The sequence below is a fragment of the Sarcophilus harrisii genome, chromosome X, assembly GCF_902635505.1.
Source record: "Sarcophilus harrisii chromosome X, mSarHar1.11, whole genome shotgun sequence".
Taxonomy (NCBI): Eukaryota; Metazoa; Chordata; class Mammalia; order Dasyuromorphia; family Dasyuridae; genus Sarcophilus; species Sarcophilus harrisii.
This window is the reverse complement of record NC_045432.1, coordinates 39,435,682-39,724,039: the sequence shown is the minus strand read 5'-3', so window position 1 is coordinate 39,724,039 and position 288,358 is coordinate 39,435,682. Positions and strand designations below refer to the sequence as shown.

Sequence of the window (288,358 nt, the reverse complement as noted above, 5' to 3'; positions counted from 1 at the left end):
CTTCTCTTCAAGTCTCATATTGAGAAACTTTTCTCTCCTTTCCCCACACCCTTATCTCTTTCTGTCTCTCTCTTTCTGTCTCTATCTCTCCCTTTTTCTCTCCTCTTTCTCATAATTTCATGCTTTTTAAAATACCTGCTATGTACATGTGTAGAGCACTGGGCAAGGCAAAAGGGTAGGAGGTGGAGGGGAAATACAAAGTCTAGCTTAGCTATAGACCTAATCCTCATGGAAGAGATAAACTGATAGTCTTCTAGCTGTTCTGTCACACAGGCTCTATTCACACACTCCACAAACACACAAAGGCAAACAAAGCTGTGACCAGAGTGGAGCTCTGGGGCTTCGCCCCAGAGCATAGAATTTACCAAAGCATTGTTTCCAGCTAACAATAATAAGTTGTTACTTATTATAAGTAGATGGTAAGATGGTCTGAGCACCTCTCACATGGAACATTGGTGAGATTTGTGGGATTTACCTTGGACACAAAAATTCCTAGTTATGGGTCTCTCCACAATCTCACAGATTTAGTGTTGGAAGGGACCTTGGAGGTCATGTAGCAGAAAGAACATTGACTGTGGAGTCAGAGGGCCCATTTCTGATATTTACTGCCTGTGACCTTGGTGGTCGTTTCATCTATCTGGGTCTCAATTTCCCCCTCTAAAAAAAGGAGGGAGTTAGATTAAACAGTGACTTCCTACTCTTATATCTGTGATTCTATAATCTAGTCCAATCTGCCTGGATCATAGAGTCAGGAAGGCTCCAAGGAGCCAGTCTAATGGAATGGAAAGGGAGCTGGATTTGAAGTCCAAAGACCTGTATTTGAATCCCAATTCTTCAGCTTGTTACCTGTGGGACCTTCCTTCTGTGGGTCCCAGCTTCCCTAAGATAAGGGTTAGATGACCTCTAAAATAATTTCTACCTCGAAATCTATTATCTTATGATTAGATTTCAGTCTTTTAATCTTTTAACCCAGGTCATACATTCACTAGCTATGTGATCCTGGATCAATCATTTAACCTTGGTGGGTAGGAAAAAACTTGAACAGAACCAATCTGCTTCCTCCCAGCAAGCCCCATGAATGGCTTCTTTTTTAAATTTTTAATAGCTTTTTATGCATGAATGGCTTCTTTTGGAGCAGAAGGGCATGGGAGGCACATGTGCTTGGCCATTGAATTGAGAGATACTTCACCATCAAGCTTTGCTATTGCCATCAAGCTGGGACTGTCCATTCTCTTGCCTTGGGTCTCTGACTCCTATTCAGAAAGGAGAAAAAAGGCAAAAGGTCATCAAGAATGCTCCTCATTTGGTGGGGCTAGAGAAGACTGACCCTCTAGAAAATGTCAGGGCTGGACCTGGAGTCCACATGGTGTCGGGATTCAAACCCTTCTGATTCAGAGCTCTTTTCCCTGAAAAACATTTGAAAGTAGGATGACATTTGCAGTGTCATGATTGTACCTTTAAAATGACAAAATGATTTGGACAAGCAGACCATGTTAAGGTCTGAGTGACACATGTTCTCTATCTGTGGCTAAAAAAAGGCACAGAATAAACAAGAACATTTAGAAAATACGAACAGGAAACAATTGAACAGAAACTGAAAGTCTTGTAAAAAGAAAGAGGAAATGAGTGAATGGCTAAAGAAAGCTTTGTGTTTACAGCAATTCAGAGACAAAAAAAGTCTGAAAAATGAAATTGTCCTCGGAAGCTAGGGACTCAGATGGCAAAGCTCATTTCAGAAGATTCTCTGAATTGGTGAATAGTTTGAACAACATGTCTGTCTGAAAGGAGCAAGAGTTAAGGCACCGAATGTGGCAGCAGAAGCCCAGGTTTTGAGACTTCTCTCAGTGATTGTAGGCTAATTTCTTCCCTTCTTTCAAGTTTGCTGAAAAACTGAAGATATCGAGCTGGCTAGATACCCAAGTCCCTCCCGGTTCTCTGTCCTCTGGTCCTGACTTGCCATTTGCTGATCAGAAGCCTGTTTTCTTAGGACCCCTCACAGATAGAGGTTCAAATCTAAAAAAGAGGTCTTAAGTTGTGAAACAATCATTGTTCTGAGCTTATATAATAAAGGATTTCAAATCTGGTCGAGTCAAGGTATATGATTTACCTCCTTGTCTCTGTCCCTCAGCTAAGCCTGGTAGGGGATACAAAAGAATTTATTAATTTGCTCCCTGAGCCTTTGAGGGCTTGCAGTCTGGTTGAAGAGACAAGAATCCCAGAGGTATATGTAAGGAAGTGACTCATCAGAGGTGCTCTGCAATCAATTAGATAAGCTGAAAGGATAAGCCTTTGTTCAGAAGCTTCCATTTCATCCATTTCCCATTTTTCAGCATAAACGGTTTTCTTTGAATAGATTTTCATCCACTAAGTGAGTATAACTGCACTACCTCCCTTTGAGCTGCTCGGAGGTGCTGCAGTGGATAGAGTGCCAGACCTGGAGTGGGAAGTCTCATCTCCCTGAATTCAAATCTAGTCTCAGACACTTAATAAACTATGTGACCTTAGGCAAGTCACTTGAACCTGTTCGCCTCAGTTTCCTCATCTATAAAATGAGCTGAAGAAGGAAATAGCAAACCACTCCAGTGTCTCTGCCCAAAAAATCCTAAAACTGGGGTCATGAAGAGTTGGAGACCATTAAAAAGGACTGAATATAACATCTACTTTTGGCAAATAGTTGTGAGGAAAGAAATCATGCCTCATTCCTTGCCACCCCACCCTACCCTAAGAGAGTTAATCCACTCAGTTTTAGAACATCATCCTGGTCCTGAATGGTCCTGATAGATTGGTAAGTGGGAAGGAAGGAATATAAAGTCACATCACTCACTGTATCCAATTGACCCTAGACCAAACTTCACATCCCACCTTGCACCCTGCCTTTCCTCCAAAGACATTGCCCAGGCCTCCCTTCCACCTCTGCTCTGGTAACCAACTACCATCATTGCCCCCTAGCTCTATTCACCAGCCTTGGGGCTGCCCAAACCAAAACTCCCTTGCCTTGCCATCACTCCCTTTTGGATTACCAATTCTTGTAAGGCAAATTTGTTTTCTTAATCCCTGGTATATGGTAGGTACTTAATAAAGGTTTTTATTTTCATTCATTCATTTGTAAACCTTAAAACTTAGAAACTTGAAGTATGACTTTTAGTTCTGTTTAATGATCTTTGGGGGGGGGGAGGGAAGAAGATGATCTTTGTTTAATAATTACTAGGCAGTATGATGTAGGAAAAAGATAACTGGATATGAAGACAGAGAACCTGAGGAGGAAGCAGTACTTGCTTAAAAAAAAAAACAACTCACCAGGTTTCACTTGGATTTATAGCCCGGAAGACCTTAGCATATTCTAAGCATGTGGCTCTTGGCTAGTCTCTCAGCCTCAGTGGCCTTATATGTAAAATGGGGACAAGAATAGCAACCACCTCACAGACTTATTGTGAGAATCAAATGAGATAGAATGTGTCATGTGTTTTTTTCAGGGATCCAAGTGATATGTAAATTATTCCCTTGGTTTTTTTCTCTGTAAAATGAGGAGTTTGAACTAATGGTGTCTAAGTTTTCTTCCATCTCAAAATCCTATAAAATATTCTCCCATCCTGAAAGATTTTGTGTGTCCTGGGTGTTCCTCCCTGAAGGATTTAGATAGAGGGATTAGGGGAAGAGAATTGTTCAATCAGATAATCAGTAAGGAACTGGTCAACTTTGCCCAATCTCTGGTAGCAGAGAGAAAGAAAAGCCAAATAAAATAAAATAAAACACAGCAGAAAATGGGGGGCGGGGGGAGAACCACCCTTACCATATTGCCATATACTCTGGATTTTTCCTGGTCCATCAAGTTTTGAGGAAAAAAAATAATCCTCTGCTTCCCTACCAAAAAAAGTCTTATCCCTTCATTTTCTTGCTTTAAAGCAAACATCCTCCTGCCTTAAGATGGCTCTCAAAATGGAAAAAACTGCATTTTGTCCTTGCAGAGGGAGACAATGAGTTAACTTAAAGGAAGAGTTTTGAGCAAGGGAGTAATCAGAGCTGAGCATTAGGAAAATTGATCTCACAGCCGGGGGTCGGATGGATTGGAGTGGGCTGGAAGGCCAGGGTGTTCCTAGCTCTAATGCAGCAGCCTTCTCTTAAGTGCTACTGAAAGAACATTTCTGAATGTTGGGGGCCTGGGGGGAAGAGAAAACGGCATCCAACCAGCATTTTCACATCCCTGGCATAAATTCAGGAACTGTCTATCTCCTTCTCTGGGAAGCTTTCCTAGGCAGCCAACTTCAATAGACCCAAGGGATGTACGTGACCAGTCAAAACCCCCTCTCTGGAGATAAGACAAGGGACATTAGATCTTCCTCGGTTCTCCTGGAATAGAGAGCCATGACACTGGCAGATCTTTTTAAAATATTATCTTTTTAGGTCCACCATGGAGTCTGGAGAGGGATGAGTTACCTTTTTCCAGGAGCCAAATATCATCCTGTTCTCAGTGGAGGGAACGTCCAGTTTTGATGAGTTGGGATCAAAGTTTCCCCATCTGTAAAATTTAGGGGTGAGGCGGAATGGACTAGACCCCCAAAGTCCCTCTTTGCTCTAACTTTCCCACATTCTATATTCCAGTCGTGTGATTATAATGACTAATCTTGGAACTGAAAAAGAGATGAAAAAAATGCATCTCCTTTTTTTTTCTGGGACATTGGAGAGAACTATGGTGTGGAATGCAGCATACATTATCTGTTGTAATTGCTGGATCATTTGTCGGTTTGGGGATTTGGGGTCACAAGAGGGGGAAGATGAGAAAGAATATAAACAGGAAGCATCTGACTTAGGAAAAAAACAATCCATATGAGAATAACCAAAATTGAAACACATTTTATATTCCAAGGTCCCTTTCCAGATTTAATTTTCTATGACTCTGGTTCAACCGGAAGAGACCTATGGGAATGGGATATACAATCTGGCCAGTGAGGGGGAGAAGGAGAACTGAAGATATTGAGTGCATTGTCTGCTGTTGCTTTGTCTTTGATCTTAATTGTTATTCTTTGTCATGAGGGAAGGCTCACTTGGGAAGAAGCCCAGAAGGAAGGGGACATGTCAGTCAGTAAATGTTTATTAAGTACCTACTGTATGAAGGGAACAGGTCAGTCAGGAAATATTTATCAAATACCTACTGTATGAAGGGGATAGGTCAGTCAGGAAATATTTATTAAATACCTACTGTATGAAAGGGACAGGTCACTCAGCAAATATTTATCAAGTACCTACTGTATGCCAGGCACTTTGCTAAGTGGTTGGGACACAAAGAAAGACAAAATATATAGTCCAGGCATTCTGAGAGCTCACGATCCAATGGGAGGGGTAGCATATAAACAACTATGTCCAAACAAGCCATATGCAGGATAAATTGGAAATAAGCAACAGAGGGGAAGCACTAGAAAAGGGGGTTGGGGAAAGGATTGGCATAGTGAAAAGAAAATGCATAAATCAAATTTTGAAAAAAAAAAAAAGTAACATATGCCTGATCTAACATTCAATGATTCTGGTTGAAAGAGACAGGACCTAGAGGAATGGGATGATGTCTGGCCAGAGAGGAGGCAAAAGGGCCAGGAAGGGGAAGGGAAAATCTAAAGGGATCCAAGAGCAAACCTTCCCTACTCTCAATCTTTTTCTTCTATCTTGGTGCTAGCTTTGTCTAGCAAAAAAAAAGGCCCCAAAACAAGTTTTGCAGAGTGCTTACCATTTGGGGGAAAAGACGTACATTCTCCTTGACCTGCTGGCTAAATGTGCTAGGCTGGTTATTTAGAAGAAAAAGGAGATGCCTTGAATTTTTCCCTTTCCCCATTCTCAACTGTGAATACTGCAGAGGAAAATAAACATCCTGCCAGCCTAGAATCTGCAGAATGAAAGGGAATGCTACCTCCTTTTCTCAGTAGATGGCATCAAAACTCAGCATTTGAGAGCAGGAAAGTGACTCCTCCCTGCTGTATTCCAGAAAGATCTCAAGCAGCTTTATCATTTTCAGGCGATTTCTCTATACTTAAAACTATTTTCCATTTCTGATCAATTCAGTAAATATTCCAGTCACTACAATCTGGGGCTGGTCATCAGCCACCCATATCACCAGTTATTAAACATCCACAGGGCTCAGAGTCCTGTGCTTGCGTCAGAGCTGGGTTTCTTAACCTTTTAATTTGCTCTTTTTTTATCCTGGTCCCTTTGGGCTGGCTGGTGAAACCCATAGACCTTCTTCTCTCAGCAGCATTTCTAAAGCATAAAAATAAATGAATGAATGAATGAATAGGATTACAAAAGAAACCAATTCAATTGAAATTGGGTTATCAAAATGTCTTTCTTTAGAGTTCAGTTACTTGGTGCAAAGGGAGATACCAAATTTAAGGCCAGGTTCCTTAAACTCCACGACAAATGGGACTTGGTGGGGAAGGGGTGGGGAGAAGGGGAGAGAGAGGGAGGAAGGAAGGGAAAAGCAAAGAGAGACAGAAATGGAGAGACAGAGAACATCTGATTATCTTAGATGATAAATGCAAAATATTTGAATAAAATGTTATGTGAGATCAGAAAGGGAGAGCAAGAAGGCTTTTTATTTTTATTTTATTTTTAATGATTTTTTTTTAAATTAAAGCTTTGTATTTTCAAAATATATACATGGGTAATTTTCAACATTCACCCCTACTTAAAACCCTGTATTCTAATTTGTTTCCCTCCCTTCCTCCATCCCTTCCCCCAGGCAGCAAGTGATCCAATATATGTTGAACATGTACAATTCCTCTATACATATTTCCACACATATCAGCTGCAGAGAAGGCTTTTTAGCCAAGGTAGCATGTAAGCTGGACCTTAAAGGATGAACAGGAATTAAATATAGCAGAGGAAAAGGTTATGGAAAAGAAGCTAGGAGCAAAACATTTTTCAACATTACATTTCATTTTTTTCCAATTAGCAAATATCTGCCTTCTCTCCCTTCCACCCCCATGAGAATGAAAGAAAAAAACAAAATCCCTGTTACAAACATATCTAGTCAAGCAAAACAAATGTTCATACTGACTACGTCTGGAAAAGATTTGTCTCACTCGCCACGTTTTTCATAACCAGTCTTCTGGAATAGTGATGGGTCTTTACATTAATAAGAATTCCTAATTCTTTCAAAGTTGTTTGCTTTACTATATTGTCATCATCTTAGAAATGTTCTCCTGGTTCTATTCGTTCAGCATCACCTCAAAGAAACCTTCCTAGATTTCCCTGAAATTATCCCCTTCATTATTTCTTACAGCCTAACAACATTTCCTCTCATTTCTATACCATAATTTGTTTAGCCATTCCTCAATTTATGGGCACTCAGATTCCCATTCTTTGTCAGTCAACTTTTGAAGAGCTATAAATATTTATGTATGTCCTTTAAATCCCTCCCTTATTTGCCCTTTCACTAAATCTCCTTTCTCCCTTTTCTCCTTTCCCTCCTATTTCCCTATTGAGTGAGATATATATTTTTTGTTATTATAACTTTTTATTTACAAGATATATGCATGGGTAATTTTTCAACATGGACCCTTGCAAAACCTTGTGTTCCAACTTTTCCTCTCCTTCCCCCTACCCCCTCCCCCAGATGGCAGGTAGTCCAATACATGTTAAATATGTTAAAATATATGTCAAATCCAATATCTGTATACATATTTATACAGTTCTCTTGCTGCACAAGAAAAATCGGATCTAGAAGAAAGAAAAAACCTGAGAAGGAAAACAAAAATGCAAGCCAACAACAACAGAAAGAGTGGAAATGCTATGTTGTGGTCTACGCTCATTTCCCATAGTTCTCTCTCTGTTGTAGCTGGTTCTCTTCATTACTGAACAATTGCAACTGGTTTTGGATCGAGTGAGATATATTTTTGTACCCAACTCTGTGAGTATGTATGTTTGTGTGTGTGTTTTTCCCTCCTTGAACCAGTTCAGATGAGAATGAGGTTCAGGTGTCAGCCTTTTCCCTCCTTATTTAAATAAACTTCCATTTTTGTACCCTGTTTCTACAATATAATTTTGCCTATCCTTTTAAAAAACTTTTTTCTATTCAGTTAATATTTTTCTTTTCCCCAGTTACATGTAAAACAGTTTTTTACATTTATTTTTAAAACTTTGAGTTCCAGATTCTCTCTTCTTCCCCACCCTCTCCCCATTGAGAAGACATATGTGAAGTTATACAAAACATTTACACAAAAGTCATACAATTTTGCCTACCCTTCATTTCCCTTTTCCTCCCCATCCCTCCTTCAGTGCTCTCTCTTATTAAGATCATCAGGCCAGGCCTTCTGTCTCAGTAGACTCTCTCCATAAGCCCTGATGAGGGTAGGGTTCATTGAGCAGGCATTTTGTCAAGCCACAGGGAACAGAATGAGCAAAACTTTACAGAGCTCAGACTACATACCTGGAACTAGAAGGCAGGGAAAAAAAAAGCCATGATATGGAGCTAGAAGGAACTTCTGAGGCCCACCTGGTCCAAGTCCCTCATATTACAGAGGAGGAAATTAGACCCAGAAAGAAGAAGTGATTTAAAATTTTGGGATCATCAATTTGAAAATGAAAGAGATTTAGGGAACTTGTTCAGTTATTTTTTCAGGAGGCAAACGAGTGATTGTTATTATTTTGAATTTTAAAAATGTTAGAGGTAGAAGAGGTCCTATCCCTTACTTTACCTATAAAGATAGACATTTAGGTCCTTTGCCATACCTTTAAGCAAATATGGAGCCCTTTTTCCCAGGATGCTTAGCTCTCTGAGGAAGTGATTGCTCTGGATCCTTTAGAGCAGTAATATTCACAGTATAAGAGTCCTCAGACCATTTCAGGACATCTGCAAGGTCAAATTTATTTTCATATCTGATTTTTCTTTCACAGCGTGACAAATATGGAGATATGTTTAGAAGAATTGAACATATTTAACCTATATCGGATTGCTTGCTGTCTTAGGAAGGGGAAGGGGGCAGGAGAGGGAGAAAAACTTGGGAGCACAAGATTTTGCGAAGGTGGATGTTAACTATCTTTGCGTGTATTTGGAAAAATGAAATACTATTAAAATTTTTATTTTCATAATAAGGAAGGCAGGAAGCATTTTGTTAAGTGCCTGATAAGGGCCAGGTACTTTGCTAAGTTATTTATAAATATTATCTGACTTGATGCTTACAACAACCCTGGAAGAGAGGTACAGTTATGATCCCCATTTTACAGTTGAGGAAACTGAGGCTCAGAGAGGTTAAATGACTTGCCCAGAGTCACATAGTTAGTGTCTGAGATTGGATTTGAATTCAATTCTTCCTGACTCACTATGCCACAAGTGGCCCCTCTTAATTACACTCACATATCTTTATTTCTAATGCAGTATCACTATGCCCTTCGTTAACAAAAGTGTTTGGGGGGGGGGGCAGGTCAGTTCTTAATACTTTTTTTAAAGTATAAAGGTATCTTGAGATAAAAAAAAGTTTTGAGAATTGCAGTCTTAAGTGTCCAGAGACCCTTAGTCACTGAGATTCAGAGAGGTTGGGTTTTTCCTAAGATCACACAGCTAGGGGCAGAGCTGGGACTAGAAGTTAGGTCTCCAGATCCCTAGTCAGTGCTTTTATTGTAATGTCTCAGAGAGAAAACATAGCGCCTTTGTGATTTACAATTTGTATTTCAAAATGGTGACAGCCATTACAATAGCTATATGCATCTTAGGAAACAAAAGTGCTTTTGTATTTTCTTATAATTCTTTAGGCTCTTTGGGGTTCTACAAGAAGGAAATGAGATAAAGCTATTCTACATCCACAGTGAGCTTTGAGCAAATATGATAGAGTTGTTCACAGGTTGCAATTTGCCTTGGTGGAAGGAATTCCCACACCTTGACACATTGGCAAAACCTTCAACCGATCCCAGTGTCTGGTACACTTAGCCAGAAATCAGAGGTCCCTGACACACTGGCATAGCCTACAACAATCCCAATTGCTGGTACTGTTAACCAAGGCTATTCTTGAATTTTACAGCATCAGAGAACTTCAGAATTGGAAGGGCCATCCCTGAAAAAGAATCCTTGCTACAACTTTCCCAAAAGATGGTTATTCAGCCTCAGCTCTGTGATGTTCTCTTCTTTTCTAAAATATATGATGGTTCTCTGGGAACAGGTTGCTTGGAGAGGTTTCTGGAGGCAGCCTTAGTTTCAGTTCAGATCAATAATCACTTCAAAATACAGCCAGCTGATAAAATCCAAACGTTTATTTTCTCCTTCCAAGTCTTGTCTTTTTCCTTAGGCCCAGTTAATTTTCTTAGAAGCCTATCTCCCTCCTTGGTTCCAAGAGCTCTTGCAGCTTGTCTGCCATCTTTTGCCTCCAGCTCTCTCTCTGAATCTTCTCAACTGACGCCTCCACTCACTCCTGGGTCTCAGTCTCCCAGAGTGCTCCTTGGCCCTGAGAGCTTCTTGCTTATATGCTGTGCACTGAGTACACACCAATTATTATATCACTGGGAAACCATTATTTGTTGAAGAATTAAATCAATTCTAAACTAGATTTAAACATTGTCTCCTCAATTCCACTTAATACCTTGTTTCAAGTTCTGGCCCATAACATCTCCTTGTAGGATCAGATCAATCATACTGAACCAGGCTAAATTAGGTAATTATTATCTCTATCAATTCTAATGACTTAACACTTTGTAAGGATTTCAACACAGCTCAAAGACTTCCAATAAGAGAGAATCCACCAACTCCCAAAGCAACCCAGTCCAGTTCAGGATAGCTTTGGTCATCAGAAAGGTTTTCCTGATTATTTCCAACTCTTGCCCATTGTTCTCGGTTCTATCCCATTCTATCCCATTCCCACCCCGAGCAAGGGCCAGATAGACAGCCCCTTTTTCAGCAAACAGATCTTTTCAGATATTTGAAGACAGCTATTGTCTCCTCTACTGGAATCCCCACCAAATCCCAGTCTGCTCTTCTCCAGACTCAACATCTCTAATTCCTTCAGTTGATGTCTTTTTCTTGCTTCTTCAGTTGTTTTTGAATTGGATCCAACCCTTGGGACTTTTCTTAGCCAAAATACTGAAATGGTTTGTCATTCAATTTCCTTCTCCAGCTCCTTTGACAGATGAGGATACTGAGGCAAACAGAATTAAGTGACTTGCACAAGGTCACAGCTAGTATCTGTTGTTGGATTTGAACTTAGGTTTTCCCAACTCCAGGACACTGTGCCACTTAGCAGCCACTAATGTCCTTATATCAAGCTTATTTTAATTCGAGCTTTCTTTGATTCTTTGCACTACAAGCAGTCAAAAAGTTTATGGGAATCCAACAATGAATGTATTTTAAATAATTTAAAAAGAATTAGTCAGCCAGTTAATAAACATTAAGTGGTGTCTACTATGTGTCAGGCACCCAGCTAAGTGTTAAAAAGTTTGCCAAGAAAGGCAAAAAATATCCTTGCTCTCAAGGAGTTCACAGTCTAAAAAGAGAGACAACACATGAAAAAGAAACTAAAAATGTAGGTTCTTTGGGCGGGAGGGTACCAGGACATGATGAAGTCTTGTAGCTGGGTAAGAAATGGGGAGATGGCTGCCCTGGGTCCCTTCCTTAAATGGAGGGTCTGAGAGGAGCTCCAATGTCTGCTCTCTCCAGTAAGAGGGAAGGAAGGGGCCCAGGAGCAGGGAGTACTGAGGAGGTATGAGTTTTAGGGTTGATGGGATCTTGCAAGAAGATGAGTTTCTAGAGAACTTTAAAATTAAATTTCATATATTTTATAATATATATATTATATATGTGTATATATATATATATATATATATATATATAATTCATAAATTCTTATAATTCTCACCCAGTAGCAAAGGCAGACCTGACTGCAACTTCTCGTGCATCTGGGACTCTATGTAAACATGTGAAAATGTCTATACAATTAACTATCCTTTCCACTTTCTACCCAAGTATTGGGCACTGTATAAATGCAATCCTCGTACAGTAGGGAGGTAAGGAATGAATGATACATTGGCAAAAGGGTGATGCTTTAAAGTGAAGTACCATTCATGTCAGTAATTAAACCCCTATTCAGGTCGGCGCAATAAGCATTTACTAAGCACCTGGTGTGTACAATGTACTCAAAAAAAAATGTACAAGTGGATAAGCCTTCACAAATGGATGGCCTTTTCATAGGTTCATGGATCCAGAGTTGGTAGAGCCTTCAGGCACTATCTAGTCCACTCCTCTCATTTTGTAGAGAGAAATAATTTGCCCAGGTTTCAAACAGAGCCAGATATGATTATAAATCCAGGGCCTCCATCTTGAAATCTAATAATCCTCACTCTCCCCTATGTTGCATAAGAGAAATGGGTACAAAGCAAGTATTAGACCTGATTTCATGAAAGACATACTGACAGCTTGATAATGGTTCTGGGGCATCTTGAAACAGTGGGCCAAATAAGAAAAGTCAGTCACGAAGAGCTGGAAAGATTTTCTTGTTTTGTCTGGCTTCTCCCCACTTCCTGATTGACCATAAGCCCCTTGGGAAGTATGAAGACATAGTGCATGAACTGGCCATCCAGGAATCCCAGGATGAAAGAAACTAGGTCAGGCCAAACCGTAGAAGGTCAGGCTTAAAGTCCTAGACCCAAACTTGGAAGAACATCAAAAGAGGGCATTTCTCCCCTCCCCTCTTTAAGACCTCCCCTTCTCCCATTTCATCTGGCCTTGAAGAAGATACCCAAGAGCTCTGTGAAGCTTTTTTGTACAGCTATCTACCTTGGCTTGGTAGCAAAGAACTGAATGTTTACAAAGCCAGAGTGAATGAAACAGAAGGAGACAGACCAAGCCAAAGAAGACTCATGGCCATCCCCACCATGGCTAAGTAAAGAGTGACAAAGATGGCCTTGTATCCTGACCAACGGCAACAAAAAATACAACATATCCAATGAGGAGTAGAGGCGGGGTTTCCTTCTCTATTTCTCTCTTGTTGCTTCTTGTTTTGAGAAGAGTGATTATTATTGTTTTCCTCTCTCTAATTTAGAGAGGAGTTCCAATTTCATGTTATTATTACCCTTCCCCCCATCTTCTTCCCATCCTCTCCCTCTCTTTCCTTCTTTTCATCCTTCATCCATCTCTCTGCCTCTCTCTCAGTCTCTTTCCTCTTCTCGGATTTTCTCTGTATCTTTTTTCTCTCCCTCTGCCTTCTCTCTCTTTTTCTGTTTCTTTCTCTCCCTCTCTCTCTTCCTCTTTCCCCCCTTTCATTTTTTTCCTTCCCTCTCTTCCTCCTCTTCCTACTAAGGCGCTAACTCTGCCTTTCCTCCTAGTAGGAATTCCAATACACCAGGCAAGAAAGGCCTGTTGATGGCTCTGTCTGACCTTTTGGACTCCCCATTCGTCCCCATGTACAGTCTCTATGGGTGCATACTTCCTTCCTCTCCTAAACTTAAACCACACTTAAACTTAAACCCTCAAATCACACACCCTTTTCTGCCTGTCTTTTGTGTGTGAGACTTTCCAGCAGCAGCTATTAAAGCTAAGTTCTTAATTCTAACCAGTCCCCTGATTGACCAGTTCATCAGATAAGACCAATGACGTACATGTTTCTCTCTGAGCTAAAAATTTCCCATGATGACTAATTCAGAATGCTTTCATTCTATAGGCTTGATAAATTTCCAGTTTTGTTTGCAAGGGAGATGATTTGGGATATACAAGCTGTTGAGATTCAGAGGTACATAGGTTTCTCTATGGCTTCAGATCCTGGCTTTGCCACTTACTGTGTGATGTTGGGTCAGTCACCTCCAGTCTTCTGGGCCCATCTGTAAGACAAAGAGATTGGCTCGGATCCCTTTCAACTCCAACTCTATGATCCTCAGACAATTATCGGTGAGAGAAGTCTTACTAAATGTTATGGGAGGTCTCACGGAGCAAAGTCCTCACCAGCTGGCAAGATCCAGAGATCCAAGAAGACTCTATGAAGGAGGTAGCATTTAAGCTGGACTTGAAAACGTGAATAAAAACTCAATGGAGAGAAATGGGACAGAGGGCCTCAGTTTACTCATCTGTAAAATAAAGCTGCTAATACTTGACAAGAGCTACTACCTCCCTAGGAATTCTTATGTAGATGATAAGGCTTGGTCTAGGTTAATGGCCTGGGAGATATCTGGATTCAAATTTACTCTCCGCTTAGGGGGATGGGATAATCTGTCTTCCCCCAGGTTGTCTGGGAAAGTGGGGCTGGGGGCATCGATTTCTCTTCTGTTTAGTAAATCTTTTGCACATTCATTTCCTTGATGAATTAGTCATGCGATTCAACTCAGAGTTCTGGAGCCCCCTAGGTGGAAGGAGTATCTCCTTTGAGAGAGTAAATGGCTCTGTAGGTAATTTATTCCCAGCCCTCACACAACTGCAAATTAAGTTGATGGCAGTTTAAAGGGGGCCACTGGCAGTCAGGAAAATTGATTTGAGCCTCATAGGCTAGGCAGAGGCCAGCTGTAATTTGGAAAACTTTTGATATGCACATGTCAATATGTTTTCCCTCCAGCTCCATTTAATAGGTTGTGGCAGATACAGAGTGAGAATATCCCTTGGCTTGTTAGTTGCAGGAACCTGGAGGAGGCTGGTTTCAGAGCTAGAGGGCTGGAAGGGGGAGGGGAGGGTCAAATCCTGGCTCTGCCACTTCCTCTCTATGACCCAGCAGGTCACTTGGCATCATTTTTCAAGGAAGAAAATGAAGGAGATCGGATTAGGTCCCTTTTGACTCTAGTTCTGATGCTCTATGTGATCTTGAGCCAATCACTTAATTTCTCATCCCAGTATCCCTAGAGCTCTATATGTACTTTCTTTAAACATCCCTAATCCAAATTCTCGTTAAAGGAGGAGGAAAAAAAACAGAGAAAATTAGTATGACTGAGGAGAGGAGAGAGATATATAAGATTAGGCTGGAAGGGATGTCTCTGGGATGTTTTTTAAGGGTGGGTGAGACTTGGGTGGGGCAGCTAAGACTGGAGTCCGGAAGACCTGAGTTCAGGTAGCTGTGGGAAAACATAGTATTTTCCCTTTTTTTGTGGTTCTGGTTTGCTTGCTAGTTTTTTTCTTTCTCATTTTCCCCCATTTGATCTGATTTTTCTTGCACAGCGTGATAAATGTGGTAATATGTTTAGAAGAATAGCACATGTTTAACCTATATTGAATTACTTACTGTCTAGGGAAAATTTTGGAACATAAGGTTTTGCAAGTGTGAATATTGAAAACTATCTTTGCATGGAATTTGAAAAATAAAAAGCTATTATTTTTTTAACTAGCTATAGACCTTGGACAAGTCACTTTACCCTGTTTGCCTCAACTTCCTCATCTGTAAAATGAGAAGGAAATGGCAAAGCGCTCCAGTTTCTCTGCCAAAAAAACCCAAATGGGGACACAAAGGATCACACAACTAAAATGAGCAAACAGCAACAATGAACATGACTGTAAGACTTCCCGAAGTTGTTTTTAACAGCTAGAGAGTAGGAGTAGAAGAGACAATAGAGAAAAGCAATCCAGAGCTGAAGTGCGGTGATAGGGCACAGGGGCAAGTAAGTAAGCTCAAAGTGAAGGACTTTGTAAGGCTGAGAGGGCTATTGACAGCCTGGAGGTTGAGAGGGAGCAGTGCCGCAGAGCAAGTGGTTTGGGATAAAGGGATTGGAGGTCTCAGTGAAGCTGAAGGACAGGTTTAGGAGGAGGGAGGTACAGGGAGTGATGAAAAGATAAGATGTCACAGAGAAATATGATCATAGAGTCTTCGGATTTAGAGCTAGAGAGCACCTGAAAGGTCTTCCGTCATATTATGGAGGAAGACATAGAAGTTTAGATGGATGAAGTGCTACCTATGTTGTAGGGGCAAGCAAGGAAACACAGCACCAGACTAATCAGGAAGACCCGAGTTCAAATGTGACCTCAACCCTATGTGACTCTGGTCAAGTCACTTCACTTCTACTTGCCTTAGTCTCCTTATCTGTAAATCGGGATTATAATATCACTCACATCCCGGGTTGTTGAGAAGATGAAAAGAGATCATTGCAAATCACTTAGCACAATACTCGGCACCTATTAAACTCTATATAAATGGTAATTATTTATGATTCTTAGCTTGGGCTGAATTTGTGTCTACACTCCACTCTCCTAAATAGGGCGTTCCACTCTTACTGGTACCTTTCAGAGGGTGGAGTCTTTAGAATCTCATTTGAATAAATTGTAATCTTAATGATATGCAGATAAATGTTTAACCACTGGAAGAAGGAGATGTAAACTGCACACAAATCTAATCTGCATTTAGTAACACTTTCTCCCTCACTTTCTTAAGGCTAGAAAATCAACAGAACAATAAATCAAGCCTTTGTTTGTAGCCTGCTGATTTCCAAAGCAAAAATGCTCACAGTGAAAATTTAATAATCAGTTCTCCAGAGCTGGTTTGGGCTAGCTCCAGCACATCCCTGAAAGTGTGTGTGTCTGTGTGTGTGTCTGTGTGTGTGTGTGTGTAACAGACTTTTATAGGTTTTGCTCTAAATGTGAATGAAGTGGTAACATTTCTCAGACACATAAGGACCTGCCCTTTCCTTGTAAAAAGAGCTATACTTTTACATTATAGGAAGACTAGACTTGGATGAGAGGGAAGGGAAAGAGCAGAGGGGAAGGGAACCAGAATTATAATTGGGCATTTTCTAGAAGTACTTTAAAAGTCTGCAAGGCATTTCATCTATTTTACAAATCAGGAAACTGTGCAGAGAGTTTAAATGTTTGCCCAGGGTCACATTGCTAGATGTGGGATTAAATAAAAAAATTTCAAATTCAATTTTTGGGTTTTCCTTTTTACTCCAAGTCCAGTCATCCATAAGTATTTATTAAGTGCCTACTATTTACCATGTTCTAAATACTGAGGATATAAAATGAGGCAAATGATAGTTCCTTCCCTCAAGAAGCTTACAATCTAAGGGAGAAGTAATTGGTCAACAGATATATACCAAGTGAGTTATTTAGGCAATAAATAGTGAATAATCGAGAGAGGGAGGCACTTGAATTAAAGAAGAATTGGGAAAGGTTGATGGAATTTTAATTGTTATTAGAAGGAAGCCAGGAGATAGAGAGAGATAGGAGAAAAAAAAAAACATATCAGGGCTGGGGAACAGCCTGAGAGAATGTCCAGCACCAAGAGACCAGTGGCACTGTATCAAAGATCTCCTGGGGTAGAGGGAAGGGGACAGAGCCTGGAAGGTCCAGAGCTCCATCTACTAGCCCAGTGGAATCAAACTCAAATAGTAGAAACAGGACCATCTACATTTTATTACATATTTATTTGTCTTGTTCAATGCTGGCTAATGTTTTTCATTATTTCTTTGTTATTTATTTTGTTAAACATTTTAATCTGGTTGGACCCAGTTGGGAGTCTTATGGGCCACAAGCCATCTGTGTGTGTTTGATCCCTCTGTGCGACATCACACATTTAAGACCCTCTGGGTCACCACAGAACCCAAGTCTTCTCCCGAATATAAGTTCCAGCTTCATTTTAGCTTTGAGGATTTTCAGGGTCTTGGCTAACAGCTGTACTGCTTGAATAAGCCAATCTAGGAAACAGGCAGATAGGTAAATTGCAATTTATTGATCCACTCAAGAGCAGGACTCACACCATCCATAGGGGATGGACACATCTCTCTCTCTCTCCTCTTCTTTTTCTTTTCTTCCCCCTAGTTCTGTTTCTATTTTTCCCTCTTGATCTCTTTGTCTCTCTCTGTCTCTGCCTGTCCATGTCTCTGTCTGTCTGTCTGTCTCTCCTTTCTTCCTTAGCTATGACCCAAAGAAGTTTATATTTTTATCAAAAGAAAAAGGATGCTTAAACAATTACAAAAAAGGTATGTTTCTCTAGCATAGCCATTACACTCCACCAACAGGATTGAATATTTTCTTTTTCAGATGATTACTTAACCAACATTTGTTAAATGTTTACTGAATATTTATTAGATGGGATGAAGAGGAAGGGGATGAGTTTTCTTCTGTGGGAAGAGAGTTCCTGAAGTAGATATTGGATAAATTTATGTAATAATAGCAAACGTAGCACAAAATAGAGTCGCTTCTGCTCTCTCTCAAAAAAAAATCCACTTTCCACAAGGGCCTTGTTTTGTTGGATGGTTGCTCGTATGAAGTAAAAAGACCAGCATCCGTTGTTTACTTCTGGTGGGATTTATACAGGATGCTTGCCAATAACTGTCTTTTACTTAAAAAGCAAAACAAAATACTTTATTATAAGCCTTGTCATTAATAAAGAAATCTAATAAAAATACCTTCCAGAATGAGAGATAAATACATAAAATATTCTCAGTGGAGAATTTAAAAGGAGTTGGGACAACCCGAGTTCAAATGTATCCTCAGACACTGATTAGCTGTGTGACTCCCAGTAAGTCACTTCACCCTGTTTGCCTCAGTTTCCTCATCTGTAAAATGAGCTGGAGAAGGGAATGGCCAGTATCTCTGCCTCGATACCCTCCAATTGGGTCACAAAGGGTAGGATACAACTGAAGTACAATAATAACAACAAAAGAGAATTTAACTAAGTAGAAGCTTGGTGACCCAGTGGATCCAGTGCTCAGCCTGGAGTCAGAAAACCTGGAGTTCAAATCCAAGTCTCAGATACTTCCTAATTGTATGACCTGAGCAAATGACTTCAACTCTTTCTGCCTCAGTTTGCTAGTCTGTAAAATGGGGGAAATCATACCATATCTAATCTCCCACAGTTGCTATGAGAACCAAATGTGGTCATGATTGTAAAGTGCTTAGCACCATTCCTCGTACATAGTAAGTATTATATAAATATTACATTAAGTATTATTATTATTATTATTTGCTTTTATACTCAAACAATCTCTCTGACCTTGTTGGATAAGTTCCTTTTCTTTTCTGGGACCCAGTAAAATGAACAAGTTGATCTAAAATCAAGGCTTCTTTGCTTCTTTGGGATCCCACACCCAAAGGCTGCTGGGAAGCTGCTGAAGCCTAGGGACTCCTTTTCCAGAATCATATTTTTAAAAACATAAAGCAAAATATGGGCTTAGAAAGGAAAGCAAAACTTAAGTGAAAATAAAGATGGAATATTTTTTCCCATCCAAGTTCATGGACTCCCTAAAATTTATCAATGGACCTCTTGAAGGGCCACAGACTCCAATTTAAGAAGTTCTGAAGAAGGCTTCTTTCTTTTTTTAAATAGCTTTTTATTTTTCCAAATCCATGCAAAGATAGTTTTCAATATTCACCCTTGCAAAACCTTGCGTTCCAATTTTTCTCCCTCCCTCCCCTACATAGCAAGTAATCCAATATAGTTAAACATGAACAATTCTTCTAAGCATATTTCCACATTTATCACACTGAGCAAGAAAAATCAGATCAAATGGGGAAAAATAAGAAGGAAAAACACAAGCCAGCAAACAACAAAAAAGGTAAGAATACTATGTTGTGGTCCACACTCAGTCCTCTCTCTAGGTGCAGAAGGCTCTCTCCATCCCAAGTCTGTTGGAATTGCCTTGAATCACCCTCATTGTTGAAAAGAGCCAAATCCATCACAGCTGATCATCACATAATCTTATTGCCGTGTACAATGATCTCCTGGTCCTGCTCCTTTCCCTCAGCATCAGGTCCTGTAAGTCTCTCCGGGCCTCTCTGAAATCATGCTGCTGATTGTTACTTAGAACAATAATATTCCATAACATTCATATGCCATCACTTATCAGCCATTCTCCAACTGATGGGGAGCCACTCAGTTTCCAGTTTCTTGCCACTACAGAGAGGGCTGATACAAACAGTTTTGCACATGTGGTTTCTTAGACTCCAAAGAGCTCCATCACAAGAGCACACAATTCCTGCCCAGGAAATGAGGGGAAACCAAATGCTTACATTTTCTCTGTCTTCCTACACAGAATATATGTCATCACTTCACCTGCAGCTCAATACTTGAATGAGCTCATTAGTATTTAGGATCTGAGATTAAAAAGGCCTTTTACAGATCACCAGTTCTAATTCACTTAGTGGACGAATAGTGGAAACTAGAACAATTTTATAGCCCTTATTATGTGCCAAGCACTGTGCTAAGCAATTTATGATTATTATCTCATTGGTTCCTTACAACATCCCCTGGAGATAGAAGCTGCTATAATCCCCATTTTACAGATGAGAAACTGAAACAGACAGGGTTGGGGTGACTTATCCAGGGTCACATAGCTTAGTAAGTGTCCGAAGTCAAACTTGAATTCAGTTTTTCCTGACCTCAAGCTCTGAGCTCCATCTACTGTACCACCCAACTAGTTACTAGAATTGGGGCCCAAGTACCCCACCTCCAAAGACTTGTCCTCTTTTGAGCTGACATTAATTAAGCTCCTTCTGTGTGCTAAGCACTGTGTTATGCTTTTCAGGATACTGAGTTTTCCGAAGTATCTTCTTTTTATTGGATCTATGTAATCCCAATAAAGAATATGTTGGAGGAAAAAAGGGAAAGGATCCACATGTACAAAAAATGTATATAGCAGCTCATTTTGTAGTGGCAAAGAATTGGAAAGTGAGGGGATGCTCATCCATTTGGGGAATGGCTGAATGTAATAGAATACTATTGTGCTATAAGAAGTGATGAGCAGGTAGGAAAAACCTGGAGAGACTTAGGCGAACTGATGCTGAGTGAAATGAGCAGAACCAGGAGAACATTGTACTCAGCAACAAGAAGATTATATGATGATCAACTATGATAGATGCAGCCCTTCTCAACAATGCAATGATCTAAGACATTTCTAAAAGACTCGTGATGGAAAATGCCTCCACATCTAGAGAAAGAATTGTGGAGTCTAAATGCAAATCAAAACAGACTATTTTCACTTTTTAGAAAAAAATGTCTTGTTTTTTTTTCCTTTCCTGTGCTTTTCTCATTTCGTTCTGGTTTTTCTTTTACAACAAAACTAATATGGAAATATGTTTAGCATGATTGTAACCTATATTGGATTGCTTGCTATCTTGGGGAGAGGGGGGAAATAAGTGAGGGAGGGAGAAAATTTTGAAATTCAAAATCATACAAAAGTGTAATTGTTAACTATCTTTACATGCAATTAGAAAAAATAAAATATTTGTACATTTTTTTAAAAGCGTATGTTGGAAGACCCTGAACAAGTCCATCTCTTTTGGGCTCAGGTTCTCCAAGTGGAAAATGGGGGCTTGATGAGTTCTGAGAGCTAAGCCTTTGATCCAGGAGTTCTTACAATGGGACAATTTTCTCCAGAATCTTGTTTGCTTGTCCAGGCTTCTACTGCCTGAGGTTACCAAGTGTAAAATGAGCCAGATCTACTGACCTTAGTTCCAGCCAGTCAGACTCTTGTATATAAACTGGGCAAGGGACTGAGTACCTTCCAGAGTATACACAGAAGCCACTGAATAGTGAAAGGAGTGATTGACTGGAAGGCCTCTGGTGGAACAGTGGGTCCCAGACCTCAGAGGACACTGAAGCTAGGCTGTGCCTTGTTCCATTTCAGAGCCAGAAACCTCCTCTTCGGCTCCTTCCCCCAGCCTCAGCTTGGACAGAATGTTACCAGGACCGGTAACACCTAAAGGGCCCCTCCTCCCCCAGTGCCTGACATGGGACAAAGTCCCCACTGGCCCACATCGAGGGAAGTTTAGGGAAAACTCAGCCTTGGGGGGGGGGGGGTCAAATGGGCCTTTTCTACTTTTTGTGGTCCTGGAGTGGAAGAAATGAGTTGGCCTGAAAGTCAGAGGCCCGGATTCACAAAATCCTAGGAATTAGGGCTGGAAAGAGACTTTGAAGATTCTGTAGCTCAGGGGTTGTGCCTTGGACCCCTAGAGCAGCCTGATGGAGCCTAGGAATCACTGCTCAGAATTAGTTTGTAAATGCCTTCAAAAAGCACCTAGTTACCGTTAGAAAGGAAGTCAATCACCTTGAAATACAGTTTATTGAAATTTTAAAAATAAACTCAGCCAAGTCTACAAGAACCCCTGATCTAGCCCTATCCTGTCCTTAGGTCCTCCAAGGTGAGCTCACTTGCCCAAGATGACTCAATTAGTGAGCGCTGCTGCTGCTGGGACTCAAAGCCAGGTTCAACCAGAAACAGCTCTACTATTGACTGACTGGGGGACATTACTCAAGGCACATATCCGGATCTCAGTTCCCTCCCCCCCAGCAAAAGGAGGGGATTTAGACTAAATGATCTCCAAGTTCTCTCCTAAGGTCCCACTATACTGATAATACAATTTGTCTGGCTCAGTGTTCAAAGTCTGAGTGCTACTTACTAGCCACCTGACTGTGAAGCAACCTGACGTAGTGGAGAGTTCTCAACTTGGAACAATAAGACCTATGTTCAAATTCCTGCATTTGATATTTGCTAGATGGGTGACCCTGGGCATGTCACTTCACTTAGAAAGTCTGGATAATGAGGATAACAAAATCTGTAGGATCCATCTCCCTATAAGATTCTTTCAAGAGTAAGCACTTTGAAGGGTTGAAAACTGTTTTATCTAGAATCTAGTCTCTCATTTGGTCCTCCAGCAACCCTATGAAGGAGATGCCCATTTTACAGATGAAGAAAATTAGGCTGAGAAAGGTTAAGTCTCTTTTTTGGGGTCATGGAATTTGTTCAAATGTTCAAAAGTCCACCAAGGATTTCCAATTTCAGCATTCTATACACTATACCACATAGCTGCCTCTGTTGAGGGGTGAGAAATACCCTAACAGCAATGGGGGTCCCCAGGTCAGTGTCCTTTTTTGGGCAAAAAATGGGTTTGTTTTCACTAAGGAACTATTTCCTCAGCGAGCTGCTTCCTGATTAGGAAGATAGCAAAAGTTTGGGTACAGAATCTTGGTTTTTATTAGCCTTCCATGGTTTGGGGCCAGGGAGCCATTAGGGGCTAATTTCCAAATCAATAAAGGGCAATGATGGTTTCCCAGACCAAAGTGATTTCCAGATCGATTGGGAAATGGAAGATTCCCATGGGAACCAGGTAGGAGGGATGTGGATCATTTTAGGAATTTTAGGAATTAGGGGTCCCCAGGCTAGGTGGCCCACCCTCCACAAAGATCAGGGGACACAGTTCTATTACACCTAGAACTGATAATATAAGTAAAAGCAATATGCACATTAAAAAATGTTCTCTCTCTCTCTCTCTCTCTCTCTCTCTCTCTCTCTCTTTCTCATACACACACACATACACACCTCCCTTCTCTGGGGCTCAGTTTCCTAATCTGTAAAATGAGAGAACTAGACTAAATGAGCTTTACTCTAATTCAGGGAGGGGGACATCTGGCCCACAGCTCATATAAGGCCTACAAGTGATGATGTGCTGAGAGCTAGGTAGAACAAACTGCCACTATTTGAGTTCTAGAAGATGATGATTTTGGATGGCCACATGAATGATGTTATAAATATCCAAATGGCCCATGGCAGAAAGGGTTCTCTACCCCTGCTCTAGTTCTTAGGTGCTGGATGTGGAGGAAGGAGGGAAGGCAGCTAGACTTAGGAGATCTAGGGTCCAAACATGGGCCTTGACACCATAGTCAGGATAATCAGCTTCTCTCAGGTGGGTGTGAAGAAGAAAGACCTTTATAACCCTGTAAGAGGCAAAGAAGCAGGAATAATTATGTACCTATGTACCCAGACACAAATGGCTTCCCCAAATGGGCAGTTTCTCTCTCATTTATCTCTCCCACCTTTGGCCTTAAATGACTGAATGAGATCTAGAGGAAATCTGTAGAAATCACAGGTGTCAGTTAGAAAGAGCCCTAGAGATCGCCTGGTCAAATCCCTCTTGAGTCAGAGACCCAGAGTACGATATGAATTTCTTTTTCAGGTATGTTCAAAGGTTACCAAGCTTGCTGATAATGCCTATGGGATCGCTCTTCTTTTGCTTTTTCCTTTTTAAATGTTCAGAGGGGAAATCTCACTCTTGTAAGGAGCATTGTGTAAGCATGCCCAGTGGCCTATTTCTCAGAATGTCTCTGTGCTTGGGGTTTATGTTGCCTGGCTAACCAGAAGCACTAGGCTGAATCAGGCCTTTGAGACGGCCACGTGAGTGGCAGACTCCAATACTTCCAGATTTCCACAGATGTTGCTTTGCAAGAACATTTAGATTCAAGTGATGACCAATTCTCCCAGCATGCCCTTCCTTCCTGAATAGGCCATGCTGTCTCTGGCTGAATGCTGAAACCCTTCACCTCCTGGGTTGTGGAGAAAGCTCAAGGGTGGATCCTTGACATTTTACTGGGTCAACAATTCTGATGTTCTGATTCCCATGTGTTATTTTATCAGATGTTCCCCAGTGTTGAAAACATGCTCTGCATTCTCCAAATCATTGGGATTCATGTATTCCCTCCTGGGCTCTGCCTCTGAGATTCTCTTGCTTCCTTCAAAAGTCAGCTCAGAGGTCAGCTACATCAGGCTTTCGCTGACACTGACATAGTCACTAGTTATTAGGACTCTCAAAATCATTCCACAAGTGCATTCCATAATGCACTTGGAACATTATTTGCCTACACGTATTCCTCCAGTGAAATACAAAAGGTCTGGGAATAGTGGATTTTTTTTTTTTGGTCTCTGGACTCCCAGCACTTAGCACAATTTCTGGCACATAGCTGTTGCTCGGTTTTTCAGTGGTGTCTAACTCTTTGTGATTTCCTTTGGGATTTGGGGATTGGGAGGGATTTGCCATTTCCTTCTCAATCTCATTTTACAGATGGGGAAATTGAGGCAAACTGGGTGAAGGGACTTGCCCAGGGTCACACAGCTAGGAAGTATCAGAGGCCAAATTTGAACTCAGGAAGAGGAGTCTTTCTGACTTCAGTTTTGGCATTCTATCTACTGTACTATCTCACTATATGGGGGGGGGGGGCGGAGCGGAGAAAGGAAGGGAAGGAAGGAATGAGCTTTTATTAAGTGCCTAGTATGGGCCAAACCCTGTGCTAAGTGTAAATATGATCTCATTTGATCCTCACAACAACCCTGTGAGATAGGTGCTATTATTACCCTCATTTTACAGTTGAAGAAACGGAAGCAAATAGGAGTTAGATGACTTTCTAGGAAGTATTAGAGGCCAGATTTAGGGTCAGGTTTTTCTGACTGCGGGCTCTGGACCACCAGGAAGCCTCAAATGTAATAGAATGGAATATTTGTTTTCAGTCCAGATTCATGGCTTTTACTTCAGGGTAGAGGGCTAAGAAGAAGGAGGAAGTAAAGCCAGAGGCTGGCAAACCCAGAACTGGAGGGTGGAATGAAGAGGAAGAGAGCGAGTGCTTGGAAATCTAAAGTTCCTCTCCTTCAGTGGGAAGATGTCTTTGTCCTTCAAAATTTATCTAATCCCAACAAAACAAAGCAAAAACAAAACAAAAACAAAAACAAAAACAAAACAAACAAACAACAACAACAACAAAAAAAAAAAAAAACAATGGGCTGACCCTTATCAATTGAAATTGGATAAATATAAATGTAAAGTCTTAAATTTGAAATGGTAAGATAGATTAGGTATGGTCAGACAGCCAGAAGACCTATAGGTCTCAGTGGATAGCAAGCTCAATATGAGTCAGTAGTTTGAAATGGCAGTCTACAAAATGGAGGCCATCCCTTAGACTACATGTAGAGTATAACGTTCTGTCTTGAGCACCACATTTTGGAAAGCCAATAGCAATCCAGTGAGTCTCCAGAGGAGGGTAGCCAAAGTGAACTTCGGTCATACAGAATCAGTCAAAGGAATTGAGTATGTTTAACTCTGACAAGAGGAGGTTGGAAGGACAGGAGAGCTGTATTCAAGAATCTGAAAGACTGAAACTTGGGAGATGGAACCGTGTTGCAAAGAGGCAATGGAGATATTGGTCCGATAGTAAGAAAAACTTCCTAAAAATTAGAACTATTCCAAAGTGCAACAATAGGCTGTGTCAGGAAATACTGGCTTCTCCTTCTCTGTAGGGCTTCAAGAAAAGTCTGAGTGACCACTTCCTGAGTATGATATATTGTTGCTGTTTAGTTGTGTCCAATTCCTCATGACTCCATTTGTGGTTTTCTTGGAAAATATACTGGAGTGCTTTGCCATTTCCTTTTCTAGCTCATTTTACAGATGTGGAAACTGAGGCAGACAGAGTAAAATGAATTACCCAGGGTCACACAGCTCCTAAGTGTCTGAAGCTGAATTTGAACTCAGGAAGATGAACCTTCCTGATTTCAGGCCCAGTGCTATTCCACTACCTAGCTGACCTGTAACACTGCATCCCCTTTTCCACTTAGCTGTCTCCATATTCTCCTGAGGAACTTCATGTCTTTTCCAGATTTCATTAACATCCCATCTTTGACTTCATCTAGGTTATGGTTAAAAATGTGAACAACCTAAATATAGAACCCTGGGACAGTTTAATGTCTCTCCAAGTTAACTTGCACTCAATAATGACCCATTATTGACTGACTGACTAATCTTCAAATCTGGTCATTCATTCCATTTTGAATAGCCTAAATCGTACTATCACGTATCCCACCCCTCTCCATCTTATCCATAAGGATATCATTGCATTATATCCTCCCTACCTCACCAGTCCAACTCCTAGAGAAACCCAGTTCATGCCCAGCCTCTTCCAGGAGGTCTGCCCATCTTGTTCTACCTTCAAATATTGATTCTCATCTTTGAAGTGCAGCTGGATTTATATAAGGGGGAAGACCAACATGGAGTCCACGGTCTGGGAAAGTTTGACACCCTCCTCCCTTCATCATTCTCTAGCATATAATTATAGATTCTATTATGTTTCTCCCCAGAGATATAGTATATGTATATATACACATCCATATATATATATATATACACATATATGTATATACACATAGCTATAGCTATATCTCTCTGTGTGCATATGTATATATACATATATATGTATGTTTGTCCGTGTATGTATATGTATGCATTTTCTTCCAGCTACAGCTTAAGGCTTTCCAAGATGCTGACCGTGTCTTCAATTAATCAACATTTATGAAGCAAGCACTGTGCAATGTTGGTGATAGAAATCAAGGCAAAAGATAGTCCCTTTCCCCAAGAATTTGGGGAACTCCCCAGAGTTTACAATCTGATGGGAGGGACGACCTACAAATAAATATGCCCCAAACAAGCTATATGAATGAGAAACAGAAAAGAATTAAAAGAGGGACAGCATTGAAATTAAGAGGCATTAGGGAAGGCTTCCGGCAGAAGGTGTAATTTTATTTGGGATCTAAAGGGAGCCCAGGGAGGTCAGTAATCAGAGCAGAGGAGGGAGAGTGTTTCAGGCATGTGGGTGACAGCTAGAGAAAATGCTCAAAGCTGAGAGATGCCATGGCTTGTTCATGGAGCAGCCAGGAGGCCAGGGTCATTGGATCAAAGAGTATGTGTTTGGGACTAAGATGTGAGAAGACTGGAAAACATATTGGGGTTGGTGGTAGTGGAGGTAAGGCTGGGTTATAATAACTTGGAATGCCAAATGGCGTTTTGTGTTTGCTCCTGGAGGAGATAGGGAATCGATGGAGTTTATTGAGTGGGAAAGCGATATGATTAGACCTGTAGTTTAGGAAAATTACTTTAGTGGCTGAATGGAGGATGGATTGAAGTGGAGAGAAAGGCAAGCAGCCCACCAGAAGCTACTGTAATAGTTTATTAATCCAGTGAGGAGGGTCTGCACAATGTAGCTGAGCATACAATGGCAGCCTAACAAAGCAGAAATATCTTTTAGGTTCATATTTTCAGAGCTGTTCACAATGAAACACCAAACATTTCCTCCAAGTACAAGCCTTACTGAAGTAATGATTGTCTATGCATTTGTGGTTACCATCAATTATTATTTTTTTTATCATTAATTATCAATAGAAACAATTTAAATTTGCAAAGCATCTTAGAGTTGCCGATGCGTTTTCCTTAGGACGATCTCATGAAGTGGGCAGCCCAAATGCTATCTGTTTCCCAGACGATTGAGGTTCAGAGAAATTAAATCACTTGCCCATGATTACATACTCCATCAGGTGTCAAACCAAACGTACAATTTGCCACTTGGCCAGCTCCTTTCTGAATAACTATCTTAAAGTATGATGGTAAAATAGTGGCCCAAATTCCCTCTTGCAGAATCGGGCATTGGATGCTGTTTTCATTACTGGATTCCTTTCCAGAATGATTTACTATTCATAAAAAGTTTACCTTTATATAATACAATTTGATTTCCTAGAAGTAAAGGAATTATCCAAGCTAAACAACTGAGTTTCTGCCATCCTTCTGCCTTAAATGAATGCTTACTGCTTTCTCTTACCCAGAAAGCCAAGAAAATGTCTGGGTTCAAGTCCTAACTCTGCCTTATAATAGCAGTATGATCTTGGGAAAGTCATTTGATCCCCTCCCCTCCAAAAAAAGACATTCCATCTCTCTGGATTTTAGTAAAATCAATTGGACTAGATGCCCCAAAGGTCCCTTCCTTATTTGCCTTTGACCTATGACCTTGTCCCTTCGGAAATGGACCTTCTCTTCTCTAACCCTGGAGAGGAGGTACTTGGGGTAGGGGGTAGGAGTTGCAGATGAATTCAAACCAGATCACAAAGGAGAGGCTCTGTTTTCTCTTCACTATTCTGAAATTCTGGGAAACAGCAGTATTTTCTTTTCAATAGATGGCAAAGACATGAATGGGCCCAGTGTTTACTTCTCCCCCTCTCCCTCCAAACAAGCTTCTTTGTTAGATCTGTCCACAGAGTTATTATTCTTTGTATTTCAAAAATTAATCTTATAGCCAACTGCGACCTCCTATTTTATAGCATTTAGGTTGCAAAGTATCCACTCTCTTTTTTCTCAATAGTATTTTATTTTTCCGATTTCATGTAAAGATAGTTTTCAACATTCCTTTTTGTAAGATTTTGAGTTCCAGATTTTTTCTCCCTCCTTCTCTTAACTCCCTTCTCCCCAAGACAGCAAATAACTTGATATAGGTTATACTTGTACATCCATTTTAAACATATTTCCATATTCATCATGTTGTGAAAGAAAAATCAGAACAAGAGGGGGGAAAACCACGTGAAAGAAAAAGCAAATGAACAAAAAAGGTGAAAATAGTGTGCTTTGATCCACATTCAGCCTCCATAGTTCTTTCTCTGGATATGGATGGTATTTTCCATTCCAAGTCTATTAGAATTATCTTGGATCACTGCGTTGCTGAAAAAAGCTAAGTTTATCATAGTTGATCCTCATGTAATCTTGCTGTTGCTGTGTATAATGATCTTCCGGTTCTGCTCACTTCAGTCAGCATCAGTTCATGTAAGTCTCCCCAGGCCTCTCTGAAATCATCCTGCTGATTGCTTCTTATAGAACAATAATATTCCATAACCTTCATATACCATAATTTACTCAGCCATTCCCCAGTTGATGGGCATCCCCTCACTTTCTAGTTCCTTGTTACTACATAAGAGGCTGCCACAAACATTTTTGCAAATATGGATCCCTTTCCCTTCTTTATGTATCCCTGGGATACAGGCCCAGGATGCTGGATCAAAGGAGTACTGAGAGGAATTAACTGAGTGAAGATGCTCTCATGGAAATATAGCCTTAAACTACACTTTAACTGTGATTTGAGACTTTATAATAACAAATAGAGCTATAGCTAAAAGTTGCAGATATTATCCCTTCCTATTTTCCCACCACTTCTTCATTAGCATTTAAGTACTTCTTTTTGTCTTTGAATTATATCTGCTTGTATATCAGTTCCCTAGAGAAACTTAAATGAAGAGTTTATTATAATTGACCTGTATTCTTTTGTTTCTGGGTTAGATTTCGGTGATTAGAATGTAAGCCTGGACTCTCCCAAATAATGGGAGAAAAGGCCAGCCTGGGAGGGGGCACTTCAGGGCTTCTGCATTTAGGCTATTTAGTCTAGTTTTTCCATAATTACTCTGCACTCCTTTACTGACAAACACTTTGTCGGATGGGAGATGCCCTTTCTCACAAGATCATAATAAACCCCTTTTTGTTTTTTCTTTCTTTGAGTCTCTGATTGTTTTTGTGGATGCTGTTGTCCCACACAGTACCCACTGTTATGCCCTCTTATTTAGGATTTGATTTTATTGCTTTGGAACTGAGAGCTCCTTTGAACTGCTGGTGAAAAGCCTAAGTCAAGACAAGAGCTGCTGGGCAAGCAAGATAGAGAAAAACCTTCCTGATACTATAGTTTTTGAATCAGGATAGGTATCCCAAATATAATAAGAGCAAAACAACAATAAATAATATCACATAGCCAATCAAAAGCCAGCATCAGAGTCAGATAAGCAAAAGTTCAAGCCTTGTCTATGTCTATGATATATACTAACTGTGTGACCCTGATACTGGGCAACTGCCTAAAGTTATGAATCACTGAGGAGTTGCTATCTGCATTGACGGAGGGAACTTCTTCACTGGGTGTAGTGTGCTTTCTAGAGCCCCCACACTGGGGTGCCAAAATATACCGTCTGGTCTAGCTCTCTGGAGAACCCAAGTCCTTGATCTTAGTGGAGGAGTGATGAAGGCAGGAGACCCACAGGGATGGTCAAAGATAGAGTCCTTTAATTTCAAGTCCTCTTAGCCCTTAAGTACCTTAGTATGATTACATCACTACAACACACTGAGCATGTGCCAACTATAGAACCATTACATCACCACAGCACACTATGCATGTGTTAATATAAGCACCCTGCTATAGATTTGTAAATGCCTCTCCTTACTGTAAGTATCCCTTGCTTCAAGTAGAACACAGGTGGTCACACCCTCCCTGACTTCTCAGGAAGGCCAAGAGCCCTTAGGGGAGATGGGGAGACAAATCAGACCTTGTCAGCAGGTTCCCTCTGGACTGAGGGGTCTTATATCTTACCCAGAGTTCTCCTACTATCTGTGACCCTCTATAACTGGGAATTCCCTACATGAATGAAAACATAGGACTGGCCCCAAATTAAAATGTCTATATTTCAAGCAGCTGTGATTTTGTACCTATCGGTCTTTCTCCACAATGATAAATCCCCATCTCTTTTTACCTTAGTAGAATAATTTGGCTGAAAAATTCATCATGTAGAAAGATACAAAATACACAGTGTGGTCTGGGGAGGACCTTGAATAGAGGATCATAGATTTAGAGCTAGAAGTCACCTCCCCAATTTTAAATATAAGCTGAGACACAAAGAAATAAAGCGATGGAGCTGGTGTCTGCAGTGGCATTTGAACCTTGGTCTTCTGAATCTAGTATTCAGACATAAGGTCACTGAGTCATGATTATGTGTATGTATAGATGTAAAGAGACAGAGAGGAGAGAGAAGATGGGAGAGGAAGAGAGAAACAAACAGACAGAGATAGAGAAAGGGAAGAAAAGATGGAGGGATGAGGGAGAGAGACAGAGACACACAGAGAGACAGAGAGGTTAGTGTAGGGAACAAGTATTGCCCTTGGAGTCAAAACTCTACCTGAATTGAAATTCCACCTCAGATAAATTAACCATATGACCCTGAAAAATCTTGGCCTGGTTCCCTGGCACATATTATTAGAATGTCATCTCTCAGAGGGAAAAGATTTCTGACTTTTGTATTTTTATCCTCATCCTTTAACACAGTATAACACACTGGATTTGATAAATACTCTTCATTCATTCATTCATTCATTCCTCAATCTGTTCTTTTATTCTTACATACATACATTCATTCTCTTCTATGACTTCCTCAGGAAATCATAACTTTTGTGGAAGAATCATAGAATTCCAGACTTCACAGGCCATTGAACCTACTCTCCCCTCCTCCTTCCCCCATCTCCGTAATTCCTAGGTACCCTAGAAACCCTGGAGCCTCCCCACCCAGGAGCCACAGTTTAAAAAAAAGCAGCCATAGAACAGAACCCTGCCTAGATAAACAAACTGATTCACTTTAGGCTACAGTCAAATCCAAATCAAAGAACTCCATTAATCCACATCTCCATCTACAAAAATAGGAATAAGGTTCCCTGCCACACCTACCTCATGGGATAAAATTATTTCATAGCTATGCATTTGCTTTAAAGAGGAAAGAGACTTTTTTTTTAACCATCCACAGGCTAAGCAGATGAATGAATAAAGAGCATTGGTTTCTCAAACTCAGAGACTAGAACCCTTGTGCATTTTTGCAATGCTGTGGAATACTAGCCCTAATATCTTTTTTTAAATAAAACTTGATTTTCAAAACATATGCATGGATAATTTGACAGCATTGATTCTTGCATAGTCTTGTGTTTCAGATTTTCTCTTCCTTCTCCCCACCCCCCTCCCCTCGATGGCCAGCAATCCAATATATGTTAAACATGTTAAAATATATGTTAAATCCAATATGTAAAAACATATTTATACAATTCTCTTGCTGCACAAGAGAAACCAGATCAAAAAAAAGAAAGCAAATGAATAAGAAAACAAAATGCAAGCGAACAATAACAAAAAGAGTGAGAATGTTATGTTGTGATCCACATTCAGTTCCCACAGTCCTCTCTCTGGGTGTAGATGCTCTCTTCTTCACAAGATCATTGGAAATGGTCTGAATCGTCTCATTGTTGTAAAGTCATGTTCATCAGAATTGATCATCATATAATATTGATGTTATTGTGTATAATGATCTGGTCCTGCTCATTTCACTTAGCATTAGTTCATGTACGTCTCTCCAGGCCTCTCTAAAATCATCCTCCTGATCATTTCTTATAAAACAATAACATTCCATAACGTTCGTATACCATAACTTATTCAGCCATTTTCCAACTGATGGGCATCCACTCAGTTTCCAGTTTCTTGCCACTACGAAAGGGGCTGCCACAAACATTTTTGCACATGTGGGTCCTTTTCCTTCCTTTAAGATCTCTTTGGTGTATAAGCCCAGTAGAAACACTGCTGGGAGACAAGATTAGAAGGGAAGCAATAAACTGGGAAAATATTTTTACAGTCAAAGGTTCTGATAAAGGCCTCATTTCCAAAATATATAGAGAATTAACTCTAATTTATAAAAAATCAAGCCATTCTCCAATTGAAAAATGGTCAAAGGATATGAACAGACAATTTTCAGATGAAGAAATTGAAACTATTTCTAGTCATATGAAAAGATGCTCCAAGTCATTATTAATCAGAGAAATGCAAATTAAGACAACTCTAAGATACCACTACACACCTGTCAGATTGGCTAAGATGACAGGAAAAAATAATGATGATTGTTGGAGGGGATGCGGGAAAACTGGGACATTGATGCATTGTTGGTGGAGTTGTGAACGAATCCAACCATTTTGGAGAGTAGTTTGGAACTATGCTCAAAAAGTTATCAAACTGTGCATACCCTTTGATCCAGCAGTGTTACTACTGGGATTATATCCCAAAGAGATTATAAAGAAGGGAAAGGGACCTGTATGTGCACGAATGTTTGTGGCAGCCCTTTTTGTAGTGGCTAGAAACTGGAAACTGAATGGATGTCCATCAGTTGGAGAATGGCTGAATAAATTGTGGTATATGAATATTATGGAATATTACTGTTCGTTAAGAAATGACCAACAGGATGATTTCAGAAAGGCCTGGAGAGACTTACACGAACTGATGCTGAGTGAAATGAGCAGGACCAGGAGATCATTATATACTTCAACAACAATACTATATGATGATGATGACCAGTTCTGATGGACCAGGCCATCCTCAGCAACGAGATCAACCAAATCATTTCCAATGGAGCAGTAATGAACTGAACCAGCTACTCCCAGAGAAAGAACTCTGGGTGATGACTAAAAACCATTACATTGAATTCCCAATCCCTATATTTATGCCCACCGGCATTTGTGATTTCCTTCACAAGCTAATTGTACAATATTTCAGAGTCTGATTCTTTTTGTACAGCAAAATAACGGTTTGGTCATGTATACTTATTGTGTGTCTAATTTATATTTTAATATATTTAACATCTACTGGTCATCCTGCCATCTGGGGGCGGGAGTGGGGGGTAAGAGGTGAAAAATTGGAACAAGAGGTTTGGCAATTGTTAATGCTGTAAAGTTACCCATGCATATATCCTGTAAATAAAAGGCTATTAAAAAAAAAAAGAAAAAAAAAAGAAACACTGCTGGGTCAAAGGGTGTAGCCCTAATATCTTTAGAAGTAGTCCTACTACACTGAGAAATGATGGCTTGTCCACTTTACTGATTTTCCTCCCTTTTCCCCAGGGGTTTCCTAGAGACAGACATCAACCATCCTATCCCCCATTGGAAATCTCTCCTATAATGATAAATTTAGTTTAAAAAGAAGTCCATATAATGCATAAGTAGCAATTATCCATGATTCTCAGTTGCCAATCAAATGGGTTTTTCTTAATCTTTAGCCTTCTTGATCTCTCTGCAGCTTTTGACATTGTGGGCCACTCTCTCCTTTTGGATATTTATGTTCCTCTCTGGGTTTTTGGAATCTTGCTTCCTTTTGGTTCTGTTCCTATCAATCTTGAGTTCCTTATTCACTGGAGTTTGACTCTTCATTGACCTCATTTAGAGTTTTCTTGGCAAAGTTACTGGAGTGGTTCGCCATTTCGTTTTCCATCTCATTTTACAGATGAGAAAATGAGGCAAACAGGGTCAAGTGACTTGCCCAGAATCACATAACAAGTAAGTATCTGAGGCCAGATGAACTCAGGTCCTCCTGTCTCCAGGGTGGGTGCTCTATCCACTGAGACATCTAGCTGCTTCAGAGATAGGCACAATTTGGGAATTGCCTATTTAAAACTGTCAGCGCTCAGCAAAGATTTCTGGGTAACAGACAGTAAAGCAGATTGGTATCACTAATTTGTAAAGCTTAGACTTAGACTGTCATAATTCAGTATCCCTGAAAAGGAACAGCTCAGCCCTAAACGAAGAGAAGCTTCCCTGCTTCTACTTTCCCACCCCATCCCATCTCATGTCTCTCATGTTCTCCCTTTCTATAAACAGGCCAAACCCATCCCTGGCTGCCAATTGAACAAAGTCATTTGAAGTTTTGACTTTTCCATTGTCTGGCCTTGTGACAATCCTGTGGGCAAACTTCCAAATTCCAGCTCTCCATGGCTAAAGTGAGAATTCCAGAGACTAAGTGGACAGCAGGAACCCAAATGGCCCCAGAGTTCTCCCTTCACTAGCTTGTGTACTCCATGCTGTAGATTAAGAGAGAAAAGCAACATAAGGATTTTGGAAAAACCATATGTCAGCCACATTGGCCCCCATATGCCTGTCAATGGTGCACATCAGGTCATTGTTAATCACGGAGGCACAGTCTAATGGGTTCCCAAATATTTTTGACAGCAGTCGTGATGGATGCTGATTCTGTCTTTTGTCTCTTGTGGCTTTCTTAGTTAAGCCTTCTGGGCAATGTTCCCAGTATAGACATAGGTCCAGAAGCAGTATGGCCTTATGAAGGAGGCAGTGTTGTGGTGTAGCCAAGAGAGGGCTGAACCTGAAGCCATGAAGAGCTGAATTCAAATCTCTCTGAACTTCAGTTTCTTCTTCTGTAAATAGGGTCTAATAAGGGCACCAATTTCCCCCTGCTTCTTTGAGGAACTGATGTGAGAGATTATGTAAAATACTTTGCAGACCTTCAAGTGTTTTAGAGATGTGAATTATTATTAAGACTTTTTCCTCCCCCTGTCAATTCCAGTGCTTTCAATCTCTTAATTATTTCCTTTTTATCCTGTATATGATTGCTTTGTATGTGTTGTTGGCCTGCCGTCTCCCCCGTAGATTGTGAGCTCCTAGAGGATGGGGACTGTTTTTTTTTTTTTTTTTTTTTTTTTGTATCTCCAGCATGTGACATAGCGCCTGGCACATAACATTGATCCTTAATTAATGTTTATGGATTGATTGCTTTAAAAAAGACTTGGATGAGTTAACGACAGAAAACAAAACTGTTCTTGGGTGTGTTTCCTTTCAGTTTATGAAGCCACGCTTGTTCCTAGCGATGCAATAATAAATATCATCTTTGTCCATGTCCATTGAATGTCTACTGTGTGGCAGTAAGGGCCACAGGAGAGGTAGTACAGTGCTTTGCATACAATAGACAATTAATTAATGTTTCTTGAGTTGAATTGAAAAAACACTTGCCCAAGACTTGGAAAACTTGGGCTGCGGCTTAGAGATTTTCAAATTTTCAATCCAGTGGCAATTCAACAAGCATATTTATTAAGCCCATATCGGATACCAGGAAAGCAGAGAATTCTTATTGTCTGAATCTCTATGATCCCGTTTGGGGTTTTCTTGGCAAAGATACTAGAGTGGTTTGCCATTTCCTTCTCCAGCTCATTTTACAGATGAGGAAACTGAATCCAACAGGGTGAAGGGTCACACAGCTACTACGTGTCTGATATCAGGTTTGAACACAGGAAGGAGTCTTCCTGACTTCAGGCCCAGAATTCTATCCATTGCAGTGCCTCCTAGTTGCCCATTGTGCCTCAGGCTACAAGCACGTGCACAAGAAAGTTCAAAAGCTGTGGGATCTTGGGAAAGTGACTCAACCTCTCTGAACAATATTTCCCCTTCTCAGACAAAATGAGGATAATTGAGAACTCTATCAAAAGCAAATGCTTACCAGATAATATAAACTCTACTCTAAACAAAATGTGTTAAACCTTTCCCTCTTTGGGCCTTCAAAAACTCAGCAGTCTCCTCCTTTGTTTTGAAGTCTCTTTTCAAGTTTCATTTTAAGAGGGGATAGGTCAAATTCCAGCTGGATAACATTTAGCAAGATCCATAGCAGGATACCAGCAATTCGCAGAAATCTTGTCCTTTCCCCAAGGTTCGAAAAAGTCAGGATTATGTGAGCACCACAGGAACCAAGGGAAAGGGTTCACTTCATGGTTGGCCTATGGGATAATGATAGCTCATTGTAGCTTTCTTGGGGTGGGGATTAAGACTTGGGAAAGGTGAGGGAGCCTTGGGGACCTCCTGGCCAGGCAACTTTTCCTGCAAACTACTGGCCTCCATCCCTAAGTCCTCAGTACCCTGCCCACTGAGCTAAACCTAATGCCCCCAGAAAACAGGACACCCCCTTTGGTTCTTCGGCTGCAATTAGAAATGGCACACAGTTCCCTTTGTAATCAGTATCCCTTTCCCTGGAGCAGTACACATTCTCTGAATATATATCTATAAACCAGACATGAATCAACAATACGATGTTTCAGCTGCCTTACTGTATAAGCCCCTACACATAACAGTATTTTTTTAAAGGGAAAGCATGGTAGAAGTCTATGATAGTAGCCCCTGGATCATTCTGACCCTCAGACTTGGCCCTTCAAATCTCAAAGGAGCAAACGTATGGAAAGCTCTTTGCAGACTTTAGCTTACTGTATAAATATCGGTTATTTTTAGTTAATACTATTAAAGAAGAGAGGAAATGTGATCCTTGAATAGAGAGCCCGCCTAGGAGTTATAAAGCATGGTAGGAACTCCCTCCAGCTTTCTCTCCCCAGGAAATGTGATAAGTACCCTGGTGATGTTTTTAGCAGTCATTGATAAAAACAATAAAAACAGCAGCAACAACAAAGTGTTAAACAGCTCACATCCCTGGAGTGATCCACTTGGGACCTCCTCCCACGTTCATAAGACAACAGATTTTAGAGTTGACAGAAACCCTAGCGATCATTTGATCGTATTCCCTCATTTACCAATCAGCAGAGACATCTAGGAAGAGGTGAATTGGGATTTGAACTGGGGTCCTCTTACCAGCAAGCTGGGACTCTTTTCATGGTACTCCCTCCTTGGATCCAAGCATTGGACCACTTTCAAATTCACCTAACTCTACTACCACCTAGCCCAAATCTCTCTCTGTTTTTCATCAGAATTGCAGGAGAGAGATTTCAGCAAAGGCTTTGCTGAAACCCAAGGAAACAAAAAGAGTAAAGTAAGATCTAGATAAATTCAATCTTTAGCATTCTCCTGATCTTCCAGTCCAACAATCTTGTCAAAGAAAATTAGGAGATTTGGCTACCTAGACCTTATTTGTTTTGATTTTACTGATGCCTCTAGTTTTTCCATCATAACCATTTATTAATATATTCTTCCCTTCTCTCTCCAGTCAGCTTTTCTTCGTGACAAATAATAATAACTAATATTTATATGGCACCAACTATGCACCAGGAACTGTGTTAACTACTTTGCAAATATTACCTTATTTTGATCCTCATGACCCTGTTGTATAGCTTTTATTATTATTGCCCCCATTTTATTTTTCATAATAATAATAGCTTTGTATTTTTCAAAATAAATACAAAGATAGTTTTCAACATTCACCCCTGCAAAATCTCATGCTCCAATTTTTTCTCCCTCCCCTCTTCCTCTTCCCTGAGACAAGAAGCAATCTGTTATAGGTTAAATATGTGTAATTCCTCTAAATGTATTTCCACATTTGATATACTGTGTGAGAAAAATCAGATCTAAAGGGGAAAAAACATGAGAAAGAAAAAAAAACCAAGCAAACAGTAACAACTACAAAAAAAGGTGAAAATATTTTGTTTTTCTGTACATTCAGTCTCTATGGTTCTTTCTCTAGATGCATTTCTCCATTTTACTGACAAGGAAACAGAGGTAGCAAGTTACTAAGTGACTTGCCCAAGGTCATCCAGTATCTGGAACTGGATTTGAATTCAGAACTAGAGAAGGAAATAGGAAACCATTCCAGTAGATCTGCCAAGAAAAACCCAAATGGGGTCAGAAAGAGTTGAACACGACTGAAAAGCACTGAACAGCTTCTTGATTCCAACTCCAGCCACCAAGATGCCAGGTCAAGCAAAACCAATCGACAAGCATGTCAAAGTCACCTCTCTGCATCTAATGGCAGCATTTCACCCACATAGTCCCAACATCTGTAGGAAAGGAGGGAGGTGCACTCCTTCATCTCTTTTCTGGAGTACAGATTGGTATAATATATTCTTGCTGTCACTGTTTCGTTTTTTTAGATCAACCCTTCGATAATGTCTTCTAGAATTTTGCCAGAGATCAAAGGGAAACTCATTGACCTCTGGCTTCAAGATTCTCTTTGCTTCCCTTTTGTGATATGAAAATGGGAACAACATTCCTTTTTCTCTGATCTAGAGGTACCTCTCCAGTTTTCAACGATCACTGACAGCAGCTCAGAAATTACATTCTATAGTCCTTGCGGTATTTAAGGAAGAGCTGGGTGACATAGTCGATAAAGTGCCAGGCACTTGAGAAGGCTAGAGTTGAAATCCGACTTCCAACACTTACTAGTTGGGTGATTCTGAGCAAGTCACTTACCCATTTGCCTCAGTTTCCTCATTTGTAAAATGAGATGGAGAAGGAAATGGCAAACTACTCTAGTATCTCTGCCAAGAAAACTCCAAATGGAATCTCACAAAGAGTTGGGCATGAGTAAAACAACCAAGCAACAACAACAACCTATTCTAACCACTAAGTCCTGGTGATCCAAAAAGAAAGCAAAGAGGTGTGGGGGTGGGAGGAGAGGAAATTGTGGCAAAGTCTGCAGAATGAAAGATGGCTGTTCTGGGTCCAGTTGGATACATCCTTGAGTACTGTTTATTTGCTGTTGTTGTTCAGTCCGGTCCCTCCCAAATGGGGTTACAAAGAATGACACAACTCAACAACAGCATTGTGTTTTATTTATTTTGTTCAACAATCCTCAAATATATTTTAATCTGGTCGGACCTCACCCAGATGCTTTGTGGGTCAAGAGTTTGACACCTCCACACTGGACCCCTTCACCCTTAGTGGTTTGATTTCCTTTTTCTCTGGGTGACATTCTTCCACCCTCCAATCTTCCGGCACAGAGCCAGAATTCCCTTTTCTCTGCCTCCTTCGGTCCTTTTCCTGCTTTCTGTTCACATTAAAGTCCTTCTTCTGTTTTTATTTCTTTGTTTGAAGGAACACTTTGGTCTCTCCTACAATCTGGGGAGAGAAGAGGTTTTACTTGAGCCCCTTTGCTTCCTTCCTATCTCTCCCAGGAGTGAGACCAGTCATGTTCTGGGCTCTCTCACTTGACCCAGGCAGAAATACAAGCAACACCCTCTTAATGAAATTCATTACCCAATTCTCCTTATCCTTCATCCTTGCAGGAAGTAAATAATACATTTTAATTTAGGACATAAATAATAATAATAATAACTAATAAATAGAAAGCTTTAATATTTCTAAAGTGCTTTATATAAATTTTCCCATTTGATTCTCACAATTCTGTAAGGTAGGTATTATTACTGTTCCCATTTTAGAGGAGAGATTAAATGCCTTGGGGGTGGAGGAGTGGGCCACACAGTTAGTAGGTCTTGGAGGCTTACCTCCCAAGCCTCCAAACATTTACACCAACAAATATGATCATTCAAAGGCTCTCCCCAAAGGGACCAAGTGTATACATTTCAATAAATGGGAGGCTACTGGGGGATGATGGGAGAGGAGTCAGTGGAAAAGAGCTGCAGAAAATCTGTTTGATGAGCAATAAGCAAGCCTCTTAGAAGCACATCACCCAGTTCATGCTGAGATTGACTGTTCCTTCATTTCCTTTGCATGGTTCCTGGTACTGGTACTTGGAGGATGACCTTGAGCTGATCTTTTCTTCTTGCTAATCTAACAAGCTTATCTTGCTCTCTCTTTCTTCGGATAAGGAATCCTTAGCTTAGGGATGACACAGAGTTGTTGGTGTTTTTGTTCTTTAAAATATAATAATAAGATGGTTCTCTTTGGGAGAAAGCAGGTTTCTCGGAGAGGTTTTCTGGAGGCAGCCTTAGTTTCAATTACAAGTAAATAATTACTCCAAAATTGCAGTCAGGCGATAAAAGTTCAGATCTTTTATTGTGTCCTTCAATATAGCCCAGTTAGCTCAGAGGCCTATCTCTCCACTTGGTTCTAAGAGCTCCACCCGAATGTCTCCAAATCCAAAGGTTTGTCCTTCCGACTCCAGCCAGCACCAAGGTAGAAGATGCAATGAATCTCTCTTGCCTCGAAGACAGGGCTTGTTAATTATTGTCTCTATCAACTCTAATGGCTTAACACTTTGTAAAGATTCCAACACAGAGTCACACAGGATGGAAGTAAAAGAGGGAAGGACTTGAACCCAAGGCCAAGTGCTTTTCCCATTGTATCAGGCTTCTCTCCCTTTAGGGGTTCAATCCCATAAATACTTTTTAATCCACCTGACTCTACTATTACTTGACTGATATTTATTTTATTTGTTTTTGTGAGGCAATTGTGGTTAAGTGACTTGCCCAGGGTCACAGAGCTGTACTTTTGCTGTACAAAAAGAATCGGACTTTGAAGTAGTGTACAATTAGCCTGTGAAGGAAATCAAAAATGCAGGCAGACAAAAATAGAGGGATTGGGAATTCTATGTAATGGTTCATAGTCATCTCCCAGAGTTCTTTTGCTGGGTGTATGTAGCTGGTTCAGTTCATTACTGCTCCATTGGAAATGATTTGGTTGATCTCGTTGCTGAGGATGGCCTGGTCCATCAGAACTGGTCATCATATAGTATTGTTGTTGAAGTATATAATGATCTCCTGGTCCTGCTCATTTCACTCAGCATCAATTCATGTAAGTCTCTCCAGGCCTTTCTGAAATCATCCTGTTGGTCATTTCTTAACGAACAATAATATTCTATAATATTCATATACCACAATTTATTCAGCCATTCTCCAATTGATGGGCATCCACTCAGTTTCCAGTTTCTGGCCACTACAAAGAGGGCTGCCACAAACATTCTTGCTCATACAGGTAGGTCCCTTTCCCTTCTTTGGGATATAAGCCCAGTAGTAACACTGCTGAGTTAAAGAGTATGCACACTTTGATAACTTTTTCAGCATAGTTCCAAATCGCTCTCCAGAATGGCTGGATGTATTCACGATTCCACCAACAATGTATAAGTGTCCCAGTTTTCCCACATCCCTTCCGACATTCCACATTATCTTTTCCTGTCATTCTAGCCAATCTGACAGGTGTGTAGTGGTATCTCAGAGTTATCTAAATTTGCATTTCTCTGATTAATAATGACTTGGAGCATCTTTTCATATGGCTAGAAATAGTTTCAATTTCTTCATCTGGAAATTGTCTGTTCATATCCTTTGATCATTTATCAATTGGAGAATGGCTTGATTTTTTTATAAATTAGAGTCAATTCTCTATATATTTTGGAAATGAGGCCTTTATTAGAACCTTTGACTGTAAAAATATTTTCCCAGTTTATTGCTTCCCTTCTAATCTTATCTACATTAGTTTTGTTTGTACAAAAACTTTTCAAATAAAATAGTCTTTTAGCAAACACATACATTTGGCAATTGAACAATGCGATTAGCTTATTGGAATTATGCTCTCTATTTGGAACTATGCCCAAAGAGTTACAAAACTGTGCTAACCCTTTGATCCAGCAGTCTCACTACTGGATCTGTATCACAACGAGATCATAATAAAGGGAAAAAGACCCACATGTGCAAAAATGTTTGTGGCAGATCTTTTTGTAGTGGCAAGGAACTAGAAACTGAGTGGATACCCATCAGCTGGGGAATACCTGAACAAGTTATGGTGTATTTGTAATGATGAGCAGACTGATTTCAGAAAAGCCAAGACATGAGCTGATGCTGAGTGAAGTGAGCAGAACCAGAAAAACATTGTACACAGTAACAAGATTTTGTGATAATCACTGTAATGGACTTGGCGCTTCTCAACAATTTGATGATTCAGGGCAATTCCAATAGACTTGTGATAGAGCCATCTATTTCCAGAAAGAGAGCTATGGACATTGAATGTGGATGGAAGCATAGTATTTTCACCCTTTTGCTTGTTTCTTTCTTTCTTGTGTTCCCCCCCACACCCTTTGTTCTGATTTTTCTTTTTACAACATGAAAAATATGGAAATATGTTTAAAGAATTGCACATATCTGACCTACATCAGATTGCTTGCTGTCTTGGGGAGGGGAGAATGAGGGAGAAAATTTAGGACACAAAGCCTTACAGAAATGAATGTTGAAAACTATCTTTGCATGTGTTTAGAAAAATAAAATGCTATTGGAATTGTGTTCTCAGCAGTAGAGCCTGAATGTTTGGCAGTTTCTAAGAAAGGACCCAGGTGTCCAGTACCTTATCTTGTCAAGTGATCTTTAGACTCTTCCTAAGACAATTCAAATGGAAGTGATTCACTTTCCTGGCAGGGCGCCGGTACACTGTCCGGGTTTCAAGGCATATATAACAATGAGGTCAGCACAACGGCTCTGTAGACCTTCAGTTTGGAAGGCAGTTTAATACCTCTTCTTTCCCACAATTTGCTTTAGAGCCTCCCAAACACTGAACTGGCTCTGGCAATATATGCTAAAATCTCATCATCTGTGTGGATGTACCTGAAAAGTATACTGTTGAAGTAAGTGACCTTATCCCAGAGTATACAGAATCTCTTCATTTGCTCTAACCAACCAATGGTTTCATGTATGGATGGTGTGACTTGTGGAGAAGCTCTTTTTTTCTTGGTGTTGTCAGGCCAAGAGGAGGACAAGCAGCAGAGGATCGATCCATACTCTGTTGCATCTCAATTTCGGAGGTTGCATCAAGTCTACAATCATCTGTGAATAAAGTGTACCAACTCTCCCTCCACTTTAGTCTTGATTTGTAGCCCTTTGGAGTTATATAATTTGCCATCAGTGTGGTAGCTGACTTTGATGCCATTTTCATCCCTGTTGGAGTTCTTTGACAACATTGCTGAAAACATCATACTAATAAACCTAAGTGCAAATACCCAGCTTTGTTTCATTCTACTGGTGACTGGGAAAGTGCAAAAGCATCATCCATTATACAAAAGCTGTGCAAGCATTTCATCATGGAACTCATATACGATATAAATGAACTTCTCTGGGCAACCAAATTTTGCTGTGATCTTCCACAAGCCCTCACAACCAACACTATCAAATCTCTTTGTCAGATCAATGAATGTTATGTACATTTATTCTGCTCCTGGCATTTCTCCTGGAGTTATCAGACAACAGCAAATACCACGTCAAGTGTTTCTCAGTCCTTTCTGAAGGCACATATGAAGGATCAGTCTCTTAAGAAGGACTCTGGCCAAAATCTTGCCAGTGATAGAGAGATCCCTCCCTCACCCCGTGATTGTCACAGGATAACATATTTTCTTTTCCCTTATGGAAATAAAACATCTTTGAACTTCTGGGTACAACCTCTTCTTGCCATGTAAGCCAGAAGATTTCAGTCAACTTTTGTATGAGCAGTAGAACCCCTCCTGGTTTGTAAATCTCAGTTAGAATAGAATCAACACCAGGTTCTTTGCCCCATAGTCTAATGACATTCAAAACATCTTCTAAAGTTGGAACTTCAGCCAGAGAGGGTTTGACTTCAACTCGAAGTAAACAGTCAGTGGCTTCATCATTGACTGATGACAGTCTGTTGAGAAAGCTATGGAAGTGTTCAGCCCATCTCTCTAGAATCATGTTCTTACCACACTAATCAATCTGGCTCCATTACTACTGAGTGGTTGAGATGCACCATAGGTCTTTGGCCCATAAATAGTCTTCAGGGAGTCATAAAAGTGCTTTGGGTTGTTACTCTCAATGTACAATTGAATTTCATCTCGCTCTTATTGAGCCAAGAATCCTGCATCTCCCTAAGCCTTACTTGCACTTTACTCTTTTTTATTTTTCCACTAGGGTTTCTTTTATTTTTTTTTTCTCAATTACATGTAAAACAGTTTAAATATTCATCTTTTTAAATTTTGAGTTCCAAATTCTTTCTTCTTCCTTCCTTCAAAAGGCAAGCAATTTTATGTTGATTATACATGTGCAATCATGCAAAGCAGATTTCTATATTAGCCATGTTGCAAAAAAATTAAGAAACAAAGAAATTTTTAAAATATTCTTTGATTTTCCATCAGAGTCTATTAGTTCTTTTTATTCATATGGATAAAATTTTTGATCGCAAGTCTTTTGGAATTGTCTTGCATCATATATTATTGAGAATGGCCAAGTCATTCACAGAATTGTTGTTAAATACTTCACTTCAACTTTTGAGAGTTCAAGATTGCCTTCTTGGAGACAGATGAACTATCCTTTTAATAAACACTGTGAAGTTCTCCTTTTTTATTTAGCTGCTTCTGAATTTCCCCATCATTTTCTTCAAACAAATCCTGATATTTGGCAGTCTTCTAGCCTGGATGAGTAAACGTGGGTCTGCACACCAAATCTCTGAAAGCTGCCCACTCCCTTTCTGCTCCACCGTTGCTAACCACGTGATGGCTCGGCTTTCCCTCCGTTAGCAACAAACTGTTTGTGCATGAAGAAATGCTCGAATCTGTTGACATTAAGTCTTCCAGTAGCTGTCCTGTCATGGGGCTACCACTTTTGTTAAATATAAATGTTAAGCTTGGAGAAGATGTCTATGATTATTCCAGTACTGAGCCATTGTCACTTTGTCTTTGTCACTCTTACATCCCATCTCTTCTCCTTACAATCACATAGTCTATTAAATGCTGCTTTGCTGTAATTATTTTTGTTTTGTTCCCAACAAAGGACTGTACATTTATCCCTATTAAATTTTATGTGATTAGAGTTTATCTAATAACATAGAGTTGTAGCATCTTGAGGCCTTTTTGGGGTGGGACTGTGTTATGTAACATGCTGGTTATGCATAAGCATCTTAGTTTTGTGTCATTTGAAAAACCTCTAACATGCTACATAAGTGTTATCGCTTTTTAAATTATTTTTATTTTTTACTATCTATGTTTTGGTTGACTTAAAACATTAAGTAGCATTGAACTGATGACACATTCTTCTTTTGAGACTGATATCAACTAATCAAAGACACTAGTTCTGGTCATTTATTCAATTATACATCTACCTATTTGTACCCTCATTCAACTATCTCTCCTGGTCTACCAATCCTGTCCCAGGATGAAATGAGGTTAAATCTTGATGAAACTGGACTACCTACCTTTTAAGATCTTCATTTCCTTTTTTAAATGCGCATTAATTGGCTCTTTAATATTACATTCTATAATTTCGTCAAACATCGGAGCGGCTTGTCATTTGAACACTTCAACCCTTCCTGTTTGGAAAATCAGGACAATATTTGCCATCCTCCAGTCTTATGGCTTCTGTCACATTATCCACGGTTTTTCAAATATCACTGATTGTACCTCAGCAAGCACATCTAGGACTTTTCTTTCTTTTGCTTGTATTATTGTTGCCATCTGTTATTTCATCACTGTGATTTCTGAATAAACCCCATTCCCTCCCCATAATTCACTGTAACAATCCCTTCAAGAAGCTTAGCAAATCCAAGGGACAGTGTCCTAAAGGACTTCACTAGACAATATATACACCTCTTCCCAAGTCCCATCTCTCCAGTGAAAGTAAGGTGGTGCATTTCTATATCTGTTCTCTGGGGCCAAGGTTGGTTGTTATAATTATACAGCAGCTGGCATCCACCACTTCTTTCAAGGGTCTGGTCATTTGAATTCATTGACAATGGCTAAATGCTCTATTGCCCCACTTAGGTTGGGTCTCATCTCAAGGTTAAGCATTTTTCTTTTATCTTTCCTTCACTGAAAATAATTTTGCTTTAGCAGGAAAACAGAAACAAAATATGAACAGAATACTTGAGCCTTCTCCTATTTCCTTATCTTAATTTATCCACCTACAAGAAATTGACTTCTCTCTTCTTTGATCCTCTCACTATGTTTGTGCCAGACATAATTTAAGAAATTTTCTCTGTTAACCCATAGCATTCATTGCCAGTTATCAGCTGGCAAGGAAATGAGCTGGCATTGAGTTATACTCAGCACATCACATACATTCTATTGTCCTATTGCTTATGATGTTCAAGTATTCAATTTGGCAATAGAGGAACTCTCCCTTGTCCTGACTTGATTGGCCAGGAGTGCTCTCAGTTGACTGCCTAGGGGTGCCCTAATAAGGGTACCCTCCAAGTATAGGAGAAACTGTGTCAACAGATAGGTAATTACCATGTTCAAAAGAACAGTAGGCTATTGCCACAGCTTCAGGAACTTGAAAAAGCCAGGTCCCCAGCTTCCCAGGGAAGCCATTCAGTTCAGCAATCACTGACCTGTGTGATGCCAGTCCTTGAATCCTAACCTAGCTGGAACTCACAACATCTCCTGAGACTGGAATTCTTCCGCTCAAATCAGCTTGAGGAAGAGTGACCCTTAAGCCAGACATGAAACATTCCAACCTTTTATGGACAGTAAACAAAAAATTATATGAACTTGGCAATCATCAACAAACATGACCATATTTATATACAGTGAAAAAGTAGAATATATGTAAAACTACAGCTTGTTTTTTTTAATATGTATTAAATTTAACATTGTTGTATTAACACTGTCCTGCTCATCTATGTGTCTTTTTCCTTTTTTAATCCCTTAATTTATTTTATATTATCACATCAAAGTCAATTTATACCTACACCCTCTGTCTGTTTTAACTGTCCTTCTGTTCTCAAAAGTGACAAGTATCATTTTCTGTGTAGGGATGAAAACAGTTTTACTTTATTGAATAACATTTTTCTTTCTTTCCTGCTTACCTTTTTATGCTTTTCTTGAGTCTTGTATTTGAAGACTGAAATTTCTGTCCAGTTCTGGTCTTTTCAACAGGAATGCTGGAAAGCCCCCTATTTCATTGAATATCCATCTTTTCCCCTGAAAGATTATGCTCACCTTTTCTGAGTAATTAATTCTTGGTCATTATCCAAGCTCCTTTGCCTTCCACAAAATTATATTCCAAACCCTCTGATCCTTTACTGTAGAAGCTACTACGTCCTGTGTAATCCTCACTATAACTTTCTGGCTGCTTGCAGTATTTTCTCCTTGATCTGGTAATTCTGAAATTTGGCTACAATATTCTTTGGAGTTTTCATTTGGGGATTTCTTTCAGGAGATGATCAATAGATTCTTTCAATGATTATTTTACTCTCTGGTTCTAGAATATCAGGGCAATTTTCCTTGATAATTTCTTGAAAGATGCTGTCCAGGTTGTTCTTTTTGATCATGGCTTTCAGTTAGTTCTTCCCCAACCCCAACCCCAATTTTTAATAGTATTTTATTTTTCCAAATACATAGTTTTCAACATTGATTTTTTAAAAAAGGAATAGCTTTTTATTTACAAGTTATATGCATGGGTAATTTTACAGCATTGACAATTGCCAAACCTTTTGTTCCAATTTTTCCCCTCCTTCCCCCCACCCCCTCCCCTAGATGGCAGGATGACCAATACATGTTAAATATATTAGAGTATAAATTAAATACAAAATAAGTATACATGTCCAAATCATTATTTTGCTTTACAAAAAGAATCGGACTCCGAAATTTTGTACAGTTAGCCCGTGAAGGAAATCAAAAATGCAGGTGGGAAAAAATATAGGGATTGGGAATTGATGTGATGGTTCTTAGTCATCTCCCAGAGTTTTTCGCTGGATTCAGTTCATTACTGCTCCATTAGAACTGATTTGGTTCATCTTATTGCTGAAGATGGCCATGTCCATCAGAATTGATCATCATATAGTATTGTTGTTCAGCATTGATTTTTGTAAGATGTTGGGCTCTAAATTTTTCTCCCTCCTTCTCTTACCATCTCCCTCCTCCTCTTACCGTCTCCCTCCTCAAGACAGCAAGGAATCTGATATAGGTTAAATATGTGTAATCCTTTTAAAACATAATTCCATATTTGTCATGCTGTGTTAAGAAAAATCATAGTCCAATAATTCTTAAATTATCTCTCCTAGATCTTTTTCCCAGGTCATTTCTTTTTCCAATGAGGCATTTTACATTTTCATCTATTTTTTTCTTTCTTTTGATTCTTTTTGACTGACTGTTGATGTCATATAGTCTTCAGCTTCATATTTCTCTATGTCTGTCTCGCTGTCCATCTGCCCATCTATCTTTCTGTCCGTCTGTCCGCCTGTCTAGCTTTCTGTCTGTCTGTCTAGCTTTCTGTCTGTTCATCTGTCCATCCTTCTGTCCATCTGTCTATCTTTCTGTCTCTCCATCTGTTTGTTCATCTGTTCATTCATTAGTCTGTTCATCTGCCTGGCTGTCCATCTGGCGATCTATCTGTCCATCTGTCTATCCATCTTTCTGTCTATGTCTGCCTATCTGTCCATCTGTCTGTCCATCTGGTCTTCTGTCCTTTATCTGCATATCTGTCTGTCATCTATCTGTCCATCTCTCTGTCCATTCATCTGTCCGTCCATCTGTCATTCTGTCCATCTGTCCATCCATCTGTCCATCTGTCATTCTGTCCATCTGTCCGTCCATCTGTCCGTCTGTCATTCTGTCCATCTGTCTGTCCGTCCATCCGTCTGTCATTCTGTCCATCTGTCTGTCCATCTGCTATTCTGTCCATCTGTCTGTCTGCTATTCTGTCCATCTGTCTGTCTGTCCGTCCATCTATCTATCCATCTGTCTGTCTGTCTATCTGTCCATCTGTCTGCATGTCCATCTGTGCATTCATCTGTCTGTTGTCCGTCCATCTGTCATTCTGTCCATCCATCTGTCCGTCCATCAATCTGTCTGCCATTCTGTCCATCTGTCTGTCCGTCCATCTGTCTGTCGTTCTGTCCATCTGCCCGTCTGTCTTTCATTCTGTCCATCTGTCTGCCCGTCTCCTATTCTCTCCATCTGTCTGTCCGTCTGCTATTCTCTCCATCTGTCTGTCCGTCTGCCATTCTGTCCATCTGTCTGTCTGTCCGTCCATCTATCTATCCATCTGTCTGTCCATCTATCTGTCCATCTGTCTGCATGTCCATCTGTGCATTCATCTGTCTGTTGTCCGTCCATCTGTCATTCTGTCCATCCATCTGTCCGTCCATCCATCTGTCTGCCATTCTGTCCATCCATCTGTCTGTCCATCTGTCCGTCTGTCTGTCATTCTGTCCATCTGTCCGTCCGTCTGCCATTCTGTCCATCTGTCTGTCCGTCTGCCATTCTGTCCATCTGTCTGTCTGTCCGTCCATCTATCTATCCATCTGTCTGTCTGTCCGTATATCTGTCCATCTGTCTGCATGTCCATCTGTGCATTCATCTGTCTGTTGTCCGTCCATCTGTCATTCTGTCCATCTGTCCATCTGTCATTCGGTCCGTCCGTCTGCCAGTCTGTCCATCTGTCTGTCCATTCATCTGTCTGTTGATCCATCTGTCATTCTGTCTATCCATCTGTCCGTCTGTCATTCTGTCCATCTGTCCATCTGTTCGTCCGTCTGTCATTCTGTCTGTCGAACTATCTATCCATTTATCTGTTTGTCCATCTATCTGTCCATCTGTCTGTCCACCAATCTGTCTATGTGTCCGTCCATCTGTCATTCTGTCTATGTGTCCGTCCATCTGTCATTCTGTCCATCTGCCCGTCTGTCCATCCATCAATCTATCCATCTGTCTGCATGTCCATCTGTGGATTCATCTGTCTGTCTGTCCGTCCATCTGTCATTCTGTCCATCTGTCCGTCCGTCCATCTGTCTCATTCAGTCCATCTGTCCATCCGTCCATCGTTGTTACCCGTCCATCGTCCATCCATCGGTCTGTTCGCCATCTTCATTGTCCATGCATTGTCCATTGTCTTTGCCGTCTTTGTCCATCCGCCTTCATTCTTCCATTGTTCTCCATCTGCCATTCTGTCCCTGCCCATGTCATCCTCTACCTCCATTGTCTGTCTGTCCATTTGTCCATCTGTTCCTCCATCTGTCATTCAGTCATTCTGTCCCCACCTTTCATTTGTCCGCGTCCATCCATCTGTCTGTCATTCTGTCCATCTGTCCATCCCTCCATCCATCTGTCACTCTGTTCGTCTGTTCATCTGTCCATCCATCTGTAATTTGGTCCATCTGTCTGTCCATCTGACATTCTGTCCATCTGTCTGTCCATTCATCTAACTATTCATTTGTCTGTCCATCTATCTGTCCATCTCTCTGCATGTCCATCTGTGCATTCATCTGTCTGTCCGTCCATCTGTCATTCTGTCCATCTGTCCATCCATCCATCTGTTATTTTGTCCCTCTATCCATCCATCCATCTGTCTATCATTCTGTCCATCTGTCTGTCCATCCGTCTGCCCTCCACATTTTCCATCTCTGTCCATCTGTTTGTCCTTGTCCTCCATCGTCATTCTGTCCATCTGTCGTCCAATTTATCTATCCATCTGTTCTCCGTCTTCTGTCCATCTGTCCATCCATTGTCTTCGTCCATCTTCCTTTCCTGTTATTCGTCCATCTGCTGTTTTGTCCATCGTACTTTCCCATCTGTCCTCCATCGCATTCTGTCCATCTGTCTGTCCACCTATCTATCCATCTGTCTGTCTGTCCATCTATCTGTCCATCTGTCCATCCATCTGTCATTCTTCCTCTGTTTCTTCCCGTTATCTTCCATCTGCATGTCCTCTGTCCACCGCCGCCATCTGTATTTGTCCAATGTCTTCCCATCTGTATCTGTCCATCTTCTTGATCCACTATCTTCTGTCCTTCTATCTGCCATCTTCGCACCATTCGTTTCATCTGTTGCTCCGTCATTTCCTTCTTCCATTATCGTTCATCTCCATTCTGTTATTTGCCCCCTTCCATCCTCCATCTTTGCATTGTCCATCGTCCTCCATCTGTCTGCCCCATCTGTCATTCCCTGTCCTGCATCGTCCGTCTTTGTCCATTCCTGTCTGTCCATCTGTCTTTTCCCCTGTCCATCGCCCGTCCATTTGTCATTCTGCCATCTGTCCTCCCGCTTGCCATTCTGTCCCCATCTGTTGTCCGTCCATCTTCTTCCACAATTTGTCTGTCTGTCCATCTTGCCATCTTCTTTCTGTCCTTCATTTCTTTTCCTGCCCATCGTCCACCGTCTGTCCATCTTCATTCTGTCCATTGTCATTTTGCCCGTCTGTTCCGTCCATTCGTCTGCTGTCCTCTTGCCTTCGTCATCTGTCCGTCCCTCTTCCCTTTTCCTCCTCGTTTTCTGTCCATCGTCTGTCCATCCATCTGTCTGCCATCACGTCATTTGTCCATCCTGTTCGTCATTCCCCTGTCCATCTTCTGCCCATTTCCACCGTTCTCATTTCGTCCATTGTCCGCCATTGTTTTCCGCCCATTCCTCCGTCTCCCGTCCATTGTCTCCATCATCTATCCATCTGTTCGTTATCTGTCCATTTCTGCTCATGTCCATTGCTTCTTCTTCTCGTCCGTCCATCTTCATTTCGCCCATCTGTCCATTTGTTCCTCTGTTTCTGTCCATTGCCGTCCATCCATTTCTCTGTCAGTCCGTGTTGGCGTCCATTTGTTCCATCCATCGTCACTTGTCCATCTGCCCACCATCTTTGCCATTTTTCCAATTTTCGTTCGTCCATCAATCTATCCATCCATCTGTCCGTCCATCTATCTGTCCATCTGTCTGCATGTCCATCTGTGCATTCATCTGTCTATCCACCCGTCATTCTGTCCATCTGTTCCATCTGTCTGTCATTCTGTCCATCTGTCCATCCGTCCATTTGTCTTTCATTCTGCCCATCTGTCCCTCCATATCACGTCCTCGTTCATCTGTCGCATTCCTCTGTATTCACTGGTTCGCGTCCATTCTGTCATTCCCGCCCGTCCATCCGTTCTCCATCTGCTTCTTCCCGTCTGTCCATCATCTATCATCCATCACTTACACCTATTGTTCATCTGTTTGACCATCTGCTTATTTCCCCTTTTGTCCATCGTCCATCTTCGTCACTGTCATCGCTTTGCCATTGCTATCCCCTCTGTCCGTCCATTGTCATTTGTCCATCTGTCCTTTCTCTGTCCATCTGATTCCCCTCTGTCCAATCCTTCGTTTCGTCCATCTGTCCCCGTTTCATTTTTCCCATTGCCTTCGTCATTCTTTCCATCTGTCCTCTGCCATCGTCTTTGTCCCTTCGTCCATCCATCTATCTTCCCTTGTCCGTTATCGTCCATCTGTTTTCACCATTCTATTGTTTCCCAGCTACATGCCATCTCGTCCTTCATCTGTCCATCCATTGTCATTTTCCATTCTTTCTATCCGCGTCTTTCGTCCACCTTTTCACTTTGTCCGTCCATCGTTTCCTTGTTATTGTCCATCCGTTGTCAGGTCATTCGTCACTGTTCCCCATCTGTCACCCCTTCCATCATCTGTCCGTCTGTTATTCGGCCATCTGTCCGTCTGCTGTTTTTTCCATTCGTCCTCCATCGTCCATCTGTCCGCCCTTATCGTCTTCCATCTGTCCATTCTATCGCCCTTCCGTTATCTGTCCATTGTTTGCACCTTTATCGTTTTAATTTCATTGTTTGGGCATTCCACCTGTCCATCCTTCTGTTCCCGCCCATCCTCGTCTTCGCCTCTTCCATCCTCGCTTTCTCGTCATTCGTCCCGTTTTCCACGCCCGTTTCTTCGTCTGTTGTCCCACCGTTCGCCATCTATTGCTTGTCCAGATTGTCCATTGTTGTCCATCGTCCATCCATTGTCATTATGTCCATTCGTTCGTTGTTCGTCCATCTATCCATCGTTTTTTCCGCATTGTCCTCTTCCCGTTCATTCCATTTCGTTCCCGTCCATTCCACTGTCCCGCATCCGTTGTCCATTGTCATTCTGTCCAATGTCCTCTATTGTCCATTGCCTGTCCATTGTTATTCATTATTTCCTGTTGTTCAGTCCATCTTTCGTACACCCTTCCATTGTTGACCATCTTTTCATATTTATCTTGTCCATTTATTGTCATTGTCCATCCAGTCATTCCCTTTCCATCGTCCATCCATCCGTTTGTCTTTCGCCCCGTCCGTCCACATTATCTTCTGTCCATGCATCGTTCCATCGTTTCCTTTGTTATCGTCGTCTGTCCATCCATTATTTCTGTCCATCTGTCCGTCCTCGCATTTGTCCATCTATCTGTCGTCGTCCATCCATTCATCCATCATTTGTTCCTTCATTCGTCCATTGTTCGCAGTCCATCTGTGATATTCGTTTTGTTCCATCCATTTTCACTTATCTGTCCATCCGTTGTTCATTCGTTTCCCGTTCCGTTCGTCCATCATCTATTATTCATTATCGCCATCTTTTGACCCATTCGTTCTTCGTTTGACCATCCGTCTTCATTTCATCTCTTGTTCATTCATCTGTTGTCCTTCCTTCTTATTGTCTTCTGTCCATTGTTCTTCCATCCGTCCGTTCGTTTCGTCCATTCGTCGTTGTCTTTTGTCCCCGTTCTGCCGTCCATCTCGGATTATTGTTCGTCCGCCATCGTCATTTCCATCTCTTTCCTTCTGTCCAGGCCCTTCCATTGTCCATTTGTCATTTGTCCATCCTCATTATCCAATGATTCGTCTTTGTCAATTTATTCGAGTTACCATTGTCTACATAATTCCATCTTCGTCCATTCATATTCCGTCCGTCGTTTTTCGTCCTGTTCGTTTTTTCACGCGTCCATTGTCAAGAATTCCACCATCCCATTGTTTCTTTCCACCATTGTTTTTTGATTTCCGTTCGTCCTTTGTTGTTCGCCCGTTCGTCCACTTCATTATTGTCTGTCGTGCGCTGTCCATATATCTCGTTCATTGTCTCCCTTCGCTTCCCCATCCATCTTTCCAGAAACTGCCCATTGTCTGTCCATTATCGCCCATTCGTTGTTTGTCCGTCCATCTACCTCCCCTTTCGTCCCATCACTTGGGCCTTTGTCCATTTTCTGTTGCCCATCTGTCCCATCCACCAATTGTCTACGTCCGTCCATTTCCCTTTTTTTGTCCATCTTTTGTCGTCCATCTGTTCAGGTTTCCGTTTTCTGAAACACTGATGGACAAATAGAGAGACAGATGGATAGACTGATAGATGGACAGACAGACAAAGAGATGGACAGACAGAAAGATGGATGGTTGGAGATACAGACAGAGGGGAAGACAGATAGACAAACAGAAAGCTAGATGGACAGACAGATGGACAGAGAGAGGGACAGATAGACAGAGAGATGGACAGATAGATAGACATATGGACAGAGAAATTGATGGACAGACAGACAGATGGACAGATGGAGAAACAGACAGATGATGGACAGAGAGACAAACATATAGATAGATGGACAGACGGGTGGACAGACAGATGGACATGCAGACAAATGGACAGAGGAATGGATGAACATATGGACGGACAGATAGACAAATGGGGACACAAATAGATGGGGAACACACAGATGGGGGACACATAGAGGGACATACAGGTACATGGGAACACACAGATAGATATGGAAACACACAGACAGACTGGAGACAGATGGATGAACAGATGGAGGGATGGACAAAGAGCCAGACATGCAGACAGAGAACAGACAGATGGGACACAGACAGAGAGACAGAGGGACATACAGACAGATAGGGACACACAGATATGGGGACACACAGACAGATGGGTAAACAGACATACAGACGGACAGATGGACAGGCAGACAGACAGACTCACGGACAGATGGACAGACAGATTCATGGACAAATGGACAGACAGATGGAGAGACAGATGGATGGACGGAGAGACAGACATCCAGACAGATGGACAGACAGATGGGTGGACAGACAGGACAGACACACATACAGAAAGAGTACAGACAGACGGACAGGTGGACGGATGGATGGACAGATGGACAGACAGAGGGAAGGACAGACAGATGGACAAACAGACGGACATGTAGACAAATGGACAGACAAACTGACAGGGGGGAGATAAAGACAGATGGGGACACACAGACGGGGGACACACAGACAGACTGACAGGGGGACATACAGACAGATGGGGACACAGACATGAGGTCACACACAGACGGGTGGACAGATATACAGACAGACAGATGGACAGGCAGATGGACAGTCATAGACAAATGAACAGACAGATGGAGAGACAGATTCATGGACGGACAGAGAGACAGACATACAGACAGATAGAGGGACAGACAGATGGGTGCACAGACAAACAGAAGGACAGACACACATGCAGATAGAGGATGGACAGACAGATGGACAGATGGATGGACAGACAAGGGGAAGGACAGGACAGATGGACATGTAGACAGGTGGACAGATAGACAAATGGGACACACAGACAAATTGACGGGGGGATGTACAGACAGATGGGGGACACATAGACAGACTGACAAGGGACCATACAGACAGATGGAGACACACAGACACACAGACAGATGGAGAACACACAGACAGACTGACAGGGGACCATACGGACAGATGGGGACACACAGACAGACAGGGGGACACACAGACAGACAGGGGGACACACAGACAGACTGACAGGGAACCATACAGACAGATAGGGACACACAGACAGGCGGACAGACATACAGATGGACAGATGGACAGACAGATCTCCATCTGACAGATGGTTGGATGGACAGAGTCAGACATACAGATAGATGGACAGAGAGGCAGGTGGACAGACAGAAGGACAGAGACACATGCAGACAGAGGACGTACAGACAGACAGATGGACAGATGGATGGATGGGTGGACAGACAGACAGGGGAAAGGATAGGCAGATGAACATGTAGACAGATGGACAGACAGACAGGTAGACAGACATACAGATGGACAGGCAGACACTCACGGACAGATGGACAGAGTCACGGACAAATGGATGGACAGATGGACAGATGGAGAGACAGATGGATGGACAGACAGAGAGACAGACATACAGACTGATAGATGCTCAGACAGATAGAAGGACAGACACACATACAGACAAACGACAGACAGATGGACGGATGGATAGACAGATGGACAGACAGAGGGAAGGACAGACAGATGGACAAGCAGATGGACATGTAGACGGATGGACAGACAAACTGACAGGGGGGACATACAGACAGATGGGGACACACACAGACAGACTGACAGGGGGACATACATACAGATGAGGACACACAGACAGATGAGGGACACATAGATTGACGGGGACATACAGACAGATGGGGACACACAGAAAGACAGGGGACACATAGACTGACAAAGGGACATACAGACAGATGGGGACACACAGACAGACTGACAGGGGGACATACAAACAGATGGAGACACACAGAAAGACAGAGGACACATAGATAGACCGACAGGGGGACATACAAACAAATGGGGACACACAGACAGACATGGGGACACACAGACAGATGGGTGGACAGACATGCAAATGGACAGATGGACAGGTAGACAGACAGACTCACAGACAGATGGATAGACAGACAGACAAGTAGATGGACAGATGGATGGACAGGCAGAAAGACAGACATATAGACAAATAGATGGACAGATGGGTGGACGGACAGATGAAAGGATAGACATACATGCAGACAAAGGATGGACAGGTAGACAGATGGATGGATGGATGGACAGACAGAGGAAAGGACAGACAGATGGACAAAGAGATGGACATGTAGACAGAGGGAGACATACAGACAGACGGGGGACACACAGACAGACTGACAGGGGACATATAGACAGATGGGGACATACAGACAGACTAGGGGGCATACAGACAGACGGGTGGACGGACATACAGGTAGACAGATGGACAGGCAGACAGACAGACTCACAGACAGATGGACAGACAGAGTCACAGACAAATGGATGGACAGAGAGACAGATGGAGAGACAGATGGATGGACGGACAGAGAGACAGACATACAGACAGATAGATGGACAGACAGACGGGTGGACAGACAAACAGGACAGACACACATACAGAGGACAGACAGATGGACAGACAGAGGGAAAGACAGATAGATGGACAAGCAGATGGACATGTAGACAGATGGACAGACAAACTGACACGGGGACATACAGACAGATGGGACACACAGACAGGTGGGGACACACAGACAGATGGGCAGACAGATATACAGGTAGACAGATGGACAAGCAGAGTCACGGACAGATGGACAGCCAGACTCACGGGCAAATGGATGGACAGATAGACAGATGGAGAGACAGATGGATGGACGGACAGAGAGACAGACATACAGACAGATAGATGGACAGACAGACGGGTGGACAGACACACATGGAGACAGAGGAAGGACAGACAGATGGATAGACGGATGGACAGACAAGGGGATGGACAGGACAGATCGACAGATAAACAATTGGGACACACAGACAAACTGACAGGGGGACGTACAGACAGATGGGGACACACAGACAGATGGAGAACACACAAACAGACAGGTGGTCATAGAGACTGATGGGGACACACAGACAGACAGGGGATACACAGACAGACTGACAGATGGACAGGCAGACAGACCGACTCACCGACAGATGGAGAGACAGATAGTTGGACGGACAGAGAGATAGACATACAGACGGATAAATCAACAGACAGGCAAGTGGACAGACACATGCAGACAGAGGACAGACAGATGGACAGATGGATGGACAGAGGAAAGGACAGACAGATGGACAAGCAGATGGACATGTAGACAAATGGACAGACCAACTGACAAGGGGACCTACAGACAGATAGGGACACAGACAGGGGGACATACAGATAGATGGAGGACACACAGACAGGGGGACACACAGACAGACTGACAGGGGACATACAGACAGATGGGGACACACAGACAGACATGGGGACACACAGACTGGGGACAGACAGATAGATGGGCATACAGACAGACAGATCGACAGGCTGACGAACAGACAGACTGACGAACAGACAGACTCACGGACAGATGGACAGACAGACTCACAGACAGCTGGATGGACATACAGGTAGACAGACAGACAGAGGGACAGACAGACATGCAGACAGGATGGACAGATGCATGGACGGATGGACAGAGAGAGGAAAGGACAAACAGATGGATAGGCAGATGGACATGTAGACAGATGGACAGCAAACTGAGAGGACACACAGACAGACTGACAGGGGGACATACAGACAGATGGGGACACACAGACAGACATGGGGACACACAGACAGACTGGCGGACATATGGACGGACAGATGGACAGGCTGATGGACAGACACATGGACAGATGGATGGACAGATGGAGAGACAGATGATAGATGGATGGACAGACAGGTGGACAGACAGAGGGACAGACGCATGAAGACAGGACGGACAGACAGACAGATGGATGGACGGATGGACAGACAGAGGAAGGGACAGGCAGATGGACATGTAGACAGATGGACAAACTGACAGAGGACACAGACAGATGGGGACACACAGACTGACAAGGGGACACACAGACTGACAAGGGGACACACAGACTGGGGACACACAGACAGACGAGCGGATAGACATACAGATGGACAGATGGACAGGCTGACAGACTCACAAATGGACAGACAGAGAGACAGACATACAGATAAATAGATAGACAGATGGACTGGTGGACAGGCAGACAGAAGGACAGACATACATGCAGAGGACGGACAGATAGATGAACAGATGGATGGATGGACAGACAGAGGGAAGGACAGATGGACAGGCAGATGGACATGTAGCAGGTGGACAGATAGACAGATGGACAAATGGGACACACAGACAAACTGCCAGGGGGACATATAGACAGATGGGGACACACAGGGGGACTGATGGAACGGCAGATAAATAGGAGGGAGACCTATGATTTCATTAATACACAGTGGTCCAGGGAGGGAACATCCCTTAAGCCAGGGCAGCTCAATACCTTCCCTGCCACGTACAATCTTTGAAAGTTACGGAGAAGCCTGAAAACTTGGAGAACTTGTCCAGGATCCCATTGCCAGTTCACAGGCGGGTATGAAGCTTCGTCTTCCTGGCTTTGAGACTGGCTTTCTATCAACTATGCCATGCTCCCTGTCTCTTCTTGCCTCTCTGTCTCTGTCTCTCTTTGTCTCTGTTTCTGTCTCTTTCTCTTTCTCTATATATTTTCTCCTTTCATTTTCTCATTTTGGCTCAACTTCCCTAGATTAGATTCCCAGGACCCCTGGCAGACTTTGGGGTGGGTGACTTTTTGTTAGGTACATTTCCTCCATGGCCAAGAGCTCATACTTCCTATATTTTAAGTTGGGGTGCAGAAGGCCTGATGTGGTTCTCAGATACTTTCCCCTTTGGCAGATACTTCACTTTCCAAGTCCGCTTTTCTCTTCTGCAGCTTTTGCCTTCCATGAGAATAGCACTGGGTCCTCAACAGCTTAAATTTCTTGCCCAAGGCTTCATAACCTCTCTTAATGCTTTCTCGGTTACTTCTGGTGTTATCGTTTTCCCCACGCCCCCATGAATCATGAGGTGTGGATATTAGACATTATATTTGACAAGTCTTAGTCATTTCCTGTGTCCGTGCCCTGAGAAGACAGCAGAACTTGCTTTTGCCAGTTTGACGAGGAGCCCTAACAGCAGTCTTTTTCAGGGAATCCAGTTCCCAGCCAAAACTATTAGTGTCTTCTTCCCCAGACTTGTGACCTTTCTCCTGGAGGCACCTGTGGATTTGAGTTCCTCGAAGTATAAGAAATGGCTTCCTCCCAAGATGGCTAAGCTCACCACAATACATAGAAAATCCCTTCTCTGTTTTTGATTTCCCAAGGATCCGTTATCCTTCTTACTTTCTTTGGGTTACAATTTTCCATTTTCCAACTTTCCCCTTCTTGGCAACATTAAGATCTTCAGTCTGTTGTCCTTCTTTTGGGTAGCTCTTGTGGATGTTTGCCATCCTTAGAACTCAGTTACTGGTAGCATCCCAAGGAGGCTGGATTTATTTATTCCAGGCAATTCAGCAGATGTTTAGTACGTGCAAGAGGGGCAGCTAGGTGGCGCAGTGGGTAGAGCACCAGCCCTGAAGTCAGGAGTACCCGAGTTCAAATACAGCCTCAGACATTTAACACTTCCTGGCTGTGTGACCCTGGGCAAGTCACTTAACCCTCAGCAAAAAAAAAAAAAAAATGTTTAGTAGGTGCCTACTGTATCTCGTGATTGGTGTTAGGCAGGGGATCTACAAAGACAAAAATGGAAGGATCCTTCTGGGACTGTGGTGGTGGCAGAGGAGGCTAACAAGTACACAGGTAAAGAAACAAATAACAACTCCCATTTACATAGTGCCTTAAGCTGTACTCAGCCTTTCCTGAGAGATATATAAAGCATATACTATTTTTCCCTCTTTTACAGAGTAAAGTGACTGGTATGGGGTCATATAGCTGATCACTCTCAGTGCCCAAATTGGAACCCAGATTTCTTGACTTTCAATCCAATACCCTTTCCATGGCATCACAAAATACAAGATAATGAGCCAGGAGAGAGAAAAGAACAACAGAGGGAAGCAGCCTGGATAAAGAGACAGAGATGAGAGATGGGATTTTAAATTCGGGGACTAGCCAGGAAGCTCTTCTGGGTGGGAAGCGGGCTGTGCATAGTCTGTGCATGTGTCTAAGATGTATGTGTCCATTTAAGATATGTATGTCTCTGTGGGTTGTCTAAATGTATAGATATGTGGTTCAGAGGCGCCATAATTATCTCTGGAAATTGGTCCACCCCAATGGACCAATTGGGGAAAGGAAAGGAAGGAAAGTAAAACTGTGATTTCTGCCTTGAAGGGAGCAAGGAGAAAGGGCAGTGATTCAGAGTTTGCTCCTTCCCATGCCTATCTTCAAGATGGGCATTGGACCAGAATTATAGAATTATATCTGTCTGTCCCCTTAAATGTTGTTGGTCAAGGGGTACAATTGGGAAGGGGATTCCAAACAAAGCTACTTCCCAGTTTACTCTTATGTACTCCCCCTTATGGGGGAGAGTAACATCAAGCTTAAATTAACCAGCTCTGTCTCTCCCCACCGACTCTAGTTACACAAAAGATTACCACAAAGAGCCCAAAGTGAGTAAATCCATTTATTTAAGCAGAATAGCAAACAGAGAGAAGTTCTACAGATTAGAATCTACCAGAAGATAGAGGGAATGAACTCTTTTCTGGCAGCAAGAAGCTCTAAGCTCAAAATACAGAGTGGCCCTGATTTCACACCAGGGGAGAATGTCTCTGAAACCTTCAGAGGCAAGCTAGAATTCAGGGATGTGTTAAAGAGCTGGTAATGATTTCCAGTTTATTCAATTCCAGTTTAACAAGTATGTAGCTTGTTTGTGTATAGTTCTTTGCATGTTGTTTCCTGATTAGATTGTGAGCTCTTTGTGGGTAGAGCCTTTCTTTGGCCTTTCTTTTTATCCCTGGAACTTGATAGATGCCCCATAAATGTATATTGACTGATTGGCTACCTGGGTGCTGCTTCCTAAGTCTTTTTATGAGGGAAAAGAACCAACATGTGCAAAAATGTTTGTGTCTGCCTTTTTTGTACTGGCTAGAAACTGGAAACTGAGTGGATGCCCATCAACTGGAGAATGGCTGAATAAATTGTGGTATATGAATATTATGGAATATTATTGTTCTATAAGAAATGACCAACAGGATGATTTCAGAAAGCCCCGGAGACACTTACATGAATTGATGCTGAGTGAAATGAGGAGGACCAGGAGATCAATGTACATGGCAACAGCAAGATTATACAATGATTAATTCTGATGGACGTGGCCCTCTAGAACAATGAGAGAATTCAGGCCAGTTCCAATGGTCTTGTGATGAAGAGAGCCATCTGCACCCAGAGAGAGGACTATGGGAACTGAGTGTGATTCACAACACAGTATTTTCACTCTTTTTGTTGTTGTTTGCTTGCATTTTCTTTCTTTCTTTCTCATTTTTTCATTTTTGATCTGATTTTTCTTGTGCATAAAGATAAATGTAGAAATATGTTTAGAAGAACTGCACATGTTTAACATATTGAATCACTTGCCATCTAAGGAAAGGAGTGAGGAAAAGGGAGGGAAAAATTTGAAACACAAGGTTTTGCAAGGATAAATGTTGAAAACTATCTTTGCTTGTATTTTGAAAATAAAAAGCTTTAATTAATTTTTAAAAAGTCCTTTTATATGTTTCTGTCCCAAAGAGGGTATCAACCCACATTTATTTCTTTCCCAAGAAGTTCTGATGCTTCTATCCTACACACAGCTATTCAACATCAAGTCGTACTCAACATTCTCTCCACCATATAGGAGTCATATCTCCTACACACTGAACAACATGCAGAATGTTGCACATTTGTTTGGAAGCCTGGTAACATCCATAAATGGGGGTAATTTGAGGAGAAGGGCGTAGTAAAAGCTTCCTATAGTACGTAGCCCTGTACTCATGAAGAAAGCTAAGGATTCTAAGAGGAAGGATTGAATTGAGCCAATAAGGACTAGTCTGTAACAGCAAGGAGATAGAAATAGAAAGTCAAGTTCTAAGAAAAGTTAATAGGATTCTTTATCATAGAACAGAGAGAATGAGAAGGGAAGTAATAGAAAATATGTCTGGAAAATTAAGCTGAAGCCATTTGTGAAGTACTTTAAATATCCAACTGTGGCAATCTTATTTATCCTGGAGGCAACAGGCAGCCACCAGTGATTGTTGTTGTTGTTTTTTCCAATAATCCTTTATTTTTTCAAATATGTGTAAAGATAGTTTTCAACATTCATTTTTGTAAAACTTTGTGTTCTAAATTTTTCTCCCTTCCTTCCTTACCCCCTCACAGCAAACAATGTGATATAGATTAAATATGTGCAATTCTTTCAAACTTATTTCCTTGTCTGTCATATTATGCAAGAAAAAATCACACCAACAGGGAAAAAACCATGAGGAAAAAAAAACAAAAATAGCAAAAAAGGTGAAAATACTATGCTTCAATCTATATTCAGTCTCCATAATTCTTTCTCTAGATGCGGATGGCTCTTTCCATTTAAAGTCTATTGGAATTGCCTTGAATCGCTGCATTATTAAAAAGAGCTAAGTCCATCACAATTGACCCTCACATAATCTTATTGTTGCCATGTACAGTGTTCTCCTGGTTCTGCTCATTTCACTCAACATCAGTTCATGTAAGTCTTTTCAAGCTTTTCTGAAGTCATCCTGCTGGTCATTTCTTACAGAACAATAATATTCTATAACATTCATGTGCCATAACTTATTCAGACATTCCCCAACTGATGGACATCCACTCAGTTTCCAGTTCCTTGCCACTACAAAAAAAGGGCTGATACAAACATTTTTGCATGTGTAGGTTCTTTTTCCTCTTTTATAATCTCTTTGAGATATAGACCCTGTAGAGTTGTTATTGGGTCAAAGAGTATGCACAATTTTATAGACCTTTGAGCATAATTCCAGATTGCTCTCCAGAATGGTTGGATCAGTTTACAACTACATCAGCAATGCATTGCATTGATGATTTTTGAGCAAGGAAATAACATGATCAGTTTAGGAAGATTATTTTATTAGCAATGTGGCAGTTGGTTTGGAAAAGAGAAATACTAGAAGCAGGGAAAACAATCAATTCTTGTAAGAGGTGAGGAAGACTTGCTAGGATAGTAATTATGTGAATGAAGAGAAGGGAATGGACACAAGAGATGTAGAATCAGAAAGACATGAATAATTGTCTGAGGGAAGGTGAGGGAGCAATAACAATCAAGGATGCCTCCAAAAGTGGAAACCCAGGCAAAGTTAAAGATGGTGCTGCATTTAACAGAAGGAGGAAAATTTGGAAGAGAATGAAGTTTAGGGGAACAACCTAAAAAGTTTAACTTTGGGCCCTACTGAGTTTGACACTGCCAGGAAGTTCAGGACTTAGTGGTGAGAGACTAGAATTCAGGAGAAAGGCTAGGACTGTATTTATGGGGTTAGGAGTCATTTGCTTAGAGATTGGAATTGAATTGTTGGGGATTGAAATAGAGAGAATGTAACGAAAAGGAAGAAAAGATGGCAAGAGCCTTGCAAGAATATTGATATCCTTGAGGAGGAGTAACCAGGACGGAGCAGAAGGCCAGGGAGAAAAGAGTTTCAAAATGAAGGGTGACAATGTCTGTTAAAAACTTCAGAGAGCTCAGCCAGCAATGAATATTAAGAGAAAGTCATTGGATTTTGCAATTAAGAGATCACTGATAACCTTGAGGAGAACAGATTCAGTTTATTGTAAGGTTGAGAATGAATGAATGAATGAAGAACTTATTAAGTACTTAGTATGTGGCAGGTGCAGCTAAGTAGAACAGTGATAGAGAACCAGGCCTAGAGTTAGGATGACTGTCTGAGTTCAATTCTGGCCTTAGACGAGCTGTGTGATCCTGAGTAAGTCACTTAACCCTGCTTGCCTTGGTTTTCTCATCTGTAAAATGAGCTGGAAAAATGGCAAACCAGTCCAGTATCTTTGCCAAGAAAACCTCAGGTCATGAAGAATTGGGCATGGCTAAACAATGGCAACTCCTCAAAACCGTTTTTATTTTTCTCTTCCTTTTCCCCCTTTCCCTCCTCCCCAGTATTTTGTCACTGATAAGTCCCTCCCTCAAACAGCCCTCCCCTTTTGTAGCACCCCGCTTTTTATACCTTTCTCCTACTTCTTTTCTCCCTTCTATTAGTCTTCCCCATTCCTTTCCCCCTTCCCCTCCTACTTCCCTATAGGGTGAAACTAGTTTCTCTGGGAACTAAATGTGTCTGATAATCTCTCTTTGAGCCAAATCTGATGAAAGTAAGATTTGCACATTACTCACCCCCCCCCTTTCCCTCAATTGCAATAGGTCTTTTATGCCTCCTCATGAGATATAATTTACCCCATTTTGACTCTGTTTTCCTTTCCTTCTAGTAGAATCACTGTTCCTCCTCTAATTTCTTTTTTAAATCATCACAATAAAATCAAATTATACCTGTATCCTCTAAGTATACCCATAACAGAGATTCAGATCTCAAGAGTTAAACACATCATCTTCCCATATAGGGATATAAGCTTCAAAACCATTTTAGGCAGCTAAGTGATTGAGTGGATAAGGTGCTGGGGCTAACTAGAATCAGGAAGACCTGAGTTTGAACGTGGCCTAAGACACTTGCTAGCTCTGTGACTCTGGGCAAGTCACTTTATCCTGTTTGCCTCAGTTTTTTAATCTGTAAAATGATCTGGAGAAGGCAATGGCAAACCACTCTTTCTGTATTAAGAAAACCTCAAATGGGGTCACAAAGAGTCGATTGAAACGACTAAATAACAGCATGTGGCCAGCATTGAGCTACTTGCTGGTGTACAAATACAAACAATCAAGACAATTCCTTATCTTAGTGTTATATGGAAAACAATGCATATAGGGGGGTGGTAGTCAGGGAAGAGTGTTTTAAGACCTGGAAGTAAGAGATAGGGAGATTGAAGCCATTGGACAATTGATTGATAATTCCTTACAGGGAATGGTAATATTGATTTGATTACCATCCTCAAAGCTAGGAACTGGGTGGGTGAGTGGTTACAAGGATAACCACAAGGCATGGAGATGCCCTAGAAAGAGATTGGTGGGCCAAAGGCAGGATAAAAGAAGACAAAATTCTCCCCATTCAGAAAAGAGGGTCACAGTAGTGGGTCCTTCAGTTTTTGAAGGAAATAACAAATGGCATGGCTGGATATAGATATCTAGAACGTAGATTTACAAAGGTTTCAGAGAAGTCAGGAAGTAGAGGCAACAATGTCATCATCTCGGAGTTTGCTGGTAAAAAGGGAACATCTGCTGAATGAGAGCATGAAGGAATGGCAAAGTCAAATGAAGTTTTAAAAAATTAGATGAGACCTCTTTATTTATCTGTACAGAGAGGAGCCAATAGATAATGAATGACTGAAGATGAGTGATAATCAAAGGGAATACTCCCAGAGAAGACAGAGATCATAAGTAGAGAGACATGTGCCATGGAAGAAACAGTGGGGAAATGAGGGTTTTGAGACTTGCAGCAAGGGAGAAGAGGGAGCTCATGATAGATGATTTGGATTTCCTAAAATACTGTCTACTGAGAGAGAGAGAGACAAAGGAGAAGGTTTACTCCAATGACAAGGATCTAGCTGAGATTAGAATTTATGTGACTCCCTTCAGCAGAACTTGGCAGCCCAGAAATTGGAGCAGAAGTTTAAAAAAAAAGGTGATAATCCAAGAGTGAAGTCCGATAAGGTGTGCACAATGTAGCTGGTCAACTTAGGTAGTGCTGATAGTAAAATTATGGGTATTGCCTTTTCTTTTTTCAATAATAGTTTTTTATTTTCAAAATACATGCAAAGATAGTTTTCAACATTCACCCTTGCCAAACCTTGTGTTCTAAATTTTTCTCCTGCCTTTCTTCCCACCTCTTCCCCTAGACAAGCAAGTAGTCTAATATATGTTAAACATGTGCAATTCTTCTAAACATATTTCCACATTTATCATGCTGAACAAGAAAAATCCGATTAAAAAAGGAAAAATGATAAAGAAAAAACAAACTAACAAACAACAAAAAGGTGAAAATACTATATTGTGATCCACATTCAGCCCCCCACAGTCCTTTTTCTAGATGCAGATGGCTCTCTCCATTACAAGTTTATTGGAACTGGCCTGACTCACCTCATTGTTGGAAAGAGCCAAGTCTATCACAGTTAATCACCACATAATCTTGTTGCTATGTACAATGTTCCCTTGGTTCTATTCACTTCACTCAGCATCAGTTCATGTACTTCTCTGCAGGCCTATTCGAGATCATCCTGCTGATCATTTCTTATAGAACAATAATATTCCATAACATTCATATATGATAACTTAGTCAGCCATCTCCCAACTAATGGGCACCTATTTATTTTCCAGTTCTTTGCTGCTACAAAAAGGGCTACCACAAACATTTTTGCATATGTGGGTCCCTTTCTTTCCTTTTAAAATCTCTTTGGGATACAGACCCAGTAGAGATATTGCTGGATCAGTACAGTTTGCAAAATAGCATGATCTAACTCTAATGCAAGCAGAAAAAGTTATCTTTGTTAGTTGTTAGTATCTGTGGGAAACTCAAACAGAAATTGAATTACTGGCAAGACTTAATTTATTTAATCCTAATTCCATACCTCTTGTCTCCAGCTCCTGCTGAAGAATTTCAGGCTCCAAGTGGCCACTTCTTTAACAACGTGCCCTCAAACTTTATAAAGAATTTTAAAGTTTACAAAGAACTTTTTTTCAGTTCCCTCATTGTTTTTTATTGAAGTTTTTTATTTTCAAAACATATGCAAGGATCATTTTTTCAACATTGACTCTTGAAAAACCTTATGTTCCAATTCCCCCCTTCCCTGTACCCCCACCTTTAGATGGCAAATAATCATATATGTTAAACATGGTAAAATATATGTAAAATTCAATATAGGCATACATATTTATACAATGATCTTACTGCACAAGAAAAATCAGATCAAAAACAAAAAAACAAAATTAGAAAGAAAATAAAATTCAAACAAAGCACAACAAAAAGGGTGAAAATACTATGTTATAATCCACATTCAGTTCCTATAGTTCTCTCTCTGGGTGTTGATGGCTCTCTTCATCACAAGACCATAGGAACTAGCCTGAATCATCTCGTTGAAGAGGGCCACATCCATCAGAATTGGCCATCGTATAATCTTCTTGTTGATGTGTACAATGTCCTCCTGGTTCTATTCAATTCACACTCTGAAATCATCCTGTTGGTCACTTCTTACAGAACAATAGTATTCCATAACATTCATATACCGCAATTTATTCAGCCATCCCCCACCTGGTGGGCATCTACTCAGTTTCTAATTCCTTCCCACTACAGAAAGGGGTGCCCCAAACATTTTTGCACATGGGGGGTCCCTTTCACCCCTTTAAGATATCTCATAAAGAACTTTCTTCATAAAAATCCTGCGATGTAGGTAATGTGAATGTTATTATCTTCAGTCTATAGATGAAGAAACTGAAGTTCACGTAGAAGAAGGAAAGTAAGAAGGAAAGTCGTGGGTAATATGCTACTGTCTTCCCTTTTTAACTTTCATGCTTTAGGCAGTCTGGCCTCCTTGCAACATTGCCTATAGGTTGGATGCCCCATCTCCTGTGTTTTTAAAAGTCTTATCAGGCTTTGATTTCTTTTGTTATAGAACCAGATTTGTGATTTTGACCACTAAAGAACTTCCCAAGAGGAAACTCCTAATGAAGATCATCATCTTCTCTACAATTTAGAATACTATAGAGTTGTATGGGAGGGGGCAGACCAAGTCTTGTTGCCTATAAAGCCAGCTGTCTATATCTACCCAGCCAAGAACACCTGCTTTCTTTTTTATACTATGGTGTTTTTTTGTTTTGTTTTTGCATATGTTACTCTTTTTTAAAATATTTTTTATTCTGGGAAAAAAAATGAAATGAGTATTTCTACAAACATTGCAAAACAAGAGAGAAAATTGTACACGAAGCTGTGAATTTCTATTTTTACTTTTTTTACATGTATATGTATAATGCATATATATATATATACCTATAACACATACTTTAAAATATATCTATTTCAATATGTACATTTCTTTTATTTATACATTTTTCCAACATATAAATTTGAAATGTGAAATGAGCAGAACCAGGAGATCATTATATACCTGAACAATGATACTGTATGAGGATGGAAGTGGACTTCTTTGACAAAGAGAAGATCTAATTCAGTTCCAACTGATCAGTGATGGACAGAAGCAGTACACCCAAAGAAAGAACACTGGGAAATGAATGTAAACTGCTTGCATTTTTGTTTTTCTTCCTGGGTTGTTTTTACCTTCTGAATCCAATTCTTCCTGTGCAACAAAAGAACTGTTCGGTTCTGCACATATATATTGTATGGAGGATATACTGCGACATATTCAACATATATAGTACTGCTTGTCATCTAGGGGAGGGGGTGGAGGGAGAGAGGGGAAAAATTGGAACAGAAGTGGGTGCAAGGGATAATGTTGTCAAAATTTATCCTGGCATGGGTTCTGTCAATAAAAAGTTATTATAATAAAAAATTTAAAAATAAAAGTATTTTTAAACCAGTGGGGAGGAATTATAGATTTTGATAGAACCATCAGTAAATAAATACTTATCAAATATTTACTATGTGTCAGGAACAACTAATCAGTGAAAATAAAAATATAAGCAAAAAAAGCAAAAAAAAAAATCAAGAGTAGGAGTAAATTGTAATTCATAGTTTTATTTATTTTTTTCTTTTTTTTTTTTTATAATCTTTTATTGACAGAACCCATGCCTGGGTAATTTTTTACAATATTATCCCTTGCACTCACTTCTGTTCTAACTTTCCCCCTCCCTCTTCCCTCCATTACCCCAGATGGCAGGCAGTCCTCTACATGTTAAATAGGTCACAATATAGCCTAGATATAATATATGTGTGCAGAACTGAACAGTTCTCTTGCTGCACAGGAAGAATTGGATTCAGAAGGTAAAAATAACCTGGGAAGAAAAACAAAAATGGAAACAGTTTACACTCGTTTCACAATGTTCTTTTGCTGGATGTAGCTGGTTCTGTTCATCACTGATCCATTGGAACTGATTTGGTTGATCTCGTTGCTGAGGATGGCCAGGTCCATCAGAACTGGTCATCATATAGTATTGTTGTTGAAGTATATAATGATCTCCTGGTCCTGCTCATTTCACTCAGCATCAGTTCGTGTGAGTCTCTCCAGGCCTTTCTGAAATTATCCTGTTGGTCATTTCTTACAGAACAGTAATATTCCATAATATTCATATACCACAATTTATTCAGCCATTCTCCAACTGATGGACATCCATTCAGTTTCCAGTTTCTAGCCACTACAAAAAGGGCTGCCACAAACATTCGTGCACATACAGGTCCCTTTCCCTTCTTTATAATCTCTTTGGGATATAATCCCAGTAGTAACACTGCTGGATCAAAGGGAATGCACACACATTTTGATAACTTTTAGAGCATATGAACTGATTTATTTGTGATTCTGGCACGGATCTATCGATCGTCCTCCTTTTCTATATGTTTACTCATCTTTCTTGGGTATAATTATAATTATATATATAATTACACCCTCTGTTTACATGTATCCATCTATGTATGTTCCTACGTATCTATTCCCCCCTCCCCCCACCCGCCGCCGTTTACTAGCCACATTCTTGAAGCATGAGGGGTTCTATAGAACGACGTGAGCACGTTCTAACCAACGTGACGTGTACTTTCATTACTTGGTAACGGGACGGGACGCGTCCCAGAGGATCTAGGGTGGGCTGCGGCCCCGTCCCACGACTCTGTAGGATGGGTGCCTGTTTGTATGTTAAACAACTCTAACTTTACTAACCCCCTCCTCCCCCCGTGGTATTATCAACTAGCCAGGGGGGATTTGGGAGCTGGCATCAATTAGAGTGGTGAGGTCGTGTGGAGTTGCGGCGGCCACGACAGCAGCAACACAGGGCGGGAGAAGGGAGGGCTAAGTCTCGGCAGAGGAGAAGTCGGCAGCGTCTCGCGCCCCCCCCACGTTCCAGCCTCCTCCCCCCACCCTTCGCACGCTTGGGATCGAAGCGGCTGGCGGCGAGGTCTAGGCGGCCGGCGGCCTTGAGCCTGCGCAGTGGGAGCCCATCGGCAATTGCGGCTCCCGGGACCGAAGATGGCGGACGCCGGCGCGAGCGGTAGCGGCAGCGGCAGCGGCAGCGGCGGCAGCAGCGGCAGCGGTAGCGGCAGCGGGACATCCCTTAGAGGGATGCGAGAACAGCTGGGTGAGGAAACCTGGCACCTCGAGCTCGGTCTGGGACGTGCCTGTTCTCCCCGTTCCCTTTCCCCGGGCTGGGCTCTGGCGGGAAGTTTCGGAAACGCTCTCACCAACTGGGGAGAAGGAATAAGTAACTTTTCCTGCGGTCCCCTGCCCTGCCCTGTCCTTCTGCAGCCCCGGCCTCGGGCTTCCTTGCGCCTTTCCTCCCCCCACCCCCCACCCCGCCCCGGGGCCACGACGGCCGGGGCTGGGCTGGAACGGTAGTGGTGGTTGGGGGGGAAGGAGCCGCCCGGGGCAGACGGGCTGACTGACTGACGGGCTGCTCGGGCGGAGTCCGCGGAAATGCCCCCCTCGAGTTGGAGGGAAACTATCGGTCGTCCCCTCACGGGCTTCTCCTTTGAGCTGGGGCGGGACGGGACTGGGGAGCGGCCCGGAATGCAGACGAGTGCGGGCGGCGGCGAGGCCGCCTCCGGATCCCGCTGGAAACCGTTATAATGCTGGCCGGGAGGCGCTGGCAGGGAGGAGGAGGAAGCGGGACCGGACGCCCGCTCTCCCTCGAGGTCGGAGAAAAGTGCGGGGGGCGGCGACGACTGAGGTGCTGGGGCACGGGGGATGGGGAATGGGTCCCTCTTCTTCCAACTTTCCTCTCCGTTCTAATTTTGCTTCTCTCCCATCCCAACTTCTCCCTCTCCCAATTTTTCCTCTCCCCTCCCCCAATTTTTCCCCTCCCCTCTAACTTTTCCCTCCTCAACTTCCCCCTTCTCTCACCCCCAATTTTTCCCCTTCCCAACTTTTCCCTTTCTCTCCCACCCTAACTTTTCTCCTCTCCCACCCCAATTTTTCCCCTACCCCAACTTCCCCTTCTCTCCCACCCCCAACTTTCCCCTTCTCCCCAACTTGGCACCTCTTCTTCCTCCCCACTTTTCTCTCTCCCCAACTTTCCCCTCCTATCCTTTCCCCCTGTTCCTCTTCTTCCCCCTTTCCCAACATTCTTTCTCTCTCCCTCTCCTTCCTACAATCCCTCCCCCATCCCATCCCCCGAGTTGAAATAAAACAAACCAAGGTAAAAGCTTTAGGATGAGGAAGGTAAGAAATGACTTTAGTCTCCTTCCCATTTCAGTGCCTTAAGCTTCTAATACCCTGCTATAACCTCTTCCCCCCAAAGTTCTAAAAACTATTAACTGGAGGAAGGGTGGGTACTGTTGCAACTCCAGAGTTGAGATTAAAATTATTCTTTGCTCTAACTTAGTTGTTTTTTTTTGTTTGTTTGTTTGTTTGTTTTTTGGTTTTTGGTTTTTTTTTTTGTTTGGTTTTTTTTTTGTTTTGTTTTTTGGTTGTTTTGCTGCTGCACATAAGACTCATACAATATGTCGTTGAGAGACTTGCAGAACAATACCTATAGAGTGCAACTGAATTTAGCTCATTAGCCAGATTATGTGGTTCAGCTCCTGAACATTTCTCCACACCTGAAGGTTTTTCTGAAATTCTGATTAGTTGCATCTCGGCCTTTTTTCTAGAATAGACTGTTTTCCCTAAGGGGCTGCACTGCATACCTGTCTGGTGGTGGTGATGCCCATGACTGACTTGGCCCTTAGTGTTCCTTTTAACCATCATTGTGACTTGCCTGTAATCTGAGATTGGGTGGACTCGTTGAATATATTGAAAACCCTAGAAGGTATTTTTTTTTATATTTAAAAATTTTAATTTGGCCTGCCTAAAACTTAGTGAAATTGAGCTATTAGAATTTGGATTTTGTTTTGTATACGCTTTGTAGATAGAATGTTCCTCTCAGAAAGAAGCGAGAAGTAGAATGTGTGTCCTTAAAAAACTAGAAAAGGCATTTTCCTTCAATACTTTACTTTTGGATTTGGTCTGTTGACCTAGTTTGTAATAAGGTTTGCTTTATTGATAGATACTTCAGGCTCTCTGACATTTGGTTTGTGTATCTTGGTGACTGAAAGGTTATTCGAAGTCCATGTGCCAATAGTCTCAATAATCCCCAGATCATTTACGTTTTATACTTAAGGAAGATAGTGTTTTATTATAGTTGTTTTTTAACCATGAGACTGTTGTGAACATTAATAGTTTTTCATACAAACCAAAAAATAGAGCTGTGTTGTAAACATATTAATCTAAAGGAAAATTTTCTTTCTACTTAAATTTCCTCTGTGTGTGGGATACATAACATATTTGCTTTTCAAAATGATACAAAGTTCTAGCATCCGGTGAGCTTCCTTTTCTCCTTAATTTCTCTGTTTTTTTGGCTCTTAGCTTCCAAGAGAAAAAAATTGGTTTTTGTAAAAGGTCTGTTCTAGCAACTTCTGGTCAGCTAATGGTAATAGTAGAGATTTTTGTCACGTGAATAACTTTTAAAAGGAATAATTATTTCAATAGAAATTAGTTGTCTCATAGAAGAATCATAAATTGAGAAGGGAACATTGAGGTTGTGCTTCCATTTCATTTTATACAGGAGGGAACTGAGGTCCAGGGATTTACAAAATAACTTATCCAAGGTCCTATAGGCAGCAAATAAAAAGAGTTTGGATTCAAATCCACGTCCTCTGACTCCAAGACCATGATGTTTTACATGCACATGGGGACTAATTAAAATGTCACACTGTTTTGGTTGGTTCCACTAATTGGATAAAGAATATTAGAAACATAATAAAGATTTCTAATATTCCTCAACATAATTCCTTTACAAATAATGCCTACAAAATTTAAGTAAATTAATCATTTGTTTAAGGTCCTTTTGTGGGTGCTGTCTTCTGTCTGCAAAGGAAAAAATGGAAAAACAAAAACAAAAAATTAGTAACCATAAAATTTGACTCCCAGCTTGGACAGTGTACTTTTTTCTTTTTTCTCTATACATGATGGGAGTCAAAATCTTCAAGCAAATTATAGCTACCACTCTTTATATGCCTTTATATGGCAGAAGATCTGTTTATTTTGCAGTTAGCAAAGGTTGTCTCTTTTAAAAATTGTAAGTCCAGAAAAATTTAGGATCACTGCCTTGAGCATTATGAGTTTCCAGAACATCAGCACCATTGCATTCTATCACAATATTTTTCTTACTATGTAAATCTAATGCTACTGACTTGGATTATTTAGCTGGAATTATTCTTAGAATTATTTTTATAGCGATGGGAAACAGTTTCTATCCATGCATTTTCACTTCTCCCTTTGTGACTGAGAGCAAAATAAATGAATGGGGTGAAGGGTACAGTCTCTTGCCATGGGTGAAAGCAAAGCTACCCTCTTAGAGGTGGGTGTCATCGCTATAGGCTCATCCAGAGCCAATTAATGGGTTATAGACAGTAATCAATGTAGTGGAAAAACATTCCAAAGCCAGTTATAAATGATTTGGGGACTGTTTTTGCTATATTATACTTCTTTCTTGTTCAGGGCAGAGTAAGTATTGGCCACGAGGGTTGACTTGAAAATATCACTTCTAGTGGTGAACTAGACAGAAGCAGTCTACCTCCTTTTTAGTGAACTGTATTTTGAAAACTAAGTCAAAGTAAAATGGGAAAAAAAACTAAAACCATGGGCTCCAAAGCACATCTCTGATCATATTACACCCCATTGCTACCAAATTATGCCTAAATTAAAGCCTGACCTTAAGGATCTTTCATAATTTTGACCCCAACATACCTTTTCAACCTTCTAGTAATTCATTTTTTTTAAACAAAGTGTTTAGCTTTAGAGCTTAAAAATAATAAAAAAAAAGTTTCATAAAATCTGGTGAAGAAATTAGTGCAAATATTATTTCCTCCATTTTATGGATGAGGGAACTAAAGTTTGGTGTGCAGTTACATGACTTGTCCTTGGTCACACATCTAGGAAATATCAGTGGCAGGCTCTGAACCCCAACATTTCCACTCAAGTCCAACCCTCTTCATTATAGGATGCTTCTCTCAGCCATATCTCCTCACATGTCTTATTTCCTAGCCAAACTCAACTTATGCCAAGATTGATGCCTTTACTATTCACCTTCACCTTAAGTATCTACTCTAGCAATCTATCTATATGTGCTATTCTCTATACCTGGAATATCATCCACTCTACCATTCTATCTTCATGTCGAAATTCTGTCCATCTTTTAAGGCAGCATCAAAAATATTGTTACCTCCCTTGCAGTCTTTCTTCCTTTCTCTTCTCAACTTTTATTGAAGTCTTTGTGGTACTTGTATTATTTATTTCTATAGATGGTTTGCCTTTTCTGTGTATTATTTTTATAGATGGTTTTATTTTTTTTATATTTTTATTTTATATTTTATTGTTTTATTTTTATTATATTTTTTATATATTTATTTTATTTTATATTTTATTTATATTTTTATAGATGGCCTTTTCTGTGTATTATATTTATTTCTATAGATGCTTTGCCTTTTCTGTTACTATAAATTCATTAATGATGGGGCCTGTGATCTCATTTTTTATCTCCCAGAGTACTTTATATAAGAAACATAAGGAAGATGGGACTCTACAGTTTTGACTTTTCATCCATTTAAGAATCCTTTCTCCAACCACTCTGGTAAAGAGTTAACCATTTTTCTGTTTGAACACATCAAGAGCCTGAAACTTAGTATTTCCCAAAGCACCCCTTTCCTTGTTTGACTAATTCCACTTATTAGACATATATCTTCTTATATTGAACTGAATAAGCTTCTATTATTTCTGATTATGCGTTATATAACTTTGTTAAATTACTTAGAAAATTTACAGCTATTACTTTTTTGCCATTAGAAAGCACTTTAGAATGGAGGTTCTTAACCTTTAGTCCAGCCCTTTGGAGGTTGAGGGGAAAAGGGCTTGTAAACTTGGATAGAAGAAAAATCACATCTTTATTTTCATTAGCTTAATTTTAGAATTTCCTTCGAATATTAGGCTTTATGAGGTCAGCAAAGAAGGGATATCTACAACGCAAAATATATTAAGAACCCCTGCTGTAAAGTCATTGGTAAGATGACAGTTCCCTTTTGTTCTGGAGATGCTGATTGAAGCAGATGAATGAACAGGTTTGCTTCAGTGAATAGCAAAATACTGGTCTTTTTAGGCATCATCAATAAGTGGAACAACAGAATATTGGGAGGAAAAAGGGACCTTGACTTAATAGTATGTTTTTCTCCTTACCTTTTCATTGAAATTTGTCAACTGCTTTTAGAGACAAATAGCAAAAGTGAAAGCCTTCCCATCTAGTAACCATTGCTTTAGATCTTACAAATTATTAGGAACTTTTCTTTTGGTTTGTCCTTTGGGACAATGAAACTGCAATACTAGTATAGCTGATTTATGCTTAGCATCATTTGCCAATTTAAGAGAAAAGAGAGGGAACAATAATATTAAGGATCATGAGATCATAGATGGGCCAGGATGGGACTTTGGAGGTCGTCTGGACCAACCCTCTCATGTTATATATTTGGAGCTTGGCTCCAAAGGAGTTATGAAGTTGTCTAAAATAAGGGAGATAGTAAGTAGCAGAGCCAAGATGTAAAACCAGGTTTTTAAATCTGAGATTTTTCCTATGGTAACTTACTGCCCAAGAATGATGGACTAGTCTATAATATCCAAGTTTTGAAACCCATTAAAAAACATAAATCTCCATTAAATCAACATTAATGTTGTAAACACTTCCCAAACATTTATTCATTAATGTTGTAAACACTTCCCAAACATTTATTTTTGTTTTTTTCTCTGTCCTCTTAGCTCATCTGTGCCCCATGGCTTAAGCTATTGTCCCTATGTGAATGACTCCTTATGCAAGGAGCTGGTTGTGTCATTCTCCAAAACATCTGTGGGTCCCTATTACCCACTGAGTAAAGTTCAAAATCCTGTGCCTACTTGTGGAAGCAGTTTGGTACAGTGGAAAGAGTGCTGGACTGGGTAGCATAGGACATGGGTTCAGATCCTGACTCTGCCACTATATGCCTGAGCAGGTTCCTTAACCTTACAGTGTAATTCCTCATCTGTGAAGTGATGAGATTGAGCCAAATGATCTCTAAATGCAGCGTTTTATGTAAAAGTACAGGACATTCTGATAGATCACAGATTTAATGCTGAAAGGGACAATTCATTTTCTTTTTAAATTAATAGGTATATTTTGTCACCTCCCCCAAAACAAAACTTCCCAGCTAACACCTAAACAAACTATATGCGAAAATACATTAAAAAAAACATTTTTCCATATTTGTCAGGTTGTGAAAGAAAAATCAGACCACGAAAAAGAAAAAAGCAAACTGAAAAAGGTGCAGATACTATGCTTCAATCCACATTTAGTTTCCATAGTTTTCTTTCTGGTTGTGGATGGCTCTTTCCATCCCAAGTTTATTGGAATTGCCTTAAATCACTGCATTATTGATAAGAGCCAAGTTCATCACAGTTGATCACCACACAAACTTATTGATGTATGTATGTATATGTATATATGTGTATAATGTTCTCCTGGCTCTGTTTACTTCATTCAGCATTAGTTCATATAGGTCTTTCCAAGCTTTTCTGAAATCTGAAATCAGCTTGTTCATCATTTCTTATAAAACAATAATATTCCATTACATTCACATGCCATAAATTATTCAGCTATTCCCCAACTTATGGGCATCCATTCAGTTTCCAGTTCTTTGCCACTACAAAAAAAGGCTGCTACATGCATTTTTACACATGTGGGTCCTTTTCCCTCTTTTATGATCTCTTGGATATAAGACTCAGTAGTGAAACTGCTGTATCAAAGGGTATGTAGTTTTGTAGCCCTTTGGGCATAGTTCCATATTGATCTCCAGAATGGTTAGAACATTTCACAACTCCAACGATGCATCACTGTCTCAGTTTTCCCACATCCCCTCCAACATTTATTATTATATTTTCCTGTCATTTTAGCCAATCAGAGAGGTGTAGTGTTCTTGTTGGTTTTCTGGAGGTCTCTGAACCTGCCTTCATTTCAGTTCAGTAATCACCACGAGAATAGCCAGGTGTTAAAGTCCACATCCTTTATTGCAGGGGGTCCTCAAACTTTTTGAATAGGGGGGGCCAGTTCACTGTCCCGCAGACTGTTGGAGGGCCGGACTATAGTAAAAACAAAAAATTTGTTTTGTGGGCCTTTAAATAAAGAAACTTCATAGCCCTGGGTGAGGGGGATAAATGTCCTCAGCTACCGCATCTCACCCGCTGCCCGTAGTTTGAGGACCTCTGTTAATATTGTCTCCTTGCCTGGGGCTGGGCAGCTTTCTGGAGAGCCTTTCAGATGGGCCTTGGTCTCAGTGAGGGAAGTGCAGGAGACCACCCACCACCATGGTGGGAAATGAAGTGAATGAATCTGTCTTTGAGTCCCCGGCTGAGTTTGTCCCAGCTTATATGCTCTACACTGAGTATAAACCAATCATTATATCACTAGGAATCCATTATTTGTTGTAAGATTAAATCAATCATACTGAACTTGTAGAACTATTAATCACCATGCTAAACTAGATAACCATTGTTTTTAACAATTCCACTTAGCGTAAGAATCCTTGCTTTAAGTACAAGAGTTGGCCCATAACAGAGAGGTATGAAGTGGTACCTCAGAGTTGTCTTGATTTGCATTTCTCTAATCAATAGTGATGTAGAGCATGTTTTCATATTACTAGAAATGACTTTAATTTCTTTATCCAAAAAGTGTTCAGAACTTTTGACAATTTTCCAGTTGGGGAAGGGCTTGTATTCTTATAAATTTGACTTGGTTCTCTATATATTTTAGAAATGAAGCCTTTATCAGAAATATTGGCAGTAAAACAATTTTTCCCCAGCTTTCTACTTTCCTTCTAATTTTGGGTACCTTGATTTTGTTTGAGGAAAAACTTTTTAGTGCAATCAAAATTATCCATTTTGCTTTTAATAATGTTCTCTAGTTCATCTTTGGCCATGAATTCCTCCCTTCTCCACAGATCTGATCAGTAGACTATCCCTTGCTCTCCTAATTTGCATATGTTTAAATCATGAACTTATTTTAATCTTATCTTGGTCTAGGGTGTTAGATGTTGGTAAGTGCCTAATTTCTGCCATACTGTTTTCCAATTTTCCCAGAAATTTTTGTCAAATAGTGAGTTCTTATTCCAGAAGCTCCAAGGACTCTTCCTTGGGTTTATCAAATTACACTGGATTACTTTAGTCTTGTTGTGTCTTGTGTACCTAACCTTTTCCATCTGTGTGGAAAGTTTTTTTGTAATTTTGCTCATATAATTCCTGACTTTCCTTTGGTAGATGGATTCCCAAATATTTTATGCTGTCGACAGTTATTTTGAATGGAATTTCTCTTTGTATCTCTTGCTGTTGGATTTTGTTGGTGATGTATAAAAATGCTGAGGATTTATGGGGATTTATTTTATACCCTGCAACTTTGCTAAAGTTATGAATTATTTCTAATAGCTTTTTAGTAGAATCTCTGGTAACCTTTTCCATTGATCTACTACTCTATTAGCCAGAACCAAATGGTTTTGATGATCACTGCTTTATAATACAGTTTTAGGTCTGGTATATGGCTAGGCTACCTTCCTTTGCATTTTTTTCATCAATTCCTTTGATATTTTGACTTTTTGTTCTTCTAGATGAATTTTATTATTTTTTTCTAGCTCTCTAAAGCAGTCTTTGGCTGTTTGGCATAGCACTGAATAAGTAGATTAATTTAGATAGAATTGTCATTTTTGTTATATTAGCTTGGCCTACCCGTGAGCAATTGATATTTTTCCAGTTGTTTAAATCTAACTTTAATTGTATGGAAAGTGTTTTGTTATTGTGTTTATATGGTTCCTGTGTTTGTCTTGGCAGGTAGACTTCCAAATATTTCATATTGTCCACAGTTATTTGTAAATGGGATTTCTCTTTTCTATCTCTTGCTACTGGGCTTTGTTGGTAATATATAGAAATGCCGATGATTTATGTGGTTTTTTTATTTTACATCCTGAAAATTAATTGTTTCTAGAAGTTTTTTAGTTAATTGTGTAGGAGTCTCTAAATATGCCATTGTAACATCTGCAAAGAGTGATAGTTTTGTTTCCTCATTGCCTACTCTAATTCCTTAAATTTCTTTTTCTTCTCTTATTGCTACATTTCTAATATAATATTGAATAATAGTGGTGATAATGGGCATCTTTGTTTCACCCTTGATCTTAATGGGCATGCTTCTAGCTTCTCTCTATTATATGTAATGCTTGCTGATGGTATATCTATCAGATGCTACTCATCATTTTAAGAAAAACTCAATTTATTCCTATGCTCTCCAGTGTTTTTACTAGGAATGGGTACATCTTATTTTCTTTCCACTAAGTTCTACTCTTCCATCCAATGGCACCACCATTCTCCCAAGTTGCTTATGTGTTTGTGGTGTCATTCTTAACTTCAGCCTCTCCCCATATCTTGTTAATTCGACCTCTGCAATATTTCTGAATTTCACCCCATCTTTTCCATTCCCGCTTCTATAGCCATTATCAGATTCTCATTACCTTTTGCTTAGACTGTTGCAAGTCACCTAACTTGTTTGCTTATTTCCTATTTCTACTAATCTTTATTTCATCTTTCATACCACTGTCAGATCCTCCTAATGCACATCTCTAATCACATTAACAACTTTTTAATCCAGTTAATACATTCCTACCTTTTCTGACAAAAGAAAAATTTAGAGCTTCAGAGTACTAACTTAACCCTTCAGTTAGTCTCTCAGACCTTTAGTAGTTCTCTGATGCTTACTGAATAAATTCCAGACTCCTTATATTTTTTTTATTATAGCTTTTTATTTACAAAAAGTAGGCATGAGTAATTTTTCAACATTGACCCTTGAGAAACCCTCTGTTCCAGCTTTTCCCCTCCTTCCCCCCACCCCCTCCCCTAACCAGAAGGCAGTCCTCATACATGTTAAAGTATATGTGAAATACTATATATACATATATATATATATATATATACATATCTATATATACACACATATTTATACAGTTCTCTTGCTGCACAAGAAAAATTGGATTTAGAAAGAATGTAAAAATAACCTGAGAAGGAAAATAAAAATGCAAGCAAACAATAATAGAACGAGTGGAAATGCTATGTTGTGGTCCACACTCATTTCCTATAGTTCTTTCGCTGGGTGTAGCTGGTTTTCTTCATTACTTAATAATTGGAACTGGTTTGGATCATCTCATTGTTGAAGAGAGCCACGTCCATCAGAGTTGATCATCATATAGTATTGTTGTTGAAGTGTATAATGATCTGGTTCTGCTCATTTCACTCAGCATCAGTTCATGTAAGTCTCTGCAGGCCTTTCTGAAATCATTCTGCTGGTCATTCCTTACCAAACAATAATATTCCATAATATTCATATAACACAATTTATTCAGTCATTCTCCAATTGATGGGCATCCACTCAGTTTCCAGTTTCTGGCCACTACAAAAAGGGCTGCCACAAACATTCTTGCACATACGGGTCCCTTTCCCTTTTCTAAGATCTCTTTGGGGTATAAGCCCACTACAGACTCCTTATCTTGATGTTAAAGGCCTTTAAAAGTCAGTCTTAACTCAGCTTTGCAGCCTTTTTATTCATTTATATATCTCATCACTGCTTCATGATCTGTCTGAACTGGACCAGTCACTAAAGTAAACATCCAATGCCTATTTTTTGTTCATTTTCTTCTCTTCCTGAAATATCTTTCCTTCCCCCCTTAGCCCCATCTCTGCCTCTTGAACTTCTAGGGGTTACTTAAGACTGCCAATATGGATTCCCCCCAAAGTATTCTCTGAGTTCTGATTTAGAAGTGATCTGGCTTTACCTAGTGACTTGAATAGAACATTGTCCTTTTAGCACTTTAACTATATTCTGTTTTGTGCCTATCAGTGTCTTGTCCACAATGTTTAATACATGTTCTTTGAGTTGAATTATACTTCTGCAAGGGGTCAAGGCTTATTTATATTTCTGTCTCCTATAGTCTAATATAATATTTAAGCTGATGATGGTAATGGAAGTAGTTGTGGTTGTAATGGTAGTAGTAGTAGTAGTTGTTGTTGTTACTTAAATGTGGGAATGAATGAATGTATGCCATTTAAGTCCTAGAGCCACTAAATTATATAAATATTTGGATTAAGATTGATGACAACTCCAAATTTTTCTCTTTGATCATGTTGGAACTCCTTAATTTAATTGTAAACTTGGTAACTACCAAAAGAAATAAAAATAGATATTTCTGGAAGCCTTTGTGAATTGTAAGAGCTGTGTATCCTAGCCAAAATTTATAGAAACAGGAAAACAACTATCTATTGACTGGTTAAATAAAAAGTGACCTAGTTCCAGTCAGCAATGTTATTTTTTTTTAAAGAATTTGTTATGTGCTTGTTTGAGTGTAGGAGAGGACGGTGGTAGGAGAATCTCAATTGATGGTGAAGAAAGAAAAGGATATAAAGGCAAGAGAAACATTCCTACTCTTGAGGGGAAAACAAGCATGTGAGGCTGAGCCAGGAAACAGTCTCTGTGAAACTGATGAAGCTGTACCCCTCACATCTATCTGAACAAATACTTAGTACATGGTTCCAATTATTGTGCCAAAGGTTTAACTATATAAATGGAGGAAGGTGGTTGATTTGGTTTGTTTTTAATTTTTCCAAATTTTTAGCATCCCAGAATTATAGATTTAAAGCTGGAAGGGACTTCAAAAATTATTGAATCCAACATCTTATTTTACAGATGAACAAATGACAAGGTCATGCAGCTTGTAAGATGTGGAGTCCAGGCCAGAACCCAGAACTTCTGACTCTAAATCCAGTGTTTTTCCCACTACATCACACTGCCTTTTCCAGGTACTGCCCTGGATGGCAGTATGTCTCGAAGGAGAAAAGTTTATTATTTGCATTTTGGGCCTACTGCACCTTTTTTAAGGCAACTCCTGTGAGTCTTGTCTAAGTGGAAGACACTCTGCTGCTATATGTCCTCTTCAATTACCTTAATCTCCTTTGTTTATTCTTTATCAGCTGAATGCAGGCCCAAGTAGGAAGCTTGAAGGGAAGTAAGTTTAATTCAGTCTCCACATTCTGCTACCTAGAAATATATTTTAAAAATCAAAATATTTAATTCCTTCTCTCTCCCTGTGCCACAGTGGGTATGAATCAACAGCAAGGAGAGAATAGCTCATTTTAGAGTTTGTGTTGATGTGTTAAGAGGAGTGAGGGGTGAAAAGTGGGTCTGGGGGCAGGCTAAGGAAACGGAAGAACTTTTATGCTCCTTGACTCAATGTGTTTGACATTAGTTTATTGGAAATGTTATGCTTTTTTCCCCAAGCATGATCAGTTTATTAGTTAGGTTGGCAGTAACCAACGAATTGGACCACTTGCCTAAAAGATTGAAGACCATGTTTTATGACTTCTCCAAATGCCAGATATGTCCATTTAAAAAACTTCTTCAAACATATAAAGAAAATCCCAAAACGAGGCTTTTAACCTCTCTAGGTAGGTCTCAGTTTCTCCATCTAAAAAGTTAGAGAGATTGACTAGTGGATCTCTAATATAATTTTCAGCTCTAACAGTCTGTGATTTTATTCATCTCACTGTCCATCTCCATCTACTACCTTCACTTGGGATCTCTAACTTCTTTCTCTGCCCGCCCAGAAGCAAAGCATTCCTCAAACCAACAAGGATGTGTTTCAGTTCCTCTTTAGTTCATAGGATAGAGAGATGTGTAAATTTTCCTTTTGAAGTCCTCTCTTCAATTCTTGCCTCACCTCAGTTTTTAAATGCCCTTAATACTACCATATAAGCTGAGTTCCTAACTGGGACTGGATTTATTTCAGTATGTAACAAGTAGGTCTACAAATGTAATGTGCACACATAGAATTTGAGGGAAAATATAATGTTTTAAAAGTGTTTTCTTGCTGCCATGCTTTGGGATGTTTTGTAATACGTTCCCATGCTTCCCGCTGTATTATCTCTGAGAAAGTTTCCAGCAGGAAATGATTGTTACTTTTACTTTGTTACAGCTTTTTCTTTCTTTCACTTTATCTATTTGTTCGTTTATTTTTGGGAGGCAATTGGGATTAAGTGATTTGCCAGAGGTCACACAGCTAGGAAGTGTTAAGTGTAGGAGGCAGATTTTGAACTCTTCTCCTGACATCAAGGCTGGTGCTGTGTCTACCATCTAGCTGCTTTGTTTTTTTCTTTATGGACATTGTTTACTTTGTTTGGAACTTGTTTACTATTCAAAAATAGTTTACAGCAGTGAGTTCCTCCACCTTGTCAAGAATCAGGACCCTTTTTGAGATTCAAATTTTTCATGGATCCCCACATAATATTGAAAAGATATTTCAAAAAAGCGACTTTGATTTGAAATCTTTTAAATGAGTTTGGATTATTAATCACAGAATCTGGGTACCTTTGAAAAACTGGAATTCATGTTACAGCATTCATTGTATAGTAGATATGTTTGCTTATTTTTAATTTTTTTCTTTTTATTATGAACTTAACATGAATATTTCAAGACAAAAACAAAAAAGTAACAGGTGAAACTTCTTTCTAGTACATACAACTTATTTGGAGTTTTTTTTTTTTATTCAAGTCTAACATAGTAGTAGCAATACACCCTCACCCCCACCCCCGTTTGTTTTTCTGAATGACCTTTTCTCTTCTCTGTATTTTTAGTCATCGACATTTTCTTTTCCTTCTTTCCCTTCCTTCCTCCTTCCCTCCCTCCCTCCCTCACTTCCTTTCTCTTTTTCTCTTTCTGCCTTCTTCTATTTTTGTCTTTTCTTTCTTTGCTTTTTCCTTGTGTTCTCAAACTCAGCTTTCCCATCACCACCTCCCCCCTCAAGAAAAAAGTATGTCATATTCATATCTTCACAACCAAGTGGACCACACTTCCCATGGGGTTTTCTTGGCAAATATACTGGAGTGGTTTAACATTTTCTTCTCCAACAGGTTAAGGCAATTAAGTTGCTTGCCCAGGATCACACAGCTAATAAGTGTCTAAGGATGGATTTTTGAACTCAGGTTTTCCTAATTTCATTCATGGAATCAGCTAGCTGCCCCAACAAATAAATAGTTGGGCTCTGAAAATGTCTCCTGTACCTTTGCTCCATCACCTCCTGCCAAGGGCTGGGAAGCAGCCTTCTCCAGTAGAATTGTGGAATCCTATTTTTGGTGGTCTTAATTATTATAGCTTGTAAATTGTCGTATACATTAATCACTTGACATTCATTCTGCTTCAGTTTGCACAAATCCTCTTAGATTTTTCTGAATTTGTCCTTTTCATCATATCTCATGCCATCTCAAGACTAGATGTTTCCATCTGTTGCCTGACTCTCAGGTCCTTTTTCTAGGCCTCTGACTGTGCTCAAATATCTGTGCCTTGCTGTGAGGTATATTATAGGACCTATCTCTACCTCCCAGGGGTTTGAAACTGAGGGGAGAAAATTCCATAGTCAAAATCTTATTCTTTCTTCAATGGACTTTCTCCAACCAATGGTAACTCTTTCTGGATTCACTTTTAAATTGTCAGTATACTTCAATTTCCATCCCAGTAGTTCTGAATCCCCAGCTGACAACTTTCAATTCCCATCCCCCTCATGACTGTTTACCTGCCTCCCTACCACTCTAATGCACCATTCCACATCTGCACGTCCTTTCTATCTTTTGGAATACTTGTTCCTTAGTCAGCAGACTTCTTTTCAACTTAAACCTCATTTTCTCCCTTGTTCCATTTTCTGGCACAGCTCTCTCACATTGACACTGCTACTCTCCATGCTCTTTTGGGTCCCAGCTCTTTCTCTTTTATGGTCCCAATTTACTGGTCTCCCTGCCCCCCTCACTTGAATTCATCATCTACTCGTTTTTCATGCTATTCCCAGACTCTCTTCTACCACATTCATTAAACAATTTCTTTCTATTTGAGATTTATTTGTATTAATTTTATATATATGCCGTGTCTACTTCCTGTATTAATATAAAGTTACAAAGCATAAATATATACATATTAATATATGCAAATATATACAAAGCATAAATATAAAGTTTACAAAGTAGTTTGGGAGGAAGGGTGCTGGCATTTGGGATTTGGAAGGAAGTTCTGCTGAGGATGGCACTTGGGCTGCTTCTTAAATGAAGTGAGGACCTCTTCAGGCCAAGATAAGGAGAGGAGGAGTGATGAGGGTGTATTCTGGGACAGGGCCAATGCTTGGAGACTGGTGGTGTGTGTAGGGGACTGGGAGGAGCTCGGTTTAACTGGATTTCCAATTATGAGAGGGACTGTGAAGGCCAGTATAGATGGAAAATTAGGTTGCAGCCAGGTTATGCAGGCTTTACAAGCTAACCAAAAGAGTTGATACTTTATCATAGGGGCAACAAGAAGCCCTGGAGTTGATTAAGGAAATCACACAGAATGATCTGTGCTTTAAGGAAAATTATCTAGATAATTTTTCCATTTTTGTCATTTTTGTATGATGGGTTTGAGGTAGTACCTCAGAAGTGATTTAATTTTCATTTTTCTGCTTATTTAGTGAGTTGGAACAGTTTTTTTTTTGTAGTATATGGTGGTTGATACTTTGGATTTCTTCCTTTGAGAGAAATGGTTTTAAGAATTTTTAAGGACTCTTTGAGATTGGTAGAAATGCCTGGGGGTATTTTGAAACCAGGATTACAAAGCACTCTACTGAAGATTTTAATTGCTGTCTCTGTATGAATAAGTGAGGAGAATTATCATAGTTTTGTGTAAAATTTAGGTAAATGTAACTTTATATCCGGAAGTCTACTTCTGTTGTGGACGTCGATTAGGAAGCTGCACCCTGGCTTTTTTTGGAATTTGCACCGGTCAAGTAGAGAAAAGAAATGAGCAGAGTAATTGAAAAATCCCTTTCAGCCTCTCTTCCTTTTCCTGATAATTACAGTTGATTCTCTTTCCAAGCCCCTTTGCCCTTAGACTGTTGACCGCTTCCTGTCTGGACATCTTTCTCAACAGGCCTTAAAAATATAGTCCTCCCTCTTCATCCAAACCACTTAGAATAAGGTCTCTGTCTTGGAAAAAAAAAAAAAAGTCAGAATTTTTCTCTCTGGGAAAAGTCATATTTGGGCGTACCAAAATTTGACTAACTCCTTTAAAACCTTCTGTCCACACATTGGAATGCAGACAGGTGCCGTCGAAGGAAGGCAGGGAATACGGGAAGAGAATAGCTGAGGGAATTCTACTTATGGGTTCTTTTGAGCGGGGTAAGTATAAACTAATAATTCCAAGATTAACACTTTCAGTTAAGTAATTCACTTGGTTAGTCTACAACAAGACAAATAATTAGTTATTTTATCCTATCCTATAAAAAGAGGGGAGAGTGGCTTAGCTGACCTAAGGTGCCTTCCAGTTCTGATAGTATATAATAGCTAACATTTATATAACACCTAATATGTGCCAGGCACTATGCTAAGTGCTTTATAATAGTTAAGTCATTTGATCCTTCCTGGGAGGTGGGTGCCACTCTTTTCTTCATTTCACAGTTGAAGAAACTGAGACACAGTAAATGACTTGATCAGGGTGATACAGCTAGGGAGTGTCTGAAGTTGAATGCAGGTGGTCTTGACAGTGCCACCTAGTTCTGTGAGTTCATTACAGACTTCACAGTCTGAGTCAGAAAATTAATAAGTGATTTGGAGCAGCTTAACTGTGTTGTAGATAGATCTGCAGACACCCCCCAAAATCTCAAATGTTGAGCATACTTTAAAAGCCACAGCAAATCTAAAGCCTTGAATTTCAAATGCTCCTCCTTTTATAGCAACTATATATTTCTTGTTTGATTTATTTTTCCTGATTAGAGCACATTTAATACAGTCAAGATATAATTGACTTCAAAATTTGTCAGCTGGTGAAAAGTGACACAAATGTATTTTAGGAGGAGTTTAATAAATCCCTCACCTCTGAAGTAAGAATAAACTCACTCTTGGAGCCAAACCCCCTGTGCCCCATGGAAGCTGAATAAATTTATTTGTGGTGGCTATTTATTTTCGTGTTGCTATTCAAACAGGAATAAGTATAATATCAAGTAATCTGTAAAAACAAGCAAACTAATTTCCTGGGATAGTAAATACTATCAAAACCTTATTGAAGTTATGATTCTTCCATTTTTATTCATAAAACTTCCAAGCTAAATCTTAGTCACTATTCTTTTTGCAACTGAATTAAATACTCCTTTTTTGGTTTCTTGTTTTTCATTTTGTAGACAGAATTCTGAAGAGAACTAATATAGAGTTATAACTGCCCATTTTATAGGCTTTGACTTGAAGAGGAGCAGCTGTGGGTGACAGTTTAGAATTGCTGAATAAGTATTGTGATTAGTATTTATCATTGGCATCACTTGAGATTAAGCTCTTTGAGATGATTGTTCCTGGGCACAGCTTTAGGAGGATTATTACTGTGATAGAACTAGTTGTCATGGAGAAGTGTTCTTCCTTCCAAGCTTGCTTGTCTTCAATTGTACCCTGTTAGAACAAAGTCTTTAGGTAGGATAGTTTGATGGGGCATTTTAGAGGGAAAAGAATTAGCATTTGATTGCTAGCTATTAATGATTTTCATTTTTAGAGCATTCAGTGTTCAAAAAAGATTTTTCATGTCATTTTTTTTTCTATACTAAATGCTTGTAAAGATAATTTGTGTTTTGTGATCTCTAATCCAATAACTCTTCATTGTAGTACAAATTGAACATTATTGGGTAAACAATTCTTCAAAAGTTTGTTCCCACCACACGTGAGAGTTTTACAAGTTTTTTCTAAACTTAATATATTCACAGCCACTGTCTGTTTTATTTTTAAAATATTTTTCCCATGTCACATTTTCATTATATGAAAGGAGGTTGCCCAAACTTATATTTTTACCTTCTTTATTCAGTCCACTTTATCTAGATTCTTCCTTTAAATCCTACCCTCCTGTGGATCAAGAAGCAACATTATTTTTATGTTTGTAGTTGAAAATAAGGCTGCTTCTTGGTTCACAGTGGATTGGGTTCTCAGGCAGAGGGAGTGTCTTAACAGATTCATTTTTCCTCACAGATTAATGTTTCTTTCAAAAATATGGATCCTTTGTGGGTTGGCCCAGCTTTTAAATGAGCGCTTTCCATGGGTTTAACCTTGACTTTCTAAAACTGAATTTATATAGAATAGAGTAGGGTGTCTGCATTGATTACAGAACAGAGTATAACTGGGTTTTCTAACCTACCCTTACAACTGACTGACTTCCAGGTTTATTTTCAGGGTTTGATTTAATCTGTAAAGCTTTATGTAATTTGAATTTTTCCTCACTTTGGGATTTAACCTTCTTTGAAGAAACTCACAAATGAAATTTGTGCTACCTTTTGCTAACAGCCCTGAGTTTGAATCCCAAGGGTACCAAGACAAGTAAGGATTCTAAGAGAACACACTTGTCTGCTTTCATCCTTCCATGTATGCTTGGAGGCCTTGACAAATGAGTGATTTACTTCAGTGGATGAATGATTTCAAGGATGGGAGTGAATGATTCACACATTTAAAAAATTAAACTCTGGTGTGGCTGATTATAAATCAGTTTATTGTGGTTTTAATGGCTTACTCCTTGACAAGTTTGGTCATTTTTGCCTTCACAAGAGTTCCTGCATCTGTCCCTTTCTCATCAGTCAAGGAGTTTCTCCCCTAGTTTAGGCCTCCATCATTACTCTTCTGGACTATTGCCATAAGCTCCTAATTAGTCTTCCTTCTTTTAGGCTTCCCCCCTTTCCAATCACTCTTGAACAGAGCTGCCAAATGAGTATGTCTAAAATAACGATTTGACCATATTTCTTCCCTACTCGGAAATCTTCAGTGGATCCTTGTTGTCGCTAGGATAAAATACAAAAACCCCAGCCTGGCATTTAAGTATAGCTTTTTTTCAAGGAATTTTATATGATTTTGACATATGGATGGGTGACACTTTGTTGGAAGGGAGAGCCTTTAAGGCGTTGTTTTGCTCTATAAAATCAAATACTGTTTTATCATCAACAAATACTTATTTTCTCTACATCTTTCGGTCAGTTGTGAGACTAATGTTCTGGTCTACCATAGGCTATTCTTTACAGAAGCTTGCCTCTTCCTTTCTTGTAATGGTGCTTTTTGGTTCTCTTCTGTATTGTCCTTCACTTCTATTTATCTTTACTTGTTCTCTGTTTCCTTGGTGAGTTTGCTGCTGTGGATTCAAGGTTTTATATTTTGTCAGTCATTTTGCCATATAAGCCATAAATTCTGCTTTCAATATTCTTATTTATCCCTTAAACTATTCAAACTATTTGTCTGGCAATATTTATTCAGAGGTGTCTGAATGTATTTCGATGATCTAGAGGCTATCTTCCCTGTTGGTTTATCTGCTTATGTTCAAGGTCTTTTAACTGAATCTTTGGATTTATTTTTTTATTATTTAGTTACATGATTATAGGAATAATTTAATCTTTAATCTAAAATTTTTGGTCTACTGTGTTTTTCCTTTATATGAACCTATCACTTTCGGACTCCTTCAACTTTGGATGTTAGTTACCCAGGGCTGGACCTCAAAACTGGTTCAGCTTTTCCCCATGCTGGGGAATTCAGGTTTCATTGGTGTTAGTTTCTGTTCCAATTGATTTCTGAGGGGACAGAACTGACCCTATTTAGGGGCCTGCCTTCTTACCTTTCTCTTCTCCCTTCAGACCTACTGGAGTGTTACACCACAGTTCTGCCCCTGTTCCTTTTCTTCCTAAGTTCTCAGAGTACTGCTGCAGTGCAGAGGACTGCCGTATTGTAGTCTCGGCCAGAACAAACTTCTTTGCCTTTTGGTTTTCTGTGACCCAGAATTGGGGTGGGGCACAGGGAATTCAGTTCTCTTCCATCCCTGTCAGAGTGGAGTGGCTGCTGAGAGAGGGGATACCAGGTGAGTCCATTAGATTTTAGGGATTAACCTTCTCTGATAATTAGCTTATCACTTCAGGGTTCTTAGTGTCTTAGACTATGGAGATAGTTGAAATTGAAAACTCTAGTCCATAATTTCCATCTTGGAGAAATTTGAGATGTGAGGCTTGGAGAAAGTCTTTAGTATTATGATTGGTCGTGTGACCAGGACACCTGTTCCTTTTTCATTCTTTTGTTGATGATGCCCTCATTTTTTTTTTCATAAAAGTTTGACATAGGAATGTATTGAGAAGGAGGGAACAGATCTGGAGTTGAGGCATTCAACTGTGAGGGATCCCTACTGGTCTCGGGCCTAAAAAACAAGTTTTCTCAAATATCTTCATACACTTTGCATGTCAGAAACTGTATTCAAAAGCATTACAATACTGCAAGATGCTTTGAAGACTAGCTTTTGACTTTGCCACATTCTGCTACTGATAAGATAAGATAATGACAACAACAGTGTTTGCTGCTTTCGTGTGCTGTTTTCATACCTTTTTTTTAAAAAGACAGATGTGAAAGAGACTTGAAGATACTCATTTTTATGGTGTGTCTAAACTCTTGTAAGCAAGTAGGACTTTAATAAGGAAGGGCATCAGGTCAGAATTCTGCTTGAGCAAGTATTTTGCTCTAGTAGGAGGGCATAATCAAACCTTACAGATGAGGAAGAAAAACAGAAGCCTGTTCTTGTAGCCAGGGAGCAAGTCTTGTTGGTTTCCATTTTATCCCATTTACTACTGCCCAGAAGGAGACCCAGAGTCTTGCTCTGTGCACTAACTTGCTGAGGTACTGAGGCCCCATTGGTTCCCTTTTCTGGACCTCTGTTTCTTTCTCTCTACAAACAAGAGAGTTAGACTAGAGATTTCTAAGGTTCTTTCCCCTCACTAATGTTCTATAACTAAAAGTTAAAGCTACTAACGGACTTGTTAGCTAGATGTTATAGTAGATAGAGGGTGGACTTGTGGAGCATTGTGGTGCCCACTAGAAGTGTTGTTTCTTCCTCTGGATGATGCATGTTTTCTCTTGCTCTATAATCACATGGCAAATGGAACGGGCCTGTACCTTTCAAGCCGGACTTTGGCTGAAGGAGTCACTCACCTACATGCTAACACTAGGTAACAAGGCTAGCTTGTAACTGAAGACCAATGGTCCTGGATACATGGAGTAAAGCAAACAGATTTCCATGAAGTGAAAAGTCCACATATTAAATTCGATTTTCCTCTTGATGTCTGTTTTAGTTGCTGCAGCCCAAGCTATTGCTGAAGAAAGAAGAAACCAAAGTGGCAGTACTACTGTTCCAGTCCAACCTTCGAACGTAAAGTCATCAACCAAGCCAGGTATAAGTTATTCAGTGTTTGTAATAGCTCTCAAATTGTTGTCTCTTAAATGCCAGTATCCTCAGTTAACTCTCCATTTATTTTATTTTTATATAGTGATAGATGGCTCAGTTTTGAAATCTGATGAAAGACAAAGACTGGCAAGAGAGCGCAGAGAAGAGCGGGAAAAGCAGCATGGTATATTGGAGCTTCCCTGTGTAGTCTTATTCAAAATTAGTTTCTGTGATCATTTCCAGGATGTCTTATTTGCTTTTTGCTCATGTTGTATGATATGTCTTACAAGTTATGAGATTGAGAACCCAGGGGAAAATGTTTGATTAGGTTTGATTGTTTAACTTTCTTTAAGAGTAATTTCTATTTTGGGAAAGAAAAGGAAAAAGAGCATAGCAAAGTCTGACTTTCTTAAGACCAAGATTTCAAAATTATTTCATTCTTAACATTAATGAAATGGAATGCTAGTGCAATTAATTTAAAGAATGAAATACATTAACCAAGATGTTTAATACAAATAATACATGTCTCTTATATTTCTTTGCTTTTGAAGAATATCTTGCTTTTAGATAGTGTTTTTTGGTTAAGGCATCACCTCTGATTAATTAGCATAACATATGGCAAGTGCCTTGACATCAGGCAGAAAGTCTGATCTACAGTGCCAGCTCAGACACTTAATTACTCTCTGACCTTGAGCAAGCTCCTTAAACTCTCTAAGTCTTAGCATCTTCATGTATAATAGTAATACACCATAAGCTTAAACACTATATAAATGCAAATTATTCTTTTAAAGCCTAGGTTAGAAATAAAGTTTTAAAGTCCTTCGGCAGTGCATCGATGTAGCATGGTGGTGAGTAACTCTGGGTTCCAAGCCTGTGGCAGTGAAGTGCATGTTGTAGTCAATCCCTCCAAAGCCACAAAAGCTGCAGTAGGGAAATGATGAGCAAATTGTGGTGGTTTTCCTGGAGGCAGCCTTAGTCTCAGTTGAAATAAATAATTAATCCAAAATCACAGCCAGCTGGTGGTAATGCAAACGTTTATTTCTCCTTCCAAATTAGCCCGGTTAGTTGAGGCCTATCTCTCTGCCTGGCTCCAAGAGATCTTGCAGCTCTGTCCTTGGCTTCTGCCTCTGCTTTCTTCAGCCTCCAGCCAGCACCAAGTTGGAAGATGCAATGAATCTCTCTGTACCTCCAGTCAGTTGCAGTATTGAATTAGGGATCTAAATGAGGAGTCCTTTTATAGCCAGAAAGAATACAGCTTCTACAGTATCTCTGTTCTACCTCCTACCAAAATCACCTTGAAAAACTAGTATTTGCCTTCATCCCAATGAATTCTAAATTACCTTGTTTTTTAATGGAACACTTCTCTGGAACAAAATGGAAGACTTTTTTTTTTTTCAGACTGAACAGATGTTACCTACTCAATTTATATGGGAAACTGTGAACATGGTAAAGTGTTCTGCTTTTGTCTGCTGTCCAATCAGAATTATTCTATGACTGTAGAAACTAGAGTACTGAATATATTTTTAAAAGTGAAGTCTAGAAAATGCTTGCTAATGAAAGTAAACCTTAATTCCTTCCATTTCCATTTTGGGAGGCAGGCAAGGGGAACTTAGTCTCTTTAAATTACAATATGCTGGGCTGGATATATTTGCTTCAATTGAAATTAGAATGAATATTATACTCCAGTAAGTCATGGTATTTGTGATCTCTCTGTAGTTAAGTCCTTCAGTGGTGCTGATCACTACCCATTGCCACCTTCTTATTATGTGTGCCATTAAATGTTGTCAACATCTTTTTCTTAAACAGCATTTAGGCTTCCCATTCGCCTGTCTCCCTAGCCCAAGCTTTACTGATAATGTATCTTCTGGATATGCTACTTCGTCTGTTCAGGTCATTGTTGGTAATATACTTTAGCCGAGTAATTATCAGCTCCCACCACCACCACCACACAGACACATCTTTCCCTTGCCATTTTGATTCTTGGAAGATCACAGTGTATTCCATGATTCACAGTCATATAACTTCACTAGGAAAACTATTGGTGTTAAAAGTAGGGTTTTGTTTCAGGGATCAGCCTGGGAAGAGTTGCTTACTTTGCTAAAAGCCATCCAGCTTGTTCTCATTCTATTATTTCACTTTGGGCCTAGGCTATTGTCTGTCTTCAAGTGTCTGTTTACAATATATATACTTACTGGTTTGGTTTTTTATTTTATTTTTAGCTCTGTTAAGTTTTTGGTCTGTATAGAGAGCTGATTCTGAAATGATTCTCACATTGGTAATAAGTTTTTGCCTTTCTCTTTATAATAGTTTAATTTTCTGTGGTGATAATGAGAGTAGGACTTGTCCAATTCCTTCTCACTCTTTTTTGGTGAGGCACTTGGGGTTAAGTGATTTGCCCAAAATCATGCAGCTAGTAAATGTCAAGTATTTGAGGCCAGATTTGAACTCAAGTCTTCTTGATTCCTGGATCGGTGCTCTATCCACTGTATCCATCACTAAGCTTCTCCCTTCTGACTCTTTTTGGAGAAAGCCTTCATGATATATCACAGTCTTTTGTAAAGTCTACAAGTCTTTAGCCTCTTTCTTTTCTTAATCCTCTTAGACTCTATTTCATGATGTGTCTTTAGGCTTTTCTTCAAGACCATCTTTTAGTCTAAGTCACTAGGTTTTAAGATCTATATTGACTTAATTTAATGACTTGTTGATTGAGTTTTTGGAGTTTCTTTACCTTCTCTTCCTTGCAAAAGATATTGGAATGTAAGTTACTTTGTTTTTCTTTTGGTCATTATGAGCAGTGCAAAATAAAATGCCCAATTGTCCTCTGAAATGATGCTTATTGGACACACATTGAAATGTACTCTTTCAATGCCTTGATTTGCCTCTTTAAGGAGAAACTTGTGAGACATTCTTCCAGTTAGCTTCAATTTCCTTAGAGATTTCCTTTTTTCACGTTTAAGGAGAGTGCTAATATGATTCTGTGAGGGATGTAGAAGACCCTTACCCAAAATGACTATTCAGAGATCACTCAAAATAGAAAGCATAAAGGTTGTTTATTAAAACCTCATCCCATCACAAGGTAAGAAAGAGAAAGCTCATGGTAGGAGGACTAAAGAATTAGTAAAGATATACAGCTTTTATAGGTTCTGTTATAAAGGATTACATCATAAGTTGGGGAGCATTGAGAAATAGGTGCCCTGTCCCCTAATTGAATTTTAAACATTGTTGCCAAAGGCAGATTAGAACGGAATGCTTTGTTTCTCTAGTTCTGAGAGGAATCATCAATCAGACCTTCAGACTTCAGATTACTGAGCTGACATCATTTAAACTAATACTCTAAATATTGATAATATTGAACAAGGATAAATGTCATCATCTCTGGTTAAATAAATATATCTAAAGTTTTAAGTAAATATTGGCTTGAACACACTGTACTTATGTAGGTCACAGAGACATAGAAATAATAAAAAATACAGAAAAAGAATTTAAACATTCCTGTAAGTTCTTCATCTTATCTCTCCATTCCACACACTTCAAATTTATACTATAAAATCCTAGAATTTGAAAGTCGGAAAGAAATTGAGAGACCATTTAGTTGAACTCATATGTTTAAGGAATCTCCAGTATAACATACCTGGAAAGTGGTGGTCCAGAAGAGCTTCAAGGAGGGGTGTCCCTCTAGCTGTCTCATTCTAATTTTAGACAGTGATTATTGTTAGGAAATTTTCCTGATGTCAATCTTGGAGTTACTTCTTTGCCCATTGTTCTTAAATGTATCTATTGGGGCCAAATAGAAAAAGTTTGATGCCGCCTCCTCATGATAGTCCAGCAAGTCCTTGAAGATACCTACCTATCATGTCTCTCTTCTTTTTTTTCCTCCAGGCTAAACAAAACTAGTTCTTTAAACTAATTTTCATATGACGTGGACTCAAATCCCTTTACCATCCTGCTTGAATCACCCTCCCTTCCCTCATACTGTCTAGTTTATCACTGTCCTTTTAAATTCAATATAATATTCCATAGGAGGTCTGATGAGGAAAGAGTATAGTAGCATTATTACCTCCTTATTCCTAGAAGCCATGTCCCTCTTTTTTTTTTTTTTTTTTTTTTATTTAATAGCCTTTTATTTACAGGATATATGCATGGGTAACTTTACAGCATTAACAATTGCCAAACCTCTTGTTCCAATTTTAGCCATGTCCCTCTTAATGCAGATCAATTCTTAGTAGTTTGGGTGGCTGCCACATCACTGTTAACTCTTACTGGGATGATCATCCAATAAAACTCTAGATCTTTTCAGAACAACCATTGTATGATCAGGTTTCTTTCATTATATATATGGGAAGTTAAATTTTTTGTACCCAAATCCAAGAGTGCATTTATTTCTGGTGAAATCTATCTTATAATCAGTCCAATGTTCTAGTCAGTCAAGATCCTCTTGTGTTAGTTATCCCTATCAGTATTGGGTTATTTGCAAACTTGATGAACCGGCCTTCCGTGCCTTTAATCAAGTTATTGATAAAGAAGTGAAATTGCACCTACCAAAAAAAAGTCCTTGGAGAACTCCTCTGGAGATCTGTTAGACTGAGGTTGAGTCACTCTCCTCTTTTGAGTCTATACATTCATCCAAGTCTGAATACTTGTGACTATATTCTCTAATCAGTCTAATCTTTCCATCTTCTTTACAAGAATAGTTCAAGATACTTTATCAAAAACTATGCTAAAAATCTAAGTAAACTGTATCCAAAGCATTCTCCTCATCTACTCTATAACAATCCTGTCATGAAATGAAGGCAGTCTGCCACGACCTGTTCTTGATTAAAACCATGTTGGTTATTTGTAAACACCATTCTCTTGGTTAGATATTGGCCAACCACCTTTTTAATGATTCATTTCAGAATTTTCCCAGAAATCAAAGTCAAGATCACTGACAGAGAGTTTACTGATTGTGTCCTATTCTCTTCTCAATTGGGACATTTGCCTTTCTCTAGTCTCCAAAGAGAGGTACCTCACCTATTTTCCATGATTTCCAGTTGATGTTTTATTCTGTCCTGTGGAATTCTTAGCACCCTCTGCTCCCTTTCCTACCACTTTACCCCTTCACTACACAAGTTGAAGTAATACCTGCCATACTAATGATCATTTTTATTTGTCATTGTTTCATGGTTCATCACGGTCAAATAGTTCAGCACCTCATTGCCGGCCTGCTGATCATACCTTAATCTGGGACCATAGTCAGTTTTCCTAGCTGAATCTGCCAAAATTTGCACTTTGTCATAGTTTTTAAAGACCCAGAGTTACCTAAAAGCCACATGAAACATTGGAGTAGGACTTTGTGGTAGGTACATAATTTAAATATTCTATATAAATACATGTGGTGAAGTTCGAGTTCACGCTAAATTGCCAGTTTTCAAAGTAGAAAATTGAGATCTACAGATACTGTTGATAGAGAATCCATAATGCAATACAATCCTGTGTATTATTTTATGAATCCTCAGTTACCCAGAACAAGTGATAACTTAGTTTGATTTAACGTGTAGGTTGTTTTGTTTAGGAATTGTTTCTTCCTTCTCTGTGTATTAAAGAAAATGTTTTTTTCCTTCCATTTTTGTTTGTCAAAAATACGCTTTAACTATTTATTGTAGCTTTTAAAGAAACACAGTTGCTTGAGAAAGAGAAAAAGGCAAAACTCCAGTATGAAAAACAGATGGAAGAAAGACAGCGAAAGTTAAAAGAACAGAAACAGAGAGAACAACAACGACGAGCAGCAGTCGAAGAGAAAAGGCGGCAAAAGTTAGATGAAGAAAAGGTATGTTACATGTTTGTTTGGGTGACTCTGGCAAGTCACTTCCCTGTCTGCCTCACTTTCCTCATCTGTAAAATGGGGATCATAATAGCATCAAGCTTACCCTCCCAGGATTGTCATCAGGATCAAATGAGCTAATAATATCTGTGAAGTGCTTAGCATGGTCCCTGGCACATAGCAGATGCTGTCGGAATGTTTCTTCCCTTCCTTTTTTTTTTTTAATATGTTACAAATGATCCAAGGCCTCTGTTGTGTCCTTTATCTGGAATATTTTTCTAATACCTTCGTGCTCTTCTTTGTCTCATCTTTTCCCTTACTAGCCTTTCATATGGAAAACCAGGTTTGTCACACTTTCTCTCTTTCCCCTTCCTTGTTATGTCTCTTGGGATATTGAGGCCTGGAATCTTCGTGAATAGTGCTTTTTGCCTTGGAGAGTAAACTCCTGTCCAGCTAAAGGAATGGGGCTGCAGTTAGTCTGAAATTTATGGTGTTTACTTGGGCAGTGGAGCTGGGCTCAGCTAGCTTAGGGCCCTAAACCATGATTGCTGCATGCTTCTGTCCCAAGGTCCTCAGGTTGATTTTTCTTATTTGGCCACGTGTAACCTGCCCAGAACCTTTCTACTTTTTACTCGACAAGATTTGCTTGAGATTTTCCCTTCTAGCCAGGCCCTGATCCTCCTAGTCCCTTTCCTCTAAATCTTACCCATTTCTGCATCAAATAATGAGTGTTACCCAGCAGGTCCTATATTTTTACTGGAGTTACAGCTCTAGATATTGATGACAATAATTCTGACCTCTGATCAAGTATTTATTAAATGCCTGTTAGTGCTAGGCATTGGTGATATAAACAGAAGAGTTAAACCAGGGGTCCTCAAACTTTTTAAATAGGGGGCCAGTTAACTGTCCCTCAGACTATTGGAGGGCCAGACTATAGTAAAAACAAAAACTTTGTTTTGTGGGCCTTTAAATAAAAAAAACTCATAGCCCTGGGTGAGGGGGATAATCGTCCTCAGCTGCTGCATCTGGCCAGCAGGCCATAGTTTGAGGACCCCTGAGTTAAACAATCTCTGCTCTCAAGGAGTTTTCATTCTTTTTGGGGAAACATGTTCCCACATAAGTAAATACATGCTGTGCATGCACAAAATACAGTTAGTTTGGAAGAGCATTAAATACTAAGAGAATAAGAAAAGGCTTCTTGAAAGGAGTTATGAGTTCCAATACATGGAAGTGGGGAAAGTGAAGAACATTCAGGGCACGGGGATGGCCTATACAAAGGCATGCATGTGGGAGATAGACAACAAACAACAACAAATAGTCCAGTTTATCTGAGATAGGTATGCTGAAGGGAAAAATGCACACTAAGACTGGAGAGGGAAGCTAGGGCCAGATCATGAAAGGCTTTAAATGCCAAATGGAGAAACTCACATTTTTCTGGGCACTGGGGAGTCTCTAGAGCTTATTGGACAGCGAAGTGATTTGGTCAGATCTCCATATTAGAAATATAAATTTGGCCACTGTGCAGAGGATGAAGTTGAGAGGGAAGAAATTGGCTATTAGGGGCTGTTGAAGTTGCCCAGACTAGTGGTGATGAGAGCCTGAACTAGGGTGCTTGTGGTAAGTACAAAGGAGGAGACAGTGCAAAAGATGCTGGACAGGCCAAAATGGCAAGACTTGGCACCTGACTGGATCCAGGGGTGGTTAGTGGGAGTGAAGAGTGGGATGACTCCTAGGTTGTGGGTGACCAGAAAGATGGGGATACCCCTAAAGTCTTTCCTGTTGTAAACGTAAAACTCAAACGATTTGGAATCCTCAGGGAATGTCTTTCTAGATAGCCAAGTTTTCAGATATCTTTTACACACCAACACGTAAAAATTTTTTAATGGAAATAATTTTTAAAAATCTTCCTTCTTGAACGGAGAATATTAGAACATACCTTAGTGTAACTTGCCTTAAGGTCATCATTATGATCATTGATTCCACTATTTTATAAGGTAGAGTGATGACTTTAGGAGATGTTATAGCACTGTAGGATTCTTTATTCCCAAACTAAGTTGCCCCTGCCTGCTATGCTTTTCAGTTACTCTATTGGCTTTTTGTTGTTTTTCTGTCTTTCCTCTTGCTATTCAGTGTTGTTGTTGTGCCTGCCCCACTTCTGGATTGCTGTTTCTAATTCAGTGTGGTCTTACAAGCCAGCTAAAAAATCTCATTCAAATTGCGTATGTGAAATAAGGACATAGGCTCAGAGTGTATTGTGATAGTTCTTTTATAAGTGGAGCACTTTGCCACATTCATTTTGAGTGCTCAATAGGTTAGGGTTAATAAATAAGGGCTTTTCCAGGACAGATGTTAGGGGAAAAGGATTTCGTAGGCTTTCCATGGACTTATTTCCACAGTGTAACCTAGTATTTTTCCTGATATTTGAGTACTAGTTAGTGTCATGTTACTGTTAGTTCAGCTTGTGGCCCACAGTGAATCATCTGTATTCATCTGTAACCATACTATTTCATTTATATGTAGCTTTTTTTTAGCCACACATACAATCAAGTATTTGCCTCTTTTTTTTTTTTTTTTTTTTTGAGGGAGGGGAAGCCATTTTTCACTTTGCTAAGACCATGAGAATAGATGTTTCTTTAAATAAAATAATAACATGCTTAAATAACATACTTTGTCAGAGGTGCTTTTCCTTAGGTCATTCAGTTGTCTTCCATCAGAGCTATGGTTACTGCGTTTTTGTGGCTATTTGTATATTGACATCCCCAAGAGCATTGGAGTGTGTGTCTAATATTGCTACCAAAACCTATATTGCTTTCCTTTTGAAGTTTCAGAAGTTGCTTTTATTTTAGGTGAGGATAGATATGTATTTTGAATGTTTGAGTACTTTTCTTTGCATCATTAGGTGTCCGTGTTGCCTATCATACCTCCCAACAAGATAGACAGGAACGTACATACCTGACTTCAGCTTGGAATGTTTCTTAAAATCACTGTCACATGAGTAACTGGATTTGAGGATTAGTATTATTTGATTTTTAACCTTTCCTGAAAGAATCATTCATTTGTAAGAAAATATGTATAGGAGCAGCAGTGGCTGAATTGGGATGAAGAGATCGGAGGAAAAAGGGATAAATGTAGACTATCAGGGAAGCAGTGGCTTGAAAGTCCAGTACCTTTTGGGTAAAATCATAGTTTCAAATATTAGATTTGCTTAAAGCAAGGTATGCTTTTGTACCTACTGTAGGGTAGCTCTGAGTTCTTAACAAGTAAGAAGAAACACAGCAAGAAGGTAATATTTAAAATCTGTGCTTCTACTCATGGTTTGGGGTCTCATAATTTTCTGATGAGTTTTTTCTTCCAAAACTTTTTTTCTTCAAAAAATCTTTTCAATTTACTATTTTGTAGAAAGTATAAAAACTATTTGATTTGCATTTCTTACGGTGTAGGGACATAGGATGCATGCACATTGAGCGTTGTGGAATAGAAAGGCAAATTGGAAGTGATTATTGAATTTTTTACATATCCATCTTCTCTTGCTTTCATTTTACATACACAGTGATTAGTTAATTGAATCTCTGGTTTCCAGCTATTCAGGTAATATTGTTACTACTAATGTAGAGGTATTCTCATTCCAGCTTCACTACCTTATTCTGACCATCTATTTTAATTCCATTCAGCCTGTTTCCTTAACTTGATGTTAGCGTTTTGTCAGCCCAGTATTAAATATTTCCTTAATAAAGGTAATTAAGTGTAACTTTAAAAACCAGTGGTGTAGTTAGATTTCGAACTTGGCAACATTCTACATAAAGTACTTTAGACATCAGAGATCTTATCAGATATTATTTTAAGTGCAAGGATCGGTCAGGTATGTTATAGAAGGGCTTTCCGTATAGGTTGGACTAGAGATGGCCTCTGAGAGAGCATCCAGTTCTGAGATTCTCTCGCTATTTGTAAGGTGAAGATAGGTTGATCATTTATCTTCCCACAATTCTTTGTACATTTTTGCTTCAAGTGTGGGGTATATGGGTGGAGGGAAGTTGTGTAAATTATACGTAGTCTATATATTAATGTAATGGGTACTTATTTATTTTTAAATGTTAAATAGGAACATTATGAGGCAATGGTTAACCGTACTTTGGAACGTAGCAACCGCCTGGAACAACGACAGAAGAGATGGTCATGGGGCGGCTCTGTAACACCAGATTCAGACAGCAAATCTGGTAATTATTAGTAGGACTGATTCCCTATAGTGAAAAAGAAAATCAAAGAACTTTTTTTAATGTTATTAACCCAATTTTAATAGAATGTTTATTTTTATATGATTTTTTAGAATTTATAGCTAAATATTAGTAATATAAGACTTACCACATAGCCTTAGCATTAGATTGATATACTAAAATGAAGAGATTACCATTTTGGTAGCTTTAATTACTAAAAAATAGTAGATTCATATTTAGTTCTCTATGTGTTATGGGCGACTGCTTATTAAGGATGATAATTTTATCAGCTTTTCATAGAAAAAGGGATCTTTTCAAAATTAAGTTTTAAATCTTTTAAGACTTAAGTTAAAGTTAACAGAGAAAATATTAATAAGTAGAAAAGACTTTCAAAATTACTGAAAATTGGTGTATTGGACAAGCAGTAGTCCAAGAATTTCTTGAAACCTTATTTTTTAGTGTTTTTTCATCCATCATTTATAAATGTCCATTTAACTGTAAACATTTGTGATCATTCATGGCTGTTTTAAGAATATGTGTGATTTTATTAGTGTTATTGGTGTTTAGTAAAAACCACTGTCTACATTTTTCCATCTGTATTGTAACTGTTTTTCTGTTTAGGTCTGTCGAGTGCTTCCTCACCCAATCCTGTAGATTTAGTTGACAAACTCCCTTCTTCCACAGAGCCGCAGACTGCAGAAGAAGGTGGATCCAGTGGTATTTTTTTTTCCAAAATTCTAGCTTGCTCTTACTATGTACTTTCCACTAATATGCTGCTGTAAGCTTTCTTTTCATTAGTTGTGATGAAGTAAGCCATTGTGGTAGGGAAATATGCCACAGAGTCAGAGGTATCAGGATTCTGGGCCCTAGAAGATATATAAGCCATGGTTTAGATTTTATACAGGAAAATTTCACTCATTCAGACTAATTTAATTTCACTTAACAAACATGTATTAAGTACCTCCTGTGCTCGGAGAACTGTATGCTAGGTACTGAGGATACAGAGATCTCTGTCCCCATAAAATTTATATTTAGTATAGTCAGAAGGACATGACATGAAAGTTATTTAGTAGAGAATAACGTAAGGTATGTTCATAGGAAAGGAAGAAAGAAAAAGCCATATGAATGGGGAAAAAAAGTTAGGGAAGTCCTCACAGAAGAGGCAGCAGCATTGAAGTAGGGTGAAAATGTGACAAGCATTCTAAGGAGGGGGACACTATAACTTAAGGCAGAAAAATGGGAAAAGGCAGGGTGAGTTGAGGAAATAAAAAGGGAGGAAAGTTGCAGAAGGCCCTGATCATTTGACTAAGAATTCTAGACTTTATTCAGTAGATGATGGGGAATCAGTCACCTATTTTTTTTTTTAGGCAATGATAAGCCAAGTGCTTGTTGTTGTAGTTGGCTCAGTGGTACTTGAACATTAGCATTCAACATAAGTCTCAATTGATCTGTGATAGAAAATACTTCCATGAAATACAACATCATCTTCAAAATACATATAAAAACTTATATTGGTTACGTATTTGACTTGATAGAGATTCTTTATGGGATTGCCTTCAAATATTGTTGTAATTAACACAGACATGAAAAACTAGACCTTCTAAAATAGTTGAAGATAGCTTATTTGCAAAGTTGGCTGTTACCCCTTCAGGTGTTGTGCTTGCCCAACTGATTTATTTAGCAAGCTCTTTTTTCGTGGGAAACAGGAACAGCAAATAGCCCATTCCATCAAAAGGATCACAGATTCCAAATTGGTCTAACTGAAATTAATGTGGTGTTTTTTTTTTTTTTTGGTATTAAATTCAACTTGAGCCAGGATAGACAGTTGGGATGCTGTGATTTGAGAGATGTCAGAGAGGCTTCTCTGTCCAAAAATATCTTCTCTATATATATTTGTCACTTTTGTGGTACCTGAAATTTTGCTATTCGAGTTGATTTCCTTGAGATTGGCTTTTTTGATGTCAATAACTTCCTATTAAAATGTAGATGCCATTGATAGCAGGAATACTTTTAGGCGCCTCAGGTTGATTAGTAGCCATTCAACGAACATAGCCTAGGTTGGCCCTTGGAAAGGCCTGAATAGCAGGGTCAGGGAAGATTAGGATTAAAGTAGTTAAAATGACAGGCCTAGGGGAGAATAGTTCTATCAAAACCCATCAACCCTGTGTGCCTAGTGGTCACGAAACGTTCTTTACAAAAGCAAAACATAGTATTTTGAAAAATGGGCCAAATCTCATTAAGAAACATTGTAAATAATAATCAATAAGTAACAGAAACAACCTGCCAGAAATCAGCATTTCTGTTAAGTAAATTGATTGTTAAACAGAGATTTGCATTTATATTTGTCTCAGCTCCATTTCACCTCCAGTTTTCTTTGACCTGACTTGGTGTTGGCCCATTTAGAAAGTAGCCCTAAGCGTGCCATATCTACAAATCTTTGGCAGCAAATCTCCGTGTACACAGAGTACATTTATTAGACGCTTAGTCTGTGTTAGGAACTTTGATAGGTGCTGGTGATACAAATAAATGCCTGCTAGACAGTCCCTGTCCTCAAGGCACTTGCACACTAATGGAGACAGGCATTACATAAAGGGGGACTGGGTCAAGAGATGTATATGGCTGGAAATATCCTGGAAGCAAGCAAGATAAGGCTACGATTGGCCTATCAAAGTCTGGGGGACTGAATTCACTTTTCCACTGAGGAAGAAGTGAAAGTGATGATCAGAATATATCATCAAATGAATAATGTTATGTTGGGCCAATCTTCTGAGAGCTAGAAATGGCTTTATCATACAGACTCAGTTACTATCATGTTCTTCATTAAAATAACTCCCATATATAATGCCTTATTGTTTACAGAATGCTTAGCAAAAAAAAATGGTGCAAGAATTTTTAGCTCTATATTGAGGATGAAGAAATTGAGGGTTAGGGATCATTAAATTATCAGTTTAAAATCCCATAGTAAGTATCAAAGTTGGGAAGTATCATAAGTTCCTAGTTTTAGAGTTGGAAAGGATCTGAAAGAAAGCTGTCTAGTCCAATCCCTTCATTTTCCAGATGGCAAACCTGAGGCCCAGAGAAGCCAAGGGTGTTGTTCCAGGTCACCCAGGTGGTAAGTGGCAGAGCCACAAGGTCACTCCAGGTCCTATCATGCCAGATCTAGCACTTTCCACTGTACTGTGATGCTACTTATGAACTCTGCTCTAATGATGACATATTGTGCATTTTTCAATAGTCCAGTGCTTGCCTGGTACCTAATAGGCATTTAATAAATGCTAGTCAACTGACTGTGCCATGCTGCCTCAAAAACCAGTGTTGTATTATTGACATGCACCATATATGCATGTAGTTTGACTTTGTGATAAGTAATATCCGGCTGCCTGATTATAAACTCCGTATTTAATTCACTCAGGCAATTTTCTAGCACGTCATGATCATATGACTTAAAAGGCAACATCCTTAATCAGGCCCTTAAGTACTATGGCTTCTTTTAGGGAAACATGGACCCCCCACAGTTCCCAAAGTCAGTTTAGTGGAACCCCTGATACTGTTCTTTTATACTGAGGCAACTGAGCATACAATATATGCGACAGATCCTGCTATCAAGAAGCTTGTAGTCTTCATGAGAAGTCAAAAACACCCCAAATGAATTATGTAGACAGTACAGTTTACAGAAGTGAATGATAAATTTAGATTGGACTAATTGGTCAAAACCTTTGGCATTGTCTCTGCAATTGAGGTCTAGTGGTTAGCAGTCTAGGTTGTGTGCCTGTATTATATGTATAGTCTTCCAGTGGATTGCAGAGCTAAAAGTACAATCTTCTGGAAAATAGTGAACAGTGCCATTCAAATATCTTCCATTCTGTCCCACCAATAATTCTACCTTGCCAAAGAGTGCCCCAAAGGACATGTCCATTGAACCCCTGTTATATCCCCAATCTGGCATGAGACAATTTAACGCTGTGCAGTTTCCTAGTTCCTGTTTTGTTTTGTAGTAGGAGAATATGCTGTAGGACTGGCCACTTCCTTGAAGTACAGATCCTTGTATTGGGGGAAAAGATTTTATTTTTATGTAAAATATAGCTATTTCAACATTTATATTTCCTTTGGGAGTTTTTAAAATGTCAAGACAACAAGGCTTTTAAATTTTAGTGTCTCATTTGTTGATATTTTCAGGCCCATAGAATTTGGTCATGAACCCAAGAGACCTTTGTGTTTCCCATGGGAAAGGCAAATTCCAGAAGAGGAAATGGAGATGTAACTCAAAACCTTTTACCTTGAAAATGGGGGAAAGTCATATCTGGGTCCTTGAGCTATGAGAGGTTTTAGATGCATAGGAGATGGTGCCATAGAGCTCACAGCAGCAGATGCTGGCTCTTGTAGCTAGTATTTGGGTGTCTCAGTTGACCAGTAGAAAAGACCCAAAGAACATATCCATCTTAGAAAAACAAGTTGTCCCCATGTGCATCAAAAATTACATTATAGTGATGCTAGCCATCGTTGAAAGAAGGCTGCGTATGTTAGTCTCTTCACTACTTGAAACCTTGGTTTAATCAATTTTTAAGTTGGATATGATGCTAGCACCTACCTCACAGTGTGGTAGTGAAGATCAAAGATAATAAAGCACTTTCTGAGCATTATGGCACAATCGACATAAGCTATTATTATTATGAATGTAAAAGTTGTTACAGAAGAGAGGTGGCGTTTTGATCATGACACCCAAAAGATACCTTAATCCTACCAAGAGTAACCAGATTTCAGCAGAAGCCTCCTATGATAAATACACAGAAAGAAATAGTAGAGAAAACAAGAGTTGATGGGAGCACACGGCTTTCTTCTTAGTTGGGAGGCCGGATGAGATGGAGAATTATCCACCCTTGATTAGCTGTGCTATAAGTGCATTTTACAATGTCACTTCCATAAAATATGCACAGATGAGAAACTTGAATCAAAATCTTTGAATCTTAGATTGTGAATAGGAAGGCAATAATAGGTTAGCTAGCCTTACCCCGCTAAGTTCACTGAGAAATAAACAGGTTAAGGACCAGATAAGGGAAGGGACTTGAGAGAATTGAAACAGGGAATAAGCAGCAGAGTCAGAATTTGAAACCAGCTCCTCTGACTCTATTATGCTGCCTTATCATCGATTCCTTATTTCATGTCTGCTTTCTTCAGTCTGTGGGTCCCATACTTCTTATGAGGACCTCACTGTTAAGGTGAGTAATTGCTTCTATGCCACAGTTTGCTTCTTCTGCCATTGCCAATGAGAAATAGGTTTTTCCTGTGCTGTAGTCTCATGCAGTATGTTTTGCCAGACAATATCCTTTGCATATGCTTTCTTATAATGTCTGGTTATATTGTTTTGAACTGCATCTCACATATTAACTGATTACTGCTTGACAAACGAAGTTTGTTTATAGTCATCTCTTCTGCGGACTTATAGTGTCCTATTCTGAAAAAGCTCTGATTTGATTCTATCAGAAGTAAGTAAATTGAGGTCACATTTAATATGAAATTGGAATAATTATTGAATTCATGTTAGTTTAATTATAAAAAGTACTTTGTTAAATGTTACTAAATTGGGAATATTTTTAGGATGATGAAGATATGGAAGAAGAATTGGCTTGAATTAATTTGTTGGAAAAAAAACTTTTGGGGAATGACTGAAAAATGTTTTACAAATTTTTTTCATGTTGGAAATAACAAAACTTTTTTAGTTTTCCCATTTTCTTCATAACATATCCAATATCAACCAGTAATTGATATCAGGATTGTAGGGTTTTTTTTCCTATTTTAATATTGAAGTCTAATTATGGAAGACTGTCTTTTAGATTTAAAAAATTAAGACAGTTTATTATTATTTGTCTTATTATTCTCTTTCCAAGTTTCATAGGTTATTCTACACAGAATATTAAACTAAACAAGATAAGTGTGTTTTCTACTGACTCTCCATAAATTACCCTCATGCTTAGAATAGAAATCCACACAAATTTGCGAAAACAAGTTTATGTGACTTAGAATTAATGGCTCATCTTGAACATCATGTATGTAATTGTGTATATTCATCTGAGAACCAAATTACAAAAATCCATTTTCAGAATAGAATACTTATGCTTCAGCGACCACTTGTGATTCAGAGAATGATGGTTAAATATTTGAGCTGTGATTATAATAAATGCTATTTTCTCCTTCAGGCAACAAATATGCTTCATCTGCAGCGAATTCCAAACAAACAGATTCCGTTGTCAATAAACGTTTGTCTTCATCTTCAGCAACTCTCTTGCATTCTGACAAGAGTAAGTGTGGTTATTTCATGAGTTTCTGTTCAGGAAGATGAACTCTTTATACATATTTATTTGATTGTATAAATTAATCTTCATATTCTTCAAGGTTTTAATTTATTTGGGATGATCACTGCATTGTACTTTGAAGTAGAGGAGCTGTTCATCATCCCTTCAATGTCATTTTCACTGACGTGCAGTTTTGGTTTATTACTCTTATTAATCCTACCAAAGGGATTTACTGGGCTTTGATTTGCATGGTTTGTTATTCAAACTATTACTTATTGTGATCAAAAGGTACCCAGACTTAATTATAGAATATTTCAAGGCTAAAAGTTTCTATCTTTTTTCTATTTACATGTTAGATAATTTTGTTATTCATTATATTAAAAGTTATTAATGGAAATTCTTTTCCAGGGATTATGTTGATATACTAGCTCCTTATTGTGACTAATAGTAGCTAGATGGTGTAGTGCAGTGGTTCTCAAAGTATGGTCTAGAGAATCCTGGGGATCTCTGAAACCCTTTTAGAGGGTCTACAAATTCAAAAATAGTTTTTATTTCTAATATGGTAAATGTTTATAAATATAATCCAGATAAACAAAAACTCTTTGGAGAGATCCTCAATAATTTTTAATAGGATAAAGATACTGAAAACAAAAGTTTGAGAATCAGTGGTGTAGTGGTTGAGTGCTGGACTTGGTTGAGTTTAGATTCTATCTCCGACATTATTAGCTATGTCTATTTTTGGCAAGTCACTTAACTTCTCTGTGTTTCAATTATCTTCACCTATGAAATGAAGAGGCATTAGACCTAATGCCCTCTAAGGTCCTTTCCCGCTCTGCATCTCTGATGCTACGCATCTAGACATGTCCCTAACATCCGATTGTTTGTCATAATTAATATTTAGGGAAGACTGGTTGTGGCTCCTATCACAGTAATCAATTGAGTGAGTTAAATTTGGTGGTCATGTCGGACTCTAGGAAAATTCAAATTTTTTATTCAATTAGGAAAAAAAATGAAGGAAGGAGAAGAATTTTGTTTATACAGATGAAAAAGCAATGGGAGACTACCATAATTTCACTCACTCTCATTTTCCTCAAAGTGATTATTTGGTAACTTCTGCATTTGAGGAACTGGGGAGAAGCTAAGGAAGGGAGTGTTCTTTTTAGTTGTATTTTGGTACTTTACAGTGTGTTACAACTAGATTCCATTATAGAAGTTGAACTCCTTGTGTCATGTTAGAGCATTTTATCTTTATGTAAAATCTTACCATTTCAATGTTTCTATTTCTTGGGGTTCTTTATTTTTAGATATTGAGTTGATAGGTCTTTTAAAATTTAGTGGCTACTAGGTTATGGATATTTTCAGGTCTTTAGAATGAGGTTTTTTTTCATAACCAAGCTTATAGTTCTCATTGGATATGTTGTGAATATTTTCAACTTAAATGAAAATTGACACTCACTTAAAAATAAGGCTTTAAAGTAAATATTTTCTTTCCTCATAAAGTAAAACCCTATAGATTTCGATTCACTTAAAGCTTTCTTGATTTTTTTCCCTTGGTGCAAGAAAGTTATTACTATTATTGGTAGTCTTGAAATAAAATTGGAATAAGTTTTTGCCCTATAATAACAACTCATATTGACCTAGTACTTCAGCTTTGCTGAAATTGCAACAAACCTATAAGAAAGGTAGTGCACGTTTTATCATCCCCATTTTACAAATGAAGTTAAATGATTTGCCAAAGATCACATAGCTAGTAAAATATCTGAGGCCATATTTGAACCTGGAGCTTTGACTATAAGGCTAGCACTGCCCATTACTCCTTAAGGTCATAAAATAATAACTGTTAGAGATGACATTTAAAAGATAATATAAGCATATATGCCATGTCTTCTTTTGAGTAATCCTTTCTAACTCTTGAAGTAAGATCAAAATTACAGACAGAAGTAAATTACATGATCAGATGTGTGATATTACAAATATTTCTCTTTTAAACTATGAATGATTAGAGCCTTCTGTTTTTCCTCTCCTTGTAGTAGAAACAAATACTTTAAGATGTGTGATAATTTACTGTCAACATTTTTCATCACTTTGTTTTCACAGTATATTTTTTAAATTCATGAATTGAGCACATGACTTTTTTTCCAGATTCTTTTATTTTAAGTTTATAATAGTATTTTATTTTTCCAAAATACATGTAAAGGTAGTTTTCAGCATTTATTTTTGTAAGAATTTCTCTTCTAAATTTTTCTCCTTCCTTCCCCTCTTCCCAAGATAGTAGGTAATTTTATATAAGTTAAATATGTACAATCCTTTTAAACATATTTCCATATCTATCATGTGAACAGATGATTTAATCATCTTTTGGTTGACAAAGGAACTTCCAAATGACTCTGTACGATTTTCATAAATGTGCCAATGTGCACTTTGACTTTGCAGCTGCCAAAAAGAGGAGGTGTACTTTAAACAGCTGGCCTAACAAAGAAGGGCCCTGAGCATTCTGAGCAGCCTCTCCCCAGCAAGGGCTAGGACATGGTTCATTTTCCCTTGTTTTGCTTTCCTTGTAAAACTAGAGAAGTACAGAGAAAACACTTGGGATTTTTCATATTGTGAGATTTTTAGCCCTTTTGACACTAATTGGGGGGAGATAAACATTTTGGATGATGGATGGAGATGTTGAGGCAGAATGGTAGTAGACTTCAGGCACTGTGTAAAAAATTATGATATCCTTATTCCTGAATTTGGAAGACTTTGATGCCATTTAACACTCTATTACGACTCCCTCAAATCCTATTGGCTTTCCCATTTTAAAAATTGTTTTATTTATTTTTATTGATATCTATAAGTAAGATAACTTTTTGCTATTTTTATGCATGCTTGTGATTAGCAAAGTGCTTTGGGAGGTAGATTAGCTTAACTTATAGCTAATGTGTAAGATATGGAAAGTAGCAAATGTTTATTGCTAGTGTGAGGAAGTTGAACAATGAACTCCAAATTCCATTACTAAAATAGCTTGTTTCAAATAATGCTCCTTTGCATTTGGTTTCTAAGAGGAGCAAGCAGGAAAAGATTATATTTTACTAGAGACCTGGTAGTGAGACAACTTAATCTGCACCAGGGAGGTCAGACTCTGATAGGGACATTAAGGATCCTCGCAGGCCACAGAGTGACTTAGTTTTTACAATATCCTGTTATGTGTGTTTTATTGTATTATTATTATTTATTTTATTAATAGTTTTCTCATTGGTATTTTAATCTGACCCAGTGGCACTTGGGAATGCAGCAGGATTGGCTTGTTTGATGCCTCTGGTCTCCAGACCTAGATAAAATGGAAGGAAAAAAAGGTTTAATTAGTTATTTAAGGGCAGATCCTAAAAGATCATTTTAATTGCTTCAAAAGTTATCCTCAAAGTTAGAAACCAAAGGATTTCCCTTCTGACTAAAAAATGAGCATAAATGGGTCTTGAGTAATTGGCCCAATGTTATTGATAGGGGAAGGAGGGTGGTATTCATTGTAATATGTTAATAACACTACCATGAAATGACATCTTTAGAGGTAGGGCACGCCTGTATGGAATTAAGCTGGAGATAGTTCATAGAAGGGATAAAGAGAGAGTTGTGTTGGAGGATTTAGTGTACTTCATTTTCATTTTTATTTTTAGCAAATTATAGAAATTAAATCTCAGGGGCTAGTTTTTTCATTTTGAGGCAAGCTTTTTGTTGCCTTTATGACCTGTTTGCTTACAGTTAGGAAAATAAGATTAGTTTATTTTGTGCATGTTTTTGTGTTTATGAAGGTGAGACAATAGTATTTCGTACGTAACTTTTAAGAATTATTTTATTATCGAAATTAAAAATTTGCAGTTTTTCAAGGCTCTTTTCCTAACTAACATTTCCCTTTCAAATAGCTTTGTTTGCCTTTTGATGTTTTTCTTGTTTGTTGTTTGTTTTGCCAAAGAAAATCCTTATATAATAGCTCTTATATAATCCTTATATAATACCTCTTATTTGTACAGGTAAAATCCTATTATAGTATATGTCATTGTGGAAAAATATTCAGAATATAAAGAACTTTCTAGGTCATCTAGTTTAGCCCTTCATTTTATGACTGAGGAAACTGAGGCCCATCTCAAGGATTTTAGTGATTTATGCTAAGCTGCCCAACTTGTCAGATATCAGGAGCTGGGGCCTACAACATTCATATAGTTCTTGAAAGTTTGCAAAGCTATTTATATAAATTATCTTTTTTTGAACCTCAAGACAACCCTGTGAAGTAGATGTTACGGATATTAGTGTTCTGATTTTACAGATGGCAATTGAGGCCCAATAAGTTTAGCGGCTTGCCCCATGGCCACTCAGACAGTGTCAGAGGCATGATATGAAAGTCATCTACCTCACTATGTATCAAGCAGATTGGAAGAAAATGATTCCAGCAGACTTAAATATTTACAAAATTATTGATAGTCCCTTGATTTTTTTTTGTGATGCAGTTTAAATAGTCCTTATGAGTCAGTAGTTTAAGAAACTATACACAAAATGACATAAAATAGCAACAAATTTGAAATTATTTTCAACATTTCTTATGTTGTATGTAGTCATAATGTTCACATGAGTTCCTATACCCTATAGGACCTGCTCATGCATCTCCATTACCCAATGCTTTCTTTGGTGTGCTGGTGACATACTATGACTTTTTCCTTTTTTTGCATTCAGTTAACCTCTTCATTAACATTGCATGTGTTTGAAGACCAGGATAACCCATGCAACTCTATGAGATTGCATTGTTTAATCCTATTGTGATATAATGTGTTACTCTCATTACTACTTCTGTTTTTATGCTAAGAAATTTATCATGTGCAGCCATTCATATTGCTCTTTCTTGCTTTGCCTTTATTTGTGTGAGAATTCTGGTTGAATCCTTTTTGATTTGTTCTCATTATTCAGCTCGACGCTTTCACATCAGTGCTCTGGAGAATAGTATAATCAATCGCCTTCTCACCCCTACACAAGCTTCTTTAGCTAAAAGCAAAAGTGCTGCTGTATTATCTGCTGCTGGAAAAGATCCCTCAGGTAACAGGCGTTTGGAATAAGCCTGCGAGCTTTAGCGTTTGCACTTACAAAGTGAGACTTAATACTCGACTTAGCCACATCAGTCTTTGAATCCATTGCTATATCATAGCACGGTGTATTTTCCCACAACATACAGTGACAGATTTCTTTTATGACTCCCACTGTGGTAGAGTAACTTATAATAGCAGATAGATAAGGCCCCTAATATCCTTTTTAAAAGTAAACTAGTCTGTTGGCTTATATGTAAATAAATCCAGAGGAATTTAGAAGGTACCATAATGCCAGCTGTAGAGGAAATGTAAATGTATTGCTTCAGACAGTAAGCAATGATTGAAGCACCTACTATGTGCCTAGGCACTGTGCTATGCACTGGGGTTACCAAGAAAGGCTAACCTCTTGAAGGGTTCACAGTCTAAAGGAGGGAGTTTATATTTTTCCTTAAAAAAGAAAAAAAGAAATACACCAAATAGCCCTTGATCATTTTAGTTAGTAGAGAAAGATTGGGAACCATGAACTACTTGAAATTCTACTGGGACTATCACAGTTCTAGGATATGTGGTCTCTATAGCAATAGCTGGGTATAGACTAAAACCCACTCAAAGTACCTGGTGAAAAATGTAGTGTATTAACTTCTTGTGTTCTGATTGACTCTTAGCTCTCCCAGATTCTCTTCTCTTCTATTTCTTTCTTTCTTTCTTTCTTTCTTTCCAACCCCACTTCTCTTTTCTATTCCCTATCTCTACCCTCTCTTTGCTTTTTGCTGCTTTAGTGCCAGTCAGGACCCAGAAGTCTAGTGCTTATGCTGGTGTGCTTGGGCTTCATTCAGCCTTGCTTTGGCCCACTTATTCTGATGCTTCAGCTTGTTTTGAGCCAATTATGTGTCTTTGATTTTTAGGTCACTTTTTTTTTGCATCTACTTATCTTTTTTTTGCTCTGGAATGTTAGATATTTCGAACTCTGCTTTAACTTAGAATTATCCCCAAGATAATTAAACAATTTACCTGAGCATCAATAGCTAGTCAGAAGCTAGTCACTGTGCTTAGGATGTCAACAGGCATCCTTTGGTTTTTCTGTAGCATAAAGTGTTGGCTAGAAAGACTACAATTTTACTTGTGTAGAATTTTGTAGATATTTAAATAAAATGCTTTCTCCACAAAAGTTTAATGTCCAAAAATAAGGTTTTTTTCCAACAGGAAAAATAAACATGGCAAACATTTCTTAATTGTCCACTCTGGACAAGGTGCTGTGCCTGGCATTTGCATCCCTGGAGAAACAAAGACAAAAACAAAACAGCCCCTCCTATCTCCTGGAAGTTGGCTTTCAGTAGGCAACAAAAACACAAGGGTAAAAAATCCATAGGCATGTTGGAGGCTGGAGAGTTGTTCAGTTTGGCCAGAGTATTGAATGGATGGTGAGAGGAGTACTATGAGACGTGAAGGGCAGATAGGGTGGGCCCCGCATTGGGGAAGGTTTTCATTGCCAGTCAAAGGAGTTGTGACCTGATTCAGGAGATCTCCAGTATTCACCCAAAGTTTGTAAGTGGAGAGATAACATGACCAAGCTTGTGCATTGCTTAGAGATTATGGTCAGAAAAATGAGAAAGGAGGACATACTCAGTCTTGGTGGTTTTCTTAGGTCTCCTTACAGATGGACAACACTTCAGTTGCCACCTGTGACAATTTAAACTTGACTTACATTTCATCTTCTGTTTCCATGGGTTGAAGTTGAACTATTTTGAGTAATGGATGAGAAGCATAGTAATGCTTTTTTATGCCATAGTTTAATGCTATTCATTAAGGAGGTTCTAGTCAATACTCAAGATACAGTTTGCTTGTTCTTAGAAAAATATCTCCTAGTTGTCTTATCATTTAATTCAAAGCTGTTAGAATTGTCTTTATAAAGAGGATTTCAAATATTAGCACTACTTGTTTGTTTGCCAAGATAAGTATTTTGTCACTATTTGGAATATTTAATGGCTCAAACCTGTCTTTTTTAAAAAAAGAATTTTCTGATGTGATGGTTGTCTTAGGTTTTCAGAGGCTCTTCTAGTACTGGGTTTTCCCAGGTCCTTTCTGGCTTGAAACAGTCTGTCATCTGAGGATTAGGTTCACTGAATTTAGAAGGGCCACCAGGTGATGAATACTTTGGGGCAAAACATGTCATTAAATCAATTACTAAAGTGTGAAGGGCCGTATGCTGTGCCCACAACCATGACCACAGAATGTTGCAATATTGAAGAACAGTAAACTATTGAAATGTTTAACTTACATTAAGCCAAACATGGAATTATTTCTTTGTTGTGATTAATTTTCCTGAAACATATGTTTTATTTACTGACAGTTTATAATTTTTCTAATGACAAGCTGATTCTGAAGTACAGTGTGATTGAGTGAAAAATAACTATTGCATAGACTTTGGAAAAGCATCTTATTTTTTATCTACACTAATTAGAATGTTGCTTTCGTGGTGTTGTTATTCTTAGTGTTGCTTTTGAATTACTAATTGTGTAGTGGTGGTGTCTCATGTTTATGACACATTTTCAGTATGTGCTTCCTATGCTATCACAGCGTGATCTCTCTGGTTTCTAATACACACAATCTTTTTTCTTTTTTCTTTTCCTATTCTTAAACTGTGCTTGGCTCTCTGTTTTGTCTTGTCAAATTCCTAACTTTGTAGAATTTCACCTCTGTCCTCGTTCAGCTGCCTCCAGTACTATCAGCTATCCACTGCAGGCTCCCAAGATGCCCATGCGCAGCCGCAGCATTGACAGACCAAAGACTTCCATTGTAGCCGCTTCAACAAATGCTACAGGTTCTATTCAGGTTTGTTATAAATTTCCTTTTTTTGAAAATGGTTTTTTTTGTCTCCTAAAATATTTATTTGTATCAATCATGATTGGGGTGGCTTTGGTATATATATTAAAGTATATTGTGATTTCCAAATAAAGTAAATTCTTAGTTATCTGTGGTATTTTGCCACAGAAAGTGAATAATTCACATTTTGTTTAAACTTTTTCCTATTCTTTAGCCCTTTAAAAAAAGGATTGCCCCAAAATTCAAAATGCTGACCATTTTGGACTTCAACTACTACTACTAATTGTGGGGGGGCAGCGTGAAGAAAAGGGTAGGCAGTAAATGAGTGGTGCAATGATCAAAAGATACCATAATGATGATGACAGAAACTAGAGAATTGGAAAAAATCTATGAATTGTATATTCATCCATGAAGAATCGAGAATTGGCAGAATGCTCATTTTCATAGAGGCTACCTTCATGGAAAAATGAAAGCGGATTTTACATTCTCAATTACATTAATGACAGTAGCCTTTTAACTTAAAAGTTGGGTACCTAATGTCGCTTTTTAGGGTTTGCATATATGTCCATGTGACAGACAGACAGACAGACACACACACATAAACACACAGTCTTTTTCCCTGGGACTTTTCTAACACACTATCATCCTTTTATGGAGACCCCACTCAAATTATCTCATTTTCCAGTTAATCTTTTCTGGCTTTTCACTTAAGTAATAGGAAGTCTGGTGTGTGAATTTCTCTTGGAATTTGCTTCAATGGCTAATGGCCAAAGTGGGCCTATTGGTGCCCAAGGAAAGTTTAGCTGTGTCCACATTTTAAAGGCAAAGGCTTCAGTTTGTGAAGACCTATCTAAATGCACTTAAAGCATTTTTTGGTTTTACCCCAATTCAGGACATACACATTATAACTAACAGGCTATTTGTATTGTATCTGACAAATTATTGGTTCCAGATACCTGATGTATAACTATAGATGTTAAAACATTTTAAAATTCATTTTTGGTATTTTGAAGATATTACCTTTTTTAACTTTGTTCTTTTTAGGGTGATTTGAAAACCTAAAGAAAATAGTATCAGGGGCTTGATTTTCAATGAATATCATTTATCCAATTTCATAAATTATTACTGAATTATTGGATTGGGCCATTACAGGACTAAAAACCATTCTTCAAGCTAGTCATATTATAAATGCAGCTTCTAAAAAGTGAGATCTATTTTTGCTGGTATATCACACAGTTAAAGAAAACATATAACGACACACACTGACTAAAGGTACTAAACAGTGCAAGAAAGATAAGTGTCTGTTGGAAGTAAGAGATTTCCTCTTTAAAACTAATAAAAGGAAACAGCTAGGTAGCACAGTGGATAGAGCATTGGTCCTGGAGTCAGGAGGACCCAAGTTCAAATCCAGCCTCAGATATTTAACATTTAGTAGCTGTGTGACCCTGGGCAAGTCACTTAATTCCAGTTGCCTCATCAAAGACAAAAGCGAATAAAAGATTTCTTTCAGCATTATCACATCTTGGTACCAGATATTCATATTCTGGTGAAGGATCATGAAGGATGGGCATTTAAGAAGCCTTTTCATGCCAGTTGAATTTGTTTTATTGATTTCCCCCTTCATCATGATTTATCCCCATTATCCCTCTCCCTCCTAGAAAACTACCACATATAACAAACTGGATTTTAAAAAACACTATGGGGTGCCTTCTCATCATATCTCTTCATGAAGTCATGTTTTATCTAATTTGCTACATTCACTTGATTTGTGTGTGAATGTGTGAAGGTCTTTCCACCTATGTTGTTGTAGTCAGTATGTGACTGTTTTCTTGCTTTATTTACTTGGCTTTACATGAGTTCATATAGATCTTCCCATACTTCTCTGCACTTCATTTCTTATCTACTTTGTTCCCAATTCTTTGCTATCACAAAAATTCCTTCTTCAGATATTTTGGTGCATAATGAGGACTTTATTTTTATCATTGGCTTCCTTGTATGAGCTTAGTAACAGAGTTTAGGGGTTAAAGTGGCTGAATATTTTAGTCACTTTATTTGCATGATTCCAACCAAATTACTTTCCAAAATGGCTCTACCAGTTCATCACTCCACCAATAATGCATTAATGTGCTTATCATTTCACCATCTCTCCAGCATTGGAGATGACCATTTTTTTGGTCATCTTTGCCAGTTTTCAGGGTATGAGGTAAAAAACCTCAGAGTTGCTTTGATTTGTATTTTTCTTATTACAACTGCTTTGGACTATTCGTTCCTGTGGTTGTAAATACTTCATAATTCTTCTTTTGAGAACTATTTGATATCCATGACCACTTTATCTATTGCATGATGGGTGTTAGTCTTCTGTCTCATCGGAGAAATCTGAAGCAAGGATTATTTTCTAATTTGACCATTTCTCTTACAGAAGGTTTTCCATTTAATGTTAATTAGTTCCCAATTTTATCTTTTGTAATTGTCTCTTTTCCTTGTTTAAGAATGTATCACTTACTCATAGCTGTGAGAGGCATATGATCTATTTCTCTTCTAATTTCTTAAAAGTATGATCTTTAATCATACCACACCATAAAGGTGGCGTATCCATGGGGAATATATTGTGAAAAGAATTATAAGGTATTAGTTTAAGCCTAATTTTTGGCAAACTGTTTTCCAGTTTTCCCAGCAGTTGATTTTTTTAAATTAAATGGGAAGTTCTCTCCTAAGTAAGTAGTATGTGTATGCTGGTTTTTCCCCTACTGTGTTACTGAGTTCCATTGTTTCTGATTCTCCCTCATCTAATCTGTTCCATCACTCTGCCTCTTTTTTAAATTGCCACCAGATAGTATTGATGACTGCTACTTTATAAAGAGATTTGAGGTCTGAAAATATTATTCCCCCTTTGTCCCTACCACTTTTTATAATTTCCTTTTTATAGTCTACATCTTTTGGTTTTTCACATTAATTTTGTTATTATTTTATCAAGTTGTTTGAAGAATTCTCTTTGTAATTTGATTGATACAGTGTTAAAAATGTAAATAGACTTTGTTAATATTGTCATATTTGTTATATTGGCATGGCCCAGACATGGGAACTAAATATTTCTCTAGCAATTTAAGTTGTTTTTAATATCAAAGCAAAGTGTAGCCATAGATTTTAGAGATTCTTTGTTTTGTTTATCCACTCAGAAGTCAGAAGTGGACAAGAATACATATACTCGTACTGCAAGGCGAGCTCCATCACCATCTCTATTAGCTCGCAAGAGATCACCTTCCCCTGCTAATGTTAAGCGTCCTCCATCTCCTTCTACATCAAAGTAAGTAGTTAATATGAACTTGTCCCATGTCATAACACTCTGCCAAAATAAGTTAATTTCCTTGTTTTAGAAATTGTATAAAATGGAATATACAATAGCTTAAGTTCAATCCATTTTAAAAGATGATATCTTAGAGTTAGAAGGGATCTTAGAAGCCATTGAGTTGAACATTTTTTTGTTTGTTTTTTAATTAGACTATGAAAAATTGCAGATTTTGCTCTATTAATTTGAATATAGGCTGCCCTTCCTAAAATGATGTCCCTTTGGAAGGAAAACATAAATTTGTTCACTAGTTATATATAATTATCATCAATATATGTAATGTTCAGATTATACTCAAACCATATTTGGGGAAAAAATGTGGCCTATATTTAGAATACGGTAGTGATGATAATACCACTTATTGCTTGCCTAGTGTTTCATGCTTTTTGAAGGGCTTTAATATCCATAAACATACATTTCTTTTAAAAAACCGTATTGTTTCTATTTCTTCAGTAGATTAACTTCAAGAAGTCGGCCACCTTCTCCTATTACATTAAAACAGCAGCCATCATCTCCCACTACTGTTTTAAAACCAGCTTTTAAACCTATTCAACGGCCCTTGATCACACCAACTGTTATAAACATTACCAAAAAGAGTAGACTACTGGAAACAGATAGCAAACCAAAGGATGTATACGAAGAAGACAGAAAACAAGAACACCGTATATCATCAGCTTCAGAGAAAGAAAAGGTACCATCTGCTCGAAAGACCAAAGAAGGTATGATGATAGTATTTAAAGTTTCTTGTGGTAGAGCCTGAGTTAATTGACTTATTTTAGAACTAGTTAACTGAATTTCAGGGACTCAGTAGAAGAAATGGTACCTAGGATCTTGATCCAATTTAAAATTTTCCTTGTGCCATCTTGAGTTCTAAAAAGAATTTGTTCTTAATGTTCTCTATGGTTTATCATTAGTATTTTTAATGAACTTGGCTGTGATTTATTATTTCAATAATAATAATAATAATAACAACAACAATAGCAGTATTTATATATAGTTTTGGGTTTGTTTTGAGCCTGTCTTGTTTAGGCTGAAAGTTCAGGGGCTTCTCATACGCCTGTTTCATTGATCAGCATGAGAGTTTTGACCTCTAGTTTGCCCCTCCTGTGTACCCATGGGATCCCTGTGGTGATACAAGATTTAGTGCAGACATAAGATTGGCTCAGAGATCTGCCAGTCTCACCCTCCTTGGCAGCAATTATAGGTGCATTCTACCATGCCCAGCTACCTTGAGTTTTACAAAACATTTTCCTCACAGTAATTCTGTGAATTGGATATTGCAGCTGTTTTCCCCATTTTACAGATGAGGAAATAGGCTTTGAGAGTTTAAAGAACCAGCCCATGATATAGCTAGTAAGTTCATGAGGCAAGATTTGAATTCATGTCTCCTGAATCCAAATCCAATCAATCCACTCACTGGACTATGGTACTAAATCAAGATAGGGAATTCTACCACCTATACCTAAACTTCAAGCCCTTTGTGGAAAAATTTCTGTCTGCCCCTAAATGTGGAACCATTTTGAGATTCAGTCTTTTGTTGTTTTCTCTCGTTACAAAAGTGGATGGTTATCACCAACACATACCCAAGAATAAATGGAAAATGATACTAGATTTAAAGGATTTTTTAAATCTTTAAATCATACTGTATAAACGTCAGATATTACAGTGATTGAATGGATCCACAGTCTCATCGAGCAGTGGGTACTCTCTGCTGTAGTGCAGATTGCAACTCAAATGTGCATTATTATCTTGTGTGACTTGTGTCCATGTAATCTTATAAATCTTTCACAGATATGCACCTAATGTTCTAAAGGTCTTCCCGTAGAGGTCTTCTAGCAGTATGTGGGTACCAGTGCATGACTATTTCTAGTAATGATAACGATTTAAATTATAGTAAATGCTTAAATATGAAACAATGAACTTCTGTTGTGTGTAGTTTGCTTTAAAATATGTCTATTCTCTTTTGCAAAGTTGTAGGAATTTGACTGTTCTAAAGGTATGAGTTGTAGGTCTCTTACTATATAAACACTTGTTGCTCTCCAAAAAGATTGCACCACTTTGCAATCTTCACCAGCGGTGTTGGAGTGGGGCTGTTTTCCTACAGCTGTCTCAACATTGAATCTTACTGTTTTCAACTAATCTTGCCAACTTGATGGATAGAAGGTGATAGCTTACAATTATTTAATTTGCTTTTTTCTGATTATTTTGAAGAGTTTGAACTTTTTCATGTCGCTGTTGCTTGGTGTTTTGTTCTTTAGAGATCTTTGTTCATATCCTTTGACCAGTTCTTTCTTTATAATAGCTTTTTTCCCCCAAATATATGCGAAAATAGTTTTCAACATTCACCTTTGCAAAACTGTTACCAATTTTTCTCTCTCTCTTCTTCCTTTCTCCCCCTCCCCCAGACAGCAAATAATCCAATATAGGTTAAACATGTGCAATTCTTCTAAACATTTTCCATATTTGTCATGCTGTATGAGAAAAATCTAGATCAAAGGGGGAAAAATGAGAAAGGAAAAAACCAAACAAAAAAGGTGAAAATACTGTGCTTTGGTCCATCTTCAGCCTCCATGATTGTCTTTTTGGATGCAGATGGCTCTTTTCATTGCAGGTCTATTGTAATTGCCTTAAATCACCTCATTGTTGAAAAGAGCCAAGTTCATCACAGTTGACCTGAGTAATCTTGTTGCTGTGTACAGTATTCTTTTGCTTTGATCAGTTCTTAGAGATGTCAAACTTCAATTAAAAACATTTCTCAGGAAGATTTTTCTAGATATATTACTTTTCTTTTCATATGATCAAACAATATATAAAATGCCTTTGTACCTAAATAAATACAAAGCTATTTGAGGCAAGACAGCATGCTCTTATACCCAGGGGCATCAGGAAGGTTTCCTTTAGGAGATGGTACCAGAACTGAGCCTTGACAGAAGCAAAGAGGTCAAAGGGAGGAGGAAGAGTTCTGAGCAGGCATGGACATGTCAGAAGAGAACGTAGAGTTTGAGGAACAGCTAGCTGGTCTGTGTGCCTTGTAGAGTGTTGGAAGGGAACTAATGAAAAAGAAGTCTGGAAAGGTAGGTTGGAGCCAGATTGGGAATAAATTGAAATGGTGGCTGAAGAGTTTTCTTTTCCTTTTTTATCATGGAAATATTAGGGAGCCCCTGAGGATTTTGGAGCAAAACAGTTGATGTGTCAAAAACTAATCTGCATATGCCATTGGTTATGGGTCAGAGTTAACTTGCTCGTCTGTTGTGTGTTTTAGATCCTTTGGGGGTGTTTAGATAGTTTTGATAATTGGTTCTTTAGAGTACAATTTGAGATAGGGAAATACAAATCCCCCCTTTTTCTTTTTCTTTTTTCAAGTCTTCATAATTTCCCTTGATATATTTGACTTTTGTTCCATAGACATTTTGTTATTGTTTTATCTTATTCCATTATTCAGCTATCTTATTGGTATTTTGATTGGTTATATCTCTGCTTTCTCAAAATTCTTTTTGTCCTGATGATGGTATTGTTTTGTACCTCCTGGTCAGTCTGGTGAAGCCTATAGACCCCTTCTCAAAATCATGTTTTTAAATGCATAAAATAAAATACATCAGATTACAAATAATAGCATTTTGTATAGTTCTTTAAGATTCAAAAAACATTTTACATAGTTATCTCATTCAATCTTCATAACAACACTTTGAAGTAATTATCCCCATTCTATTGAGGAAGAAGCTGAGGCTGAGAGGCTAAATGAAGGGAGCCAAATATGTTGAAATATAGTTATCAACATAATTTTTTAAAAGTTCACAAAATCCAGTTTAAAAATTATACCTTAGGGGAAATTTTGCTGCATCAGGCCCCTGACCAAAGATCTGAGCCTTTTTTTGCCTTTGATTTCTCATCTGAGAAATTAAGGTATCGAGTTCTGGTGGCTTCCAGATTCTTTTGTAACTTTTTTCATGGAAGAGAATATGATCTTTCTTCATTGGGGTGACAAGTGTGAGAATGTGCCTTTGCCTCTCCAAGGTATGATGCTTAGAACTCCCCTCTTAAATCTGACCATAAGAAAACCTTTCCCTCCAAAAAAACTAGTTTCTTTGCTTTATTACATTAAAGGACAGACCATTTTTCTTGCTCTCATGCTTGGGATCGAAGAGATTACCTTCTATTGTGCTTTTTTTCCTTACCTCTCAATAATAACCTACTTTCTCTAGGTATAATCCCAAAAGAGACTCTGTAACAAAAGAGAATTATATTCTTTTGGTGGCAAATAGCCATTTGGTAATTTTTTAGATGGTGGATGTTGCAAGGTATTAGTTGGATCCTTAGTGTTGTAGGTATTATCAGGGAAGCAGCAGAGTATAATGTAAAGAGTTTCACTTAGGAGACAGGACACCTGGGTTCTAGTCCTATCGCTGCCTAGATAATGAGGTAATCTGGCGTTAAGCAAGTCACTTCTCTCTAGACCTCAGTTTCCTTCTCCATGAAATGAGGGTGCTTACTTAGGTGATTTCAAAGGCCCTTTCCAATTATAAATTCTAGGATTAAGCCTTCAGAGTTTCAACTACAGGGATGATCATGTTCCTGGCTGCCAGCTGCCAACACTCAGAATTTTCTGTGGGCAGTCACAGCTGCAATAGAAGCATTTGCCCACATGAACCACTGCTTCTTTCTTTGTGGCAAGAAAAAGAAAAAAACTCTGCAGAAAGAGAAAAATATGTGATTAAAGATGCAGTGTGCTATTTAATTTAGAAATGAGTGAACTACAAAACCTACAGAACACTTTTCGGGTAGAATGCTTTTTTTGTTTGGATGAAGATGTGAATTTTTGTTGAAATTGGCCTTCCAGCATCTTTGAAACTTTGTCAGATTACACTGACTGCCTGCATTTTCTGTTGTTTTTTTTTTTTTATCTGACATTTTGCCACATTTTCTATTTAATTGACCTTGACAGCAGATTTCAATTTTCTTCCTTTCAATTAAATCAGAATTTCTTCCATTTTACATTTTCCTTATGACTTACAATGTCAGTAGATTTCTATGTCCTGACATATCATAAGAAAAAAAAAGAATCCTGGTTGAATTTGATTAAAGGAAATATCTATCTTTTAAAGATAAGGAGGGGAAATGTTAATACTCTAAACATAGCTTATGCCATTGATTTCTTTATATACTCTCTTAACTCCTTAATTAACCCCCCCATATAACAAAACAAATAGGTTAAAATCAGCTAAAAAAAGATGAGTGTCTGTCACCATATCACCATTCTGCTCTTACAATTCTTTACCTCTTTACCAAGAGATTGGAGGTGTGGTTCATCATCTGTACTCCACAACTTAATTTGGTCATTTCAAGCATGTAACTTAGCAAAATATTGTCACTTCATAAGCTTGGAAATAGTAAGTCAAATGCAGTATGTAATTATCATCAACCTCTATTGCACTTTGGATCCTTTTTACTCAGAAAAGATAACTCGCATTTTTTATAGCACTTGGAAGTTTGCAAAATACTCCCCTAACAATAGGTCCTGTAAACTAAATAATGCAGGTTTTAATTATTCCCATTTTTACAGATGAGGAAACTGAGGCTGAAAAGTTAAGTGAATTTACCATGGTCACACAGCTTGTAAATGTTTCCCCTGGGATTTGAACACAGGTCTCCTGACACAGGTCTTCCAGTGTTATCATCATCATCATCATGAAGAGGCATTTATTGCCTTCTCTGTGTAGGACACCATGGGTATGATGAATTTAATATTACCAATGTCTTTGCATGTTTGAAGGTCTGTCAAGTAGAAGGCAGATTAGGCTTGCTCTGTCTTTAGAAGGCAGAATTAGGAGCAGTTAATAGAAGTACCTATCTGATTATTTTGGACTTTTTGTATAGTATCAGAGGTAGAACAGAGCACAAAGCTTTGTGATTTGTCACCTACATCAGTGAATGCAGTATTGTTATAAACCTTCTGTTGTTTTTAACTTTGGGCCTGACACTTCTTAGAAAAAACAAATGTTACCAATTCTGGGAAATAACCTCAGGGAGCAGCTACAGCACACAGTATGAAAGTGGCTGATTAACTTGCACTGTGGCTGGCTTTGGTCATCTTTTGGGATCCTGAGGCAGTCATCACTTAACAGCAAGTCTGAGTGTGACTGGTACCTATTGTGTAGAATTCCCTGAAGTTTGATTAGTTCTGTTGCTCTGAGAAGAAAACGTTAACCTAGGATCCAAAAAGATTAATGAAGCCTGCTGGACACAAGAGGATTGCTATCTTAGGTCTTTTTAATTGCTTTATCTTTAGAATCCCCAAATTTCCTAGTTGCAAGGGACCTGAAACCGTTTGGCCCCAACCTGAATAGAAATCCTGTTCATACATGCCCACTAGTGACTATGTAGCTTCTACCTGAACAACTTCATTAATGGGGCAGCCAGTTCCACTTTGGGACAGCTTTTCATTATTAGGAAGTTTGAGCCAAAATCTGCATCATTGTGGCCAAGTTCTTTCTCTGGAGCCAGGCAAAACAAGCATCATCCCTGTTTTACCTGAAATGTGTGAAGACAGTGATCATGTAAGTCTTTTCTTTTTCTAGATAAGAAGCTAAACCTTCTTTAGTTCCTTCTTAGGGCATGGTGTTTAGCTCTCTCATTATCTCAGTCATGGTCCCAGCTTGTCAATGTCCTCCTTAGAATATTTGAACATAATGTTCTCCAGATGCTTTGACTGGGACCATGACCTCTCTTCTTCTAGACATCAGATTTTTCTCAGTGCAGCTGACAGTCCCATTGCCATGTTGTAGTTTTGGCCATTTCCACAGCATGCTGCCTATACTCTAGCCATCGTCCATCTCTTAACATTTCGAGCTGGCCAGGATTTAGAAGCCAACCCCATCATTTTACAGATGAGAAAACAAGTGGCCAAAAAAGAGAAATGACTTAGTTAGCCATGTCAGACAGGTACTAAGTGCCAGAGCCAAACTTCAAAACCAGATTTTCTTGCACGAAATCTAATCCTTCTCTGCTCTAGCATATTGTTCTGCCTTCTTCAAGCGTTTTTTCCTTTTCACTTTGAGCTTCCTTGTAGAGTTATCTCAAAACGGCTGTTTTTATTAGAGACGGATTATATTTTGGAACAAGTTATTAAAAATTGACACTGGGATTTGGATTTTGTTTTGTTTCAAGAACAGATACCATGAATTATGAGTCCTCCTTTCTTGCATGTATTTTTAAGTTCTTTAAGGCTTCCTTTTGTATATGGTCTCTTAATTTGGGTTGTACTTCGTAGTAATCCAATTGAATCATGTAAACTTTTATTCAAAATAATGCTGAAAAAACTGCTCAAATTTTGACAGGGAAACGCCATGCTCGGGAGCTAAAGAATCGTGAAGAATGGGAAAGATCTCAAAAAGAAGAAAGGTAAGAATCAAACAATCATTCTCTTACACTGTAGATCTTACCGACTTTTGTTTTGAATACTGGTAGAGGTATCAACCTTAAAATCTCATCCCCTCAAAAAAAATTTAAAGAGTAATCAAAATTTTCAATAAGTCATTTAAAAGTCACATGAGAAGGCAAGAGAAGAAACCCCCTATAGCCACCTAAATACGCATAGAATACTTTTCCCGTCCACACAAATATTTTCACAAAGGGTACACTGACATTTAAAAACAATTAAAGGATCTTTCAGCTGTCCTGGGACAGGACTAGGGAGTGACATCCCTAGTAGCCATGATTATTGTCTCAATCTCATGCATATAGTTGTATGTGTTGAATGTTATCTAAATGAGTACAAATTGATAGGAAAGCCTTGCCTGGTCAAGCAGGGCCTCATGGATGTTCTGCCTTAATGTTATCACCACTTGTCCAGCCTCTGGTCTTTCAGTGGAATCTGAGCAGTCTCTTTATCCTGGGAAAAGGGGCATGTGGTGACTCAACTAACACAAGACTTCTTTGTCCTGGAATACAAATGCCATTTGTTCATTACCTGGTCTGGGCACCCCCTTCTCAGTGTGAGACACTGTCTAATGTATTATTAGCAGGTTGCTTGGTGAAGGTAGAATCAGAACAAAGATTGCTGAATGACTTTAAAGCTCTGGTCGCCAAACTGCTTTTCTTCATCTTAAGAGGTTCTGTCTTCTACACAAATCATAATATTGCAGTCTAGTGATCCTGACTTTCCCACTGACATTGGTATTTTCCAGCTCTTCCTTTTTAGGTTCCACTAGAGACGTCTCCCTTCTCTTTGAGCTTGTAATGTAACTTGCTATTACCTTATGACCATCCTTCAGTTCACTAGGATTCATGTGTCACATTATAGTTTTTTCCAAGATAATAGGTTATTTTATGTTGAAGTCGTCTTCTTCCTCTTGAATACTAGGAGATATGTGAATCTCATTAGTAAATTGGCTTCAACTCCTCCCACAGGAAGCACCACCTCTCACCAGAAACAGTTCCTCTCACCAACTTACTTGATCCATCATTTCTTTACTTAGATATCCTGGCATCTAAGATAACTTGTCCTAAGTTTAGGGATCCTTTTTGTTTTGTACTCACTAGCCCTCTTGTCACCTAACTCCAAGATAGAATTGTATTGAACGCTTACCTTCAGCTTTCTAGGCTTCTAATTTTAGCACTCTTTTAAAAATTGCTCTTTCATCTTTTTCAGGGCACTGAGAGGAGATTTTTTCAATGGAAAGAAAGCTTTAGTTGAATAGAAGTTAAATACTAACTATATTATCATTTATTATTAACCAAAATTACTCAGTATTGAACTTTCACTGAAGTCTCCCTCTGATAACTCACTGTTGTTCAAAAGTGCCTTCTGGGTTCTTAAAAGCTTGAGCATAGGCCCAGAGATAGATTCTTTGTGTGTCTCAGTTAGAGACTTGGCTATCAGTTGTATCTGATTTTTCATGACCCCATGAACCATACCATGATAGGCCCTTCTGTCCTCTGTTATCTCCCAAAGTCTGTCCAAGTTTATGTTCATTGCTTCCATGACACTATCTATTCATCTCATCCTCTGTCATCTCCTTTTTCATTTGCCTTCCATCTTTTCCAACATCAGGGTCTTTTCCAATGACTCCTGTCTTCTGATTATATGGCCAAAGTCTTTAAGCTTCTGCTTCAGTATTTGACCTTCCAGTGAATAGCCTGAATTAATTTCTTTAAAGTTATAACTGATTTGATCTCCTTGTTGTCCAAGGGTCCCTTAAAAGTCTTCTCTGGCACCACAATTCAAAAGAGTCAATTCTGTGGTGCACAACTCTCCTTATATTCCTACTCTCACAGCCATACATTGCTACCAGAAAAACCACCTAGCTTTGACTATACGAACCTTTGTTGGCAAGGTGATCTCTCCTTTTTAGTATGCTGCCCAAATTTGACATAGCTTTCTTTCCAAGGAGCAAATATCTTCTAATTTCATAACTGCCTTCACCACCTACAGTGATCTTGGAATTCAAGAATATAAAATCTAACGCTACTTTCTATTTCTTCTCCCTCTGTCAGGAAGTGATGGGACCAGTTGTCAAGATACTGGGGTTTGTTTTTTGTGGTTTTTGTTTTTGTTTTTTTTTTGGTGTTGAGCTTCAAGTCAGCTTTTACTTTCTCCTTTCTCACCTTGTTCAAGAGGTTTCATAATTCTTCACTTTCATCAGAGTCATTATCATCTGCAAATCTGTGTTATTTTTCTCAGCAACCTTAATTTCAATCAGTTATTCCATGTTTAGTTCTAACTGTTGCCTCTTAGCCCGCATGTGGGTTCCTCGGAAGACAAGTACGATGACCTAGTACTCCCATCTCTTTGAGGACTTGTCACTTTTGTTGTGATCTATTTAATCAAAGACTTGAATGTAGTCAACGAAACAGAAGTAGATGTATTTCTGGAACTCCCTTGCTTTCTTCATAATCCAACGAACGTTAATAATTTTGTCTCTAGTTTCTCTACTTCTTCAAAAATTAGCCCACTCTTCCGATAATTCTCAGTTCATAGATTGCTGAAGCCTAACTTTCAGAATCCTAAGCATAACTTTACTGGTATGTGAAATGAGTACAATTTGAGCATTCTTTGACATTATCCTTTAGAATTGGGATATAAATTGATGTTTTCCAATCCAGTGGCCACTGTTGAGTTTTCCAGATTGGCTGGCCTGTTGAGTGCAGCATTTTAATGGCATTCTCTTTGAGGATTTGAAATAGCTTAGCTAGAATTCCATTCTCTTCATTAGGCTCACTATTAGCGATACTTTCCTGAGGCCCATTAACTTCGCTCTCCAGGTACGTAAGTCCTCTACCATGACAAGGTCATGACCCAGGAGGGGTGGTAAAGGACTAGCTTAGCTAATTTCAGAGGGACTTGCCACCAAAAGGTTGACTGTGAAGCAGTGAATTTTATTTTTCCTGTAGTTCTTCATGGGACAAGGGAAGGGGATCCAACACACCAATAGGATCACCATGCAACACAATAAATAACACTAATACAGCATATTTGCAAGCTTAAGTAAAGTGATTGTTGTGGGCCTTCCTGTCTCAAGTTCCAATAGAGCCAGCCCTAGGTACCTCAATGTGAGTACTCACGTCAACCCAAGAAGCATCTCTAAAGGTGTTGAGCCCTTAGAAATATTTTCTGTAGGGAACATGGTCTTTTCAGTTATTTGAGGGGACATAGATTGAAGGATTTTTTAAATTGGCACAGAGAATTCCCTGCTCCAGTGTAGATGGTCACATGTCTAATCAGAGCCAATTCTGAAATGCAGGTCTTGTGTGTCTCTATTACTGTACCCACTCCACTATGTAGCAAGTCAGAACTAAAGGCATCGTGAACTGACCTGCTGTATCTTACATAAGCACTTTTTTTTTAGTATTAATTGAAGTATTTTATTTCCTTAACTTTTATAGTTAGACCTCTTGGTTTTTTTTTTAATAGTATTTTGTTTTTTCCAATTACATATAAAGACAATTTTTAACATTCATTTTTATATAAAATTATGATTTAACAAATTTCCTAACTTCCCCCAAGATGGCAGGCAATTTGATATAGGTTATATGTGTGCAATCACGTAAAATATTTCCATGGTGTGAATAAAGAAACAGTTTACAAAAAACTGCATTTTGCAAAAGGAAAAAACCTCTCCAAAAAGTGTAAGTAGTATACTTCGATCTGTATGCAGAGTGGACCATTTCTTTCTCTGGATGTGAATAGCATTTTCTATGATGAATCTTTTGGAATCTCTTAGATCATTGTATTGTTGAGAAGAACCAAGTCTCTCATAGTTGGTCATCACATAGTGTTGCTGTCACAGTGTACTATGTTCTCCTGATTGTATCATATTATGTAAAATCATTCCAGAGTTTTCTGATGTCTGCCTGCTTCTTTTTATTACAGCACAGTAGTATTCCATTACATTCATATACCACAACTTGTTCAGCCATTTCCCAATTGATTGACATTACCTCAATTTCCCAAATTTTTTGCCACAACAAAGAGAACTGCTACAAATACTTTTGTATATGTATGTCTTTGTCCCTTTGTTTATGATCCTTTTGGGATGCAGGCTTAGTAGTGGTATATATGCACAGTTTGATTGCCCTTTGGGCATGGTTCCAAATTGCTTTCTAGAATGGTTGAATGAGTCTACAATTTTGTCAACAAACAGTGCATTGGTGTCCCGATTTTCCCATATCTTCTCCAACATTTATCATTTTCCTTTTATTTTTATTAGCCAACCTGTAAGATGTGAAGTGAAGTGATACCTCAGAGTTGTTTTAATTTGCATCTCTGTAACAGTGATTGAGTATTTTTTTTTCCTTATGGCCATAGCTAACTTTGATTTCTTCATATGACAACTGCCTGTTTGTATCCTTTGATCATTTATTAATTGGGAAATGACATGTATTCTTATAAATTTGATTGAGTTCTCTATATGTTTAAGAAAAGTATCAGAGATACTTGGTTTAACAAGTTGTTTCCCAGATTTATGCCTTTCCTTTCTAATCTTGCTCTTATTGGTTTTGTTTGTGCAGAATCTTTTTAATTTAATGAAATCAGTACTATCCATTTTATATCTCATAATACTATCTCTTGTTTGGTCATAAATTTTTTCTTTATCCATAGATCTGACAGCTAAATTATTCTTTGCTCTTCTAATTGGCTTATGGTATCACTCTTCATGTCTAAATCTTATCCATTTTGACCTTATCTTGGTATATGGTTTAAGATGTTAGCCTATACCTAGTTTCTGCCTTACTGTTTTCCAGTTTTCCCAGCAGTTTTTGTTACATAATGTGATTTTGCTTTGCCCCCAAAGCTAGAGTCTTTGGGTTTATTAAATACCAGATTACTATAGTTATTTATTACTGTGTTTTGTGTACCTACTGTATTCCATGGATCCACCATTCTTTCTTGTAGCCAGTACCAGATAGTTTTGATGATTACCGCTTTATAATAGAGTTTGAGATGTGTTGCAACTAGACCATCTTCCTTCACTTTTTTCTATTCATTGTCTTGATATTCTTGACCTTTTGTTCTTCCAGATGAATTTTATTTTTTCTAGCTTTGTAAAATAATCTCTGGTGTTTGGCATGGCCCTGGATAAGTAAATTAACTGAAGTAGAGTTGTCATTTTATTATATTGGTTCATAAGCCTCGTAGTTTTCTAAGGCTAGATATAAATGTCCTGATCATTTGAAGTTAATTCTCTAGCTTTGAGGTTTCTGGAATTTTTCTGTTTGTTGTTGTTGAGTCTTCTTCAGTCATGTCCCATTCTTCTTGACCCCATTTGGAGTTTTCTTACAGAGGTACTGGAGTGGTTTGCCATTTCCTTCTTCAGATCATCTTACAGATAAGAAACTGAGGCAAAAAGGGTTAAGGGATTTGCCTAGGGTCCCACAGCTAGTCTGTGCCTGAGGCCAAATTTGAACTCGGGAAGGTGAGTTTTCTTGATTCCAGGCCTGACACTCTATCCCCAATAGTGTCACCTAGCTTCCCCTCTCTGATTTTAGGACCTACATGTTTTATCCTTCCAGGGTTACCTTTTTATTTTCATTTCCTTAGGCTTATGATGTTGAAGTTGTAGAAAGTATGAATCAACCTTGATGGGAAACAAGTATTATTTTGATCATTTAAATGATAAATTATATTTTATATTTATATTGTACCAGTACTTATATTTCATGTACAGCTCTATACACAAGTCGTATTTCAGAGACAACCAGTTGTTATTGTGTATCTCTCCCTTTTCACAATTTGAAAGACTCCTTGAGTCAATGTCCTTGCTAAAATATGGCATCCCAAGCTGAACTTGACATTCCAGATAGTGGTTCTTCTGGATCAGAATTCAGAACTGTTAGATCTCTAGTCCTAGACACTAGAACTTACTTAAGGTAGCCTAAAATTGCATTAGTTTTCTTGCTAATTTGCTAGCAAGATTACAACATATGAGACAGTCTCTGTCCTCAGGAAGGATGATTTTGTTGAGTGGATAAGATTTACAAGAAACAATTACTCAGCTATACAGGAGAGTATGATTGTGTTAAATTGGTGTAGTATGATTGTTGGAACTATAGAGAGAAATACCTTCTGAAAAGAGGAGGGATTTGTGCTACATTTGGAAGCCTAGGTAAGAAGGCTGAAGGGGAGGGCATCTTCATGAACAAAGGCAGAGATGAGAATATGTGTAACATTGCATAAGACTATAATTTAAATTAGTGGACAATAAAATTTGAGAGGAAGAATAGATTAATAGAGGAAGATCAGATTCAGATCCAGTCTCTTGACACTTGTTAGCTTGTGACCATACGCAAGTCATTTAAATTTTCTGAGCCATAGTTGCTTTTTGTGTATGATAGGAATAATGACTATAGCACCTATATTATCAGGGTTATTATGGGATCAAATGAGATACTTCATGTTTTTAATGTACTGTGTCAGGGCAGCTACTGACTCAGTAATTTGAGCACTGATCCTGGAGTTAGAATTTGAGTCTAAATCCAGCCTTGACATTTAATAGCTGTATGATCGTAGGCGAATCATATAATCTGTATTTGCCTTAGTTTCCTCATCTGTAAAATGAGCTAGAGAAGGAAATGGTCAATCACTGTACTGTCCTTGTGAGGAAAACCCCAAATGTGGGGTCACAATGAGTCAGATGTGATTGAAGAGACTGAACAACAACATAGCACTGTCATTTATTATTAAATATTTGTATAAGAATTGATCTTCTCTGCAAAATCCATTTTTCTGAAGAAAAAAAATGGGGACAATGTGGAGTCATTAAGAAAAAATTCTCAGTCCTTCATTAACTCTTCTCATTCCACAGTAGAACTCTCTCCTTTGTAACAAATAGGTACAGGCAAAATTTTATCTATTGGGAACGTATGGGAATAATAACTTAGATTTGATTAGCTTTTCACATATATTCTTCTGTACTTCTTCCAACTACCCTTTTAGGTAGTACAAATGTAATCCCTGGTCTGTGAATAAAGACATTTTCCTTGTGAGGCCTTGTGTATAGAGTAATTCTGAAATGAGTCTTTTGCCTGTGTTTTTAAAAAAAAAAAACACTTCTGGAACCATATTTTAGGAAAAGATAATACCAACAAAAGCCATTTAAAGATTAGCGAATCTGTAAATGTTTTGCTTTTATAACTAGGAAAGCAAAAGAGGATATTGAAAAGAAAGCCATCATAGATGACGCAAAAATGCGACTTGAGGAAATGAGGTCCCTGGAAGAACAGCAGCAGAAGAAGATAGAAGAGGAACAGGAACAGGAGCAGGAGCGTCTGACTGAACTCCAACAGCAGGTGACTTAGGAAATAACTTACTGTGTCAGGTGTGCTTACTGATAAGCTTCCTGTCTCCTTTTTGTAGTGCATCTTACCTAGTACTCTTTCCCCTTGTATGTTCAATGAAGTGTAAGCTTAAATTATTTTATACGTTCGTTACCCAGGAGCCTTAAAAATTAAGTACTATTTGGAAGTTTTCACAAAGATTGTATTTGCCAGACTAAAAGAAAAAACTGAAATCAGCTGTTTTTTCCAATTATTCTTTAGTTGTAATAATTACTGTCTTAGGCCCACCCATGAAATTCAGTGCTTGTGAAGATGTATGTTATAAAGAAGTAATTGTTGAAAGAAAAAAGGAAAGAAGTAGCTTCTTTTCTTGAGCTCATAATCTTTTTTTAATAGTTTTTTATTTTTCCAAATACATATGAAGATAATTTTCAGCATTCACCTTTGCAAAACCTTGTGTTGCAATTTTTTTCTCCCTCCCTTCCTTCTCCCATCTCTAAGGCAGCAATCTGATGTAGGTTAAATGTGTAATCCTTTTAAACATATTTCCATATTTGTCATGCTTTCCAAGAAAAAGCAGATGGACAGAGGAAAAATGAGGAAAAAAAGTAAACAAACAACAACAAAAAAGGTGAAAATACTATGCTTTGATCCATATATAGTCTCCATAGTTCTCTGTCTGGATACAGATGACTCTCTCCATCACAATTCTGTTGAAATTGCCTTGAATCACCTCATTGTTGAAAACAGCCGAGTCCTTCTCATCTGCACTTAGCAAAGACACAAAGACAAGGAATTATAGGCTGTATTTAGGGAACAGAGAGTAATCTAATTTGGCTGGAATGGAGCAGAGTGTAAACACATAGGAATGAATATAACGGATCATCCCAATTCTTTGTGGCACTGGGCTCTTAGAGATTTTTGTTTCCAACAATCCACTTCATACTTCTTCTTGGTCTTAAGCCTTGCCAAATAGAATTATCTATATTGTGGAAATGACATTCACATTGAGAACCTTTTATAAACTTCTGGAAGAGTTAGAAATTTTGGCTCTGATTTTGCATATTAGTAAAGAACTCATATTTTCAAAAACTGCCATGTTGGTGTAATAAGATTTTCCAGCTTTACAGTAACTTGATAAAACTTGTTGATTCATGTAGAGTTCTAGTAACTTAAACTTTGCTATCACTCTTTCACACTTACAATGCTGTGATAATCGAGGTTTAGTACCCTAGACCCAAGTGCCCTGAGGTTCCATCTGGAATCTCAGAGAAAGATGAATAGAGAAATTCTATTCAGTAGTATAATTTCAGTGTTAGTCATATTTTATTATACTCTATTGTTTTATAGAATTAGTGATCTGTATGTGGTACACAAGCACACTGCCCACCAGTCAATGTCATTTTGTTATAATAACCAACATCCACACGTATCATTTGACTTCTCACCCAAAGTACAAGTTTGATGATTCACAGTATGACTTTGGACTTTTATTCTAGCAGTGCTGACTAACCCCAGTGTCACTTGGCTTACAGCTGCCATATTGCATAGCTTGGATCTACATTGTTCCATGGAACAATGAACAACTCTACTCTGTAGCGTTATTTCTTTGAATGTCATGTTCTTGTACAGTAATCTTCTAATCACCAAAATTGTTGAGTGATCAGATGCCAGAGCTCCTCTTCTGTTGTCATCAGATTTCTCTAAAACTGAATGGTGTGCCTTTGATGTCGTTTTCCTACTTACTATAGAAGGAGGAAGCTGAGGCAAAGGCCCAGGAGGAAGCCGAGAGGCAGCGGCGAGAACGGGAAAGGATCATGGAACAGAGTGTCCAAGAGCGTCTGGAGAGAAAAAAGGTCAGTCAAGTGATGAGGCTAAATGCTTTGGTGAAACAATCATTGCCGAGACCAACAGGCAAGCATTGTGTCCTCATTCTTCCCCACCTTCTTGACAAGGGCCTTTGATGGCACTATGAAGAAGATGCTCTCTCTTCCCTTCTTCCTCCTCTGTTTTTGGTGGAATATTGGTAATTGCCTGTGCAGTTGGTGAGGTACAATCATTATAGTGGTATCTCCACTAATAGGATCCTCTGAAAATAGTTTCTTTTTTATAAAAGGGCCTTGGTCCTGGAAAGAATTGAGGAAACTGAGCACTTTGACCCAAAGGCAGTTTTGATAATAGCTGAGGAGAAGGTAATGGTATTGGCTTAGTTGTGGGCTTTTTATGGGCAGGCTAGGTGTTGGACCCAGCATTCCAAGGATTTACAAGGCCTAGTCACCTGAGGATGAGGAAAGCTGTTTCCTGAACCATGGCCTCTCCTTTGGTCTTCATGTCCTGAGGTGGGTGAGTGAGTGCCTTACACAGACTAAGAAAATAGGGGGCCCCAGTCAGCCTCCCCTTGGAGGGCAAGGAAGCTTGTGTCATGCTGAGAGGATCCAAGTACTAAAATGCATTTCTTGATTTTCTTCGCGAGTTCCCCTTTGTTAACAAAGTTTCTTTCAGTAATACATGACACGAGAGAGCATGCTCCAAATTTAAAGAGTCAGGTGCCAGATTTAGACTCGGAAAGATATGAATTTGAACCTTGCCTCAGACATTTATAAACTATGTGACCCAAACAAGTCATTTAACCTCTTTCATCTTCTGCTATCTTGTCTCTAAAATAGGGATAGTAATAGTACCCACCTTATATAGTGGTTGTAAAAAATCAATCCAATGAGATAATGTAGGTGAGACGTTTTGCAAATTTGAAAGCACTCTCATGGGTGTCCAGAAGGTTTAGTGCAGATCAAAACTATCGAAGCTTAAAACCACACTAAAACTTTTGATTCACCCTTAGCTACTATCATTAATATTAGCTACTATTGTTAATATGCATGTTAATTTTGGCAAGATAATTTGAGATTATTTCAAAAACATCAGTTATTTATTGGCAATAATCTTTACTTATGCTAAATAATGATCTTTCTGTTCTGCAAAATTATGTGTGAAAATTATCATTGGATTTGCTAAATTAAAATGAGAAACAAAGTGATTGGCATTCAGAGTGCTGTATAATTAGAACAGTAAGAAAGGCAATTAGGGGCCCAGCTTCTTAGGTCATTTGTATCAATTTGACAGAACAGGATGATGAAACAGCTTGCCAAAGATGATCAGTTTAACAACCTCCTGTTTCAGTTCCATCAATTTATTTTTTATCGCTGTTTTATAGTTTTGTTTCAGAGATGTATACTTATACTTTTTTTCTACTAACAGAGAATTGAAGAAATTATGAAGAGAACCAGAAAGGTGGAACAGAATTCAGAGCAGGTAAGCCTGTTCCTGTTTACATTTATCTTCTTATCCCTCAATCAGCTGACTCAGATTACACATTCACATGCTCCAGATATTTAGGTCAACTTGACCTACTTGCTATGTTTCATCATTGACCTCTGCCTCCTATATTTGTGCTGCTTATGCCCACATACCTCCTACCTCCTTGAAGAACATTTTCCAGGTTCCACAAGTGATTGGTGACGCTGCTTCCCTCCCCCAGAATCATTATGGATTTGACATTTTCGTGTCTGTGTGCATATTGCTTCTTCCCAGTAGGATAGAAGCTGTTTATGATCATGGAACGTCTTAATTTTGTCTTTATATTTCCAATGCCTAGCACATAATATGTGCTCACTAAAAGTTTTTGCATTAAACTGAAATGAAATGAGGAGAACTTTGGGGAAAAGAAACCCACAAGGACTCTCAAGCACATTATCTGAACCTTTTTTGGGTCCCGGGTCCCAGATCCCTTTGGCAATTCACCTGGTAATGACTATTGATAGGCCCCTTCTCAGAATCATGTTTACAAATGCATAAAAGTTCAAAACATTAGATTGCAAAAGAAACCAATGATATTGAAATAATTATCAGAATATTTAAAAAATAAGTCATTGCTCTTCAATTAAGAATCCCAGCCCTAGAATTTTAACTGTCTTACCATATGGAAACTGTACCAGTATTGCTTAAGGATAGCAGTTTGAAAATGTACTCGAGGTTTTCACCTTTTTTTTTCCTTGATTTTTTAAACTTTTTAAAATTTTACTTTAAAAAACATAATGAAAAAAGGAGAACAAAACAGAACATAAAATTGTCATGTGCTCAGCACATCAGGGAGGATTCAAAATATGTAACATTAAATTACCAGTTCAAGAGAGGATATATAATAGTAGAAGAAATTATATTCATGAGAGTCCATCTTTTCTTTACTTCCTTGTAGGTTGTTCTTTTGTTCTCTGCTTACAACAGAACTTTATCTTCTTTCCCCATTTCATCCTTCCTACTAGTTCAGGCAGGCTATAGTTAAGCCAGAATATATTTATGTATATATACATAGTTATACATACACACACATACCCACCTTGAGAGACACACACACACACACACACACACACACACCTCCCTTTCCAATCCCTGCTAAATCTTCTACTTTATTTGTGCTCCTTAACTTGCCTTCCTGTTATTCAATCTGGCCCCCCCATCCATGGATCCCTCTCTGGTTTTCTTTCCTTACCCTTTGCTTCCCCCTCTGCCCATCCCTCTACCCTTATCTCTTTATAAATTTTGGAGGATGCTATACCCTGCACAGTATATATGTAATGTTGTCTATTAAACCTATTCCTGATATGAATAAGTTTTCAGAGCTGAGCCCTCCTTCCCCCTTTAAGGCTTCTGTGTCTATTCTTCTGTATCTCATTTGTATAACATAATTACCATTTTTATTTTAACTCTGTTCCACTCTTTCGTTTGGGCTACTCAATTGTTGATGTCAAACTTAAGCATATAGTATAGATTTCCATGTAATTAACATAGTTTGTCCATGTTGAGTTCTTTGAAAGTGATCTTGGATGTTGGCTCTTATATGTTAAATTTTCTATTGGTTCGGGATTGGTTGAAAGAAAGTCCTGAAAATCTGCAAGGTTTTTATCATTCGAGATTATAGATAATTTTGCTGGATATGGCATTTTTGGCCGCAGGCTTAATACTTTTGATTGTTGGTAGATATGATTCCAGGACCTGTAGTCTTACGGTTTATTGTGACTGCTGATCAGTCCTCTACAATTCTAGTTGTAACTCCAATATATTTGAATTTTTTTCATGTTTCTTGAAAAATTTTCTCTTTAATCTGGGGGTTTTGAAATTTAGCAATAATATTCCTATGTGTTTTCCACAAAGGATGTCATTGACATGATAATTGGGGGATTTTTTTCTTTTACTTTCTCCTTATTTGTATCACTCCAGGACAGTTTTCTTGCATGAATGTGGCAAGGTGTTTTTTTTGGTCACAGCTTTCAGGTAGTCCAATTTTTCTTATATATTCTCTTCTCGATCGGTTCTCCCTATCTGTTGTTTTTCTTATAAGATGTTTCACATTGTTCCATTTTTTCATTCTTTATATTTTGTTTTTGATATTTCTTGTTGTCATAACTTCACTGGCTTCCCTTTGCCCAATTCCAATTTTCCAAGAATTATTTTTTTCTTTAAGAAACTGTGTCTTCTAGTTAATTATTTTATTCATAATCTTGTTTTTCTTAGATGTTTTTAGTTTTTCCTCAGTGTCTCGCATTTCATTTTTAAAGTGCTTTTTAAAAATCTTCTATAAATTCTTTCTGGGCAGGGAGCCATTTAACATTACTCTTTGAGATAGAAGAGACTTTTTTTTACATCATTGTCCTTCTCTGAGGATGAATCCCCATCTTCTATATTCCCGTAATAATTTTCTATGGTTAGCTTCTTTTTTCTTTGCCTGATCATCATCATCATTATTTTTTAATGAGCATATTAGTGTACATACTTCTAATCTTCTGCCTTCACTTTATTTTTTCCCTCTGACCTGGCATGGCACAGTAGGGCCTGGCATTCCTAATCAGCTGAGGTTGAAGACTCAGATCCCGAGTCTTCATGTTCTCTGGGAGGTGAAAGTCTCTGTGATTCAAGCTGAGGCTCCAGTCAACCTCAGTCTCACCCCAGGGGTCCTCACTTGATGTTCCTGGAGAGCCAAGCTAGAAGGGGTTTGCACTTTGCTGGGGTTAATCCTAGGCCTGGGGCCTTTCTTTGGGTCGTGGACTATTGCTGGCAGGACTGCCTGTTTCGTGTCCCTCCCCATTCCAGTCCATCCTCCCTTGACGTGCCAGTGATATCCCCAAAACACATGTCTGTTTTTTCCTTTGCTTGATAGATTCCAGTTGAGACTCCCAAATCTTCCACTGGGCCCTTTCTACTTTCCAGTTCCCCCCCCCCCCTTTTATGTACTTTACATTCCAATGACACCAGCCTTTTTGCTGCTTTTTAGAAACAAAACATCTCCTAACGATGTTTTTCCAGACCATATTCAGGCCCAGAAAGCTCTCCCTCCTTTACCTCTGGCTTCCTTCAGAGCTCAACTTGCATCCCATCTTCTGAGGAACTTTTGCAGTTTCCCTTGTTCCAAGTGATGGTCTTTCATTGATCTTCTTTCTCTTGTATGAACACTTGTTCATATATTGTTTTTCCCATCAGAATGTGAGCTCCTGGAGTTCAGGGACCCTGCTTTTGCCTTTCTTTGTATCCCCACTGCTTGGGAAATAAACTGGCACATAGGAAGCATTGAATAAGCGCATATTGACTGGAGACTTAAAAATGGCTCTAGTCTTTTGATTCCTAGCTTCCACAATTCTTTCCATGTGATTGAGGGCAAGTTCTTTCACCTCTCTGAGCTTCAGTTTCCCCACTTGGAAAATAGGGAACAATGGCTCTTCTACTATACCTGTAGAGGGAAAGTGCTTTGTAAGATGGCCTGTTTAATTATAATCAGGCTCATTTCAGTCTTCGAAATAGAGTGAGGTTGACTAATTTGGTCCTATTCTTTAGTCATCAGTTTTTCTTCCCAAAGGAGACATTAAAAACCTCAACAGCAATGGAGTCTTTCTCCGCTTTACTTGACTTCTCTTTTTGATCATCTTTGTGCCTAACCCAGTTTTGGATCAGGACAATTTTTATTTGGAAAGACAGAGCATTGAAGGAGGAAGGGGCTTTCTAGCCATCCAGGAAAGCAAGTGAAATCAAAATATCTTTTCATCAGTTTCAGCCTGCTAAATGTCAATTCTCATTGCAAACTTGACGATTTAAAGCCTTTATTAAAATCTTACTACTTTGTAGTAAGATGAATGAAGTTCTTAACCTATCCTTGGGGGGTTAGGTTAGGGATTAGATTTCTGATTTCACTGGACTCTCAGAGAGTCCCTGGCTACCCAGGATTCTTTCTACTAATGTAGGTTGGCCCCATCGAGCAATGGAGTCAGACTTAAATGGAAGAGGGGCAACTGAACTGAATGGTATCAATCCTGTGGACCATGTATTAACTTAGAAACCCACAATTTGTATTTTTCTTTATTTTCCAATTATATTTTAATCTTCTTCTGTCTGCCTGGTGAACCTCTGATGTAGAGGACGGTCATATGGCCAGGATTTGTCTAAGAGGGAACTTGAATTCAGGTTTTCCTGCCTCTTGGATCATCCATTACGCCACAAGGTGCTCCCTTAAAATAGGTTGGTTAAATTCTGCACTTGTAATGTCCTTATATATCAGTGAATTAACAGTGAGAACATGTCTCTAAGGTATCGTGGTGTAGAAAGGGCACTGGCTTTGAAGTCAGATGATCTGGATTGAAATTGAGCTCTAAATCCTCTGTTCTCATCTTCCCCTTTTTATAGATGAGGCTCAGAGAAGTGACTTGCCTGAGAGTCACATCTTGATCTCTTGATTCTGTGGCATTTCTTTCCACTGCACCATGGTGACACTCTTAGTGAATGGAGTTGTGATGATAAGGCTGCCACATGGGGAAATGATGGAGCTTGCAGAACTGTCTGCTCTTCTAACTACAAGTCTCTTTTTGTGGTGTAGTGAAGTTTTGTATGCGTTGGCTTTTTCCTCATTTCTAATTCATAAAAATGGTCAATCAACATGAAAAGCAAGACAAATTCTGCTGGCTTATTTCTGAAAAGCAATACCTGTGTATTGCAGGTACAAGAGCACTACTTCCCAGAGAAACTTTGAGGACCAGATGTTTTTCATTAGGACAAAAGCATCTACCCTCTTGCCATGGAAAAGCCACCTGGCTAAATACATACCTTCATCGGGTTATTCCCTCTGCTTGCGACTGAGCCTAAAATTCTGGCAGACTGAAACTACCCCTGTAGTCCAGTCACTAAAACCCTGGCTGCTGCTCTCTTGGGACTCGTTAAGTGGGCCACATCCATCCTCCTTCAAGTCATAGGCGATTAGCTTTTAATCTAAATGAAGAAAATACCCAATTACCTTAGAAAGGTGAACTCTGAAGTAACAGAGATGATTTGATAGCAAGAAGTTCCTGAGCCCAGTCTTGTGTTACTTGGTTACAGAGTGAAGAGAAGTCCAAGAATGAGGCCATTGACGAGGATGATGCTGATGAAGCAGACGAAAGAAGTTTGGAAACAGTGGACCCACTGGGTATCCCTCCATTTACCTGTTTAGCGCTTGTAATAATCATTTAGAATGCTGGGGAATCATTGTAATCATAGTAATAATCATAACCTCTGTTTGCAAAGTTCTTCAAGGATTGCAAAAGTCCTGTAGGGTAATTAAAAGTGGAGGTATTTATTACCCCCCATTTTACAGAAGAGGAAATTGGACATTACTGAGTTTGAAGTAATTTAATAGGTTAGAGACCATTGGTAGGATTTTACCAGATAAAGCTTTTCATGACTGTGTCTGTGTAAGGTTTGACAAATTAAGTACGGCCTACCCAGAGGACGGGAGGGGGTTGTTAAGTAAAGACTAGCTCCTTTTCATTCTTCACCATGCACGTATTCAGGCTCTGAGATCTCAAGAAAAAAGCCAGGGTTCTTTGCCTTCTGTGGCCTGGACCACTTTAGCCACGTAGGGAAACCCTTTTCAGAACGACATTTTTAAAAAAAAATTTAACTAAAAGGATCCCTGATTTTATTTAGAGGTTAATGAAAAGATGCACATTTTGCCCATAAAGTTTGTTAATTCCCTTAATCTACAGATGTCTTGGGTGTCTGTGGATTCCATGTTAAGAGCCCTTGATGTAAAGAAATGTAGTCATGTTCAGGCTTTTTCCACATTCTGTACAGAAGGGAGAAAATGGACAGGTCCATCACAGGTGTCTTTTGTGGGATCAGAAAGGCAGTGATCATAATTGGTCCCTGTCATATTCGGTTCTTGAGGGCAGCTCTTAATAACTGTCTTCTGTCCCGTGTACTGCCACATAGCTAAAGAGGGTCCATCAGTATTTGATGAGAGGCCTACCCTGGGGGGTAGTATTGGTTGCTCCTAAGCACAGCTCCAGCTTCCTCATTTTACCTCTCATCTAATAAAACACTACCATCTGCCTAGTATCTTATTATAGGTGATCTGGAAACTCAAATGGGATGTTCATCTTTTTTCTTCTCAGCCATCACTGAAATGAATTCACCTGATGATGTCAAGATCGCAGGAGGGCTTCATGCTCAGAACCTGACTTACACAAAACAAGCTGAAATCGCAGCCAGCAATGAGAGCGAAGGACTCGTCACCAATGGTGATGAGATGGCCACAGAGCCAGGAAATACGGATTATTTGCATATGACTCTGGGAACAGATCATAGGTTAGTCACCTTTAGAAAATAGAGCTTTTGGGGAGAGGTAGGATGAGATGTTTTTCATGAAATTATTAATTCACTTATTTGAGTTTTGTTTTGTTTTGTTTTTAATGATAAGAGGACTTGACTGTGGTAAAGTAAGTAATGGCTATCAGGGAGTTCCTGCAAAACTTTCTGCTGACAGAGACAGTGGGAATGGTTTAGAGTTCATAGCAACATTTTTCAGTTCTTTAAGAAATAGTTCTGAAAGCTCTGTTTTTAGCAGTTTTTTGCTCAAATATATTTCCGTGGAAGCTTCTATTTGGGATAGAGTCTTTGCTGCTTTTCCTGCCTTTCAGAAACAGGGAAAGCACAACTTCCCTTTGCTTCTTGCTCTCCTTAGAAGGAAATGCTCCCTCTGCTTTAGCTCCCCAGGCCCTAGCACAGCTGATCAAGTCATCTTTACAGTGTACACGCTGATTGTAAAACATTTTTTCCCTATTTGTGGATAGTTTGCTCTAATTTCAGAATATTTAATGGCAGCTTGGTGTATAATATCATTATATACTTGTTACTCTAGACAGATTAAAATAGGCATTAGGCTACTGATTCCCTCACCAAACTGAGTGAATGGCCACTTATGCTGTGAAAATTAGGAATGGATAGTCTTTCATAGCCCTTGCTTTCCCAGCTCCAGAATTCTCCCCCCTACCCCTGTTACAACTTTGATTGTAACCAGTTACTGAGGGATTGCCACACACACACAATGGAACACTCTGCCTATTTCTTTTCCTATGGAGCAATACCTGGAAGTTGCTAGAAGCTCCCCAGGCCCAGCTCCAACCCTTGTACCCTCTTCCTCTATCCCCATTCCTGTGACAAGCTAGATTTTTCCTGTCTCAGCCCCTAGAATTCTCATATAAGTTCTCTCTAGGACTTTGGCAAGGGAGAGATCTCTTTCTAGCATCCCTAAATAAATTCTGGATGCTTTTCCATATAGAAACGATGTTAGAAAGGCCTCCATTTCATTATGGGTTAAATGAACTTTTGGGTGTTGGCCTGGAAATTAGTCTTCCACTTTATACTATTTATGGGATTAATCCATTGCATTGTTTGTCCTGTTTGTAAGTTGAAGCCCATCTGTGATGGGACCACACATTCATATTTTTAGATTGTCACATTAGGGGTACAGTCAGAGGGCAAAGGTCTTTTCTTCCCCAATAAAATATTGGTATTTGACTAGATGAGACATTTAATTAAAACATCTTTCTCCAGCCTTTCTGCCAAAGACACGGTTACTCCAAACTCAGAAATTGTGGCTGTTGAGGAAACTGAGCACACATCAAACCTGAATGGAAAATCTAACGCATGGACTTTTGAAGAAATTGTCGAACGTGGAGTTCATGCCAAATCTTCCAAATTGAATCCCAGCAACACTCCTTCAAATAGTCGTCCTCCAAACTCAAGAGATGCTGCCACATTTGCTCCAGGTCCCAAGGTAGCCTTTGAGGAGGATGTAGTGATTAATTCTTTGACCACAACTAGAGGAAACAATACAGGTAACACAAAGGCTGATTTCTATAGAGCTAAATCATTTGTCTCTTTCACTTGTAATTTCTCTGTTTGTGTTTTAATGACGATAATAGCTTACATTTGTATTGGATCCAATATAACTTTCCCAAAAGTTGTCCTTTGGTGCCTCAGTCCTAGCTAGTGTTGAGGGAAGCCTAGGTGCTCAAAGACTGTGCCTATGAAGCACATGCTTTGGCGGGGAATACCAAGCTAGGGAGGCTTTGGATGTGGGCCTTGCAGTGGACTTTGCATCTGTCTTTCCAAGGATCAGTCCAGCTAAGCTTGGAGAGAGGCTGTGATGACCAGGTTTGTCACAGAGTAATCATCTTTTCAGCCACAGCAGCTTCCAAAGAAAATGTGCCATGTTGTGGCTAGGTGATGATCTTCATCAGTGCAGGACAGACTCATTGATCCTTGAAGTTGAACACTTTTATGTACGTTGTTGCATTTGGTTCCTACAGCAACTCTGAGATATCACAGACAAGGGAACTGAGGTCCAGAGAGTTTATTTGCCAGAGGTCTTATGGGAAATGAGTGGCAGAGGTAGGAATAGAAGCTGGGACTCTGGCTCTATCGGTGCTCTTTCTACCCCACCTGGCTTCTACATTATTAATAAGGACAGAAAAATGATTGTGAGGTGATTGCTTCAATTCATTCAGGACATTAGGGTTTTGTGGGAATATCTTGATTCCTTTTCTATCAATAAACTGAATACATTTGTTAAATATTAAAATGCAAAATGTGAAAGTATTATAGTGAAAATGAGCCTTTGGAGAATCCTCTTTAAGTAACACATCTTTGAATGTGTCTAGTTAAGAAAATTGAAATCTGAAAAGAGAAGATGCTTTGTAATAAACAAAACTAAGGGTAATAGAAAATGGATTTGCTTGGTTTTTGGAAAGTGTTTGAGGTCTTTCTTGTTTAGTGTGCGCACGGTGAAGAAGATTGAGACCCTTGTGGCCCATCATTTCCTGGGTGAGGCTCCATCACCTATAGATGATTTCCTTTGGGTGTCTGTTCTTACTAAAACACAAGTCCGTGGTGCTTGTTGGAATACCCATGGTGCTATTTTTTAAAAGGGGGTTACTTCCTCTATATGCTCTCCCACCTTTATTACCCAGGTGTATACTCTGAGCAGCTTCTTAGCCCAACTTTCAACTTGTACCTTGTGGTCCTCTAATCTCTTTGGGTATACATTATACAGAACTGTCAGAGGTCATTCCCAGAAGGCTGAGGAGCAGTCACCTTCTGCTCGAACACCTCCTCAGTCATGAGAAAAACAGCAATTGCATTTTAAAAGCAAACACGCCAGATCCTAACTGTGCGATCATTCATGGTCGAGCAAAATGCTGTTAAAAATGTACCCCATGATTGGTGTTTTGAAGACCCCCAAATTAGGAAAAACAAGGTAAGGGGTGTCGCAAAGGTTGTGTTTGAAGTTTGTAGTCAAATGATGGCAGTACTTTGGTGGGGCATAAAAAGCTGTGAAACATAGATGCATCTTTATAGATGGCATGGCTATACGAGGTCAGACTATCCAGGGCTCATTAGTTGCTGATAGACTTTCAAAGCAGAATCCATGGATAGATTTCAAGGGATTCATGAACTTAGGGAGAAAAAATAACAGTTGTCACTAAGCTCTGAAATTTGGCATTTTCTGATTTTAATCTGATTTTGAACAGGGGTCCATTGACTTCCCCAGTATAGGTGGACAGCCAAAGGGGGGTCTCTGACACACAAAAAGAATAAGAACCCTGCCCCTTGCCTTCTGAGGAAGAAAGGGAGCCCTTTGTCCTCAGTACCTGGGCCATAACAACAGTGTTGTAATGAGTTTTTTAATGGGCTGCCAATACTCAAATAAAAATAGGTTGACTATTATCATTTAGTCTTTCAAGAAGGCTTCTTTATTGGAGCTATTAAGGGGCTTGGATACCCAGTGAATCTTAATATGTCAATTTAGGCCTGTAAAAGTAAATATAGTAAATTCAAGCCTTAGCACAGCTTAGAAGTGACCTGAGGGCTCATCCAGGCCATCGTCCTTCTGGGTGCAGTAATCCTTTCAGCGCATCCTCAGAGAGAGGCAATATAGTTGAAGTGCCATCTCTACCTCTCCATGGCTGTGGATCTCCTCGCAATTCACTGAACCTCTCGATTTTCCAGCAGCTCTCTAGCCTTAGAAGTTACAGAAAACTTACTGTCGGCCATGGTAGGAGTCTTCTGGTCTGGGAATGCCTGGTACCAAGGAAATCACGGGGCCTCTCCCTGTCCCCTAATGTAGTATCCCCAATACAAAGTCATCCTACTTCTGTCATAAGTCTTTCCTTTCAAATTGCATGTTTGTGTCTTCACAAAAGGGAGAGAGGAAGGAAATGAGCAAATAAAGTTGTAAGTGCCTACCGTGTGCCAGTGCACTAAGCATTTCTCAAATTTAATTTTTTTTTATTTTTTATTTAATAGCCTTTTATTTACAGGTTATATACATGGGTAACTTTACAGCATTAACAATTGCCAAACCTCTTGTTCCAATTTTTCACCTCTTACCCCCCCCCACCCCCTCCCCCAGATGACAGGATGACCAGTAGATGTTAAATATATTAAAATATAAATTAGATACACAATAAGTATACATGACCAAAACGTTATTTTGCTGTACAAAAAGAATCAGACTCTGAAATATTGTACAATTAGCTTGTGAAGGAAATCAAAAATGCAGGTGGGCAAAAATATAGGGATTGGGAATTCAATGTAATGGTTTTTAGTCATCACCCAGAGTTCTTTCTCTGGGCGTAGCTGGTTCAGTTCATTACTGCTCCATTGGAAATGATTTCTCAAATTTAATTTAATCCTCACAACCTTGAAGAGTAGTATTGTTATTGTTATTATCTCCTTTTCACTGATGAGGTAACTGAGGCAAGCTGAGGTAAGGTAACAGCCAGGGCCACACATCTTTTAAGTGTGTGAGGCCAAATTTGTACTCAGGTTTTCCTGACTCCAGGCCCTGATCTGTACTCACTATACCAGCTAGTTGCCTCTGAATGCCTCCAGTGAGAGGAAAGAAGCATCCCATTTTCTTTTTGGATGGTTTTAATTGTTGGGAATTTCTTATGTCAAATTTCTTATCCCTGGGGCCAAGCAGGAGGGGTTAGAACCTTTCTCCAGGTGAAAGTATTTCAAGCCCCTGAAACCTCTATCCAGTTCCTCAAATCTACTCTTGTGGCTAAATATCCTTGCTTCCTTTGGCTGACCCAGTTTGGGTGCCATGGGTCCTGGGTCCCTCAATATCTGGTTTGCCCTCTCCAAAGTAATTTGGGTTTTCTTTCTTGGGAATATTGCTTTGGCAGTGAAGAGGTGGGGGGTGGGAGTTGCAGACAATGAGGATAAGGAGAAAGGTTTTGTGTAGTACTGAAGTAGTAAAAACTAAGGGGAAGGCGAGGTGCTATGTAACCAGAACCCTCCAGACTCAGTCTTTCTTCTCACTGTTTTCTCTTTGGCCAGATCTCTAAACATTCTGCTCCCGGAAGTCACTGGATCCCATCTAAAGATCTTTCTTCAGGAAGCTACTTCTTGCCTTTATCCCAGTTCAACCCTGTTAAAATCAAGCTTCTAGCAGAGGCGATACTACTCCACGGTCACCTTGGGTACTTTCATGGGGTTACCTGGGTCTTATTGTGTATGTTATTTTTCCTTTGGGTTGTGGAACTGTCATTGTGACAGGATTTCTTGGCAGTGTTATTTCTGTTTCCTTTAATAATTTTCTTTAAGCTTTCTGTGGTTTGTTTTATTTTCCTCTCGATATATGCAAAGTGGTAAAGAAGCATCCAAACTGACTTACAAACTGGTAAATATTGTGATTAAGAAGGAAAGAATCTGCTTCCAGCCCCTGTTAAAAACCCCTCAATAACACTCATCCCTTTACTGTTAAACTCTCAGAGATTCAATGTTGTGAACAAGCTTACTACATCCTGGATGACCCAACACTCTCGGGAGCATTGTCTTGTGTTTAATACAAATGTTCTGGTGGTTTCGTATTTCTGCATATTATATTTTACTGTAATTTATATATCTTTACTTTCAGGAAAATGTTAAGTTGCAGTCTGTACCTCCTATCTGCCCCCCTTCCTTCCCCCCTCACCCTCCTCCCGCCACATACACACCATCCCCCTACTTCTCCTCCTACCTTCTGAATTATGAGATCTGGGCAAGTGTTTGTCCTAACATGGTTACAGTTTGCCATGATTTTTTAAGTTTTTCCTTCAGATTGCATCTTTATGTCTTCACAAACATGTAAGTATTAATTTCCCATGTATAAACCAGTAGCACGGCCAGTGCCTCGTGATGTTGGTTTGTTAACTCTCATTGGTCTTAGACTTATTTTTCTGGTTGTGTATACAGTGCTCTATTCCCTTACCTATTAAAGGCTGCAGTAAGGATATTTAACCAAAAATTGCCTGTCTTTCTACAGCATAAAGGGATGGATTGCCTCCTTTGAAACAGCTACAAAGAAACTTACCGGTAGTCTTAAGCCCATAAAATATATCCACACACATGTATTCATCATTACACCCACCCACACACACACACACACACACACACACACAATGGATAAGTGGTTTATGAAATTTGCTTCATCTGATCCTACTTAAACCATTGCCCGATAACTTGAGTATGATTTAATAATCCTTACTGCTAATGAATTGTTTATTGTTGAATCACCAGCTTGTTGAGGTGGAACTATGTTCCTCTCTCAAATCCATTCTTGAATGAGGAGGAGAGGGCCTGATATCTTAGACCTTTGCCCTTCAGAATTCGGAGGAATTGTTGGAGGTGAAGAATAGTGCCTTAGGTTAGCTAGTCGTATACTTTTGTCTACTAGCTCTTTTGTTCTGGCAGAGACAATCGTTTGAAGGGAAAAGATGGAGGTTTTCTTTCTGCACCTAGATTATGTGTTGAAAAACCATTGCAACTGTATGTATATATTATCACTATACTTTGCAGATGGACATTGATCATTTTACCATTTAACATAGTTATTCTGTGAGAATAGCGCCACTTCTTAACATTCATGAACGAAGTGCAGAAGCAAGATTCAATAAATTAGACTCAAATTTCTTGGGTCTGTAATTTTGTTTTATAACTATTGGACGTTTGCCCTCCCTCTTTCCATGCCTTTTTCCCCACCCTTTCCTGTACAAAATACAGTGTAAAATGTAGCGTTGTAGTTCTCGTTATTTTGTATCTTGCATTCCCAGGATTTTAGTATTCAATAGAGTTGGAAAGGTACTGTGTAGACCATCCATCCTCATTTTAGAGGAGGAGGAAGCCTTTAGAACTCGCCCAACGTGTGAAGTAGCAGATCCAGAAGTTGAGATCTCTTATCTCCCGATTCAGATTTCATGCTTCAGCTGCATTATTTTGAGTCATGAACAATCAGATTCTATATAGAACTGCATATCCATTATACTTTGGATTTGGGTGTTTTTGGAAATCGGATACTTGATCAAGTATATGTTGGACCAACTGGTCTCTGAAATCCCTCCTGGCCCCTGGATTCTCAGATTTTCTTTTTGTTCTCCCTAATACTTTTACTGCTCTTTCCAGTGCAACTCTAGACTTCCCATAACTGTCAGATAAAATTATTTCTTTCTTTTTGCTAGGTACCCTTTTCTAGGAGAAGGGCTCTGCCAAGGAAAAGAAAAAGATAAAATGGCTTTAGAAGCTTGATTCTTTGTTTTTAATCTTTTTTTATGCTTAAAATCCAAAATAACCCAAATATATCTTTAATGTGACCTTGTAGGCATAGAGCATAGGAGACTCCCTGCACTTCCCTTCAAAGTACTATAGAAATTTTGAGTTTCTGCCATCCAAACCTATTTATTGACAAAGTAATGATGTTCACTGTCCATTCTGCATCACATAAATATTTATTTGGAATAGAAGACATGTTAACCTACAGGAATGTCACTAATTTGCAAGTATCTTCCAACTTGTAATATATCCAAACACAAACTCGGTTTTTCTCCTTTCAACTGACTCCCTAACTTCTCCATTCCAATTTGATTATATCACCATTATACGAGAGTCCCAGGTCCAAAATGTTTCCTCTTTCCATGCTACCTTAACTTGTCAGCCAGGTCTCTCTTTGAGGTTGTTTGATTAGGATCTTCACGAGCAGAAGTGTGAACCCGGCAAGCCGAGCTTAGAAACTGTGACTGATGCCCCTGTGTCGATATATTAGACTTAATGTTGTTCAGGTGATTTATTGGTGTGCTTTGTTTTTACACAGGAATCACTTCCCAAGACCTAATCTCATCCCCTACAGGAATTCCCTTTTAAAACAAAGAGGAGAAGTGGTAGGCTATGGATATATACAGTATTGTATGTGGTCTCTCAACAATCTTAATGCACTTTTAAGCTATCAAAAGTTAATAGCTTAAATACTATTATTTGTTTTGTCTCACTTGTCTCTTCTGGTGGTGTGATATGAATGGTGGAATATATCCACAAATGGCTATGATAGATATACATACACACACACACACACACATAAAATAGAAGACATCCAGAAAATTAAAGGGAGATAAATAGTACTGAATTTTAGCAAAAGCTTTTGATCAGGTGGTTTTTGTTGTTCATTGTTATGCTAATTGTTTTCTTATGTTTTGAGCCATCTTTGCACTCCTAGTATGATGGTATCCATCTGGGTCATATTGAATTTTTTTCTATAATATTTTTCCTGGGCAATTAGATTGTGCAGTGGATAGAGCACCTACAGGCTTTTCAGCTGGACTCAGGAAGTTCAAATCCACCTTCAGACACTTTTAGTAGCTGTTTGATCCTGGGCAAGTAACTTCACCCTGGGGTTTTTTGTTGTTTGCTTTTTTTTTTTTCTCAGTTTTCTCATCTATAAATCGAGCTAGAGAAGGATATGAGATAACACTCTAGTATCTTTGCCCAAGAAAACCCCAAAGGGGGTCACGAAGAGTCAGATGTAATTGAAGTGACTGAATAAGAACAGTGTTTTCCCCAGGATTTTATTTAAAATATTTACAGCACGGGTTGTTGGTTATATTGATCTGTAGCTCTATCATTTGGGCAGTAATACTATATTTGTTTCATAAAACAAGTTTGACCAAAGGCTGACTTTTTAAAATAGTGAGGCTATTCAACATAATTATTAATTGTTCTTTAAATATTTTGTATTATTCACTTGATCCATCTGGACCAGGGTTTCTTCTCTTTCTTCTCTCCACTCCTCTTTGGTAATGAATTTCCCCATACTAATGAATAATAATGTACTTTGATATAGAGTCTTAAGGTTTACAAAATTCTTTACAAATATGATTAAATAATTTTCTCTTCACCACAATCCTCTGAGGGTAGGTGCTATCCCCATCCATTTTACAGATGAGAATACTGAGACACAGAATGGGTAAGTTGATTTGTGGAGAATCACACAGCTAGGGACTGTCTGAGGTAGGTTTGGAGCTCAGGTCTTCTTGACTCTCAAGTCTTGCATTCTTATCCACTGTGCCACCTGAGATGCCTATGAATGAAATCAAAGCCCCCATTTCAATTCCTATTTTTGGTAGCACTTTCTGATAATTGTTAAATTTCTTGTGTTAGTTGTGAATTCATCTTGTTCCTTTTTCACTTTGGTAATTGGATTTCCTTTTCTTTTTCTTTTTGATCCAGTTAAACTTTCTTGATTTTGTGCATCTTCTCAAAAAACAGCTCTTAGTATATTCATTTCTATTGGTTTTCTTTTACAATGTTAGAGTTGGGGGGGGCGGGTTAGTGTTTTTTTTTTTAATTTTCTTGGTTTTTTTTTTAATTGCACACTCGGTTTAATAACCTTTCTCCCTTTTTCTAGTTTAACTGTGAAACAGCTTTATATCTCTAATGATATATAACTTTAATTATGAGGACCTCTTTACTTTCATTCCCCAAATCTTACAATACTGTATCTTTGTTTTCTTTTGCATAGTTCCTGATTTTTCTGTGATTTTGTTCTTTATCCCACTCACTATTTGGAACGTTTTTATTCTTCTTTTAGGTCTGTACTTTTTGCTTATACTCCTTGTATTAATTTCTGCATCATTATGGACTACAAAACACGTTCATTTTTTCTGCCTCTTTGTCCTTTTTTGTTTTTCGTTTGACAATTTCTCCGGGTCCTAGTACATGGTTTGTTTTTGTAAGATAGCATGTGATGCTAAGAAATAGGTATATTCATAATGCTTCTATTCAGAAGTTAAATTTTCCAACAACGTTCAGTTCTATATTTTTCTTTTTTAAAAATTCTTGTTGGACTTATTTAGTTCTAAGAGTAAGTATTACATATTCTACAGTTACTGTTAAGTATGCGTTTTGAAGTATGGTTAGCTTTTCCTTTATGAATTTAGATTCTCTGCCATTTGAGGTGTGTTTAATAATATTGTTTTATTGTCTATGGTAGTTTGACGTATGATGTGATTTCCGTGTTCCTCTCTAGATAGTATGAATCTTTACTACTTTTGTTTTTCTCTGATGACAAAATTGCAACTCCAATTTTTTTAGAATCAACTGAAACAGGAAATATTTGTTACTGGAGTGAAACAATTTTTGGGGGAGTGCATTTCTGCAACTCAGTTCACCTCTCTGGGAGCCAGATAGATTTTCCTCTTGAACCCTTAAATAAAGCGACCTGAGTCAGTGACACAATGTGGAGGCAGGAGTGTACTGCATACACTTTGAACAGGGATAGAAGAATGGATGGGAGACGTGATATTTGGTGAGGAGGTCTTCCTTTCCCCTTGGCCTCTTTTGCTCTTAAGACATCTATAAGCTATTTGGCACTGGGGGAGAGATGCAGCTTTGGGAATTGGGTTTCTGGGATTGCCAGTGGCGTAGGTCATAGGCCTAACATCTACCTGCAGTGACCAGAGACATTGCACAGAAGACCTAGGCCTGGAACAGAGAGATTACCACTAAGAAAACTCCAGAGTACCGGGTACCATCAGCTTTTCCTAACACACAGGAACGGTGAGTAAGACAAGACCGGAAAATTGAACTTTCTTTGCACACTTCTTTTGTCTTTGTTTAAAGTTGGGGTAAGGGGGTGCACGTGCTAGGCTCCAAGACACATTTACTTCTTCCATTTTCCCCTTCTATAACCTGAGGTAATTTGAGAAGGATACCAAGAGGCAGTTGGGTCAGAGTAGTTATAGGTAGGGGCACTGGATTTCTTTTTTTCCCTATGTGCAGCAAGCTGGATGGGCCCAAAAGGCTAGTCATAGAGATTTTTTAATGGTCATTGAATTAAACATTGAGCACCAGATATGTGCAAGGCCCTGTGTTAGGTATTGGCAGACAGAAAAATGAAAATGACATAGCAACCTCTGGGATGATCCACAGGCAAAAGACTATGCTAGTGTTTTATCATTAGGCTGAGATTGTGAATGGTCCATTGTGGACCTTAGAGATTGTCTGTTCCCACTCGCCCCTCTTATTTTAAAGATGAAGAAACCAAAACTTCATGTGGGGTCAGCTGTTTCCCGTAACTCTTCAGTGGTTTTAGGAGATTTTCCAAATAAGTAGGTCTGAATGTGGTAGGATGCCCATAAATAACATGCTCTTCAAGACCCAGCTCAGATAGTGCCTTCACCTTTATCTATCAACTTGAAGTTCACAAAATAAATGATTTGCTCCCAACAACCTCGTGAGTGAGGTGGGTGGTTCATTGTTATCCCTGTTGTATTGTTGAGAAGAGGCAGCATGATCTAGAGGATAAAGATCTGGGTTCAAATCCCAGTTTGGATATGTTAGCTGTTTGAGCAGACATTGCACCTAATCATTTCTACTTCTCAAGCAGTTCCAAGTTGCAGAGAAGAGCTGCTGACCCATATCGGTGGAGCCAGTTCTCCCCCCCCCCCCAGAAGTTCTTCGAAACTCCCAGAAATGCCATCTGTACTGTCTCACTACATTGATCTTCCTGCTCTAATAATCCTAAACAGGATTTTCCATTTACCCTTAGGCCAATGACCAGAAGCTAGCCAGTATGGTTTGGGGTTATTTTTTTTTTAAACTCCAGCACACAAAGGCCACGAGAGGACAAATGTAAAATCCAGCCATTCTCTCTTATTTAGTGACTTCATCCCGTCTGTTTATCTTCATAATTGTTAGATTTGTATTTTATTTCATTTCCCCCTACTTTTTTCCTTCCCTTGACTCGGTCCTGTTGTAGCTTGATGATCCCTTCAGTGGATCTTTTCCCATCAATAATCTTGTCTCTTGCCCTGGAATTTTTCCTTGCTTAATATCCTTTTGAAAACAACACTCATTTACTTTTCTTGTGTTTCGCTTTTGGAGGAATTACTCAAATTTTTGTGCTTATTGAAGATCCACTTTTTCCATCAGTGATTAGGCTGGGCATTGCAGGACTTTGTGGAGTATATAGTCCATGCTCTTCTTTGATTTGGAATGAAACCATTTTCAGTGTTACCAGTTATCTATTTTGCCAGCTTCAGTGGTCTTTTCTCAGTTCTCCTTATAGTTTTGGGCATTGTTGACCACTCCTTCCTCCACATCTGATCAGCATTATCACCTTGCCCCCCTCTCTGTTCTTTGGTGACCTCATAAGTTCCCAGAGATTCAGTTATCTCTATGAAGACATTCCCTCCTGAGCTCTGTTTCTGAACCATCAGACCAGCCAACTAAATGTGTACTAGCGGTCGGAAACATTTCCTGACTTTTCACTTTGTTGGGAATACTGCCATTCTTCCGTTGTCCTTGAATCTTCCTTCTCTTGTCGGTTTTTCTGTCTAATTCTTTCCACTTAAGGATTCCTCCTTGCCTCTTGTCTAGGTCGCTGCTGTAACCACCTCCTAATTCAGCCTTACCTTCCTCTCCTACCCCTCCTTCAAATAGCTGCTGAGCTGTTATTTCACGTCCAGGTTTCTGGGTTTGTAGCACCCACCTCTGCCCTGCGGATCATCAGCGCTTCAAACCCTTCACAACTCAGATCTGCTCTGGCTTTCCAGACTGATTTCCCATTCTCTCCCCCATCTTCTCTGCATTGCCCTAATGGGTCAACTTGCCACTCAACAGCTGTGACAGGCTATCACCCATGTCTCTGCTCTCACCCAGGCCATATACCTTGGGCATGGAGTGTCCTCTGTCCTCTGTCCTCATTCCTTTCTTATTTGGAATCCCTGGGCCCTTCAAGGCTCAGCTCCTTTAGAGCAGAGCTTATTTCATCTTTATCTTCACATCCAATACCTTGTAGTATTTTGTATTTGATTTTGTTGGTGAAGAAGTTCCCTGTACCAGTGAAGCCTAGTAACTCAAGTTAGAACTGCTTGGGTTTAGGGCCTGCTCTCCTCACTACTATGCTGCCATACTGTGGGTGTGCAGTAAACTTTTAGTGAATCTAACTCAATTTCTTAGAGATGAGTCACAGTCCTCCTATACTACTTAGATGACCTTTTGGTCCTTCATTGCATCTGACCCATAACCAGTCAGTAATTTGTCTTTGAGTTTCAAAATGGATGAGAAATTTTGGTGTATTTTTTGTGACATTTTGATAGTCAAGGTTTTTTAATTGCTTTTTCCCTAGGAGACGCTCTGTGCAGTTTTCAAGGGGTTTTGTCCTAGAGAAGTAAAAATAGGGTCTCTATCACTGAAGGATTTTTGAGGACAAGAATGGTGTGAAAGAAAAAAAATCACCGAGCCATAGGCTTTTGAAGAAGGTTGACATTAGCTGGGTCTTAGTGGATTTTTAAACACTTGAAAAAAAGAGACAGGCGAGTTATTTCTATTTTGCTTTATTTTCCAGATGATCTTAGGGAAAGTAAATGTTAGATAACAATTGCAGTACAATCATGGGGTTAGGATGGATCTACCTCTTTGATTTTTACCTGTCACACTGACAAAATGGTTCCGTGTATTTGATTGCCTCGTTAAAACGACATAATTGTTGGAATAAGAAGGGGGACAGTTTTGGTATTTCCAAAGTGTTAGTACCCAACAAAGCAGTGGTGTTCCACTCGCCACAAGAGCGGTCTTCCCCCGTTCATCTGTGTTCCAGAAGTTCTACCACACATTACAGAGTCACCTGTCCATTTCTCCCCCTCAGTAGACGAGGGGTAGAAATTCATGTAAAAAGCCAATGGCAGTGTTAGCTAGTGCTTTTCATACTAGTTCTCCCGGCTACATTTCTAAATTGCATAAACACTCCAAGAGGTTAAAATTTTTTCATGCAGGTTTCATTAACTTGACTAACTCTACTGATAACACTTCAAAGCAAAATCTGGTTAAAAAAGCAGCTCAAAAAAGCGCAATTTTAATAGCTAAGCTTTCAATGCTATTCGCCATGCTGTAATTAATCAGAAATAACCTAAACTACTTTAAAGCGTACATTTTCCAAATGTCATGCATGCTTCAGAAGAAAGCGCAGGAGCACATGCTACACACAAAAGCCATTAGCCACAACAGAGAGCTTACTTCAAATCAGAATTCACTTCAAACACAAGCCTTTCTGTAAAATGCTGCATTAGTTGCTTTTAAAACACAAAGGCCAAGAAAGAGAAGATTATACTTTGCACAAAGCAAAAGCTGCCATTAGTCATTATGGTGAAGGCAGCTACTACTATATTTTGGAATACAGTTCTATTTGTGGATATAGTTCTCTCAAGGTATATATGATGATAAAAATCTAACTTGTCCTTCCTGAAAATCTCAGCAATGGGCTCAGGAGGTATGTTCTTTATTCACAGCGTCAGCTGTGTGTGGCAAACTACGCTTTTTTTTTAAGGGTTAGTTCTTTTTTAGCAACATGCTTAAGCGTCTCTCTACTAAGGTTAACTGAAAATCTACTATAATAATAGGCTGCAGACTTAATGAATAGGAGCACGGTTTAAATGGGATTGCTGCAGTTTTAATTTCTAAGACCAAAGGCGATTTCCATGCACCTTTTTATGAGCTATACTGTAAAATGAGAGAGCAAGCTCTAATTTACGATTTTTTTTTTGAGTCTTGCTCCTGCTCTGAGATAGATGTAGAGAGCAGGATTCAAAACCCCATGCTCCAGGACAGATGACCCCGTCCATTTACAGCTTTTTGGCACAGTCGGGGCAATAGATCTGCTCATTGTGGCAGACGAAGCGCTTGTTAGCCAGATTCACGGAACACTTTTTACAGTGGAAGCAGTAGTCGTGCCAGGATTGCCCTTCGTAGGTGACCACACTGGAGCCTTTCCCAAATCCTGTAGGGGAAAAAGAAAAACAACCAAGAAAGGTGTGAATTACAATCACCAGAAACTTCAACTCCTCAAAATTGAAGCTGTTGGATTCAATTCCCAGAGTTTAGACAGACCTAAATCTTAGTCACCCTTTCCCCCCGCCCCCTTCATTTAACAGGTGAGAAAACCGAAGTTCAGGGAGAAGTGACTTGTGGGACAAGTTAGCTTTTACATCAAAAAAAAAAGCTAGTTTTCCTAAAGGGTTGCAGTCCAAAGACACGCTGGACGGACTGAGTCATGGCTGGTATTTTTCTTTTCTCCAACAATTAGAGTCTTAAGGGTTATTTTGAAGCAATGGAGCTAAAAGCTTTGCTCTCTCTGAAGCAAATCAGGGCACCTTCCTTACTCATACCTTTTCGTCTAAGCTTCAGGCTAACTGCTTGAGAAAAAAAACAAACTAGAGCAGTAATTTGTGAGCCACAAGGATAGCATTGCTGTTGTTTTATGGTAGCATTTAAAAGATTAGACCTAGGCCCTGAAATCTGCTCTCCTCTTACAGACCATGTAGCTGTTTTAGTCCCACCTCTTTCCCCTAGAATAGTTAGCCCTCAGCTGGAAGCCCCCTCCTTGCCACTTCCCTTCCTTTTTGCAATCTCCATTGTGGCCACCACCCTGCATTATCAAACTGGCCGCCAGGAGGCAAACTTAGACTGTTTTATTATCGGGAGAAAAGCCAACACCCCACAAGCGCAGTTCTGGCTCTTTGTCTTCACTGCTGTGAGAGCTCAGGCTCCAAGAAAGCCAGTTTCCCAAGGGTGGAGGTTGAATAGACTGCACTCTGCCCCAATCCCCAGGGCTTTACATCCCTTTTCCCTAAAGATTTCTAAGACGCCTTGAAGGGCCAAGTTCTGAGGGAAGCATTTCATTTAGAGTCAGGTAACTTTCCTTCTGGCCTGCAGTGAGAACGTAATGGGCACTCAAAGGGCTGTTTGTCTGGGAGGGAGGGGCTGGAAGTCCCAGGCAGCTTCTGAGGATGCTCTCTGCTGAGCCACTTCCTACCTGTCCTTTTTCTTACCTACCATCTCATGACCCATTGAAGGGGAATCCTGAGTACTAGAGGAAAAAAAGTCTGACCTGACACCTCTCCTCTGATCTAGCAGTTTCTCTCCTTAGATTGATACCCTGTATTATACTGTAGCTGCTTGTGTTCAGGACCTTGAGTGAAAAAAAAAAAAAAAACTCCAGGGGTTGGGGGGGGTGGAGAAATACTCCTCTTTCAAGTCTGGCCTGAGGCAAATGGGATGAAGTGAGCTGGACAAGGAGATGGCCAACAACTCTCTCTACCTAGAAAATCCCAGTGGGGCCATCCATGGTCCAGTACAAGTGGAAGGTGGCTAAACCAGCCCATCTCAGCTCCAAGTCTAAGAGGTGCTGAGTCCGCAGCATGGGGCTATCATGCAAAGATGCCAGCTCTAGAGGATTTCACATGTAACCTAATTCATGGGGTGAGGGGCCTAGAAAAGAGGGACAGAGCTCTTCCCTCTCCCCCACATGTTGTCATGCTATAGCACTGCCCCCTAGAGCCCACCTACCTGTGATGGGGTTCTTACATCCAGCACATTTCTTGGCAACGAAGGACTTGTAGCAGTCCACGCAGTAATACTGATCCTCCACTGCAGTGAAGCGCTGTCCAGCCAGCTTCTTGCTGCAGGTGGCGCACACGAAGCACTCGCCATGCCAGGGCTGATCCTGATAAGTGATTCCTCCAGAAGTAATGGCCTAGACCAAGAAGGAAGGGTCAAAGACTGTGCCTTAACACCAATAAACCACCCCCACTTCAGCACCGGGCAAGAGGAGAAGAGAATCTGGCAGCGTTCTCCAGACTGGTGGAATCTTCCTGTGCATTGCTTCCTAGCCTACAGGGAACCTTACACCCCCATAAATGCAATGAGGCACACCTTGTTGCACTTCACGCAGTGCTTAGCAAACTTGGTCTCATGACAGGTGACGCAGTAGAAGTCTTCCCCTTTGGGGAAGAAGCTGCCGGTTCCGATGACCTGTTTGCAGTTACTGCAAGTGAAACAATCCTTATGCCAGACATTCTTCTTGTATTCCACATTTTGGTCTCCTAAGGAAGGAAGCAGTTGAGTTGCCATGGGATCATCTAGTAAAAAGGGGTTCCTGCTCCCCCTCCATCTGCTATGATCCCTGATGGTGGCTGGCATCTAATCTCACAGGGACTAGAATTTCAATAAAGTATAGGGCCAGGAAGGGGGTGGTTGCATACTGGGTATCTGACATTCAAAGCCCTCCTTCAGCCTCAGAAGGAGAGGAGCAGTCAGGGTATTGTTGGAGTCTCCTGCCTCCCCCCTACCCCAAGTTCAGAAAATCTTTTATATTCAAGGTAAGTAGGTACCTGCAACAATTTGCTTGAAGCATCCTTTGCATCGGGGCGAATCCTCCCGTGTGGTGCACTTGTTACACAGGATCTTATTGTCTTTGGACACAAAGGTCTCATTGGCCAGAGGATGGTAGCACTTGGCACAGCGGAAGCAGGAATCATGCCAATAGCGGTTCTTGTAATGCAGCTCCTAAAAGCACAGTGACCCAGGAAGAGGGAGAGAAAGTCAGTGAAATAGTCTAAGTGGGGATTATTAAAAGCAAAGGGCATTTTTATATTATTCCTGTAGAGTCAACCCCAATAGCTTTCCTGTAGTCTGGGTGGAAAACCGCCATTAGAAAGGACCTGAAGCCCCTAGGTCTCATGCATGCCCTTCACCTCTTGCAGTCAAAAGTTACCCTCTAAATCATGAGCAGCCCTACAGTCTACCTTTTTGTATATTGGTTCATATCTATGTGCAAAGAAAAGAGCCCAATAAGATGGGGTAGGGCTAGTTCCAGAAGCTGGAAGGGATCCAGTCCAAAGACAGCAGCTGCTCCCTCCCCCCCAGACTGGGGTGGAAAATGGCTTCAGCTTGACCTCAGGGGCTTGAGGTTTTGAACCCCACTTCTGCAAGTAATTGATATATACTAAGCCCTGGTATCTTCTTCAGGAGATACAGGTAGGAGTATGCCCCCCCCCAATCCTTCCTTTTATCCATTAGATATACAGGGTAATAAGTATTGGAGGTTCTGGAGATGTGGGCAAGGGAATAGGAGGCCAGGTACCACCCTCTGTGATCATAGGCAGGGAGAGAGTTCAGTCCTAGTTAGAAGTGTTCTTGGCCAAGGAGGGCGACAAGCCCCCTAGTCTTACCTTAGAGTCTGCCCCAATAGGTTTGCGGCACTCTACACAGGTGTTGGCACAGAACTTGTCAAAGCATTTGACACAGCAGTGCCGACCCTCCTTCTGCACATACTTCTTCCCTTGCAATGGGTCCCTGCAGTAATGGCAGTCAAACTTCTCAGACATGGTGCCCACAGTGTACCCTCCGGGCCCTGGGGGGGAGGAAGGATTTCACTGTTAGTGGCCCCATTCTAGGAGGCTTCTGCCAAAGTAGGGGAGAGACAAGGTAATTCTTTTTACAGGAAAGAGGCCTAGGTGCCTGATGAGAGGTACATGTGGAAGATTACATAAAGAAGCACCTTCAAGCTGAGAGGAAGAGAGAAGAGCCTTTTCTCCTGTAGTGGGAAAGGAGAGTAAGATGTCTTAATAATAAAACACAAATTTCAATACTTGAGTTTTGTTATACTATTATAAGGTTTTTACTCTGAGCTTTTCACCCTGCCTCCCCCACACTACTTCCCAGCCCCTCAGTGTTTTTTATTCAAACCTATACCGGAGCCTCCCCATGATCAGTAAATATTAAAACACTAAATAAAGGGCAGCTGAGAGTTGTGCATATCTTAGTTTGTCTAAGCATATACAACACTAATAGCCACAGATTTATAATTGGGAATGTCATCTAGTCTTTACAGATGGGGTGCCCACCTATTGTGAGGTGTACTATGCAGTTGAATAACTGGGGCCCGCCAGCAACATGATATGAAGAGCAACGAGACACAATGGGGAGTGTGTCAATGCTCAGATTCCAGACTTAGTTTTGCTCTCTGACCAGCCCCTACCCATAAAATGAAAAGTGGGATGGACAGCAGATGGGACTATCAGTCCCACCTCTGACCACTACTGGCTCTGGGAGGCTGGGCTCCGCGCTACAAAATGATCCCGGTTCCACTCAGAGTTAGACAACTCATTGTGTCGAAGTCTGTTCTGACACCACGCTTCCCAGTTCTGCCTCTGGGAATAAGCAGAACAAGCCCAAACTCCTTCCCATATATGGCAATCCTGGAAAAGCTGACAGACAATATGGAGGTGTAGCTTTTTACATTTCGGGATTCTATGTGGGGGCAAAGTGGAAGGAAATGCTAGCCCTTTTTTAATGATTTCTTTCACAACGGTGAAAGGAGTTCCCCCAATTCTAAACAATTTCAAAATGAAACAAGTAGCCGATGACACTCGTCTACAGTCAACCCAATGCACGCTCTCAGTTTTTCCCTTACAAGTAGTTTTGATAACACTCTTGAACATTGCTACAACTTCAGCTTTTCCCTGCAAAGAGAATAAAAATAGTGCTCTTTATGCATCTTGGACTGAGCCAAATAATCAGAATGGCCTCCAGAGTGTTAAGTGGAAAGGTTTTTGATTTTGGAGGGGGGTGTAGGGGGCTGGACCATTCTGGGAAGGTTCTTTGATGTCTGAGAGAACACAATGACATAATGACTTAAGTGCCTATGTACTATGACAACAACAGTGTGAAATTTTCCATTAGCTTTTTGTATGAAGGGGGGAAAAAAAGATAAGCTCTCCCATTTTGGAGCCATCGAGGCTAGTCCCCTTCACTTTTTGTTGAGAGAAATTCTGACTTTGCCCAAACTCCTAAGCTAGCAAGTGCTAGAGCCCACATTAAGATCCAAATTCACGGGCTGACATCCAGGAATCTTCATATGTGGGGAAAAAGGGGGAAAACTAAAAATTCATTCATAGAATCTCGTCACCTAAAATCCCCGTGCTGAGACTGTGGCCACCAAGTTCCTTATTCAAAGCTATGGGGAAAAACAAATATCCAAGACCAATAAATTATTAATATCATTAAAATACCATTTGGCAAGAAAAGCGAATTTGTCAGACGAGTGTCAGTAACCACAGCCTGTTGCACGTCATCTTGGCTCACACTGGAAAATTCCTCAGTGTTCCTTTTTAAGCCGTTAATAACAAGTGCAGGAGACTCGTTTTCATTTCTCTCCCTTTGGCCGTCTTTACAAAGAATAGTTGTTAGATAAAAATATCATGACTGTGGCAGTCCCTCGCTTAACACATTCCAGTGGCTTCCCATCAACCCCCTCTGGCCTCTCAAACCTGTCACAGGCTGGCTCCCAACTTTCTACCTTTCTTTGCAGACCTATTTCTCCCCTTCACATACTTTATGGTCCATCTGGTCAAACCAGACCACTTGCTATTCCCTATACACAACCTTTTATCTCCCATTTCTACCTTTTTGCCTAAACTGTCCCCCATTTTGTGAAATGCTCTCCCTGTTCACTTTTGTTTCTTGGAATTCCTGCTTCCTTTCAAGGCTGAGATCTGGTGGCAATTCCCACTTGTTGATGCTCTAAATAAGTTAGTTTATACTCTACATATATTGGGTAATGACCGAGTCTACACGTTTCCCACCAGCAGAACGGCATGCTTCCCGACAACGGGGACCCTTTTGCTTTTGGTAAATTCTCATGGGCACAGACTTGGGCACGCAAGCGTCCATTACAAAAAAAAAAAAGCAATGTTAGAAAAAAGACACCGGATGTAAAGCTGAGCAAAGCAATCGACGGCCAGGAGCCAGCCTGGACATTTTAAGAGCTGCTCTCCCTGCTGCCTCTGGCCACTGCTTCCCATCATTTGAAGAGAAAATGGCCTACTAGGGCTTCTCCTGTTGAGGGTGAAGTGGGACTTGCTCATTCCAGTAGCTAGTGACTTCCGCTCCCATCATACCTCTGGTTGCAAGTGTTCGGCTATTTCTTAGCCTCTTGCCTTGGACTACCTGTTTTGCATTCTCCACTCCCCCTAAATCCACTCAATCAGCCATTCAGCAACCAAGACCCATTTCCCCCCAACTTTTCTCATTCTATCTTGCACTCACAAAAAGCTGACTTAAGTCTACAAGACACCCAAGTCAGGGCTGGGTGCTCCCGGCCTACCCCCGGCCCAGAGGGCCAGGAAAGAGAATGAGTGTGTTCCAGACCCTCCTCTGAAATTCCCTCCCAACATCCAAACCCTTGGAGCAGCCGTCCTGACTTCCAGTTTGTTTATCCTCAAGGACTTTAGTATCCGCCTCCCGATCCATCTCCATTTCTGCCCCTCCATGTGGAGATTTCAGTGTAAGGCTGATATACTCTAGGCATGCTGATGACCTCCCTGTTCCCGAACCATCTCAATTCGTGAGACCTCCGCCTTCATTTCACCTCAACTGCACACATACTTATCCAATCATTCTGTCAAGAAATAATTTGCATAATTGTTCCGAAAGTGACTACAACATACACGGCCTCTGACCCGGACACCTCACTTGCCAAATGTAGATCCCAAGGAGGTCGAAGACAGAAAGGTCGCACATTCACCGTGTGTGTGTGGGGGGGGGTGGCATCCTTGGCAGCTAGGGAATAGCTAAGTTACCTAGCATATGTGACTGGAAAAGAAACACTATGTGGTGAACTCAATATTGAAAATGGAAAGAACGGCAACAAGCCGCCAAATTAAACCACAACATTGTCATGATGCCCCAGAAGAGGAGACAGCAGAGGAGGGGGCGAGCCGAGTAAATTTGCTACTTTTGCCATTTACAAGGGATGGCTGTCTGGAGGGGATAGGGAAATATTTGGAAATCAAAGTGATATTTAAAAAGAAACACTAGATCCTGTGTTTTTGTGGGAGGAGGCCATTGGGGTTAAATGACTTGCCCAGAGTCACACGGCTAATCTCTGCAACCACCTTAGGATCAGCGAACTATTCACTGCACCACTTGGCTACCCCTTGAGTCTTGGGCTTCATAATGGCACCGATGCAAGATAAAAAATCATTCTATCCTCAGGCAAGTCATTTCACCTACTTGGGGTTGCATCGTCTTCATCTGTGAAACAAGCTGGTTAGAAATGCTGACCTTGAAACTCCTTTGCAGCCCTAAATCTATGATCTGATGGAGGCTGAGCCAATAAAACCTCAGAGGCATCAAAGTACTCAAATAGTCCAATCCTGTCATTTAACAGGGGAGGGAAATTAAGGCTCAGGGTCACATAGCGACTGGGCCAGAAGTCTTAGACAACCGTTAACTGGGCAACGACATAGTGGAGAAGCAGTGTGTTGCAGGTGAAAGAATAGTGACCTCAGCATCAGAGATCCTAACGTGAAACACTAGCTCCGCTTTTTCCTCCCTGTGTGAGCCTAGACGAGCTACTTCATGTCCTTATGGGAAGAACTCTGGAAAATGAAGGGACTGGCCTAGAGGGCCCTGGAGGTCCCTTTTGGCTCAAGCTCTAGGATCTTATAAACTGTGATCATAAGCCAAGACAGGCAGAGATTAAGGCACTTCGATGAGAAAGGAAATCGCCACGATGGGCAGCGCTCCAAAGTCTGTCACTCTGATACTCTTTGGCCAAACCATTTGACAGAGAAAAGAAGGGTCAGACGAAGTCGAGTTATCTGAGCACAGAAACATTGGACAGTACCTTTTTCTTTGACCAGAAAAATAAAAGAACAGAGAAGGGAAAGACTTGATTTTCCCTCTTCTCTGTAGCTCACTTTTCTTGTCCCCCAGTGCTTAATCTGCCATTCATCTGTGGACAGAAGGCATGCCCCTAGGACTCTGTAATGATACTAACTAAAATGGGAAGCTCTCCCTTTGCCCAAACTTTCAGATATATTAACTCTGGAGAGAGAGATGTTATCGAGCACTAAGTCAAAGTAACCACAAAAGTCAAGCATGCATAAGTTTATAATAACACTAAGAGACGTGAGGAGTCACTGCCTCAAAGCAGACTAGCTGCCTGAAGAGGCCACGGGCTTCCCCCTCCCTAGGGATAGCGGAGGGAGCTTCTGGGTCAGGCATCGGTTAGATTAGATGCCTCTGTGCTATTTCCATCCAGTCAATGAGTAGGATGATTAATCGTTATTGCTAATAATACCCGATACGATAGAATGTTTTAAGATTCACAAAACACTTTATGCTTTATCGTATTTGAGCTTAACCAAAAAAAATCCTCATTTGGACTTTTTTTCATTCTTACCCAGGTGATCTTGTGCAAACAATTTCATTGTTCTGTGCCTCAGTTTCCTCAGCTATAAAAATGGAGGTGGCTGAACTGGATGGCTTCTAGATGAGGAAACAAACTTGCTCAGTCACATGGTCAATGTCAGAGGCAGGACTTGAACCCAGGTTCTTACTGACTTCCAAGTCCAGCCGCTATCCAGAGTTGTTCCAGACCATCCTTACAAAGGGAGAGATGATCGTTGCGAGACATCCATTAGCGGCAGTACCAGCTGTATACGTGATCACCGTGAAAACCTCCCCCTGTGCACAAACATCAGTAATTGTACAGATAATGCGCTAGAAAGTCAATGTGAACATAATGGGAGGGAGACGGCAGTGCCCAAGTTTCCCTTTGGTAAGTCTCTATTTCCTTTCTTCATCTTTATCATAGGAGAGAAGTGGGTTAGGGAAAAAGCCCAGTGCTTAAGAGTCGACTGACCACCCAACTCTCAGGATGAGGGACACCTAGGAAAATGGCGCCGTTCCGGTTCAGTTATTTGACTGATGGTTAACCAGATGGTCTTTTTGTTTTCAATTTTCCTTTGATGTCTGAATCTTATTTCCTGCCCAAACACACAGAGCCTTCTGAACACAATGACTGACTTTCTTTGCAAATCAAAAGACCCAAGACTTTCATTACTTCCACCCACTTCTCATTGTGGAGGGCCCTGTGTGAAGATGGAGGTGGAAGAGATGATGCCTAATCTATTATGTAACCCATATAAACAAAAACTCTTTGGACATGTTCTCAACAGTTGTTAATACCGTAAAGATACTCAGAAAAATAGTTTGAGAACCACTGGTTTAGTCACTTGACCCATCCAAGCCTTGGTTTCTCATAAAAGGAAAGGGGCGATCTAAATACATTCTAAGGTCTATCCCATTTCTAAGCCTGTGATTCTATGAGCTCCTTTTCTTCAGTTTCTTTCTCCTAAAAGTAGAGCGCTACATGAAATTCTGGGGAACTGCAAAGTCTGAGTGTTTACTGTGAAACTTGACAGAAATGATCAAAATCAAAATGGCTAAAAGTAGGAGTTAAAGCCAGGGATGTGTAAACTCTATCAAGTTGACATGAAACAAGAGTTCAAGGCCAGGCACAGAATAATAGCCACTTAACAAACGTTTACTAAATAAACGAACGGAGGTGCTGTGTTATTACAGTAAATTTAAAGCCGAGTACATATGGCCCTAGACTAGGTCATGATTTAGGGGGGGGGAGGGGAGGCCAAGAGGGCTCTAAACAGCCATCTGGCACATGTAACAACTTCTAATATTTTATCAGCTCCAGAGGCAGGTTCCTTTTCTTATACTTCAGCTTTCTCATAGCACCTAACAGCCTCTTCTGTGTAAAACACTCGATAAATGTTCATTGTCTGACAGATACAAACACCAGGAGGCTATAAAATGCCTCTCCTTAAATACCGGAGGCCATGTTCCAGATCAGGAGTCCTTAGCCCTCTTCCCCACAGAGGAAGAGATTTCAAGGAGCCCAGCCTTGGAAGGGGAAAACACACGCACATGTTCCTGAGGGGTCAAATAGTGAATCTACAAGGCCAGCTTTCGAGAAAAGAAGATCCAGATTCAAGCCTCTTCTGCTTCACTAGCCCTAGGATCTCTCCTCAACGCTCTAGCGATTCTACGTTACAGAAAAGTTGCTGTGGAAACACTCACATTCGTGCACATTTGCACACACAACTCCCCCATTACCTGTTTGGAGGCAGCAGAGCTTAGTGACAGAATTTACTTGAAATATGAAAATCATGGGTCCAAATTCTCTCTGACATTTACTAGCCAGGGCATCACTGGCAAGCAGCTAAGTCTCCCTTGGCCTCATCTGTTTGATGGGCTAATAATAGCTGGAGCATTTCCCTCCCAGGGTTTTGAGGCTCCAGGGTTCTCACATATGCAAAGCGCTACATAAATGTTACCAGTGATTAGGGATGCTTTTTATTAGGGAATCGGTACTCCCCCAAGGCTTTGTTCTTCAAAAAGCCAACCGACCCAACGGCAAGGCTTTTGAATTTAGTTGTTGGAATCATTTCCTATGGCCATCTCCAGGGTCCCGGGAAACTAGAATTCAGATGGAGCTAGAACTGAGTTTTCTCTCCAGTTGTTCAGGCCTTTATTCCAGAAGGGCAGCCCACATTTCTTTCAACGCCTCCTGCTATACAGATAGTATTCCTAACTACAAAGTTTCCTCTTTCAGCAAATGCCTGAAATACATCCAACATGTTGTAATTAAAACAAGTTGGAGCTTCCAAACGAATTGTGTGAATGTAAATAATATTACAATAGATACCTTTTCAGGTAAATCCTTCCTTTTGGGAGACTAGACTTGTGATCAGAGAATAGATACAGAATACTTCCCCAAAATACAATCATACACAAACACACACACACACGCTTATCTTCTCACGTACAATTTCAAGTGACCCCAAATATGAATATGTAAATGTGATTATTATAATCAATCTGTTTACATTTTTCTAATGATGTGCTTTCTTCCAAGGAGCCCAACGAGTGGGAATAGAAATGGAAAAATCATTTTCTGAAGGTTATTTTTGGTCTGCTAATTGCCATAGCCCACACATCAGTGTGCCACTCACACCAAAAACAAATATAGGTCTCTAACAAAAGTGCATTTACATTGCTTTACTGAAAATAGGTGACCGATTATATTAAAACTTCTGATGATAAAAAGGGCAGTTGTGCAGTAGTAGTAGTAATGTATCTGGACACTTAATAAAAATGGAATAGCCCTTTGCCTACGACGAGGTGTGATCATACACAAAACTAGTTCTACCAGACTCATAAATGGGGAGGTACCATTGGGGCCCCACTAACACATAGATTCATGCTCCCAGTTTCTTTCCTTTTAGTGAGAGCTGTTCTTACTAATCAGGGTACTAAGATATTCTGGGCTTTGATAGCGCTTCTTCCTCTTTACCTCCCTCATAAATATTTCCCCTACTATCTTGCCACCATTCATATTACTAGTTATTCCTTTGGCTGGTCTCAAATTCTGTAATTTAAAAACGCTGTAGATCCCTATTAAAATATAGGGATGTTATCTAAAACAGGGTTTTTAAAACTTTTTCCCACTTACAACCCAAGAAGTTTTTATGCAACCCCAGACAGACAGGTATATAAAATAGGTATACAAATTAAACATTCATTGATAATAAGTCATAATCTCGAGACCGCCACATTCAATTACATGACCACATATAGGGTTACGACCCACAGTTTTTAAAAGTTTTGATATAATAAGAGTACCATACGTTAGCATTCATTAACACAACAGAGAAATAAGGTCTCAGTGAACTGAACAAAAGAAAAGTCAACTTGGTTGCGGCAGGGGGTACGGAATCAATAGAACATGCTGGAACACCCAGGTCTACAGCTTTGGATGCTAGAGTGAGTGGGAGCTGAAAGTAGGTATCATCTTTAGAGAGCAGTCTGCCTAACTCCACCATTTTACAAATGAGCAAACTATGATCCAGAGGGTTTATATACTGCCTCAGGTTCTCAAATCTGGCTTTCCACTGTACCAAACTAAAAATGGGATATTTTTCCTGTATATATGTGTATGTATGTGTGTGCATATTTGGCAAACAGTATTTTATTTTTCCTAATCATATGTAAAGATAGTTTTCAACATTCATTTCTATAACATTTTGAGTTTACAATTTCTCTTCCTCCTTCCTAGCTCGCCCTCCCCAAGACGGCAAGCAATCCGATAGAGGTTATCCACCTGCAATCGTGTTAAACTTATTTCTAAGTTAGTCATGTTGTAAGAGAAGAATCAGAACAAAAGGGAAAACCCACAAAAAATAAAGGGAAATAGTATGCTTCTACTCGCATGCACATCCACAGTTCTTTCTCTGGCTGTGGAGAGCATAAAAGGGCATTTTTAAATGGCAAGAATTCTGCTTAAGCTGACTTCTAAGATATCAGTCACACTCTGGCTTCCATTTTAAAAGAATCCCCTTTTAAGCTACAAATACCCTGGGAACAGGGCACATCCTCAGCTTTCATTAATCACTGATGCCTTTGAATTGTTTCGGCATTTAAAAAAGATACCGAAGTAGCTGAAGCTGGAATGGAAGCTCGCAAAGACAGTAAAGGAACTGGCAGGGGATTAATTTTCTCAGGGAACATGTCCAATCACCTCCACCAACTCATAAGCCACTGGCATCTCCCCAATACCTGCCCAGCAAGACACGCACAGTTGTTGTTGTGTTTCAGTCACATCCACCTCTTCAGGTCCCCGTTGGGGGTTTTTAGCGACTTGATAAATGTGTGGTGTTTGCTGAACAAGCAAGGACAGAGGAGAATAGACTAAGTTCACTTCTCAATTTTGCCAAGTTCTTTTTGTATTTACAATTCTGAGGCCCGTGTCTAACCTCAACTTTCCCCCCTAACACCTAGCAAGCCCACCGCACTGAGCCCAAAACATATCCATCTGTCTTTGTTGTTCAATGGTGGTCAAGCCCTGCTGCAACCAACTCACTTCTTCCTTTAGTGCTTCAGTTTCCTCACCTGTTAGCTGAGGGATCAGACTAGATGAGACCTAATAAACCCATATTAAAAAATGCGGTCCACAGGTCCCTTTCTTAATCCAAAGTCAACTCCTTCTCAAAGGATTGAAGAAACCCCTCCCACCAAATGCACTGAGGTTGTAGTTATTTGGGAGTGGGGGTTGGTGGCTTTCAGAAGAAAGAAGAGCTGGACCTGTCAGAGAAAACAAAAATCATTCAGACAACCACAGTGCTCTGGCTAGATAACTGCCCCAAATTATTTATAAGGGACAGTAATGACGGGCAGAAACTTAGTGGGGAGCCAGAGGCCTGAAACATTTTGCTTTTGCCTTTATCAAATCCATTAACTCCACCATGTATGTCAGCCCTGGACAGCTCTTTCGAAAGGGATTTGATGGCTGTACTGTATACCAGTGGGTGGGTAGGTGGGTGGGCCGGCCACTAGAGAGGTTGCTTCCTTTGGCCTCGTGACTTGCCTGTCAGAGCTCAAAGTGGAGGATGGGATCCAACTACCCGAATCCCTTGTTCTTATCCTCAAGGGCCTATTTTAAGCATAGACTCACAAGAAGCCACTAACAAAAGTTAGACAGTTGTCCCATGGAGACCACACCTACTTCAGAGTCACACTGCATCCTGTCCCCCATTCTATCCAGTTTCTGAATTTATATTCCCAGTACAAAGCTGGAATTCTATTTCCTGAAATAGGTTCTCCCCTCACACTCCCAATTTCACAGGAGAGTTGAATACAAGTTGATCCAATTTACTCCAAGAATGAATGGCCCTTTCAAGCTGTACTTAGCCCTTCCAGATTTATAGAGGCCACAGTCACACCTGGGGACCCAGTATAATTTATAACCCAAAATGAAGGCGTGCTGTAAATGTGTCACCTTTTAAATCAACTTTAGCATTTAATAACTCAGCTATTTAATTAATAAGTGAAATCAAATGTTCCTCTACCAATTACCAAACACCCAAGGCGTACCAGGGGCAAGTCAGAGCAGAGTAATTTCTCCACACCCAAAGACTGTGTATATTAGCTGATTAACACAATCTCAAGCATGTGGTCCTGGGGTCTGAAGAGTGACTCCTTTGTAAGAAAAGGCATTGCTTTTATGCACCAGGAATAAGGGAAGCCTTAACTCTTAATGGCTAAGAAGGATGGCTACACAACAGCAGCAAAAGAATTTTCGGAAGCATCCTATTTTATAACTAGTTATCCTAATGAGTTATTGAATAGCACTTTAAAATGTTACAAAGTAGTGGCACTATGAAAATGGCACAGATTTCCTCTCTTTTCCTCTAATCCTTGTCATCTGACCATCTCCCCTGGTTCTTCAGAGAGAAAGTTGCTTTTTCACTTTGAAAAAATGGCACAGAAGGGCTGCATCCTCCCAAAAGGCTGATCTTGGAAGGGGAGAAACAGCAGGCTGACTTCAGGGGGAAAAACCCAAACATCCAACAAACTGGGATGGCCCCTTTATCGTCCTGTGGAAACTCTGTCTCGGTTGGATAAAGGCACTAACATCCATTCCTCTGATCCCAGTCTCCCTCTGTAATCCAGCTCCCTTCTAGAAACTTTACAATCAACTTCCAAGCAAAATGAAAAGTAAGTTTTAAAAGTCAAAATACACACAGAACTAGACTGCAAAGTCACCCCAAAAAACCAAACCTTGACTTTATGAGACATCTACATCTTTTGATTAGAATGAATGCAAAAATCTGTTATCACAACTGCATGTTGGAAATTCATCGATTCAACAAGTATTTTTGAACTGCCTACTGCATCCGAGTCTTGGGGAGAGAAAGATGAAATGAAATCTCTTATCTATCTCTATCAACGCAGCCTACCACCTTAGCCAGCTTGATAACAATTCCCTAACTGATACTAACTCTAAGGCAATAACAAGATCTATCAGCTTAAAATCGTTCAATTCCCCCAATTTTTGCCGGTCAAGTCCATTTTCCAACATAAATCATCGTTGACAGAAAAATCATATAAAAGAATACCACAGGCTTTCCTTACCCGAGTGTTTCTGGGAAGCCATGCCTTGGAGAGCAACTTCCCCGGCAGTGCCCAGGTCACTGTGGCCACTATCTCAGCTGATAAGAATATGGCTCATTTGATAACATACATTTAAGGGGAGGCTATTAATACAAAAATAACTAAGAGCAGATGTCCCCACCCCTCCCAAGAGATCACAACCTTAATCCCACTAGAAAATTCTTACCATTTTAGGTGATCCCAGGGAGAAGAATAGGATCCAGTAAAAATACCAAACACTACATATAAATACCTGGAGAACGACTCAGCATCCAAATTAGCTCCAAAGCCGGGAGTGGCTACAGAGAAAGCCATCCCTCTCCTGGAGGGACATTTGGCCTTGGCCTGGGCATAGTTCATTGCTAAGCCAGCCTTATTCATTTCCTTTAAAGATCCAAAGTATTCAGCTCTCTCTACTCCACAGAAATAATACTATTTTTGTTGAAAATAATTCTAGTATATAAATTCAATTCTACTTAGTAAAATACATTTCTTAAGTTTTAGACAGTAGAACTATCGAGATTATAGTTGCTTAAACTTACAGCCTGCCTACTATAGATATCAGAGCATGGAAAGAAAAGCCCAATATAGAGAAAGCTCCATGCACGGAAAAAGCCCAAGTCCTCAAGTATCCCTTTAAAGCGGATCATCAAAGGGGGAATGTGCTATAGGTACAAGACAGAAATCTTGGGTCCCAAACAAACAAAATAAAGCTCTTCTGGTGAAAATATCAGCTCTGTGGAATGGGATTTTTTTAAGCCACCTCAAAATTGAGTTTTTCAGGTCATGGCTTAGAACTAAAGCAAAAAAAAGCCTTCTCCTCCCCTCATATTAAGACCACTAGGTATACACATGGAAGGTTATGTGCAATTGTGGTCAGATCCAGAGAGTCGAGAAGGAGGACAATACAGTGATCAAGGGGCCGAGAACATATTAAAAATGAGAGTTGGGGAAAAAATGCAAGCTGACCGAATGCTACAAAATCATCCAGTCATACAATAGGTATGAGGATCTTGCTCACCAAATCCTGGAATACCAGAATGGGGAACTATCTATTAGATAGTCAGCAAATTGAGGTTATTTTATTTTTCTATATTGTCTAAGTGTATCTCATATAGTAGTTTTAAAAATGGATTTCTTTTGTCTTTACGACATTTATTTCTGAATATCTCCTCTTCCCCTTTCCGAGTCAGAGAACTTTCTAACAAAGCATCAAAAAGAAAGTGGGGAAAAATTGGTTTAGCAAAACAAACAAAGCTATCAACAGTGGAAGAGAACATCCATTTTACGATACCCATAAGACCCCCCACGTTCCTGAAAGAGAGAGAGGTTCATTTTCTCATTTCTTCTCGGTGTCGACTTTGGTCACAACTGTACAGAGCAGTTGTTAGTCAAATGAGTGAATAAATTCTTTGAAATTTGAAGGCTAAATTTAGAATAACAATGGGAACTTTATCAGAGTTAAAAGTATGGGAAACCTCCCCCCCATACCTAACCAGTTGTCAAGTCTTGTCTACAGCTCTCATGACTGTCCTCCCCTCTCTAGTTCCATGGCTACTACTCTAGTTCAGGTCCTTCTTGCCTCTCAATTGAGCTACTAACTAGCCTCCTACCTAGGTTTCCTGATTAGTTTCCTTGTGTCCAGATCCTCTAATCCATCCTCCACATAAAATCCCGTCATTTCCCAGTCAGAAAGGCCCTCAGAGGTCATCTGATCTAACTCATACCTGAAAAAATAATCAGCATTCCAACATAGCTACCAACTGATCTTTCAGTCTCCACTTAGAAACCACTGATGGCAGAGGGCGGGGGGGGGGGGGGGGGGGGGGGGGGGGGGGGGGGGGGGGGGGGGGGCGGGAATGACCCCATCTCCCAAGACAGCCCATTGCACTTTGGGACAGCTCTAATTGGAAGAAAGGTTTTCCTGACATCCAGACTAAATGTGCCTCCTTGCAATGCCTACCATAGTCACCGAGGCCAAACTGAACAAAATCACCCCTCTTCTCCAAGACAATATTTTTCAAGTACTTGAAGTCTTTTCTATCTGTGCTAAACACCTTGTTTCTTCAATCAATTCTCCTATGATGTGGACCAGAGAACCTTAACTACTCTAGCTGCCATTCTGGATATTTTCTGGCTCACTGACAGCTTCTTAAGCTAGAGCAACCCAAACTGATCAAGCCATTCCAGAAATGTTTGGACCAAGACAGTACAAAAGGCCCTTTCTCACCACGGATATGCAGTCTCTTACAACAGTCTCAAATTGCATCAGTCTTCTGGGGAGCCCCTTGTCTGGAGCTGACTTTTGCATACAAACTGTTGTATCTTTCTTTTTCCCCATCTTATACTTAGAAAGTTCTATATGGTAGACCTTTACATAGACCCCTCTTGAACTGCATCTTATTTGATTCGGCCCAATGTTCTAGCCCATTGAGATCCTTTGGAAGCCTGGTTCTTTCATCTGGTATGTGAGTTATCTGCTTCTGTGCTTTGAGTCTTCTATAAATTGGAAAATTAGCCTCTCAAGTGCTTCATTTTAGCTCTCAGCAAGATACACGTCTTTGCATGTAACCAACAGCTTTCAAGATGCCCCTCTGATGTTCTGAACTTTAAGATACCGAAAATGTTTTCACGTAGGAGCCAATTTTCCATTTAAAGCCTCAAGTCAGTAAAGTACCTTAAGTACAAGATGCCTTGCCTTTAAAAGTACCCCAAACAGATAAGGAAAATGAAAGAAGGACAAAATGGAGGAAAACTAGACTACTCACTTGCATGAAACTCATATATCATGGAAGATCAGAGTCAAAAGAGCCCAGAGACAGCATCTAATCCAATTTTTACAAAGGAAGGATCCAAGGCCCAGAAGGAATGGTGACTCGTTTGATCTCAGAACATCGAGGAAGAAAGCTGAATGGAAGTAGAGCGACTGATTACATACTAAAACAAAGAAAAACTTCCTGACAACAAGAACTGTCCCCACGTGAAATGGGCTGCCGCGTTATAAGGTATACTATCTTGAGGCTAAATGACTAAGAGTTAAGGATACAGCAGAAAGAGCCTTCGCTGGGTACAGTAGGACTCCAGAATCACCCCAGTCCTTGCATAGTTGGCGAGTCTACGCTTTCCCAAGGTTACAGCTGGGAAATCCTTGGCACAGACAGAAACAGAACACAGGTCTTCTCACTGCCACTTCAAGGCTCTTTTCCTCTCCATCCAATATCCATTAGGAGTATAGCTGTGCTATTCCATAAACCACAAGTATCCCTGATAGCCTGATACTCTCCGACCACAAGGGAGTTGATCACATCCAAGGAGACCGAGTCAGTAGCCCACCCTCAGAGTAAATGAATTTGCTTGGGCTTACAAGTCACACCTATTAGGTAACTATGGCTCTTTGAAAAAGACATGATTCATATCCTCTGCTTGATGTTAACACCTGACCTACCCCAATTGCCACAATTATCAAACTTCTCTTTTTCCTCCTGCCTTCCCAAGAAAGGCAGGGCCTTTATATTTTCAGAAGTGAACTCTCAGGAACAGAGTTGTAAAGTCACATTTCTCTCCTTGATATACTGGGTTTGTACAGATCTTTGTGCACTTTTCACTGAGACACAGAATCTGAAGCATCACCACTTGCATTCAGTCCCCAAGTCAACTCCATGACAAAGAACCAGCCACTGATTTCAATGGCAAAGCTACTTCCTTGATGTTTTGTGGAAGCAGTCCAGGAGTCCTTCCAGTTTTTCAAACCCTGACATACTTCAGAATAATCCCCCCCCGCCCTCGATTCATAATGCTTCATAGATATTAATCCTAGATATAAAAAAACTCCTTAGTTTGCTCTTGTGTCAACTTGCCTGGAAGCCACATTAGCTCATTGTTGACATCCTGCCGTTTCACTACTTTCACCACTAGATTATAAAGAGGGTTGTCTGGTGCCTCAGGAAGCAATGTCCTTCCTCACCCAGGATGGGGAGGAACAACCCAAAATGCAGCTCTGACTTCTCTCTGACAGATAGTGTCATATAGTGAGGTCACATTACAGTTCTGCTATGGGGAATCTTTCCAAAGTCTGTGACCTCACAAGCACCACTGGGAGGATCAAACTCCAAACATCCAGGACTATGCAGGCCTAAGAGTCAAACACAGTGAATTCAGTGGCCCACTTGGCCCGCATCTCCAGAGTTCCCAGTTGACATCCCAGCTTCTGGTTCCCCTTCTCCATTAGCAACACAAGGTCCAAGGGTTGAAAAAATGCTTACATACTTTTTGGACATTCCCAGTGGCCCTGAACAAAAGGAGAACATACAAAGTCTTTGTGGATTTTTGTTTCACCTTTATCTTTCTCTCTGTAATAGTACTTGGCCTCATGCCTGTTAATTCATTTGCTCTTTTTTTCTCCTCCTGAGAAATACCTCCTTACTTACTAATGGTCATCCCAGAACAGCAGTTTAGTGCTTCCTTCCTGCTGGTTCAGTTCGATTTCCCTTCTTCTTCCCTCTCTACATAATAGGAATTGGTCGTTCTCATTAGGACCAATTCATCCCATTCAAGCTTGATCTCCTTTCAAAGTAAAAACAAAAACGAAAACAAAAAAACAAGACCAAATACATGAAGGAAGATGGAAGGGTAAAAATGAAAGGGTAAAAACTCCATTTTCAGCTCATATGTGCTGCTCCTCAATCACCGGTCTCCCCCAGGGCTGTTGACACTCTGACCTATAGCTTCACTCCCAAGTTCCTTTCTCTTTAATCCCAAAATCTACAACCTCACCTTCCCTCTCATGATGACACATTCAAGATCACTGGGATATACTTTTCTTCTCAACTGGTGAATCTGATTTCAATTTCCCGTGTACACAAAGACCCCATCTCCTATTAGGGGTAACTATATACAGGATCTATGTGAAAAAGGAGAATCAGGTGAAGACGGGAGAAAGGAACAGGAAGGAGCATTCTGACCCTCCAATTTCCTATTGTTCCCAATGGAAAAAAACTTTTATGGTGATTGGAATATTTTATCTACCACATACAGTCTTCCTTCTATCCCTCGGACCCCAGCTTCTTAAACAGTAGTTTGCCACCTCATATGCAAAATTATGATCATCAGTAAATGTTTGACTTGTATACATATATACCTGGACTTGTGTAAAAATTTCTCAGGCAAAAAGAGGTCACAAGTGGAAAAAGTTTAAGAAGCCCTGCCTAGGACTATGCTGGATTGTCCTGGATTACTGGATCCCCTTTTCTAGACTCTATAGAAACCCCTCTCCTTTCTGTCAATAGTATGAGGGACAAGTTAAGATGAATTAAAGCACATGCTTTCTTACAGTAGCTACATTTAAATACCCTTCATGACATGTTGGAAAACACCTTGGTGAAAGCTAAAAAACATTCTACTCTCAGCAGAAATGACTCTCTTTACCTTAATCCCAGAAACAACTTGTTTTAGCTTTGCATACTTCTGTGCACCAACTACAGAGTTGTCTTGATGATGGGTCTTGAGTAAATATAAATTGTGTAATTCACAAATCCCATCAAGAAGCCAGGTCATCAAATACTTTGATAGTGGGTAACACTCCTAGTTGAAGCAGTCTCCCTAAAATAATTCAATCTTCAGAACAAAAACATGGATACAGAAAAACCACTACTAAGTCATTTATAATTGTTCTTTTCTCTAAAGGACAGTAGCTAGTTGCTGATCTTTGGTGGAAATGTATACAAACTAGAAAAGAGGGTATTCTAATACCTTCAACCTTCAAACATCAATCAGAGGTCTGAAATATCCACAACAGGTGGACCCAGTGAATGCCAGGAGCCACCAAGATTGAAAGGGGGTTTAGAATCATACACAGGGTAACATAGAAGCAAACCAGAAATATCACCAGTAGATGGGAGGAACAGATGAATAGAATTTTAACACTTAAAATATGACAAAGATTTATCCTTCCCCTCTTCTCAATTTCATCAGGTCTTCATTTTCCTTTGCCTTGGAGTCTATGTATTTTATTTTATTTTTCCTTTTACATCTCTTTTTGTTTCTGTACTTTTTTCTCTTCAACTTCTTTCTTTATATTCTGTTCTGTCCCACTTTTTTCTCAAGTTTGCCATTTTGAAAGTATCTGATCAATGATGCAAACAATGCTGCTTTCTAGTTAGCTGCCTCTAGCAGAATATTTCAAGGTCTCTGCTGGGTTATTTCTACCTTGGAAAGATTCTAGTCATCAATATGGGGAAAGGACAATCAGCTTGGAGGAATGAGGCCATTCAAATCTGTTTCTAGTCATTGGCATTAGGTATCAGAAATGGAAGGGCACTAGGTGTGCTGAACATTTAAATGAAGTTTTCTAAAATCCCCCTTTACCCTGACCTACCTATCCCCCCATCTTCTTTCACCCAGCTGTTCTGTATGTGTCCTTTACAGTCAGGGTACCAGCAAATCCTGACTGATGGAAAAGAAGAGCCCCTTCCTGACCTACACATTGACAGAAATAGGAGAGGGTGAAAGCTATGTAGACCTTTTTTGGTAGGAACACTTAGGGGTGAGAAAAATACTCTGGAAAACACAAGGCTGAATCATACCATATCATAGTACATGACTCCATCCCTTAATTTTGCAGTTGGACTCAATTACTCAAAAGATGTTGACTGAGTGACAACTAAAAGACCCACAAGTTCCCAGAGGCAGTTAGTTCCCGACTTACAGATTCTGGTCTTAAAATATGGTTTACAATTCCTTAAAAAAATTTGCCCATACATGTCTAATGGGTCGAAGGTAAAGCCACAATGTGCCAGAGTTACACACGATACTCTGCTTATGGGAGTCCCCAGTTTAGAACGGAAAGGGACCTCAGAGGCTATCGAGTCTAACTCATCCCATCACCATTTTGTGAAGGAGGAAACTGAGGCCCACAGAAATAAACAGCACATAGGCAAGTAACAGTGAACTAATTTGAATGCAGGCTCTTTGACTCCAAATCTAGTTCTCTTACCACGATACTCTGCTACCACCGTGGGTGCCGCTCCCCCTCCCCACCATGGCAAATCATTTCACATCTTTGGACCTTTGATTTCCTAAATAATGAGGAAGACTGCACTATCCAACTCACAAGAGTGTTGTAAAGAAAAAATTTTATAAATTGTAAAGTAACATGAAAATATACACAATTCTCCTCACTTTTTCCTTTGTGTCCCAAATATCTGGCTGCTGAAGGTTCGCATCAAAAACACCAAGTGTCATTTAGAAAACCATCTTTTCAGCATACACTTAACATTAACATCAGCCTGAAATGTTCTAGAAGGGTCGACTACACCCTAGCTAAAAATACCCAGGTCATCCATACAGGCTGTGTGGCAGGTGTCCCTTGTCCATTTCCTAAGGTATTAACCAGTCTCTGGAAAAAGGAACATGAATTCCTCTGTCTAAAGGGTAAGACGCTAAACTTGTACATCCCACCTGGTGTCACAAATACCCTTTTTGGCTCTGACTCCTCATCCAAGGCAACTTGCCAAAAAACCTTTCCATCAAGCAAGAGCCACTATTATTTGAAGCAGGTGCCAATAAATTCTTTTAATAGAGCTTTGATTCTAGCCACAGGATATATATCAAGTTGGGTTCTGGAATTTTAATGTTCAGCAATCTCTATTTCACACAGACTTTCACTGTCCCCATCTGGTTTGAGAACAGGAGGAACACCAAAGTGTCCTCCTTTCCAGGACTATCCTTCATGAAACATATTCCCAAGTCACTGCTCCATACTCACCTTCCCTCAGGAACAGTGTGGTGCATAGAATGGTGAGAGTGTTCAACTGGATAATGAGAACTATCTGAGTCGGAGGTCCACATCTGCAACATGTTACCAGCCCTGTGCAGTGAGATTGACCCTGAAGTCAGGAAAACCCAAGTTCAAATTTGGCCTCAAGACACTAACTACTGTATGCCCCCGGGCAAATCATTTAACCCAATTTAACAGTTTCCCCATCTGTAAAATGAGCTGAAGAAGGAAATGGCAAACCACTCCAGCATCTTTGCAAAGACAACCCTAAATAGGATCAGTCACCACAAACCAGCCCCATAATCCACAGGCCAAAAAATACTTCTCCATCCTGACTCTAAGAGAAGGAATTCCCTGTAAAACTGGGAGAATACCTGCCTGCACGCAGGACCATAAGATCCCAGATTTCAAACTAGAAGACATATTAAAAATCATAGGACCCTAAGGTGAAGAGCTGGAAGACCCGTCCCAAATCATCGCATCCAACCCCTTTATTTTACATGAGGAAACTGAGACTGAGGGAGTGGCGACATACTCAGTTGCCCAGAGCCACAATTCAAATTCAGATCCTTTCACTCCAAATGCAGCACTCCTTCCACAGTGCCACGCTTCTATTCTCAAGTTTGAGAGGTGAGCAAGACATAAACAAAAACTACCATGATTACACACACAAGTTTCTCCTACTCAAGATTAACAGTCAGTCAGCCAGGCTCTTACTAATCACAAATCCACACTAGCCATTTCCTGGCATTGTGGAGCACGCTTGGAAGGCCATCATTTTGGGAGCAAACTGGGTCTCCCTAACCCAGGCTGAGCTCCTCGTCTTGGGTCTCCTCTCCTCTCTTATGACCACAGTCCTTGCCTTTTTCTTTCTTCTTGATTCGTCTCCCTTCCCTTCTTAACCTCTAGGGACTTGGGAACTTTACAGCCACATGCAAGAGATCACCAAGTAGGCTATGTAAGTTCCACTCTGCTCCAGCCAGTCAGCAGCCTTCCAGTACCTGCCTGGCTTTTGACTACACTTCCGAGGCTAACGATACAGATTATTGCTTCTCTCTGGGTCTGTTCCCTTATACTAAAAGGGAATAGAATAGATGCTCTCTGAGCCCCCTCCAACAAAACAGTATATGATTTTCTCAGCAAATCTTATGATTCTAAAATGGATAAAGAATTTGGAACCATTTAATACAGTTTACCGAACGTTTATAGCCTTTCAATCACCATTGGACAACAAGTCAAGGACAGAAAGAAAAGGTCCCAGAGATACCAGCATTATCTGTCACAGCAAAATATTAGAAACAAAAAGGGTGACCACCAATTGAGGAAAGGTTGAAAAGATCATTTTCAGTTGTTACCAGGGAGAATTCAGGAGTAGAAAGAGGAAAAATTAATAGTAAAATGATTATAATAACCCTAATGAACATAAGGGTATTAGTAAGATATTTTTTAAAGTGATCCAGCCTGCTAGCTATTATCTTTACCCACAGATTCAAAATTCCAATGTCTTAACCTTGTCCTAAATTTTGCCATGGATTCGTCAGGTTGGGTCATAAGATTTGAATTTTGTTTTCAAAATGACAAATTTTCTACTTAATCTTTTAAACCCTGTGTCATTAAAGATATAAGAAACACTGGCCCTATTTGGATGAAGTGTACATACTTAGGCAGGTTCAGCCTCAGTTTATCTGGGTACTGAATTCATATGATTACCCTCTGATACCAGCAGCCCACACCCAGCTTCCCAACTCCACAAAGATTACTTGCTCAAACAGGGAGAGGAAGAGTTGGGGTTCATCTCCTGGGATGAATCTGGTCGAGTCTTTTAAGGTGCCCTGGGCTGGCTTCTGCTCCTACGGCTGCAAAATCCCCTTCTCATGTTCTCCATGCTGGACTTCATGTTCCAGTTGCTCTGTTTCATGTCCCCGATACTTGGCTTGGTTCTCACATCACTGGACTTCAAGTTGGCAATCAAGTCTGCCCTCCTTGAATTTCAGCTGTCCTAGGGGCGGCCTGCTCTCCCAGTAGCCCCCAGGAGGTCTGTGTCTCTCTGTCTCTCCTTCCCTCTTTTTGCCTCCCTCTCTCTCTTTCTCTTCCCCTGTCTCTCTCCTTCCTCCCTGTCTCTCCCCCTCCCTCCTGTCTCTCCTCTGTCTCTCCCCCTCCCCCTCTGTCTCTCCACTTTTCTGCCCTTCTTCCCTTCCTCTCCCCCTCCTCTCTTTTCCTTTTCTGTCTCTCTTCTCCCTTCCTCCCTGTCTTTCTGTCTCTCTCCCTCCCCTCCAATCTCCAGCTGCTCCATTTTCAGCTCCACTAAACTAACAAGTGTTTCTAAAGCACCTGCCTTCAGTTAGGTGCCCCCTCTCTCAGCTTCAATAATGACCCCTTTGATTCAGACTCTGAATCATGAGAAAATTGACAGCATGGAAGTGGCAGAGCCCACAAACCTCCTTTTCTTTCTTGGGGCAATTCTGAATGGCTCCTTAATGTGGCTTTGTTCATAGAAACAAGCTTTCCAATGGCCTTAATCCCTTGGATGAACACACACACAGCTCCAGACCTTAGTTTGGCCAATTTCTCATCCAAAGAAAGCAGGGAGAGCCCCCACCCCCATTACAGCTGCAACCACAGGTACTCTAGCCTCAGAAAGAAAGAAGCCTTGTGACTAGCCTCTCCTACAAACCATTGATGAAGTAATTAGCAACAGCATATGGCATGATGGGGAAAAAAACAGGAGCCTAAGATTTAGCACACCTGGGTTCTAATGTTGGCTCTGCTGCAAATTAGCTGCTAGCTCAGGCCAAATAGCTCACTTCCGAGTACCTCAGTTTCCTCACCTATAAACTGGGGGAAAGGATTTAAAATTGGTCTCTGAGATTAACTTCTTTAAATTTTAGCTTCTTTTTATCAGATCTTTGCTTTTCTCTTCTCCCTGGCCTGGCAGAGGACAGAGGAGAGATCACAGAGACGTGCCACGCTTTACTTTTCCGAATCCCAAAACATCCGATTAGTTTTTTCTTTCCAACAGTCATTCCTTTCTCCCTCAATCTCAGTTCTCTGTCTTCTGAAGCTTAAAGCCCATTATTCCTAATTTACATCAAGGAGCCCCCTAGCAACCATCTCTTATACATGATCCTTTCAGAAAGACTCAGTTACAAAATCAAATTCGTCAGAACATTTGAATGAGAAATTAACAAGGTTTTTCACTGAAGACAAAGTAGTCTCACCGCAATGACCCCGAATTATTGGGTCTAACTTGGGTGTAGGAGACGAATGGAAGGTCTGCATGGTATTGTTCTCGAGTGGCAATGTGCCCCAGATCACATCAGGGCTTCCTCAGTGGAACCCCAAGCCACTCAGTTTAGAGCTGAGGTTTGAAACAAAATGTCAACAGGGAAGAAGGTCAAAAAAAAAAAAAAAAAAAAAGGAAGTCATCCCTGCCCCTACTCTTGTAAAGAATCGAGGCAATCCTTTGTTCAAGAAGCAACCCAACATATCTGGACTTGGTCAGGACGTCCTTTCCCAAATGAACCTCCGCCACTTTGTCAGCCTTGAGATATCCAACTGAAGTGCCAGAGCTCTAGCCTTCAGAAGCAACTAAAAATGCCACCAATAATTAACCAGTTCACCCAGGTTTTGGCTCATTAGACAGTTGCTCAGCTGATTAAAGGAGCAAGAAAAGAATAAAGGCTTCTTGGTCTAGGCCCAGCACAAAGCTGCAGGCCAAGGGGGCAGCCCATTAAGAGACCAGCTGTCCACAGAGTGGGAAGAAACAAGGAAGCTCAGCTGCCTGTCACTGCACATGCTACTGGGCCTCACTGACTGCCATCTTCCTCCCTGCCTTGTGCCCAAAAAAGTCATGGGGGAGCTCCTTATTGTTTCCTTAAAAGTCCAGGCAGACAGGGCTGCTTAGTTCATTGAAGTTATGCCTAAATTTTGGAGACTCACTTGACACCAACAACAAATGTGCCGATCCTTCTTGTAATTGGGGTGGGTCTGAAATCAGTGGAGAAAAGGCGATTGGGTTAGTTGTCTACATATGTCTTTTATCCATATAAAAATAAAAATCGAGAGTGAGGGACAGAGAAATGGACACAGAGAGCTTCCTTCAAGCTCCAGCTAAAATGCCAGCTCCTCCAAGAAGCCATCCTCAGGCCTCCTTAATCTCAGTGCTTTCCCTCCGAAACTACCCCCAGTTTAGCCTATAGTTTGTTTCTACATAGGAATTTGCATCTTATCTCCCCTATTAGCCCAAGATCCTTGAGTGCTGAGAGTGGGTTTTTTCCCTTTTCTTTGTATTGTCAGCACTTAGCAAAGTGCCTGGCACATAGTAGGTGCTTGATAAGTCCTAGTCAATTAACTGGCTGACATTCTGTTTCATTGCCTGTTTTATTGCCCTATTCTAAAGAACCTGGGCAGAGGCTGGAAGGTAAAACAGAGAGAGATACCAAGCATCTTGTCTGGTGGGAAAACCCATTTCTGTTCCAAGTTGACTCTGGGGCCTAGAGATCAAACTTTTATCATCCAAACATGCTCCACCTTTGAAATGCTCCCTTTTTCTTCCTCCCTTATTCATCTATGAGGAGTCACCTCAGGGACTGGCCTGACCCACCACAAAAAGAAGGAAGTGGGACAATGGCGACCTGCTTCAGCTGGGACTATGCGAGGCCACAGCTTACAAAGGATGCTAAGGACATCATCATACTTGTTCATAGAGGCATCAGTATGATTGATGGATCAGCAAGAGATAAGTCAGGGGACCCAGGAGGCTGCCTCAGGGAGAGACAATGAAGGCTTAACTTGAAGCAGAGACCATGTAAGTCAAGAGAAAACAGGAAGAGGAGTGCTGCTGAAACAAGATGCTCTGTAGAAACCCCCAAATCACTGATTCCTAAAAGGAGCATCACACATCTGTCTGCTTAGGTGAGATGTCCCTTCAACCATACCAACCAAACCAAAGCAGCCCCAACATCAGTCCCTCACATTGCAAAAGGGCCCTTGGCTGACCAAGTTGAAGCTATAATAATATAGAATTTCATTTTCAGGTTAGATCTGTGTTATCTTCTCAAGCTACTGAAATTGGTGTCTCCTCACCTAGGGATTTTAATGGACCAACAGCAACAGGACCAGCCAGTTCAGGCCCCTCTTCTGGCAGCACGTCACCTATGCATGCTGCTATTTGAGCATGCAGCTCTGAGTCAGAGGTCTGACCTTAAAATTACAAGCTGGAAAAACACCATATTCTTAGTTCATATCATTCTGGACAGTCACTACTCCTATATCAATATTAGAATATTAAAGTCATCCTCTGACCTTTCTCCCACTCCCACTCCCCAACCTTTCAAAGCAGAAGAGACAAACATCTATATTCCCAAATAAAAGTCTTTTCTTGCCTGTTGGTAACTCTTTTTTTTTTAAGACAATTAAAAGTCAATATGGTTTATTAAAGTTGGGAAATTGGTGTCCTTGCCTAATTCCAGTTGTCACTGACATGCTCAGCTAGACGGTACCTGTCATTTGCTATGTCTCAGTTTCCATATCTAGGAAATGAGAAAGGAAAAAGTAATTTCTCATAGCAAACATTTTCAGAATTCATTTGGGGGGGGTTGAGCATAAGGGCTTGGAGACCATAAATCATTACAATACTGCGAACAAAGATGCTCCACGATCACATCTATTCTTGATTAAATGTTGGAACAAGGTCTCTCCAGCCTGCGTTTTGTCAATCAATCAGTCCAACAAGTCTTAATAAATGCTATGGCAGTCACTGAGCTAGTTGCCAAGGACAGAAAGACAACAAAAAGAGAGTTCTTTCCCTCAAGGAGCTTGTGCTCTATAACCAATGTGACAGCCCCAAAAAGAATGGGGCAGATTTTAGACAGAGAAGTCTAATTAACGCTCTTTTTTTCTATTTTTTTCTTTATTTTTTACTACTGCTTTTTATTTTCAAAACAAATGCATGGATAATTTTTCAACATTGAGCTTTGTAAAACCTTCCAAATTTTTCCCTCCCTTCCCCCCACTACTCCCTCCTCTCAATGGCAAGTAATCCAATTTATGTTAAACATGATTGACTTTCAATTTAAAAATATATTAAGACTCATGCAAATTGGCAGATGAGATTATACAAATTAGAAAGGAAATCTTGATCCAGAATATGAGAAATAACAAAATTAAAAGAGAAGCAAGGCTTTTGAGTCAAAAACAGTGAGATTAAGACCAATTGAGTTAATTTTGCAAAAATTCTTTGTCTAATTAACAAGAGTTTGGATTTATTTGGTTAATTTATTTGGATAAACTCCAGTAGAAAAGTTGTGTTTTGCCATTTGGAAAAAAAAAAACAACAAAAACTGGGTTAGAATCTTTTTATCTTTACTTGCATTCAAATGATTCTTGTTTGCTAAATTGGCAAGCATGCCGATTTGACTGCATCTTGCCCCCTCAGTCATCAGCTCCCTTGTCTGATTTTCAGCCTCTACTTTTCCACTAGCCCCATGCCCTGTTGACTACATACAAGCCCAGATCTTCTTTTTTTAAAAAAGAAAATACCTTCCTCTATTTGACACTACTATCCTCTCAATCTCCCATCTTCTATCTCTCCTCCATTTCACAATCAAGCATCTAGAAAAAGCCATCTACATTGCTATAGCTACTTACTCTTTGTGTACTCACTTCAGGACACCCTCTATTCTGAATTTCAATTTCCCCCACTCAACTGAAGCTGCATTTTTTAAAGATGGCAAATGCCAAATCTGATGCCTATTGTTAATCCTCATTCTCCTTGAATCCTTGTAACATTTGGTACTTTTGATCTCTCTCCATTAGATAATCTCCTCTCCCTCAGCTTTCTTAATAATGATAACTCCTACTTCTGCTACCTAACTTAGATGATCATTTCTTCTCACTCTCCTTTGAGGCAATCAACATGCATATTCTGCCCATATAGTGGATGTTTCCCAAGGCTCTGTCTTAGATCTTTTCCTCTTCTCTCCCTATATTCTCTCTTGACTAAGTCAAGGGTTCAAGCATTATTTCTTTGCAGAGTATTCCCAGATCTGTATATATCCAGCCACCCCTAAGTTTCTCTCCTGAGCTCCAGTCCCATATCACCAACTGGTTACTATACAACTCCACGTGGATGTCTTGCAGGCATCTTACTGAACATGCTCCAAATCTACTTTCCTTCCTAAGTCTCCATGACTATTGAGGACTCTACCATGGTTTCATTCAACCATAATCACAATCTCAAAGTCATCTTCCACTTTTCCCTCTCCCTCACTCCCACACAGATTCTCAGTTGCCATATCTTATAAACTGTATTTCTATATCTCATATCCATTTTCGCTACTCATACACTAACCACTCTAGTGGTAAAAGCTCTTATAAACTCTAATCTGTAGTGCAGCATTAATCTCCTAATTAGTTTCTTTCCATCTACCTTCTTCTTTTTCCAATAAATCCTCCATGCAGATGCCAAACTGATATTCCTAAAGTACCAAAGACTGAGAAATATCACTTCCCCAGCTTAGGAAGCCTTACTGCCTCTATTAACCAAATTTCTTTCCCCTTCACAATCTGGCTTCCACTTCTTTCCCCGTGAATTTAATATTACTTCCATTCACACACTTTATACTCCAGCCATCCTGCTCTACTTAATGCTCACTCATACGAAATATTCCATCTCCGTTCTATACAAAGGTTGCCCCTGATGCCTAGAATGATGTCCCTCATTTCCATCTCTTAAGAGCTTTGGCTTCTTTCACAGCTCAGCTCAAATACTTTTTGCCACCTAAGATCCTTCAGATTCCTGTAGTTGCTAATGTTTGAAATGTTAGTGTTTGCTAACCTTCTGAAATTACTTTGTATGTATTATGCACTGATTTTAAGAAAAAAAAAATTTACATTGCCTCTAGAAAAATGTAAGTGCAGGGACTGATTTTCACTGTCTTTCACCAGCTAGTAGAGGGCCGGGCTGATAAACTTATGGAGACCTCATTTCTCATTTATAGCAGCTTCTGAGTTTCCCCATCATCTGAGTCAAACCAATCCTGATGTTTACAGGTGTTTTGGCCAAATAAGCAAATGTGGTGCTGAACAGCAAGAATATGAAAGCTGTATACTCCTCTTCTGTTCCATTGCTGCTTCCTGTGTGCTGACTCAGCTTTCCCTCCATATTAGCAACAAACTGTTCATGCATGAAGAAACACTCTAATCGGTCCCCTGAGTCCCCTGACAGTCATTTTGCTTGGGGCTGCCACTTTTGCTGAAAGTGAATTTTAGCTTGGAAAGGATGAGTCTGTGATTGGTACAGCATTCTGTACCACACAGCATCCTCATCAGTCTCATAACATCTTTTTCTTCTCTTGACAACGAAATGACATAGTCTATTAAATGCCAGTGCTTGAACTGCTTTCACTTGAATTGTCAAAGAAAAATTCTGAAAATTACCTGGCCATACAGGCACTGGATACTGAGGTCCTCTCTAGTGCTAAACTCAAATTCTGCTGCAGACTCTAATGGCCTGACCATGTTATTTGAATGCCAAAAGACTATTTTACAGAGAACCCACACAAGATAAGCTCTCAGTGGTCAGAAAAAGTGGTTTAAGGTACTCTCAGGGTATCTCTTAAGAACTTTATTACTGACTATGAGACATAAGACGATCCAGCATGCTCACATCAAAGAAAGTGCTGTACTCCCTGAGCAAAGCAGAATCACAAAAGCACAGAGAAAACATGACCTCTGCAAATCCAGAGCTACTTCCACTCTAAATGTTGTAATGGATCACTCATTCCCTATCTGTGCTAGTGCCTTCTGAACTCATATTGGACTGATCACCCACAGCTTGACTCCAATATTGTGATGTCATTGATCTTCTTCAAAAATGAAGAACGAACAACAATAGCAGGGACTAGCACAAGAGGTGCCCAATAAATATTTTCTGAATGAATGAACAACTGTTCATATCTATAAAGCACTTTGTGGTGTAGAAAATACTTTTATTACAACACCTATGTAAGGTTGGGAGTGAGAGCATTACTATATTCATTTTTCAAAGGAAGAAATGAGGCTCAGGGAGGGAAAATAATGTGTCCAGGATCATATGAGTAGTGTCTAAAACTAGATTTGGTACCACTGAAAGAACTCCAGAGTCCCAGGACCTGGGTTCAGATCCTACCTGAGGCTTATACAATACTCATATGATCCTGGAAAGCTCATCTACCTTGCCTAAGTCTTTTTCTCACTGTGTAAAATTAGGGGAGGAGAGCTTGGACTAGATGGTCTCTGAGGTCCCTTCCAGCTCTAGAGCTAGGAGCCTATAATTTATGATTTAAAGGTAAATTTCTAGTGACTAGAAGACTAGAAGAAGAAAGAAGCCTTTTTCTTCTCCCAGACTTTATAGCCTGCATGCAATGCCTATGGATCTAAAGTTATATCTCTCTGTCTCTCTATATATATATGTAGTAGTTACGTGTGTGTGTGTGTGTGTATGTGTGTGTGTGTAGGTATTTATAGATACCTATACATACCTAGATCTAACTAGCTATGCAGTAGCTCAAAAGAAATATGAGATGAGCCAATTTGGAGACATCTCTAATCCCAATGTTCATACGGATTATTTGTACCCAACCTGTAGCAGAACCTTCCAAGCTTATATTAGTCTGATCAGCCACAGCTGGCCACACTGTACCTTGACCCCAAAATACTGATATCATTTTGGTCCTCTCTGAACACAAAGCGTAACTATTTATATGCCTACATCTCTCTATCTCAATATAAATAGATATAAGCATGTCTGTTATGAAAAACATTTTCCCAAACAGTGACAGAGAATTACATCTCCAAAGAGATTGTGGCTTCCCTTCATGTAACTCATCTAGTCAACTCCCATTTATTCCTAGGCTACAAGCATTTAAAAAACAATCATGGGCATTTCAGGTGCCTTTAAGAACAATTAAGATCTTTCATTTTAATTCTAAGATCCTGAAAGTATTAGCATGTGCTATGATAAGGACAAAATTATACAATAAGGAGCAAAGCTGCATATACTCTTGGCATCTTGCTTTGATCTAAGAATCAAAAGGATATTTGCAGAGGATATTTTTAGCTGCTTCAAGTTTACAGATTTTGTCCTTCAAACTTTACACAGAAAAGTTTGAAAGACCTTGTACAACTGAGTGAAGTAAATTAAATTAGGGCTAACCAGAAGATTCTTTTCTATCCATACCTTTGTTCCATGCTAAAGGGGAAAAACCCACAAATACACACAAACAAAACTATGAACATTTGTGATTTTTCTGTAGTGGATTTGGCATGGGATGGCTGAGTAACAACTTGAAGAAGAGAGTTAATCCTTTTGCAAGCTAGCCAGGACAGGGTCTATTTTCATGCTGTTATGATGGTAACTTAGAACACATAAAACAACAAGATCAAATAGCAATTCCCTTTGGAGTTGTAACATTCTAAATGCAGTGATTGGTAATTCATCAAGATTATTGTTTGACACACACATAATTTTTACACAATCATTTGCACCTCCACACCCACCTTTTATATGAAGGACTCACATACTTTACAAACATAAATCAACCCTCAATGCACCACTTTCAGGAAAAAGGGCCCAGGTGTCAATAGGTAAACTGAGTCATTCAAAAAGATTAAGTGTTTTGTCTGTGAGACAGAGGGGATACAACTAAGAATAGGACCTCCAGAACTTATTCGGTCAACTGTTGTGGATTTATGAATTCACAAAATTTTCCATCTTCCCATTTCTACTATCAACCAATTTCAATACATGTTATATTAACTCTTTAGTAATGAAATTCAATTTATAAACTGTTGTGTGAAAGTAATTGGGCTTTTTAAAAGACTATCTGACAGCCAAAAGAATGATACGGTATTTGCAGTCGGACCCATACTTTGTACGTATGTATGCATGTGCACATAAATCCACACACCGGTACTTAATGTGGTAATTTATGGACTAACTTAGGGGTCCTCAAACTTTTTAAATAGGGGGCCAGTTCACTGTCCTTCAGACTGTTGGAGGGCTGGACTATAGTAAAAACAAAAACTTTGTTTTGTGGGCCTTTAAATAAAGAAACTTCATAGCCCTGGGTGAGGGGGATAAGCGTCCTCAGCTGCCGCATCTGGCCCGTGGGCCGTAGTTTGAGGACCCCTGGACTAACTATTGTATAGATAGAAGCAGAATAAAGAAATGGAAAAGGAAGAAAGTAATGAATGCAAACACAGAGGACACCTGAGCTAGAACTCTGTCTGAGACACTTCCTAGCTGAGTTATCCTCAGTGAGTCCTGTTACTCGTGAGTCTCAACCTCCTCAGCTGTAAAATAATAATGATAATAATATTGTATCCTACCTTACCACATTTTGGGGAGGAAAATCCCTTATATATCCTGAATCGCAATTAATGTAGCCAGGTATGGCTATGAATTGAAAACTTGAGAATGAATTCATATGAATATAGTGTTTTTTCAGTCATATCTGACTCTTTGTGACCCTATTTGGGGTTTTCTTGGCAGAGACACTGGAGTGGTTTGCCATTTTCTTTTCCAGCTCATTTTTCAGAGGAGAAAACTGAGGCAAACAGGCTTAAGTGGCTTGCCCAGAGTCACACAGCTAGGAAGTGTCTGAGGCCAGACAGGAACTCAGGAAGAGGAGTCCAGCACTCTGTGCACTATGACGCCACCTAGCCATCCATGTGAATTCATACAGTGATCAACAACAAAAACTCATTATGTCTACTCTAGTCTGAATATTCAGAGATCACGCAGGCAAGAGGGCTATATAGAATGGGCCTGGGAGTCAGGAAGAACTGAATTCAAGTCCTACTTCTAAACAAATACTAGTTATGTCTGGCTTCTCAGTGAACTAGGTAACTCTTGAACATTTGTAAATGAGAAATGAGTTACTGATTTTCATACGTGGAGGGAGCATATATGACAATGAAATGATGGCTCCAGACCAAGACAAAAAGTGCCCAAGCCATCCAAAATATATTCATCACCTAAAGCTGGGATTAGCTGGGATGGTTTACAACTTATCATTAGATGCAAATTAATTTCTCACAAACTTGTACTGTGTGTATTAAAAAAAAAAAAAAACAACTCAACAAACCATCCTCATCATACTATGTGATAATCCAAATCTGACTAGAAAACAAATTATCTTGCAAAGAGCACGAAAGTCAATTTCTTACATCACAAAAGAAACCACTGATAGAGGCTGGGTTTTACTACCTTGTCCAATCTTCCACAAGTAGCACACTCATTACACCCTGAACTTGAGTATGGCTTGGCCATTTGGGAGGGGTGGAGAAGAAGGTACCCTCTAGAAAGGTGAATTTCTTATAGTACTTATGTAATTTTTCCAGATGTGACACTGTAGTGGATAGAGTATCTGCCTTGGAGTCAGGAGGACCCGAGATCAAATCCAATCTCCAATACTGGCTATGTGACCCTGGGCAAATCATTTATCCCTGTTTGCCTCAGTTTCCACAGCTGTAAAATGAGTTAAGAGAAGGAAATGGTAAACCAATCCAATATCTTCATCAGACTCCAAATGGGGTCTTGAAGGGTCGGACATGACTGAACCACCAAACAAAAATTTAATTACTCCTATATGTTCCTGTACTACTGAGAAACCCAACCACCAAATTCCTCTCCCCAGAGTTTTCATATGATAGCTTCTTCCTCTACAACTTCAATCTCATCTCAGCCATCTAGAACCATCTCAATTGTGAACTAGAGAACATAGACAATATCTATGCCTGCTCAGTCAGCAGACAGCTGGTAACTACAGTGGAAGCCCCAAGATTAGCCCCTACTAACAAGCCCCACAATGCTAATGAAGACTTCCAAAAGGAAATATGCCCAGCTAGCCCTAGGCCAAGATAGAGGCTGCATGAGATGAAAGGGCATAATAAACGCAGCTTATCAGGACTGAGAGAATCTGTCACACGAATAGAGGCAAAAGGAATGTCGGAAAGTCTTCCATCTTCACCTGCATCTCACTGTTCCAGCAATCGCTGGAGCAACTGCCACAGAGTGGGGTTTGGAGTCTGATACAGAAAGTAGCAGAGGGTAACACTCAGGCTTGTATGTGCCCCTCTGCCTTCCAAATGCTTTTATTCTTGTCATTCAGTCATCTCTAGTAATGTCCTACTCTTTGTGGCTCGATCTGGGTTTTTTTTTCCTTTTTGGCACAGACACGGGAATGGTATGTCATTTCCTCCTCCAGCTCATTTTACAGAGAAGGAAACTGAGGCAAATGGTGAAGTGACTTGCCCAGGGTCATACAGCTAGTACATGTCTGGGGCCAGATATGAACTCAGGAAGCCTCTAGGCCTGATGCTTTCTCCACTGAGTCACCTAGCTACCAAAATACATTTCGCTGGTGGGATTAAAGTGTGAAATTCTTAATACTTATGAACTATCCTACCCTTCCAGATATAAAGGAAGGTATTTAAAGAATTCTTCCTAATTTAAAGAGAATAAGTGCTTTATGAGAAGCCCTAGTGGGACAGTGTGGAAAGAACAGTGGCCTTGGAGTCAGAGGATGGGGGCCACTGCCAGGAGGGCCTTGCGCAAGTCACCAGCTCCCCTCTTGGCAAAACCAGGCCAAAAACAGATTAAATGACCTCTAACTTCCAACCCTAAGTTAACATATAAAGGGGAGGAAGGTCTGAAAACCTACTCCATTGAGAATGTGTTAAATAGGCAATACTACATATATACCATGAAGGGGATAGCATCCTCCAAAATCTATAAGGATATAAGGGTAGAAGGGATGAACAGAGGGGAAAGCCAAGGATGAGGGAAGAAAACAAGGGAGGGATCTATGGATAGGGGGAGATTGAGTAATAACAAGGCAAGTTAGGAAGCAGAATTAAAGCAAAAAGTTATCAGGGATAGGAAAAGGTGTGTGTGTGTGTGTGTGTGTGTGTAGGGGATAGATATATGTGTATTTATGTGTGTATGTATATATCTGTATGGATATATACATAAATATAGCCTTACCTAACTATAGCTTGTTTGGGGGAGGTAGGAAAATGAAAGAGGAAAAATGGAATAAAGTAAAAACATATGCGCAGAAGAGAACAAAAGAACAACCTACAAGGAAGCAAAGAAAAGATGGACACTCATGAATATAATTTCTTCTACTATTACATATCCTAGTAATTTATGATATTTTTAAAAATCCTTCCTGATGTTCTCTGCTGGGTACATGACAATGTTCTGTTTTGTTTTTATTTCTTTTCACTTTTCTTTTTTTTAAAGCTAGAAAAAAATTTTTAGAAGAATAAAAAAATACAAAGTGGAATGATTTGATTCAAGAATAAGATCAGATTTTTAAAAAGTCAACATTTGCTCCAACTACCTTAGCACTTTTTGTTGAAGCTTCAAGTAAATCCAAAAGAACATATTTCCATTTTATTTTACAACAGCAGAAGAAAACTTACATCAAAGTGTGCCACTTCCAAAAAATCACTAGCAAGGGATGGTCCCAGCATCCTTGAGGAATTTAGAATTGAAAGGGACTTTCAAGGTTATCTCATATCCCCTTTGGTTCACTTTTCAGATGAAGAAACAGACCCTACCTAGAAAGTTAAGCAACCAGTTATACCCATGATGCAGTGGGTAAAACTGGTCCTGGCATCAAGAAGACCTAGGTTTAAATCCAAGCTCTGACACTTACCAGCTGTGTGACTCTGGGAAAGTCACTGAACTTCTACCTCAATTTCCCCATCTTTAAAATGGAGATAATAACAGCACCTATGTCCCAAGGTGGTAGTGAGATAATACTTGGGAAAGAACTTAGCACAGTGCCTTCTGAATAAAAAGTGCTACGTAAGTGTTCAAGATCATCACCATTATTATCATTGCCATGTCTAAGTCAAATAAGTAGCCCAAGTGTAGAAGTAGGATGTGAATGGAGTCGTCTTTTGACTCCCAACTACATCCTTTTTGCTAGAATTTCACACTGTTGGAAAACTGGATGGAAGGACCAGAAGTGGCGATCATCTCCAGAGGCTAGAATGCTGAGGGCCCTATTGTCAGGGAGTCTTCCCGGGAGCCAAGACACTATACACATATTGTGAGAGACCTGATCTGAGCAAAGTAGGTGCTCAGCCAGCAAGAGATCTTTCCAAAGGTCTCCTAATCCAGCCAGACACACTCTTCTTACTAATGACTGGGCAGCCTCCTTACTATTGGTGCCAGGGCCCAGCCTCTTAACTACTTCTCCCCATTTATGGCTGTTTCATGTTTACAGTTCATGCTCATAGGCTTTCTAGATGCCAAAAGGTACTAGGAAAAAATTCTAAATATAACAGACGGATAAATGCACATGGAAACTGGAAACCCAAATGCCACCCCACCCTTCACAGCTGAATGGCTTAACACCTACTGCTTCAGTACTACACTATCATGGCAGATCCTGAGGTTTTCTTCCTTTAACAGGGGCATTTCCCAGATTTAGAGAGAACAAACAGGGTAGAGGAAATTAGTTCTATACTATTTGCTCCTAGAGGAAAAGTCACAGAATCTTAAGATCTGAAAAGATTCCTTAGAGAGGGCTTGATTAGTCATTTAACAGACATTCACTGAGTGCTTACTATGAAGCCCAAGGCTTGAATTTTGAGGGGGGTAATCTGAGGCTCAGCATGGTCAGTTGACTTGTCCCTAAGTCTAGGCAGGGGAGAGAGCTACATCTATGCCTTGATTTTTTTCACTCTAAGTTCAGTATTTCGGCTGTGGCACAATGGCAAGAACACCAGCGGGGTAGTCAGAAGACCCACAGTCAAGTCCTGTCTCCAACACTTATTAGCTATGCAACTGTTAGCAAGCAACAGAGCCTCAATTTTATCATGGAGGGGGGAAATATTTCACAGGATTGTCGTATGAAATAAGATTATATTTTGTAAATCCAAAAGCTATATAGTAAGGGAAACTATTATTAAGTTATGGTATATGAAGGTAATGGAATGTTATTGTTCTATAAAAAATGATGAGCAGGATGATCTCAAAAAAACCTGGAAAGATTTATATGAACTGATACTGAGTGAAGTGAGAAGAACCAGGACAACTAAGACAGACTTGGCTCTTCTCAGCAATACAGTGATCCAAAACAATTCCAATAGACTTAGGCGTGAAAGAGCCATCCACATCTAGAGAGAGAAGTAGGGCGATTAAATATGGATAAAAGCATAAAATTTATACTTTTTTGTTGTTGTTATTGTTGTTGTGTGCTTGTTTTTTTTCCCTTTTGATCTGAGTTTTCTCCTGAAGCATGACAAATTGGAAAATGTTTAAAAGAAACTTCACATATTTAACCTACATTGGATCACTTGCTATATAGCGGAGTGGGGAGAGAAGGGAGGAAGAAAAATTTGAAATGCAAGGCTTAGCAAGAGTGAATGATGAAAACTGTCTTTGCATGTATTTTAAAAAATAAAAAGCTTTTTTTTTTCCTGAGGCAATTGGGATTAAGTGACTTGCCCAGGGTCACACAGCTAGCTTTTTTTTCCCCATTTTGAATTTTTAAAAAAACCTTATCATTTAATAGAGTCCAGATTCTTAAACTGTGGTCCGTGACCCCATATGGGGTCTTGTAACTAATGTTACATACATACATACATACAAAATTATGATTATCATTAAATTATTTGTATACCTTTTTATATACCTATATACCTGGGGTTATGCAAAAATTTCACAGGCTAAAAGGTGTCCGGAGTGGAAAAAGCTTAAGAATCCCACAGTAGAGAATACATTTCAAGATGGAAGGAACCTTGGAGGTCATGTGCTCCCTCTCTCTCCCATTGCTTTACAGATGGGACATCTAGAGCTAAATATATGAAAAGATTTATCCTAGATGGGTCAAAGTGATAGGCATCAGAACTATGATTCAAACTAACATCCCCTGGCTCCAAGTGCAACCCCCTCTTTCTCCTCTTCTACATTATATCAGAATGCTTTGGTTTCATTTTGGTAAATGATGACTCTGGTCTCTCTTTCCAAGAAAATCTGCATTTTCTAACACAAGTGACCACGTTCCTATATAATAGAACTTACCTTATATTGATGAAAAAGTCAAGAATCTTAGAGTCAGACATTCATTCTGAAGAAAAAAATTAAAAATACAAATTTAATCACCAGGTGCCACCACTGGCCACTTGCCTGATTCTTCCTAGCCAACAAAAAAGAACTGGCACTGGCAAAACCACGCTCACCCCAGTGGCTATGTACTTTTCCTAAAGGAGGAGAGCAATAATAAGGAAATGAAACATTTTGTATGATTTTCAGAGAATGGGCTTCCTGTCTCCACTTTTGTGGGTGTCAGTGCTCCCATGGTAGGTCTAACAGTGTAGTGTAGGAATTTATTTAATCTCTCACCTCAATCCTTATCCACTAGGAAAACTCTGTCCTTTTCTCTTCATGATACATTTCCATACAATCACAAAATGGTAGATCATACAAGTTAAAAGAGTAAGATGGACTATTAAAATGTGTATGCAGGGGACACACCCATGGCTTATTGCAGACCTAGACAGCCTTTACCCAGTCCAAAGGCATGCTCCAAACCCAGAGTCCCTGGACATAATTTAGGTGGTGTGGATTTAGTTCCCTATGCGCCACTCCTATTGGCAGTAAGTAAACCATCCCTGATATAGTTCTACTCTTGGCCTCTTGAAGGGCAAATATCTGTCTAGTTAGTTGAGGCAACCTGGGACCAGAGACACAGATTCCTTTTGTAGTCTCTTTTTCCTACTCACTACTTTATTGCTGGCTAGAATTCCCAAACCTGCCATCCAATTGCATCTTGACCCTAGCTACTATGCTGCTTATTAATTGTTAGTAGAATTGAGAACAAGCTCAATCAATCAAAGAAATAAACCTCTCCCTTAACTGGTATTTTCTCTTCCCATCTCTGAATTCTTCCTTTCCCAAGTTTGAGCACTAGACATGCCCTAGATGACTTCTAACCTCTACTCCCTTTGGATCTTTTCCTTTATTAAACTCTTTATTAAAAGGCTCATAACTCTGCCCACTGTTGAGCTGGTGGGGGAGGGTCTCATCCTCTGTGTCTCTGTGTGTTTCTCTCTCCATGTATACATGTATGCTGAGAGGCAATAAGACACAGTGGATAGAGATAGAGAGCTCAGAGTCAGGAAGACCAGGGTTAGGGTCCCATTTCTGACACATACTGGGCAAGTCATTTAATTTCTCAATTCCCTGAGAAACTCTCAAGAAATATAAGTTACAGAATAGTTAGTTGATCAACACTGGCAGAAGGAGCTTCAAGAGTTCTCTACATACACACACATAAGCATGCTGGGTTAGCAGGTGTGACTATGGCTCAATAAGACTGAAAGAAACCAATGGGGGCCTCTTTTGAGTCTGAGAATTAGAAAAATTTCACAATAATGTCACTATCACTTCCTGGCTACTATCATAAAAAATGTAAAAGTTTCAGGCCTTCTGGTGGTGTAGCAGTTGAATGTCAATAAAATATTAAACCACAGTGCAATAAGGTGGGAGGCATTGTTCCATCTGGATTACAGAATCAAGAGAATTTCAGAGTTGGAAACAGCCAACTACACAATTGACAATTGGTCATCCGGCCTTTGCTTGAAGGTATCCAATGAAAGGGAGCCCACTAAGTCCCAAAGCAGTCCGTTCTACTTTTGAAGAGCTAGGTTACAAAGTTTTTTTCCTGAACCCAAGCCGAAATTTGCCTCTGCAACTTTTATCCACTATCAAATTTTCAAATGTGCTTTTATAGCATATTCCTCTAAAATTCCTTTCTTCTCCAGGATAATTGTCCTTAGTCCCTTCAATCAATTTTCATGTGGCACAAATATAAGGGTGTTCACCAGCCTATTTGCCCCGCTTTGGGCACTTGGATTATAAATCTCATTCCTAAAGTGCAGTACCCAGAACTGAACCATTCTAGATGTGACCTAATTAGTTAGGACAGAGCACATCAGGACCCCTATCTTCATATTCTTCAGTGCCATCAGTCCTTCCTAACTCCAGCCTAATTACAACGGCTTTCTTTGCATGCTATCAATTCATATTAAGCCAGAAGACTGCTTAAAACCTCCACTCTTTTTCAGAGAATCTCTCCCCTTCATGTACTTGGGAAAACAATTTTCAAATCAGACTTCACATTTATATCTCTCTATTAAATTTCATCTTATTAGACTTTCGCTCAGTGCTCTTGCTTATTAAAATATTTCTGAATCCTGTGGTTCGGTATGGCCCAGCTTTGTATCAATTCTCAAATTTTAAGATCATGTCATCTAGGCTGGATAACCAGGTCACTGACATAAATATTTAACAGTTTTAGGCCAAACACTAGAGTCCAATATTACGACATCCCTCCACAATGACACTGAACCACTAATGATGACTCTTCAGGTTTGACCATTCAACCAATTCTAAATCAGCCTCATTGTACTATATGGTAGATTATATCTTTCCTGCATCTCCTTCATAAAAAGAGAGAGAGAGATCTTATCAATGCTTTGCTAAAAGTGAGGTAAATTAGACCTATAGTATAGTCCCAATCTAATAATAAGAGTGATCTTGTCCAAAAAAAAAGAAGTAAAGATAGACCCACATGACCTATTTCTGGAAGAAGCCATACTGGTTCGTGGTGACTCCTGCTTCCTTTTCTGGATGTTCATTAAGCATTCTTTTAGGAATATGCTTTGGAATTTCACCAGCAATCTAAATCAAGCTCACCAACCCCTAGTTTGCAAGCTCCAATGACAACATAACTTCCATTTCTGCCTCCATTGACCTTGACCCAAATGCACTCCAGTGTTTCCCTTGCTCTGGTGCCTGCATTTCCTCATATAAGTACACTCTCTTAATGTATAATTCCTTTTTTAAATTTTTTGCATTTTCCTTAGTTTTCTTCTTTTTAAGCTTTTTATATCCAAAATATATGCATAGTTTTCAACATTTACTCTTGCAAAACTTTGTTCCAAATTTTTTCTTCCTCCCTTCCTCTCACCCCCTCCCTTAGACAACAAATAATCCAATTTAATATATAATTCTACACTGTACTTATATATCTTTGTTTCTTTTGGGTATAATATGCCCTTCCAGAGCCAAGATGAGACCAATGGCGTCAACACAAATGTTGAGGAAGTGAGGAGTTGAAAAAAGCCAAGACTTTGAGCCCATGTAAAAACTCACGCTGAAACTAGACAGCATATAGTGATCTATTCAATTCAACTGGTATCCGTGTCGTACCTACAATATGCTACCAGTGTGCCTAGCTCTTGGGGAAGATATGAGCAAAACAGAGCAGGACCCTGCCTACAAGAAGTCTATCATCACATTGGGCAAACATTGAGTAAGAGTATAAAATTAAAGTGCTCCCAAATAGCTCAACAAGCAATTCAATTTGGGAACTCGATGCCTGGAAATTAAAAAGAAGGTTTAAACTGAAATCCCCACTGACCACTGGGGATTGACCACTGACCTGTCATGCAATCTCTTTTAGACTTCAAGGTCCCCACTGACAAACACAGGAAGTGAAAAAAATCAATCCAGGATTTAAATTTAATGCATATATAAGAGAAACAGAGCACAAGCCCAGCCTTGGGAATGGGGACAGCACTCGGTGCCAGACAGAACCAACCATTAGCGTTCCCAGTCCTTCTCTTCTCAGGCCTTGGACTATCTCAGCATCAGCCTAAGACTATCCTGGAAACCAGGAGCTCTAAGAGCAAAAGGCTTCAGCCATGAATTTGTTCAACCTCAGGGTAAATGATTTCTCTAAGCCCTTTTCCTCATTTGCAAAATATAGATGGTAACTCATACTCCATGTGATCTATTATAACCCCAAATAAAACTTTTCCTCAGAAGTTATAGAAAAGAGTACTGGGGCAGCTAGGTGGTACCATGCATAGAGCACTGGCCCTAAAGTCAGGACTCCCTGAGTTCAAATCTAGTCTCAGCTTCAGACACTTAATACTACCTGGCTGGGTGACTCTGGGCAACTCACTTAACCCCAATTGCCTCAGCAAAAAAGAAAAGAGTGGGGTACACAGAAACTTGAAGCATTACTCAAGATAGTTGGTTGTACTGTACTCTGGGCCTTTCCCCTGAAAGACAGTACACAAAAGGTGAAGCTTAGAAAGCAACAGGATGATAGTATGAAGCTAATGCTTCAAAACTGGTTTTTTGTGTCAACTCAGTTTATGTGTTTTGGAGGGGGAAGTTTTCCTTTTTAAGAAAAATCTACAAATTTCCATAGCAATTTAGCAGTTCACATTTAAGTTTTCCCTTTCTTTACACAGCTCTTTCCTGACTATGGCCCCAGGAGGTAGGCAGGTAGTACAAGTACCATCTCCAATTTATAGAGGAGCTTCAGAGAAGTTAGTGAGTTGTCCACAATCACACAGCTACTAAGTGAATAGAGTGGAGGTATGGATTTGAATCTCCTGTTGCCATGACATAATCGCATGATTTGCAATTATGGCACAGTTCCTCTAAGCCAAAAGGCACTCTTCAAAAACTCTACAAATGTGGGGTTATTCTTCACCTTTCTCATCTTTATAGCACTCTTCCCCTTCAAAGCAAGCCCAAGAGACAGTGTGTAAAGAGGTCATGAAGCAAGAATAGACAGACCAAAGGAATCACAGACTGGATCCCTCAGAACCACAGACAGCTAACCACTCAAGAGGCTAAAAGCTTGGGAATGAATCAGTGGTGAGACCATTTCAACCAAGATGAAATGGTGAGCCTAGAATCTAGTCTGCACAGATGAGAAGCAATGGCAGAACCATGGTTCAGTGGCAAGAGCACCTGATTTATGGTCAAAGGTTGGATTCGAGTCCCTGTCATGTCACCTATGTGACCTTGGACAAATTACATATTTTAGGGGGACTTCAGTATATCAGTGAAAAAGCAAGATAGACCAGTTAACCTCTAAGGTCCCATCCAGCTCTGAAGCTATGATCCTATGACTGTGAAAAGTTGAGATACAAAAACCAAAGGAACAGAGAATAAATAACTGCTCTGAGTGTGATACTGTCAGATACAGAATAAGCCTCCTCAATTATTTGTTGTGTTTAAAGTCTTAACTTTTTGATTGCTGTAAAAATCTTAACTCTAGCAATGTTTACTGGCTCTGGCTTTAATCTAATAAATTATCCAAGTTCATTATTGTATGAGGTGTGAGCCAAGGTTTCTAACCTAGAAATTAATGAGCACTCAGGCATGGCTCCCTTTTACAGCTGAGCATCTGCTATTGGCTTCTCAAGGCTTTGTGCTTTGAATAGGAGAGTTGACAATGGAGCCAAACAAATTTCTATTCCCATAAAGGTTTTATGATGTTGGAAAAACATCTCTGATTAAAAAAAGTTCCACATTGGACTTAAACTGCACTAAGGACTGAAAGCTAAAGGATAACATTTTACATTGAGGGGAAAAGGGGATGATGGAGGATAGGCAAGGTCTCTTCCCTAAGCTCTTGAGCAATTCTTTATTAATCATTTACTAGCTCTTTTGTTTCAATTTCGAATAAAATTCACATGGGAGCTTGTTCCTGTAGAAGATAAAAGAATTTGCAAGTAGATAAATGACCCATGAATAAATGAACATAACCTACTAGTCTTAAACAGTCAACAAATGGAAAAGTACCTAGCTTCTCAATCTACTAAATTTAGATTCTAGTTACTGCATGACAGGCAGGAGAAAGAACAGAAGAAGCTTGAAAAACCAATTTGAGGGGACACTAGGTCCAAGACTTTCAGAGAATTCCAGAATTTTCCAGGTGGAAGTGGTTCAGTGATGGCAGCCACTTAGGCCAACACATACTTGAAAAATAATACTTACTATAACATATCTGTGTACTCACAGTTTTTCCTTAAGTTCCAGTGAAAGAGAAATCAAAATCAACAAGCATTTATTGAGTGCCTACCGAATGTCACACTGTAAGGTGCTGAAGAAATAAACAAGCACTATGTGTGTATACACAAACACACACACACACACACACACACACACACACACACGGTAGATAAAGTCTATACAAAGTAAAGCCAGAGTAATTTGGAAAGGAGGGGGATCCAGAAAAGCCTCATATAGGATACCACATATGCATGTAACTTTGAAGTCAGGTACTGATCCAAGATACAGAGTTGAGGGTAGAGTACAAGACACAAGAAATGGAGTAATGTATATGGGGAAACAGCAAATAGAAGGCAAGGGAAGGGGTGTGAAACAGGCCTAGAATGGCAGGCTAGACCCAGATTGTGAAGACCTTTAAAGGTTGAACAGAAGAGAAATGTAATTGGTATATAAATGACATATGATTAGGTAAAATGGAATTGTTCCTAATAATTTCTTTTATTTCTTCATTGGTTAGGGATTCATTTTTCATTTTTTATACAAGTAATTTGGTTTTCTTCTTTCTTTTTTGATTTATCTTATTGTTGTTGAGGCTTTTTTGTTTTTCAAAGAATCAGACCTAAAAAAATCAGCCCTAGTTTTATTCATTCATTCAATGGGTTTCTGTGCTTTCAACTGTGTTAATTTTTTTTTTAATTTTCAGGAATTCTATTTTGGTGTTTAACTGGAAATTTTTAATTTGTCAGGTTTCTTGTTTTGTTGTTGTTGTTGTTGCAAGCTAAATGGTTAATGTGTTCCTTCTCTCTTTCAATGATGAAAATGTTTAGAGATATAAATTTTCATCAAAGTATTAATTTGGCTGCATCCCCCAAATTTTGACATGTTGTCTCATTGTTGTAATATTTATATAACACCTACGATATGCCAGGCACTGTGTTAAATGTTTTACAATTACAATCTCATTTAATTCTACAACAACCCTGGGAAATAGATGTTATTATTAGGCCTATTTTGTAGATGAGGGAACTAAGGTAAACAGGGGTTAAGCAACTTGCCAGGGTCACACAGCCACTAAATGTAAAAGACAGAATTTGAATCAAGGTCTTCCTGACTCCATGCTCAACACTATTCACTTCTTTACCCAGCTGCCTTAGATACTTTCCAAAAATACGCTTTTTACTGCCCACTTCTGCTGCATTGGACATCGGTGATTGCTCTCCCCCAGAGGAATTTTCATGACACTACTCTCTCCTAGTTCACCTTCTACCTATCTGGCTGCTCATCACATATATCATATCATCTGACTCTTGGTGTTCCCCCAAAGTTGGGTCCTAGGCCCTTTTCTTCTCTCCATCTATATTTTCTCTCTTAGTAACCTCATCCACTCCCGGGGGTTTAACTATCATCTCTGTGCAGATGACTACAGAACCAAATCTCTAGCTGGAGTCTCTTTCTGGAGACAATCCCATGTTATCAACTGACTATTTGGACACTTTCAACCGACTGTCTAGGAGACATTTCAAACTCATTGAATTCAAAACACAACTCATTATCTTCCCCCTAACTATTCCCCTCTTACAAGTTTCCCACTCTGTAATTCCACATATGCAATTAGTTGTTAAATGTTACCATTTCTTCCTTCCCAACAGACAGCTCTCCCATGTAACCCCATCTCTCCACTCCCACAGCTTCCACTTACTTCAGGCCCTCTCACCTGCCTCCTAGAACAGAGGTATCAACACTCACAGAGGGCCTGAAGGGCCAACAGATTCAAATGCCATTGGGACACCTCCAACAAAATAAACACAAATACAATAAGAGACAGAGAACATGATATTTTAAGACTGTCCACATTTAGACACAGGGATCCTTACATACGCATTAGGGGTCCTATTTCTATTGCAACACACTCCTGATAATGTATCTCTGCCCCAAGTCTCTCCCTACTACAGTCCATCCCTCACACAGCTAAGAAAGGAATAATCCTGGAGCAGAAATTTGACCATGTCATTCTCCTACTCAGTCAACTCCAGTAAGCTTCCCATATGCCCACATAAGCTCTGCCTACACAACCTGACCCAGACCTATCTACCTAACCTTACTGGACAGTCCTTTCTAAGCTCTGCAAACAAATAAGTTTTGTACCAAGTTCTGGGAATACAAATACAAGCATAAAAAACTATTTATTGATTTACAATCTGGGATCCAGCCAAACTGGCCTTCTCTTTCTTCCTCATCCATGCCACGTCCTCTCTGGTCTCCATATTTTTGTACTGGCCATGCCCCATGAGAAAGCTAGACAAACTAAGTCTTATTCTGGGCTGTTCAATGCACCAGTTCAAATCATATTTACACTCTAAAATATAGATCTATGAATTCATGTGCTTAGAAATAAAGTTTTGTGAAAGATAATAAGTAATCTTATGTTAAACTAAAAAACTCATATTCAATTCAAAAAACAACAGATCCAGATATTCTCATGGACAATTCTTTCAAGTTAAGTATCTTGCCTAGGGTCACACAGCTAGTAAGTGTCTGAGGTTGGAATTGAATTCATGTCTTCATGACTTCAAACCCAGTGCTCTCTCTCTGTACTCTCAAATGCCACAGAAGAGGGAGTATATAAGAGACATCATTATGCCCAAAAGGGCTATAAAACTGTGCATACCCTTTGACTCAGCAATGCCACAAGTGGGTCTGTATCCCAAGGAAATCATAAAAGAGGGAAAGGGACCCCCATGTGCAAAAATGTTTGCAACAGCTCCTTTTGTAGTGGCAAGGAACTGGAAACTGAGTGGTGGTATATGAATGTTATGGAATATTATTGTTGTATAACAAATGATGACCAAGCTGATTTTAGAAAGGCCTGGAAAGATTTACACAAACTGATGCTGAGCGAAACAAGCAGAATCAGGAATACATTGTGTACAATAACAGCACAAGAATTGTGATCATCAATTATGAAAGACTTGCTTCTTCTCAGTAGTTCAGTGATCCAAGGTGATCCCAATAAACTTTGGATGGAAAATGGCATTTGTACCCAGAAAGAGGACTATGGAGATTGAATGTAAATCAACACATGCTATGTTCATTTCTTTTTACTGTTTTTTTCTCTCTCCCATGGTTTTTACTTCTTGTTCTGATGTTTCTCTCCCAACATGATTCATGAAAAAAAATGTGTATTTAGAAAGTTAATATATATGTATAACTAGAAAAAATAAAACAATTTTTTAAAAGAGAGATTATGAAGGTGGAATCAAGCAGGATTTGGCAAAATGATTGGATGAGAAAGAGGAAGGAATTGAATAACACCAGATTTGTAAGCCTGAGTGACTGGGAAGATGGTGGTGCCCTTGACAGTAACAGCAAAGTTAGGAAGAGGGGAGAGATCAAAGAGAAAGATAAGGGAAAGTTCAGTTTTAGACAATGTTGAGGTGTCTGTGGTATAACCAGGTGAAGGTGCAAGGCTGGAGATTGGAAGAGAGGTTAGGACTGAATAACGGGACCTGAGAATCATTAGCATTGAGGAAGTCAAGTGAGAAAAGAGAAAAGGGTTCAGGCTAAGCTTGGGGGAGAAACTACACTTCATACCTGGATGCAAGAATCAACCAAGATGACTTGAGGCAATGACTGTAAATGGCCTTCTCAAGGAGTTTAGCTACAAGAATGAACAGAGATATAGGACAATAGCTAGCTAGCAGGGATGGACAGATCAAGGAAGGGTTTTTGAGGATAAAGGAGATATGGGTATGTTTGGGAAGGGTGGGGAAGCAGCCAGTAGACAAGGAGAGATTTAAGATTAGTGAGACAGTGAGGATGATAGAGGGGGCAACCTAGTGGAGACAACAGGAACACTAGATTAGATTGTGAGCAGCTTGAGGGCAGACTGACTTTGGCCTCTTTTCTTGTCTTCAGTTTTTAACATGGTACTTGGAACATAATAATGTTTATGGGAACCTAATAAATAGTGACTCCCCAACTGTATGTAGAGGGGTTAGTTTTAGCAAAGAGAAGAATCACTTCTTCACTTCAGACAGGGATGGGAAAAGTGAGAGAAGGCAACTGAATGGTGTGAGATAAAGAGGGGAAGATTATTACTATTATTCATTATTGCAAAGACTACTAAGATCAGTGAAACTGGATTAGGATTCTCCAGGGGAACTACTTTTCCCTGAAGATCATCCCCACCAGCTGCTGACTTATTATTCCTGCTGGACAGTGAGTTGCCAAGCCTGGTCATTTAGTCCTTTTTCAGCTCACTATCTTTTGCTATGCTTTATCATTTGCTCAGGTATAACCAATTAGCAATCAGTCATACAATTTTAGGAGATACCAAGGTTCGTGATTCTCAGTTAAAAGAACAGGCTTGTTAGTTGCAGAAACAGAACAGGATGTTCAGAGCTCAATCATTCAGCACTTACTTCCTGGCTGGTTTGTTATTTATCACCTGCTTCCTACATATGTCCCATGGGAGACTGCCTAAGGATTACAAACACCAGATTCATTCTATCGTCCATAAACCAAGAATTCAGCTTTCTAAAAAGCTGACAAAGATCCTTCCTCTCAATATCGCATTCTACACAAAAGTGAAATGGAATTTCTCTCACAGAGGAGAGTAGGGGGGAAACTGATATACCAGGTCAAAATTAAGTGATCAAAAACCATATTAAGGTGGAACAGAAGTGATAAACTTAGCAAATGTTTGGGACCATTACCCTCATTTACTCATTATATTCTTACTTCAATGTTTATTCAACATTGATACAAATATTATTGATTAGAAAGATAAGGAACCCAAAGAGAAAAACGCCCTACACCCCCATGCAAACAGAAGACAAAACATTCCAGAAATACCCTCCCCCTAGTGAGTTTCCTGCTCCCTTTTAAAAATGGCTACAGAAAGCTGCTACACAGACATAAACATAAAGAAGGGAACATAGTGTTAAAGTCAGAGGAAACCAAATCAAAAAGGAAAAAAAGAAAAGAAAAGCAGACAAGAAGGAACTGATCTAATTAAAAAGAGAAAAGTATACTTTTATGGCAAAGAACAAACATATTATAAAAGATTAAAAAAGAAAAAAAATCAGTAAGTGGGCACTCAAAACCAAATTTAGGTTAAATATGTTCCTTTTCCAAACTACCAAAGTACTCAGAACATTACCTTGGAACCATAATTAAAAGGCCATTCAGATGCTACTTAGCATGCACAAGATAATGCACTGCAGTTGCTGGCACTGATGAATATTAATAAACGAGTTTTCAACAAGATGAGGTCTCTTCATATTGGATTATGAGATACTCCACTTCCAACAAGCCAGAGAGAAAAAAGGAAAGGAGAACATCACATTGTAGAGCTCAAAGTGGTCTGAGAAATCATCAACATTTATTGTGCATGTACTTGGTCTAAGACTTTGGGGAAGGGTAGCTGAATGGCACATAGCACCAGCCCTTAAGTCAGGAGGCCCTCAGACACTTAACACTTCCTAGCTGTGTCACTTAACTCCAAATGCCTCCAAAAAAAAGACCTAGGGAAAAGGTAGTCTTGTCTTTAGGACAATCTGAAATATCCTTTATAATGTGGAGGCTCATGTCCATATGATAGTATGACATTCAGGTGTATGCAATGTTCAGGAAAAAACTAGCACCTGTAGTGTCAAAGCTGACCGAACTCTTTTCAAAACTGCTCATCCACCTCTGATGTCTGCCTTTGTCCAACTCTCGCCTGTGGCATGTGCAGTAGGTCAAATTGTCTGATGGGTTAAGTCAGGATAAGGTGAGCTGGGTGAAGCATATGAAGACTTCTCCTTGTTGAATGGGCAGAAGGAACAATTTGTTCCAGGGCCATAAGGTCAGCTGAAGCAGGTATTATGGAGTGCTTAGACCTCAGGCAAATACTGAAGGTTCCAAGGTCATCCACTGCATCCCAGGCCATCCCCAATCATCTTGACTTCTGTCCCACCACCGGACTTGGATGACTCAGGAAGAGATTCTCACTTAATCTCTTAAATACAATTCACATACAAATGAAAATATCACCTGTGACATCATTGGTCCTCTTCAAAAACAAAGGGCAAACAACAACACACTGCCTTTTCAAATATCCAAATTTCCCCATCAAAAGAAATTCTCACTTGACTCTCATCTGGCTTCCAATGCCCTCGGTTCTCTTCTTTTCTCTCATGTTCAATGTGTCACTCATACCCATTGCCTCTTTTTCTTTACCAACTCCTTTTTTACATCAGCCACTTCTTGGTTAAAACTCTTGCATACAACAACCAATGGTATTTTCTTTGCCTTCCTATTGCCTTCAATTTTCAATGGAATCTGAACCTGTGGCAACTTTTAAACCTTAAATTCTACTTAATAAGTAACACAGTGATCAGAAATCTATACTTCAATGAAACATTATTGTTGAGAACAGAAGAGACATAGATTGAGGAGAGAAACAAGGGGGAAATAATAGAATCAAAAAATGGCAGACGCACTGACACCATGGAAACAGGGAGGCATATACATAGAAATACAGACTAAAAAATGAGAGAGAACAACATACACAGCCACCGAGACAGACAGACAGACAGACTTTCATAAAGTAACATCACCATCTTGTGGCTTCTTGGGATACTGAATATGAAGATTCAAAATCCTACTTGGTATTTTCACAACTCTAGGTATAAAAAAAGTTATCCATTTCTGAGACTTACCCTATGGTCACAGAGAAGCTGCTGAAGAACAAAGGATTACAAAGTCCATTTTTGTCTTGATTTTTTCTTAAATGATTACAGTTAGTCTTCCTTACCTCTATATTCTGCCTCTGGTTCTCTCATCACTCAAATCCCCCCAAACAAATCTTTCAAATATACTTTATTTCACATCTCTCTCATTTCCTACTGACCTCTTTCCCAATATTTTTTTTAATTTTAAACATAAAAACAAGCATTATTTTAAATATTTTATTTAAATAGAAACATTATATACTTTTTCCTACTTAACAGTATTTTTCCAATTACATGTAAAGATAGTTTTCAACACTCACTTTTATAAAATTTTGATTTCCAATTTTTTCTCCCTCCTTCCCCTCTCCTAGATAGCAAACAATCCGATATAGGTTAGACATGTACAACCATGTTAAACATATTGCCATATTAGTCATACTGTGAAAGAATCAGAAAAGGAAATACCATAAGAAAGAAAAAAAAAGGGCAAATTGTAGGCTTCTGTTTGCATTCAGACTCAATAGTTCTTTCTCTGGATGTAGATATCCTTTTCCATCTATGTACATTTAAAATGTCTCTGTTACTACCTCCTTCAATTATGCAAGAAAAACCCCTCCCACCCCAAAAAATTGCTATCACAAGTTCAGTAAATAGTTCAGTAAAACCAATTCCCCTAATATGGTGCATTTCTCTCTACATTTCAAATTCCTTACCCCTCTGCGCATAAAGTAAATGAGTGTTTCACCTTCACTCCTGAGGACTCGTGTTTTCTCACTGCACTGAATTCTTAAGTCTTTTAAAGTTATTTTTTCCTATAATGTGTTTTGATAAATTGATCTCCTGGTTCTATATAATTTGGCATCAGTTCAGAAATCTATCTTCTGTTTGCTCTGAAACTGTGCATTTCAAATTTTTTACAGCACAGTATTATTCTATTACATTCATATATCATAATTTGTTTAACCAATTGTTCCCTCAATAGATCACCCTTTTAATCTCTGATTTTGGGCTATTAAAAAAGAGCTTCTGGGGGTAGCTAGTTGGCATAGTGGATAGAGCACCAGCTCTAAAATCAGGAAGACCCGAGTTCAAATCTGACCTCAGACACACTTCCTGGCTGTGATCCTGGCCAAGTCACTTAACCCCAATTGCCTCAGCAAAAAAAAAAAAGAGAGAGAGAGAGCTTCTATAAACATTTTTTGGTAAATATAAGCAATTTTCTTTTCTTCCTTTTAGTGTATATTATTACTAGTGGAACAGCTGCATCAAATGGTATACACAGTTTTTTAAATTCGGGGGGCACAGTTTCAGACTGTTTTCCAGAATGGCTGGACCAATTCACAGAGCTACCAACAGTGTACCAAAGCGCCTTTTCTCCCTGTAGCTCCTCCTACATATTTCCTTTTCCTTTTTTGTCCCCTTTGCTAGTCTGATAGGTTTGAGGTAGAACCTCAAAGTTGCTTTAATTTGCTTTTCTAATTATTAATGATTTAAAGTAGTTTTATGTGGCTGTTGATCATTTAATTTCTCCTTTTGAAAACTGTCTACTAACAACCTCTGATTATTTACCTTTTGGGGAATAGATCTTAATGATAAATTTCCATCAGTTTCTTATGGATCTTAAACGTGAGACCTTTAACAAAGAAAAATGCTGTAAAAAAATTTCTCCAGTAACCCGTTTCCCTTCTGATTTTAACTACCTTAGATTTTTGTGCAAAATAGCTTAATTTTACATAATGTAAATTATCTCTATTTTCTAGTGTGTTCTTTATCATTTGTTTAGTCATGAATGCCTCTCATCCAAAGATCCAAAAGATAATTTATTTGCTCCTCTAATTTATTGATGTGATCTTTTATGTGTAAGTCATATATTTATTCAGAATATACCATGTAAGGTATTGGCCTAAACCTAATTTGTGCCAGATTATTGCCCACTTTTCCTAGTAATTTTTGTGAAATAGTGAGTCTTTTCCACATTAGTAGATCTTTGGGTTTACCAAACACTAGGTTATTGTGTTTGTTTGTTTTTGTATTTTTTTTTTAAATCAAAGCTGTTCCATTTACTGACCTCTCTATTTGTTAACCAGAATCAGATTTTTTCAAACTGCTTTTCAAGTTGTACAGCCTGAGATCTGGTACCAATAGACCTCCCCCTTCTTTCCCACTTTTTTTCCATAATTACTCCAGAGAATCTTTTGTTCCTCCATATAAATTGTTATTATATTTCCTAACTGTATAAAATACTCCTTTGGTAGTGATTGGTATAGCAACAAAGAAATAAATAAATTTAGATAGTAATACCATTTTTATTACATTGGCTCAAATTACCCATAAGCAATTAATGTTTCTCCAATTATTTAGGTCTGTCTTTATTTCTCTAGTGTTTTATAATTGGACTCAGAGTTTCTGGGCACATCTTGGTAGATACATGCTACAGTTTTGAACGGAACTTCTCTTTCTAGCTCTTCCTATTGAATTTTGTTGACAATATACAGTTATTCTGATGGCTTATGTGAACAAATTTGCAAATTTGTTGAATTTAATAACTGGTTCAATTAATTTTTAGTTGACACTTTAGTTTTCTAAGTAAATCCTATCAGTAAAAAGCAAGAATTTTGTTTTTTTCTTTCTCTAGTTTATTCCCTCTACTTCTCTTTCTTGTCTTATTGGTCTAGCTAGAAATAATGACAATGATACCTATGATTTAACTGGAATGGTCTCTAGCTTTTTTCTATTACATATAATGTTTGCTTAAGGATATGTCCATTTATTCTTATGATTTCCAAAGTTTTTAATAGAAACAGGTGCTGAATTTTGTCAAAAGCATAAACTGATATAAAAGTATTATATTAACAATTGATCACATTTATATTCTTCCTTATATTAAAACAACACTAAATGTATCACATAAACCCAACTTAATCACAGTATATAATCTTTCTAAAATGTTGCCATAACCTACTTGCTTTTAAAATGTTTATGCCAATATTTACTAGAGATATTGGGTTTTTTGGATACCTTCTTTCTTTGCTTTCTTCTCCCTGCTTTAAGTAACAAGACCATATTTGTATACTAGAGAGAGACTGGAAGAGTATTTCCTTTTCATATTACTGCAATTTATATAAGATTTAAATTAATTTTCTTTGAATGCCTGAGAGAATTCAATTATAAACACATTTGGCCCTGAAGGTTTTTGCCTAATTTCTTTCTTTTTTTTTTTTTTGATACTGACATCTTTTTTTTAGTATTTTAAATTTAAGTATTTACCAATTTCCTCCAAGTTATCAGATTTATTAACACATAATTGGGCAAAAGAGTCTGACACTTTATTTCTTCAGTTGTCAAAAAATTCTCCTTTTTTCATTTCTGATATGAATAATTTTGTTTTTATTTTTTAAATCTTATTATTTTATAGAAAATAGCTCCTAGTTTTATCAATTCAATGTTTTTTTTACTTTCTATTTTATTCATCTCTTTAATTTAGTAACAATTTTTTTTATTGTTACTCTATTGGGGATTTCTGATTTACTATGTGTGACCAATTCATTGATTTATTTTTTCTCTTTTATCGATGAAAGTTTAAGATAGATAATTTTCCCTAAAAACTGCTTTAACTACATCCCACAAGTTTATCTGAAATCATTATTGCTATTCCTGCTTTTCTAAGTTCAACTGAAATGTAATAGATTTAGCTTTAGCCACTCATTTTAACTTAATGTCAATCTCTGTCTTATAAACAATATGGTCACATTCTGTTTTTTAATCTATTCTTCAATTTTCCTCATTTTTATTATGTTTAGGATCACAACTGTTAAATGTGTATTTCTCTACAACTTGTTCTTATCCTTTTCTCTTTTCTTTGCTCCCACCCCTCCCCCACAGAATACAAATAAGTACAAAATGGCAAAAGAGTTTACCTGATACCTATGATCTACAAATGAAAGTCTGTTGTCTTTATATTGTAGCTCTTCTCTTCCCTTTGCCCTGCCCATTTTACTCTTTCTTTCTTTTTGCTCACTCTTCCCATTCTTCTCTCCAATATCTGAGCTTGTTCTATTTACAAATATTCTATTACTTTCCTGCCTTTCCTTTTATACCTCCTCTACCCTTTACTTATCTCTGTCCCCTCTTCTTTCCCTTTTATTTCTATACCAAAATGTGTGTGTGTGTGTGTGTTCAATTTTCTTTTAACCAATTCAGATGAAAATGAGGTTCATGGGCTGTCCTTGTCCCTTCTGTGACTAGATGCTCTTTATATTGTGTACCTCTATTATACAATAGTGGACTTTTCCTCCCCTTCTTCCTCCTTTCCTTCCAAATATAATCCTGTTTTTGATATTTTATCTTCTCTTAAGACCATTAAAACAGCAAAAAAAAAAAAAAAAAAAAAACCCACATACACAGTTCTTCTGCCATTTGATCCTTTCTCTATAATCCTTAAAGATATTAAGATTCTAAGAATATTTTCTGTAAATAATAATCACTTTATTTCCACAGTCTTTTTCAGTTAAACAAATGTGTACCTTTCTATGTTCCTCTCGGCACTTACATTTCCATTTAAAAATATGTATTCAGTTCTGGCTTTTTCATTGAGATACTTAGAAGTCTTTTTTTTCCATTTTTCTATTACAAATTCATTTCTCCCCCTCTTCCCCCCCCCCGGGGTAGGATCATACTTAGTTTTGCTAGACACATTATCTCTAGTTGTAAATCTTTATCTTTTGTTTTTTGGAACATCACATTCCAAGCTATCCTCTCCTTTGTACTAACAGCTACCAAGACTTATGTGATTCTTACTGTGGTTTCTTGGTACTTGAATTTTTTTCTTGAACCTGGAAGCTCTCGATTTTGGCTACCATGTTCTTGGAAATTTTCATTGAGGTTTCTTTCAAGGAGTGATGGGCTTTCTTTATATTTTTGCTTTGCCTTCTGATGGTAAGAATTCTAAGCAATTTTAATTTTAATTTCTTGAAAGTAGAGTATCAAGACTTTTTGGGTCATGATTTACAATTACATCATCTCTCCTTGACCTATTTTCCATGACAGTTTTTTAAATATCATATTTCTTACAATTTCTTCTTTTTTCAATCTCTTGATTTTATTTTAATATTTATTATTCTCAAATCACCATTTTTTTTTATGTGTGGCACATTCTAATTTTCAGGGCATGTCATTCTGAGGTGACTTTTTCCACCACCCATTCTAAGGTATCAAAATTCTCCTTATCATTCGTTCCTCAATGGCTGTTCCATTTTGTATCTTGCTTAATTCCTTTCAAGTACTCTTGTAAACCTTGAAGCCTGAGACACTTTTTAATCTGGGGTTTTACTTGACCTTATGGGGTTGCTCTCCTCTTGTTTATTACTCTTTTGAAGTCTCTCAAACCATATTTTTTCCTCCTGGTTTTCCCAATTTTCTTTAATTTGTTCTAGGTTGGAGATATTTACCAGGACATGGTTAGCTACTGAATGACACTGAAACTTCTTCCCAGAGACTGTGCCAGCATGCAAATTGTGTAGATGCTGGTTATAGAGTCATAAGAGGTTTCCAGTCATGGGCTTAGGAAATTCTCCAGGCTGGCCTTTGCCTAGACCCTTTTCTATCCCACCCCACCTTTAGAGCTCACTGTGGCTGCCTTGGTCTCTGTTTTCCATTTTCCTCAGCTTATCTATCTCACAGTCAGGATTCCATGGGTCCCTAGGCTGAGTAGAAGAGGTGATTCTGTTTGTGGCAGCCCTCTTTGTAGTGGCTAGAAACTGGAAACTGAGTGGATGCCCATCAGTTGGAGAATGGCTGAATAAATTGTGGTATATGAATATTATGGAATATTACTGTTCTGTAAGAAATGACCAACAGGATGATTTCAGAAAGGCCTGGAGAGACTTACACGAACTGATGCTGAGTGAAATGAGCAGGACCAGGAGATCATTCTATACTTCAACAACAATACTATATGATGACCAGTTCTGATGCACCTGGCCATCCTCAGCAACGAGATCAACCAAATCATTTCCAATGGAGCAATAATGAACTGAACCAGCTACGCCCAGAGAAAGAACTCTGGGTGATGACCAAAAACCATTACATTGAACTCCCAATCCCTATATTTATGCCCACCTGCATTTTTGATTTCCTTCACAAGCTAATTGTACAATATTTCCGAGTCTGATTCTTTTTGTACAGCAAAATAACGGTTTGGTCATGTATACTTATTGTGTATCTAATTTATATTTTAATATATTTAACATCTACTGGTCATCCTGCCATCTGGGGGAGAGGGTGGGGGTAAGAGGTGAAAAATTGGAACAAGAGGTTTGGCAATTGTTAATGCTGTAAAGTTACCCATGCATATATCCTGTAAATAAAAGGCCATTAAATTAAAAAAAAACCTGTAAATAAAAGGCTACTAAATAAATTAAAAAGTAAAAAAAAAAAAAAGAAGAGGTGATTCTTCAGATTATTTTTTAAATCAGTATATTTCTAAGTCCCACTAAGGTGTTCATGGGGCATCTAGGCTTCCTTATATTCAAGTATGTTATCACCTTTCCAAAATCCCTCCTGTTGTGATTTTTGTGCTATTTTAAAAATAGCTCTTTAAGTATACTTTCCAGTACTATATATTTACAACTTATAATCTCTACTTTATAATACTATTGCTGGAATCTAATGCAGAGTCAATTAAAACTTTTTATGTAGTGGTATTTGTTTTAACAACAAAAATTATAATTTTAATCTTTAAAATTTTTTAAATAAATAAAACATATTATTTACAATATCATGGACTTTTTTTTCTTTGCAACATACTCTAAACTAGGAGTTTAGTGAAATCCCTATGCCTTCACTAGTATTTCCTCATATCACTGTATCAAAGGAAATCCCAAATAGTAGTCTTGCTCATTTTGCCCCCATGAAAGCTAATAAAATCATGCTCCTAAGTATGGAAAGAGTTCCATGAGCTGACGTAGAATGAAGTAAATACTAACAAGAAAACAACAGACTTAATGATTACGGTGATGTAAATGGAAATAACCACCATAAAATAATTGAAAGTGAATGTTGCAGAATTTCAAAGAAAAGGCTTGGCCCCAAAGAAGAGATATAACAAGACATCTCTCCCTATTTGTCTGGAGAAGTGAAAGGTCCACAATTCTGGAACACTGCATTTATTTTCTAACTTTTTTGCTATATTGATTGGTTTTGAGCCTTTTTTTTCCCTTTCTCTTTTTTCATCTTTTTTTTTTCTTTAAAAATGTTCTTTGTTATATAGAATAGCTCTTTGGAAGAGATAGGGAGAAGAATACTGGGGAAAAATATAAGTGATATAAGGAAATTACTTTTCAGATCTATAGACAGGGTAACATTTCATGATTAAACAAACAGTAGAGAGGACCACAGAAGATAAAATAGTCAATTTTGATTATATAAAGTTTAAGAGTTTTGTTTTCTTCACAAACAAAACTAATGTGGTTAAAGTTAGAAGGGAAACAAGTAAATGGGGGAGGGAGGGAAATCTGTGCAGAAAGTTTTCATGGTAAAAGTCTCATTCCCAAGATATATAAAGAATGTATTTAAATGTATTTATTTAACTAAGAGCCATTTCCTAATAGATAAATGGATCAAATGAGATAACATATTTTAAGCAAACCTTTGCAAACTTCAAAGTGTTGTATGAATGCTAGCTATTAGACATTAAATGGTCAAAGGAGATAAACAGTTTTAAAATGAAGACATTTAACGCTATCAACAAACCATAGGAAAAAATGGTCAAAATCACCAATAATCAGAGAAATTCAAATCTTTTAGCGATGATTTTTTAAATTTAATTTTTCTCAATTAAAAAATATATCACCTCTCCCCATAATCTCCCTCCAAGGGGGGAAAAAAAACAATTCTTGTGTAATGAATATACACAGTCAAGTAAAACAAATTCCCTCATTGGCCACATCTAAAAAACATGTTTCACTGTGCACTGAAAATTACCTCTCTTTCAGATAATAAGGAGCATCAATCTCCAGAATCAAGATTGATCATTACACTGATCAGAATGCTTAAGTCTTTCAAAACTGCCAAATCTTTACGGCGTTTTAATTGTAAAAATTGTTCGCTTGGTTCTGTTCACTTTCTGCATCAATTCATACACACACACACACACACACACACACTTGAAACTGTTCCTTTAATCATTTCTTATGGTATAATAGTACTGTTATGGAATACCTATATCATAATTTGTTTAGCCATTCCCCAACAGATAGAATGCCCTTTAGTGTCCAGTTATTTGTAATCACGTGTTACTATGAATATTTTTTGTACATCTATGAATTTTTCCTCTTTTTTGATCTCTTTGAGTTGTATAAGCCCACTGGCAGTATTTCTAGGTCAAAGAATATGTACAATTTAGTGGCTCTGGAGACATGGTTTTAAACTGCTTTCCAGAATGGCTTAATCAACAATCCATTAATGTGCACAGTTATTTTCCTTTTTTGTTAACTTTGCCTATCTGATGGGTATGATGTAGAACTCAAAACTGCTCTACCAATTGCTAATCATTTCCCTGATTACAAATGACTTGGAGCATTTTTCATATAGCTACTGATATCTTGAAAATCTTTTGAGCATTTATCAACTGGGGGATGGCTCTAATTCTTACAAATTTTATCTCCAGTTATTTATAGATCTTGGGAAAAAATTTTTTATCAGACAAACTTGATGTAAGTAGCCCCCTCCCTTCTAATCTTGGCAGCATTGATATTCTTTCTGCAAAATGTTTTTAATTTTATGAATTTAAAATTGTCCATGTTTTCTTCTACAATTTTCTCTCTCTTGTTTGGCTATGAATTGTTCCCCCATCCATATCTAAAAGGTAAGAAATGCAAATAAAAGAGATCATAACCATCAGGCTGGTAAATATGATAAAAAAGGAAAAGTATAACTTCTGGAAAGGCTGTGGGGAAAAAAATAGGCATATTGTCATATTATAGGTTGAACTGTGAATTGGTCCAGCAAGTCTGGAAAGCAACTTGGAACTATGCCCCAAATGTGATATCCTTTGATTCAGATATGTCACTGCTAGGAGAACACTCCAAAAGATCAGAGAAAGGGGATGGGTCCACATATACAAAAACAGTTATCAAAGATCATTCTGTAGTAGCAAAAGAATTGGAAGCTAAAGGAGGTACTGATCTAGTCTAGGGATATAACAGAATAGCACTGTACCATAAGAAATGATAAAAGGGAGCATATTTCAGAGAATCTTGGTTAAACCTGTATGAATTGATGAACCAGGAGAACATAACCAGGAAAACTATCAATAGAGTAAGATCAGTATAAAGAAAAAAATGATTTTGAAAGACTTGAGAAATCTGATAAAATCTGGTAACCAACCATGATTCCAGAAGGCTGAAGATGAAGGATACTACCCATCTCCTGACAGGGGGTGATAGCCTCAAGATGCAGAATAAGGGATAATTTTTAGATATGCCCAATGTGAAAACTGGCTTTGCCAGACTATACATCTTTGTGACAGGTTTCCTTTTTCTTCAGTGGGAGGAGGAAGATAGAGGAGAAGTGAAAAGAAGAGGAAAAAATACTTGTCAACTGAAAAAAAGTGAGAAAAAGGTATTCATAAACCTAAAAATTATTTATTTAATCCTTGGAGTAAAAAAAAAAAAGTTCAAATGATCACAAGTCTATAAGAGACAAATCTGTATTTTGCCAACAAGCAAAAACCTACCGAGAAGAATGGTAACAGTTGATTGGAAGGTCAGAAAGATTTGGTTTCAAGATGTGTCTTGGACAAGTCACTTTCTCTAAGAGTCTTTTTATGTTATGGATGACTTGCTAAATTATAAGGAGAGCGAGAATTTCCAGTTGGTCAATACGCATTTATTAAGCAGTGACTATTTGCCTGGCTTTGTATTATATGCTGAAGATACAAAGAAATGCAAATACATGGGCCCTGCCCTCAAATAGTTTGCACATTAATAAGACAACATATAAACAACTATGTACATGCAAGATATATACATGTCAGAAAGAAGACAATAGCAATGGAGGGGACCAGGAAAGAACTCTTGTAGAAGAAGATGGGGTTTGAGCTTTCCACATTGATAAAATCATAGATCCAGAGCAAAGGAGAAAAAAATCCTCTAAAATCAATAATGAAAATGGCTATTACAAATATTTCCAATGTGATTATCAATATTGTTTTAAATGGGTGGCAATATGTCAAGGAATCCACATTTGGGCAAAGTCACGTTTGTATTATAGATTGCATTGCATTTAACTACATGTTCCAAATGATTCTGTGATGAAAAAGCTGCCAAATGGAAGATTTTCCAAGAGCCTTTCATTAGACGTTTTATCTATGATCAATTCTGTATGATACCTTAAAAAGAAAAGTATGGAGCTATGTACTTGTGTAGAAAAACAAACAGCCTCACATGAGAGCCGAGGGTGTGATTGCCTGAACTGTTCAATGAACACAAACAAACCAACTTTTAATAAATGGTGTGTGAATTATCAAGTTGACATTTGCTTTCAGTTGAGGTATTCAGGGGTCCTTTGCCCACCTGCGGCCCCTGGCAATGAGCCTCTTGCTTTATTGTTTGCACATGCTCTTGTGGAGGTGGGGCAACTCCCTGGGCCAAATATCCCAGTTCTAGGGGGAGCTGAGAGCTGTCTCCTGGCAGCTTCGTGATGGCTCACTCAATGGCCATGGGCTATTCAGTGACAAACTGGAGTAAACTCACAGAGTTTTTACAGCTGTAAAAAAGGGACAAATTAGAGAAGCTCCATCCTCTACTTAGCAAATTTTCTAACCAAATCAAAATAGAAAATCATAAATACATCATCATCAGGGCTTTGGGGCAATTTTGCATTGTTTTCTTAGACTGTCCATCTGTATTCACTGATATGTAATTCAGCAGAATCTCCTTAATTATCCAATCTGAGAAACAATTTACTGTAAAAATAAATCCAATGACATTACAACCTTGTTGATTTACAAGTCTGTGATATTCCTGGGTGTTGAAATGAGATTAAATCTGTGCACGAGAGAACCTTGTTCAAATTTTCTTCTTATAAGGAATACAGATTCTGTAAACATATCTAATGAACTCTTGCCAAAGTTTCTAAAATTCTAAAAAAAAATGCTAGGGCGAAATAATTCTAAATAATTTCGCATGACACTGCCAAGTAGCTTCCCGTTAGACAGCTAATAAGGGACTATGTTTCTCTTTTCCATATACGTCCCCTGATTGAGCAGAATTTGGTTCTGTGAAGAAGAGGGCAGCTTACCTTCTCAGTGCAGAAATGTCCTACCCAATAATTTTCCTTCTTTTTGGTTCAGTTGTAAGAAGGAGAGAGAATTTCAAAGAACTCTGAAAGAAAAAGAAACTAACAACTCAGGAATTATTTCAGCAATGTGTTATAAAAGAGGGAAAACAAAAAATCGATTACTCATGTAGTGATCGTGGTAGAAACTAAGCAAGACCATAGAGCTTTTGATGAGAAGGTAGCCTGAAGTCCAGAGCTGACATACCTGGGAGAGCAAGACTAAATGGAATTCAGGGTGAAGTAGAAAAAGATCATTCTAATCAAAATGTGAATATCAAACTGTGCTTAGTCTGTCATTCTAATCAAAATCTGTGTATAAACTGTGCTAGTCTATAGATTAAGGATTAATTTAGAACTAAATTGTAACCAAGTTAGTTTTTTCCTCCAGAAACATAACCCTATAACATCAGTTTTTAACTTTTTTGTATTATGTATCTCTTTCACAGTTTGGCAAAACCCACAGATTCCTTCTCAGAATTATATTTTTAGATGTACAAAATAAAATACAAAGGATTACAAAGGAAAGCAACTACATTGAATTACAGTTATCAAAACATAAGTTTTTAAAATTCATGGACTTCAAGTTAAGAATTTTGCTCTCTAAGAATTTTATAATTTACTCCTTTAAGGCTTGCTATGATTAGCCATTTTACTAAGTTTTTAATAACTTTTTAGAACAACAGAAAATGCAGCTTGAGCTGTGTAAAAAGTATGTGCCTTTTGACTCTGTCCACGAATATGACCAAGAACCTATCACCACCTGGTGGCAGTATACTCCAATTGAAAGAAAAGTACCAAAGATTATAAAGCAATGGCAAACATTGGATTCCTTTCTCATAAAATGGAGAGTAGTGCAGGAAAACTAGAAACTACCTCTAAGAAGATACTGCAGTGATTCAAAGATCTATGATGTTATAATTGTGGATAGTCCAATACAAGAGCATCCAAGTCCTTTATTAATTACTTAACAGACTGAGTACTGTAAAGAGCCATCAGCTTTGGACCAATCCACTGAAGAGATGATCCTAGTCTTCAACAATCTCTCCAATCTCTCCCCAGGCCTGTACTTAATGCCCTTCCAGTTTGGTAGCTCTGCTGATCCTTATCTCTATTTGTATCATCTTCAAGGTCCCAGGATTGCCTCCTCACCAGGATGAGGCACTACAAGAAGACTTTGGCAGAAATGGCAGAAATAACGACCCTCAATTCACTCTTCCCCGAGATTTAAGAATGTGGTGCCATGCGGTACTTCTCTTCACTGTCCCTGAAGGGGATTTTTCCTCTCCCAAAGAGAAAATGAAGGGGCAGCTTCCCCACTGGGTTTGCGCCAAATAGTAGCTAAATGCAGAGAGCACAACAAGGCTTGAATCGTTTTTAATCAAATCTAGGAGGAATTCAACCTCTGTTATGTCATGGCTCCCCTGCCGGTCTGGTGAAGCCTATGGAACCCTTCTCATGATGTCAGTCACCTAGCATTCAGCAAGTACCTACTACACGTCAGGAACTGTGCTAAGCACTAGGAATACAGAGAAAAGCAAAAACCCAGTCCCCACCCCAAGGAGTTCAGAAGCTAAAGGGGGAGCCAACACCCAAAGAGCCATGTACAAATAAGCTGAAAGACAAGATAAACTAGAGATAATTAACACAGGGAAGACCCTATCCTTATGGTGCATTGGGAAAGGCTTCATGTAGAAGGTAGGATGTTGACTAGGATTCAAAGGCAACCAGAAAATCCAGGAGGTGGAGATGATGAGATAGAACATTCCAGAGTGTTGTGTATAAGGAACTGAGGAGGCTGAGGTCACTGCCCAGAGTATGTGGGGACTGAGGGAAAGGATAAGGTCTAAGAAGCCTGGAAACCTAGGAAGGAACTAAGCAACGCAGGGCTTTGAAAACCACATTTTATATTTGATCCCGGAGGTAATAGGAAGCCCCTGAAGTTTAGACTAGATGTATACAATAAAATACAGAGGATTACAAAGGACACCTATTATTCTATTGAAATGACTGTATTCTGAAGACTACAGCATACTGGAAGGACAGGCTATGGGCCCCTGAACAGACCTGGGAGCTCCCCAAGTGGGTCTCACCCTCCAAATGAGAGCCAAGGGAGCAACTTATCCTTTTTAGAAGAAAACTCTGAGAAGTTATCAATAAAATCAGGCCTTCCTTTGAAATGGCTCATGGCAAACGCAACCACCCCTAATATAGCAAGAAAATGACCAAGATGTTTTATATATTTTTCCACCCGTCTGTTTATCATCTAACTACCACTGGCAGTAGAGACGGCTCGCCAATTCTCAAGCGATATCAGCTCAAGCGCTCAGCATTGTTAGGGGAATGAGCTCATGGCCTATTTCAGTTTTAAATTAACATTTGGCAGTCACCCTGGTAATCAAAACAAATGATTCAGTCATTTAGAATAGATTTATTAGTTGTGTCCTTTTTTTCCTTCCTACTTTTTTAACATCGCTGGAATATTTTGCCACAGGAGAGTAGCGATCCAGACTAACATGAATACATAAGCGTAATATTTGGAGGTGTTGCTATGGTGATGAGGTGACATGTGAATATCTAAGTCATCTCCAGTCTCTAACAAGAGGATTGGGAATGCAGACTGGTGGGAAGACGTGATATTATGGAATTCATGGCTCAGAGGCACTAGGAAGCAGGTGCTGTCTGTGTTTTTCCCTCCACTGATTCACATACACTAGGCCACAGAAACGTTGTGATAACTCCCATGTATTCCTTATCAACCCCTCCAACCTCCTCCTCCAAGCATTAACTACCCTTGCATGCTTCAAAAAGTCTATGTTATAGTTGCAATGGGTTTTGGTTTTCTTGCCTTTTCAATGGAGAGGGGAGGGAGATGAAGAGAATTCAAAACTGAACCGGATTGCACATAGTAGGATTGCACACAGTAGGGAGTAAACAAAAATCTGCTAAACCTGAAAACAAAAAGCCTAAGTTATGGTTAAGGGAAAAGGGAATGTGCACACATTTTTCTAACCCAGAGCAGGAAACCTCAAACCTCATAGGAAATGCATTTCTCCATCTATTTCAAAATGGGTCAAAGGATAATGGTTTCCTTTTCTAGATGAGGACGGTGGTGATGTTCTTCAGTCATATCAGTTATATCCAACTCTTCATGACCCCATTTGGAGTTGTTTTGGCAGAGATACCAGAGTCATTTCCTTCACTGGCTCATTTTACAGGTGAAGAACTGAGGCAAACGGGGTAAAGTGGCTTGCCCAGAGTCACATAGCTAGTAAGTGTCTGGGACCAATTTAAATTCAGAAAGAATGGCCTCCCTGACTCCTGGCATTACCTAGCCTCCTCATGAAGATGATGATTTTATCCCAAGCCAGATCAATCATCTTCTGGCTGGGCACCAAGCAAGAGCACCATCCTTCTTCTGTATAGTAGATCCCATTAAGTAAAGAAAGCAACTAAAACAGCTGCTCCTATTATTTTGATTGAATAAATGACGTAACTTCAAAGTAGCGGGCCTGGAGGAAGAAAGCCTATCCATCACATATCACAACAAAGTGTTGCTTAAAGCTGAAAGACTTTGGGAATGGCAGGAAAAATTGGACCAAGCCCTAGAGTTGGCAACATTTGTGGTAAGGCTGTAAGAAACTGTAATCAAGTATTAATACTTTCTTCCATCCATCTTTTTACAAGTCCAGTGTAGACACTTGGGCATTTCCAAATATGGGGAAATAATTGGCCCGTTTGATAAGAAACTGCTTTGCAATAGTTGAATAACATATACACCCATATCTAAGCTTAGTGACCCCAACAAGTTCACTGTAACTTCCCCAAGGAATTCCACCCATACTTTTCTTGTCTCCCTGACTGAACTCAGCAAAATGGCAGGCCAATAATACTTCAAGGATACTTCATTGGGATGGGTCCTTCCTCCATTGAAACAGATCACAGCCCCTCCATTATTACTATAAGAAATTGTAAAACTGTCACTGGTGGCCAGATCTCTTTAGACTCCCGGAGGCCGGTGCTTCAATGGCAGATACCTCATCCATTCTCAGTCTCTGCACTTGAAGCTTTTCTAGAATGCCAGCACCTGACAGAGCTTGGACTTGTCAATCTAGCCTTCAAGAACCTAGTCACCTCAATACCACCATGAGGCAATGAAGGGAAATTTGAACAAAGATAGCCAATCACTCATAAAGACTGGGGACAGGGACTGGATCATTTTTTTCCAAGTGCCAATAACAATGCCTTGCATATAGCAAACACTTAATATTTGTTGGATGTATTTGCTTCACATCAGTTTTTGACCTTTACAATTACATTCATTACATAAGAATTTCATATGATCCTGACAATAATATTGTCATTGATACAGCAAGCAGGTCGGTAGATTCAGGAAGCATTGCATATATTCCAAATAAGCCTTGGCAACTACTTAAAAATACCACTGACTCAAACTCAACCAACCATAAGACCTGAATCACTCCTTAAAGCTTTTTAATTAAGACTGACCTTTTTGAAATTGAATTTTCCTGGGAAAGGATGTAATCAATAGAAGGGCTCCAGATGGGGGGAAAAAGAATTAGAATAGTTTACCTCTCATGGCCCCAGTCCTGGCCATTTTACTCCCTCCTCCACTCCCATCTGCCAGTTAGGGGATACAAGGGGGAAGGAAGATGCTAAGAAGGAAAAGGACGTAAAGGGAAAGATACATCCACCTACTCTGCTACCCCATACCCACTTGTCCAGATTTAACCAAAGCAAATACTATTGGGAGGTTCTCAAAATCATCTGTCCTATATCAGCAGGTCTGGGGCTCCCTAGTCTAGCCTGTTCTGCTATCCAAGTACCAGGTAGGAATAGAGAATATATAGATCACAGAATGCTAGTGTTGTAAAATGCTAGAAATGACCTTAGAAGGTCACCTAGTCCAACACTTTCATCTTACAGATAAGGAAACAAAGGCCCCACAGGATTAAGTGAATTGCCCAAAGTCACCCAGCTAGAAAAGGAATGAATCACCTGACTCCAACTCCACAATCTTTCTTTCCTCAGTACCGTGCTGTTCCAATACATACGAAATCATGCTTTTAAAATCACATTAATAAATTCACTTTCAAGAAACCACCCTGTAACTAAGGCCATCACATAAAATCCCTGAAAGTCTCTTGTTCAAATACTTGTAATTCACTTTCCTGATCAAGACACCTGAACTACCCACTCCAACACTGTCTTGTCAAGCTTGTGCACACTTATTTTCAGGGTATTAACTCTAGTTTTTACCAGACACAACACAATACCATACAAGTCAAAAAGTGACAATGGAATGCAAACCAGAAGTATACCAACAAAGCTGCAATGACAGTAAAGCAATCAAATACGGAGTCTAACACCGAGGGAACAGTAATGCTTTAAATGAAAGCATGTTCAAGTTATCCCATCCTGCCAGAAACCATCAGTGAAATTTGAGAAGCCCAACATTCTATAACGTGGCTAGAGGCAAGGCTATGGTGAAGGACCAATCACCTTTCACAAACTATACTCTGAATTTAGTCAAATGTTTTTTCTTATTTGAAATGGTCAATCTAGCATGGTAACCAGAGACACCAATTTAGATTAATCAATAAAAAGCTTTTCAGATACTCACTATCTGAAACAAACTATTTCTTAAAGAATCCCATGATTCTACTGGGACAGATACTGTCAGAACTGCTTCAGATAGCAGCTTTTAGAGGATGACTCTTCATAAGTTTATGTAGCCAAAGGCTTCATCATCCAGTGGCTATGATTTTATTAAGAGCCTAGCTTACGGCTTAACTGAACTTTGGTTAACTTAACCAACTTAACTTTGGTCTTCAGAAAGTCAGGAATGTAATCCATTTCTGGGAACATCTAAGAGGCTTTCCCATTTTGGTAGGCTCTGACAGAATTTGGGATATTTGCAGGCACATCTCTCAAGAAACCCAGGATCACCTCCATGCCATGGAGGGATTAGAAAAGGGCATAAATGGCAATATCAGAAATCTAATGACTTGGCCATCATTTAACATCCCTTGGTTGGAAAAAAGCTTTCATTTTGTTTAAAAAAAATTATTGCATATAAGCGTTTAGATGAAAATTGCCTTTTAAAAATAATTCCAATGAAATCCGGATTTAAGGATAAAGCTATCAGTTTAGTAAGGGAACAACTAGATAGGCACTGAGGATGTGAAGTTAAGATCTTAGATTTCATAAATCTGGAGATTCAATTTCATGTCTTAGAGTAAGTACTTGCACATTAGACTTGATTTTAAGTCAACCTGACTTAAATTAGCAGCTAAGAAGATGCTACCTTTTCTCCAATGATCTTCAGACCACTGGTACTGTGGCGAAGGTAGTGGCCTACAAGGTAGAAGATGTGGAAATATATTCCTAGTTTTGCCATTACCTAATTGTGTGACTTTGGCCAAATTATGTCTCTTTTCTTGGGCCTCAGTTTTCTTCTCCATAACATGAAGAGGTAAGGCTAGATGATCCCTAACTTCTCCACCAGTTCTAAAATCTGATGCCCTTGATGGAATTCATAAATTGGGGAGAAAGTAACATTTCATTTTATAAGGTACAAAATATGCACTTTCAGGTACAGATTTGTTTTGATATTTCTTCTAATTTTAGCTATTTCCCAAAAAATTGGTGATTTAGCTCTTTATTTTATTTACCAGAACTAAGTGACTCATATCATTAATGCAGGACCTATTTCCAAATTAACAGGCTAATTAAAATTTAAACTTTATTTAAAACAGCAAGTTAATACAATTGAAATATTTCTCTTTAGCCATACATTTTACTTTCATTTTGATGTGGAAACCCTGTGTCTCGCCTTTATAACAAAACGTACGCTCACTTTAAGAATGTTATTTAACTAGAACAAGGGAAATTTAAAAACTGGGTTACAAACTTCAATTAACCCTTTATACTGAATCTACAGTTAGTGCACAAATCTCCTTTCAAGGCACCACAAAAAGTTTTTTACAATTATTTTTTACCTGGACTGGGTGTTCATCAATGTATAGAACTCCTAGTGTGAAAACTCAGAGCCCTAAGACTAAAGGATTTACCTAGGGCCAGATAAGACAGTACACCTCATACAAAACTTGGCCCTAGGTCTTCTTGACCCCAAAGCCCACTATGGTCCGTTGCCTCTCAGTACACTGGGCATACAAAGATGAAAAATGTTACTTCTTATCCTAAAGAGTTTACCTTCTACTCAGGGCTACAACACTCATTTGTTGCTTTCTACCATGATTAAATACACAGTGGCACTGGCACATTTAGAGGTATTTGTGCCCTTAACAGAAGCCTCTCCATAGCCCCATTATAAGATGCTAAGAGGGATATCAAAGTCTAAGGATCTAAGGATTCTGCTAGTGTTTATTGTTGTCCCACCATTTCTAGAAAAGTCAACCATTTGAGCATGAAAATACTTCTTGGATCTTTTTCATATTGGATCACGGCTGGTGTAGTTCCTGCATTGTCACAGGCTGTATAACCATCAATCTACATTAGCCAATAGCCAACTGTTCTAATTCCAATCATCAATTCAGTCAGTAAAACTGGTGCCTAGCAGGTGCAACCTTGCCTCTCTGATCTGTTGGGCCACATAAACATTTTGTGGGTTCAGGGCTGCAGTGCTATAATCTCACCCCAGCTCTCTGTTTCTGTTCCATGGATGTCACCAAAAGTCACACACAATATATCAGAATAACTACTAATAATCTTTTTAGTTAACTTGAAATTGGTTTTTATGTCTTGCTAAGACAAATAATGTTCTTTAAAGTAAGTATGAAGTGTTGCAGCTAATTTTTTCCATCTATAAAATGAAGGGTTTTAATCTTCAAAGTCCCTCCATTAATCCTAAATGTTCTGATACTAAAAAATTGTCAAGAATATGCTGGGATAGTAAGTGCTTTCTCTTTAATATATCTTGTGCATGTTCCCCTTTTCCCATTCACACATCTATCCCACTAGTTCAGGCCCTTATTACCTTGCCCCCCTTCATTTTCTTAAAAATCTCACCATGGAAAATGCCATCCAGAGGGAGAACTATGAAGACTGAATGCAGATCAAAGCATAGTATTTTTACCTTTCAGTTTGTTTGCTTTTTCTTTCTCATGAAACCTTTCTCATGGTTTCCTCCCCCCCCATTTTGTTTTGATTTTTCTTTTACAACATGACTTATATATTTAAAATGATTGGTCATGCATAACCTATATCAGATTGCTTGCTGTCTTATGGAGGGCAAAGGTAAGGGAGAAAAAATGGTGGAACCCAAAATCTTTGAAAAATGAATGTTACATATAATTGGAAAAATGAAATACTACTGAGGGGAAAAAAGGATTCATCACCAAACATATTTCTTAGCCTAAAAGTTATAACTATGGAGGGATGACTGGTGGATGTTCAAATCTCAGTCAACTTTCATCTTTGATTAAAGTCTAACCATGAGTGCATGAAAATCTTTCTGGTTGATCTAAAATTATATTATAGAGCAGCAGTTACCAAAACCATTTGGTATTGGCTAAGGAATAGATTGGTTGATCAGTGGAATAGGTTAGGTTCAAGGGACAAAACAGTCAACAACGATAGCAACCTAGTCTTTGACAAACCCAAAGAACCCAGCTTTTGGGATAAGAACTTCCTGTTTGACAAAAATTGCTGGGAAAATTGGAAACTAATATGGCAGAAACTAGGCATTGATCCACACTTAACACCGTACACCAAGATAAGGTCAAAATGGGTTCATGACCTAGGCATAAAGAATGAAATTATTAATAAATTAGAGGAACACAGGATAGTTTACCTCTCAGACCTGTGGAAGGGGAAGGTCTTTATGACCAAAGCAGAACTAGAGATCATTACTGATCACAAAATAGAAAATTTCGATTATACCAAACTGAAAAGTTTTTGTACAAACAAAACTAATGCAGACAAGATTAGAAGGGAAGCAATAAACTGGGAAAATATTTTTACAGTCAAAGGTTCTGATAAAGGCCTCATTTCCAAAATATATAGAGAATTAACTCTAATTTATAAAAAATCAAGCCATTCTCCAATTGAAAAATGGTCAAAGGATATGAACAGACAATTCTCAGATGAAGAAATTGAAACTATTTCTAGTCATATGAAAAGATGCTCCAAGTCATTATTAATCAGAGAAATGCAAATTAAGACAACTGTAAGATACCACTACACACCTGTCAGATTGGCTAAGATGACAGGAAAAAATAATGATGATTGTTGGAGGGGATGTGGGAAAACTGGGACATTGATGCATTGTTGGTGGAGTTGTGAACGAATCCAACCATTTTGGAGAGTAGTTTGGAACTATGCTCAAAAAGTTATCAAACTGTGCATATCCTTTGATCCAGCAGTGTTACTACGGGATTATATCCCAAAGAGATCATAAAGAAGGGAAAGGGACCTGTATGTGAACGAATGTTTGTGGCAGCCCTCTTTGTAGTGGCTAGAAACTGGAAACTGAATGGATGTCCATCAGTTGGAGAATGGCTGAATAAATTGTGGTATATGAAAATTATGGAATATTACTGTTCTGTAAGAAATGACCAACAGGATGATTTCAGAAAGGCCTGGAGAGACTTACACGAACTGATGCTGAGTGAAATGAGCAGGACCAGGAGATCATTATATACTTCAACAACAATACTAGATGATGACCAGTTCTGATGGATCAGGCCATCCTCAGCAACGAGATCAACCAAATCATTTCCAATGGAGCAGTAATGAACTGAACCAGCTACGCCCAGAGAAAGAACTCTGGGAGATGACTAAAAACCATTACATTGAATTCCCAATCCCTATATTTTTGCCCACCTGCATGTTTGATTTCCTTCACAAGCTAATTGTACAATATTTCCGAGTCTGATTCTTTTTGTACAGCAAAATAACGGTTTGGTCATGTATACTTATTGTGTATCTAATTTATATTTTAATATATTTAACATCTACTGGTCATCCTGCCATCTGGGGGAGGGGGTGGGGGGTAAGAGGTGAAAAATTGGAACAAGAGGTTTGGCAATTGTTAATGCTGTAAAGTTACCCATACATATAACTTGTAAATAAAAGGCTATTAAATAAAAAAAATAAAAATAAAAAAATTACCCATGCATATATACTGTCAATAAAAAGTTATTTAAAAAAAAAAAGAAAATCTTTCTGGTTTCCAACTACATGAATCACTTCAGGAAAGGAAAATACAGGAAGAAGAGTCAAGGGTTTGCATGAAGGACTTAAAGATGTTTGGGCTAAAAAGAGAAGTGTAGAGGCGGGAGACATGGCTGTGTTTGTTCAGTCATTCAGTATCTCTCCTCCTGACTTCCCTATTTGTTTTTTCTTAAATAAAGCTTATTATTTTCAAAATAGGTGCAGTCAACATTCACCTTTGCAAAACCTTATGTTCCAATTTTTTTCTCCCTCCCCTAGACAGCAAGTAATCCAATATATGTTAAACATATACAGTTCTTTTATACATATTTCCACAATTACCATGCTGCACAAGAAAAATCAGATCAAAAAGGAAAAAATGAGAAAGAAAACAAACAAAAAGCAAGTAAACAACAGCAATAACAAAAAAGTAAAAATACTATGTTGTGAGCCACACTCAAACCTGACAATCCTCTCTCTGGGTGCAGATGGCTTTTTGCATCACAAGATGAGTGGGACTAGCTTGAATCATCTCATTGTTGAAAAGAGCCACGTGCATCACAGTTGATCATCATATCTTGTTGCTGTGTATGATGTTCTCTTGGTTCTACTCACTTCACTTACCATCCAGTTCACATATGACTTCCCTATTTCTTTTGAAGATGCCATCACCATCATTTTAAATACTTTTTTAAAAAAATAACCAATAAAGTTTAAATAATCATTACCTCCATATTTTTTCCAGGACTGTCATTAGTGTGTCAACTCACTCCATCAATACAATAAGCACTCAGAAATTGAGCCTATGATCACATGATTAGTGCATGTCTGAGCCTGGCTCCCTCTTCTCACAAGATTCCTAAACATTGAATTTGAATGACAACACTGGGAGAAGAAAGTTTCCCTTTTTCCTTAAATGCATAGCCACTGAAGTGAATACTTATTCATATCATCCTTGAAGACCTCCTCCACAGGGGCCTCCATCCAATGAACCAGGGGCTTTCCTTGAAATCTCTTGATACTAGGAAAATATCAATGGAGTATACAGACTGCTCACTGGTCATTCTCTGTTCTCAGTAGGATGAAGTTCTCTGCCTTTTTTGGGGTCACATATTTGCCTAATGATATCCTTTATGCCATTTTTTCCCATTCCAATTCCTTGTTTGTAAGGAGCTACAACTTACTCCCACCTAACATGATCCTTTCCATCATCACTTTGGTAAACCTCAATTTTAATTCTTGAGAAAATGTGGGAGTCCATGGAATCGACACCCACGTGGAACTTTAGTCCAAATACACAAACTCTCTTTGATACCTGCACTTCAGGCCTTGCAAAAAGACTAAGAGGAGAAGGGGCAAGGAACAAGCATATTTATTAAATGCCTACTATGTGCCAAGAACTGTGCTAAGTGCTTATAGATATGATATCATTTTGAATCCAACAGTAACCTTATATTGAAGCCTCATTACCATATGTAACCCTGGGCCTGGAGATCAACACCAACTAGGGTTGTCCACAGATAATGACCCTTGTCTTTCATTTCTTACAAATGTACTTTTTGAGTAAGGAAATAAAAAGAAGTGGGCCATTCAGTACAGAAGCAAAATTAAGGATCTCTCACTTCCTTGGACCTAGGAGGTTTTCTAAGAACTGCTTCAGAAGAACATATACCCCCATTCCAGGCTAAACAAAAGTGGACTTTTTTCACCCAAGTGTAATTTCCTTTCTATAGAACAATTCTGTGAGATTTTAATGAGCTCACAATAAAGTTTATCTGAAGGCAAAATTCTCAAGTATTCATCTCCAGACAAACAGGAAATGGTCTTGTGAATTCAACACTGTTCCCAGAAGTTTTCTAACAATATTATTTTATCTTTAAAAATACAGGAGGAAATTGTATCTAGGATATCACTCTGAACTTTGTACAAAAAAAGGAGGAGGAATTTAATAAATTAAGGCTAAGTTGAAAAGTAGATTTTAAATGGGCATCTGATGTTCTGAATGAAATACTCTCCCCATTCGTCACCTGATTTGTCAAGTGGATGTAGTTATATGAGGTTTATTCTTTAAAGTAGAAGATGGACTCACTGCACTGACTTTCAGTCAAATGGTTCAAGGTTCCAAAAAAGGCTCAGAAAAAAAGCTGCCGTCAAAGGCATTCACAGTCCTTAGAACTTAAAGGCACTCTTTGGAGAACATCAAGTCCAAGAATTCTTAACCTTTTTGTTTCATGGACCCTTTTTGCAATCTGTGAAGATTTTGGATACATATCTTAGAATCACATTTTTAAGTGCAAAACACAAAACACATAGCATTAGGAGGGAAATCAATTACATTAAATATAGTTACCAAAATATTTTTTAAAGACAAACTCATGGACTCCATATTAAGACCTCTTGATGAGTCTAACTCATTCATTTTACAGATGAAGAAATTAAAGTCCAGAAAAGGACTGGGGCTAAATGTCAAGGTCATGGTAACATATGGGGATACAAATTCTCCTATTTTGTTTAAGTTCACTCAGTCTGACGGGGTAATGGATGTCCTTGAAAGACAAGGCAGGGCTGAGGAATGTCAATGAAATAGATCATTTTCTGAAATAATTCGAATTAGTTATTTATAGGGCCATGGTTAAGAAATTGCTAAAATATTCCATTTTTGCTCATTGAGTTGTATAAACTCAAATATATCCCTCTACAAAAATAATTTATATTACAAACTTGTTTTGTTGATGTACACTATTTAGGCCCTAATAATCCTGATTAATAAGTGTAAGTAGGATTAGCCAAAGCAACGAATAGGCATGTGACTAAATATGGCAAGTAGACATCTACAATTAAGGACAAATACAAGAATAACACATGTAAAAGCAGGCTTGGCACTGGTCCCTCAAAAATATTAAACTTGTATGTGTTGTGTGTGTGTGTGTGTGTGTGTGTGTGTGTGTGTGTAAATTAAGGAAAACACAATAGCAATCATACAAATATGAGACAGACAATACTTACATGAACAAATGAAGTATTTATTAGGCACTTACTTGGTACGAAACACTGTGCTAGGTGCTGGGGACAAAAAGAACAGGGCCACAGCCCGTACCCTCACAGAGCTTACACTCTAATGGGAGAGATAACACCCAGGGAAAGTTTCTGCTACAAGTCAGATGGAAAAATCTCATGATCCTTAGGGGCTCAGTGGCAAAGCAGACAGTAAGGCGTCTTTAATGTCATTTATACTGATAACATTCTATCATTTTCTGAAATTGAACCATTTGACAGCCTCAAGGTCTGTGATGGCAAGAAATTTCATTTCTGGGTCTTTAGTAGATGTAGCTGTATGCAGACCCTACGAAAGAAATAATTAGACTGCATATTCCCTTGGGTTTCCTTCCCAGATTGACAGCTGAGGTTACCAGGCCAGAAACTTCACTATTCCAAAACCACTTGACTTCAAGGTCTTTGGCTGTCTCCATCAATGACTTAGAGAAGATGTCAAGGTGGAGGTAGTAGCGGGTTTGACCTGCCTGGTAGAGGTCTCTCCTTCATGATGCTATGCTGGGGAGTTGGTTGGTTGTGAGCGGGGATGACTGGTTCCTTCTCCACAGGAATTGCTTTCCAGGGTGATGGCTGTGAAGGCTGAACTAGAAGTAAGAATGGTGGTCTGGGCATTGCTACTGCTCCCAGGGCTCCTGGACGTAGAAACCTATTACTGGCAGTTAGTCAGTAACCCCCACTCTACAATGATTTTTCCTGGCTACAGTGGATGTGTAGGGAGCAGGTCTGTTGGGTGGGGAGGCACTATTATTCCCAAGTCTCTTGGGCACAGAGTCCCGGGACTAACTCTATCAGGGTGTAAGGGAAAATGACAGCCAGGCAAAGGTGCTAGATCTAGTAACACATTTGTCTCAGACTGGAATGTCAACACAGGTTATACCTACATAACTAGTTGCACATTAGATGCATCAGGCATGGCCTGGCTAGATAAATAACCACTTTTCCCATTTATCCTTAAGCCTTTGGTGACTAGTCAAATAAACATGGCACTTTTCCTGGCATTCCCCAAGTCACTGGATGTCCCAGGCTACCAAGCTCCACAGGTCTGCTGGCCTTTAATAAAAATAGTAGCTAGCATTATCAGTATCTATCAAAATCTACCGTGTGTATGTGTGTGTGTGTAGTGCTTTAAGATTTGTCAAATTTGATTCTCACAACCACCAAGGGATGCAGGTGCTCTTATTATCCCCATTCTACAGATGAGAAAACTGATACACAGAAAGGTTAGGACTTACTCAGGTTCACACAACCAGTGTCTGAGCCACTTCATACCACCCAGCTGCCTTTAATCCCAATCCTGAGTTTAAGACTAGCTCAGGCTAACCATCACAGGCTCTGCACATGGTTTCTTTTCCCTAGGTATGTTCACAAGTTGAGTATTAGGCAAGAAAGCACTTGGACGGATTCAGGCCTATCTTGCCCCTTCCCTTATCAGAACAAGAGACCCCTGGAACTGGGATGGAACTTCCCATGGGCACTAATACTGAATTTCTTCCTCATCTGAATCACTAGCTTTAATAGAAATTTCGATTGATGAGCAGGCACATCTTCAAGTCTGCTTGGCTGACTCTCCCCCATTCCTTTCCTCTTGTTCATCAGAGAATGCAACCTTCCAAGAGGCAATAGGTAGTTACAAGGCGTTGTCTTTGTAGAATCCCGACCATTTCCTGCAGTCACTTTCTAAACTACCAGGCTGTCTAAGCTTTCAATTGCTATGGAATGACATTTCATCCACTTCCCATCTGGTGTCTTCCCCATATAACAATCAAGAGCTGAATCTTGACAATGAACTTAGGCCTCATGTTGTTCCTGACCTAGATCAGAGATGTCCTAAAGTTAAGGCCAGAGCTAAGCATTAGACTTCTTTTGGCTCATTCCTCAACTAAAAGATACGCTGTATATGTCTACACTGAGACTCAGAATCACACATTATGTAGTAAACGTGACATTATCCTAGAAAAGCGACAATGATAGAAGTAACCCTTCTGCACAGACCTGAGGATCTCCAGCATGATCAGGAAGGTTCACTTGAGTATGTCTTCAACCCTTGGGTCCGGCCTCCTTGAGGAGATCTTACCAGCACTCACACATCCTTAAATGGCTTGCTTACCAAATCTCTACCTTGGTCAGAGTGGATCCTGGCAAAGAAACCATATACATAGAAATACTTTGCCCACAACATCTAAGTATAGAAGCTTTCTGTTTTCAGCATGAATATAGCTGGTTAAAATAGTCCATTGTTAACAGGATGTTGCTTCTATTTATCCTATCTCATCATAAAATACACACAAACTTGAACAGCTTTTTAGTACTTGTACCCTCCCAACATATGGTGCAAGTTGGTAGCATCATGCTTTGAACACATCATGCACAAAACACACTTCTCAGAGATTTGTTACCATCTCTACTGACTTGTGTTCAAAGTCATCACATCTAACTTTCCTGACAACAAAATACAATATTATGAAAAGCACCAAATTGTTTCCAGACTGTACTTCACTTCTCATCCAACCATCTACCCCCAGACTCTTGCCATCTGGCCTGAGATTCCCTCCCCTCTCCCCACTGGACACTGGGCCCTCCAGGACTAGATCTCTAATGACCATAAATCCTCACCCCACTCACAACCCCAAGGGGAGTTCATCTACTCAGCTTTGGAAGTCTGTCCAGAGGTTGTGCTGTCATGAACGGTGAGTACAAATGTAACCTAACCCACCATCCCTAATCCCCAGGCCCTGCTTCCTCCCTCATCCAGCCATCCACCCTCGGAATCTTGCCATGTTCCCTGCCGCCATGTGCAAAACACTCATTCCCCCCTAGTTCTGGGAGCAGTAATCTACCTCTAGCCACCACGGGAGGCAGGCTACCCAGATCCCACATACGTAGGCTAGCTAGCAAAAAACAGAAGTTCCTACCAGGTCAAATCATAATCAAGCAATCCAAAGAAAAACTATAATACACGGCATCTTCCACTCCAGAACTGCACAAAGTCAGCCAATTGGGACGTGGGAAAGGACCCTTACCTACAGACCCCCCGCGAAATCCACATTGGTACCCCACAGCACTGTGTACCACACTGATCCGGAAGCATGTGGTCTGCATGACCGTGTCTGGAGGCAGTAGGAGCAGGAGGATTCACTGAAACAGTTCCAGAGTAATCAGAAAACACCAGAGCCCTAGAGAATGGTAGTGGGCAGACACTAGTGTAAGGCACAAAGGTACTACTCTAAAGCTCAAAGTGAGATGGGCTCAGATCTGAGGTCCCTAACACTGTGCTCTGAACCAGAGGGAGTCCTGAAGAACCTCAAATATCCCAAAAAGGGTGGAACCCTGGGAAGTACAGGTCAGCAAAAGAACCCAAATTATAACCAAGCAGGGCAGACCACCTGACCCAAAAGTGGAACAGGAGCCACAGAATGGTTCTGGCAACAAAGCGTTGGCAACTAAATCTGAAGAGGAGTATGTTCACGAAAACATCACACCCTGTATCAAGAATTACTTCAAATCTAACTCTGTGACAACTGTAAGCAGACCAAAAAAAGGGGTAGTTCGCAAAGACTACACAAATACTTAGAAAAATGATGCAAAAGGTAAAACTTGAAACAAAGGTTTTGAAGAAATGGTAGATTAAGCAGCAAACCTTGCCCAAGAAATGGAATCCTTGAAAAACAAAACTGACCAAGCAGAATTCAATGACTCCATGAAACATTAAGAAAAATTAGAACAAAATCAAAAGATTTTAAAAAGCAAAAGAAACTGTAAGACATCTGATATACCAAAAAAATGACCTAGAAGAATAGGTCAAGGAGAGTTAATTTAAGAATCTTGGAATTCCCTGAAAACCAACTTTAAAAAAAAATAAAGACTGGAAAGTATATTTCAAGATGTAATCAATGAAAACTGCCCACATCTATCAGAACTAGAAAGCAAAGTAACCTAAAGAATCCATCGATCACTTCCTGAAAAGAACCCCAATAGGAAAAGTTCCAGAAATTTCAGTCAAAATGGAAAGCTCCAGGTCAAAGAAAAAATATCATAAGCATTGTGAGGAAGGCAGTTCAAGCACCAAGGATCTACAGTATCACATAAAACCTAGCATCTTGAATAAAACACCAGAGGAAATCTTGAAATACAGTATTCTAAGATAAAAAAAGAGAGGCTTACAATCAAGAATAACTTGCCTGACCATAAAAAAAAAAATTAACTTGCCCTGCAACACCAAGTATACTCTTAGGGGAACAAATGGATCTTTAATAGAAGAGGAATTCGGGGCAGCTAGGTGGCCCAGTGGATAGAGCACCCAGCCCTGAAGTCAAGAGGACCTGAGTTTAAACCTGGTCTCAGACACTTAACACTTCCTAGCTGTGTGACCCTGGGCAAGTCACTTAATTCCATTTGCCTCAGGGAAAAAAATAGAAGAGGTATTTAAGACTATATTTAATATAAACAGGAGGTTGGGGTTGGACTGGTTCTTTTCCAAAAGTTTGAAGAAAATGAGTAGGTAGATAGGAAGGAAACACTAATATAGAAAGGAAGGAGATGGTAGAATTTGCTATTTTTCATTATCAAAGAGAATGAGAACTAATATATAAATATGGTAGAAGGGGTAAAGGGAGGGAATGAACATCAGCTCTACCCCCTTTCTTTAAAATGGGCAAGTTTCACACATGCAAAGTTCACTGTAAGACTGCATTAAACTCAACAAGGAAACAAGGGAAATAAGTAAGAAATAGACACAAATAAAATAAACTTTATCCTGAAGGATTCTAAAGAAGAAAGCAAAACAAAGAATCTACGGGAGGTGGTACAAAAATGTGGTATATGAAGTAATGGAATATTGTTATTGCATTGTAAGAAGTGACAATAGACAATTTCCAAGAATCCTGGGAAGTATGAACTGATGCAGAGTAAAATGAACAGAACCAGAAGAACTGTAGATACAAGGACAGCAATGTTGTCAAGAAAATCCACTTTAGAAGACTTCAGAGTGCTGACCAATGTAATGGCCAGGCCCCCACCTCCCGGATTTGTGAGAAAGCAAGCTATCTTAGGAACAAGAAGTGGAAGACACAAGGGGCAGAAAGAGGTGTGCATTTCCATATACAATCACTGTGAATTTGTTTTGCCCAGCTATGCTTGTTAGGATTTTTCTCCTTTGTTGTTCGTGGTAAAGAGCAGGGAGGCAGCCACGGCAATGCCAAAAAACGGGCAAGAGAGAAGGGAAGACAGAAAAAGAATCAAAACAAAAAATGGGAGAATGAGGAAAAGGAAAAGAGACAGGGGAAGAGGACGAGAGAGAGCACATTAGTGTAATATGTTTAAACATACAAAGTACAGAAAAGCAAGATAGTTTTTGAAGTCATGGACAGAATTATATACTTAAACATGAAAATGGAGATTCAGTTTCACATAGAATACTCTTTGTATTTTGCTGTGTGTATGGAGAGTTCTCGAAGCAGAATTTTAAATTTCAAAAGTCAATGACAGTTGACCAGACCTTGATACTATTCACCTCACCACCACTGGTAAACCTGAACACTCCCTTCCCCAGCCACTGGTTTTTTCCCCAGCTGGTGGCTGCTCTAGACTTCCCCATCATGTCATGCCGCAGGAACTCCTTCCTCCTACAAGATCAGATCAGCTTTGATAATCACCCCTTGGTTCAGTAAACTCTGTCCCTGGGGCCCCTAATTAAGGGAGGGAGACATGGAAGAGATCTCCTCCCAAAACCTCCATTTAAGGAGGATGCACAAGCCACACATTTATTCCTTTCTCATCCAGCTGCACTCCTCTGGACTTTGCCATCATGTTCCCACCTCCTATCTATCCCTCCTCCTTTCCAGCTTCCTTCTGTATGTTATCTTCTTTCATTAGACTACAGATTCCTTGAGGGCAGGGACTATATCTTTTTATTTCCAGCAATCTGTACAGTGCCTGGTACATACTATGTACTTAAATCTATTTTTATTGACTTTTTTTTGTGTTATGCCCATTCTTGAAGGCAGAGGGAAGGTCTCCACTTTTAATTTTTTTTTTATTTCCTGTGAAGGGTCTGGCATACCTGATAAATGTTTTTCCATTCATAAGGCATATTCTTTTAATGAGCTCATCTCCTAGATCATAAATTGTAAGTGCACTCTGAACTATAAACTCTCCATATAATTCAAGATATATTACTGCACACCCGTGTTCTAGAGAAACAATACCCTAAGTGTTTCTTTTGGCTTTTATTAGTCGTAAGCATACAGGGATACAATGGATAGCCATACTTAAACATGTCATCATATCCTAACTATACGATGGAAGCAAGTGGCCTTGCATATTTAAAAAATGTCAAGACACCATACAGTCCAAAGATAGCTTTAAAAATACCAAGGCCACAAAAACTTATAGCAGAGCATCCGGGGGTGCTCTAGCTTCCATTCAAGTCTCTCTCCTCCCAAAAGAAGCTACTGTGGATTCAAGATATTCTGTGAGATGAGAGCCACTCAACCGTTATACCTATCAAGCCTCCCCTGGTATTTTCATCTTTTTTTAGTGAGACAAAAGACAAAATTAGTTCATTTATTTTATTTCATGCAATAGTAACACTGAAATATCCCCTGTGGGAAGGCAGCATACACTTATGTGTGGGCATCACTCATGGCAGGCATACAAAGCAGAACACCTGAGCAACATCATTGATGAAAGGGCATTAGGATGAAAGCCCCCCTGGCCTGGCAATACACAAAGAGGAGCCCACAGCACAGCGTGGCTGAGATTCCTCTACAGAAGTAATCGTGGCAACACGTGGGGGGCTGCCCCGCTGGGAAAGAGCACTTGGGGATGCTCTCACACGACCAGGTAGCATACATGCAGAAGCACCCACACAGGCAGGCAACAAGTGTGAAGGTGGGACTGCCTGGGCAAGCAGCACACACGGAGGAGGACACAGCTGGCCATGTAAGACATGCAAAGGGGCACATAGGTGAGCAGGCAGCACACGTGGCTGGACTCCCACATTGAGGCACTGATGTTGAAACTCACATGTGTGCATGTGGCACATAGGACGTGACTGTGTGGAAACAATCGAAGGCCTACGGAGTCGGACAGCAGAAGCAGAGCCCCTGCGTCGCAAAGGAGCACCCAACTGGCCAGCAATCACAGGAACAGGGATCTCCCAAGCAGGAACAGTGGTGGAGCGGGGTACACTTTGCCAGGCATAACGTGGAGAAGAGCACACACATGAATCAACTCTAGGCCAGGAGACAGGTATCTGAGAACCCTCAGGCAGGAGAAAATGGGGTGGAGGAAAGGTGGTCACACAGTGTACAGTGGGTGGCACCCACACAGGCAGCAGAGGGGCCGGGGGACCCACATGGATTGGCACCAAAGGAACAGAATTTGAAGGGCACACACGTACAGAAGACATCTGGAAGGGCACGGGCTAACGGTACACGTAGCCAGAATACACAGGTGGAAATGCAATGGATACCTCACACCCTCAAGATTGTCAGTGTTTGCTGATGTCTGTGAACTGCTCCAGCTGTTTGCTCCTCAATGGTCTCCAAGGGCTTACAATCTTTGCTGGGCTCGGTGCTTCACTGATACCACGCGGTTCTTAGGCACGGCTCTGCTGGGTACGAAGGAGGGGAAAGAGTTTCTCTCTGCTACCAGTTTCCAGGCCTCAGCCGGACACCGGAGCCGAGGTGACTCCCAGGGGAGGAGGGGCTCTGTCATCGTCTCCCTGAACCCAAACGCAGCCAAGGCCCCTCAGACCCAGACTTCCCACCCAGAAGAAATCCTCCGCCATGGTCTCTGCGCCAGGACAAAGCCCTTCCCCCGCCCCCGCCCCCCCAGCTCCGGGGGCTTCGCTCCAGGAGAGAATCCTGAGCCAACCTCTCTCAGCACACAGACCAGGGGCCACCAGGCCCGGGGGAGCTTTATGGATCTGTCCCTGAACGACCTAGGCCAAGGACAATGTCTCTGTCCCAAGCCCCGGCCCAACTTAGGGTTACAAAGTCCCTTTCTGCTCTTCAGTCAGTTGTTTGTTGGCATCCTGAAGACCTTCCCGGCCCTCTCCAGAATGGTCTTTGCCAGCGGGGAGCAGGTAACGTTTTTCTAAATGGCAAACGCTAGTCAGCCTAAGATCCCGCAGGCATTTAATCCGTCTTGGAACTTTTCAGTGCCTTACAAGGAGCAACGCTTCTGTCCAAAACTTCTCTCACACCATTTTAGAAAATACCCTCCAACTTAGGTTAATCCCCAAAAACCCTGAACCCCTTGAAAACTATTTAGGGGATCCCTTTCAAAAACCATCTGGCCTACATCTCAGGTTCTGTTTTTCTTAACCTCTTCCCACCAAGATCCACTGGTCCCCCAAAGAAATGAAAGGGAGGGAAAGACAGGGAGCATTTTGTAAAACCCAGGTGAGTAAGGAAAAACATGATTCTTTATTTCAATGCTTTGCTCCCAATTCCTGCCTTCTTAGGAATTCACTTGTGGCAGCAAGCCCTCAACACTCGGAACAAGCCTAGGTGAGCAGAGAGTGTGGGAATATCACAGGGGATGGCTGGGGGGGGGGGGTGTCTTGAACAAGGATCAGCGTCTGGTACCTTACATCAAGCTGTCTTGTCTGGACTTTTAAATGATTATAATGTAAGAAGGAGGGTAGAGTGGAGTGGTATTGGGAGTGCTTAGACCCATGGGTTTTTATTAATTGATAAAAGGGGGGAAGGAAGTGGGGGGAAAAAAAGAAATTTACTTGACAATTTTGCGGTATATTGGAAAGGAGTAGCAAGTTGTGCATCACAGATGAGCAGTTTCGTCTACAATTGCTTTTGTATTGTACCTCATTATAGAGATGCTTCTTTCGTTGCATAAATTAAAGAAAAAAGAGTAAGAGCAAAAGTCCCAAGAGTAGGGGGGGAGCTAGGACAAGGAAAGAAATAGGACGAAGGGGACCTCGGACCGTTCTTGGGCAACTCTGAAAGCAAAGCAGAGGTGGGAGGAGACGGCTGTGCAATACTGCCTAAAGTGCTTGATGTGCTTGTTACTTTTGTGGAATTCCTCTCTTCTGATCTCTTTTTTAAAAAATAAAATAAAAGATGGCTCTCTGGGAAGGCAGGCTGAGGGGAGACACACTAGAAAATGTAGGTGATAATACAACAAAAGACCAAGAAAAACAACTTTAAATCTTAGTACTAGATAAACAAGATAGTCTGTAATACAGAAATGTTTAAAATAACTGTGCATAGGTAACCTATTTGAGATTGCTCACTGTCTTGGGGAGAGGGGAGAAAATAACTTGAAATTCAAAATCTTACAGAAATGAATGCTGAAAACTAAAGTGGAAAAATCAAATAACAGTAAAGAAAAACAAATTTTTTAAATTTAAAAAAAATTGGTGATAAAGCACTTTGCAAACTCTACAGTACTCTATAAATACTAGTTATTATGTGTGCATCATGTTTCCACTAGCAGAACATAAGCTCCTCAAGGGCAGGAAGATACAAGTCTGCAACTCTAGTACCTAGTCTATAGCAGGTACTTCACAATGATTGCTAAATTGAAAGAAAAAAAAAACACAAAACATTACAACATTTTCTGTTTGTAGGGAAGCTTAATTTTAGTTTGTTTTAAAATGCCTCAAAATGACACCCCAAATCCTCCAAACAGTTTATAAGACCCCAGAAAGAGAAGAAATTGCTGGCAGAAAATTGCCAGCAATTGTGCACGCAACCATGCCCCTCCTGCCAGTTAACTGGGTTTAAAACAGGATCATGTGCATTAGTTGACATGATTGTGCCATTACCCATTCTATTTACCAACAATTTCCTAGTGGTTTTTGGTTTTTACCTTTCCTTTTTTGGGAAGGTCAAGTTTGGGCAACCCAGACCCCTAATTTCCTCATGGAGGCCTGGGCAACTCTCCTCTGTAACTTAGGACTCTTAAAGAGAGTTCTGGGACTCTCTCCAATGTGAATTTATTTTCCCCAGGGTCACAGAACTAGCAACAAGCATCTGTTAAATGCCCACTATGTGCCAGCCATGTGCTAGACTTTGTGGGGGTTGGGAGTGGGGGAGGAGCCCCAAATCATCCCTACTATGAAGTGGCTTGAGTGCATGCCCTAGGAAGGGCTTAGAAGGAAGGCTGGCCCACTAGCCACAAGACTAACACACTTCTTCCTTCTCTCCCGTGGCCAAGCAAAAGGCAACTTATGTGTCTGATTCTTCTAGCCTTATTTGTTTTACTCTCCATCATTTCACAGATATATAGAAGTCGGACCTCAAACATCACTCCATCCATCCCGAGGACCCTGCCCTTTCGTACTTGGACATGCTTTCCAGTATCTCCACACGTCCTTCTAAAGATCAACAAAGATGATTTTTGCATGGAGACACTCTGACTCTCTCCAGTTCAGGAGGCTGAACACAAGAGAGAGGCAGATAAAGCCCTACCAAATGCTCACTTCATCAAGAGTCCAAGTGGCCCTCGGAACCCCAAGTCCACCATTGCAGAAGGGGAGAGAGCCAACAGTCTCTGAGATGTCACCCAGTCACGACCTTCCAAGAATCCAAATTCCAGTGGCACAAACAGCCCAATGCACTAACTCAGAGGGAGGCACACGCTCTCTGTATCGCCCTGGCCAAAACTCATTGAGGGGAAAACCTTTGGTGTCTAGCCACCGGTAGCCTTGGCTTTCTGAAGAAAGCCAAAAAGCCAAGGCAGAGACCACAGTCGGAAGCACACATGAGTATGTTTTAGCATGGCCCCCGACTTAACAACTAAAGAAACTGAGGACCTGAGGTACAAGATAATCTACCCACGTTCAGAGCCAGTTAAATGAGGGAGCTGGTAAGAGAACCCAAATCTGGGTGGAGTCCAGAGCTCTCCTATTTTGTCCACCCAGGATGCTCCCCCTCTCTACCTCTCTGAATCCTCAGCTTCCTTCAAGGTTTATCTTGGGTACCCTTCTACACACATACACATACATTCATATTTTTTCTCTCTCTCTCTCTCTCTCTCTCTCTCTCTCTCTCTCTCTCTCTCACTCTCTTTCTGCTCTTACTTACTTGAAGTTGTTTTCCATTTACTTCAATCAATCCCTGTATTCATTCCCCCAGGAGAAAAGGAATAGGCAATCATAGCTAAAAGCCATAGAGTATGACAGAAAAGAATTGGCTACCTGTGGTCCAAAAGGCAATGGAGAGTCATGCATATACTACAACACATTTCTAAAACTGAATGAGGTAGAAGAGGTATGAAAACTGAGAAATATATGGGGTCAGGAAAGCATATAAGAAGCACCAGAGATACTGGAAGAGAAGGTGACAGAGTGCTCATGGGGCCCTCAGGCATTCACATGTTGCCAGCTGATCTAGGGGCAACTTCCCAGTGCCTTGACACAAGTACAGAACCTGGAGTCGAGTCACACAGGACAAAGACGTGTGAATGGGCTGCAATCTCTCCCATTGGTAGAGTGCCCACATCTCTGAGACCAAAGACTCCAGGTGACCTTTAAAGGTCACTTCTCAAACTCATTTATGGACAAGGACCTAAGTGAGCAGTAATACCAAGATTCAAATTCAGGGTTTCTGACCCCAAACTTGCACTCTTTGCATGCATTACACATCTCCATCCCATCTTACACACAACACGATCTGTTTCCTATCTGGTACCCTTTGAGGATTACCTAACATTAAGCTACCTAATTTGGCAGAATCTTTCCAGAAAACTGCATATTTTCTTTGGTTTTAATTTACATTTCTCTTAATAGTGAGTTGGAGCCATCATCCTTATGATCACTCACAGGTTTGCATTTCTTCTTCTGAAACCTACTCATATCTCATTCCCATTTAGCAATGGTTCTCAGCTTTACAGATTTGGGCTAATTCCCCACTTATCTTGGATGTAAGACATATTAGGATACATTTGATGGAAAGGATTTTTCCCCCCAACTCTCTCTTCTGATATAATTGTATTGATTTCATTCACATCAATCTTTCATTTCAAATAATCTCTCTTCCTGCTGTAGACTCAAGACCATTATGACCCAGGATTTCTGCTGACAGCCTGGTTGTATTCTATCCTTACCCATTTTCCCAGTTCTACTCTGAGGACACTGGCCTGTGTTTCAAAATGAAGATGCTGGTGGGTTAACTTGGAGATCTTATTCTTGGCCCTAGTGGGAGAAGCTTAAAGGACTACTCCTGTACCCCTGCCTCCTGTTCCCTTGAGTATTTCCATTGGGATCCTCCCTCTAAATGCATCAAACACAGTACTAATAAAATTTTTCTGCAAAACCTTTGTAGTCCCTGCAAGATAATTTATTAGCCAATAATCCCACTGCTAAAAATATATTCTGAAAATATTTCAATCATACCTTCTCACTCATGCCATTACCTCAAAAAAACAATTTGAAACTTTCCATGGCAGCATTACTTATATTTACAAAAAAAAAGGGCAAGTAAATCTAAATGTCCAACAACAGAAGAGTTCAATCCATTTGGACACATTCACATAATGAAACTGAGATTGACGACAAATAAAATTTTAAAAACTGGACTGACTTTAATATCATACAAAAAAGAACCAAGGAAACAAGTACTCACTACCACCAAAGGGTGAGAAGTAAATGAGAATGAATGGGGAGAAAAGTGAATGGGAATGAATGGGAAAAGATGACACAAATAGTATGATCTGTTTCCACATTAAAATGACTTGACAAAGGAAAGTTAATTAGCTGTGTGGGTGTTCAATCTTAAAATCGTAGTATTTTTAAATTGTTTCTTTTTTGATATTTAACTTTGAAAATAAATGTTGAAAAACAACCAGTTAAAGGCCGATTCCTGCTGATCCAAAATCTGTTATCTCTGGTTAATAATACTGCTTTTCAATTGTTACAAGAGATAGTCTCCTCAGCTATTTAACATATTTCCTGGATAAAATATAGGTGGGTCAGACTTGGGAAGTAACTGTAATGCTCTAGGTTCAAAGGATTAAAACAGGAGTTCTTTACTTGGGGTCCATGAACTCTTTTTCAAAAAAACACTTTAATCACTATTTCAATTTTATTGGTTTATTTGGTGATTCACTGAGTTTTATGTCATACATTTACAATCCATGATTCTGCAAAGGAAGGGTTCTATCCATGGGCTTTGCCAGACTTATGGCTCTCAAAAATGTAAAGAACAAAACAAAACAAAAGCCCACCCTCATTTAGAGCTTCAGAGCAGAGGTATGCAAGCTCCTGTATTACTTGAGGTATACAGAATAGAGGGTAGGGGGAAGGATAATATTTCTAGAGTACAAGATCTATCAGATTATATAATCACTTATGGAACATTTTCAACAAGTGGGTTAAACCTCTCCTAGAACCCTCCAGTGATGTGTCTGTTTTCTACAAGGTCACTCCACTTCCTCAGACCTGGCTCAAACTGATTTTTATAACTATGCCACATATAACTGCACTAAATGGGAAATCTCCTTCCCTCCCCACCCACCTGGAAAACACTAAATGAGCACAGGAAATAAGGAAAAAGACTGTGGTACTTTAAAAGAACACAGGGCACAGGTCATCTCAGACCTTGGGAGGCCTAGAGGAACCTGAAACATCCAGAGAAAAGGAAACTCCAGCTAGGGAAGGAGAGGTCACCAGCCCAAGGCCATAGAAATTACCATATAGAATGACAAACACAAATAAGAGACCCGCTAATTGGCCAGCTCCCAAGAGTCTAAAAGCCCTGGGGTCAAGTCCTGACAGCCATCTAATAGCAGGGACATCCTCCCTCCACCCCCAGCTAATCACTTTTACCTATATAAATGTAAGAGAATCTAAATTCCTTCAGGGGTGTCTGGTTTTGTTCAGGTAAAGCTGGTGAATGGGAGATATCTTCAATTTACCCAGTGTTTGTGCATAAATGCTTCTATCCGGTGTAGATAGCCCTGTGTATATCTTGTATGTACATAGTTGTTGACTTGTAACCTCTCCCATTAGAGGAGGAACTCCTAGAGGACAGGCACCCTTTGACCTTCCTTTAACTCTCCAGTACTAGGCCCAATGCCTGGCACATAGGCCTCATTCATAGGTGGGACTCAACTGGGACTTGGCAAAATAATTTACACCCAGACCCTGCTTTAGATATGTTTTGTGAGATTAGACTAGAAATTGCCTGTTTACCTTAGTAGAGAGAATTAGAGAGGACATAGGTGAAAGTAAAGTGGTTGGAAAAAAGCAGGTGCCTAACTACTATACAAACGCAAACAAACTCTAAGGGAGGTCTAGATACAAATGTGTAGTTCAAGTTCCACAAGATCATAAGAATCACAAGAGGTTATTGGCAACGAATAAAAAACTGATGTCCGAATGTATACTTTACATTGTAAAAATGGTTACACGTTAAGCCAGTGCCCTGACTGTAAAGTGACAATCCCCTAAAACAAAGATGGCAAAAAGGAAACAAGAAGAGAAGGAAGAGTGCTCAAAAAATCTGTTGCTAAGACTGTAAGATGATCAATTCTGATTATGGCTCTCTTCAACAATGAGATGATTCAAACCAGTTCCAGTTGTTCAGGGACGAAGAGAGCCATCTGCACCCAGAGGACTGTGGAAACTGAGTGGTGATCACAACATGGTATTTTCACTTTTTGTTGTTGTTCGCTCGCATTTTGTTTGGTTTCTCAGGTTTTTTTTTTCCTTCTTGCTCCAATTTTTCTTGTGCAGCAAAGATAGCTGTATAAATATGTATATATGTATTGGATTTAACATATATAACATGTATTGGACTACCTGCCAGCTAGGGGAGGGGGCAGGGGGAAGGAGGGGAAAATTTGCAACAGAAGGTTTTGTAAAGGTCAATGTTGAAAAATTACTCAAGAATATATTTTGCAAATAAAAAGCTTTAATACCGAAAAAATCTCTTGCTATCACATAAATTGCTGTATTATGGGCCAAAGTTTTATTCCTGAGGCCAGAAACTTTTCCTAGGGGCTTGATTGTTAGAGGGACTTTTGTGGAAAAACTCGGGGAAAAAATCCTGAAAATTCTCCTTGACTTTCTTCCATCTCAGCAAGTTTCAGGGTTATAGTCTTAGTTAAAAGAAACCGAGTCTTCTTCAGAAATGCAGACTTCAATTTTTTTTTAAAGAGAAAGCCAACTCGCATCCAAAGAAAGAACTAAGGAGAGACTGAATGCGAATCAAAACATAAGTGTTTTCACACTTTTTTGTTTTTCTTCCTCTTTTTTTTCCCCTTTTGGTCCAACTTTTTTGCACAAGACAGATATAGAAATATGTTTAAAAAGACTGCACATATTTAACCTCAATCAGATTATTGGTCGTCTTGAGGAAGGGGGAGAGAAAGGAAGGAGGGAGAAAGTTTTCATCATATATTTTTGTAAAAATTGGTGTTTTTGAAAATTATCTTTACATATATTCGGAAAAATACTATTGAAAAAAATAAAATAAAATAAGAGTCACTGCTTTTCCCCAAAAATGAAGTTTGAAAACACTAAGTTTAAAATATCAAACGTAACTTGGCCTAGGAAAGGGTCAGCAATGTCATCAGATAGACAAGGTTCAAATCCTGCCTCAGACACATACTAGCTGTGACCAAGAGCAAGTCACCTAGCCAGAGCCCAGCTGCCTCAGTTTCAACTTTGAAATGGGAATAACAATAGCATCTACCTCAGAAGGTTATTGAGAATATCAGGGGAGATAATTTTTGTACCAGCCCTTGGCACTGGGTCAGGCACATAGTAAGAAATGACTAAATGTTTACTCCCAGGATTTCCTGATTAAGGAAAAAGCACCAATACAGGTCAGCTGGCACCTAGAGCAGCAGAGATCAAAGTCCTAAGTTTATAAAAGACTTGCTTTAAGGCCACATCTGACATATACCAGCTATGGCATCTGGGGGAAAACCATCCTCATAAGCCAAAGAAAAAATTCAAGATAAAATAAAGATTGAAATCATACTAAAAAACAAGAAATACAAATGGCAAATTTGTACAGTATAAGTATGTATATGTACAGTATTTATATGCATATATATGTAAATGTACATGCACATAAGTTTGTATACATATATTCTGCACTATAAAAAGTGATTATTTAAAATCTATTCTTAAGCAAATAAGTTAACAAGGGCAAAATAAGGCTTCTACTGTTCAAGGGGTGTAAAGAATTGGGGAAAAGACTCTTTTACATTTCTAAACATCTTCACTTGGAATCCAAACTTGAGTCACTGTACAAATGTTAACCTTTTAAGGAAAGTTTTCCATCTAAAATCAAGACAGAGGAGTAACTTCATCAGGCTTTATTAACTCAACTTTTTCTTCCCATACCCTAGATAATGATAGCTCCAATTGGTAAAAATTGTAACACTGAAATTCAAATGATAAGGGGCTATGATAAAGAAGTTTTTACTGGATTTAAAAGGCAAAACATACCCCATAAAACACCACTGAACCCTCGGCACTAATTCCCACCCCCCCTTTAAGTTAGGATTGTTAAATCTCTGCTCAGATAAATGAGATAAGTAGAAAGAAAATTGCCTATCCAGGGTACCTGACTGGGCTGTTGTGAGAAAAGTGTTTTATATGCCTGCAAAGTACTCTAGAGATGGGAGTTATTGCTATTACTTTAAACACTTCACAAGTTTGAGGGTGCTCTAAAAAACCTGGGGCAGGCCAACTTCCTTGGTTGTTTTGGAGGCTTTCAGAGGAGAGACCATCTTGTAACACTTGTAACCCTAAAACCCACAAAAAGCATGGTCTGGAGCCAAAGAGGCTTCTTTCTCTGCTGGGCTCACCTGCTCTACTCTATATATGGGTATGGAAGAGAAAAGTGAGTTTCTGAATCCTGAGCCCCACTACGGCACTGAGGGAACCCCAATACCTTTCTTTCCCTCCCCAGGAGAGCGGGCCAGATGCTGTCTCTCTCTTCCCCCCCCCCGCCCCCCGCACATTCAATAAGTAAATGAAGACAACCAGAAAGTTGGGGAAGCTCAGGGGGGTTGCCACGGCAAGAAGAGGAGGGAAGAAAGGGAGGAAGGAGGAAGGGAGGAAAAAAGGAAGGGAGGAAAGGAGAAAAGAAGAACGAGTGCTGGGATTTGGTGGCCCTGGTCTCACCTGATACTTAGTAGGGACTAGGGCAACGACTTGGACTCCCTGGGCCTCAGTTTCCTACTCGATATAATAAGTGGGAACAGCCTGGCCTATCCCTAAGCAGCCACTTGGGGTCCGTTCCTGGAAGGGCATTCATTCTCTATGACCCTGGGAGTGACCGTCTCAGGGTCACCCACGTGAAGAGGGAGGAAGGCAGGACTGGAACCCAGGGCCGACTGGTTCCAGGTTCTAAGGCGGTACCCCCAGTACCGACCCGTGTGGTGCTGGGGCCGGGTTCCAGTGGGAATGGAAAAGGAGATGGCCCAGAGAGACCGTCCCGGTTGCGGGGGGCCTCTCCCTAAAGCACAAGCCCGCAGCCACACACCCAAAATCCTCACCCCAGGCCGACCCCCACATCCCCCTCCCCCCACGAGAAAAGAGAGGAGACCAAGTGGGCTTACTGCGGGTCCGAGGCTGGGAGGGGGAGGGGGGGGGGCTGCTGCCGCTGCTGCTGCCGCCGCTGCCGCTGGGGAGGAACCCTCGCAGGAAGAAGGTCTGGGACGGCCACTGCTCAGACGACGGACCACAGCAAGGACCCCGACGCACCACAGCAAGGACCCCGACGCCCCTGGAGTGAGGGATATCGGTGTGGCCCACGGGTAAAGCCAGGCTGGAGGGGGCGGGCCCAGGACTGGGCCGGGCCTGGGCGGGGCCGGGCCCCGGGCGTCCCGAGCCAAGTGAGGCGGAGTGAGGCGGAGTGAGGCGGGGCGGGGCGGGGCGGGGCGGGGCGGGCCGGACAAGGAAGAGCGCCCCCTGAGGCTGCCCCGGGCGCAGCAGGCGCACTAGGCTCCCAAGGACGTGATATCCCTCCTGCTCCGCCCCTCCCATCTCCGGGCTCTCCCCACCCCTCGCCACCCTTGTGCCCCTTCCTTTTCTTTCCACAGCTTTCTAGTGCCTTCCATTGCTTTCTAGAACCTTTCACTGTTCCTGGCCCACTCACCCTATAAAGGTACTCACTGTTACAGCAGGATTAGAGGAAGGGAAAGGGGCGCAAGGCTTCGAGAGTGCGGCCTCGGTGGCAGGAGGGAAGGCTCACTTCAGGTGGTAGGGTCAGGCCTCAGAGTCTCAAGAGACCTCAGGGAGGGAACTGGAGAAACCAGGCTTCCCTACCCACCCACCCCTCAAAGCCCACCTCCCAGCCAAGACCCCCCCCCTGCCCAGCCAGGGTTCCAGCTCACCTTCCCCCAACATCTCAGGAGACTCCCAAGAAGCACTGAGGAAAGCAGGCCTCCCCACCTGCCCACCTCTCAAAGCCCATCACCTCCCACCCAAGACTCCCCCACCTGCCCAGCCAGGGGCTTCCCCTTCACTCCCCCGAGCCTCAAGTTACCCCAAGACCAGTGAGATCCATTCCCTACCTCCTCTGCTGAGTTCCCAAGGCGAAATGCTCAGTGGGCATGTTGGGGGAGGGTATATAAAGGGTACGGCACCACCCCACTAAACAGAGAGGGGGCGATGTTTGCACATGCGCACAAGGGCTCAACGCACCTCCCCCACTGACCCTGGCCACAGGCCTTCTGGATCACATGGCAGGTTAGGCATAGAGATGGGACCTGGGTGCCTCCTCGAAGCACTGGGCCCTGTTCGAGGATGCTACCTATGCTGGATCCTAGTGAGCTTCAAGACCCCCTAGAGAGCTGCAAGACCCCCTAGAGAGCTTCAAGACCCCCTAGTGAGCTTCAAGACCCCCTACAGAGGTTCGAGACCCCCTAGTGAGCTTCAAGACCCCCTAGTGAGATTCAAGACCCCCTAGTGAGCTTCAAGACCCCCTAGAGAGCTTCGAGACCCCCTAGTGAGCTTCAAGACCCCTAGTGGATCAACACCCCTAGTAGCTTCAGACCCCCTAGAGCTTCAGACCCCCTAGTGAGCTTCAAAGACCCCCTAGAGCTTCCAAGACCCCCAGTAGGCTTAAAGACCCCTAGGGAGTTTCTAGACCTCCTACAGAGCTTCAAGACCCCCTACTGAGTTCAAAACCCTCTAGAGAGCTTTAAGACCCCCTAGTGAGCTTCAGGATCTCCCAGAGAGCTTCAAGACCTTCTATAGAGATTCAAGACCCCCTAATGAGCTTCAAGACCTCCTAGCAGTCTAGTCCAACCCAATTCTTTTATGGATGGGGAAACGGAGACCCTGGCCAATGTTGCTTAACTTCAGTTTTCTGGGGTAACATACTTCTGGCCTTTTCTATACACCTCCTAGGGGACTGAGGCCCCTACTCTGAGTCTGCCCCTGGTACACCTGAGCCTACCCTACAGGTATAGCTGAGAAGGTGGTGCTGGGCTGGCAAGGGCAGAAAAGGAGACCTGGGCAGCCCAGCAAAGGCAGGAAGGGGAAACATCAGTAGCATTTCTTTCTCCCCTCGCTTTCTGAAAGTGGCTTCAGGACATGCTGATGGAGGCAGGGAGGGAAGGAAGGAGGCCAAAGAACCTGCGGGTCCTCAGAGGAACAAGCATTTATTGAGCATCTAACGTCCTGAGGACCAGGGGCACAGAGAAAGGCAAAACCCAGTCCCTGCCCTAGCAGTGCTCACAATCTAAGGGGGGGAAACAGCACACAGGCTAAATGTACACAAGGTGCATGGGGGATCATCTACAGCAAGAAACCTTGAAAAGTAAGAAGGCCTGGGACAGGTTTCTTATACAAGGTGGGACGCAGGCAAAAAGTGGAGTAGGCCAGAGGGGCACAGGAGGAGGGAGAGAGTCCCTGCGTTGGGCAATGTGCCAGGGAGAATGCTCAGGCTCTGGAGATGGGGGGTCCGGGTCAGGAAGCCCAGGATGGCAGGGGATGCTGGAGAGGGTGTGGCCCTGGAAAGTGGGAAAGGTTGGAAGGGACCTGATTGTGAACCTCTCTGAAAGCCGAGCACAAGATTTTGTACTTGATCCTGGGGGTATCAGAGAGCCTATGAGCCCTCCTTCCCTCCTAATGCCTCTGTATCTATTCTTGTTCTGCACCTCATTTGTATAACATAATTACTATTTTTACCTTAACTCTGCCCCCATCTTTCTTTTCAGCTACTCTATTGCTGATATCAATCTTAAACATACATTTCCATTTAAAAAACATAATTTGTCCATGTTAAATTTCTTGAACTTGATCTTTGATATGGGCTCTTACATGTTAAATTTCCTATTGAATTCAGATTTTGTTGACAAAGTCCTAAAATCTGCAAGTTCATTGACTGTCCATTTTTTTCATTCAATATTACGGATAATTTTGCTGGATATGATATTTTTGGCCACAGGCCTAGTTCTTTTTGATTGCCTATATATGTGATTCCAGGACCTGGACTCTTTTATTGTGGATACTGATAAGTCCTGTACAATTCTGATTATATCTTCAACATATCTGAATTAGTTTTTATTGTTGTTGTTGCTGTTGTTTCTTTCAAAATTTTCTCTTTGATCTGGGGTTTCAAAATTTGGCGATAATATTTCTGTGTTTTGCATAAAGGATATCTTTGAGGTGGTGACTGGTAGATCTTTTCTATTTTTACTTTCTTCTCATGTTCTATCACTCCAGGACAATTTTCTTGGATTATTTCTTTCATTATTGTGGCAAGATTCATTTTTTGGTCACAGCTTTTGGGTAGTCCAATTATTCTTATATTTTCTCTTCTTGATCCATTCTCCAATTCTGTTGTTTTTCTTATAACGTGTTTCATATTCTATTCTATATTTTTCATTCTTTATATTCTGTTTTGTTATTGCTTGATCTCTTATAGCTTCACTGCCTTTCCCTTGCCTAATCCTAATTTTCAAAGAGTTATTTTCATCTTTGAGACTCTCTCTTTTTCTTGTTGATTATTTTTTTCATAATCTTCTTGTTTTTCTTAGTTTTTTTTTTAAGTTTTTCCTCAGTGTCTCTGATTTATTTTTAAATTCTTTTTTGAGCTCTTCTATAAATTCTTTCTGGACAAGGAGTCATTTAACATTACTCTTTGGGGTAGAAGGTTTTTTGTTGTTTTTTTTTTACTTCACTGTCCTCTGAAGATGAACTCCAGTTTTCTGTTCCCATAAGTTTCTATGGTTGGGTTCTTTCTTTGTTGATTCCTTAATTGTGGAGTGGGGTGGGCCGGGTGCCTCTAGCTGCACTTCAGCTCTCCCCTCTGACCTGGAACCCCAAACCAAGAGCTCCACTCTCCTGCAAGTGCTGGCAGCCAGCAGCATCCCTGCCCCACTACCTCTGCCCTCCCAGTGTGCTGGTTCCCTCTTGCCCAGGGCAGTGTCTCAGCAGCACAACTGGGCCTGGCAACTTCCCAAGCTGTCCAGGAGTGAAAGTTCCTGTGACTCCTGAGGAGGTTCCAGCCAAGCCCAGCTAGCCCCAGGGGTCACAGCTTGGTGTTTGTGGGGAACTAGCCTGGGGGTGTTTGCACTTCACACTGGTAATCTGGGGCCTTCCTTTGAGTCCTATTGGGTTGTACCAGGAATTCCCCTGTTCTGCCCCAAGTCTTCTTGATTTTTCACTAGTCTATAGTCACCAAGAAGCACAAATTTATTCTAGTTGTGGGGGAAATCTGGAGACATTGAAATTTACTGACCTACTCTGCCAACTTCCCAGAATCCTCCCCACAATGGGTAGATATTTCAGAGGCAGGTCTCCATTCAATGTTAGGCAAAGATGCCTAATAATAATTAGAGCTGTCCCAACAGGAAAAAATGGACAGCCTGGAAAGTAGTGGTCTTTGCCCTGGAGACCTTCAAGCAGAGGCCAGAGGGTCAACTTTGTATATGATGCTTTCTGATATACAAGCTGGACTAGATGCCCACCAAGGCACCATCTCTGAAATACTGTGCTTCTGGGATAGAGCTGGGCTTTGCTTGTGACAGGACGGAGGGTATATGGAATCCAATGGCTTCCCTTCAAAAAAATTGCCTAGCAAATGCCCTGAAAATAAACTATTTAATAATAATTTTCTTCAAAATACATGCAAAGATAGCTTCCAACATTCATCCTTACAAAACCCTTTGTTCCAAATTTTTCTCCCTCCCTTCCCTTTTGCTTGCTCCCCTAGATAACAAGTAATCCAATATGGTTAAACATGTACCATTGTATATATATTTACACAATTATCATGCTGCACAAGAAAAATCAGATTAAAAAAGGAAGAAATAAGAAAGAAAGAAAAACAAGCAAGCAACAATATAAAACATAAAATACTATGTTGTGATCCATACTAGTTCCCACAGGCCTCTCTCTAGATACAAATGGCTCTCTCCATCACAAGTCTATTGGAATGGCCCAAATCATCTTATTGTTGAAAAGAACCACATCTATCAGAATTAATCATCATATAATTTTGTTGTTGCTGTATATAATAATCTTCTGGTTCTGCTCATTTCACTAAACATCAGTTCATGTAAGTCTCTTATGGAACAATAATATTCCATAACATTAATATACCATAACTTATTTGTCATTTACCAACTGATGGGCATCTAGTTAGTTTCCAATTCCTTGCCACTACAAAAAGGGCTGCTACAAAAATTTTTGCACATGTGGGTCCCTTTCCCTTCTTTAAGAGCTCTTTGGGATACAGACCAAGTAGAGACCCTGCTGAGTCAAAGAGTATGCATAGTCTGATAGCCCTTTGGGCATAGTTCCAAATTGCTCTCCAGAATGGTTGGATCAATTCACAACTCCACCTCAATTTTGCCCAAAGTATCCATCAATAAATGGTATAAATTCTCCCGTTCCTCTGAATTCAATGACTGGTAGCACTGAGCTGACTCAAAGCCAAGTTTAAACAGGAGCAGAAGGGTCCAGCACCCCCGAGGAAGAAAACCATTTCCCAAAGTCCAGCCGCCACCCTCCAAGCCTCAAGTCCAGCCAAGTCCCTGGTTTTCCTATGAGTTCGTCCCCATGACCTTCTGTGCTCAGCCCCAGCATCCCCGAAAGGGACCATCGCCTTTTGTAATGGTGCACTTTTAGATCTGGATAGTGTGGTTAAAAAGCAGCCACTGCCTAGCTGTACCAGATCTAAAATTATATTATAAAGCAGCCGTTACCAAAACCATTTGGTATTGGCTAAGAAATAGACTAGTTGGTCAGTGGAATAGGTTAGGTTCAAAGGACAAAACAGCCAATAACTTTAATAATCTAGTGTTTGACAAACCCAAAGACCCCAGTTTTTGGGATAAGAACGCATTGTTTGACAAAAAATGCTGGGAAAATTGGAAATTAGTATGGCAGAAACTAGGCATTGACCCACACTTAACACCATACACTAAGATAAGGTCAAAAATGGGTCCATGATTTAGGCATAAAGAATGAGATTATAAATAAATTGGAAGAGCATAGGATAGTTTAGCTCTCAGACTTGTGGAAGAGGAAGGAATTTATGACCAAAGAAGAACTAGAGATCATTATTGATCACAAAATAGAAAATTTTGATTATATCAAATTGAAAAGTTTTTGTACAAACAAAACTAACGCAGACAAGATTAGAAGGGAAGCAATAAATTGGGAAAACATTTTTACAGTCAAAGGTTCTGATAAAGGCCTCATTTCCAAAATATATAGAGAATTGACTCTAATTTATAAGGAATCAAGCCATTCTCCAATTGAAAAATGGTCAAAGGATATGAACAGACAATTCCCAGATGAAGAAATTGAAACTATTTCTAGCCATATGAAAATATGCTCCAAGTCATTATTAATCAGAGAAATGCAAATTAAGACAACTCTGAGATACCACTATACACCTGTCAGATTGGCCAGAATGAGAGGGAAAGATAATGGTGAATGTTGGAGGGGATGTGGGAAAACAGGGACACTGATGCATTGGTGGTGGAGTGGTGAACGAATCCAACCATTCTGGAGAGCAATCTGGAATTATGCCCAAAAAGTTATCAAACTGTGCATACCCTTTGATCCAGAAGTGCTACTACTGGGCTTATACCCCAAAGAGATACTAAAGAAGGGAAAGGGACCTGTATGTGCCAAAATATTTGGGGCAGCCCTCTTTGTAGTGGCTAGAAACTGGAAACTGAGTGGATGCCCATCAATTGGAGAATGGTTGGGTAAATTGTGGTATATGAATGTTATGGAATATTATTGTTCTGTAAGAAATGACTGGCAGGATGAATACAGAAAGGATTGGCGAGACTTACATGAACTGATGCTGAGTGAAATGAGCAGGACCAGGAGATCATTATATACATCAACAACGATACTGTATGAGGATGTATTCTGATGGAAGTGGATTTCTTTGACAAAGAGAAGATCTAACTCAGTTTCAATTGATCAACGAGGGACAAAAGCAGCTACACCCAAAGGAAGAACACTGGGAAATGAATGGAAACCATTTGCATTTTTGTTTTTCTTCCCTGGTTATTTTTACCTTCTGAATCCAATTCTTCCTGTGCAACAAGAGAACTGTTCGGTTCTGCACACATATATTGTATCTAGGATACACTGTGACATATTTAACTTGTATAGGACTGCTTGCCATCTAGGGAAGGGGGTAAAAGGAGGGAGGGGAAAAGTCGGAACAGAAGTGAGTGCAAGGGATAATGTTGTAAAAAAATTACCCTGGCATGGGTTCTGTCAATAAAAAGTTGTAATAAAATAAAAAAAATTTTAAAAAAAGAAAAATGAGAATTAAAAAGAAAAAAAATAAATAAAATAAAATAAAAAGCAGCCACTGTCATTCACCTTTCATCCTGACTGCTTAGCATATACTGGGTGCTTAATAAATGCTTATACTAGATGCGTATGTCTATTCTTGAGATACGAGTTTCCAAGAGTCAAGTATGTGGCGGTGAAAATCAACACAGAGGCCCTGGGTTCAAATTCTGGCTTGGCTGCTTACTAGCTTAAAACTTCCCTGGGCCTGGAAGGGAGCTAGACTAAACAGCCTCTGAGATCCCTTCTGGCTCTAGATCTAGACTCCTCTGGTTACTTTCCACCAACTGATTTTTCAGCTCTGTCTAGTCACTTCACTTTTAAAGTAACAGAAAACTACAAGACAAGGAGGTCTCAGAAAAGCACAAAAGTGGCAAGGCTGGGCGAAGTGCCCTGAGAAAACTAAGGGTTTGATTTACACTGCAGCATGTAGGCATAGGCAAGCACGCACACACACACACACACACACACACACACACACATACATACACACACACAGACAGGCACACACACTCCCCTCCTTAGCAGTATTCAGGTGTGTGGTGAATTGAATTGAAATTGAGGAAACAACTGTTTCTTTAGGGACTGAACAAAGTAGAGCTTGAAAACTGATTTTGGGGCAGCTAGATGGAGCAGCTGGTGAAGCAAGGACCCTGGAGCCAGAAGGACCTGAGTTCAAATTCATCCTCAGATACTTGAGGCTTACTTTGAGTCACTTAACCCTGACTGCCAAAATTAAATCAATCTTACTTTAGGATTTCCAAATGCAGAGAGAAAGACTCAGGGTAAACACAATCAGCTCTAACCTACCTTGGCAGGCAGCATGGGGCCAGGGAAGGAAAAAATACTGAGCTCTGAGAGAGTGCTGAGCTTGGGGTCACTGGGCCTAAGCCTTGACCCCCGCTTTGCTACTTATGAACTCTGTGACCTTGGGTAAACTGCCCTGAGCTTCAGTTTTCTTTTCTGCAAATTGATGTATGTGTGAGGGTGGAAGTGGGGTTGACCCAGACAACCTCTAAGGTTCCTCTCGGCTTCAGATTTAGGAGCAGTAGGCTGGCAGTTCTTAAATGCCCTTTCCTTTGCTACTTTATATGATTATGGGGGTCTGGGGTAGGGGGAAGCCCGAAAAACCCATGCTTCCAGAAAAGGTCTTAGTCCCAGCTCTGGGGTCCCTGCTGATGGGTCATCAGTGTCATGCCCTCATTCTGGGTCTTGAGGTCTATGTTCCTTAAGGTGAGTCCTGGGAAATAGGTGAGGCTACTGAGAAGGCTCGACCCAGGCCTAGGCAGCAGCTTCTGCTTTATGTTCAGATACTAGGGAGAATAAGGGAAAAAGAATGACACACTCTGAGTGAACAGTTTGTAAAAAAAAGAAAAAAAAAGAAAAGAAAAGCCCAATGTTTATTAACAATACTCATAGGTCAGGGTGTCATAGGACTCCTAAACTTGGGCTCAAGCACTAACTGACTTGGGTGCCCTAGGTTAAACACACTTAGCTGGATCAAGTAGAACCTGGGGTTTCTCTGAGGCAGGCTTTCTTAATGGGTCACAACCCCAATATGGGTTCAAATAACTGAATGTGGAGGCTACAAAATTATCATTTATTAAAAGTAAATGTTTGATTTGTATACCTATTTTATATACCTATATAGCTGGGATCACATAAAAATTTCTCGGGCAAAAAGGGGTTACAAGTGGCAAAAGTTTACGAAGTCCTAATCTAAGCAAGATCGATAATGATTCTGGGGTCTGCAGGAAATGGGGGGAAGCAATTTTTTGCTCTGGGACCTAGCTGCCTGTGCAAAGTGCCTTGGTACTCTGGTGGAGGGGCTTCTGAGAGCCAGTGGGCCAGGGATCTTTACAGTAGCTCAGGGGAGAAAGAGGCTGAAATCAATCACATAAGTGAATTCTTGAAAAATTCAGCCTAAAAAGTCCAAGCTTCCATTCCCAACCAAAAGAGATTCCGGAGAAAAGTCAAGAGCATTGGAGGGATGGAATGTTTTCCTCTAAATGCTTCCACGTGTTGTTTGCTACTTGAAGGGGAGCCCCTAAAATTCCCAGATGATGACGAGATCCAGAGGAGAGAAGAAAAAAACAAAGCTTTGGCTGGGAGGGGCTAAGGTGGTGGTGGCCAGACTGAATGTCATTTGAGACTTGATACATTGCAAGTCTTTATAGTTATGTGCAGACGTGGCACATTGGGCACGCCTTCAAGATAGACTAGCAGTCCATGAATTCTACATTATACACTGTTATGGAAACTTAGTCGCTAAGGGAAATAAGGCTTGTGCTATGCAATAATACTCCTCTTGGGAACATACCATTTAACCTACTAGAGGTCTGGAAGCTGCTTATTTCCTAGGGCTAATGCAGTCCAGTAGGCAGATAATAATGTTTGCCACATCTGTGCCATGGTCTATAGTCCCAGAGGACTTGTACCCACATTATTCTATGTGAGGTGTTATTGTCATCCATTTTGAAGAGAATGATGATGATAGTGATGGTGATAAAAGCCGGCATAACACAGTAGAGAGTCAGTCTTAAGAGTCAGGAAGAACTGGATAGCTGTGTTCAAGAACCTGAAAGGCTGGCCCTTGGGAGAGAGATTAGCCTTCTCTGCTAGGTCTCAAAGGGCAGAACCAGGAGCACCTTGGGAGTGGCAAAGTCAACTTCATGATAAATTTCCCTAACAATGAGAACTTTCCAAGACTGGAAGAGGCTGCTTCAGGAAGTTGTGGCTTATCCTTTGAGAAAAGGCTGGAGGACCCACTTATTGAGGATGTTTTAAGAATAATGTTTTTTTCAGCTATTAGTTGTTTTAGTTTATTCTCAAGACCCCTTCCCACCTCCGAAATGTTATGATTCTGATTGGGTATGCAAGGCTTGCCTCTGACAAATACTATATGAAACTGGGCAGGTCGCTTAAGTCTCAGTCTCAGTGCTCCAGGAAAGCCTCCAAGACTTGAAGTTGTCCAATTGGTGGACATCCAGAGGATCCACACCAGGATTTTGCAAAGCACTTTAAATGCATCATCTCATTGATCTTCACAAGAATGCAGGCAGGTGAGTTTTAATTATCCCCATTTTAGAGATGAGGAAACTGAGGCTCAGAGAGATTATTTTCTTGCTCCTAGTCTTACAGAAAGTAAGAATCATAACCTATAGCTCTTTGATATGGGAGGTGAGGAAGAGCAAAGAAACGAGAATGACTCAAAGACTGAAGAACCAGGGGACTCTCAACAGAGAGTTTGCACAGTTGGGTACGATAGTCAATCAGAGAAGAATAAAATGATTATCATGCAACTGTGAGGAACCAATTGAAATTAGATAATGAATTTGCAGACCAATGATGTCAAACATATAGAGGTCTAAAGCAGATTAAAATCTAACTGGGAAACATTTAAGAAAATAAATAAAAATACAATAAAACCGAAATAATGTTCCATTTCATAACTAAGTCAATATGTGGTCATGGGCATCTTTATGTATGGATTGGTAGCCCCAGTTTCTATTTTAGTCTGACAACACTGTTGGAGAAAGCGCTATTCAGCACCATTTCATGATTTCCTCCTTCAATTGTGGTTCATCTGGAGGGGGTAAAAAAAGTGATTGGGGATTGGAAGACCTTGAAGAGCAGTAGAACAAGGGGCAAGGAATTCAAGGGTGAAGGATGGTGCATCCAAGAGTCAAGCTTGGTCAGTTGCAGAGTTAAGCCCAAGAAGAGAGGAAGTCGAGGTTAGAGGTAATGAATTAGAGAACAGAGAATTGATGGACAGAATGAAAACAACAGTGAGGATGAAGAAGTTTAGACGGGAAAAATGGAAGGACAGAATGTTATGACCAGAAAGGGTAATTTCAGCATTCAGTACCATGGAAACAGAACAGTTATATAGGTGAAGGTAAGAGCTAAGGTATAACCATCCGTGTAGGGGGCCGATGCAGAGTGAGCGTGTATGGGCCAGACTTATTAATGATCCATTTGGGATTCCAAGATGTCTGAGGAGATAACCAACATGAAATCCCTAAATATGAAGATAAGTTGGAGTAGAGAAAAAGCCTGTGAGCCAGATATTGAACTGAAAGTGAAAAATGAGAAAATAGCACTGATGTCAGAGTCAGAAAAACTGTATGATTTCAGACAAGTCACTTTACTATACTGGGCGTCCTCCGTAAATGAGAGCATTGGTTCAGATGCTTTTCATGGTTCCCTCTGTGTCTAACGTTCTATGTGTCTGTTGTTCTTCTATGAGCAAGATCCTTAAAGTCCAGAACTGTTTTTGTTTTGTCTTTTTGTATTCCCACAGCCTTGTAGGTATCTAGAAAGCATTTAATAGAAATACACAGATTTAGAGTTGGAAGGAACATTAACAACTATCTAGTACAGTCCCCCCATTCTATAGATGAAGAGACCATGGACCAGAGTAGTTAAGAAATTTGCCCAGATCACGTGACAGGCCAAGTTGGGATTCAAACCCAAGTCTTTGGATTCCAAATCTAGGACTTTTTCCACAGAATGTTCTTGATTCATGTTGAGTAAATTCAAGTGAATTGAATTTTCTTAAAGCAGGGCTCACCAGGATAAATAATTTCTTTGGCCCCTGCACTGAAACAAGTTCACTTTGGAAACTTCAGTTTAAAAGCAGACGTGTCAAATAAGCAAATATAACCTAAACAGCCAAATGGCTCATTTTCCAGAGAGAAACTGTTTTTTAAACACAAAGGGCAAATGCTATTTCCAGTAAAAATGGTTGTTTATTGAGTGTTCCATGGGTTTCAGCTAATAAATGTCAGCTTCTATGAAAAAAACTATTCATTTGCCACTCTGTGTCACATATCTTTAACAAATCTGGAAAGAAGGCTAAATAATGGAGAGAGAGAATGATGGAATCAAGCAATGCGGATTCTCTCTGTGAATCCATCTTGGCCAAGTGCCTTCCCTACCCTGGCCCTCAGTCAAATCTGCTTTGTACCCTATGACCTCTGAGGTCCATTCTAGCTCTGGTGGACATTCTGTGGTCCACAGTTATGAAAGACGCATTGGCAAGGGTGCCCGCCGCTAAGGGGCCATGTGCTAACTCTGTGCCCAATGCATACTTGGGAACTCATCCAATCTGACCCAATCCATCAAGTCCCCATTATGGGAAAGGCAATGAGCCAGGCACTGAAGAAGCAAAAACCAGTCTCTGCCTTCATTAAGCTTATAGTTGAGGGGGAAAGGGTATATACAACTTGTAAACACCTAAGTACAGACATAATTACATCAAGAGGAGGAGGAGGATAGGGAAGGATGCAGCTCCTGCTCCTCCCTGAACCTAACCCTCCCAATATTTCAATATCAGTGCATTCGATCCTGACATTGTTAAGGGAAGTAAAGAATGTTCCCCACTAACCAAGAGTTCTCTGACCTTGAAAGAAAAATAGCTGTTCCCATGGAGACATTCACCCCCAAACAAACACACCAATTACTTCCTGGACTATTGGCAGACAGGTTGCTTGGAAGTTCTAACGGAAGAAGTTTCACATTTGCTTTGCTCATAGGGTGGGGTTGGTTTGGGATTTCTTTCTCCCCATTCTCTCCTCCCCCCACTCTCCCACAATAGTGGTAAAGCCATCAGTGGAGTCAATTGTTTCTACATGACTGGAATCTATGAGCGAATACCTTTCTAGGGTTCATCTCTGCCTACCCTATTTTGGAAACATCTCGGCCAAGAAAAATGAAGCAACCACAGAATATTTACAACCTTCCATTTTAAAATATCAGAAATAACGATTGAAAACTTTTGAACATAACTTTTAAAAGTTTTTTTTTAAAGACTGGAGGTGCCTTTCCCAAAAGGCATCTAGTCAGTGGTTGGAAACTTTCCTTCCAATGGACATCATTAGCCAGCCCTGCTGGAGACCTATGTCCATTCAATCAGTGGCCCTGGAGGAGGGCCAGGGAAGACTAACCACAGGACTATGTTTCCTAGAGTCTAGAGGCATAAAATATTACTACCTATTGATTAAGTTTCCTAAAGAATTCAACAAATTTTAAAAAAAGAATTCTATAAATTCATAGAGTCCCCCAAATGTCCTAGATCAAACAATGCTCCCTCCACCCCAAGACGCCGGCAAAAATCCAACCAGGTGAATGAGGGCAGTTAGGAATTAGGCATGTCAATATCTGGCCCATTACCGCAAGCCCAATTTGCTTCTACACTGGAAAATGACAAGACTGATAAAGCAAATAATCCCTTTGATGGCAACAAACCATAGAGATAGCTCTACTTTAATCATCCCCCTCACCAAAAGAAATATAATTATATAAATCAAGGGCATCTGGTTTCAGAGTTCAGAAACATCTGTAATGCCCATGGTGATTTTTGCCAGTGAATGACTATAGTGAATGCAAGGTACATTTTTTGCTCTGACAAACTTGAACATTACTAAGGTCCCATCCTACTTCACTTTTAGTTAGTGAATCTAAAAGACAGAAAAGGATACTGGGTCTGCCATCAGATCTCCTGTCTCAACTATTATCTGTTTATCCCTTTATCTCTCTGGGCCTCAGTTTCCTTCTTTATGAGTGAAGGGGGTAGGTTAGATCATTGGTTTCAAAAGCAAATAGAATCTGGGTAGGGACCAGAGGGGAAAGGGGATGGGGAAAGGGGGGGAAATTACTCCCCTACATAAGGATCCTTGCTGGCTTCATATTGGCTTAGCTTCAAAGTATAATACTAATCTATGTGTTGTTGTATTTTTATTTATTTTGTTAAATATTTCTCAATTACATTTTAATCTGCTTCAAGAGCACTCAGGAGTGCTATGGGATCTAACTTTACTTTCAGCTTGTACAAGTCCCTTCATCTCTCTGGGTTTCAATTTCCTCCTTGTTAAAATGAGGTGAATTAGACTAGATGACATCTAAAATCTCTTCTACCTCTAAATCTACGATCCTATGATGATTATTAATATTTTCAAACTAGATCTTTTATTTTTACATCAGAATTTTGAATGGAACTCCCAAAGGCTCTGATAAAATTTGAGAAGACATCAATGGAGGATGAGACTAAGTGCCAAGGAATTATCATTTCCCACTCACATTGGGCTTTCAGATTGTGAGGAAGTGCCTGGTGAGCACATTTAACAATTCAAAAACATACATGAAAACAGTCAGATTAGGTCACCGGTCTATTATCTAACTCATTTTTAAACATTAAAGATTTAAGTTCGAAGTTGCTGGCTTAGTGGTAGAGAATTGAGAATATGAATTGGGAAAACCGGCGTTCACATGCCACCTCTGACCCTTATGAGCTATGAGATCACGGGGAACTCGGTTAACCTTTTTGAGTGAGCCTCAGTTTTCTTATCTGTAAAATAGAGATAATAAGGCACACACTATCCACCTTACCAGACTGTCTGAAAGCTAAAATGGAAAAAATGTGTGGACACACTCTGTGAACTAAGTGCTTTATAGATGTCAATTATTATTGCATAGACCCATCTATCTGGGCAGATCACTGGAGAGGCTGCAGACAAAAAGACTCATTGTCTCATCTTTGGATAGTAGTGAAACCCCAAGATAATTAAGTTAGGCATTAGATTTCACCACCCTCAAAGAGATTATCACTTCTGAACCAGTTCAAATATCATGAGAGCTACTGAGCAAAGACTCGGATTCAGCTGTGAAAGAAGAAACTCATTGCTTTACTTTTAATAGATTCCAAATTTTGCATGACCAGGCAATAGAATCTGAAGAATCTGCTCCCTCTGGGAGTCTGGTTTGATAAGACAGAGGAGGTTATGAGATAGGAGCTTTCCAGGGCTTTAAGACCAGCACCCACTTGGGCTTCAGTGTGTATTCAGTTATTTAGAATCGGTTTGACCTTAAGAGACCCTCAGTTTCTCCATCTGTTAAAAAAGAAAAAAAGATTAGCCCTAAGTTAATTTCAAAGGCCACTTCTAGCTCTAACAGTTTTCTAGCTAATCTTCAGTCTAATATGTTGCATAACAATTGCTGGATTTCCTCAGTTATTTAAAGTAACCTGCATTCAATGTTTTATTATGTTAATGTGAAGTGGATTTGTTCTTAATGAATAGTGGGGAGAATATGTAGAAATGAGAGGCCTTTCAGTTTCAAACACACAAGGACCCCTGATAAGCCCACTGATATGCCCACAATGAGTGCCAGGTCTCCAAACATTGCTGCTGATAACCCAGCATCACAATCTCAGCCCTACAATCTCTGCATTTATCGACATACTTCTGCATTCCTATGATAGCATAAGAAAGTTGAACTTAAACAGTATTGCCCTGGCCTTACAATGGCTGCCTTCTGTAGTGGGAGAAGGGGGAGAGGTGAACCAGAACCTTCCAAAGTAGTGCTTCCGTGGAGATATCTAGGCATGGAGCAGCTCTCCGGCTTAAAGGCCTGCAGATACTTACAGTGAATAACCAATCATGGCAAGCACTTAAAACGAATTCACTTCCTTCCTGTCCTGCTATTGCTTTGGCTATCATTTGTTTCAGATCTGGACTTTTGTCTCTGCCTTAGATTCCAAGACTTAGGCTCATCAGCCGAGAGCCCCAGGGGGCCTCAAAAACCATGTAGTTCAACCTCTCTTCACTATACAGAGGAGGAAACTGGGGCCTGGGAAATTTGAGGAGCTTGTCCAAGGCAACACTTGGCTTTGTTTTGTTTTTAATTTATTTAAAATTTTCTTTTTCCCCAGTTATAGGTCAAAAAAACTATTTTAACTTTAGTTTTTAAAACCTTGAATTCCAGATTCTTTCCCTTCCTCCCTCCCCATCCCCACCTCATTGAGAATATAAGCAAATCAATATAGATTATGCACATGTAGTCATGTAAAACATTTCCATCTGTAGCAAGACAAAACTATTCTCATTGCTACCAATTTCTTCCATCATTGTGACTAACGGCTACTGACCTATTATCATTCATACAGTAAGCACTTAGTGAATGTCTTTATGCTAGGGTTACAAAGCTATAACAGGAAAGTACACTCTGAGTGGAAGCTTTATAGTGGGGATGAGGGGGATTGGTACTGATCCAGTCATGCTATCATTTAACTAGGCCCAACAAGTAATCTTGCTTTGGGGGAAACTGGATCATTCAATCCACAAACATTTCTTAAGAGTCTGCTATGTTCCAAGTGTGCGATATCATGGTGTAATGGTAAGAGACATGATTCCAGAGTCACGGACACTTTAGGTCTCATCTCTGACATGTACTGATGAGATGACCCTGGACAATTTTTCAGTGCTCAAGTCAGTTTTCTAAGACTATAGGTTGCAGAGAAAGTGTTGATTTACATGGATAGAGGGAATTTCCTCACTATCCAATAGAGCATACACAGGTATTATTTCCAGTCTGCTTGCCCTGTGAGGAAGAGGAATCTTTCAAATGACTGGTGAATTGAAATGCTTACAGAAGGCACTAACTGAATGATTTACATTCTTTCTTGCCTTATTCATTCAAATAAAAAAGACATACCAAAAGCCTCTGAGTAGGAAGAGTATCGCCCATGATTACATGATACCTTTCTTCTTTGCTTCTTTCTTGTTCTTAGATGAAGGAATATCAGACCAAGTTACAACCTTGTGAGCTTTGCAAGATCAGGAAAGTGAACCCCAAAAGGTCTAGAAGGTGAGGGTTCTGTGAGATATGGTAGGCAACCAAGACCAATAAGAAATGAAGTCCCAAGTGACATATGTGACCCAGTATGGTAGCTGTTTAAAGGAAACTAAGAGGTAGTGACAGCAACTCATTCACCAGGTATGTCATATTTGGAAGTGGACTTGGTAAATCTAAGCCTGTTCTTCCCAGGGACCAATGTAGTATAGGGGAGAGTGTGTTTCTGGATATTGAGGGAAATGTTTGTAACTTCTGTTCTTGCTATGTCCTCTCAGTAAATATCCCTTTGTAAAATCTAATTGATCTTAATTGGTTAAATGACATGAGAACACTAATTCCTAGAGGATATCAATGAAGTAAGGGAGCTGCTAACTGATCACCTATTTTGGAGAACACACACTGGAATGATGGCTTGAGCAAATAGCAAAGAACCCCCAATGATCTTCAGCATACTCCTAGAATCCCTTTATTCTGAGATGTGTGTGTGTGTTTATGTATATAGAGCAGTTTCTGTGCTAGAATAAACTATCCAGGATCGAATTTATCTTACTACCCAGACTCAAGTAAGGTGAATTCCCTCATTAGCTGAGTGCCCCATGCTTCTAAGTCCTAAGCATGGGATACATTGACACAAAAGATTTAGGTGGAAAAAACAAACTTGACATTCTCAAAACCTTTCGGAGGAGAAGGAAACAATACAGACAGGAAATGAGACATCCCAGTGGCTAGGTCTATTCCAGGGGCTGGACTGATCAAACTCTGTCTGTGCTTGAGACATTACCCAGATTTTGGTCTTGACTTCAAGCCATTACTCCTTCTATAGCAGTGGCAGAATTTGGAGACCTGGGAACTGGGGGGAGAGTGTTAATCTCAATCAAAGGATCAACATTATGAAATATTCCCTTTCATTTAAATTCCCTCTCAGATAAATTTTCCATAAAACCCATAACTATTTTCTGGGGTCCAAATAGGACATAATCTGTGAATAGTACTGAAAATGGACCATCAGAAAGCTGAATCCATTACTTAAGAGCTATTCAAAGCCCTTTGCTGGAAGTTAAAGGGCCATTCATAGTATGTGTCCTCATGGAGCTCCCAGCTGAGCACCACACAGGACCAGAACACAGAAAAGGAAAGCTCTGTTGAATAATCACACTCTTGGGCAGATGATATGGCATACAATGACATGAGATTAATGTGGGAGATTTTTGCTTTGTCCTTTGGCCATTTCCCCTCCATCTCCCTCACCCTCTCGCTTATCTTCAGTCTCTGTTTGCTGACTGTTTCATCACGGCCTACAAATATGTCTTTGTCTCCTCCATCCTTAAATCAAAGTGTTGTCTTGGACAAGTTCTGTAAATTTCCTGGACCCCAGCTTCCTCTGTGCAGTGAAGAGGGAAAACTATATCGTTTTTGAGGTCCCTTGTGGCTCTAGATTGATGATCTTAAGTCTTGGAATCTGAGGCATCCTTAAAAAAATCTCTCACTTGATCCATCTGTCCCTGCTAGCTATCATCCCATATCTCTTTTTCCTATTGAAGCCAAATTCCTCGAGAAGTCTGTCTACAATGGGTGCCTCCTCTTCCTTTCCTATCACTCTCTTTTTGATTGTCTGTAGTCTGGCTTTTGACCTCATCATTTCACCAAGACTACTCTCTCCAAAGTTAGCAAATGGATCTCTTAAACCCCAATGGACTTTTTTTACCTCATCTTTTTCTACCTCTCTATACCCTTTGACACTGTTGATTACTGTATTTTCCTTTATATTTACTATTCTCTAAGTTTTGTGACACTATTATATTCAGGTTCTCCTACTCATCTCTCTGCTCCTTCTCATTCTTTTTTGTTGGATCTTTGTATAGATCATACCCACTCACCATGGATATTCCACAGGGCTCATCTTAGGCTATTTCACTTATACTTCACCTTATACTTACTTAAACTTACACTTCACCTTATACTATTTCACTATGTGAGCTCATCCGTTCCTATGATTTTAATGATCATGTCTATGTTGATGGTTTTCAAATCTATCTATCCTCCCTCAGCCTCCCTGCTGACCTCCAATCTCTCATCTCCAACTGCCTTTGAGACAACTCAAACTGGATATCCAGTAGACATCTTAAACGCATTATGCCCCAAACTGAACTCATTATCTTTTCCTCTAAATCCTTCCCCTTACAAACTTCCTATTACTGTTGAGGGCACAGCCATCTTCCCTGTCATCCATGCTTGGTTTGTCAATCTGTTGCCAAGTCCAGCCTTTTTTTTTTCAACATGTCTTATGTATACTTCCTTTTCTCCTCTGACACTGCTACTACCCTTCTGTAGGGCTTCATCATTTTATGCCCGGATTCTTGCAATAGCCAGAAAAAGCCTCTTCCGATATCTCTCAATTCTAGTGCTTTTCCTTCCTTGGTTATCTCTAACTGATCCTGTCTATATCTTGCTCGTCCCTATTTGTTGGTATGTTATCTTCCCCATTAGATTGTGAGTTCCTTCAGAGCAGGGCCTGTCTTTTGCCTTCTTTTGTACCCCTAGGATTTCACACAGTGCCTGGCACATAGTGGGAGTTTAATAAATGTTTATTCACCGACAAGCAGAAAAATTCAGCAGGCTTAGCCAGAGGACCACTCGGCGCTAATTGTAGAAAATGTCTACTTTCGGCTTCTAGCTTCTTGGAATTGCAGTCCACCCCTTTGTCCTAACCCCGTACAGCTTGCTGCAGTTGTATATTATGTCTGGGAATTTGAAGGTTGCCAAGAATCAAATCCTGTTTGGACATTCTATTTGGATTGCTAAACACAAATGAAGTGTGAGCAATAAACAACTATACTCCAAGAATAGACATTGAGAAACAAAATATTTGCTCGGTTCTTTGCAAGGGAGGAGAGAAGAGGAGGGGGACAAGAGGGCAGGGAGAGGAGTGTAGAGAAACAGGAAAATGATTTGGTTGTAGCTTTTAAAAAGTTACTGGAACATTCCATCCTTGGCCAGAGATCAATTTGCTAGAACATCACTATCTTTGGATCTATAAGTAGCAAGATTTCATATTTAGATGTGAGAACTTCAAGGTTATCTAAATCAATCACTTCATTTCTTGGAGAAGGAAACAGACCCAGAGAGGTAAAATGACTTGGTCAAGACTTGCTCAGCTAAGAATCTGAACACTGAAATTTGAACCGAAATCTTCATTCTCCAAATCCAGCATTTATTCTGCTATACAACTCCTTCACCAGGGCAGAATTTTAGAATACTAAAATTACATTTTAGTAGACCAGCTTGATGAGCTGTCCTGGCCACATAGTTCCCTTCCCTGTGGTATGATGAACGGTGATCTTCTCCGAGCTGAGCTAGGCTGCTCCTCTAGCGAAATACACAGTCCAGCACTGGACACATACTCAAAAGCGTTTCTAGCCGGACAGAAGCTGTCTGAGCTTGTGCCTTACTGGCATGGCCTTTGCAAAGCTGGCATCCATGAACCTAGGATCCCTCCCCACTTAAGGGCCACCAGAGTAAGACTTCAGGGACGGATACAATTATATGTGTATTAAACATGTTTATTATACCTGACCATGCTTTTAGAATGGCAACTGCTAAGTTAAATTTCCTCTGTTTTGCTCCTCTTGCATTGCTTTTTATTTCTGAAATACTCCATATCCCTACACTAGCCTCTCCCAGTACTTTCAATATGTTTATGGTATTAAAGTGTGCTGTGATAAAAATCTATTTTGAAGTGCCTTTTATTTCATTCCTAGTGATCCCTAGAAATTGGGGAACCATTCAGGGTTCCTGTGCTTTTCCAATATTAGCCTTACTGCAAGTGCCATTTGTCCCCTAACTGGCCATATCCTTTGGAGTTTCCAAAGGTCATAGAAACAAGGGCTGAAGGAATGAGCCTGTCAATCTAAAAATAATAGACTTATAGACTATGAACTGAATTTCATTTCTTGCTAAAATTGGCATCTAAAAATTATCCATGAAGAGAGATCATTCTCTTCTTCTTTCCTGAAAGTTCCCACTTCCTCTGTATCTATCAGCCCCTTTTGTGAATCCATTAGAAGTAAGTTTCTTTGGTTTCTAAGAAAACTGAGAAGATTTGTATGACCTGATACAGAGCTAATTGAGCAAAACTAGAAGAACAACTGACAGAATAATAACAAATCTCAAGATAAACAACTTAGAAAGACATGACCATACACAATTTCAGACAAGACCATCTCCTGACAGAATTGGCCAGACATATTTGGATTTGGCAAATATGTGATTCGATTTGCTTAACTGCATTTATTTGTTATTGGGTTTGTATTTTTCTTTTCTTTTTTGGAGGGAGGAATAGCAAAGAGATAGAACTAATGGTAGAACTACCAAATGAAAGAAGAAAATAAAAGAGCATCATTTTAAAATGCACAGAAGGAAACCAGAAAAAGTTTCTGAAGAAATACAGATAAGCAGGACAGCTTTGAAAATATCATGTTGTGTATACTTATTGTGTATCTAAGTTATATTTTAATATATTTTAACATCTACTGGTCATCCTGACATTTAGGGGAGGGGGTGGGGGGGTAAGAGGTGAAAAATTGGAACAAGAGGTTTGGCAATTGTTAATGCTGTAAAGTTACCCATGTATATATCCTGTAAATAAAAGGCTATTAAATAAAAAAAAAAAGAAAATATCATGTTGACCTTACTTACCTATCTTTAAAAAAAAGAACAAGTTTTTGTACAGTTATAGAGATTCGTGGCTTCACACAGTGTTGTGCAACCTGCTAAGAGGTAAGAGGAATTGATCTTTACTTTAGTCTTTTCCTAGTAAAGTTGCCTCAACTGCAAAGAGAATGAGAGATTGAATGGAGCAGCCAGAAGCAACATATATAGAGGCTTGGTTTTAGTTAGCTAGCCTTAGGTAGCTAATTGATTGCCCAAGAAGGGAAAAAAGTATTGTCTTTGGTCTCACACAATACAGGAGAACAAGGTAGAGTTTGAGTTTCAACCAAAAATAGATGTCACCCCAAGGAATCCCATCCTGTGGGGAAATTGGGGAGTATAAAATTTGTTTCAATTACATGTAAACACAATTCTAATTTTTAAAAAAATTTTAATTTTTCCAATTACATGTAAAAATTCTTAATATTTGTTTTTTCTCCAAATTTGAGTTCCATAGTATCTCCCTCTCTTCCCCCCTTCTCTCTCATCAAGAAGGCAAGCAATTTGATACAGTTTATACATGTGCAGTCATGCAAAGCAAATGTCCATGTTAATCATGTTGTGAAAGAAAACACAAACCAAAAAAAAAAAACCCAAAAAAAAACAAACCCAAGAAAAATAAAGTAAATGAAAGTATGCTTCAATCTGCATTCAGTCTCCTTCAATTCTTTCTCTGCATGTGGATAGCACTTTTCATAAGTCCTTTGGAACTGTCTTGCATATGAGAGAAATGATTCATTGAAAACTCCTTATCATACTCTAATCTTAGTTCCTTATGATTTTATAAGGGTAATGGTTATTAGTAATTATTATAATATATTTCTCTAGTAACATATATCTAGTCAATTCAACTCTCACAGCCATACATTGCTACTGGAAACATCATAGCTCATCCTAACTCATCAAGCTGCATAATCTCTAAGTTACTTTACCTATCAATCCTATCATTTAGCGCAGATCCTCATAGGTTAAGGTGTAATGCCCAAATTTGATGCTTAGGATGAATAGAATGCAAGGTGTCCTCAAATCAACTTTTAAAGACAAGTTCATTTGGGGAAGGGGTGGGCTAACTAGGTGTGAAGCACAACTGCTGCAATCAGCGCCCCTTACACTTCAGAGTTCTGAAGGAGACTTCCAGGGGGACCAGCCTAAGCTAAAATTCTACTCTTGGGGTTTTCATTTTCCAACTCCCAAGCTACAGTATGTAGCCAACCTTCTGTGCTTTGCTCAAACTCATGTGTATTAGTTTGATTAATAATATTAATTAATAAGATTTATAAGTCTTTATGAAGAGAAATAAGAGTATTGCTAGATATCAAGCAATTAAGAAATATTTATTAAGCACTCTGTGTTAAGCATTGGGTTAGGGCTGGGGATACTAAGGCATAAAAAATGAAACATTTTTGACGATACTCAAGGAGTTTACATTCTGAATAATAGAAAGAAATATAGGTAGATGTATAGCTAGATAGACAGATAGATAAATGAGCAAACAGATAAATGGATAGAGATAACCAGGTAGTACTTATAATAGTGAGGAACCTGGCTTCCTTCCACCTTTTAACGCAGTAGGTAAATAGATGAAGAGATCTCTGTATAACAGAAACAGAAAACAAGCATGCAATGAAAATCTGAGGCCGCTCATTGAACAGAAGTAGCATCGCAGAGAGGCAAAGACATTTGCTCCCATCACACAGGTAAGCAGCAGCAAGAGTGAAGACCACACTCCATATTTCCGGATACAGAAGGCTGATTTTTCCAACTCATCTGACTCATTAAAAAACAACCCTCATCCACTGTAATGTGACTTTATAGATGGCCTTTGTTACACTAGCCAACCTGTATCTATTATCTGAAGGTCTCAGCAGAAGGAATATTTAGTTTGTATAATCTGCTTTTCCATGGGAAGGATGCTATCTAAATTAGATCACACTTTCGTTTCTTCCCAAGAGAACAGAGTGGGCAATTGCTCAATGCTTGCAATTAATAACTAACCCTAAAAGGGACTAATTAAATATACTGTGTAATCAACGAGTATTTCTCATAGCTAACAAGTACATTTAGATTTAGCGTTTTTTATTGCATTCTTCATATTTTTTCATTATTTCTTCTCTCTTTTTTTTCATCTTTTAATTCCTACTTAATTTCCTTACCTGATTTTTGTACTTTCCCCAAGCAATGTAATTTCCATAGCATTATCATTTATTGTTTGATTTCTTTTTGTCATTTATCAATCTGAGTATATCTCTGAGGTTATCTTGGTAGTAGAGAATCTTGGATGTATAAATGGAGGGGATCTTAGAGATGATCTAGCCCAACACTCTCATTTTCCAGAGGAAGAAACTAAGACCCAGGAAGGAAACCAGACTTGTCCAAAATCTTAGAGGTGACAGAACTAGAATTGGAATCCGAGTGTTTGGATTTCCGATTCACTTTACTTTCCATACCCTCCCTGTACTACATAGGATTTTCCCCCTTCTCCACTGCTTCTGATATTTTAACTGATCCCATTCCCTCTCTAGCATTTTTCAAATGTGTCAATGCTCTCTGCTTTGCTCATTTTTGCCCAATGTCTAGACTATGCTATGCAGTTGGATGGAAACTTGGAGAGTTGGTCTATCGGTACATCTGTCTTGGTCAGACACTGCAGATAGATGATGAGCTGGGCTTAGGATTGAAGAGGAGGAGGAGGAGAGTGGACTGGATCGCTTTTGGGTTTCCAGTTTCTTGAATGTGCACGAGTTTTTTTTAAAACTATCTTTTCTTGAGCTTTGCTCTTTTGTGGGATACGTGAAGGGCTTGGCTTCCTTCCACCCTCTCCCTCAGATAGCTTGGATCAGTCCTCTTAAAATTGGAAATCAAATGCAGAGAGAGGATTCATTCCAAACCCTAAGTCCAGTTCTTTCAGGCTCAACAGACATTCATATGTGGTTATGGCTTGAATTGTTTTTGCATCTAATGCTACATGAACCTTTCTAATAATATTGGTCTGGAGCTTTATTGCTTAGTGTGTCTGAGAATATGAATTCCAGACATCATGAGACTTCAGAGCTTCCAAGAACTATTCTCCTTTGCTAGTCTGTTTTTCTATTTGAGGAAAATATAAGATAAGATGTTGACTTTCGACTCTAGTAGGAGAGGCAAACTGTGACCCAGGTACTACTAAGAGGCAGACATTTAAAGCAATCACTTTAAAAAGAGAGAAGCTTTACTGATGACTTTTATATACATTTAGAAATAACTGCAATATAGAAACCATCAATGATTTTATGATCACTCAGACTTTCACTTCCTTAAGTAATTTTTTCATTTCGGTAATACCTTGTCCTTATATGGTGTTTTAAAATTTGCAAAGCACTTTATATTCATTATTATGTTTGTGCCACACAATAATCCCACAAGTATAGTATTATCTCTATTTTACAGTTGGGCAAAATGAAGTTCAGAGAGGTCAATTATTATCAAATGACATCAGGAGATAGCTCGAGTGAAATGAGATTTCTTCAAAGCTTTTATGGGCCATAGAATTGGTGTAGAGAAGAAGCATAAACAGGCATTTGGAATCAACGAATCCATACCTACCACACGCTAACAGCTAACCACATAGCTGCTTTCACTAGGGTGAACAAGGCTAATTACAAAGAGTCCTAAGGACAACTGAACTGGTGTTGCTATCTTTAACCTTAACCTTAACCTTAACCACTTCTCCCTCAGGCTGGGGGAGGGGATCTCAGTGGGAGTACTGTGCCTCAGACTCATGGGAAATTCTCTGGAAGACTCTTTTTGCCCTTCAGTAGTCTGGGGAGTCCCCTCTTGCTCCTCCATCTGTGTGGATTTTGAACTCTTCCCTGGATTTTCCCAGAATTCCCATGCCACCGGGACTGTCCTGTCTTAATATGTACCCGAGAATGAGTCCCTCTGACAAATTTCATTTGTCTAGGTTCTATTGTGGGCAAAGGCAGGGATTAGGGTACATGTGGATCAGCAGAAGCTGGTCTGGTCACAGCAAGCACAAATGAGGTGGTGGTGATGGCTGACTGCAGGCTGTTAGTGCATGTCTGAAGCTGCTCTTGTTCCTGTTCTTAAGAAGGCACACCAGGGAATTTAGCAGCAAAAGGGAGGGAGAGATCAGGGGTTGAGGGTCACATTCAGCTGACAGTCTGGAATGAGGTGGCAAGCAAAGAACTGAATGCAGTCAAGTTCCAAGCAGATGATAACATCCAAAAGAAAAAGTTCTCCAAGTGGCCATCCTCCTAATGGGGAAAAATTAAGGGAAGTGAAACCGGACTGAGGAATCAAATAATGTGACAATGGGAAAATCACAGGACTTCACAGGAGTCAAAAGAGGCAGTAGGATGCCGTAAGAGGTAGGGCTGAAGTTTAGAGGGCCTGGTTTCAAATCTTGACTATACTACTTACTTCTTGTTTGAATTTGAAATGAATTGCTTCACTTCTCTAGGCCTCAAGTTCCCCTACCAAAGGAGGAGGTTCAAGACCAATGGAATTTGGATTTGAGTCAAGTTCTGACACTTGATTATGGGACCTGAAAGAAATCCACTGCCCTCTCTGGATCTCAGTTTCCACCTCTGTGAAGATGATCAGAGCAGGGGAAGACTTGATATACTCAAAAGTCTCTTCTGGCTCTAACATTCTAGAATTTTCTTGCCACTTTTACCTTTCTTTTTATCCCTAGCACTTGACAAAGTACCTGACACTGTGTGTAAGCCATCAATCAATCAGCTGATATGCGTTTATTAAGCACTTACTATGTGGCATTGAGTGCTGGGGATACAGAGGTTAAAAACATAGTTTCTGCCCTCAGGGAATGAATGTTGTAACGGGGAAACTACATGCAACCATGTACATAAAAGATACATACAACGTAGATGGAAGCTAATCTCAGAGGGTGGGAACTAGCAAGGGAAGATCGGACAAACTGGAAAAGGTCTCCTGCCAAAGGTAAAATTTGCGCTGTCTTGAGATGTGCTTAATAAATGTTTGTTGACTCACCAATTGACATTTCCTTCCATAAGCATGTCTATAATAAATTGCCAAGAGGCCCTTGGCCCAGTAAGTAGAGAGATGGCCTTAGAAGCAAGAAGTCCCGCCTCTGGCATAAGTTGGAGACTTATGTGAGCTTCAGGTGCTTCAGGTAACTCCCTGAGGCTATCACACAGAGAACAGGTATAGACATCTATGGTCATGGGCTTTTCCTGGTGGGGACTTAGTGATATCTCTGAGAATCACCACTGATCCAGCACTTCCAAAAGGCATTCCAGCTCATGGCTTCTTCCATATTCCAACTACCTTTAAAGTGCCTTCATTCCCCTTGCCCAGCCGAACACTAAAGCCTTTAGTCAAACATAGACTTTTCTTTTCTTAAAGCCTTTTATTTACAAGACATAGGCATGGGTAATTTTTCAACACTGACCCTTGCAAAACTTTCTGTTCCAAATTTTCTTCTCCTTCTCCCCACCCCCTCCCCCAGATGGCAGGTAGACCAATACATATTAAATATGTTAAAATATAAAACATAGACTTTTCTAATGCTTTATTCGTGCTTCTTTTTTTTTCCATCAGTTGTTTCCAGATATAGTCATATCCCCTTGAAATAAATAGCCATCCCCCTTATAACAAAGAGAAGAACCATTTGATAAAACAGGGCTTCTAATATTCCACACTTAGAGGCTCTCTGTAAAATCCCATCACCTCAGGCATGCATTTTTCCTGATTGTCACTGCTTTTTACCAAGGCTATCACATTCATCTTCATTATCAGCATCACCTCTAACAGAAGGCAGCAACACCTGCTGATGGAGGCTAATTGCTACCCTCCCTGATTGGCTAAGTCAAAGGGAAACTGATATTATATTCCTGGAGGATGAGAAGGAAAGAGAAGAAATCAGTCATCCTGGGAAGCCTCTCCCAGAGGAAGTCACCTTTCCCTTCCATGAGGAAGAGTCACTCTCTCCCTGTGCCTTCAAAATGAACCCCCTTGGTGAGATAAAACACAGGGAGCCTAGACATCACTAGCTGGAAGCCAGCCCGGTCCATTTGTGGAGGATCCTCCAGCAGGGATTCTAGGATAAGTGTAGCTTGGGCTAATTGGTTGCTGAGTTCTTTTACAATCCTGTACAATTCTGATCCTGTGATCATTTTATGAGGTGGCAGTATAGGAATATCAAGGAAAGAACACTGAATTAGGATTCAGATAAACCTCAGTTTGATTCTAGCCCGACTTGTGCAACACTGGCTCCACTCTGGATTTTCATTTTCTTCTTGGTCAAATGAGATGGGCTGGACTAGACCGCTTCTATGTATGATCACTATCAACCCTATCTATGATTGTGAAATGCAGAGCGTGAAGCTTTGACCCTGGCTGACCAATGAACTGGCTACACTCTTATGTGGTTTAAAGTTACTTCTAATGCCAACATTTTTTTGGTATTGGACATACCATCCTCTACACACACACACACACACACACACACACACACACTCACACACCCTGGAGCAATGAACCTTTTCCCTCTTAAAACAACAACAACAAAAGCATTATGTAAAACTGACTTTGATTATGCACATTTCAAATATGGAGTACCAGTCCATTATTATACAGTTGACTTACTTTCCCTGGAGAATCTGGCCTCTTTAACTGCTATATAACCTCTTTTAACAAATACGATTTGTTTTTTAACTTCTGCTCCAAAGTCATTCCCTTGTTTCTTGACAATTTGTCATAAAAAATTACGGGGATGGTTTCATCGCCTCCTCCCCCTACTTTTCTACCCTTCATTGTGTGGATGTTTGGGGGGCACCTTTGGGAAGGAAGGAGAGAGGAAGGCAGGGAGGATGGGATCCCAAGAGGCCCTAATTCTGGGAGAGCTTGGGTCAGAAGAATGGGACTAGAAGATGGAAAGAATTTCAGGGTACCAGGTAACTCTCTTTCTCAGAGAATCAATTGCCTTTTTGTTTGAGCAGAGGGAAGAACCAGGAGCAGTTAAATTCAAGAGTAGAAGTTAAAAGGAGGCAGATTTAGGTTCGCTGTCAGGAAAAGCTTCTTAGCAATTCAAGCTGCCCCAAAGTGTAATGGGCAGCTCCAAAAGGGAATGGGCTTCCTCTCACCGGAAGCCTTGGCAGAGGCTGACAGGTCATGGGAATGGGGATTCTTTCCTAGCCAGGGGTTGGAAAGCTTAACCACTAGAGTCCCTCCCAACCTGGGAGTTTCGTTATTCCAGGAGTGGGGGCCAAAGTAGAAGGAAAGAACAGCACGTGATGGGAGAAGGGATGGAACGGGGTGGGGAGTTCTAACCTCGACAGAGATAGGCCTACCAGTCTTCCCCCCTTTCCCCCTTTTCCCCCTTCCCCTTGCTCCCAGAATCCCCACATAAATCACACAAGCCAACATGGGTTCTGCATCTGATCACTTTATTCCAATTCAAGAAGGAAAGTTGTTGATCCTGGGTTGGGGTTAGGGATGGAGGATGGGGGGGGGGTGACCAGAAAGAGAAATCGAATCTCTTCTTTGCAGCTTAAAACAGCCAGTAGAAGAGCAAGGCTAGAGCCATGCTTACTACCACAATATTTGGGCCTAGTCCGATGTGGCTTGGACCTGGTGAACCAGCATTGCAGAGTTCCCCGCTGCAGCAGTAGGTGATGAAGTTATAAGTGACTCCCATGTAATCAACAAGCTGCTCCTTCCCACAGTTGGTTGCCTCCACACAGCCTTTGTTGATGATGTAGGAGATTCCGCTGGCTACACCTCGGCCCTGGTAGCAGTCTTCTTCCTTTCCACAGTACATTGGGATGCCCATACAGTTTGGAGTGTTGGTGAGATCACAGTAATAGCAGTTCTTGGCAACTACCAGCGGACTCAGGATGGCAGAGAAAAGAAGGCCCAGAAAAAGAAATTGCCTGCAGTCCATAATCACGTCGTCTCAAGGTATGGCTGAGGCAAATCTGTGTAATTCAGTGACCCTTACTCCCTAGTGAAATCTCTACCAAGTCCAAGAGTCTAGTCCCTGGCCTGAGAACAATAATTATCGTTTAGTCCGCAGTTTTCAAGTCTCTGCCCTCAGACTCCGTCCTTTTCTTCTCTTCTCTCTTGTTCTAGGCCCTGGAGACCACTAGAGTCTTGGCCCTTTTCCCTCCCTGTCAGTGAGAGGGAAGTCAAAGTGGAGGAAGAGGGATGGAAACCTCCCCTTTCCTACTGCCACCCACCCACCAGATCAGTCCCTTTCCTCTAAACTTCACACTACTTCCCTTGTTCTTAGAAAGGAAATCTGTGCCATCTGACTGTTCTGATAGCTTGGAATAAGGATGACCTCACAAAGCCTCCCTCACACATCAGAAGTTGCTCTGTGAGGTCACCAGCTCCTGCCCTTCCTCCCACCAACAGCCTAGAAAAAATGGTTTGATGGATCTCCAATCCACCAACGTGTATCCAACTGCAGAATCATAAAATATAGAATCTCACAGTTGGGAAAGACCCTTGGTGGCCTTCTCCTCTGGTCCATAGTTGACAGAGAACCCCTTCTGGGAACAGACGTTCCCAGCACTGAGGAAGATAGACTGTCACCTCCCAAGGCCTCTCTCTTCACTTTTTAGGAGCCTACCTGTTAGGAACTTTCCCCTTAAATTCAATTTAAATCTGCCTCTTTGCGACTCCCACTCATTGCCCCTAACTACCCTGTGGGGCCCAAACAGAACTCTCTTGTGCAGAATGCCATTTCAAATACTTGAGCTCAATTCCCTTGAGTCTTGTCTTCCTCGGGCTAAATAAATATGTCCAGTTTCTTCAACTGATCCTAATACTAGGCCATTAATTCTGACCTGAGAAAAGACTAAAATGTTGGTGAATGGGGGAACAGAATCCCAAAGAACCAGGGTGAGATTCGGTCCATGGCCTCCTAAGATTTAGACCCTTTTCTAGTGGGTGAACTGGATGCATTCAAGATTATCTGAGAGGTAAAGGTAGACATGAAATGAAGAGATAAGAGGGAAGGAAACAAGTTATGAGCAGACATGGGGAGGTGAGTAAGCGGCAAAATAGAACCCATTAAAGACTGGATGGCAGAACCATGGAGATGGTGTGAAAATGCTGGAATTAGGGAGCTAAGGAATAGGGTGTGAGGAGGGAAAGGTAACTGAGATTCAGCTACAAATCAAAATGTCCTCATCCCTGGCGTTTCTGTGGTACACTTTCAACTAGAGCCATCCAAGATACACCATCAGGTCCCCAGCTGTCTAGGCCCCAGGCCTCCACTTCTTTAGGTATGCAGCTGCCTAACCCTATGCTGAGCCTATGAAATCAGATCCTGTGGAGAGAACCACTTCTGAGTCACTGGTTCACCCCCTCACCCCCAGTCCAAGTCCCCTGGCAGAAAAGGACCCAGATCTAACTCTGGTGTCTCTCTTCACTGTATTTTCTTAACTGGCAACCCCCTCTTAGCCTGACTGACACAACCTAGCTCTTCTTCGGCCTAGGATCATAGATTTAGAATAGAAAGGGACCTCGATCTAGTCTCACTTCTTTATTTTGTAAAGGAAGAAATTGAGTCCCAGAGTGGTTAAGTGACTTACTCCAATGTAACATAGCTAGAAGGGGATAGGATTTGAACCCTGGTTACCAATGTTCCTTAGTTGCCAAACCCAATGGCCTTTTCTGTAGTCTCATTCCCTTTGACCTCTCTGCAGCCTTTGACACTGCTGATCACTGTTTTCTTCGAAACCATCTTGCCTTTAGGTTTCTGGGACATCCCTCTCTCCTAGTTCTCCTCCTACTTCTCTGACCTTCTTTCTCTTTTTCCTTTGCTGGCTCCTCCTCATTTTTACTCCATCTGCATGGATCTGCCTTCCAATGGCCTCTAACTGTAGGAGTCCTTCACTATTTATCCCAGGTCCTCTTTTCTTCTCCTCTACTTGGCTTGGTGATCTCATCAGCTTCCACAGATTCCATTACTCGCTCAATGCTGATGATTCTCAAGCTCCGTATGCGAAGCTCGACTTCTCTGCTGAGCTCCAATCTCCTATTTCTAACTACCGTTCAAACACTTGAGATCAGCTATCTAGTAGACATATTAAACTCCATATAACTAAAACATACCTCATTGTCTTTCCCCTTAAACTCTCCCCCAGCCCTCCCTTCCCTATTGCTACAGAGGGTAATACCATCCTCCCAGTCCCAACCTAGGAGTCACTCACGCTAGATTTCTATCTCTTCACCTTTGCAACATTTCTATGTAGCTCCCCTTTCCACCTCATACACTTCCACCATTCTAGTACAGGTCCCCATCACCTCACACGTGGATTATTGCAGCAGCTTGCTGATTAACCTGCCAGCCTTAAATCATCGTTCACTGAGCCACCCAAATGGTTTTCCTAAAGGGCAGGTCCAACAACATCACTGCACCCCCCAATTCAATAAATTCTAGTGACTTCCTTGCCTCCAGGAATCAACTACAAAATCCTGTTTGCTATTCAAAGCCCTTCATAAGCTTGCCCCCTCCTACCTTTCCAGTCTTCCTATAGCTTACTCCTCCTATGCATGCTCTTTGATCCAGTGAAACTAGTCTCCTGACTCTTCTGCAAACAAGAGCCTCCATCTCTCTGCTCCAGTCATTTTTTCTGGCTGCCCCGCTACCTGGAATGCTGTGTCTCCTCTGCACCAAATTCTGACTTCTCTGACTTCCTCTAAGTCCCAACTGAAGTCCCCAACCAGCACCAGTCACCTAGGCTTTTGAATTGTCACTGTACTTTGATAACCCTGGAGGAGAGGGGGAGGCCCTGCCTCATTTAAACCCAACCCACCTGCAAGTCAAGATGTCACCTTCCTAATGTTATTGGTCTTCTTTGAGAATAAACAACCACAAAGTCCTGCCTTCTACAGAAGCCCTCTCCAACCCTTCTGAATTCCAGTGCCTTCTTTCTGGTTATTGTTTCCAGTTTATCCTGCATATAGCCAGCTGTTTCTATGGAATTCTTATTCAGATAGGAGTTGAACTACATGACCACTAAGATGACCTTCCAACTCAATGCAGTTTACAAGATCAATAGATGACAGATGATAGATGATAGAACAATGATTGATAGATGACAGATGATAGATAAATAGATAGCTAGGGAGATAGAGAGACAGACAGACAATCAAGAAAGAAGATCAAGGATGATTTCTTGGGGTAGATGATATGTCTGTCCAGGATATATCTTCATAATACAATTCAGTACCATATAATAGATGGCCCATGACACTATGTTGGGGCTTTAATTGATGCTTCCAGTGGTGCATTACCAGTTGTCTCTGCTACATGTCATTCAATGATTATAACATGGTTTGGTCTTTTGAGGAGGAAATTCAGAGGGATCTGTAGACTTTTGAGCATTCATTTGAGCGAACTGAACCCAAGTCAGGCTTTATAACTTTGGAAGTAGCTAGGGGGAACTATAACTGTCGCCTCCATTTTAAAATCACTCCTGCTAAGCAGATTTGAAAAGATCTAATAATCATCCTTTTCTCATCCTCAATATTGACAGACACCTTTTTTCTCACAGTAACTTTCGTTCTTTAAGAGTTGCCTAGAGACATGTATACTTATATTGTATTTAATTTATACTTTAACATCTTTAACATGTATTGATCATCCTGCCATCTGGGGAGGGGGTGAGGGGAAGGAGGGGAAAAATTGGAACAGAAGATTTGGCAATTGTCAATGCTGTAAAATTACCCATGCATATATCTTGTAAATAAAAAGCTATAAAAAAAAAAAGAGTTGCCTAGAGCACTGAGAAGTTAAGTGACTTGTCCAGAGTCACACCACTAGTAGATGTTAGAGGCAGGACTTCCCTGAGTCTAAAGCTTGGTCACTACTACACCATGGTCACTTTTCAGTAATGAAAAGAATGGTTATGATTACTTTGGCTGACCTCAACTAGATATTAGAGGAATGCAATCTGATTGAAATAATCATACACAATTCCATAGTGGGAACTGGGGGGCAGGGCAGAGCGTTGGGAAGTTCCCTCCCCAGAGGTATTTGCAAGTCAAAGCAGTCAATGTCATTAAGGGTCAATTCAGTCCCCTAAGGAGACATCCCAGGCATGTGAGGGAAAGCTTCCAGGCTGAGGTGATACACAGGTGATACACTTGAAGGGAAAGGGAGTGGCCTGTACAATTCCTCCTTTTGGATATGAAAAGGGATTTGGGGCAACAACTAGGGAATCCATTTAGAGAGAGTGAGGACCTGAAAGGGAGAAGATATGAGAATCAGACAGTAGAGGGGTCTTCAATGCCAGACTGATCCTTGAGGCAGTGGGAAGTCCCTTAAGACTTCCCCCAGTGGGATATGACTAAGGTCACTTGTTAACCCCAAAGCCTAAGAAGTGGAATTTTCCTTTAGTGGGAGAGATTTTGGGAGATGTGCTCTTCCTGGCTCTCAGCCCACAGCTGCCTCACCCAGTCTTCCCACTCAGAAGGCCAAGCCCAAGGTCGGAATTCTTGGGCTTCTCCCAGCTTCTGTATCCCCAATTGAGCCTGAGCAAGACCCTTAACTTCTTGTTCTTTTATAAGAACACAGATGCCTGCCTCCATGGCCAAGCTTAGAAAATTGTTTTTTGGGAACGGAATCCTGAGAAGCATCACATTTTCCAGGGCCACACATACATATTGAGGATATATGAGGATATAGCAACGGCCTAGCCTGGGCTTTCACAAGCCATCAGAGGACTTTAAGAGCACTGAGAAGAGAACTGCTAAAGATCCCTCCACCCTAGGGCTATGGATTCACATGTGAGAAGCGCTCTTAAAGATTCCTCCTCACTGTGGCTTGTTGTGTCTCAGGATCACTAATAGATCTTCTCTAAAATCTAAGAGAAGAAATATTCTATTCCGAAGGCCAGAAGACTTCAGAATCATTGAAAGGTT

At 39.8% G+C, this 288,358-nt stretch overlaps 3 protein-coding genes across 19 annotated transcripts; 1 reads left to right on the top strand and 2 right to left on the bottom strand.

Moving 5' to 3' along the window:
* Positions 1-71,411: 71,411 nt before the first annotated feature.
* MAP7D3 (MAP7 domain containing 3) lies at positions 71,412-150,049 on the top strand. 12 transcript variants are annotated; one of them, XM_031944829.1, is made up of 19 exons: positions 71,412-71,559; positions 92,690-92,788; positions 92,885-92,965; positions 98,424-98,587; positions 102,681-102,795; positions 103,414-103,509; positions 108,987-109,088; positions 114,021-114,146; positions 116,823-116,968; positions 120,136-120,263; positions 120,762-121,024; positions 127,640-127,703; positions 134,939-135,089; positions 136,829-136,933; positions 138,333-138,386; positions 143,490-143,577; positions 144,545-144,737; positions 145,986-146,269; positions 149,778-150,049. In XM_031944829.1, the coding sequence occupies exons 1-19, from the start codon at positions 71,451-71,453 to the stop codon at positions 149,783-149,785; spliced, it is 2,376 nt and encodes a 791-aa protein (XP_031800689.1). In that variant the 5' UTR covers positions 71,412-71,450; the 3' UTR covers positions 149,786-150,049. The 12 variants fall into 12 exon arrangements, with proteins under 12 accessions (XP_031800689.1, XP_031800694.1, XP_031800693.1 ...); XM_031944834.1 differs by having other exon boundaries at positions 71,413-71,559; positions 103,477-103,497; positions 120,759-121,024; XM_031944833.1 differs by having other exon boundaries at positions 71,413-71,559; positions 103,477-103,509; positions 120,759-121,024.
* An 8,018-nt stretch (positions 150,050-158,067) lies between these two features.
* On the bottom strand, positions 158,068-243,889 carry FHL1 (four and a half LIM domains 1). 6 transcript variants are annotated; one of them, XM_031944651.1, is made up of 6 exons: positions 243,809-243,889; positions 162,755-162,936; positions 161,915-162,089; positions 161,457-161,626; positions 161,091-161,277; positions 158,068-159,522 (listed from the first exon to the last, which is right to left on the bottom strand). In XM_031944651.1, the coding sequence occupies exons 2-6, from the start codon at positions 162,908-162,910 to the stop codon at positions 159,368-159,370; spliced, it is 843 nt and encodes a 280-aa protein (XP_031800511.1). In that variant the 5' UTR covers positions 162,911-162,936; positions 243,809-243,889; the 3' UTR covers positions 158,068-159,367. The 6 variants fall into 6 exon arrangements, with proteins under 6 accessions (XP_031800511.1, XP_031800512.1, XP_031800510.1 ...); XM_031944652.1 differs by lacking the exon at positions 243,809-243,889 and adding an exon at positions 223,051-223,066; XM_031944650.1 differs by lacking the exon at positions 243,809-243,889 and adding an exon at positions 177,146-177,161.
* A 38,963-nt stretch (positions 243,890-282,852) lies between these two features.
* LOC111721632 (sperm acrosome membrane-associated protein 4-like) lies at positions 282,853-283,735 on the bottom strand. The gene has a single exon (XM_023507174.2). The coding sequence runs from the start codon at positions 283,362-283,364 to the stop codon at positions 282,972-282,974; it is 393 nt and encodes a 130-aa protein (XP_023362942.1). The 5' UTR covers positions 283,365-283,735; the 3' UTR covers positions 282,853-282,971.
* Between the last annotated feature and the right edge of the window lie 4,623 nt (positions 283,736-288,358).

Bases quoted from the DNA above. Each gene is read 5' to 3' on its own strand.
- MAP7D3 (XM_031944828.1), top strand. From the start codon at position 71,451: ATGGCGGACGCCGGCGCGAGCGGTAGCGGCAGCGGCAGCGGCAGCGGC. The intron at 92,789-92,884 runs GTATAAGTTATT...ATTTTTATATAG, and splicing joins AAAGTCATCAACCAAGCCAG to TGATAGATGGCTCAGTTTTG. The intron at 109,089-114,020 runs GTAAGTGTGGTT...CTCATTATTCAG, and splicing joins TCTCTTGCATTCTGACAAGA to CTCGACGCTTTCACATCAGT.
- FHL1 (XM_031944649.1), bottom strand. From the start codon at position 174,381: ATGGCTTCCCAGAAACACTCGG. The intron at 162,937-174,359 runs GTAAGGAAAGCC...CCTCCCCCCCAG, and splicing joins GGCTTCCCAGAAACACTCGG to GGCCCGGAGGGTACACTGTG. The intron at 161,627-161,914 runs GTACCTACTTAC...TTCCTTCCTTAG, and splicing joins CTTCAAGCAAATTGTTGCAG to GAGACCAAAATGTGGAATAC.
- LOC111721632 (XM_023507174.2), bottom strand. From the start codon at position 283,364: ATGGACTGCAGGCAATTTCTTTTTCTGGGCCTTCTTTTCTCTGCCATC.